Genomic DNA, 288,358 nt, shown 5'->3' with positions numbered 1-288,358 from the left:
TCACCAGCCAAGAGCTTCCTCAGAAAGCAAACGAGAGAAGAGTGTATTCTACTTGGTGAGTATACTAGCAGCTCTTAGGCTGGGACGATTTGCTTTGATGGTCAGTGACCTCCAACTCTCAGGTGCTCAAGGTTGCTCAGGTTTCTCTCTTGCTCACGCCCTGTTCTTGCCCATCCAATGTGAACACTGTGAATACTCTTCACCAGAGGTTGGCCAAGGAGCCCTTCCCCAAATCCCCTCACTCCAGGTCTCAGACTCACAGGAAAAATAGTATTGTGACCTTTCTACATTCCACACAGAAGGAGTGTTAATTTAAAAGGTCTCACACCAGACATTACTTGTCCCAGCTGCAGTTCATTGGCCCAAGCACCTCACATGGCCCCACCCCAGAAGACTGACAGAGAAGCCCACCCAGCAAATAGGTGGAAGTGTGTGGGGAGGCTGACAACCCGCTTTTTCAGTCTCCCCGAGCCTTGTACGGGTATGTTCCGGTGTCTTTTGTTCTAAGTCATGGAGATCTTCTGACGTTAGCCAGTCGCATGTTCAAGCCCTTCCCCTTGCTTCAGTCTGCCCTAATGTTATCAACTGAACTCACCTGCCACGACATCGTCCCTATTACTACCAGGCAGCAAAGTTTGCGCCAGTGTTGCTAAAACTGTTTTCACTATGACCCGCTGTTAGAAATCCATTTTTCATTCAGAACAAATAAAAATACATGTAACTGAAAACAAAATGTCATTTACTCTTCCCCCCTCTTTTCACAGTGATGATTATAACTCTAAGAATTGGTTTTTATGGACTACTTAGCTTGATGGCCAAGAGTCCCTGGTACCTAGGAAGATGAAATACTGTTGAGCTCTTTTCTTATGCCAGCCCTCATTATTTTCCTTTTGGATTCCTTTTGTTTGTCTTTCATCATTAATCAAAACCCTATTATGATCTTGTCACTAGAAAGAAGATGCCCTAGGGACTGGCATTAAAAAGATGAACAAGACAGTCTGTGTTCTTGAAGACTTAATAGATTATATGAGACCAACATATAAACAAATAGTTGTCATGGCATGGGAGACATCCTACAGTTAAAGAATGGAAATTGTTTCAGAAGAATTCAGAAGAAGAGCAACATATTCTACTTAGAAACATTGGGAGAGGCTGATTAAATCCAGATTACATCCTGTGGTGTCAAAAACCTTCTTTAAGGTCTCTCACCACCCATTCAATTTTCCTCACCTCAGCTTCTGAACAAATAGGATGTTAACTCTTGCCAGACTTAGTCAGGTGACAAAGTTAATGCCCTTGACATTCTATTTCTTCTTGTCCCAAGATGTCAATGGCAATGGACATGCTGGTACAACCTGAAAGTTCTTGCACATGCTGTTGACATTGGACAAAGTGGCCTTTCCCTGACTTTTACATTTAACCAATCCTATTATTCTCTAATACCAACCTCAGTGCTACCACATCAAGAACCATCCTCAGGTTGTTTCAGTCTAGCCTGTCATTTACAAAACCCTCCAACAGTTTTCTTCAAGGTTTTGCATACTCTATTTTTAAAACTAAGCTATATGCACTGTACAGAATATTTAATGTACATCTAAAATGTTCATTCTAAGTTTAATTTTCAATATATTTCATAGTTTCTATTGATGCATAATGTTTTAAATATATGCTTAGATACTCAATTCATATATGATATCATCTATAAACTTGGCAAATTCATTTGTCATTTTAAAGCAATCATCAAAACCAGACTTATCTTCTGTCAGAAAGTCTGGCTTCATTTTTCAATTCAGATAGGCATGGGAATGTCCATCCTGGAGACAGTGATCTCACTTTTAAAGTCTAATTCAAATATGAGTGGATGGGTGGGTGGAGAGATAAGTCCTCACTCAGCCTTGCCAAGGGTTCATCTTTGAGATGATAAAGAGGCTCCCATCTGTGTGTCCTGCAGACACTGGTCCTGCCTCAGCATCCTATAACTCTTCCTAAGTTTACTGCCCTGAAGCAATTCACATTAATAAATTTTAAAGTGGAAGAGAGATTTGTTCTTCACCAAAGGGAATTTAAAAGATGAAGTGGGAAGGTTCAGACAACCACAGACTTGATATATCAGTGTTAGGAAAGGGCACAGTCAGATTGAGTACCCAAAATGAATTCCCTTAAAATCAGCTAAGGGCCCCACAGAAAGCCATCTGTTTCCCTCCAGGGGTCCATCGTTCCATTTGGGTTGAAGATCCCACATGGAGGCCCCTGGGGCCCAGAAGTCTACCTCCATGTATACACGGGTGTTGGGACAGTGGAACTTACCTTACACGTCTCAATTTTAAGAGGCTCCTGCAAGATCACAAACTCACTTCCTCTCAGTCCACCAACAGGAGGACCTGAGTTTGATTCCCAGAACTCACATGAAAAGCTAGACATTGGTGGCATGTGCTTGTAATTCTACCACTGGGGATGTGCGACAAGGAGGATCATTCCGTGTGACACGCTGGCCAAGTTGCCTAGTCTAATATGTGAGGAGCAGGTCCCAGTAAGAGAGTGACAGATTCTGTCTCACATACACATGGAGGATGGCTACCATGAGTAACAAAGATCTCTGGACTCCACATGTATGCACACCCACACACCCATACACACCCACACACACCCACACACACCCCACACACACCCACACACACCCACACACACACACACACACCAACATACACACACACCAACACACACCAACACACACCCACACACACACCAACACACACCCACACACACCCCACACACACCCCACACACACCCACACACACCCACACACACCCGCCCACACACACACACACACCCGCCCACACACACACACACACACACACACACACACACCCACGCACACACAGAGTAAAGAAACAGATGAATAAACCATCTTCTATTTCAATCTATATACATGTTTTTGAAAGTACCATAGTGGTAGTGCAAAGATTAACGCATCATACCCAGACTCAGGACTTAGGCTTTTCTTTTCTTGTGATTATTTTTGTTTAACTTTTGATAGCTATCCCAAGGTAAATTTTACATGATTCAAAAAAAAAAAAAAAAAAAAAAAAACTAAGAACAAAACATGCATCCAAGCAAAGGTGTCCGCCTTCTACCAAATTCAGTCTGAAAACAGAAATGGGGCTTTGCCCCTACCCTGAAAATAGATGTGAATCCACGGGAAAACTTTAAAACATTTTGTTAACCAGCCCAGCGGGCTGAGAAAGAGCCAGGTGTAAATTCTGTTTATCCCTTCCACCGCCATCATTTCCTAGTGCCTGACCCAGCACCTCTCCCTTTCCATCCCCATTAGAAATAAACTAAATAAGTTGCTACAGCTAATGGCTAAAGGATGAGGGCAGATAAGTAATCCTTTTACATTTTAAGGGTAGACCTGATGGGGGATGCCCTTCTGTATATGTTTTTCTTCTTGGTTCATGAATAAAACACTGTGTGTCTAGTGGCCAGGCAGGAAGGACAGGCGGGGCTACCAGAGGAGGAGAATTCTGGAAAGTAGGCAGACAGAGTCATCATGTGAGCCGCCAAAGGAATTAGAGGTCTGGACCCTTCTCTGGTAAGATAAGACCACGAGGAAATACTTAGATTAATAGAAATGGGTTAATAATTAAGTCAGAGCTAGCCAATAAGAAGTCCTAGTCACCAGCCAACAGCATTATAACTATATAAATATATATATATATATATATATATATATATATATATCTTCTGTGTATTTGGGGGGGGGGGAGCAAATGGCTTCAGGAAACTCCCGCACCATAGACCAGATTGACTTTCCAACTATTCTTCCTTTCAAGCCACACGTATACCCCAGTGGCAACCACCTGCTCCTTCCGCTTCCCTTCTGAGGCAGACAAACAGAAACTCCTTGCTATCAGGACTCTGGACGAACTCAAGTGTGCTCTCTCCTAGGGATCCCTAGCTAGGGAGGGATCTGTGCCTGGCTCCCTGTGGCAGACACTGACACACAGCAAGTTCTGCAGAAGCAGCTGCTGAGCCCAGTGCCCTCCCTCACCAGGTCACATTCTGATGCACATTCCTGGGCAGTATTTCAGAAGCTCATACATCCTGCCACTAGCTCCCCCACCCCTGCTCCCAAACAAGACATTTGGAAGGAGACACGAGAGATTGTATTTTAGCCTAATTGAACAATAGCCCTTATTTCATCTTGAGTAAGATAAATGGGCTGTCCAACTTCACTTCTCACTTTATCTGTAATGAGGTTTCGCTCTCAACTGTTTACAAAAGTATTAAAAAGCACTTTGCAGTGCCTGCTGGTATATTCCATCAAAGAGAGTCAACATAACAGATGAAGACATATGAGAAAGCCAGGGAAAGTTCAGATTCTAAACCCATTAAAAAGAACAACCTTCCCTTGATGAATTCAAGGGGGGGAGGGGGGACAGATGTTTTCTCTCTGGCATCATAGTGACTGTTTATAGGAAAGGGCAACACCTGACAGGTTTTCCCAGGGTCAGACAAAGGTGGATAACTAATTGTCATCATTAACAAGGAAAAAAGGTGCCAGAACTGTGGGGCCCTAGTAGGCCATTAGTGTCTCCAGGGTGCGTGTACCTCTCTGGGCCATTAGCATAGGTGCTTCTGTGGACTCTTCTCTCACACGGGGATGCAATGCAGTCCATTCTTGCTCAGGCACTGTCTGTAACTGGGCCACAGTCAGATGTGGAATGCTACAAAAGTGAGCACCGAGAAGAGTCCCTGCTGGGGTGGGGCGTGTTTAGTGCTAGAAGTGTTGAACTTACGCATGTCACTTAACCTTCACCGCAGCCCAGCAAACATTTAATCCTGGTAATTATCACAGTAAGGGCAATAACCAGCCATCTGTTCAATGGATTGAAATTTTAGGTGTGAATTAAGCATGAATATTTTTGTGTTGTGTTGTATAGTAGTTTCTCCTGAGATTGAAACATTCCATCCTGCAGGAAGGCTCCTTGAGCGGGAAGGTAAACAACTCAAAAGAGCTTCAGGAAGTCCCTGAAACTAACTAGATTCACAAGGTCCCACTCTGCCAGAGTAAGCAATAAAAGTTGAGAATCCCACTGGGACCAGGAAAACAGAGTTGCCAAGGAGACTTTCAGAGGAGAAAAGCTTCTAAGACAAGCCCAGCTGCCTGGAAGAAGCCAAAGTCAGCTAAGCTGCCTGAGAGATGCTTCAAACAACCCAGGCACCTGGAAAGGACACTGTGCAACCTGCTGAGCTGCCCGTAGGCTGTGCAGTGGGCTCCAGGTCCCCAGCTTTTGTGAGCTGTCACCCATGCTGGGGTGGGCTTGGGTGACGAAGCTGTCTTTCATTGCTGTAAGTAACTCCTCACCCACACTCCTGTAAATAACTCCCATAAAACGCATTGGTTCACCAAGTTTGTGGTCTGTCATGAGTTCCCTATCTGCCATGAGTAGACACATGTGTTGTGTCTCCCCAGGAAAAGTTTTTTCACACAATACATTGTAGTTGACACAGGAGCTGCTAGAGAACACTGAATTTTCTCCTGGGCTCCCAAGATAACTGGAAGGCGAGATGTAAGCTTGGAATTTCTGTTTCCGTCTTGAGTGTCTCCTTTACTTCTATTATGGTACCTGTGCTGCCTGACTCAGCGTAGGCATGTTAATCACCCAAACAGTGTCTGTCTACCTCACCCATCTCCTCCCTCCTTCAAGGCCGAAGGCACAAAAGAGATAAACAAGCCCCTGTCCAGCAAGAGCACAGCCCACCAGGGCAGACTTCCCCCTCAGCAAGAGCCTGGTCCCTCAGCAAGAGCCTGGTCCCGCAGGGCAGACTTCCTCTTCAGATGAGGGTAAATATTCAGGATGGCGAAGCTGCCCCCTGGAGCAAGGGTAGGCAGCTCTGGAGAAGCAAACCTTCTCCTCAAGCAATAAGGGCTGTACAGATCACCTTGTAAAAATGAGACAGTGACCTAGATCACAGCTTGACCAAGATGGCTTCATCACGCACACCCCTTGCCCTTTGTCCCAGTTCTTCCTCTCTCGAAACCCAGAGCCCATGCCAGCATTCCAAAGGCCCCTTAATCTTTCCTTCTCAGTGTGGCCAGTGACTGAGCCTCCTTGCTTGATTTTTGTCATTTCTTATCTCTGCAATTGGTGCAGTGCGTTAAGGTGAGTGGCGATACCTAGCCTGTTGGGGCTGCCAGAGCCCCAGGCTTCAGGCCTGTGACGACAGTCACAGTTCTATCTAAAGCTGCCCTCCAACAATCTGCAGGTCCACTGTGTGTCCATATAGTGGGGATGACAGGACATCCCTGTAAGCATGAAGCGAAGTGACAGGCATGGCCCCATTAGAAGGAAACGCCAAACATCTACTATTCTTTAACGATGTTTATCTATTTATGTATGTGTGCTCTGTCTGCGTGTATCCCATTTTAAATGATTATGAGCCACCGTGTGGGTGCTGGGGATTGAACTCAGCACCTCTGGTAAGAGCAGCCAGTGCTCTGAGCCAGGAAGCCATCCAGCCCCAAATGCCTTCCCTTTAGTCAAGGCCACACTGAATACTTCCTCCCGCCCACTTCCACGGCGTCATATGCAAACTTCCTTCTGTGGCAGGTAAAGCCACTGTCATCTGCTTTTCAGTCTGACCTCTGGCACTGTCAGTGTCTAACACAGGGCCGGTTTTGTCCACTTCTTTGTGCTCTTTCCCTAGAATGGCTCCTTCGACATGGTTGCTGTACCGCAACACATACGTGTCGGCAAATGAAATGAATGAATGAATAAATCAAAATGTACACAATAAGCGGGGAAACGGAGGCTGTGATGAGAAGAGCCCTATGTTAGGAGTCATAATACCACGTTCCAAATGTCTAAACTACCATCTTGTAAAAGCCTCCCTTTTAGCCAGGCATGGTGGCACATGCCTTCTATCCCAGCACTCAGGAAGCAGAGGCAGGCAAATCTCTGAGTTCTGAGTTCAAGGCCAGCCTGGTTTACAAGGAAAGTTGCCGGACAGCTAGGGCTTTACACAGATAAATTCTATCTCAAAGGCCAAAACAAATAAAGTCTTACTTTAAAAAAATTCATTTATTTTACATCCCAGTCATAGTTTCCCCTCCTTCTGTTCCTCCTAGTCCCTCCCCACACACAATAAAAAGATCTTACTTTTATAACAAGCAGTGTCTATTCACTTATTTTGGAGTGGGATTCATGTTGGCAGCCACATTATGTTCTTGGTTCAAATTGAGTCTGTGATGCGGGCTGAAACAACCCTGCTTATTTTATAATGTATACTAAGTCATAAGTTACTTCAATACATGTAAACCTAATGAAGTATTGTTATCATTATTATTTACTATTATTATTGGGGTTTTCAAGACTGGGTTTCTTTGTGTAGCCCTAGCTATCCTGAACTTCCTTAGACTAGGTTGGCCTTGAACTCACAGAGATGGACCTGCCGTTGCCTCCCTAGTGCTAATGAATTATTTTAAGACTAAGCCACAGTACCATTTGCAATGAACTGACTCTGGTCAGTGAAAACTCGTTATTGATTTAGACATCCAACCTTTTAATTAAGCCTCCCAAATTCTGTCACCTAAAAACATGATTGTTCTCCTTGTGTTTCTCATAACATCAGTTTTCTTCTAAGTGTAATTACAACCACACCACAAATAGAAGCCTAGTTAAATGTTCCTTAATCTTTCCATAACCAGAGGTGCAAGGTCTCCTTTGGACAGCCTTGATCTCATCGATAAAAGAATTTAAAAACCAACACGGGACAGGATTGGTGGCACACACCTTTTATCCCAGCACTCAGGAGGCAGAAGCAGGTGGATCTCTGTGAGTTCAAGGCCAGCCTGGTCTACAAAGCTAGCTCTAGTACAGCCAACGAGTTACACAGAGAAACCCTGTCTCAAAAAAATATATATATATATATATATGTGTGTGTGTGTGTGTGTGTGTGTGTGTGTGTGTGTGTGTGTGTGTATAGAGAGAGAGGCTCAACACAGAATGAACCCAGAGGACAAGTTGCTGGAATTAAAGAGTAAGAAGTCTGTAAGTGTCAGGGTAAGGAAAGAGATCAAAGAGGGGGAAAGTCATACTTTCAATAGAGTAAATGTAAAAATGACTCACTGTAGAGAAACAAGCCAGACACCCTGGAAAAGAGAACAAACCAGGTACCCCGAACTTTTTTTTCTTGTAGTTTGTATTGGCAGTAGCATGAAATGATCCTCCTCAGAGAATGGCATAGGCCTTGAACACAGAAGGAGGAAATGTTCAACTTTAATATCTTTTGGTTTACCCCTGTAGTTGGCTGATAGCAACTCTGGGTGTCCTAGAAGGCAGAAAACACCTACTGTAGAAAGGACTGACATGGAACGTATTGATTATGCCCATTTGCCTTATACCTTGTTAACCAAGGATTGGCTCATCGTATTTCTGTCGTCTGTGTGCCCAGTAGCCCAGTGGCCAGCTTAAAGCCTCTGTCACTCGTTCATCTTTATCTTGATTTTAGTTACAAGCAGATCATGTGTCAGTATTAATTAATGAAGACGGATTGATTTTTAATCTAACAATGGAAGCCAGCTGCCTGAAAACCAGCCCAGAGGGTTTCCATCCTAGTACTTGAAATCTGCCTCATACTTTATCTATCTCACCCAGCAGGTTTGTAGGCAGCTGCCTCTAGGGGCAGGCTTTGAGTGTGTATGAAACGATTATGCCATTGAGTTATGGTTCCCATTGTCTCCTTGGCCATGTTCTCCCCGACACATCAAAGGGACCCTGTGGGGTGCTTCTAGCCACCTTCTCTGCTGTAAAACTTCAGAAGATAAACTCTTGGATTTGTTGTTTCGTATCTCAAACTTGTACCACCTTCTTCAGAAAGCATGTCCATGAAGACTTCAGGAGAGGTGGGAGGTCCTCACCGTCACCTACATCAGTGCTGAGTGACACTGAACTCAAAACCCCTCTGACAGTTACAACTCACACTCTTACATTTCTTAGGCCCTTTTATATATTGATGTTTTGAAATTTGTCTAAAATACCTGTGATTTGCCTTGGTATATTTTTCAAATGGATAAAAACTAGTACTGATCTTGGCTTTGGTGCATCTAAAATGAGGATGCTGACGTGCATCCTCTCCTCAGCCATGATTTCCTATGACTCCTTCTGCCTCCTACTTTACTTAATCCTGGTCCTTATGCTTCAAGTGATTCAAATGTTTCATGACTCTTGTTAAAACACAAGCATCATCAACAACAACAACACAACAAACCAACTTTCTTTTTCCTTATTCAATAGAATTTGGATAAAGGAAAATTCCAGCCTGAAAAGGAAGATTGAATATTTAGTTTGAGAGAGAGAGAGAGAGAGAGAGAGAGAGAGAGAGAGAGAGAGAGAGTATTTAAGTACAGTGTCCGTGGAGGAAAGAAGAAGGTGTTGGGTCCCCTGGAACTGGAGTTTCAGGCTACCTTATGTGGGTGCTAGGAATGGAACTCAACCTGTCTACAAGGACAATACACACTCTTAACCTCCGAACCATCTCTGCAGCCCCTAAATTCTGCTGTTGGTGGGGAAAGGGGGGGTTTCACTTTAGATTCGAATTCCTAAAGCCAAAAATAATGCATCTTCTCATTCTTGAGAAAAAGTCAGGAATACCAACTATATCTAAGCAATTGGATTATTGTATTGTTACTGATAATATAATTGTTGGCTTGGGAAGCCCTATAGTATCTTCAAACTTCTGCCTCCTTTGAGGTGGTTTTGACTTTACTGACTCTTATTAGGGACACCCAAAAGTTGGGGATTGACTTCTTTCATCCAAACTATATAAAAGCATTCCCGGTGGGTTTTGTTATTGTTGCTGTTTTGTTTTGTTTAAAATCAGTGAAGTAGGGGTGAGGTGGTTCAGTGGGTACAAGCCCTGACAACCTGAGTTTGACCCCTGGGACCCACATAGTGGAAGAAGAGAACCAACTCCTACAAGTTGTCCTCTGACCCCCATGTACATCCCATGGCATGTGCATGCCCCACATACAAAGTAAATTAACTAGCAAATGTAATTTAAAATGTTGGGTAATTGGCCACATGCTTTAATCAAAAGAGACCACTCTGGAGGTATAATATGGATTAAGAATGTTAACACAGACCACATTTGCTAAAAATAAATTTTAAGTATATCTTAATTTGAAAAGGCTTCATGTTCAAAAACAGGACATGAAGAAACAGTATTATTTCAAAAAAATGGAAATTGGAAATTGCAACCCAAGAGACTACAACTCAAAAAGCTCATGTTTACTAACTGTGTCTTCACTGTATCCCAAAGTACAGTTATCCTGAATTTAAAAAAAAAATACTAAACACTATATTTTGCCAAGGGGAAATAAGTGGGGAATATTACAAAGTCGCTATGACTTTTAAGGTCCTGTTTCCCTTATGATTATGAAGATTCAAATTTTGCTTTTGTACACACACACACACACACACACACACACATCTCTGGAATCTAGGGGCTAGGGAGATAGCTCAATCTATAATCCATGCATTCCTTTGCTGTGTAAGTGTAAGGACCTGAGTTTGAGTCCCCAGAAACCATGTAAACACCATGAACAGACATGCATGTCTACAGCCCCAGGGCTCCTGTGGTAAGATGGGAAGTGGAGGCAGGAGATTCCCCAAAAGCTTGAGAGCTGGCTGGCCTGGCCTGTGGAGAGTAACACTCAAAACATCAAAGAGGCCCCCCTTCAAACAAGGTGGCAGGTGAGGACCAACGCACTCAAGGCTATGTCTGATCTCTACACCAGCCTGACGGCATACATGTACCCGCCCCCAGGCTCCATACGTAAAACCTTGATTTCTCCTAAGTCTGACATTTTGTGACTATCTCAGCCATGAATAACGCTTGGTATATGTGGAGAAGACAGTCTTGTTGGGAAAGAATTGAAAATAGTACTATATTAATACTTGATTTCTTTCATAATGTGACGTTCCACTTTCTTTCATAATGTGACTTTGTTTCTCCAAACTGAAATATGATTTGATACCAATTCTATAGGCCAAATGAAATTGACGGTTACAAGTAAGAGTTAAAATAGCTTAGATATTAAAAACTAATGTTTCTTAAAATTAGAGCCTTCCCTCCTCCACATGGGGTTGTAGTTATGGGACAAACTGTCCAAAAGGAAATGTAAAATTAACACAATAAATGATTTCAAATACTCCGAGCATCAAATAGAACATTTAATAGAGTAAGTACAAAGGTGGTGGACACAAGGAGCAACATACACTCAGTCTGGCCAAGAAACATGCACACAAAATGTCTTGGTTGGCTAGGGAGCCCACTTTTCCTCAGCTTTTGCCTTTACTTTCTTAGGTCATGCTGCATCCTTGATCATCTTAAGTGCAATGCTCCTGCTGTGTGGCAGATGCAGACGGAGGGAGAGCAGGAGTAAAGAAACAATTAGACCTGTGTAGCAGACTTTCTTCTGGTAACCAACCAGCTCCCAAATCGTGACATTGTTAGTTAATGCTGAGCCTTAGCTTATGCTTGTCCCACTAGCTCTTAAAACTTATTTTAATCTGTTTCTATTCATCTGAATATTCTCTGAACTTTTTTAACCTTTCTTTCCTTCTGTATGTCCTACTCCATGTCTGTTTGTCTGGCAGCTACCTGACTGACTGGCCCTGGGCATCATCTTCCTCATTCTCTCTCTCTCTCTCTCTCTCTCTCTCTCTCTCTCTCTCTCTGTCTGCCCACAAGCCCCACCTATATTAGAGCAATCAGGTGCCTTATGCAGGCAAAATGAAACAGTGATACATCTTTACATAAATAAATGCAGCATAAACAAACACAACACACCTTTATACAGTAATAAAGTAATACAGTTATAAAGTAATATTCCACAGCAGAATTGACCAAGGTGGCTGATTATGCTCACATGATCCAGGAACTCCACCCTTGATGGTTTGAACAAATATTTCTCACTCCCGAGGACTGCTGTTCTGCTTAGTTATCTCTGTCTTCAACAGATCCTTGAAACGAGCCTCTCTGGCACTATGGAGTAAAGCATTTGGACTCCTCCTACACTCATATAAGACTTAGACATGAGGAAACATAAGGTAAACCTCCTGGGAAAAGGCTGGCTATACTCACACTGAAAATTCTTCAACTCTGAGTGATGGCTTAAAACTTCATGATCCCTAAGAGCTGCTTGCATGGGGTTGGCAAGATGGCTCAGTGGAGAAAGGTGCCTGTCCTCAAGCCTGAAGACCTGAGTTCAGTCCTTGGGAACCATGTGGTGAAAAAGAGAGAACTAACCCCTGCAAGTTGCCCTCTGACCTCCACACATGCACTATGGTGCAAATGTTCCCACAAACACACATGCACATAAACAATGAAATTTAAAAAGATTTACTTGCAGATCCAAAACCAAGTTACTCTAGGTGACTCTAGTCCCCTTCATTGACATTAATTGCCTTCCCATGTCCAACCTAATGTCCTTTGGCTATCGGGTAAAAGACTTGAAATGCATTTATGTGGGACTAGGGAGATGACTCAGTGATTAAGAGCGTTAAGTGCTGCCACAGAGGAACCCAGTTCCGTTCCCATCACCCAAGTGTGGTTCATAACCACCTGAATTTCCAGTTCCAGGGGTATTCAATGGCCTATTCTGGCCTCTATGGGCACCAGACATGCAGGGGGTATACATAAACATGTGTATACAATCGTACAAGCAGGCAAATACTCATGCACATAAAAAAATAAACAAATACCCTTAAAATACATTAATAGTTACAAAAAAAGTGTATTCTTAGTAAACACTAAGGCCCACCAATCCACATGCTACAAATGCCTCAGACTCCTCTAAAACCTACAACGGCGTATTCCCTGTTTCAACTGCAATCTGAGTGCCTGTGGTCAGCAGTCACATATTTGGTAAGTTCCTTGATCAATGACATTTAGCATTTTGTAACTAATAAAATAATCATGTGACTGCTTCCACTATGAGACTCGTCTGTTGTGGCAACCTGAATCTGCGTTTCCAGGTCATGGAATTCATGTTAGGCACAAGAAAACTGTCCCTCCTCTTCTCTTAGGGATGAGCCGTGCTCTGCACAGGCAGCATCACCTGGGATGGAGAGAGGGGTGTGTCCAGCATCAGCCATCAGCCCTGCCACTTATACCAGGGATTACAAGGCATCAAAAGGAAGCTTCTGGGGGCAGTCATCCTGACTGAGTTAATACCACATTTTTATTATCCCTTAAGGAAAAAAAAGGCTTTATATTTGGCACAGTTCCAGGTTCCCGTAAAGATCCCTAGAGTGGCACATTCATTATGACTCATGAATGCGCATCACATGTCACTGTGGTGAAGAATTCTTCACGAGTGTGCATCAGAACTCCTCACACTCTACTGTAACCATACGCAGCTCGCTGGATGCCAGAAACAAAGAGAAATCATAGGGGTCTACACCATTTTAAAAGGAGACCAGAAGTCACTTTATTTGCTTCAACACTCCATCTTCTGCCTGAAACCTGACTTAGTATGCACCCCGGGGTTGACATCAGCCCCCTGTGCTACGTCCCTGGCATTGACCTTAGTGGTTAATAGCCACTACTCTAGACATCTGTTACTACCCTCAGGATAGAGCTCAACAGCTGCTATTAGGTGGAGCCCATCCAGACCCATCAGCAACTGTTCCGACAGCTGAGGAATGCTAGAGGGGTGGGCAGGAGTCACAGGCTAAGTCTGCCCTCACTTGGGGTCAGAAAAGGATAACTTAAACACCGTATTAATGTCTGGTCATGGTGTCTCTCCCGTCCCATCAACCTCCCAGGCTATGAAGCATTTGGGAAACTGGCTGTATTGTCTGCCTATCATTATCTTACATTATACTTACAGACATGGGTCATTTAGCAAGCTTGTGCCTTTGTTCCTAAGAGCCAAGAGAATCTCTGACCCCAGCTTCTGAGCACAGTAAACAAGGCTCCCTTAGCTGCCAGCAAGCTCAAAGTGCTCATTAAGAAAGAAGGTTTCTGGCCAGTGGCTGCTATGATATCATGCTTCCTCCTGGAATCCAACAGAGATAAAAATCAGGTCATTCCATTTACGAGGAGACAAAGCTCCCTTCCACTGCCTGCTCTCAGGGCTTTCTGGTCTTCCAAAAAGATCTGAGAGACTGGGGAAGAAGGGGCTATTTGAACTTGTGCTTTGAGAACATCTCTTAAACCATCTGTCTTAATTCCCAAAGATATGCAAAGTCATCTCACTCCGAATGGCTGTGTTGGAGAGCAGGGGTGCTCCTCACTTAGCAGTCCTGACTTTCCAAGTTGTGCGCTTAACAAGACATGGCAGCAGCAGACAGGCCTTATTAGTTAATAACGAGGCAGCTCTTCAAGCTCGTTAACGTAGGACAAAAGGAAGGAAGGAAGGCATGCTCTTTTTTGTCCCTTACCACAATCGATCGTAATTTGATGAGAGGGAGAGAGACACTAGAGTCTTAAAGATGTCCACTCAGATTTCTTAGGATGAAACCAAACCAAACAGTTTTCAGAGAGCACTGACCTAAAGCTTATTCTTTTTTCTTTTCCTTTTCTTCCTAAAGTCCTCTACAGGGCTCTTCAGCATTTAACAGTATTTGATTTATTACTACTAATTATCAGAGGGCCAGATTTTTTCTGAGTCTATAAAATTTGTGTTTGTAGGATGGACTTTGTTCCTGTAAGTGATACTAAAATAAAAATTGTTTATGTTTGTCAGTTTTCCATTACTATAACAAACAACCTGAGGTGATCGGCTTTTGAAAGAGGAAAGGTTTCTGTCCATGATTGGATGGTCCTTCGCACTGGGGACTATGGAGGGAGCACATCTCCACCTTCTGCTGTGGCTAGGAAGCAGAGGGAAGAAGAGGAAAGGGGGTCCCACTACCCCACTTGAGGGTACACTTCCAGTGACAAAGACCTCTGTGGTGGTTAGTCTAGTCAGCTTCACGGAGTCTGGAATGAACCAAAAAAAGTGTCTGGAGGTGGGGGCATACTTTCACAAAGGTTTAACCAAGTAGAGAGGTCTTACCCTCAATCTGGGCGGCACTGTGGTATGGGGCTGCCATCCCAGCCTGAGCAACCACGACACAAAGAAGAGAGTTGAAGGCCAGGATTCATCACTTTCCGCTTCCTGACGGTGGACACATGTGATCCCTACCTCATATTCCTACTCCGGGCCCTCCCCACCAGGATGGACCCCTCAAAACTGTGAGCCAGGTAAAACTATTCTTCCCATCAAGAGTTTGGCCAAAGCAATGAGAAAAGTACCCAGGGCAACCTCCCATCCGGCCATCACTCTCCAATAGCGCCTGGAGCAGAAGCCAAGCTGTCCATGTACCTCTGGGATGCATTCAGACCCAAACATAGCTCTGCGCAGACTATGAACCAGTGTGCATCTGATCACCTGATCTTGCCTCGGCATTCCTTCACCCACCAACTATGTACAACATGTCTCGGTTGTCATTCACTAATGACATGGCATCTATTTACCTACGAGTTATCCTCTCAATAGTTTGGACAATGTGCTTTGTCACTCTCCCAGCTTTTAACCAAACTTGACATAGCAGATGATCCCCATCTTGAACAAATGGACCAATATTAGTTTGGCTTCCCCGGAAGTAAATCCTCAGAGAGGAATTTGAGAATACTAACTCATTTTTGAGGCCTAGAGACTCCTGGAAAATATATAAGAAAATGATACAGGAATGGGAGGCAGCTAACAAGAGCCTACTGCCATTGTAGGTGACTGTGGAGTTCAGGCACACAGCTAAACTGTAAGTGTTAAACATACAGGGACCTGGGATCCTTACACACTGCATAAAGCAGGGGTTTATACACCAGGTGTGTAAAATAGGTATGGTTGAAGAGAAGGTCTTTATTGTAGATGTGCGGGAGAGTGAGTATAGCCAGAGATACCTGGAAGAGTCCAGAACAGGGAGAGAACGCAGTAGACTAAACATGTCTGGTAGACTGCACCAGGCCGTGAGGGGAGAGAGTGGGGGAGGGAGGGAGGGAGGGAGGGGGTGAGGAAGGAAGGGGATGGGCACCTAGGAGACAACAACCAACATTGTTCTCTGGCTTTCACATGACCTTCCTACTGGCACATGTGTAATTGCGTGCAACGTGCATGCGCATGCACGTGCACACCCACACACACTGTATTAATACTTTCCCTCAGAACTCAAAGTGAAAAGCAGACACAGTAAGACTTAGGAGACTCCGATAGCACACTGTCTGCCCATGTTTCCTGTCACTGGTCTGCCTCGAATCTCCCAAAATGCCACACTCTATGTCCCCATTGCAAGAGTACTCTCGACGGGTGGCGGCGGCGGCCTTTAATCCCAGCACTTTGGAGGTAGAGACAGGTGGATCTCTGAGAGTTTGAGGCCAGCCTGGGCTACAGAGCGAGTCCCGGGACAGGTTCCAAAGCTACACAGAGAAACCCTGTCTTGAAAAACAAAATAAGAGTACTCTTTCCCATTCTCCTGTCTGTTATGATTAGTCTTTAAAATTTCTATTAGACATGAAGTCCTTTAGGGCATGTCCTGACTTCTGGCTAGGTAAGTTGTTTTTTTGTTTGTTTTTTATTTTTTGCCTTAAAATCTAAAGTTATACCCCCTTTGGGGATCTCTAGCCTGCACATGAGCCACACTGTTTTGGGGAACTCTCAGCTCCCTGAGTTCAGTTACTGTACCCCACCATTATGACCATGTCGGCCCGGGCAGGGGCATGCCAAGGGGCTCATCCCCCAAGGAGACTAATGCAGAAGGACCTAAAGGCAGCCATCGAGCCTCTCGCTCAGTAAATAAATTAGGGAGCTGTGAGATGGCAGTACTCCTTTTGGGTGACTGGGCACTAGCTCACAGAAAGCCACAGGAATCACAGCCAAGGAGCAAAGAAAGGACTCCCGGGGCTCTCGGGAGTGTTCCGGTTCCTGCTTGCACTTCAGTCTACACCCTTGTTTCTATAAATCTCTTTTCTTCAGAGTTCTCAAATATCTTTTGTTTCTAATAACCAAAGGCCAGAGGAGGACACTGGGAGCCCTGCTCTGTCCCTTCTCACCGATTCCTTTGAGAGAGGACCCCTCACTGAACCTGGAGAAGATTGGAGAGCACCGAGCCCAGCAATCCTGTCCCCACCCTCCTCCCTACAGTCCTGACGTTACAGGTGCACACACAGCCGTCCCCAGCTCCATTGTGCACGGGCGCTATGGGTTTGAACTCCAGTCCTCACACTTGTGAAGTTGCGGTCTTTCCCAGTGAGCCATCTCCCCAACCCAAAATTATTAATCCTTATGTTGAAAAGCCCAAAGGCTTCAGGTTAAGACTTGAGTCAAAGCTCAACAATGCCACCAAAGTCCCCGTTTCTTTCCTTCCCCCCTGCTGCCTTTCTCCTAAAGATGGCTTTTGTAGAAGCCGCCCCTCGGTATCTGCCAAGAGCAACCCAGGCTCTCTGTCCTACGTGACATCTAGCAGAATAGACAGTGCATTCTGTTCTACTATCCTTAGCAAACCCCTGTGACTCACTCTGAAATAGCATGTCAAATAACCACTCATTGCTATGGTTGTGTGCCTATGTGCTGTGCTTCTATGGTCGTGTGCCTGCGTGGTGTGTGTCTAAGTGGTGTGTGTCTAAGTGGTGCGTGTCTACGGTTGTGTGCCTACGTGGTGTGTATCTAAGTGATGTGTATCTAAGTGGTGTGTATCTAAGTGGTGTGTGTCTAAGTGGTGCGTGTCTATGGTTGTGTGCCTGAGTGGTGTGTATCTAAGTGGTGCGTGTCTATGGTTGTGTGTGTGTGTCTATGGTTGTGTGCCTATATGATATGTATCTATGTGTGATAGAAGTGTTAGGTTTCCTGCTGGGTCTCATGGAATGAGTGACTGAAATCGTGTGAGGTATCCAAACCTAAACGGGGGCTGTTGACAAGAGAGCCACAGAACCTAGGACTGGCAGAGACTTTGGAAACTGGCTTGCTTTGGGATGCTTCGACCTCCTTGTCTTTCTGTTGATATGGCCCTGACCAAAAGCAACTGAGGAAGGGAGAGGAGAGGGTCTGCTTGGCCTACAGTTTACATTTGGTTGTTGAGCAAAGCCACGCCAGGGCCTTCATGGAGTCCGGCGGCAGAGCTGAGGCAGAGGCCACGGAGCAAGGCTGCTCACTGGCTTGTCCGTCTCACAGCCACTGTCAACACTGCTCTTACGCCTCCAGGTCCGCCAGCCCAGCATGGCTCTGCTCACAGTGAGCTGGACCCACCTATGTCAATTAGCACTCAAGGAAACTTCCTACAGACATGCCCACAGCCACTCTGGCGGAGTCGGTCCTTCAACTGAGCTCCCCCTTCCCAAGTGTATTCAATGGACAGGAGCACATTGCTTCAGGCACCTCTGCCTTTTAGAACATCAGCATCTGAATGCCAGTCTCAGCCCTGGTGGCAATGGCCACCTCCTGGTCCAAGTTTACTGAACTAGCATTTTCTCTCCTCCTTGAGAAAGAGAAGGAGACAAGGGGAGGAAAGGAGAGCATGTGGGACTAGGAAGATTGAGTCAGGGGAGGAATAGACGAGAGAGAGAGAGAGAGAGAGAGAGAGAGAGAGAGAGAGAGAGAGAGACCATAAAAGAGGGAGCCATTATAGGTTTGAAGAGAAAACGGACTCTAGAGAAATGTCCAGAGACCTACAAGACTGACCCCAACTAATAATCTGAGCAAAGGAAAGGCTACCATAAATGCCCTTCCCTGATAATGAGATCAACAACTAACTTATCTGGCATCGTAGAGCCCTCACCTAGTAGCTGATGGAAACAGAAGCAGACACCCACAGCTAAACACTGAGCCGAACTCCTGGAATCCAGATGCAGAGAGGGAGGAGTGATAAGAAAATGGGGGCAAGACCAGGCTACAGAAACCCACAGAGACAGCTGACCTGAACAAGGAGGAGCTAATTTACCCCCAGACTGACAGCTGGGAATCCAGCATGGGACTGACTCATGCCCCCCTGAACATGGGTCTCAGCCAGAAGGACTGAGCAGTCTAAGAGACCTCAGACAGTGGAGCCAGGATGCATCCCTGGTACACAAAAGGACTTTGGGATCACATTCCCCATGGAGGGATAACTGCCTTAACTTAGAGACAGGAGAGAAACCCTTGTCCCTATGATCCCTCCTGGAAGACACCACCCTTCCTGTGGGGAGGATAGAATGGGAGGGGGGTCAGGGGTCATGGGAAGGAGGGAGGAAGGGAGGGAGAGGGAATTTGGATCTATATGTAAAATAAGGAAGGAAGAAAGATAGGAAGAAAGGAAGGAAGGAAGGAAGGAAGGAAGAACTCATTTCACCTTTGGACACCACGGTGCTGATGTCCCTTACTGGTTCTGAACAGCATTATGGTTCGAAACTAAAATGCCCCTACAGGCTCATGATCTGATCACCTGTACCCTAGCTGCTGCTGCTGCTGCTGCTATTTTGGGCAACTGTGGGGGTGCAGCTTGGCTGACAGAAGTATAGCACCAGGGCTGCTCTCTGAAGATTATACCCTGGCCCCTGGCTGTAGTGAGGTAGTCCTTCTCTGGCACTGACCACGCCCATTGGGGGGTGGAGCCATGGGCGGAAGTGACCTGTGGAAGGAGGTCGGAGGGGGCCAGGAAGGCGCTCTCTTTCTGGCGTGACTCGGACAGGAGAGGATCGGGTTGAATTTCCTGGTGTTCATCTGTCTAGGTTGTAAGTTATTTCTCCCTGAATAAACATCTATTCGGCCTATTTGTTTATCCTGATCCTTATTTACCGCAATACCTGGCCCCTGGCCCCTGACCCCTGGCCCCTGACCCCTGACCCCTGACATGCTATGCTTCCTGGTTTGCACCAGGTAAGGTGTCTCCGCCACAGACTCCTGCTGCTGAGAACTGAACCCCTCTGAAAACATGAGCTGAACCGAATCTTCCCGCTGTCTGTTGTTTCTGGCAGGTATGATGTCTAAGTGCCAATTCCTGCGTACTCAAGGGCCTTTGACACCTTGCTGCTCAGACGTCCCCAGGAAGGCTAAATCTTGGGACTCCTCAGCACCCCCACCCCATGGACTTCTTCAATGCTCCTGGCAGAGTGCTGTTTGCACCATGGCCTTTTAATAGGAATTGGGTGTGGTGACGTTGCAGCTTGCTTTAGAATTCAATACCTGAAACATTTCTTCAGGAAGCGTGATCTTCAGAGTTTCAGTGCCTAAGTCCTTCTGTATCTATGTTTCTCTTATTAGTTTCTAGTAGCCACGCAGGAAGTATGAGTGGGACTATCAGATGAGGAGAAGTCTGGGGAGAAGACGAAGAGAGTAGCCTCCAGGGAGATGCCATGTAACCATGGAAGGAGTTATAGGTCCAGGCATTCTTCAGTAAGGCAAGACCATGTAGGAATACATAGATTAGTAGCTAGGGGTTAATAATGAAGAGTGAGCTAGCCAGCAAGAAGCCTGAGCCATCTTGGAAACAGTTTATAATTAACATAAGTCTCTGTGTGTTTTGTTTGAAACCCAAGCGCCGCTGGACTAGGCAGAAAAGAACCTCCATCCAACATAAATGCAAGCAGAAAGTCATGTAGGTTTCAGGTTTATGACGTTTCCCATTAGTACTCTGTCTCCACCAAACACCTTCACTCACATGCTAGGGACATCTCTTCTCCACTTCTGCCCAGCTCCTTTAGCATTTCAGCACCGAGCTATGCTTCATTTCTCATTACGTCTTCTCACAAAGCCACCCTCTTCAAGAGTGTTAATATTTCCAGTACACTGTATGTGGGCTAGTTACCACTGGGGCTTCCAGTTTCACATCTGAGAGGGACTTACCTTGTCCCAGATGAAGAAAGACTACATGTTCATCTGGAATCTCAGAGAGTGGGCACAGGCTTCCCCTCAGCATCTAGGTCCCATGTTTGCTACAGCAGCAGGCTTGAGCTCATGACTTGTCTTTCCTACTCAGCATGAGTGAGGTGTGGAGAAACAGTTAACTGTTGCTGGCAGTTTCTTTCCACCTGGTCCTGCCACCCTTGAGCCCCAAATAAACACATGGATGCTATATTAATTATAAAACTGTTGGCTGATAGCTAGGGCTTCTTATTAGCTAGCCCTGTCATAATTATTAACCCATAACTACTGATCTTTGTATTTCTACGTGGCCTTTTCTTACCAGAGAACGCCTGGCGTGTCCTATCTTCCCGGTCTCTACATGGCGTCTCTTTCTGCCTACCTTTCCCAGAACTCTCCTTGTCTCCTAGTCCCACCTATCTTCCTGCATCTACTGGCCAAACAATGTTTAATTCATCCACTAATAAGAGAAGCATACATACAGAAGGACATCCCTATCAGTTAACTGCACATTTACTGTGACTGGTGGAAACCTGATTTGTCAGTAACTAAATGTTTGTGAATAGAGGCTGAGGAATAATGTCCCCAGTGTTGGTCATATGTTAGGCTGTAGTAATAGAACATAGACTAGTGACTTAAACAGAAAGCTTTTACTTCTCACAGTTCTAAAGGCTGGAAGTCCAAGACCAACTCTTGTTTACAACTTCCAGTTTGTAAAAAAGACTTCTCCTTGTAGCTTTACACACGAGGTAGGTGACACAAAAACTCTCATCTTTCACCCCCCCCCCCCCGTTTTGAAATGGCTGGTCTTGAACTCAGTCTTGCTTCAGCTTCCCAAGTTCTGGCACAAAAGTCCCATCATGCCTAGCAGTCATGGCTCCTTTTACAAAGGGACTGGTCTCATTCATGGTGGCTCCTCCACAAACACACTGCCTATAACTGCCTCATGATATCTTATACTCGTTTTATTATCTACCCAACTTGACAAGCTTTCATACTTCTCACTGAGGACGTTGGTGACTTGCGTGTCCAATCTTCACTTTCTCAGTTGTCCCTGTAATAGAGATGGTTCTTGAGTCATATAAATAAAGTGTGCGTGCGTGTATAGATGTGTGTGCACATATGTGAAGGTGCAATTTAAGAAGCAGTGAGTGCGGGTCACACCTGTGGTTTTAAGCTGCCTTTTGTCCCCGAGGTGGATGTTATTGTCCTCTTTAGCTGCAGTGGAACCTGAGTTCCAGAGTGGACCATCTGCTTCCAAAGCCACCCTCCTGCCCCCTGCATGTTACCAGTGCACAGGAGGCAGTGACCAGCCCCATCAGACAAGAGAGTAATGAGGGCCAAGATAAAGGAAACATTAGCTGTGCATGACGGCACACGCCTTTAATCCCAGCACTCGGCAGGCAGAGGCAGGCGGATCTCCGTGTGTGCTAGGTCAGCCTGGTCAATAGAGTGAACTCAGGGACAGCTAGGACTGTTACACAGGAAACCCTGTCCTCAAAAAACCAAACAGAAAGCTTAACAGATAAAAAGGGTTGGCAGACAACACACTGAAGATCAGAGCATGAAGAAAACATTTCTTCCATGCAAAACTACAATGTGACTTGTACAAATAGTTTCATGACATTGGTGACCAATCGAAAATGCATTTACATGGAGAACAGGCAGTAAATTAATAATCTGAGTTTTAAAGAGGCTTTTTTTTCTGACAGCTCAAAATTATTTTATAAATTTTAAAGAAATATTATGTCTGACACCAATGATTAAAGGGAAACCGGTATTGCAAAAAAAAAAAAACAAAAAAAAAAAAAAAAAAAAAAAAACCTAAAACTTTACAATGTCTCTGCAATTATTAGTGGGAAAACTGCTAAAACTGGAATAATGAAAGGAACTTGTCACTTTAGAAAAGGAAAGATCTAGAAATCAGAGTCCTACACATGTTCTTTGCTGGAATGGAATGGATCCGGGAAGCATTTTACACGGCAAGATTAGGTGTTTGGGAAGACTGCCGGTGAGATTCCCACAGGCCCTGTGGTTAGAACTGGACAAGGGAAAGCTGTTTAGCCGGGTCTATGGCTCCCTCTTCTTTGTGCACATCTAGAGCCCACGTCTCTCCCAGGTGTCGAGGGCTTCTCGCCATACCCAAGTACTGTTTTCCAAGACTGCTCCCTCTGAGAGGTAGTGTGCTTTTGAATCTCAGCGCTCCACTGCAACAGACTGACTGACAGCAGTGCATGCTGGGCGGTAAAGCATGGGCCGTAGTAAGCCTGGAAAATGGTCTAGCCCAGCATCTGCACTGGTTAGATTTTGACCTGTACTGGTCAACTTATCACAAACCTTGGGAAGAGGGAATTGTAGTCAAGGAGCTACCTCTATAGATCAGCCTGTGGGCATGTCTGTCTGCCAGGCACTTTCTTGATTGTTAATTAATGAAGGAGAGCTGAACCCACTGTGGGTGGTACCATACTCGGGCAGGTAGGCCTGCCTGTATAAGAAAGATGGCAGGCCGAGCCAGAGGACACAAGCCAATAAACAACGTTCCAAGAAGGGTTGTGCTATTTCTTAACTGGTTTTATTCCATCCTTATTTCCCAGCCAGACAACATGTATCACTTTAAATTTACAATGAACTCACAATCAAGAGTTGATACTGACATTACAAATTAACCAAGGAGTTAGTTATCAGGAGTAGTTGCCCAGCAAGCAAGGATGAACCTGGAAGGTGTTATGATGGGTGAAATTGAGCACAGAAAGAAAAATAGTGCTTGTTTTCTCTCACCTATAGAATCTACAATGTTCGTGTTCATATCCACATAGAATAGGATAGTGGTCCCTAGAGTTAGTTAGAAAGGGTAGGGGGCATTGTGGAAGATGGAGAGAGGGCGGTTGGACAAGGAATGCCAAAATGCAAATTAAATAGGAAGAATGAATTCTATTATTTTATAGCACAGTGGGGTGACTACAATTCAGAGTGATTTGCTATATATTTCATAAGAACTAAAAGAAAGCTGGGAGGTGGTAGCACACACCTTTAATATGCCTTTAATCCCAGCACTGGGGAGGCAGAGATAAGTGGATCTCCGTGAGTTTAAGGCCAGCCTGGTCTACAAAGTGAATTACAGGATAGCCAGAGCTGTTACACAGAGAAACCCTATCTCAAAAAAAAAAAAAAAAAAAAAAGAAAACAAAAACAAAAACAAAAAAAAGTTTGAAGACTCCCAACACAAAGAAATAATGTCAGAGGAGGAGCTAGAGATCCTAATTACCATGACTTGAGGGTTACACTGTGTTCTGTTCATGTGTGGCAAATGATTACTGCACTTACTGCACTGAGCAAAGCAGGCCCCTTCTGAAATAGATTCCCTATTATTGCTCCTTAGATGCTAAGCTGAGACTGTCCAGAGACATCCCCATTCATCACTTTAATCTTTCGATTGCTACATGACCATGAGCTAAGTGTGCCCTAACTGTGTCTGCCATCTTTCTTCCCTCCTTAACTTATTCCCTTGGGGCCTGGAGAGAGGGCTCAGCAGGTAAGAGCGATGGTGGAGCTCTTGCAGAGGACCTGGGTTCAGTTCCCAGCACTGTGTCTGGCAGCTCTCAACCACCTATAACTCCAGCTCCAGGGGGATGCAAAGTCTCTGACCTCAAAGAGTGCAGCACACACACACACACACACATACACACACAGAGAGAGAGAGAGAGAGAGAGAGAGAGAGGAAGAGAGAGAGAGAGAGAGGGAGAGAGAGAGAGAGATCCATGACTAAAGACTAAATTGGAAAAGAATATGAGCTTATACTGGGGCTATCCATGAATACTCCTTAACTGAGCATGCTCAGAAATTGACCTACCCGTAAAGAGCTTTCCCATATGAACCATATGAACGCAAACAGGCTCCCTGAGTAAAGTCTCCAAGCTGCTCTTGCTTTGGTAATCACTCCCAGACTCTCCTTACTGGCTGAAGACAACAACTCTTTCTCGCTTTATTTCTTACTAGGCTACACTTATTCGGGGTGTTGTTTTGGTATTTTTTGTTTGTTTGTTTTTGTTTTTGTTTTGTGCACTGTGATGTCCCCTTTGTATTGAGTGACATGAATACACTTCACCCTTAACTATGGAAACTGTGTGTAGTGGCACATGTCTATAATTCCAGACCTCAGGAGGATTGTATGCTCAAATGTAGCCTGGATCATGCAGTGAACTCAAGGCCAGCACAGGCCTCACAGCAGCACAACCCTATATTTTTCTTTAATGTAAAATTTTGTTTAACTTTTGAATAACAATCATTTTTCAAAAGTACTTTAGAGTGAACTAGTGAGACAGCCACATGTCTCTTGCCACATTACTTACTGACTAAGGGGTATGTTTGTTTATTCATTTTGGGGGGATATAGTCTCACTGTGTAGTCTAGGCTAGCCTTGAGACCTCATGATCCTCCTGCCTTTACTACCTAAGTGCTAGAATTACAGGTATGTGTCACCATGCTTAATGAGTATTTCACTAATTTTAAAGACGTAAATTTTTATAATTTTAAAGAATAATTTATTTTTATTTTATGTTCATTAGTGTTTTTTATCCTGTATGTATATCTTTGTGAGACTGTCAGATCCCTTGGAACTGGAGTTACAGACAGCTGTGAGCTGCCCAGTGGGTGCTGGGAATCGAACCCAGGTCTCCTGGGAGAACAGCCAGTGCTCTTAACCCCTGAGCCATCTCTCCAGTGCCAGATTTAAAACTGTAAAATGTATCCCTGTGTGTATATGCCCCGTGTGTGTGGACCCTCCGGGTCCTGAAGGGGTGTTGGATCCCCTGCAGCTGGTGTCACAGGGAATTGTGAATCATTCGCTCTGGGTTCTGGGAGCCAAACTTGGGTCATGAGCAAGTGCTCCTAACTGCCATGTCATCTCTCTAGCCCAAAATTTTCTGATTTTAAAGTAAGGGTAATAAATAAAGCCTGCACCACAGACAGGGTTGCCTCGCAAGCTTGCTGTAAGGATTAACACAGAGCATGTTTACAGAACACAGCACATGTAATGTGGAAAAGTGTCAAATGACAGCTTACTTATTATTATTATTATTACTGCTGCTACTACTACTATTATGTGTTTGGCATTTGAATTCTAGAAGTGAGGTAGTGAACATAGGATAAAAAGAGCCCTGGGAACATTCAGGGGAACTCAGAGCTACTGTTCAAACTTGGCCTTGTGAGAAGAAATCACTATTCTAGATGGTCCCGGCAAGACACGTGGTAGGCAATGCTCAAGGAGTGAACGTAAAAGTAAAAGTGTTTGCCCGGGAGAGCACTCACAAGGTGTATCGACTAAGACTCCCGCTCTGTGAGAGACTGTCTCATCAAGAGGAAAGGTTGTCCCCTGATGCCAGAGGTGTCAGTTGTGGGGCCCATGGGAAGCAGACCATCGTGGAGGACAATGACAGCCAGAGCAAAGCTGCTCTCTGCCTGGCAACCAGGAATGAGGAGGTCGGGAGGAGTCACGGTTGGTTCCCATCTCCTTTAAGGACATGGCCCCCACAACTTACCTTCCTCCACCTAAGTACTCACTCACCTCTTCTCCCTCCCTTCCCAGTATCTATCACGGGTTGACTGCCAAGCCTTCAGCATGCGGGCTTGGGGAACATGCTTGATTCAAACCGTAACATGCAGACAGAGCGAAACATCAGTGACTCGTGCCTGCAAATCCCTGCCACCCGCCAGCCCTGCCCATGGTGGGCAAGCCCAGGGAGTGATGTTACTAAAACCCAGGACTGGGTGGATCTGGAGGCTCGAAGAAGTAGCTGGGCTCCATCTTGACACATGTCAGGGAGTTGGAGCTTATTATTGCTCCTTCAAGGTCAAACGACAGGGTGTTTGGCCTAAGATGATGTTGCTGTTCATCTTGCCTAGGCAACAGGATGTTTGACTTGGGGTATAGCTATTAGATGTTTCCAACATTAAGGAAGAAATCACTCAATCCTGTCTGTCATTTGTGTCATGATTAAAGGTTTTTGCCCTCCCCTCTGGCTTGGAGTATAAGAGGGTTATAAAAATAGACTTGGGGTGCCCTCCTGAATCTTCTGTCTCTCATCTATTTGTTTCCTCAGTCCACCCTCCTTTCAAGCATGGACCAGACAAGCCAACAGGCCTGAGACAGTGGAGTCTAGGAAGAGAAGCCAGCCCACAGGAACTGTGCTAAGGTAGGAATTCAGGCACTGCCCCAAACTCCAATGTAGCAAGAAGAAGCAAGGGAATCATTTGTGGGGGTCTTCTCTTGAGAGAGAGAGAGAGAGAGAGAGAGAGAGAGAGAGAGAGAGAGAGAGAGAGAGAGAGAGACTCACAAAAGGATAATTTCCCTTTTTGTGTCACAGAGCCAAAGCACAAAACTGAGCCTGGGTAATAGTAGCACAGGTTTATTAGTGTCTGAAGAAAGAATGGGAGCCTAGCTCATGAAGTCAATTTCTCAGCCCCCCACAAAAAAAAAAAAAAAAAAATAGACAGAGCTGAGGGAAGTGGACAGGCTAAGAGGAGGGTGGGAGTTATTTATACCCTCTCCCGAAAGAAGCAGGTCTTTCCCAGAACACTTCAGTCTGGGGCTTCCTGTGATGGTGGCTGAGGGGCATGTCACTTAGCATGAAAGTAGATGATGATGAAGTTTGAGGTCTTCCAGAAATCATTTGAGTGGCCATTTTGGATCTGGGTGGTTTTGAGATCATGAAGAGCAACTCTTGACCTCTGGGCATCCTGTTGCGGGGGAGGGTAAGCAGCCAGCCTGGCTGTGCAGATATCACAGTGGGTGCAGGAATGCATTCCAGCCTTCTCTCCCCTCCTGACCACTCATTTCCTGCTGGGGTGTTGCTAGCTAAATCTAGCCAGCAGGAAGCCAGTGTACCACACAGGGCTGTGAAGAATAACCAGCCCAGCAAATTTATAACCACAACTGTGTCCGAAAGGTGGCCTCTTCACCTGGATGGGAGTCGTGTTAGGGTGGTGTAGCCGTGTGGTGATAAGGCACCCTAATTCCTTTTAGGAAAAGGGGAATGAACGAAGAAAAAAAGGAAGGACATGACTGATCGCAGGTATGGTAGAGGAGAAAGTTTACCATCGATAAAATCGAGAGCATAGCCAGAGGCAGAGATGGCTGGGACACTGCAAAGTGAACGTGACCCTGAGCCGGGCCACGTGAGAAGAACGGGGACAGACAGACAGGCAGGCCAGGAGGATAAAGTGTAGATGGGAGGGGGGGGGCAAAAGGATCAGCGTTGGGGGCACAGAGGTCCTTGTGCTCACAGAGAATCATTAAGGGGAACCAGGGGTCTCTTCTCAATGGAGGAGATCGAATACCTGTTTCCTGTTAATGTTCCTCTTGGGGACGAGGGCCTCTATACCCCAACAGGCTGGATAACCAAAATGGCTGGATTATAGAGGGCAGAGCAGCTGGGAAAAGGGCTCCAGGAGTTTAGGGTAGAGGGCAGCGTGTGCCACCATACCCTGTCACAGGCAGAATGCTGGGAGAAACTGGTGGCCAGGCCAAATAGGGACCTCAGCTGTTTGTCCTGTGTTAGACCTAACAGGGAAATCTAATTATGGGAAATGGAAACATTCCCGACCCAGGCGACTCTTGGGGTGTGAATGGTTCTAAGAATATGAGAAGCAGATTCCAGAGAGTAAGAGCCACCTAAATGCAAGGGTGTATTCCTGTAAATGCTCCCGGGAGGCAGTTCTGGACGGCTCACTTTATTCCAAATGTCTTCAAAAGACAAAAGGAAAAGCAACCCCATGTCTTAGGGTTCCTAAAGCTTCTACAAAACACCATGGACAAAGAGCAAGCTGGGGAATAGAAGGATTTATTCGGCCTATATTTTTATGTTGCTACTCATCATCAAAGGAAGTGAGGACAGGAACTCGAGCAGGGCAGGAACCTGGAGGCAGGAACAGATGCAGAGGCCGTGGAGGGTGCTGCTTGCTGGCTTGCTGGCTTGCTGGCTTGCTCTCCATGGCTTACTCAGCCTGATTTCTTATAGAACCCAGGACCACCAGCCTGGGGTGGCCCCACCCACAATGGGCTGGGCCCTCTCGCATTAAGTAACAAAATACTTTACAGCTGGATCTTATGAAGGCATGTTCTCAGTTGAAGCACCTTCCTCTCTGAGGACTCTAGCTTATGTCAAGTTAACATAAAACCAACCAGTACACCCCAAAGTACAAACCAGGCAGAAGACCCAGCTGAGGAACTGAGTGTAGAGTCAAAATTCTGGAAAAGGAAAGTGGAGAGACCTTGGTGACCTGGCTGGTGATGAAGTTTGGAAAGAAAGCTTGAGGCAGAACACGGGACTCTCTGGACCCTTGAATGTCCTCCAAGGGCTGTGAGGTTAACATCCCTGTGTTTCTGGTATGGAATGGTATGTTGTAACTTTCTCATTCATTCATTAATTCATTTAATAAGTTTATCCTTCTCTGTGCTAGACAGGGCGCTGGGTACTAAGGACAGAACAGGGGAACAATCTGCAGAGATGCATCATGAATGCTTCATGATACTGAGAGTAAACTGTTAAACAGAAATTTTATGGAAGTGTCAATTTACAAGATTGGTCAATAGTGAATTAAACGAAGCTAAACAGTTTCTGTTACTTCATAGCTTCCCACAGCTCTGAATAGCCTAGTGGTCTTGACCTAACTGGGACTTCATTCAACTGTGTGTATTGAATCGATTTAACACCCCACACAACCACACCAGTAGCATACACACATCTACTTACACTGCTCATACAAGTGTTTCTCAGAACAGTGTTATTCCAAGAAAGGGCCACAGACGAGTGTGTGTTCACAAACTGGCAGCAAGCCCTGTGGTGTACACAAACTTATCCTAGGGAAAGGCATGACACATCTACTCACCCCGGATAGGAAACCCAGGACAGACAGACCGGTCTAGGCTCCGGACACCCAAAGACCAAGTTCTCAACACAAAGGAGATGTGTTTGCCCCAGTACAAAAGGCAGGGGATAAGACAAAGACAGGAGAGAGAAGATGAGGGAAAACAAGGGAACAAGACGTATTTGTCCCGGAGAGACAACTGACTGTCTCTGCACAGAAAGGAGACGGACAGGGCCCATTGACAGATGGCAGTTTATAAAGGTGAAATGGGAAACCCTATGTTAGCATAATGTGTTTCATTTTAATTGGCCATGTTAATTAGGTGAGCCAAGGGGGACTTTTGATTGCTGGATTTCAATACTTTGACAGCTAGACCTTGGTGCGAGACCTAGGTCCCAGAAAAATCCCTTGTCCGAAGCTGATACAGATCAGCCCCAAGTCCCTACCTAGTCAAAGAAACACACCCTGGATTCAGGACCTGAGCCAGCGAAAGAGACCCTTTATCCCTAAGCCCAGAGCCAGGGGAAAACACCCTAACTCCGAAACTAGCACCAAAAGAACACATTTGGCCCCTAGATTTGGGACATGTAAAAGAAATTTGCCCAGGCCCTAGAATTGGAGCCAAAAAAAGCCAACAAGAACCACAGAAACACAGTTTGGCCCCGGAATTGGAGCCATCTCTGCCCTGACTCAAAACTAGCCAATCCCTAAGCTAGAAAAATCGACCAATCCTGGGGCAGCAGCTTGGAATTCTCCCTGGGTTTCCAATCTCCTGAGGCTAGAGATGCCCCTAGACTGGGAATTTCTGTCACTTCATGGGGCAGCCAATCACCATTCAGAGGGCTTGTAATTCCCACCCACCGCAGCCTATCAGCTTAGTCCAGGCTTGAGCCAATCCCAAGGCTGTAGCTATGCAGTTTTGGAGGGCTTGAGCCAATCCCAAGCCTGTGGCTAGTCAGGTTTGGAGTTCCCCAAGCCCCGCCCTCCTGCCTGGCTACTATATAAACCCCTTCCCTCAGTGCTCTGGGACTCTCCTGCTCTGTTCCTGTAGCTGCTGTCGCCTGTTTCCTGCTTCGGATAATGAAAAACCGGAGCTAACTCTGGTCTAGTGATGGTGATTCAGGCTCCTGATTAACACTGGTTGTCAGCCTCAGGAGGAGGCAGTGGCCGAATAAGGGCATAGACCTTGGTGGCTAGCTTTGGGGATGCAATCTAATAGTTCTGAGCAATGCAGAAGGAATGCGGGGGGGGGGGGGGGCAGGGTAAGGCCTGCCAGAGCCTTGTTTGCCATGCTCACACTGGCCAGAGTACCTTCAACCACAGTTGAACCTGGTGAACCAGTGAGTTTTATTAGGGTTCCTTACAGGAGCAGACATGACTCACAGACAGCCGAATCACCAAAGCCCACCCCAGCACGGGTGACAGCTCACAAAATCTGGGACTCTCGAGCGCACTGCGCAGCCTGTGAAGGGACCCTGGCCAGCTCAAGCGTGGCACGCATGGCCTAAGGCAGCCATCACCGTCCATTCCCTTATTTGGACTCGTCCTCCTCCTAAGGCTGACTATCAAAGTACTGAAGTCCAGAAATCAAACGCCGCCTTTGGTTCAACTATCTGACATGACTAAACACCTCATCCTAACGCAGGGTTTCCCATTTTACCGTTATAAATCCCCGTTTTCCTATGTGCCACATCTCCTCTCTAGAGGCAGCCTTTTCCCAAGACCCTGGACTAACCCTCTCCCAGGTAGCTCAGCAGGGTTCTGTCTTCTCCTAGGCAGCTGGTCTGGTCTGAGCTGTCTTTGCAGCTTTTCTTCTCTGATAGTTTTTTTTTTTTTATTTTACTTTATTTATTTATTTTGTGTGCAGCTAGCCCTTCATCTCTGAGAGGGACACCCACCTTTTATTGCTTACTCTGGCAGGGTGGGGCCTAGGGGAAGTTTTAAAGACTTCCCGCTCCTATTTTGGATTGTTTATATTCCTGCTTAAGAAGCTTCCTTGCAGGGTGCAATGTTTCAGTCTCAGAGGAGACCTTTACACAATACCTAGAGATTTATAAAGACAAGGAACTTTTCATAGCAGACTAGGGTCTTTGGATCTAATAATGAAAATTCATAGATTGATATTTTGTAGGTCTGTTTTGTAATTACATTTTTTCCTGGTGACCTTAAATATATTTTATAAATGTCTCAATCAACAAATGATGAATGGTTACAAAGAAGAAAACCCAGAGTTGGGCCCTTCACTATGAGACACTGTGGAAACATGATAGTTCATGGCCCCATGAGTGGCCTGCCAAGCCATTCATTCATTCATTCATTCATTCATTCATTCATTCACTTGGGTTGTTGATACAAGGTTTTACTATGTACCTAAAACCAGTCCTCAGACTTTGATCTTTTCGGCCCAGCCTCCCAAGCACTGGGATTACAGGCAAACACCACCACACTTGGTTTAGGGCGGCCCATTTTAAATCATCTGAGTATTTTTTTAAAAGCCCATGGGCAGCACCCCAGGTGGTCATGATGTTTCTCCTTGGTGAGCAGCTTACAGGGGAATTTTAGAAGATCTATGGGTGGTTCTGGTGTGACCTTGGGCGGGACCAAGGGACAGTGCGTTAGAGTGCGGATGGCAAGCCCTGCACACCCAGGGATCACCAGGGGTCCTCTGAATGGACGATCTGACCAACTAAAGTTAAGTCTATGTCTTTGGCGGTGGGTCCTGGGCAATATTTTCATTAAAACCATTCTAGATTATTCCAAAGGGTTGGAAAGGCTGGCTGCAGATGAGGTGGACAAAAGAGGCCAGTTCACTGCTGTTTCTAGGCGTCAGAACTAGCTCTATACCTCTTCTCCTTCCTGGCCTGCAGAAGCAGGTAGCCACGGCTACAGCCGGGAGTCCCCGGTTAGGAAAGTGGGGTGCAGCAGCAAGCACTCGGGACCTCTCCACAGGGGCTAGCCAGAAGACAGGCCACGGCCACTGCGGCCCGTGAATTCTTACACCAGCCTTCTTCCTGCTCCGGGCTGGGGCGCTGACTCCTGTAGACTTCTCTTGCCTGGAAGCGCTGTGGAGCGCTGTGGAGATGGGTTTCTGAATGAGGGGAAAGGCTGGCATCTTTTCGTGCTCGCCCGCTCGGCGCCCTTTGTGCCCAGCAGCTGCGCCCCTGAGTGCCCCATCACTTCCTAATGCGTCCTCTGAAAGGGTCCAGCTGCTCCTTTCCATCAGGTCCTGAAAAGGATGCCTTTCATTTGGAGAAAGCACAGACGCATTAGGGCTTGATGTTGGGGTGGTGATGACATTTGCTGCTGGAAATTGGGGCCAAATAATTACACCTATTAGGGGAAAAAAAATGTTAGCACAGGAGTGGGGAGGAACGCCTAAAAGCACACTGCTAGATGCAGCAAAAGTCCTTTCTCACTGAAAAGCTCAGAAATACTCCGTTTTCACGTCCATGTGACTGCTAGAGTCTGAATGCTGGACCCCCAAATGCAGATGTTGAAATCTAACCCCCAGTGTGGACGCAGCAGGAGGTCAAAGGTCAAAGGGGCTTTGCCTGGTTGGATGAACCTCTCCCCGCTCCCCAAAAGGTTGGGAGCTCTTGCTCTTTGCAGAGGACCCTGGTTTGGTTCTGAGCACCCTCATGGTGGTTCACACCCACGTGTACCTCCAGTTCCAGGGGATCCTCTACCCTTTTCTGGCTTTCATGGTTTCCTGCAAGCATGTAGTGTGCACGCATACTCAGGCACACACACACATACACATAACGTAATTTTAAAAAATTAAAGTTCTTTGCCCCCATGAAGAGAATGACTGCTTTGGGGAAAGAGGGGCCAGAGGGGCTTTCTTGACCTTGCACGGCACGAGGAGAGCCCCAGAGAGTGCTGTCCCCGGAGCAGAGAAAGAAAACACTCAGACACATCCTTTTCTTTCCTCTTAAACAACAGGGTTCCTTTCCTTCCTCTCTTCCTCTAGCCCTGCTCTCAACCTTCTGAAAAAAAAAAAAAAAAAAAAAAAAAAAAACGCATCGGATGAGGCCAAGCAGAAGAGGCAGTGGTTGAGCAAGATCGTGAGCTACGGAGGACCAGTGTCCAGGTTAGTGTTCAAGTCAACTCAACTCCACATAGCCTGGAGGCGGCTGAAAGGGAATTCTCACCTACCGGAGGGCCTGAGGGATTTCGGGAGGGCCTGGGCATGTCTGTGAGGCATGTCAATTGATGTTACAGAGCTCACTGTTTGTGACACCATTTCCCAGGCAGTAGTCCTGGGCTGTATTGTAATACAAAGCACGCTAATAGGGCTGCGGGAGGAAGGGGAAGAGGTGGCTCAGTGATTCAGATGACTCGGTGACTTGTAGATGGCCCAGGGCTTAATTCCCAGCATCCATACAGTGGCTCATAAGCATCTGCAGCTCCAGTCCCAGGGAAATCCAACAACCTCTCCTGACCTCCAAGGACATCAGACATGCAAGTGGCATTTACAGACACACAGAGAATCATTTTTAAGTGATCCAAAGCCATACCATGGCGAACCAGTATGTGTCACCAGAGTAGTGAAATGACCCCATGTCTGTTACATTTTAGCCAATGATGCATAAACTGGCCAGGAAATATCACAGATATATAGTGAAAGCATTCTACAGCATGGTCCAGAATTGCTTAGAATGTTAATGACCTAGCCTTACGTCTAGAATAGAAGCAGAAGTCAGAAACGTTCCAGATGCGGAAGAACTCATGACCCTGCTGGCTTGGATCCTCTGCTTATAAAAAGCTGCTGAGTCCACTGGAAAAACTTAAGTGGACTTGGCTAAAAGAAGGGTGTGGGGGGAATTCTTTGTACTATTCTTGTAACTTTCCCATAGGAAACTAACCCCCTTCCAAGTTAAGTAGTGTAATTGTCGTGGTAATACAGCTTGTGCAAGCTGTTGGTGAGGCTGGGGTGACGCTGGATGGGAGATGGGGACGGGTAAGAAACAGGTGGCTCTGGACAAGAGAACATGTTTGTCAGAGAGGAGGCGGATTCATCGTTTGGGTTCCCGTGGGTTGAGCTGTGAGGTGTGAGGTTCTCCTCTTCTGGAGACTCTCCCGTTGGCCGGTAGGCTTCCTGTCCACCAGATGCCGCTCAAGGAAAGCCCAAAGGAGGCTCATTTAGAAACGTAGTGCCCACTGTCACCACCTGAGGGAGCTCTCCAGCACTGCCTGGGCCAGACCACCCGGTGCATCCTGCAGCCAGGGGCCGCCCACATGGTGCAGCCTGCAGCAAGGAGAGGGACAGTTGTCCTGCTCTCGGGTCCTCACGTCCGGGCCATGACACTCACACCACAGGGCCAGCTCCACCGTCGTACTCCAGGCAAGGGTCCTCTCTCCTGATGGCTGTAGGCGGCATATGGTGGTGCTGGGGGTCAGCTCCCCTGCTCTCACACCCCAGGGCTGGCTCACCTCAGCGCCCACCACAGTCAGCTCTAGTGTGCTGCCCAGGTGGAGTGCAGGGCCTGCTCTCCTGTGCGGCGCAGCTGGAGGGGCGGGGATGGTTCTCCTCTCGCGGCCCAGAGCCAGCCATCTTGCCTGCTGCAGGTAGCAAGTGGGGGTGGCAAACCAGGGCTATGAGATGGCCCGCCCCATCATCCACCTTATCTATGAGCACGTGAAGGGGACGAACCTACAGATACAAAACTGCAGGATCCCGCGTCTCGGGACATCAATAGGATTGACTCACATCACTTGGAGGTGAAGATGAAAGGACTTTCCGGTGAACTGTAAGACTCACTGGGCCACACTGCAGCTTCCACGATGAGATTCCCCTCCCTCCCTCGATCTCTTCCTCCCTTCCTTTTTGATTTGTTTCTTTGCTTTGGTTTTTCTTTTACATTTTTGTTTTGAGAGGGAGATTTCAAGGGTAGAGGTCGGAGGATTCAGGTGACAGGCAGATTGGTGAGATCGAGATACAAGATATGAAATCCACAAAGAATCAAAGTTTGACAGCACACATCAGCATGATGCCAGTCTTAACATGATATGGCCAGCAGATGGCAGCAGGCAGGCAATTCTGGGAAAGGAGGACCTACAGGATCCGAGGTCTGGAGAGGCCAGGGCCTGGCTGGCTCCCACTGTTGGAGCTCTGTGAATTACAGGCTGCAGGCTACCAGCTAGCCTCACTCTGGAAATAATGGGGACTGGAGGGGGGACGGGCTTCGAGAAAAGCCTTCTTTGTGGTTTTAAAGAAAGATGCTTTTATTTCTTCCAATAATGTAGAAAAGAAAGAAGCCATTTCACAAAACTTAAATGAAATGCCTCGAGAGTCCTGGAAGTTCATAGAAAGAGTTGGAGCATCAGATGAACCAATTTATGCAGTTTACAGGGTGTGGTACCTAGTCAAACTCTAGTTGCAACTGTTGCTATTTTTTTGGACACTTACTAAGGGCCAGTTCACCAAGCTAAGTGCTCTGTGTGTTCTGTATCAGGAATTCCTGCCCTGAGGTAAGTGTATGCATTATCATTTAAACCACCTCATTCCTGCCCTGAGGTAAGTGTATGCGTTATCATTTGAAAAGTGCAGCCTTAGAAAATTTAAGTCATCAGCGTTAGTTTGTTAAGGTGTTTGCTGTGTACCTACTGGGGCACAGTAACTAAAGCACAGGTAAAGGTAGACGTGATCCCACCCTTCCTGTAATTTACTGTCTGGCCAAGACTCCAAGGGTTGAGAATAGATCCAGAACTCGATCTGGGGTTGACCTGATTCACAAATCTGTCTTTAATAATAATTACAAGAATAACCACAATAAAGCTGTACTGTTGCTCATTGTTTTGCCTCTCCACTTCCTTAGGGCAAGTTTTTATTAAACCTCTTATTTGTACTTATCTGTAAAGTAGAAATTAAAAATGCCTGATTTATAGTTGTTTGGAGCATAAACAAGATAATATCTAATTAAGTGCTTACTCAAGTCTGCAATCAAAACTCATCAATAGCGGGTCACTGTTATTATTAGGACTGCCTTGGATCTGAGATCACATCCAAATCTCATTAACTCACCCTAGGAATTGTCCAAGAGTAGAATATGCCTTGAGGTGCGGGAGAGGTTTTATGCTGGAGATGCTTTTTTTTTTTTTTTTTTTTTTTTTTTTGGCCTTGCTAGCATCTTTCCTTTGGGAGAACCACTCCATCATTCTCTGTCCATGTGTCCTAGGTATGGCTGACCCCCACACTGCCAGGGCTAGGAGTGTAATTCGGGCCAAGTCATGTGGGGTAACTCCTCCTCCTTGAGGGTTCTCAATTGAAGGATGAGTATATCTTTTAAGTTGCCAACTGAGAGTAAATTCACGGGCTTTTCAAAGAGTTACCAGAAAGGAAATGATCTTTAAACTGAGACTGTTTGCAGGAAGGAATATGAGAACAGAATAAAGTCAAGAGCAAGGTCATCTGGGAAAAAGATTGTAGTCAATGGATGGCATGAGAATCTTGATGACATCATCCAAACCCTGGAGCCAGGGACTGGCAAGCTTTTACTGGAAAAGGCCAGATCATAAATACATCAGATCATTCCCCCAAAGTGTCAATGCATTATGGCTTGAAAGCAGCCTGAGACATCATGTAAAAGATGTTATGTGGCTTTGTGCCACTGAAACTATTTACAAGAAGCAGGTGATATGGCATGGGGAGACCGTTCAGGGCTTAAGAGCATTTGCTGATCCTTCATAGGACCTGGGTTCTGTTCCCAGCACTCGCATCAGGAGGCCCAGTAACCCCAGTTCCAAGGGATATTGCGCCCTCTTCTGGCCTCTGCAAGTACCCACATACATGTGGCAGACACACACATATTCATAAATAAAAATAAAAATCAATCTTAAAAATGTAGGCTAGGGGTTAATATTCTCTCTTGTCTGAGGTTATACCTAAAGCTGGATACCACTGGACTCCTCAATTAGGACTGCCCTTGAGTCCAATTTATATTATAACATTGGGAAGAGCCCTAATACAAACTTCAATTAGATAAAATATGACCTTAATTAATCTAGTATGTCACAGATTACCTAATGGTAGAGAAATTAATTTATCACTCCTATTATCAAATGGAAACTTTCAGACGGGACTTTTTCTAAGTCTATTCTGCAGTTGCTGATGTTTGAGGTCATGTGTTGCTGCCAAGGAAGTTGAAACTTAATTGCCATTAAATCTCCTCCTGGCAGAGGAGAAGCAAGCATCTGCACAAGTCTTGGTTTTAGAGCAGGCGGTCCAACAAGAGACTGCGGTAAATCTCTGTAGACAAGATGATGCCAGGGCTGTCATCTTCACACATTTAAGAACCCACCAGAGAGGTTCTTCTTCAGTTATTGTAAAAGGGGGATGAAGGGGTGTTATGTTCAGGGGAAGGATGGGAGTTTTGAAAGAGATGGGCCTGAATGTTCCCGTCAGTGGGATTTATCACCCTTCTTAAGAAATGACTTTGCTATATGGAAGATTTCGTGTTCCTCGGGACAAGGCTGCTTGTTCTAGCTCTCTAATTTCCTGCAGTTACCCAGGCCTTCCTGGAATTAAGCTGATTTATTTGAAAGCTGAACACCACGGTCCTCATCTTTGAAGCTCGGCAGAGCTCCTGACGGCCAGCGCAGACATCAGATTTAAGTATCTGCTTCTAAGAAGTGCCAGTGTTCACTGAGCCACCAGATGCCCTAGCAGTGATGACAGAGGACAGGCACCAGCATCTCTACCTGAAGATGGAAAGAACATCACCAGTGTGGGATGAAACCAGGTGCTAAATTACACAGTCCAAATCTGAAAGTCTGTCTTCATTACAAGAGGGGAGTTGATGTGGGCAGAAGGCATTGAGAAGGCCTCTTGAAGGACAGAGAGCAAGGGAAGGTTTACTGGGACAATGATCTGGCCCTGGGGATAAGCAGGTCATTGCATTAGATAAGGGTTTATTAAGCTCCTTTCTGCTAGACAACGGGCTGAGCCCCATACACGCAGCAGTATCAAGAACAGAGTTCAGCCCTTGTGATACCTGTAGCCTATGGAGGATGACTGTATTTGTGTCCACTGTTAGAGGTTAGGGGGAAGGAAGGTTAGCTGGAAGGGATGAGCTGGGGAGGATGGAAATGATGTACAACTTGATGTGGGATGGGATGCACATTAATATAAGGTACACTTAGGGACCAGATAGGCAGAGGTGGAGAGAGTGAGTGAACATGGCAGTATCAGGAAAGGGTGAACCAGACAGTTTCAGCCCTTTTGTCTGTGCCCAACAGCCTGTCCTCTCATTCCTATTAAACTCAGGGCAGTGTCACTGCTGGATGGAAGCCAGTAGTTCTCTACATTTGATTTATTTATCGTGGGAGCTGGAGATGGCATGTGCCGCAGGATGCAGTGGTCACAGGATGACTTGGTTTTCTCCTATCCTGTGAGTCCTAGGGATGGGACTCAGGCCGACAGGTCTGGTGCCAGCATCTTTACCGGCTGAGCCATCTCACTGACCCAAGAACTGAATTAACTGGTCCTGCGAAACATATGATGGGAAAAAGCAAAGCCTTGTTCCTTCCTGTCCCAAGAGTAACTCCGCCGGGGTCCTCACAGCACCTTCAGCAGACCTGAGGCTGAGCTGGACACTGCCCTTGATCACTACAGGAACTTTATCCAGAACATACGCTCCTAGCTATTGAGAAAGACACTCCATATTGACCTCTGGCCTCCACATGCGTGCTCTCACACTTGCATGTACACTGTATGTACAAACACAAGAATGTACTCTCTCGTTATTAATTCTTTTCTCTGAGCATGCGAGAAAAAGGATCTTCAGATGTAAGATTTTATTTCAAATTCTTCTTTTAAGCAAAATCTTCCCATAGAAAATTAAACTTCTGTGAGAGAGAATGTTAAATAGTTACGTACTATGCTCGCCAAACCCAATAGCCTTTTAGTACTGTATAAGGATGAATGTAAAGAGCTGACTTCTAAGAGTGACAGTGCACGTGCGTATCCCTTACACTAGGGAGGCTGAGACAGGATGATCTCAAGTTCAAGGCCAGCCTAGACTGTTTGGTGAGATGCTGTCTCAAACGAAACCTAATACCAAGTCAACACCAGCACCAATAAGTATCCTATGATCTGCATGAAAAAAAGAATTGACTTTTCCCAGTCATATGAGCGCTGATGGTCCCTTCAAATTATATGCAAATAAAAGGTCTAGCAGTGACAGTAAATTCAGGGGAGGTGATACACAGGAGAGGGCTTTGTGGAGGTGGCGCAAATGACAGAAACACAAAAGTGCTGTCTGGAAAGAAAATGCTATCTGGACAGGGAAGTGACGTCCCTGGGTACAAGGCAGTGTGTATGATGTCAATAAACAGGCGCGGGGCCCCAGGGAAGCACATCATGTTCAGCATCTTTAAGGGTCCTGAATGCAAGCAAAGTCAGGAGCTACTGTCAATCATTATGGTGAGTACACACCACACACCTTGCAAGTGAAGCCCAGCCCACGAAAGGGTTAAGTGGTCAGGACAAAGCTTAAAGCCTTTCAGGTATGGTTGCTGCACACAGGAAGGTGTTTTCTCTTGGTCAAAGTCCCCCAAACACACTCACTCTAGCTGTCTTTGTGTTTCCCGATATTGCTGCCCTGTGACTTCTGACACTCGGCCAGTTAAGACTGGAAGACGGTGAACACGAGTTAACCTTGGGGGCAACTGCAGTGTCAGTGGATGAACTCAGGAGGAGGAGGAGACAGTAAAGGACAACAAGGACCTGGGGAAATGGAGCTTTTGCACACCAGATGCTTCAGCATAGAGGTGACCGACAGAAGTTTTTCACTGGAGACAAAGGGTTAGTAATCAGACTATAGAAAGAGACAGGAAGTTCTGTGGCAAATAGAAACCAGATTACAATTGGGTCAAGCAATGCAAAGAATGGAAACACACCAGTGGTGCTATTTTTACTATAGAATTGTGATGCAGACTGGGAAGCAACCCTCTCCCTGGCAAACAGCAATCATCCCCAGGCTCGTACACGGCCGGGAAAAATAAGCTTTCCATGGCGAACTGTAGCTGAGTTGTTATCCTGACTCTGGGGCTGATGGGAGGATGTTAATCCAGGCCCTGGGGAATGAAGTTGAGTGATGCTAAGCTGAAGTCACGTTAATTCCTCAGCATTCTAGAAGCCTCAATGTGTCTACAAGGTGGTTTGGCTTCATGGAACCCCGAACTGCTGCTTCTACGGGGTAAGAAGCGAAGGCTGCTCTCAATTTCCTGTCCTGCAAGCCAGTTTTTAGATCATTGCTGGCAACAGCATGTCTGTTTAGTGCTTTTTAAATTTGAAAATGTATTGGTATGTTGTAGTGAGATATTCACCTTGTCCGCGTGGCATAGACCACGCCCATTGGGGGGTGGAGACAGGGCCAGATGTGAAATGGGGGAACTAAGGCTGAGGAGGGGGCTCGGAGAGCTCTCTCTTGCTTGCAGCACCGGGGAGCACATTGGAAGGCATCCTTGGGACCAGGAACCTGCTGGTGTTCATCTGTCTATGTTGTAAATTATTTCTCCCTGAATAAACATCTATTCGGCCTATTTGTTTCTCCTGATCCTTATTAAACATCAATCAATAGTATGTATATATTTTATGTTCTTTGAGGAAAAATAGGCATCATTTGGGATGCCCTGGAAATGGTTAAGACTCAAGAGGCAAGTTCACATTTAACTTGTGAATGTGAAATAGAGTATCATTGTCAAATCTCTACAGGCCACTGAGTCCTTGAAGACTGAAAAAGGAAGATGAGAAAGACTTTAGAAGCAGCCCAATGAAACCAAGGTGCAAGTGTTGGGCAATGCAAGCAGCGGAATGCTAACAACGCCACAGGAAATGTGACCATTTTCCTATGTATCATGCGGAATAATACCGTGGATTCAAAATGTGCTACACAGGACAGTGACACGACAAAGACGAACTCGGTAATTTAGCCAAAGTCATGCAAATAGTGGAAACCCAATTAGTAAGGTCACTCTGGCTCCAGCTCTCTCCTTACTTGCTCTTGAACTTCTGCCTCGGTTCCGAGTCTTAATGCACCCAGAACTTAGCCTCTGTCTGCTCAACAGTCCTGATGAAGAGCTGCTCTCAGGTCCTCATTGCCTCTGTCACCAAGGTTTTCCTATGTTACCTTCTGTTATGACACTTCAATCGCTATGAGACATTGCCACAACTATCATGACTTTTGGACTGGTGGTCCTCAACCTGTGGGTTGCAACCCCTGTAGGAGTGGGCATCATGTATCCTGTGTACTGGATATTTACATTGCAATTCCTAACAGTAGCAAAATTACAGTTAGGAAGTAGCAGCAAACTAATTGTATAGTTGGGGGTCACCACAACATGTGGAATTGTATTAATGGGTCTTAGCATCAGGAAGGCTGAGGACCACTGTGATAGAGGTTTATTGGGGGCTGAGTCCATGACCATCATGGTGGGGAGCATGGCCACAGCCAGGTAGGCATGGGGCTGGAGCAGGAGCTGAGTGCCATGTCCTGACCCATCGGCAGAAGACATGGTGAGAATGAGCCAGGGCCTGGGGTGGGCTTTAGAAACCTCAAAGCCTACCCCCAGGGACACACTTCCAACAAGGCTACACCTTCCAATCCTTCCCAAACAGTTCCACCAACATGCAGCCAACCGTATAAGCCTAAGGGGAGCATTCTTACTCAGACCTCCACGCCCTCCCATCCTTCAGGTGAAGCCACGCTTCTCTACGTCTTGTATGCATGGCCTCTCTCTGATGCTAACTTCTGCTTCTCCACTGGGATTACACTTGGGGCGTCCCTCTGTCTATGAAGCTAGGGACTGACGCCTGCCTTTCTGCGCTCCTCCCTCGGGCAGAGCCCTCTTTCTCACCAGTCCCTTCCTGTGCTTTCCTCTCAGACACTGACTGTGCTTCGGATCCTCTGCTATACTGCTCCAGTCACCTCACATCTTTTCCAGGATGACCTCATCTCTCTTTATAGTTTTCATACACTGAGATCAAACAGACAGAGCCTCTACAATGTGAGTGTTAGCTGCGTAGTAATGTATAAGCACTCCAAAGCAATAAATGTATAATAGAAACTGGTCAGCCTGTGAGACAAAACACTGTGTATAGTGAGGTTTACCTCTGAAAACACCCTAGAAAAGCACCCGGAATTAGACACGGTCAAAGAAGATGCTCATTAACGATGTGGGGACTGAGACAACATGATGAGGGCATTTAGCATCTCACCCAGTTTGGGTGGAGGACTAATTCTGCTTACCCGGATGCCCCTCTATTGTGCCAAGTGTGCTTGATTCGGTTTGAACAATTAAATGTATGGTACTTATCCAGTGAGTTCTGCTGTTCCAGGACGTCCAACCCTTTACTTTTCAGACCTTGTCCTGAGCTCCAAACATATACAGCCCATTCCATCTGAACATCTCTCCAGTTTGGGTTAAAACTTACTTATTCAATGTGTATGTGTGAGTGCCTGTGTGTACATACGAATGTGGACCAACTACTTGCCTGGTGCCAATGGAGGGCAGGTGTCCAATTCCCTGGACCTGGAGGTACAAAATGTTGTGAACCTCCAGTGTGAGTGCTGGGAACCAAAGCAGGTCTTCTGCAAAGGCAGCCAGTGCTCTTAATCTTAATCACAGCCGCCTCTTTACCCATCCCCCCCCAAACTTAAAGTGTTTTCAATTTCCTTTTAACTGGCTATTGTTCTGAATTCTGTTTCAGCATATGACTTGGTCAAATCTTCCTTGCATCTCATCCCTTTTCCTTCTGATCCAAAGATTTGGGGGCCCGGCATAGTGCTGCACATCTTTAACACCAGCACTTGGGAGACAGAAGCAGAGGGCAGATGCAGGCAGATTTCTTTGAGTTCCAAGCCAACTTGGTCTATATAGTAGGTTCCAGAACAGCCAGAGTTACATAGAGGGCAGAGACTTTAGGGCAAATTGATCTGTGGGCCTAATATTACATTTGGCCTCCATCCAGTTTAGAGAAGAAAAAGTAACTTTGTCACCACTGTTGAAAAATAAGGAAGGTGCATGTTTAAAATACGAATGCCTTACTCTCTTGAGGAGCTAGCTGTTTGGTAACATGGTATCTATGCCCAAGGCAGGCATGAGCTGCAAGAGAAGCTGGCTGGCCCCCTGCACAGGTGGCAGGCATTGCTACAGGAGGTTGAGTTCCCACATCAGCTTCCATAGCTATCGTAATTGCGAACTTCCAATAATTTTTATACATATGTACAAATTATAATTATTACATTAATATTATTTATTAATACCTTGCTCTAAATCCATTACTGCTTTTGGGGGCTATTACAACAGTGTCTAAAGCAGTATTTCTTCTTATTCATCAGGAGCAGCACCTACTGAAACACTCGTGCTTTGCTCAGTGAGCAAGTTCAGGACCCGGACAGCAGAAGTTTCTTAAGATGTATACAATGATGCTCAAGACCCTGCATAGTTTTGGTCCTGCAGCTGTGGTTCTTTCCTATTCCAGTTGCCTGTAGTTGGTAACATTGCAGTTACTGGGATAGAGACAGCTCAGCTGTTTAGAGCACTGGCTGCTTTTCAGAGGGACCCAGGTTTCATCCCCAGCACCCACATGGTGGCTCCAATCCCAAGGGGGGCTGGTGTCCTCTTCTGGCCTCCAGTCACAGCAGACAAATGGTACATAAATGCACACGTGTATATGCAGGCAACACACCCATCCATATGAGAAAGAAAAAAGAAGCAATTCCTGTTCTCTCTCCTCTCTCTCGCTCTCTCCCTCTCTCTGTACTTTGTAGCAACTTCCGCTGTGAATTCTAATAAACTCTAAATCTGTAAGGGGTAAAGCTCAAGATTGCTATGGATTTATTAGTTCTTAATAAGTTGCTTGTTCAACTGAACATTTTTTTTTTTGTAAATTATACCATAATTTAAATATGCCTTGGCTTGTAAAGACCTGACATCCTTCTAGAGTCTTTTAAGAATGTAGTTCATTTCTAGTTTCTTTGTTTGGAAAGTGGGTGATCTTAATGTGAAGCGACTAACACCAGGAGAGTAGCACTTGTGATGAAGGGGAAGAAGGATGAATAACTCCAAAGACGTCTTTCAGCTCCAACTTGGGGGAAGTTTTAGTTTTCCTCTGAGGGCACAGGGAGACAAAGGCCTAATGTTCTCTTGAAAATCGGTATGTGGAAGATACTAGACAGCAAGGCAGAGGCATGCCCTGTATGAGAGACTGGCAACAAGTGTGAGCCCAAGAGCAAATTTCTAGTCTACTCCAGAACTGGCCGTTCTGGAGAGGAAGTTACATACAAGCACAGGCCTGCTTTAATAGTGCAGGTCTTTAATCCCAGCACTTGGGGGGAAGTGGCAGGATCTCTCTGAGTTACAGTTCAGCTAGCCCTACACAGCGAGATCCTCTCAAATAAAAAATAAAAAGAAAGCAGTAGCAGCAGCAGAAACTCCAGTGGATTTTCTCAAGACAAGTAAGACAATTCCTATCTGTTGATATCCCCATCTCTCCTCTGGGCTGATTCTTCTAGCAACAGCTACATCATAATGGGAGCCCGGAGGTGCCACTTGCTTGGTTTTTGTTGATAATGATCTAGCGAACTTTATTGAGAATAAATCCTTCAGCATTCTCAAATGTGCCTACTTAAGAACCGAGGTGTTACATCATATTTATTTTTCTAGTTTACAAACAACTCTGTAACACCAGGCAAAATAAAATACCTAGCTATACTGAAGACATTACATCTATCATCTCCTCCTGTTCTAACACAATAACTCTGTTGAAAAAAATTACATTCATTTGAAAAGAGGTATTTCATTCAGGGCTCATTTATTACCCAGCAACTTTTCCATGTCTGTTTGCAAATCAATCACAAAACATATTTTCTACATTATTGTTCTGGTTATAGAAACTTCTGAGTCAACTGACATTGTTTTCATACAAAAGATGGCTTTAAAAATCTGTTGGGTTTCCTTGCAAACAGTGTTAAGTGATTGTTTATAGCTGTATTTCCTGTGCACAGCCAATTATAAACACAACCCCATGTGTCATTCCTAACGAGGGAAACAACCACGGTAAAAAGAGCAGGTGGCTTTGAAGAGGAGCCTAAGTCACAGGTGGCCAATCTCGGAACATAGATTGTACAGGGAACCTACAACAGTCTAAATGTACACCGTCCTTTGTTTGTTAATCCATGTAAGTGCAGACTGTCAATCACCAGTGGGCACAATACTGCAAGGAGTGAGTAGGTGTCCTCTGGAGAAGCAAACAATGGGACATATTATGTAAATTCTATGGGCTTTTTTTTTTTTCTATTTTAAGAAACTGACTCATGCAGTTGGAAGGGTTGGGAAGTCTAGCAGAGTAATATTGCTGTTCTAAGTCAGGTATTCATAGAGAAGGCTAGCAGTCTCGAAACCCAGGCAGGGTTTCTATGAGGCAGATTTAACACAGAAGTCTGTGTAAGAAAACCTTATGTTTGAGGTTACCAGTTATTCTTAAGATAATTCACTGCCTACATTATAGAGGTCATTGTGTAAATGCTAATCACACCCAGAAAGAACCTTTATAGCCACTTGCATTGTTTGAAGAGACTAGGTACTGTAGCCTAGCCAAGCCAATACATGAGATATGAAATTATTAAACATAGGTACTATCCCAGAATATAATGTTCATTTATACAAATTACAGATAAAGTGACCAGATATATACAATTACTGACCTGTGCAGAGAAAGTGAGTGGAATATAAGGCTGAGGGCCTTGTACTGAACTTGGAGATATTCGAGTTCAAAGCTGGTTAAGTTGCTTTGCTTACATTAGATATGTTAACACTGACTTTGTGTTCCCTGCTGAGTCTCCAGAATGCCTAACAAACGAACTGACTGATCAGGAGTTGCAGTTAAGAGATTAAAGGTTTCTCAAAGTCCCACATGGAAGAAAAATCCTGAGGGCAAAAGAAAAATGTGCAACCCCCTTTCCCACCAGGCTTACTACCAATGTACTGGCTGCAGAGGGGTAGTGCACACATGTTAAAATGTGCCTGGGGGGGGGACCAGAGAGAGAGATGGCTTATCAGTGACAGGCTGCTCTTCCAGAGGACCTGAGTTCAGTTCCCAGCCCTATATTGGGGCAGTTCAGGACCACCTGTAACCCACCCTTTGAGAATCAGACATCCTCATTTGGCCTCCCTGAGCTTCTATACATACAGCCATGCAGGTTCATACACGTATACATAGAGAAAAGTAAATCTTGCAGCGGTAGGGATGGCTCAGCAGTTGAGAGGGCTCACGGGTCTTGCAGAGGACCCGAGTTAGGTTCTCCGCACTCACACAACCAGCTCATAATTACCTATAATCCCAGTTCCAGGGCATCCAGTGTCCTCTTCTGCCCACATACACACAACACAAAAATATTTAAAACGTACTTGCAAAACTCGACACCTGCAGGACAGCCTGGATCTTGAATACCTCCCAAAGTCCAAGTGTTGAAGGCTGTCTCTTAGCCTGCGTTGCTTTTGGGACGCAGGGGACCCTTTACATGAGGCCTGGTGTTGATATTAGGTCATTGGCAACATGCCTGGAAGGGAATGTTGGAATCCCAGGCTTCCTTTTTTTTTTTTTTTTTTTTTTTTTTAAAATCTCCCAGCATCTGTGAGATGAACAGCATTCTTTGCTAGGTGTTTCCTGACATGAAGTATGTCTGTCAAGGGCTCCAAAGCAACAGGCCAAGCATTGTGGAACCATGAGTCAGAATACCCTTCCTCCTAGAAGTTGATACCTATTTTGTTACAGTGACAGAATGTTAATAATCTTATTCCTTCACTGAGTGTATTGCTGGACCATGCATGAAAGAAAGACCATCCTGGAAGGAAACCCAGGCTACCTTGGGGGAAGGGACTGATAGTCAGTGTCATGAGGCAGCTGTGTTAAGGAAGGAGCCTCACGAAACAGATGATCTGCTCCCATGGACCATTTTCATTAGGTTTTGGGGGTCACTGCTTCGAAAGAAACTTGGCTATAGGGAGTTTGCTGAGTGTTCAAGCCACTGTTAATAGGATCACGTTAGGCAGGGTAAGGTCAGGAGTGTGTCATAGTCTGGGATCTAGGTCATTATCCTGATGCACAAGCCAGAAAGAGTGGAACCAGAGCACATTTAAGCAGACTAGAGCTGTAGATCTGGAGTGGTTTGGATGAAAGAAGGCCTGGCATCTTGGCTGGTGGCAGATGGGATGGCTGGATTGCACGCTTGTAATCCCAGCACTCAGCAGGCTGAGGCAGCAGGACTCCTAATCAGCCTGGCTACACAGTGAGACACTTAATATTTCTTTCTGGTTCTATGAAGGGCTACGCTTGAGATTCATGTTGGTCTGCAGTGACTCAGGAGGCTGCAGCAAGGAGATCTCTTCACCCAGAAATTCAAGACCGGCCTGGACAGCAAAGGGAGATCCTATCAAAAGAGCAACAGATCCAAGACAGGAGGAGGGCCCAAAGAGAATGGGGTACGCAAAATCCCCCATGTTTCACAAAGCTAGGGAATACACTCTAAGGGCTGAGTATATGCAAATGAACACTGGAAAATCAATTTAACATTTATGCTTAGGTTTGTATTGTATTCTCCCTCAAAGGAAGCTGAGTAGTTTTAGAAAGCAAATTGGGGGGGGGGGAGAAAACATCAAAAAACATATCATACATTTGAGACTCCTAAAGAGATTACTTTCAATGAAATCATGCGATAGGCATCAATGAGTACTTGCTCTTCGTCCATGACCGTCACAGCTGAACTTAGTCATTCCCTTACTTAAAGCTTTTTCTTGTTCTGAGAATTTAGAATACAGCTAAACTCTTAAGTGGGCAGGTTGTGTGGCCTTTGCCTCCTTCCTACGGTCTTTCACTATTACTTCACCTGACTACCTGGGCTCTGTCAGACATGTTGACCACCTTTGGGTGTGTCAAATGCTCGACTTGGGTCTGGGGAGATTGCTTAGTCTGTAAAGTATTTGCAAGAACAAGGACCAGAGTTTGATCCTCAGCAACCTTGCTTTTTTGTTGTGTTAAAAAACAAACTGTTGTGTTGGTGGCATTGTTGTAAGCCCAGGGCTAGGGAGGCAGGGACAGGAAGAGCCCAGGGGCTCACAGGCAGTATGGGTTGGGGGGGGGGGAAGAGGTGACCTCTGGTCTCTTCCTGCATACTTCACATTCTCCAAGATGCCTAACATGTCTGTCTCGTATGTAATTTTCTCCTAGTAATGTTCTTTCGTCATCATTTTAATCACGATTGTGTGTTTTGTTGTTGAGATGTCTATAGTCCGTCTTGGACTGCAGAGAGACCACAATCCTATGTGAAGAGTTCTGGTCTCCGCAATGAAGCCGGGGGGAAAAGAAAACCAAAAGTAAAACAATAGAAGGCGGAGAAGGCCGGTTCCCCTGAAGACCATTTAGTGGAGAATGACGTTGTTAACACATCTAAATTATGTGAATTTCATTTCAGTAAGACTGTCTAAAAACCCAGTTGACTCTTGCCCTTCGTGGCAGTTCCTATGTTCTGTAGTACCAGTGCCTACAGAACCTTTGTTCCAGGAGCCATGAGCAATTACATGCCTAGAGTGTCAAGCAAGATCTCTTGTCAGCCTATGCATTATGTTATGTGTTCCTGTTCAGAGCACTCTACTTTCAATTTTAGAATCATTTTCAAGCTTTAATCCTCTTAGCAGGATAAGGTAGGTCTAGCTCACAGGCCCTTATTTAAAAACTGTGCAAAACTTAGAGAACTTAACACAGTTAAAGTTATTAATAACAAAATTTTGAAGGCAGAGAAAAGTCACAACTATGTGACTTTGAATAAATTCAACCCTGAACCAGGAATTGGGTATAAAGACGGCACATTTTAGATCACACTGTATACCCCTTTCTTGGTAATCAGAAGTTTTGTTTCTTTAAAAAGCTGTTCTTTGATTTCAATGGGCAAACCCACTTTGAATTGGCTGATGAACTTGGAACTCCCAATTAAAATGTAGGCTGGAGCAACCGCTGTTAGGCTCAGCTCTGGATACTGTGGGTTCGGCTTCTCTGATCTCCCCTTACTAGAAGACAATAGACTTTTCAGGCCTCTTTTAAAACATCTCCCTCCTCTCCCCTCCCCAAGCAGATATTCATTTAACTGGCTTTTCCTGCCCGGAAACCAGTCCAATTTATTTTCTGTGTCAATGCCAGAAGTTCTTTTTTGAAGTTTCATCCTTCAATACCTCTATTCTTCTGTCTGTGGTGGCAACTTCTCTGTCCACAACCGGCTTAATCTCCCTCTTGTTCTAAAACAGCAATAACCACTAAGGATGAGTGGCACATTCACCAAGACCTGGACTGTCCAATCACAAGCCCTGGGCATCACTGCAGACAACCAAAAGCAGAACATCCTTTGCCAGTATTTCTTATACTATTTGATGAGCCAAGGTATACAAGTTTGTATTCATTGTCTTACTTAGTTTTAGATGTTACATGACAAAAGACAGCTGATAAGTTAATAACCACTCCACATTGTTTGCAATTAAATCTATTAAGTTCCAATTAATACAGTCATTTTTTTTTTTTTTTTTTTTGTATTTTTGGCTTAAAAAGGAGGTTAAACCAGAATAATTTCAAATTCAAACATTTTTGAAAATTTTTATTTATATTTTGGTCCTACAAATGAACATTCTTAAATGGAACTCTTCTGTAAGAATATATTTAAAAACATAAAAATCTGCCAATTATCAGATCTACACAAATCCTTAACAAAGGTTTTCTGTGTAATCCTCATTAATGCAAACCTTTATGAGTTTACACTCTTACTGTAGATTTTCAATCTGTCCCATAATAATAAGGCTACAAAAATTTTACGTGGCACAAAAGCTTCCACTAAAAAGAAAGCTGGGCAATACAAAAGATCTGAGGGGCTCTGAGGAGTGGGCTCGTTGCTGAGGTCCACTCTATCTTACTATTTTGTAGTTTTCTGTCAGTTACTTTCAAAGGAGCACACAGCAAAGGAGGCGTCTCCTTTACTAACTTCCCTTATTGAAGATTCTGTTGTTTATAAAACTGGACCAATTATCACAAGCTAGTATTTGCATAATTAACCAGAAGCCGCTTACAAAGCACGTCATTAATGATATCAACAAGTGGAGAGCAGAAACTTCTAAGAAATGGGTTTGTTAAGCTTGCCAGATCCTTACATACTATGGACTGTGTTGCTATGTCAACTTCTAAACAGAACATTAATGATGTACATAAAAAGACCGACCAATGTAAGCGTGCAAAACTAAACTATTCTCTAGGTGCTGTGATAGCCTTTCTGTTAAGTATGAAAAGAACAAGGAAGCAAGATTTATATGCGTTCCAACTTCTCGCTGAGAAATTCTTCCACACTGTCCGTGTTCCACTTGAGGATGCTCAGCTCTTCTGCAATGTTCCCATTGTCGTCCAACAGCTTTAGGACAGGGTCTGAACCGCGAACATACTACAAAGACCAGAGACATCATTAGTTCCTGCTTAGAAGGAGGTTTTTTATTCTCACCCAAGACCAAAATGGCTCAACTAACTGTGCTAATAATTTTAACAACATGTTAAAACATGTCACATGTTTTAATAACATGTCACAATCAACAGAAAGTATTTTTCAGAAAAGACTTGAACTGTGGGTACAATTAATGACCAATCTCTATTGCCAACAGTCAGAAGTTGCAAGTTTAAGACAGTCTAGCCATATTTCATATGAACTATGAAAATGTACCACAAAACAGCATTTTTAAGAAGAACAAAACAGTGCTTTCAATTCCAGACACTGCACCACACCATCCAACCCAGGATATTACATCCAGAAACTTAGTGGGAGAATAGGGTTAAAGTCTATTAAACACCTGACTCAGCATTTTTGGTAAATCACAAACTAATCTTTAAAAAGGTCTAGTAAGTTAAAAGATCCACCTTGTCCCCTTACCTTGATCTGTAGACCCCTGAACAGTTTGGGCTTATCGCTTCTGACAAAAGCTTAAAGGGGGAAAAAAGAAAAGAAGAAAAAATAGATTCAAATGGGTCACATCTAAATCCAAGCTAGCTATGGAGATTAAATCTAACACGCTGAAAGAAACCAAGTACGCCCTAGGTGAAAACTAAGGAAGTTTAAACAGATGAATAAATGTAGAGATCTCCCTATTAAACATTTAAGACATTGTCTCAAACTGATCAATACCCCAGATTCCAACGGTGGCTTGTGGGCTTGGCAGAGTGACAGCACAGCTCAGCCATGAACAGCTGTGGCAGTACAAAAGGAATCAGTTTTCCTATATGTGAGCCCATCCCCGACCCGTTAATCCGAACCAGAAACCCAGAACAGAATACCTGTAAGAGTCTCTAAGTGAGGACGTTACGGAGGGCAGCAAGGGGAGGTGGTAGCGGTGGAGGTATGCACACTTGAGGGGTGTGCTTGTGTGGGTTAGTCAATGGACACTGTCAGTTACTTAGAAAACACCTTATATTACAGAGGGAGTAAGAATTTACATTTGCAAAGACATTTATTGGATATTTACTACGTATATTGCAGGCAGCAAAGGCAAAGGTACATAAAACATATATAACCCTCACCCTTATTAAGTGTATAATCTGGTGAAGAAGACACTAAACAAATAATCCCCTAAACTGTGATTAAGTAACTAAAAAAAAAAAAAAAGGTAAAAATTGTTAGTTAGATCTTACAAGCACAGAAAAACCCAAATAGATGGAAAACAAAAATGTACTGCAGCCAATGAACACTGTGTCGTAGATTAACTGACTGCTCATCTTCTACGCATGCCCGGCAAACACTGCCGACACTTGACACACTTCCAGCTATTTGAGCCACTTTTTCAACTATGTAAGAAACTACTATGGGAAAAAGACTCTCTGAAATCTTTCCTACACACCAAGCAGAGCTGTCAGCACATTTAATAATTTCCATTCATTCAAATGCCTTTTAATGGGCTGGACTGAGTGAACAGGCTTAAAAGGAATGCCATGGTGAATCACTAATGATCAATCCCAGGGGGTTTTCTTTTCTGCTAAACATAGACCCAGAAGCATAATTCTGAAAGAGGGGAGTATTGTAGCAGCAAGCCCCGCCTTACAGGCAGTAAATGGAGCTTTTAACAGTTACTTGAGAATTATATGAGATTGTACTGCACAGACTGCATGACATCATGGGTTCTTTAATGCCACGAAGGCTACAATCTTAGACCTCCAAGAGATAAAGGGGATCCATACAAAGGGTCATGTTAAGTGAACTGAGTCAGCCCTGGAAGACCAACAGTGTTGGCTTTCTCTCATTTTGGTGCCTAGAGTTTGTAGGAAACATACGACTGAGTGTGGGAAGGGAGAGAAGTGTGGGGTGGACACATGCTCAGAGCATGTCACACACCCGTATGAGGTGTTATCCAGCCCAGTGCAGTGTGCAATGGAAAGGAAACAAAGCAATCCCTGCCGCTGGGCTGAGACTGAACCGCCAGCACCAAGGCAAATCAATGCCACTACTCTCATCTCCTCTCTCCACACCTTGTCTGATGCCAAGGGTGAAACCCAGGAGACCTCAGGCTGGCACTCTGGGTAGCCACTCTACTACTAAGATATGCCTCACCCCAAATGCCATGCCATAAACAACGCAAATAAGTTCTTCTGAGCTGAGAGAAAAATTTCACTATGTTGGAGTGACAAAGACATGGGTAACAAAGATGAAGGTAAAGAACTGACATTTAAAAACCAACTTGAAGATAAAACAGTGCCCCTTCTTTAACATAAACAATTTAAAGATGCCAAAAGGCCTTTCTCCTGCTCTCATGTAAAACAATTTATTACTAAATCCGACATTTTTGTATCAGATAAAACAGGCCCCCATGTTTTGATGGAGGAGGTAAACTGAAAATGTACATTAAAATGCATGCTCAGAGGCCTAGGGACATAGCTCAGCAGTAGAATGTTGTCATAGCAGCAGGTAGGGTCCTGGCCCCATCTTCAGCACAGACAATAAAAAAGAAACAGCTAAATAACTTCACTTTTAAAATGTAAGGGAAGTAATAGTTGCCTCAGTTTTGTTTCCGACCTGGGATCAGTGAGCCCAGTTTGTACTTTTATGGTAGTTCCACAATAAAATTTACAAAGTAACGAAGGGCAACTGAGAAACTCTATAGAAATTTAAATATGGGTGTGCACAGCTGTAAGCACAATATTCAGGAGGCTGAGGCAGACACGGAGGATGCTGAGTCTGTGCCAAAAATCTAAACAGGTTTTAGGCACACAAAAAGAACCGCATGTACTTCAACTTAGAAAGAAAGCTAGCGGTGGTGACACAGGCTCACCAGGACCCAGTCACTTGAGCTTGCAGCCCGCTGGACTACTGTGAGACCCGAGCCGCAGAAGCCCCAACCAAAAGCAAGAAAGAGCCACCCCAAAGAGCTCACTTTCTTCTCTCTTCCTTTTCGGTGATTTTTCAGACAGGATCTCACTGTGCATCCCTGGCTGTCCTAGAACTCATTTTATCAGGCTAGCCTCGAATTCAGAGACCCACCTGGCTCCGCTTCCCAAGTGGTGGGATTAAAATCATGCAAGGCTATACTAGAAAGCCTTAGTGAAGACTTCCCCGAGATGTGAGGCTCATCACAGTTTGATTTTAATGGCAAGAACAGACTTTGACAATTATTTCTGAACACATTTGTCATTAAATTCCCTGTGATAACACATACGGAATGACTCTCTAATGCATCTCTAAGTTCTGTGGTCATTAATTCTCTTCTTGCTAGTTTGTCACGCTGGCTGAATAAGCCTACTTTACCTTAATGCAATGTTCTTTAACTTCTACTAAAAAATATAGTAGAGTGTGTTAGTCAAAGGAATTCTTTTTCTACCTGCTGAAAGAAAAGCTACCCTAAAATTTACACCTGACAAGCATATATTTCTAAAGAAAGAAAGAATCATTTTAGGCTCTGTTTTATATCTAGCTTTCATGTGTTGTGTTTCGGTAAAAAACCTGGTTGGCATCGTTTCTATTAAAATCCCACCTCTGGAAAAAAGAATGGAGAACATTCATATACTGCTACAGGGTATACTTCTGAAAATCCACATTCCTGGGAGTGTTTAGTGAAATTCATTATTCCTGCAAATGACAATTTTAAATGATGGCTACATACCTTGGACTTGAGGGAACCTCCCCAATTTTCATCCACAGACTTCAAGGATAGCTCCTGCATATAGCTGTGAAATGAAAACCAGGAAACTTACAATTGTAATAGATTTATGGACCCGGAAACAGCTGAGGGGAGAGAGCACTTGCCAAGCGTGTGTGAGACTCTGGGTTTTGTCTCAGGCAGACCTGTGAAGGAGGACCGCAGTGCAAGCCGTAGAGTAGAGTAGAGCAGAGCAGACATACAGAGCCCTACCCAAACACGCCAGTGCACGGTAAAACTCGACTCCAGGCAAAGGACGGACCAAGCTAGAGCTGAAGGGCCCTATAATCAATGGTTTCAGAAAATTCCAGAAATAAATGTTTGAAATTAAGTATGATCGGGCAGCATCTTGCACAGAACATGAAGTTGCTTTTCCAGTGTATCCATGCTATAGATGCTATCTGCCTATAAACCCATCTTCAAATAATCCATGTTCAAGAATAGTGTTACTGAGCTGGGTAGTGGTACATGCCTTTAATGCCAGCACTTGGGAGGCAGAGATAGGTTAATCTCTGAGTTCGAGGCCAGCTTGGTCTACACAGAGAAACCCTGTCTCACAAACAAACAAACAAACAAACAAAGAATATTATTACCGGTAGTCCAGACATGCCCATGCATTTCTACATTAGTGAATCTCAGAATGTATTCCTCACAGTTAAGAAGAGGTTCCCATACCGTATACAGAAAATGCAACTCAAAGTTGTACCATTAAGATAAACTAGAGCTGAGTGGTGGTGGCTCATGACTTTAATCTCAGCACTCAGGAGGCAAAGGCAGGTGGATCCCGATGAGTTCCAGGACAGCCAAGAATAGCTAAGGATACACAGAGAAATCCTGTCTCAAAAAGCCAAAGAAATAAAAATAAATAAATAATGTTAAATGCCAGACAAGCATCGTTAGCATCATACAAATTCACACACTATGCAATAATGATGATGATGATGATAAGCATTCTTGAAGGAAGACAAGAAAACAAACACAATTATCCTTCTGATGCTCACTTGACCAATCTCATGTTACAATGATTTTTTACATGTTTCATAGTATTGTTTGCTTTCTTTTTCCAGATGTTTCTTTCTAATGAATCGACCATTACATTTCCAAATCTTTGCAATGGCCATTGGATCACAGAAAGACATTCTTTAGGCCTCAGTTTGAAACCAACAGCTTTAGCAACTGCTGGCCATGACTCAGGGCCAACGTTAGCTTTTTGCACTGTCTACTGACTTTGGAAAATCTACCCACCCCATCATCTGTTAACTAACTGATTTTCTAAATTGACACATGATACTGTTATGTAATTCTGGGGTGAGTTGTGATGTTTTGACACACATGCACACATGCCAAGTGTCTCTACCCCCTCAAGACATTTGTCATTTTCTATTCTGGGGAAAAAAAAATCCCTCTATTTTAGTAAAAGGCAAAACTTCAGTTTTAAAGTTAATTTTTTTTAAAGTTAAAAAATTTAGTAATGAAGTTCAGATTTTGTTCTCCTGAAGTACCAGTTTTAGTCATGTAAAAGTCTTTAAAACACCAATTTAATATGTTTATGAACATAATCACGCATGTACTGGTAATAATGAATAAAATACTGTTAGGTGAATAACAGCCCTGTTGAAAACAAGTTCCCTGCTTGTTTCTCTCTCCATCCTTCCTCTCTCCCCCTCTCCTTGTGTGTGATTCTGAGTCCACACTGCTGAGATTACAGTCATGTTTTACCATCCCCAATGCCAGGACAACTTTTTATAACCAACTTTATACCCTTTCATATGATAGGAACACATATCATGCAAAAACTAAATTTAGCAGAACAGACAACTAAGACCCAAGGAAAATATTTTCTCTAAGCCACACTTACTCATCTACTGTTTTAAATTTTACTGCATTGCTTGTTCTATCATTTCCTGTTTTTTTTCTTAAGTTCACCATATGTAGACAAATAATGAAGGCACTATTCTGAAATGTAATAGAAACTCTTTATCAAGATTGTATATTTATGCTATAAAACCCATTAAAAATATGTAAACTATATATATATATGTAAACATCTCCCTACAGAAGGGGAAAAGATCTTCACCAACCCCACATCTGACAGAGAGCTGATCTCCAAAATATACAAAAGAACTCAAGAAACTAGACATCAAACTACCAAATAGTCTTATTAAAAACTGGGGTACAGATCTAAACAGAGAATTCTCAACAACACAATCTCAAATGACAGAAAGACACTTAGGGAAATGCTCAAAATCCTTAGTTATCAGGGAAAGGCAAATCAAAACAACTCTGAGATACCATCTTACACCAATCAGAATGGCTAAGATAAAAAAGCACCATTGACAGCTTATGGTGACGAGAATGTGGATAAAGGGGAACACTCCTCCATTGCTGGTGGGAGTGCAGACTTATACAGCAACTGGGATTAGCCTACTTCAAGACCCTGCAATACTACTCTTGGGCATAAACCCAAAGCAGGTACATTCACACCACGAGGACATTTGCTCCTCTATGTTCATAGCAGCATTATTTGTAATAGTCTTGGAAACAACCTAGATGACCCTCAACTGAAGAACAGATAAAGAAAATGTGGTATATTTACATAGTGGAGTGGTATAGATATGAATACTTTGCTTGGAATGGATTTTCATTTATTGATACAATTTAAGGTCAATTTTGTGATATGTATATTTCTCCTCTTGTTTAGGTATTGTGTTTCTTTCTATAATTCATTTAGAAATATAATGTATAATTAGTATAGATTATAGATAGTTACCTATGACAGTGAAAACTTAGAGTTAAGTTAGTTAGGTTTGCAAGATGCATTTGAGATGGATAGGCATTCTTCAAACCTTTTAAAGACCTACAGAATATGGCATTTAAAACAGTTTAAGGTTTTTCTTAACAGTGAGGCACAAATGCTCCTGGCAACACCACCTGCATCAGAAAGGAAGATGGACCTTGAAGAAACACGTTATGGAATTTGCTTTCAATATGGCAAGACTAGCCATTTGGACAAGATACTGCTCTTGTCTGGACTGTTTGACTTTATGCTGTATAAACTGGACATGCAGGATCCACAGAAAAGTGACTGCTGATTCAAGATGGACATTGCTACACAGTTCCTGCTTCATGGAACAGTCTGCCAGACAGTCTGCAGGACACAGAGAAAAGTGACTGACAAACTGCCAATATAAGAAGACAGTTTAAAGTTTCCTGCTTTGCTGAGGAGTCTGCCAGATACACTATGGCCTATGGGCTGAAGATGGAACATTACAGAACTTAGGGTGACTGACCAGGCAGTGAGTTGTCTCTCTCATTTCTAGAGTGTATGTATATATATATTTCCTTCTGTGGTCTTTGAAGGAGCTGAAGACAGATAGTTAAGGTTATAGTTTACCTTAGGATAAAAGATAAGTTACATATAAGACTTTAGACTCATGAAGATAGGATAGATGATAGAATATTTTCTTTAAATCTTACTAAATGTTAATGGACTAAATATTGTTAACTGTGATTCTTATTTGATAACTGTTGTGTGATATATTTTGCTATGTTAAGGTTAAAATCCTTTTTATTTTAGACAGAAAAGAGATGATGGGAGATGTCATTCTGTAAATATGTTTCTCTTATTGGTTAATGAATAAAGCACTGTTGGCCAATTGGAAAGCAAGATAGGTGGGACTAGGAGACAAGGAGGATTCGGGAAGTAGTAGGGAGGGTCAAGATGGAGGATAGAGGGAAGAACGCCAGCCCCTCTCTCCGGTAAGATGAGACCACGTGGAAATACTTAGATTAATAGAAATGGGTTAATAATGTAGACAGAGCTAGCCGATAAGAAACTAGTAACAGGCCAGCAGAATTCTATCTAATACAGCGTCTCTGTGTGTTATTTGGGGCTGGCGTGGCTGTGGGACCAGGCTGCTGGAAAAACCTTACTCATAACAGTGGAGTACTACTCAGCAGTAAGAAACAATGACATCCTAAAATTCACAGGCAAATGGGCAGAACTAGAAAAACTATACTGAGTGGGGTAACACAAAATCAGAAGAAAAATATAGTGAGTACTCATAAGTGGACACCAGATATAAAGCAAAAGACACCCAGCCCATAATCTACAACCTGAGAAGCTAGAACCTTTTCTCAGAAATCCATGGAAGCTGATGCAGAAATCCACACTTACCACTGGGCCAAGCTCCTGGAGTACAACTGAAGTGAGAGCAGTGATAATATGAACAAAGGAGTCAAGACCGTGATGGGAAAACCCACAGAATCAGCTGACCCGAGCTAGTGAGAGATCACTGACTCAGGTCTCACAAATGGAGAACCTGCATAAGACTGAACTAGACTTCTTTAATATAGGTGACAATGGTGTGGCTGGACACAGGTCCAAGATCTAACTCTAATGCACAGACTGACTTAGTGGAGCCCATTCTATATGGAGAGATACCTTGCTCAGCCTAGACACGGGTTATCGGGGGTGGAGAGGTGCCTTGGTCCTGACTTAACGAGATGATGGGACAGACTTAGTAGACTTCCTAGGGGAGGCCTTACCCTCTTCGAGGAGCAGATTGGGGTGGGGGAGTTGAAACAGAGAAGGGAGGGGGAACTGGGATTGGAATATAAAAAATAAATTTAAAAATATGTAAACTATATCTGCTGACACAGACCAAGGGAGATACACTGGGTTATCATCTCAGTAAACTAAGTAGGCAAACAGACATCCACACCTTTAAATAACTAAGTGCACCTGAATTATCTGCTGGAGCTTTCTTTCTCTTTAAGGAAGCTTGTGGGTTAAAGCACTCCGTACCAAGCAGACCCTGCCTTTCAGTTTCTGTGTCTTCAGCCATGCAAAGAGATGGAGAAGCTAACATTTACCTTAAGTTAGCTCCAAAGGAGGGATCGTTCTAAATGAGAAGATCAATACTCCACTAAAATGCTCAATAAAAATAACACAAATGTTTCCTCATCATTGCACTTATGTTATCCAACCACTGGGCTCTGCAGTAGCGGGCTTCCTTGGCAAGCACCTCTGAGGCAGGTCATTACCAACACCAAGACATCTACCAAGTTCCTGCTTCTTCTAGTCTTTGGTTTTAGGTTTTTATCTTTTTCGTTGTTACCACCCTAACTTGAATACTATGTTTCAGGCCACTTGTGCAAGTCCATTTTCCTCTATTTCTTAATCTTCCAGGGGTTTATTATGGCATCCAGAGCCCATTCCAAGAAGAAACATTTAGCATATAAATGCAAAGGTAATTGGGAGTCTAAGAGTCTAAGGTAGCTGTGCTTGGGAAAGGCAGATTCAATTACTCCAAGGCAACAAATGGTTCTCAATCTGTGCGTCACATGACCCCTTTGCGGGTTGACCAACCCTTTCACAGGGGTCAAATATCACATATCCTACATATCAGATATTTACACTACCATAACAGTAGTAAAGTTACAGTTATGAAGTAGCAATGAAAATAATTCTATGGTTGGAGGTCATCACAACATTAACGGTTTGACGCTGTAGGAAGGTTGAGAACACTGCTCTAAGGGTTTATCTTTTTAAACAGTATAAGCTACAACTATAATAGTTTGAATAATGTGCTCAGAGAGCTGAGGCTAATTTATTAAGCCTGCATCTACTTTCCATATTAAAGGCAAGTGTAAAACAAGTATTTCCAGTTCATATAAATAGATATAAAATAAAATTCAAAAATTTGTTGAACATAAATATGTATATGAACATGTCCATTAATGTATATGAGCATGTTGTGATCTTAAAACAGGATGTCTAGCTAAGGCTCAACTATGGGGTGAAAAATTACTATCGTGATATTATAGAAATTAATTTGAGATGAGTTCTCAGGACACAGACCTGGCTGGCTTAGAACTCAAATTTTGCCTCTGTGAGGCACTGCCTACATCTTAAAGTTCCTGAAAGAGTGCTTTTACATAGCAACAAGTTAACACATACAAGTGGTGGTTATTATAAGTGTCTATTTGCACTACTAGTTAGTACTGTGCTACACAAGTGATGGTTTTAGTAATGTTTACAATGGATCTGAATTATTGCTAAGAATTACCCATATTTAAAAACTCCTTTGAGAAGCCCATTTTTATGTTACACTTAGAATCATATGCTGAAGATATTTATATTTTGTTTCCTTTGAAGAAATCAGTTTCTGTAGAGGCTCTGGATGCTAGAAAAGTGAGAAGGCTATTTTAAGCAGCATGAAATTTCTTTAGTGATTACGATGTCATGCACAGTTAGTTTAGCTTCCTCTCCAGCATTCTATGTTTTACACAGTAGTAGCATTGTGTCTTTGACAGGTTAGCGCTTAAGCCTGTCACCTAGACAATGCTGTTCCAAGTGGACTTCTGAATCATGCTGAAATTGGCTACAGTTTATATTGCCTTATAAATTTAAAAGAACTATTGGAGGGAGGGAGAAAGGAGAAACAGTGGTTGGGATGTAATATATGAGAGAAGAATAAAAAAGAATTATTTTCATGCCCCCTTTTCCAAATTAATAAAAATTATGCCTTTTATTTAAAACCTTTTGTTTTAGCTAAAGTAAGAACAGGTAATATATTTTTCAAATTTATGGGAGTCGTAGTCTGTGGTAAATGGAAAGATAAAGGTTTGATAATTTTAAATAAAAACTAGTAATAGAATTCTATTAGTTCATCTTGTTAATTGAAGGTCCAAGGAGACCTCAAGAAGGTCATTCCGGCCTTTCATGTTTAAGTCATTCTGTTTTTCAGAGACTCTGTGCAGCAGGAATTATTGTTGACATTTAAGATGACATCAAACTGTTGCAGTTTAGAAACTGGGACGGATCAGGGCCTGGCACCAGAGCACCCCAGAACTTTGGGCAGTCAGTTAAACAGAGACCCAAGTACAGCACAGGCTTCTTCAGAGGACTAAACCAACAGTGCAGAGAAATACACAAAATAGAACTAGTGCACACTCAAGAGACAGTATTCATAATTACAACAAAACTGAAGAACTTGGGATAGCACGTGCTCGCCCAGTCAGTCGGCTAGCTAGTCTCAGCCAGGAAAGAGGGGGTGGGGGAGGGGAGATGAAACTTCAATTCTCTCAAAAGACTATCATAAAAAGGTAGAAGGGGACATGTATTGTCTGTTGTCTGTTTGAGATGCATGTAAATCTCAAGGTAGACCATGTGAACTGAAAGTAGTCCAACCACAGAAGCACAGTGCAGTGGAAAGAACAGGGCATTCACTACATTTGTAGACACATTTACTATGCACAATATTAAAGTACAGAGCAATAAAGATAGCAGAAGAGAAACACCCTGGTTGCCTTCCTGTCCTCTACAGGGATATCAAAGTGAAGATCAACCTCTTTATCAAACCCCTGCGTTGCTGAGCTATGCTCCAGATAAAGTAATGGGTGGGCTTCAGGGCTCTGGACACGAAGGGTCACTAAGCTCTGAACCACAGCACGAGATTCCAAATTCACACCAAAGGGTTCTCATGGCAATCTGTACAGCTTTCTTTCAAATAAATGAAATAGCAAGTAACACGGGTTTAAGCCACACTCTAACCCTTGTTGAGACGGGGATTTAGATCAGGAGAAGGTATGTCTATGCAGATATCTGGGTCTGGTCCCCAGCACAGGGAAGGGAAAGGAGACAGAAGGAAAAGGAGTAGGAAAAAAAAAAAAAAAAAGAACCAGAAAAGGACAAAAGACAAAGCAAAAGCAACAACCCCCCCCCCCCAGAAAAAAACTCCAAAGAGATCCAAATCATTATTATTATTTTGTTTTGGTTTGGTTTTTGAGACAGGGTTTTACTGTGTAGCCCTGGCTGTCCTGGAATTTACTATGTAGAACAGGCTGGTCTTGAACTCAGAGGTCTGCCTATCTCTGTCTCCTGAGTGCTAGGGTGCTGAGACTAAAGGCATACACTATCACTGGGTTTTCCCCCCCCCAAAATTAGCCTTACACCACTAATATCTGTTACCAAGTAGATTAAAAGTAAGTAGCAATGAAAATTAGATGCTGTGGTTTTAAATTTTGGTAAGACAATTATTTTTGCATTGTGATCATTAAGTTTATTTTGATAAAATGCCATTTGTGGTTAAAAAAATGGTTTTCACGCGATTTGCCATTTGGAAGAGTTTGAAAACAATATTCACTTTAAATTGATTTCTATTTCAATTTTCAAAATATGTTTGTCCTAAGAAAATTGACCTTCGTGCTGAGGATGTAGCTCACTGGTGGACTGCACTTGCCTAGTGAGCCTGGCCATTCATTTGAGTTCCAGTTGTTGTTTCTTAAATCAGTCCGGGTGGTGGTGGCACACACCTTTGATCCCAGCACTCAAGAGGCAGAGGGAATCTCTGCGAATATGAGGCCAGCCTGGAACAGTGAGTTCCAGGACAGCCAGGGCTACACAAACTCTGGAAAAACCAAAAGCCCAAACCAAAGAAAAATCAGCAAAGCCCAGGGTTAGATAGGAAGGTTGGTGGTTAAGAACCAGAGGACCGTGCTGGCTGCTGCATGGCCCAATCTCCTGTAACTCTAGCTTCAGGGGATCTGACCACCTCTTCTCACCTCTTTGGATGCTTATACACATTTGCATATACCCACAGGGAAGGGACACAAAGATACATCTTCAAAAAAGAAAAATAAAACAGCAACACTCCCAAGCCCTCCTAATTTTTTTATACAGGATCTTAAGTGATCAAAATGAACAAAGCTCACACTTCCACTATACCCTTTACTGAAGTTTAATTGCTGCTGGCAGGACTGAAGCACTAAACTCTAGGATCTGGTCCGGTATCATCCACACCAGTATCATCCACACACACTCTGTTCCACACTGTAGGAGGTAAAGAGGTCTTTGTACTCAGATAAGCACAGGGAATCTGGACAGTTAAACACACAAGGCTGTCCCTTCAAAGGAATAATCTGCGATCTACACAAAGGCCTGGGGGTAGACAGTCAACAGCCTGCTGACCCTGGTGTGCTATCTGTGTGGTGGAGACCACATCAGATTCCCCCTCAACCCTTATCTCAAGCTTGTTTGTCAGTTAATCTCTAGAACCTATCACATGTAGTCAATCTATGGAACCCATCTTCATGGAGGTGTTATACATACTTTACAGAAAGTTTTAACGTAGTTACACCTGATCTTTATTTAGCTTACTTTGTTTCTCACGGAGATTTATGCATGCTTTATTGTGTACACAAGAATGAGTTAATCATCATCAGGAAAGTTTTTACTGAATTGTGCTGTGTTTAAATATGCCTAAAATAAACAACTCGGGGGTCAGACTCCCAAAGTTTGAACCAACATGAGGTACTTGGCCTCCCTCGGACTGTGACTCTGGTGGCCACAGAGACCCCTGACACCATACCAAGTAGCTGCAAACAGTAAAAGTTTTCATATCACTGTCTTGCTATCACAATATATTCCCTTCCTGCATCATCTGATAGAGGAGCTGGAAAGAGAACATGAGGACACTTTGTTACAAATTCTCATCACTGGCAAATCTAACGATTCATGTTATAGCTATTTCCTGTACTCTGCCAACAGCAATCAGTACTGTGGTATCTCCAGGGCCCTTCAAATTTCTACGTTTCCCTTGTTTGCTTAAACACCAAACACATACCTTCTAGAATGTGCTACTAGTGTCTAATCACTACCAGCAACAAAGGTATTTGGCAAGCACCCGCAGATCAAGCACAACTCTCAGCACTTCGTGAACATTCACTCATTTTCTCCTACTGCAATCGTAATCACAGGACGGGAAGGGGCCCATGGAGAGAAGGGGGCGGGCGGGCAAGAAGATCAGATCCTCCAAGACGCCAGCTGAACAGCAGAGGGCTGAACCCAGCAACCTGGTGCCAGAACCTGCGTCTCAATCACTCCCCAAACTCCCTCTAGAGTCAATCAAGACGGAACAGACTGCAGATGATGTGTATTGTTTTATATAATTTAGCTAAGCACATTCTAGTTTCTAGAAGGCACTCAGATTTGTTGACAAGTGTAGCTTTTAGAATAACAAGATGGAATGCAGGTGTAAACCGAATGCAGCGAAGGTGCTAAGATGCGGAACCAAAAGCATTTTAAAGAAAAAAAAGCAAGCAAGCAAACAAACCACATTTTAAAAACCCACGAAACCTCGGGTTCTAAAGATGTGTGCAGGCCACGAAGGGGAAACACTGTCCCACAACAGCACCACGGGCTAGAAGCTGCAGCAGCTGCTAAAGCACCGAGTCAGGAATGAAGATGACGAGTCACAGGAATAGAAAGACTGAATATTGTCAAAAATGACTTAATTTTATAAATCTTAGAAAATAGGAGTTCAGAATAAAAAAAAAGGAACACTTGACTTGTGTTTAGCCTCAGGAAAAATCCAAGAACATTTTACAAAATTAATTTTAATTAAAAACATACTTATTTTTAATCTGATGCTCATATTCACTTTCAGAACAATCTTGGCTGGATGTGATGGTATGTACCTGAAACCGTAGTGCTCAGGGGCTGAGGCCTGCCTCAGTGCCTGCCTGTCTGAACCTTGGTGCTCAGGAGGCTGAGGTTGTGGGACTGTGAATGTAAGGACAGCTGGCCAAAGACACCCGCTCAACAAATAAAAACTATTAATTAAGACTGATGGTTAGCACACTAAATAATTAACACATCTATTTTTGAAACATCCGTAAAATGTAGAAATGAAAGGCTTGTAATTGTAGCTAATAGTAACTACCAAAAGTTGGCTAGTGGCAACTGCCACTGTGGAAATAACTTTTTGCTTCTTTTAAAGCTTTTACTATTTTTCAGGACATGTAAATGAAACATATCAAGCAGTTGGAAGGTAAGGCTCTATTGTATTCTTAAAGGCAGGGTACGACGATTCAGTTTAGGCTGGCCTCAAACTCAGCCCTCCTGACTCCCAAATGCTGGAATTTAAGCCCTGTGTTCTTAAAATAACTGGAAATAAACCCAAAACTCATTGGATCCCATTTGTTCTCAGTGAAAATGGCCTCATTCAAGTACAAAGATTTGTTTGTGAGTCAGGTTCTAAAGGTCAGCAACTTAGAAATCATGATAAAACCAAGACTGTAAAGAGCTCAACTTTTGACAGAGTAATGGCCAAGCATTTGCCAAGCCCTCTAGGAGCAGGGCGGGGCAGCTAACCTGGCTGGGGAATGGTGAGACTGGGTGAGGAAGGAGATGAGCTAAGCCCTTTAAAAGAACAGCACTGGAAAGTGGTTTACTGTAAAAACAGAACAAAAACTTACCTTCTTAATTAGTTTCACTCTCTCTGGTCTCTGAAAGGTCTTACTTACATCCCTGGTTGGCCTCAAACTCAAAGCAATCCTCCTGCCTCAGCCCCTGAGCACTACAATTACAGGTACGCACCATCACATCCAGCTCTGCCTGTTCTTCTCCAGGCACAGCTCCATCTTTTGGTTTCAGTCACTGTCCACATAGCACGGTGGCAGCTGACAGCTTCTTTTCGTTATTTCACAACTCTAGCTAATTAATACCTTAGAGTACGTGGGGCTGCGGAGATGGCTCGGTGGTTAAGAGCACTTCCAGGGGACCCAAGGTTCGATTTCCAGTAGCCACATGATAGCTAACAACTGACGCTAGCCAACTTCAGTTCCGGGGATCTGATCCCCTCTTTTGATCTTCTCAGGGTCACACCTGTGCTACACAGGCATACAGGAACTTAGCAAGTCTTTGTCTAAAAGAGCCCAGAGCTATGAACACAGAAGAATTATGTCTCTAGTGGAAGGAGCTGTAGGTGCCAAACTCAGGAATGGACAGTTAGTCACCGTGTTTACCTAATTCAAGGAAAGTTACTAGTGAAAATAAAACCAGCAGAGCTAGCATGTGAAGGTGAAGACAAAAGTGAGCCTCTCCGTATGATTTCTAGCTGACATCTCCACCCCAGCTACTGCTCAACTGTGGACTCATGACTAAAACACCTCACTCCTTTCTTAGCAGGCAGCAAAGAGGTTCTCATAAAACATCAATGGGAAGTCAGTGGGGGCCATATTTTCAATACCTCCCTTCCATCTAAGAATCTCTGGGTAAAGCTGAAGTCATTTGTGCGGCTTAGTAAATACTAATTTCATGTACCGATTGCACAAAACTCTATGGAAATTCAACTTATTTTTCTTTAGTTTATATATTTTTTTAAAGCTACAAATTAGTTAAGATTTCCCAGTTAAGTTAATATCCTGATTAGTGTTTAAAAATCATAGCTGTACACCTTTAAGACTTCTTAAAACAGTAATACAACAGCTTAGCAAAATACTCATTCTAAGTAATATCTGAGAAAATTAGTTAGTAGGTCCTTTATGACCAAAATGCATTGGGCAGAGAGGCTAAAGAGAGAGAAAAATGCAGTCATCACTCACAAAATAAATTTCAAAGGATTTCAAGATATTATATGCTTTCATGACTTTTTTAAACAAAAAGTTTTGGCCATTACTAAAAACAATTGGCCTCATCTTTGGATAATCTATAAAACACATGGAAGAGCCAAAAGGAGCTAGTAACATTTTAAACTATATTACAGAAGAAAGACTGAATAGCCGATGTGGTCCATGCCATCCTAACAGTAGGGAGAGACGAAAAGGAGGACTGCTATGAATTCAAGGCCAGCCTGAACTATAAAGGGAGTGTCAAGGTTAATGCTGCCCATCAGCTTAGCAGATCTAGAACCACTAGGGGGGAGAGGCTTTGGGCAGGCCTGTGGGTCTTCATTAGGTTACATGAGGTGAGAAGATCCGATCTAGGAGTAGGCAGCATCATTCTATGGACCGGAGGGCAGCGCTGGACTGAAGAAAAGGAAGAAGGTAAGTAGAGCATGTAATCCATCGTTCTCTTCCTCCTGTTGCCCTAACTCCCTCACCATGACTATGACTGGAATGTGAGCCAGCACAAACCCTTTCTTCCTGAACGAATTTTGCCACTCCAACAGGAAAATAGTACAGGTGTTTTCACGATAGCCAGTACCATACAGCCAGATCCTACTGCAAATCAAACAAGAACTAAAAAACATTTTATAAACAAAGCAAGCTTCTAAAGAGCTAATTTTATATGAGAATCTAACTTTTATTAGATGCACATCAAATTTAACAGTGACTTAAAAGCTATGTGCAGGTCTGATCGGCTCCTCGGCTTCCTGCAGCACTCATGGTGTGTGTGTGTGTGATCTAATGGGCTTGCTTCACACACTGTTTCCATGTCTCATATTTCTAACTACTTTTTTTCTGGTTGTTTCCATTACCACTGTAAAAACTATTCCTTCATTTGGTATGAAAGGTGCTAGAAAATGCCTAATAGAAAAAGTAATTTTGAGATTGGGCTGAAGGCAAAGACAGAAAGCACAAGAGACTCAGTACAAAATGTTATTAGGACGCAGGCTCACTTGTACTTGGCTATATTACACATTTAGCCACAATTAGCTAATATTAATAGGCAGACTACTTGCCTGTTATTGTTAAGCTGTAACAGTTGAAAACTGCCTAGATACAACACACAGTTCAACTAACAACAAAAACTCAAAAGCAATATAATTAAATTTAGAGGAATGTGAGCCAAATTTGATTTTATAAAAACTGCATTAAAATTTTTTCAGACCCAGAAAGACAAATATAATATGTACTCACTCATAAGTGGATATTAGATGTAAAGCAAAGGACAACCAGCCAACAGGCCACAACCCCAGAGAACCTAGGTAACAAAGAGGACCCTACGAGAGACATACGGACTTGTCTGGGAAGGGGAAAAAAGACAAGACCTCCGGAGTAAATTGGGAGCATGGGGGGCAGGGAAGAGGGGGGAAGCAGAGAGGGGAGAAGGGCCAAAATGTATATATAGCTCAAAACAAAACAACCAAAAAACAAAGCCAAAACCAAGATAAAACAAAACGAAACAAAAAAATGGGTATTTCAAAGGAGCCCCGACAAAAAGCAGCAGACTGTCCATGTGAGTATCTCCCTAAAAAGGCTGTTACAGCAGACCAGCTACATCTGGTCTTAAACCTGTTTAAATCAAATCAAGCTTTTAAAACTTGCTGCTTAGCGTTTTACATATATAAGGGCTACCTTACATGTATGAAATAGAAACACAAAACAACTCAACTAAGAAAGCAAAGAGCATGCTGGACTCAGCAAGCTCACTTTGAACACTGGGAACCTCAGGTCGTCAGGCTGAGGGAGTAAGTGTTAAATCTGGCTACCACAAACATTAGTATTTTAGTAATATGCTGCTCTGTTTTTCCTCTAAATTTATAAATAAGTTTACACTTGTTAGAAATAAACTATCTCGTCACATGAAAGCATTACTGTTTAAGTCTTACCAATAGGAACACCCTAAACAGTTCAGCAGGACAGTGAAGAAAGGGGACCCAACAAGGAAATGGGACACGGGCTTTACACACCCTGCTTTGTGTTGGTGGAGAGCACTGAGACAGCTGTTACTGAGCCACACCTCAGCCCCCAGGCACTTTTATACAAACCCTCTTCTCAGGCGCTTCTACACTGACAAAACCAGTATTACTCTCCTGTTTTTGCTTGCCAGCCTAGCCTTTAACGGCTGAGCCATCTCTTCAGCCCTAAAAACAAAGATTGAGCAAGTTCAAGCCAGGCATAGTGGTGCTTGCCTGTAATCTCAGTACCAAGGAGACTGAGGCAAGGGGGCAGTGAGTTCAAGTCCATCTTGGGCTACCAGGCATCAGGGTAAATTCTAGAGTGAGACTGTCTTCAAATGGCCAACACATCCACACATCCAAACAGAACACTCTGAGCACTTATTTCAATAGTGGGTCCAAAAAAACTGATTTCCTGGAGCAGCGCTTTTTACCCTTGACTGACTTCTCAGGTAGGAAAAATAAAGTTATGAATATCTGGAATTTCCAGTAACAGATATGCAAGTCAACAGTTCTGTTAACAACATTTGTGCCCAACACTATGCACCATGCTACTCTCCCAGATTTCTTTGTACAACTGGCTTATTTTCACAAATAAACCAAAGTGTAATCCATTGCTCCTTGCCTTCATTTATTTGGTCAGAGATAAGGAAGACTAGCTCATGGGGACACAGGCGCGCTGTGGTGATTCTGTGGTACATGTCCTGCCGTCCCCTGCTCTTGATGGACAGCCACAGTGACATGGATTGTGGTGTGTAAGAACACTTTTCCTGGGATTGATCTGGTACAGCAGGCAGTGGCTGACTGAGTTTTACATATGCGTGAACTGGTGAAGCAATCCATGTTTTCTCTAAAGGAGGAGACAACAGAAAACTGTACCTTTCTGGATTCCAGCTGTGCTTCCTCCTGACAGCACCCTCTGCAGACAGGGTCCAGCTGAAGCAGGTTGAACTGTCCGAGGAGATCACAGGAGCTGCAGAGCAAGTTGCTGGAGAAGCCCAACTCTCTGCATGCCTCTGATGAGAACTCAGCCCCAAGAGCAGACACCTGAGCAAGAAAGCAAGGACTAAATCCCAGGTTTACATGAAACTCCCTAAAAAGGGAAAACAGGTGGTCGACGCTGAGCACATGGGAGACCAATTTGTAAGAACGTTTGAACTCTACAGCTGTATATATTTGGTCTATTGTTTGTTTCTTGATTTCTCATATAGTCCAGGCTGGCCTTGAACTAGAAGATGACCTTAGCTCTGATCCTCCTGTCCATTCAAGTGCTGGGTTTACAGGCATGTACCACAACACTGGACCTGACATCTACTTCAGTGAAAATGTGGATTCACAAAAAATACAAAATATGTGCATATTACACATCTCTTATTAATATCCAGTAACTTATTAAAAAGGATTTTTCTTATACAGAAAAAATTCTTACTTCATTTTAAGGACTTCGTACCTATTTATATGGGTTGAGGGAAAAAGCATTTACTTACCTGCAAACACATCCCCATGGTGGGTGTGGGTAGTGGGAGGAATGGGTCCAGGGAAGCAGAAAAAGGAGATCATTTCCTAGATGTGGGATCCCAGGGAAACTAGCCTCCTTAAGCTTTAATGTCTGTACTGCTAAAGCAAGCCTGCAATACTCTAGACAAAAGAGACCACTTTAGAAATTCAAGGTCTGAGTTCAATCCTGAGCATCACAAAAATCTGATATTCAATTAAACCGTTTTTTAAGATTATTTTTATGTGCATTTGTGTCTAGGTGTGTATGTGTAGCATGGCTAGAAAATTTCGTGGGACCAGAGTTACAGACTGCTGTGAACTGTCAGATACCGGTGCTGAGGACCATACTCGGGTCACCTGCGTCCTCTGGAAGAGTAGCACGTGGTCTTGGCCACTGGTGTGGTTGGTTTGAAAATATCCCCTATAAGGCTTGGGTATTTGAAATTTGCCTGGTTGGGGGGGGTGTTTGGGGGTACTTGCTGGAGGAAGTATGTCAGTTGGGGCAGGCTCCAAGAGATCATAGCCTAGCCCTACTTCCAAGTTTGATATCTCAGCTTTTGCTTGGTCTCCCTGCTGTGTCTGTCATTACGGATCCCTGGAACTAAAATTCAAAACACCCTTCTTCTGTAAGAATATATATATATATATTCACAGGAACAGAAAGTAACCAAGCCAACTGCTGAGCCGTCTCTCCAGTCCCCTCTTTACTCTCTTGAGACAGGTCCTCACTAAGTTGTCCAGGCTGGTCTTGTACTCAGTCTGTCGCCCAGAAAGGCTTTAACCCTGCCATCCTACAGTGTGACTGGTTTTACAGGCCTGGCCTATGTACTTAGGTGTACTTTCCTACTTTTTGGGACATTGCAATTTTATGCAGGCTTCAAATACCATTTTATTGGATGACCCCTTTTCCTGAGCTCAGGCTTCCAAAGCCTCATTTGATTTTCATTAGATGCTGCAAATTCAGAATTTCCTATGATGGAATGTAGCTTTGCTTCTGTAAGTCTAGCCCTCCAGATGTGGTAGGCATCTTAGGAAAATGGAACTGCTTCCTGGTCAACAATGTGCCAGGCCGAAGCCCTCTAGGTTCTCAAACCATTCCACAGCTGTAACAGTTCCACAGTCTGTTTCCCGAGGAGTTCTCAAATCTTTTACAATTTTAAGACATTTTAATTTCATAATTAAAAAAAAAAAACCCCTTAATTCCTCTTAATGCAGACACCTGTGGAGGTGCTGGGAATTGAACTGGAGTCCTCTGAGAGCAGCGCATGCTCTAACTGCTGAGCCATCCCTCTAGTCCTCTAAGGCTTTTCCTGCCTCTGTAGCTTACATCAGCAGTGGGATCCATCTCTCCTCACTCTCTGGCTCTTGCCCACTTTCCAGTCATGAATTCCTGTGGTCCTGAAGTGTGTGAGACTAGTCCTCACACCGCTGTTCCTATTTTCCTTAAGTCTAAAGAGAGAACCTAATCAGCGCCAGGCTTCTAGGTGCTCTCTCTGTAAAATCCGTAACTTACTCACCTTTAGCCATTGCACTTTCCTTTACTGAGAAACACAAGCCCAGAACTATTCAACAACACTACACTATGTAAACCTAGGGTTTTTTTTTTTTTTTTTTTTTACTAACTGTCAACACATGATTCTTATGACAAGCATGAAGTTATTTCTATTCCTAGCACCCATGTTAGCTCTTGTTTGTTAAATGATCCAGTAAATGCCAGTTTCCAATAGACCAAACGTCAGACTGACTGAATCTGGGTCAGTCTTCTACAATAAGAAAAGGTCTGGAAGCTTCTAAGGGCCAGATAGCAATTTCACTTTGGTAGCAAAATGGTTTCTTTCATACATACTCAAGTCAGCCATTGCCAAACAAAAGCAATCACAGATAATACAGACACGAGTGCTCCAATAAATGACAGGGTTGGCTGAAATCGGCACACCAGCTAGTCTGTCAGACTTCTTTTAAACTATTTGGCAAGATTAAAGTCCATTGACATTGTTCAGTGAAAATACTGCTAGTACGTTCCCACAAAATGCTGACTATCTCATTGGTGGTTATCAGTCAATATTCTAATCAGACATCTCATAAGTATTTAACCCTACCTTTAAGAGAATGTACATAATCTTCAAAACTGATCAACTATCTCAACAAAGTGGGAGGAACCTGTGAGTTAACTAGAAGTTTTCCGTGATCAATTCTCTAGTTAGGTACAAGACACTTGTAATTTCCCACCAGTAAAATGATCGATCAGTAAGACCAATTATACAGGGTAACTTGAAAATAGAGACAGCAACATGGCAAATTGGAGATAGCTGCATTAATATGTACATATCACCCCACATGTTCTTACAATGTGACTGGCAGTCCTCCAACATAGAACGTGTATGTGTGTGTGTGCGCACACACACCCACACCCACACATGTATGCCAGCACCCAAGTTGAGTTGTCTGCCTGGCTGCACCCTCCACCCCCAAGCATCAACTTTGGGACTTAAGTCACCACACTGAAAAAAAGCCTAAACCAGAGACAGCATGGACAGAACCATGCAGAGATCAACTAAGACCTCCAGCTGACACTGCTTTCAACTACTGAACATTCGAGTGAAGAACCTTCAGATTTCAGACTACAGCCTTTCAACTGAGGTCTGAGGGACCATGGAGCAGACGAGCCCCTGCTGTGCCTTCTGAAAACTGATAACCCACTGAACACGAAAGCAAAATAAAGTGTTTTACACCACTGCATTCATGTGAATTTATTTTGCAGTCAGTCAGTAATTGAAACACAATAAAATCAAATTCACTTTGGAAACTGCAAATTGCTTAAGAACGTGCAGAAACTGGGGCTGGGGAGTTAGATGGCTTAGTGGGAAAAGTGCTTGCAGAACAAACATGAGACCTAAGTTTGGGTCATCAGCAACCACCTAAAAAGCTAGGGGCTGCAATGTACATCTATAACTCAGCCCTAGATGGAGGGTGCAAAGCCAGCTGGGTCCCAGGACCTCACTGGGGTAGAGTGGGTTAAAGGGGAGGAGCTCTAGATTCAGTGCAGAAACCTTTTTCCAAACATTGGGTCAAGAAATTTTAGAAGACCTTCAACAGACATCGACTTTTGTCTTCCACCTGTACACAAGTGCATGGAGTAGTGTAACCCATTCCCACGAATTACACCCACACCATCCTTTCATCAAACTTACTCTCAGGAAACCTGTGGGTTTCAAATTTGGAGACAAACAAATGGACGGGGTTAAAGAGAATGAATAGTAACATAATGAACGCCAACAGCATGGCCATTCCTGGAAGTTCTTAAAAACCACCAGATACTGTGCTAAGTACATTGTCATTCCATTTACTATAACTACACTTAGGAAGGAAACAGACACAGAATGGTAAGAAAACATGTCTAAGACTACACAAAGAAAGAGATTTTAATCCTGGGAAAAGGGAGATGGCTTGGTTGGTAAAGTGCATGCCACATAAACATGAGTTTGGGCACCGAGGGATGGATGGTCCCTGGAGCTTGCTGGTGACCTTATCTAGCCACACACTGGCTCTCGGCTCAGTAAAAGACCCCTTTTCCAAAAGGGAGCGAGCACTAGATAACACCTGATGATTCATCTCTGGTCTCTGCCAAGCACATGTAGCTGCATACATACATACACACACACACACACACACACACACACACACACACACACACACACACGAGAGTCTAATCCTAGCCAGCCTTTAAAACTTCTGTAATGGTCTGAATGTGTACATCCTCACCTAAACCCATGTGGTCAACATCTCATTCCCCAATACAGTGTAGGGAGGTGAGGTCTGGTTAGAGGTATGGAGGCTCTTATGAGTTGATTCATGCAGTTCTTGTGTGGGGAGGTTGCTACTGCAGTTTTCCCTTTCTCCACTAGGAGTAAAGTCAGGGCGCTCATCCGATGTAGCTGTTCAGTCTTGTACTATGCAGCCTCAAGAACCGTGCACCAAAATAAGATTCTCAGTAACAGGAAAAATACTGACAACTGTAATTGTGCTACCCATGGTTCACAAGATACATGGGAAAGATACTGAACTGTGGCCAGACGGTGATGACTGTTTTGGACTCCAGGACGCACAGTTCATTCTACTGTTTTTCACAAAGGATGACTGTGAATATGGACATGTGTATGATCTGAACAAAGGACCGATACCAGTTCTGAGCAGCTTTATTAAAGCGCTCCTTTAGGCTACACTAAAATGCTCTGTTCTAACCTTTACACATGCTCAGAATATATTTCTAGGTTATGTCATCTGCTGTGAGCCCAGCTAAGCTAAGTGTGCACTTCCACTAACTTAAAACCACGGCTACTTAGCGGTGCAGACACTAAACAATTCTCAAACTTGTTTAAGCATGAGCTAATCTCCACTTCAGGGGTCAAGAAGTCCACAGTACGGTCCCCGCCTTTGATTCCCAGCATGCCAAGTGCACACTTTGCTTGGTCTTTCCCCCTTTTGCAAAATCTAAGCATCTGTCAAACTTCTTTCTGTATTCCCGTAACCCGGCACACCCTTTTCATTGCCGAGGCTTTTTTCCTCATAAACACCAGGCATCCTGAAAAGTGAGTGTCACTACAGGGAGTTGTGACGTCTGAGCTTAGTGAGGGTGGGTGACCCGTATGTGTGAACCAGGGTTCTGGGCAGGCACCGTTTTATTTATTTAAACTCTGGGACCCGATTATGGCTCAGCATCACCCGCAGAAGCTGCAGTCACATTAATGCCAATGGGAAGCAGGGAGGACTGGGAGCATTTGCACTGCCGAGGCTGCAAGTGAACAGACATGGTACAGAGAGAACTAAAAGCAAAATGCTCCCTGTGCTCCCCTCGGTGAGGGAGAGACACAGGGTAAACCTAACATGGGGTAGAAGCTAGTATGACAGACTAGGAGGAGAAATTACAGTCTGTAACTTTGCCTTTTGCTTCTTCTTTTGAGACAGTCTTGTTATGTAGGCTAGGCTGGACTGGAGCTTGTTATATGTAGCCCAGGCTAGTTTCAAATGTCCGCTCCTCTCATTTCATCCTCCAGAATGCTGTGACTATAAGCAATTGCTGAGACTATGGGAGGCACCAGCAAGCCCGGCTGACTTCCTAAGTCTGGAGAGTAAATGAAGTTAAGCACTGCATTCTAGCTAAACACTTCACAAGGAACAACAGGAGACAATTAAAAATGAGAGTAAATTAATCTGCTTTAGATTATAATTATTAAAAGTTAAAATTAGAAAACATGTTTACCTAACAGTTTGATTTATTTATTTAATGTGAGTCCTCTTTCTGGTTGTACGACTATGCCAGAAGGGATCAGCTCCCACTATATGTAGTTGTGAGCCACTGAGCCACCATGTGGTTACTGGGAATTGAACTCAGGACCTCTGGGCAAGTAACCAGTGCTCTAAACCACTGAGCCATCTCTCCAGCTCCCAGAAAAGGCTTCTTAATGTTTTTTTTCTTTCTAAACTAAATACCATAGTATCATGGAGAAGGGGGGGAGATACTGATTTTGGTTATAAAAGATGGCTTGGAGAATACCTAAATGGAATGCTATAGTTGTGACTAATGACCTATGGACTTATTTGAAGATATCATTGTAAGATAGTGTGAACTTACTTGTGGCTCTCATCCGCAGAAGGGAATGAAGGTGATAAGAAGTTTCAGTCTAGTATATACTTAGTATCAAGGATCATGTAATTACCAGGAAAGTTTCTGAGTGTGAACCTAGTTCTTTACATCCTTTTCCTCTAGATTTCAACATAACACTTGCATCTGCACCATCAGATGTCAATGACACACCAGCCAATGGCTGCTAGTGACAGAGCTATAGAAAGCTCACTGGAATAGGTCTATAGTAACCTTCAAGATCTGTTCATGTTATCAGTCCTTAGCTTGTAGATGCCCTAGACCACTCATGAAATGTTACTTAGCTCTGAAGGTATGGCATCCCTCTCTATGTATGTCAGTACAGATAACAGATAATCAGGGACTGGCCTTTCTTTAATGTGAGCTCAGTGGGAAAATGTCAAATTTTAAGAAACTATGATAGATTGGACTAAGAGATCAAGTAGTAATTGCCACTGACACACAGACTGGCTCCCAGCTTAGTTTGAGTACAGAGAGATTAATTTCCTGGAGGATGTGATTTCTTTGCTGAAAACTGAAGGGTGGCAAGATGGCTCGGTGGGCAAAGGTTCTTGCTGCCAAGCCTAAGGACCCGAGTTGATTCCTAAATCAAACTTTAGACCCAAGCGACAGAAGGAGGGTTAGATGGAAAGTAGAAGACAGTCACATTTTTATGGGCAGGAGAGAGCTTCTGAGGGAGAACCAACTGCATGAAATTTGCAGGAGCGAGTACTCTTTACATCATTTTCTTCACCAAGTGGAAGAAGCAAACGCCGGGGAATAAGCCTGGTAGATAACTGGATGCCCTGCTAAGGGACACTTAAAGACAAAATATCTTAAAAGCAAGCGGGAGTTTTCAGTACAACAGATTTAATTTCAGAAAAGTTCTCAACCTGTGGGTCACAACCCTTTTGAGGCTGAGTGAACCATGTGAAAGATATTTACATTACAGTCCATAACAGTAACAAAGTTATAGTTATAAAGTAGTAACAGAGGTATTTTTATGGTTAGGGGTCACCACAGCATGAGGAACTGCTTTAAAGGGTTGCAGCATTAAGAACCACAGAACCACCGTTATAGATGTAGTAGGTGGAATTAGAAAAAAATTAGACGTGAAAACCAGTTAATGAAGCTCTTAAGGTAATTCCAGGTACATGGGTATACTGGCCTGGTTGGAAACAAAATTAGGTGACTGGCTTGGAAAGTTTTATGGTTTTAATGACTAATTTGAACCAAAGAGTGGAAATACAGAGAATTTAAAGGAACATATTTTTTGGCTTGGGCAATTAGGAAACTGGTAAAGGTGATTTTTATTTAGATTCTCAATATAGAAATAGGCAATACAAGCTAGGTGTTGGTGGCACACGCCGTTAATCCCAGCACTCGGGAGAACTCTGTGAGTTTGAGGCCAGCCTGGTCTACAGAGCTAGTTCCAGGACAGGCTCCAAAGCAATAAAAGAGGGGGGGGGGGAAAGAAAAGAAGCAATTCAAAGAAAAACTAGGAGGCTATTATTTCTTATAAGAAAGGTCTTGGGGTGACTGGAAATTTTAACAATTGATTTTCAGACATATTAGGAAGTAAAAATTAGTAAGGCTTGGTAATTATCAGTATGTGGGGTGAATACAGTAAGGAAGGAGTCAGAAATGACATCTGAGCTTTGCGTTAGACTTGGTGGGTGGCCACTGTGGCACACAGACATAAACTTCCTCTTCTGGTCCTGGTCCGAACACTGCTCTGCAATGCAACTGTGTCATTTCTCTTATGGCTGTGGCTACTTCCCTGTGGCTTTCTCTGACAAGTATAATGTGATGGAGTTTGGATCTGTTTAGAGGATCTTGCTTTCTACTTTTAGTTGTCTTCCAGGAGGGATATGTGATTTCCATGGCAAGGTCTTAAGTGCACTGTAAGCGTTTGCTCTTCTGGGATGTTGTCCTGAGACTGTGGTGAAAAATAAGTTTAGTCTAGTGGGATATGAGAGGTTAGCAGCAGAGTAAATAGTCCAAGCTAATGACGCTGATTATGAACTATGGCTTTAGATTTTCAAATAGCTCAGACAAGTGCATTCAAGAGGGATGGTCAAATTTGTAAAACACTGATTTCGAAGGGTTTTGTTTTCTTTTTATATCTTTGTGGGGGGTGTTTACTTACAAAGCGATTGTCTATTGAAGTTTAGAAGGTAGCATGAAACATTGCTTCTTTGTAACTTGTGGTAATTCTAAGAAATTAAAATGATCTATGATGGGAAGGTAAACAAACCATTAATCTCTAGAGTCTACAAAGTTTAAAAGGATGTTTCCATTGGTCTTAAGTAATTTCTTAGGTACCAGGTGCCTGAATAACAACATTGTATTACAATGTCAGAAATCTACCCTTTGGACAAAGTAACCAAAGCAGAAACAATGTTTGCAAAATTACCCACCCCTTTTCTCCCGGTATGAAAAAGTCTAAGTACTTACAGACCTATGGTATAATCTTTCCAAATCATGAACAAAATACCCCAAGCAGAAGGCATGTAAATATGGATTACAAACCTCCATAAAGGTTTGACAACTAATATAGTTGTTTCATAATTAGCTAAGTAAGTCAAAATTAGCAGATTCAGAATCGATGCATGTTTGTTAATGAAGGAAAACTCCCGTCTGGACCAAAACCACGAAGCTGTCCCTTTAAGATTTGGGAGTGTAGTTTCCACTCCTGTCCCACTACGAGAAACTTCCCTCCTTTCTAAGCATTGCCGACTTTTTGTGCCCACTGCGTTCTTGGCAAACCGACTTTAGCTGCCTGGAGTGAGAAGCCCATGGCCTCTCTATAGAGCCCCGGCTGGAAGTGTCTGCCACGTTTCATTCCGGATGGAAGCGGCCACTGAGGAAGGCCATTCCAAGGCCGGGCCCCTGCGAGGCCGCGGCTCTGACCCTCCTCCGCCATCCTCCGACCGCCCCGAGGCAGCCCCACGGGCGATCCGCACTCACCGCTTGAAACGCCGTCGCCAGCAGCAAGCGCAGCCCTACAGCGGGCCGCAGCCAGCCTCCCTGCGCGGCCGCCATCCCTGCGCTCCCCCGTCAATCTTCAGGCGCCCGAGGACCCCGTGTCCCGGGGACGTCCACTGCGATGCCTGATGCGAGACCTGCCGCCAGAGGCCCCTGCTGCGAGCCTACCCTCCCACACAGGCGGAGAGTAGTCAGGCGGCCACAGCAGCGTCACGGCGATCGCTTATTAAAAACTCGTCAGGTTCTCTTAGAGGTTCGAATCAGGCATTTCCTTAACCCCCTACCCCGGTGCTTCTCATTCACGACCCCGCGTCGGCTGTCCGCGAAGCCCCAGCGCCTCCACTTCTAGCCCCGCCTCCCTCCCCGAACTGACCCAATCAAATGCCGCCTTGCTTGAGTCCCCCCCCCCCGCGCGTCGAGGAACCCAACCGTAAATCGATCCAAAGGGGCGCTAGGCGGCTGCTCTTCGGACCAATGAACGCCGCTGTCGGGGGAAGGATGGGGGTGGAGCCTCTGGTTGCCCGGCAGCGTGCGTCAAGGCGTGCGCGTGGTGGCCGAGGGGGGAGGGGAGGGGGCGGGGCGAGGGCGGCGCAGCCGCAGCCGCAGCGCTCGCTGCTCGAGGGGCGCGCGGCCGAGAGCGGCCGAGGGAGGGAAGGGAGGAAGCGAGGGGAGAGGGCGTGCGGCCGCAGGGTCCCGAAGCCAGGCGGCGGCGGGAGGGCGCCAGGGCCGTCGGGTGGGCTGAGGAGAGGCGTGCGCCGGGCGGCCGGCGCTGGCTCCCGCGTGCGGGCGGGCGGGCGTGCGGGAGACCGAGCGGAGGAGGGGTCGCTGCGGCGCGGCAGTCCGCGCAGCTCCCGGGTCGGGGTCTGCTCCCGGCGCCTCGGTCGCCCGCGGGGCCCCGCTCCCCGCCCCCCGCGGCATGTCTTGATCTCGAGCAGCGGGTTTCATGGGGCTCCTCAGGATTATGATGCCGCCCAAGTTGCAGCTGCTGGCGGTGGTGGCCTTCGCCGTGGCCATGCTCTTCTTGGAGAACCAGATCCAGAAGCTGGAGGAGTCCCGGGCGAAGCTAGGTGAGGCAGCCGAGCGGTGCGCCGGGGCCGGGCCGGGCTGGCGGGTGGGCACTGCCGGCGTTAGCAAGGGGGCGTCCGCGGGGGTCTCGGGAGTCCCGGGAGCGGGGACCCAGGCACGCCAGCGGGGAGGGAAGCTGGAGTGCGAGCTGCACGCGCGGGGTCTCCGGCCATCCGCTGCCCCGTCGGCCTCCGCGGACGCGGGGGACCCAAGCCTGCACGGAGGAGCCGGTGCTGCTGGAGGACACGGGCGCCCATCCTCTCGTCTCTTCCGAGGCGTTCTGGAAAGCTCCAGCTGTGCGCGGCGGTGGGGACTGGGATCCGAATGAGGGGCGCCTGGGCACGGGCTCGTTTGGCGGTGGTGGTCGCGGGGAGGTTCGTCGAGGGCATTGGGCAGAAGTGCAGAGACTCCGGGGTTGATGGGGAGCAAGGGCGGCTCACTGTAGTGAGCGAGTGGCGTGCCGGAGCGGAGGGCAGCACGGGACCCCAGGACTGGCAGCGCAGAGGCTGGCCGTGTGGGACAGCGGAGCGGGCGGAAAGCTCCGACGGCACCGACACGACACGACACGTCCTGGGCACTGAAGTTCTTTCTGAGTAAGGTGATTTGATTGCATGTACAAGAAGGGAGCGTTGAAGGTTCGGAATTACAGTGCTCACCTTGTGAAAGGAATGGAGCTGGGGAAGGCTAACCATATGGGTACCCTGAAGCGTTTCTGTCAGCGCTGGAGTGGGTAAAGATGCTCGAAACACTAAACTGGGGCGTGAGGCTGTGGCGGATAGTCGGTGCTTCCGGATAGTGGAGAGCTTCGGGATGTGGAAGAGCTCTGGAAGAAGGGAGACTTAATGACTGACGCTTTTTAATTTAAGAGTGTTCGTGGCACTTAGAAATCAGCTTCGGGGATGTAATTTGGAAATGGGAAGCGGTTTTTGCGTACACGTTCACCTAGTCAGCTTCTTAAATACGATTTAAAGTTACCCCGAGGAACAGCTAGCTGTAACTGGGGAGTGTGAGTTAATTTTTAAGAAAAGCAGCAGAAAGTAATTTAAATTTTACATACAGTCTCTGTTTCCAAGGTTTGGTAGATTTTACAAAAGCCTTGAACATATTTTAAAGAATGGTGTTATCGAAGAACGTTAAATACATTTGATTGGATACACAGCTAAGTTTGAAAGAGGAGTCAAAGCTTCTAGAGTGAAAAGTGAAGAACTATTGAATGTATTTACAGTAATTTTTAAAAGGTTTTGTATGCTAAAAATACTTTAAATATTGAAGGCTAAACTGTAGACCTTTGCTTTTAATATGGCTTCGTTTCCACAGTATTTACAGTCATAGTCTGGCCTCATTCATGATTCAGTTTTACAGGAAGAAAGTGACTCATCTTGCAATAAGTTTAAAAAGTTAGTTAAAATCAGATTTTGTATTATACTTTTGTATTGTTATTTGGAATTCTCTAGTTATAATTTCTAGGAAGCACTGCAGATTTTCTTCCTTGCCTAACATTTTTTTTTTCCTGTAGTATTTGGAAGATGTACCTATACGCCACCTGAATGATTTTACATGCAAACTTACCTGACGTTGTATAATGCCACAGATAGGATAATACACTTCTTCATGATTTTCATTTGAGAAAAAAAAAAAAAAATCCTCTGCCAGGATTAGTAAGTGTGCATCAAATAATAGCTCTACGGGAAACAGCAAATATGTACCACAATGAGTAATTCTGAGAAATGCCTGCAATTCCAACACTCTAAAAGCTAATGCCAGAGGATGGTAGGTTCAAGACCAGGGTGTGCTGCTACATAGCACTACTATGTTGTTGGTTTTTTTTTTTTTTTTTTCAAGGACAGCTCTCAATTGTAAGAACACCTGAGTAGTTGGAGATGCATACGTGACAAAGAAAATGTGTTCCTTAATGTCTGCTCATTAATGTTCTGATTAGATGTCTTTCTAAGTATTTTTATTTTTAAAAGACACAGGTGTCTTGAGTTGCCCAGGCTGGACCTGAACTCCTGGCCTCTTACTTCCTCACCTTGAAGAGTTACTGTAGATGCACACTCCACTTTGCCTCCTTCCCACTACCTCTCACCCTTTAAAAAAAAAAAAAGTCTTGTTTAAAAGGCAGTACTCAGAGAGACTGCCCATTGTTCTGACTCCTTAGGAAGGAAAGACAAAAGGACGTGGCAGTCACTAGATAACTTTCATCCTGTGATATTCTTGGTTTTCCAAGAACAGCAGAGAGATCAATTTTCCAGATACACAATAATCCTAAAATTATATAATTTGTTCAAGACTGTCTCTTAGTGGCAGAGTCAGAATTGGAGCTCAGGTATGTTTGATTCCTAAATAAGAACTCCTGTAATTACACCAGGCAATTCCAGACTCTCTGGACATTATACTTCAATTGCGCTGTTTGAGTAGCATTTATAAATTGTATTATCAATGCATGTTTTGCTGAGAATGAACATCATTCTGAGAAAACGCAATTTCTGACACAAAGGAATTGGTTTAATGTCTTGCCCCTTGTTTATATCCATGTAATGAACATAATTATATTACTCAATGAAATGGACTGAAATAGCTTGTTTCTGCTATTGAAGAAGAAAATCTTTGGTTGTTTGCTGTAATTGTAAAACTGCAACATTAAAAAGCATTTTTACTTTGGCACAAGAAAGCTAATAAACATTTTGCCCTTAAAAGTAGTTTTTATTGTTTATTTTTGTTGTAGAAGATTCCAAAGGATTGTAATGTCTGTTAATGACTATAATGTGACTTGGTTAAAGTCAACAATATCCTATGATGGGATCTGTAATAAAGCAATAGATATATTAAAAAAATATGGTATAGTCACTGGCCTATTGGGAAATTATCTAAATAAAAATCCCTAAAGCTCTCAATATTATAGTTTTCTACTTTATAGGTTATTTTTTTTTCCTTAAAAAAGATATTCCTACACCTTATTGTTATATGTTATCCCACAGCTTGCTTTTTACTTAATGCTATAAACCTCTTTCCATGTCAGGATGTCTAAATCTGACATATTCTAATGACTATATAATAAATTATGCATATATCCTAAATAACTATGTCAGTAGTAGGTAGTTTTTGTGCCTCCACAACCTCCTCCACTTGTAAGGCTTCTTTTCTTGTTATTACAAGCAGTGTTGGAGCATCTTCACATGCTTCTCTTTACACTCTAATGTCATTTCTTCACTGGGGGGGATGTCTGGGTCAAAGGATACGTGTTACTTGTCAACTTTTACTCCCGGTGGTTATAGTAATCTGTATCACCAGAGACACAAGTGCTAGAAATGCTCAGGGTTACCCTTTGCCACTCTGAGGCTGTGAAAAGATATGCTGTTAACTCACATTTAACTTTCTGTTACAGTCTTACTGGTTTTTACTTGTTAGTTCTTCTTTATTGGGATAATTTGCTACTTTTTCATTATTTGGGTTTTTAAATATTAAGGTAAATATTTTGTTCTTATATCTTCTTTCCTCTAAGTCTGCATTTGTCTCAGTTGTGGTGTATTTTGCTTACACAGAAAGGTTAATTTTACACAGACTTTGTCAATTTAGGCAAGTAGTTTTCATGTTGACTTTACTGAATCAAGATGGTGGGTATTCTCTGTACTTAAGTAGAATAGTTTCTAGTTTTTATTTTTCATTTGCCTTTTAAGCCATTTATTTGTGTGTAAAGATTTATTATAATGTCTTCTGATGAATAACTATGTATGGCAAATATAGTAAATAATTTGTTTTCCCATGTAAATCCTGCTATTCATATGCTATTCATATTTTGTGTTCTCTTAGCCCAGTTGGTTTTATACTCCAGTCTTTTTCACTTGAAATTCATTAGACTTCGAGAACATATTCATACATATACATACATCAAGATGTCTGAATTTAGTAAACTGCCTATGTAGCTCTATCAGATTTACAAAGGATGATAGAGTTCCCTGAACTGGTTAAAAATAAAATCACAAATATTTGATACAGTTTGAGCAACCTTAGTCAGAACTTCTGAAAACCATGTGCTTCCGGATCAAACTCTTGAGACCTGTTATGCTACAGCCAATAACACTTTACACAGTGTGGGTTACTGTCTGGCCCAGCCGACTAGTCTAGTTCATACCTGAAAAGGGGAGTGTGGATTGAGCAAGAAACAGACTAAAGACAAGACAGATTCAGGAGGCCATCCACGAGTACTGTGATCCACTTCAAGCTTATTGCTCAAACTTCCTATGTACTACAATTGAAAAGGGAGAAAGCAAAAGACTTCCTTACGAAGGAACAAACAGCCTCAATTACCCCTTTAATTACTCAAAACACCAAGTAGCTTCACCTTGAACTAAGTATTCTGTTGTGCAGGCAAGACATCCTGTTGTTTCACCTTAATAAAGCAGGAGTAGGTTTAAACTATCTGACCTTAAGTCAAGATGGAATGGAGTCAATTCTATGGGTTCTCACAGGTTACTTTCCAAATGCAGGCACACTGGACACTGAAGCTCAGCTTCAGGTTGACGTAAGGCACATAAGAAACTACTGAATTTTCTGTTGAGACTTGGGTTCTACCTCTAAGACACTTCTGTAAACATTCCCAAGTCTGAGAGTAGCCTGACATATAAAAAAAACAATCACTTCTTTCTTGGTAGACTCATTTATTTCTGCTGTACTGAGACAGGCAAGCCAAGTGTAGAATCTTGTATATGCAAGAACACTCAGCATTATTTATTGCCGGGGAAATACAAAATGAGACATTATTCTACATAACTTAGAGTGGCTGTTACCGGAAAGTTGGAAGACAACAAGTGTTGGACAAATGTGGAGAAAGGGAAACCCTTTACACTGGTGATAGGAATGTAAATTAATATAGCCAGCATGGAAAATGGGATAGAGGTTCATCAAAAACTAAAATGAGAATTGCCTCATAATCCAGCAGTTCCATTACTGGCTCTAGGTTCCTAGAAAATGAAATCAGTATGTCAAAAAGATTTCTGCACCATCCTGTCTATTATAGAATTATTTACAACAGCCAAAGGATTCAGTCAACCTTGTGACCATGGATGGAGGAATAAAAATAATTTGTCACACGTGCTATGATTGTGTGCTAATTAGCTGTGAGAAGAACCTAGAAGAAATTATGTTAAGTGGGATAAGCCAAGCACAGGAAGCAAACACTGTGTTATCACTTATGTGTGGAATCTAAGAAACTTGGACTTTAAAAAGGCAGAGAGTAGATTGGTAGTTACCAGGGACTGGAATTTGAGGGGTAAGAGATGGGGATATATTTAAAGAACACAAATGTTTACATCAATTGGAAGAAGTTTAGATTTCTATTTACAGTGTGGTAACTAGATCCATTGCTTTTTCTGTTGCTGTGAGGAAAGCAATTTAAGGGAGAAGTTTTGTGTTGGCTCACAGTCTGAGGTACAGTCAGTCGTGGCGGGGAAGCCATGGCTACAGGAGCTGGAGGCAGCTGGCCACAAGGATCCACAGCCAGGAAACAGTCATGGATGCTGGTGCTCAGCTTGCTGTCTCCTTTTTATTCTGTCCAGAATTCCTCAAAGAATAATAGTATTCACAGTTATGAACCTGATCCAGATAATGCCTTACAGGCAGCTCAGAAACTAACATAATCTAGATAATCCTTCACAGGTAGAGACTGATCTAACCCAATGATCTAACCCAGACATGCCTGGAGGCTTGTCTCCAAGGTGGTCCTCAGTCCTTTCAAGCTAACTATTAACTGTTCAGTAACTGTAGTGATGGCAGTGTGTTCTTATAAACCAAGTATGTCATAATAGAAAACAAGTTTGGGAAGTATGGCGCGTGGTTTGTTAACTTGATTTAGCCATCAAACAGTGCATACATATTTCTAGAGCAACATGCTTTACACAATAAATATATAGTGGCGTTTGTTAATGAAAAAGATACGTAAAGCCTAGTATGTTAGTGCATATCTGTAGTCCCATTTACTTTGGATGCTGACACTGGAGATTGCTTATGATGAGCTTAAGGCCAGTGTGTGTAATACAGTGAAACTCTGTCTCAAAATATAGCAATGAGAGTCTATTTTCAAAGGAAATAAAATGATACACTGTCTTGGTGTTCCAAGTGAGTGTGAAAAGTTGATTCTGTTGTTGTAGGCTGATGTGTGCTGTACATGTCTGGTTTGGTACTATTTCAGGCCTCTGTGTCTCGTGTTTTTCTTTCTGCTTAATTTGTCCTGCCAGAGTCTGAATTTGAGGTACTATGGTGAGGTTTGAAGATGTCTGAGGACCATGTCTTGGTAGTCAGCCCCTTTGGGGATGAGATAACTTACTTCATCTGTGTTACTATCCTTTGCTCTGAGACAAGTGTATGTGTTGGAGACTCAGTTCCTAAAGCAACATCATGGGAGGTGGTCTCCTCCTGCCACTTCCCCACCATGCTGGCTCCTGGGTTTTGAACTTTCTAGGCTTTACACCTTTGTGGAAGTAAGTTTCCCTTTATTTACTGTGGACGGAAGTTTCTGTCCCTTCCAGTTCTGCCGTTCAGTCCAAAAATAAACACACAGAGGCTCAGACTCCTTATTGGCTAGCTCGCTCTTAATTATTAACCTATTTCTATTCACCTGTGTATTTCCACATGCCATTGGCTTATCGGAGAATGCACAGGACTCTTGCTTTCTCTAGCTACTTGGCATCTTTCCCAGGACTCACTCTGTACGTTCCTCTTCCCAGCCTTTTTCTAGTCTGGTTGCCCTACCTTAATTTCCTGCCTGGCTACCTCCTGCCTGTCTATTGGCCAAACCAGCTTTATCATCAACCAATAAGAGAAACATATTCACAGCACACAGAAGGACATCCCCCATCAGCAACATAAAATGGCCTAAGCCAGATGCCTACTCTGTGTGATGTTAATGTAGGTGCTTTTCTTTTGACAGGTGCCAGGATGACGTGGTTCCCTGTCTTGTTAATGGATGCCAGAGAGTGATGGTGGGATGTCTTTGTCATTTGCTTCTCAACAATTTTTTTTTCTTTTCATATCCCTGAGCATGTGGTGTATGCCTGTGTATATTCATATTTGCATTATATGGGTGTACAGGTAGGTTCTGTGCATGTTCATGTGGGTGTCCAGGGTTAATGTCAAGACTCTTCGATTGTCCTGTCTACTGGTTTTTTGGAGGCAGGTCCTCTTAGTTTTAGAGCTCACAGATCCTGCTAGTTTCACCAGCTTGAACTAAGGCTACCCCATCACCTTTGAAGGCTGGGATTTTAGGTGGGTCACAATGTCTACCCAGGATTTCCATGAATTCTGGTGATTTGAACTCTAGTCTTCTTGCTTGAATATCTCCCTGTGCCTTCATCTTAGTTTTAGAGACAGGGTATATAGCAGTCAGGGTTTCTATAGAGAAACAGAACTGATAGAATATGTGTGTGCATTTGTATGTGTATTATATGTAATCATGTATATGTATATGTAACACATGTATATGTATGTTTTGAAGGGGCTTTATTAGAGTGGCTTACAGGCTGTGGTCTGCCTAATCCAACAATGTCTGTCTCCTTATGGAAAGGGCAAGAATCCAAAAAGTTGTTCAGGTCATTTGGCTGGATGTCTCAGCTGGTCTTCAGAATATGTTGGAATCCTATAAAAGGAGATTCTGATCCCAGCGAAGGAATGTCCCAGCAGCAGGATAAATGAACTTGCCAGTAGAGTGAAGGCAAGCAGGTATGTTGGCTGCCAAAAGAAGGTGTGGCCCAGGTTGAGGGTTGGTCTTCCTACCACAAATGATCCAGTCAGGAAAAGCTCAGTTGTTCCCAGCTGCTTTGGTTTTAGTTGATTCCAGATGCAGTCAGGTTGACAACCAGTATCACACATCACAGGTTGTCTCACTGAACTTGTAGGTTTGTGCTTCTGCTGGACTGTCTAACCACTGAGCCTAGGAGATCTGCCTGTCTTCCCAGCACTGGGCTCCAGCGCCGGGTGGCGGTACTTTATGTGGGTACTGGGATTCACACTCAGGTGTTCATGCTTTCTCAGTAAGCACTGTTGAGACAACTCCATTACTAAAGATTTCTTTTAGTCAGCATGGAGTTGAATCTCACATCTAACTTTACAATCTCTGTCTGTAAATGGAATGTTCAAAGCGTTTACTTTTTGTGTAGTTTGATGTCATTAGCTGTCAGTCTCTGGGCTACCTTTGATTTCTTTGTTCCATCTGTTCTTTGACTTCCTCTGTTTTGGGCTGAAAACAGGTCTCTTATTTTCTTTCCCAAGTTGCAAGGGCCACTAGCAGTGCTTTGTGCATGTAAATGTGGTTTCTTTATGAATTATGGTATAATACGTACCATAAATTTTGTTACCATTGTTGTACATCTGCAGTACATTATTATTTTTGTGTTAAGTAGCCAATTATCTCTTAAGGAAATGCAAACGTTCTTTAAGCCTTTTATGTTTTCCTTGTGTGTTTTATTGTCTCAGTGTTCCTGACTCCTTTGTGTTCATGCAGATTTTCATTTTTCTCTCATTCTGTAAGACTTTTATGTCATTACTTACACTGAGAAAATCTGGTGTGAATTCTTTTCGTTTTTGTATGTCTATAAAAGCATTTATTTGCCTTGATGTTTGAAAAATATTTTTGCTGAATGTGGAAGTCAACATTAATATTTTTTGTCAGAGCTTTGAAGATTTTTGGCGCCGTGATTCCTGCTATGATTTGTGTCTTTGTTCCACTATATGTGATATATCTCTTTCTCTTGTTGGCTTTTATGGTTTTTCAGTAGATCTTAAATGATTTGATTTTAATGACCCTTGCTGTTGCTTCTTGTGGGTCAGGTATGAAATGTTCTCTCAGAGCCCATTTGTGTTGAGAGGGCTTGGTACCCAGGGCTGGTTTAGGGGTACAGCTTCTAGGGAGTGATTAGATGACGAGTTCATTGGGTAATCCATTGATGGTTTCAGATTTGACGGAGGTATTGGGAGGTGGTGAGGACGTGGACCTCAAGCTCATTGGAGTGAGTGGACGGGGTGAGGGTGGGGTTAGTGTGTGTCTCCAAGTGTTGACTGTGTTCCTAGGAGGCCACTATGCTGTCCACAGCATTGTACTGTGGTTCCTACACCTTAATGCTCTTCCTCACACACGCCAGAAGGAATGGAGCCAGCTGATTGTGGGTTTAAACCTCGGAACCCCTGAGCCAAGATAAAGATAGTGCTTTCTTCTTTGAGTTTGTTTCTCTGATACATTTTCACAGTCATGCAAAGTTGACTGAAACCCTTGGGGGCTTCTGAACTTTTTTGGACCTAGGTATTTATAGTTATTATTATGTATGAACATTTGGGCTATTTTTCTTCAAATTGTTTTTCTGTGTTATTTCCCGTCCTTCAGAAGCTCATATATTGGGCTGCATGGACTTGTCAGTGCCCTGTGGTGTCTGTTCATTTCCCCAGACTTGTTCTTTTAAATACTTTTTAACATTGTCTATAGTTCAGTAATTCGTATTTCTGTACTGTATAATGTCTCTAACTCTAGTTAGCATGTGCATGCGCGTGCGTGTACACACACACACACACACACACACACACACACACACACACACCTCCCTACCACCAATTATAGAAGTTCAGTTTGGATGTTCAGTAAGTTATCTGCTGTTAAGATGTGCTTGCTTTCCTATAGTTTCTTGGAAAATGGAACTTTGTTATAATTCTTTTGCTTATTAAATCGTTATCCCTGTCATTTCTGAGTTACTTTTATTGGTTTACATTTCTGTTTATTATGGCCAAGACTTTCTTACCTCTGTACAAATTAGGCAGATGATTTTTAATTGGGAGCCAGGTGTTGTGAATTGTATTCTGTTACATATTGTATACTTCCATATTTTTATAAATATTCTTAAGATGCATTTGGGACATGTTGGAGTTACCTAGGAACAGTTGGATCCTTTTGAGTTGCTTTGGTGTTGTTGAGGGGATTACTGTAGCCTTTACTCCACAGCTGGGTCTGCTTTGCAGCAGAGGCAGGATCCTTGTTACTTCCTTTGGAGTTCTCTCTGGTGTCCCTCGATTTACAAGTTCCCAGTGTAGCTGTGGGAACCGTGACTGAGTTTACACCTGTGCCTTGAATGCTCACAGCCCTACCATTGGCCTTCTGCCCTCCTGCAGCTGTGTTTGCGACTTCACACTAACTGGCCTGCTTTCCCGAATTCCCCTCCTCCCTTCCCCTCCTCTTTTTCCGTTTGTTTCTTCTTTAACCTGAAAATTCATTTTAACAGGAGTGATTTTCCCGAAAGCATTTCATGCTTTTACGTAGATGGCAGAACAAAGAGGTCTTTCCTTGTGTGCCCGTAGAAGAAATGGGTGGGGTCACTGGGCTCTGGGAAGGTGGAAGACTGGGATGTGAGGTCGCCTTTGGTTCAGAGGTCAGACTGTGCTTGTGACCCAGCACTGTAGGCAAGGTGCTGTGGATGTGGTAAGCGGGGTCTTTGAACATGGCGTTTGGTAATAGGGACACTCAGAGCTACTTTCTAGCAGACTCAACAGGAGAGCTTCAGGACCAAAAGGTCAAAGGCAGGCACCCCCTCCTCTCCCTTCTGTGTCCTTGGGTGACTTCTAAAGCGCTGCAGCCCCGCCCTGCCTGGTGCCACAGACCAGTGGGCTAGTTCCTCCGGACTCCTGTTGGGCTCCTTAATTAAACTGCCTGAGTGTGATTCTCCCTCCTGCACTATGGCATGGGAACGCTTTTCAGGCTTCTCATGGAATCTGCCTCATTTCCTTTTTCTGACATCTCACCGTCCTGCACTGATTTCCTGTTTAATATCTAATGTCTGGAAACTGTCTTCGTGTACATTACTTAGTCACTGTTTTACCCTGTTACTCTGTCTTGGTGGGGGGAGAGAGCCGGACACATCTTGGTGCATTTCCAGGTTGTCTTAGGGTAAAATAGTAAGGCAGGACAGTAAAGTGCTGCACTTTACAACCAAAGCCAAGACTCTAAATCCGAGGAAAGAGCCATGCTTCCGACCTCTCTGTTTCTTCATGATCTAAGCCTGGTGCTGAGGTCAAGCCCATTGTAAGCTGCTAACTCAATGGCAGAGGCAAGACTTACTCATAGCCCAGCTTCACCTCCCGTGAGACTATCAACTGAAGACTAGCTAATTCATCTCAGTGCGATCACTTTTAGTCTGTCTCAAGAACCAGCTCATGTGGAATCCAAGATGTAGGCTTTCAGACTAGCTAGTGAAGCACTGGTGTCAGGAAGAGGCTTTTCCTGTGAGAGTGGCCCTTGGGCTAATTTGTATTCTTACGGGATATGGGTGGATGAGTAGTTTTCGTCAGAGATTTCTTTTCTGTGTTTCTTAGGTAAATAATAGAGCAGGAAAGCATAGGGGATGGTGGTGCTAACTGTAGCCAATGTATATACTATATAATGGTAATTATGGCAAATATAGTGCATATACTGAAAATGCACATAGGTCACCTTAAGGGAAAGATTATTATAGTTCTCAGATGCTCAACTTTGTGACATGATTATAGCCAAAGATAGTTAGATTGAATCAAACATGTGATTCTGATACATTGTTAAGGACAGTGCTTTTTAACTGGTACTGTTGGATCCTTGTTGGAAGGTGGGGCTAGAAGCTTCAAATTAACATGTATGCATGTATGTATGTATGTAGCAGTTTTAAGACTGACTTTCTGGGAAATTGAAGTACTTTTCCTAAATCCCAATGCAGTTTAGAATGGATCTCTCAGCGTTATCGTCTTTTCCCCTGAATTTGTGACGTAGCTAGAAATAATCACTCACATGACTTCAGAGACTTATCAGATGTCTGTTGGGAAAGGGCACTTCTGTTGAAAACACTCTATGGCTTGTTCTTGTGCCTGTGGGATTGCAGTTCAGTTCATATGCAGTTTCAAACTAACTTGGAACATGCATTTCTAAGTATAAATTCAGAATATACTCTGGTATGTATTTTCAGTGCTTCGAAGGAGAACACCGTGAGAAATGATCATTCAAGTATTTTTGTGCTAAACAGATTAATAGGTTTTGGCATTAGAATCTCCATGACTGGTTTTTACACCATGAGCTCTGTGATAAGTACTCTTTTGTGGTTGTGTTTTCAAAACAGTGCATGGTGCAGTGTGCCTTTTAGTTAATAGTAACCTTAAGCTTTTTTTTTTTTTTTTTTTTTTTTTTAACTAAGTTTACTGTAATCCCAACCAAAAGTCTTACTGCATTAATGAGTTTCATTCAGTATTCACTAAAACCTAAATTTTACTCTTTTCATTCTTAGTTTCTCTGTTGTTCCTTCCAGTTCTAAGGTATGATGCAGAAAACATTTATGTCTTAAATATTCAGTGATGAGAAATATTGGCATGAGTTTTGGAGTATTGGAGTAAAATTGAATTATTGGCATAAAATATAAACCGTAGAGCCTAGTGAGACAGGATGGCTATAATTAATCCATGTATTAGGAAGGTGAGCCAAGAGGACAGTGAGTTCAGACCTGAGTTACATGGCAACACCCGGCCTGGAAAAATAAAGGAGTGTGGGGAAAACCCTTCCACAGTGTTCTATGTAATTTACTGTTTTATCTGTGTGGGCAGTAGATTGTTGATCACATGATCCATTGTGGATATTCTGTGTTCAGATGCTAAGAAGCAGCCTCTGGGTGCCAGCATTTTAAGTTGCAGCACAGTTTTAATGCTTTTTAATGAAACATGCTCAGGTCTTTCATAAAATGCTGGATGTTCTTGGTGTACTCTGTATCCTTGGCAGAACACCAAGTTAGGCTAATCGTTTCTTCTATAGAAGAGCTAATTAGGAAGACTGACTTGACATGATCTTAGGTGTATTTTAATAGCTTCTTCATTTTATTAAATTGGCTCGAATAAAATCCACTCACCATTGCACTCAAGGACATAAATTCTTACGCTCATGTTTTGAAGGTTGAAACAGATAGAAAAAGCAAATAGTCTTGTGTGTGATATTTCAGTGGCCTGGAATAGGTTTCATAGCATGGAAAATTAGAGGTGTGTGTGACCTTTGCTGCTAATGCTGGCACTTGGTATTGAGGATGTCTGTCAGGTTTAGTGATCAGCCTGTCCAGGGTGACCGGTAGGCTGCATGGTATGGTATGCTTTTTCTTTGGTCCACACTTGGACATGTGATTAATGCTGTGACTGTTTATTATCTGGTCTTCCTCGTGACTGCTGTGACTTCCCCTTACTGTCTTTCTCCTTGTCGTGTTTCTTCATTCTTTGGCACCACCTGCCTCGTTCTTCTCAGATGGTTCCCGCTTTCCCTACTGTGACATCTGAAGTTTTATCTGTAACACAGTAATAGAGAGTTGGTCACTATCTTGTACCAGGCATGTACTGTATTTCTCATTTAATATACATAAGCATTACTCTTTGCGGTTGCCTTGAAGATAAATGATCTTCAGATTAGATAGTGATTGTGAAAACATAAAAACAATATAGCTGTAAGTCATTATTAATATGTTACTGTGCTGGCACAATGTGTGAAGGCAACTGTTGTCAGGTCTAAGGACCTGAGGATCTAGGTGCGATCCTGGAGCCCACATGGTAGGGAGAAGGAGAGAGCTGACTCCCTCAGCTGTGTGTTTGGAGGGGCACATGCTCTCTTCCATACAAACACACAAACAGATGAGTGTACTCGTGATAACATATCAGTACTTTGTCTTTGCTGCTGTCTCCTTGGGTTATTGTACAATAACGCTATATATATATATATATATATATATATATATATATATAGTTTCTTGCTAGTGTAAACTCTGCCAGTGCCCCACCCATAGGGGCCATGTAGTTATCCAAGTGTTCAGATAAAGTGATGATGCTGCATGAGTGCCTGATGTGACATTCATTAGCTGTTTCTTTTCTAAGGCAGAAGTAATAGTCACTGGTAATTCATATCATTTGTTCCTAATGATAGTAATATATTTTCACATATATTATCGAAAAACCTTTAAAAAATATTACTGAATTCTCATTATTGTTTCCTACTAATCCTTGCCAGCTTCACAGTTCCAGGATAAATTAGAAATTACGCTGTGACAAGGAAATTGTTAGGTATATGTGTGTGTGTAAAATATATGATTCCTTGGCATTTTTTATTTTACAGCGTTAATGATAGTTAAAGTAGTTAAAGAAGAAAGAAACCCAAGCTGGCCCCTCCTTTGGAAAGGTCCGGTTTGCTGTGGATTCCCCTGGTGATTCACTGTTGCCATCTCATGGAAAGTCTGTTTTAGATGTGTTCTGTGCCTTAGAAAGTTCAACTTCTCACACAAATGCAGAATGACATAGGTTGTACTTTCATTATGTTCATGGCCAAAATCATGAAAGTACTTGCAGAACAAAGAAAATTCTTAAACTTACAGTTTTAAAAGTTAACAATTCAAGGGGAAGACCCTTATAAGCCCTCCGGCCCCTAGCTGAGGGACTGTTGATGGTTGATGGCTTCTAGGGGAGGCAGCCAGCTTTTTTATGGGTGTGGCCTCTGGTTGGTCAACAATGAGGTAGTAAATGGCCTCACACTTAATAAACTATTAAGGCAGGTGAACAGTCATTTGCCAGCTTAAAGTCAGAACATTTGGGAGATAGTTGGGCATGTGTCAGCTTTATCTGGGTGGGAGGTTGGGGTTGGAAGATTGATTCTAAGAGTGCATGGCTAGCTAGGGAACATTGTATGTATGACCCCATCTCCTGTAAAGGGAGAGGGAGATTGGGAAGGGTAGAATGCTAGCGATTGTGAGGGATAAACTGTGGTCGGCTCTTTAATTTTGCTGCTACCTTTTCAGTCTTAATAGTGTGATTCCAGTACAGGTCACCCTTAATGAAGACTCAGGATATGGCAGCAGGACATGGTTTCATGAGTAGAATGTTGTTTGATTTGATTCGTTTTATGTTTGTTACCTTGTAAGATTTTCCTAGTTAGTTGTGGAAACTCTTTGGAAGAGATGGTTGGTTTATTCCATGTATTTGAAATTTAGCTGTATTTCAAGACTTTTTGGTGGTACTGGGAGTAAATCCACTGAGCGGTATGTACATGCCAGCCCTAAAAGAAGAAAAAGATTTTATTTCTTAGTGACTTTACTAATCTAGAATTGAGGATGGCAGGATATAAAAACAACATGAACCTTTTTCATTTCAACTATCCCTCTTTTGTTTGTCTTCTTACTTATTTTAGACTTCCTTATTTTGTGTGTATGAGAGTTTTGTCTGCATGTAAGAATGTGCGTCACGGGCATGTCTGGTGCCCTTAGAGGTCAGAAGAGGGTGTGTGACCCCATGGTGGAACTGGAGTTATGGATGGTTTAAGCTAGGTGCTGCTTGGAGCCCAACCCTGACCCTCTGCAAGAGCACAAGCGTTTTTCACCACTGAGCTCTATTTCTAGTCCCTCCTCCCCTGTGCTATGAGATCTAGTACCTTCTTTAATGCAGTCCTAATTAGTCTTATTAAATAAAAATCTGGAGTCAGGTATTAGGGGGAGAAAGCTGAAAGACCAGAGAAGGTGGGTAGCCAGCAATTGGTGTTCTATTGTTGTTGTTTTGTTTTTCGAGACAGGGTTTCTCTGTGTAGATTTGGAGCCTGTCCTGGAACTCGCTCTGTAGACCAGGCTGGTCTGGAACTCACAGAGATCTGCCTGCCTCTGTCTCCCGAGTGCTGGGATTAAAGACGTGTACCACCATACCCAGCTGCAATTGGTATTCTTACCTCTCCAAATGCTCAGACTAATGGGTAAGATCCTGTCTCGGACTGCCCTGAACTCCTGTCTCCTCCTGCTGCATATTATTCCTCTCTCCATCCAACCACATCACTTCTGTCTCCACCTCCCTAGTGCTGGAATTAAAGGCGTGTGGTCCCAAGTGCTGGCTGGGATCACCTTTGTGTGAGCTCAGTTTCTCTTTTAGACTGATTCAATCTGTGTAGCCCAACTCAAAGATATCCATCTGCCTGTCTCCTGAGTGCTGGGATTAAAGGTGTGTGCCACCATTGCCTGACTTCTATAGCTGACTAGTGGCTTAGCTCTCCACTCAGATCTCCAGGCATGCTTTATTTGTTGTAGCATAAACAAAAATATCACCACACCTTCTGTTGGAAATTGGGTCTTAATTTTCATTTCTGTTTGAAAATTTAAGCATCTGTTAGTTTGGGCTTTGGGCAACTATCTTCTCTAGAGCAAAGAGCTCCTATACTTTTCCAAGTAGATATTTTTAAGTCTATGCATATAGCAGGAGTAGAGGCTTACTTTCTTTCCTGTTCTATTTAAAACGTCATAGGAAACTATTCTTCCCTGATCCCATATACTGAATCATCACTGTAGTTTGAAAACTTTTCATCTTCCTGCTTAACCATGTGTGTATGATTTTGTGTTCTTACATGAATTAACAATCTCTCAAATGCCAAAAAAGTGAGTGTTTGTTCCCTATTCTATTCAGCTAGGTGATTGTGGTAGTGCTGGTGTTGGTAGGCGTGCAAGAGGCAGAGCTGAAGACTGCTTCCAGACTTTATGAGATCAGAGTGTGACAGCATATCGAATAATACTTTTCAAAAGTCACTAAACAGTTAGTGGGGAAAACAATATTTTTGTCTCCATAAAGAATATTCTCTGAAATGATGGGAACACGGAGTAAGACTAGGTTAGTTTCTCATAAATGAAGTTGTGTGTAATGTGAGGCACGGCTTTGTTGCTGTTGTTATTGCTTTTGTTTTCTGAGACAGGGTTTCTCTGTAATGACCCTAGCTATCCTGGAACTTGCTTTGTAGACCAGTCTGTCTCAAACCCACAGATATCTGTCTACACAGCACGTTTTAAGAGTTTCCTTTTTCTTTTTCTTTGACTAAGTGATGCTGTCCGCTCTTTAATGCTGTGTACATCAGACTGTAGCAGAGGCAACCCAAGTGGTCTTCTGTGTTCCCGCACAGCAGCTCCCGGCATCAGAACAGGTGCAGCTTATCTTCCACTGTCATGTGTGGCTCGCCCATCAGCTCACTACTTACCAGTGGTCCACAACCTTCCAAACGCCGCAAACCTTTCTTACAGTTCCTCATGCTGTGTGACCCCGGCCATAAAGTTATGGCACTGATACTTCATGATTGTAATTTTGCCACTTTTATGAATTGTAATGCAAATATCTGATACCAGACACTATGAAAGGGTCCCCAAAAGGGGTTGCAGCCCACAGTTAAGAATCACTGACTTAGATGGCGTTGAGTATAGTTTGGAAAGATCAGCCACTTGCTCATCAGGAATAAGCGAGGGATGACGCTGTAATGCTGAATGAAGACTGAGTCATTGCTAGTGCAGAATCCACCCGTATACAATAATCCGTGTCATGATTATTGAGTGCCTTTTGACAAAGAGTTTAAGACTATGTTATTGCTTAGAAAAATCATGATATATAAGTAATCTTTTAGAGTACATTTGGCTTCTTATTTAGATTAAAACAACAGTGCATTGCTTCTTGATTTATTTTTAATTTTAGGAACATCTTTAAATAGTTCATAACTTATTTATGTAGCTGTGATTACTAAGGGAACTATGGATTAAATTGACTTTTCTAAGATATAGTTTTAAAATATTTAAAACACACGTTGGCTGGATTCATACTAAAAGTTAAAAGGAGATTTTTTTTTAATATAATGATGGCTGTTGGTTTTTAAGTAGCTCAGGTCATCCATAGTATACTATATACAATTTTCATATATTTACTTATTTGAGACAGTCTCACTATGTAGCCCTGGTTGGCCTGGAACTGTCTTAACTAAGAGATCCTCCTGAAGATGTGTGCTAGTGCACCCAGCAACAATTTCCATTGGCTGATAGTGTGCACACTCACAGTAGCAGCTGAAACCTTGCCTGGTGTGTGTTCCTTATGCACAGCCATGGCCTATGACGGTGGAAAAGGAATGTTCATTTTAGGTCATGGCCGCAGATTAAACTCCTTAGTCTGTGGCTCTTTATTCTGGGCCTGGCCCGTGGGTGATAATGGAGGGGATAGATAGAACATTCAGAGGGGTGATCCCAGTGACCCAATTCTTCCTGCTAGGTCCCACTTCCAAGGGTTCCAGGTCAGCCTGTGAGCCTGTGGAGGATGGTTCTATTTAGACCTAGCACCTGGTTGGGAAAGGTTTCTGAGTAAAACAATGCCAGAATGCTACAGAACTTTCATTTTAGGGTACGGTGATCATGATCCATACTGATTTATGGTTTGTGAAATTATGATGTCTGATTTAATAAATTGTGTCACCTGCCTGTCTTCTTCCTATAGTAGTGTTAGAGGTAGGAGGTAAGCAGGAGAGCCACTAAAACACGTGCACTGCCTGACATGGGGAGCTCTTTCCAAGGCAGGCTCTTCAAGCAAGGAGGCGGAAGAATGTCTGGATGTTAGTATGATGAGCCCACCCTCCACAAGGGTGTCTGATCATAGTTCTGATCAGGGAAGGAACATACTTATGATGTACTCCTAAAACAACAGGACAAAGAATAACTATTATTAGTGCCATGGTCTTGTACCACTGTAAGTCCTTCTCTGTTGACCCTCCATCTTGTCTCTCCCATTACCCTCCTGTCTTTTCAGTCTCCCTAATAGGAATGCTAATTTTCAGCAAGTTGCTTTGCTAATAGATATTAAATTTTTATAATTTTCAATGAGTCTTTAGTAATATAATTATATTCACTAATGCTATTCTATTTTCCTGTATCATGTCACATTGCTTTGGCTATATTACTAAATTGTATAATTATCTTTGGACTTTAACAGAAAAATTAGCTACTGTGTATATTATTTGCTGATTTCTCTAATATCTATTGAAATCAGTTAATATATAATGTGGGCCACCATGCCTGGCTTTCTCTCTTCCCCAGTCCTGTGTTTTTGAGGGATTAAAGTCAGGTCCCACACCAGCCTAGCTGCACCTCCAGCCTATGCCACATTTTTATTCGTTTTGTGTTTATTCGTGCTTTCTTTCATCCTAACTTCTGTGACAATAGAAAGGAGCAGCTGAGGGGAGTTCCATAGATTGGTGTCTCCGGCATGTGTCTGTTCCATGGAAACCAAGAGTAGACAGAGTAAGCCAGGCTAAATACTGTGTGCAGACTAAAACTCCAGTGTTCTAATAGACGTGCCAGAATACATGCTTAACCCCCTGCTCTCTTTCCCTGCTGGTCCCTTGGTCCTTTCTTCCTGTTCTTCCTCCTCCCTTTGACCCTTCCTTTGTTTACTTGTTGAACTTTGAATCCTCCTGCCTCAGCTTCCTGGGTAGCTTGTAGGACAAGGCCATAACCCCAGGCCCTGCTTTACCTGTCTTTGTTTTTGTTTTTGGAGACAGTATTTCTTTGTGTAAGCGCCCCCCCCCCCATTACTCTGTAGACCAGGCTGGCCTCAAATACAGAGATCCTCCTGCATCTGCCTCCTGAGTACTGGTGTCAAAGGTGTGCACCACCACTACTAGACCTGTGTAACAGATAAAAGCAGCACCACCCACCCTCTTTAACAGATCAGATAAAACCTAAAACCCACACACATATACTTGTGTTTCTGGAGTATAACCCCAAAACAATCCCTCTTCACCTGTTGAGCTTGCAGACTTTGCACAGATGTGTTGATGGCCTATGGTCTCTCTGCAGTCCTCTGTATAAGCTTAAGAAGTCACAGTGTTTGTTCAAAGGGGAGATGAAGAACAGCATGTGTAGGCTGTTGGACTTCTGCTTCATGCTTGGAGATGGAGTGTATGTAAAAATACCTGTCACCTCATTTGTGCTCACAGTTGTCGAGAGGTGGAGCGACTGAGCCTCTTTTCTACAGAAGTCACCTGCTTGAAGCTTTGAAAGAAGCATGCAGAGGCTTTTCTGTGAGGACTAAGGAACTTTGGAGACTCCATTAGAGCCTTGCTGTCTCTCTTTTTATGGTGGGCTTTTTTCCCATTACTTAAAATGCAGTCACTTTCAATTAAATTAAGTTGCTATGAATAATTCTTCTTGTCTTCCCTACTTTATTCTCTTCCCAGTTAATTATTTGTCCCTTCTCTCTTTTGGCAGTGTTAGTATTTTGCTTTCTTTTGGAATGCAGAGTTTCCTGCATGGCTTTTGTGATTCCCCTGTTATACAAACCAGTGGGATAAATGTCCACATGCTGCTATAACTTTAATTTTTTTTTGGGGGGGGACTGTGATGGCAGGATTAGTGGAAAAAAAAAAACAACAAAACCCATGAGTGTTGGCGAGTGTCCAGATATTTTTTACAAGTACATTTTTCACACGGTTTCTTTGAAAACTAAAGGATTGGAGATGAAGTGTAAATAATTGACTAGCCTTCGCCCCACAGAGGTGTTAGATGCATTAATTAGTTGTTAGAAAGCTCAGGAAACATCACGCTATGACTGCAGACAACTGTCTGATAACTAGTTCTGAAAATTCACTGTAAGAGACAGCTCTTAAAGAAGATGGGGGAATCTGAATTGCTGTTAAGGCTTTTTATTCTGAATCTGGGTTTGTGCTTGAACATATGTAAAACTCAAGTGTTGTTTTTTAAAAATACAGTTGTGAAGTATTTATGCAAATGGTTCAATTTAAATTCCTTGACATATAAAATGTGTAGGAGGCCTCGTGAAGGCTTGCCTTAACTTGTTGATAGGGATGGACCATTTTTATCATTACCATTTGGACTTTTTAAAACATTGACGAGTGTAAAATTTATTAAGATAAATGCACTCATCTTCCCAGTTTGAAACAAGAAATCACACTTACCTTTTTAGGTATTGGAGTCTTTTGGTTTTGTAGATAATATTTTGCCATGTTGCCCAGATTGCCTTTGAGTGCACAGTCCCCTTGCCTCAGCCTCTTAGTGCTAAGAATACAGGTGGACCACCATTCCCAGATCTTTACATTTTCTAAAAGTTAACTTTGAAAACTCCCCACAGAGGCCTGGGGGTGAGGGCTGCACACCTTTACCTCTGCCTGGTCTACAGAGTGATTTCCAAGACAGCTAGAGCTATACAGAGGAAACCTGTCTCCAAAAACAAAAACAAACAAACAATATAAGAAAATTCCCCACAGAGATGATGTTCATAGTTTTTTTGTTTTTTTTTTTTTTTTGTTTGTTTTTTATTGTGCTTTCCCCTGTTATTTCCTTGTGTTGGAGGTATAAAAGTCTCATTTACTGAGGGTAAAATTTAATCAGTTGTAGTTAGGTATAGTAGTGACTTGGGGAAAGATGTTTAAAATTATTCCTTATTCTTGAGGTTTATTGTTCTTTTCTGATCAGTTTACTCTGAGGTTCTTTCTTTGGAGGGAAAGTTGATTTGGTTTAGCTAAATTGTGTAAGGATCACTCAGAAAAGTTACTGTTTGTTTTCCCACAAAGAATGTGGGGTTAGTTAACCTTTCTTTTTATTGATTTATTTGCATATTCTTTTTAGGGTACTGAATCAAGTTTATACTGTTAGGAGCTTAGAGCATTGTCTCTCAACCTGGGATATACATTGGGGTCACCCAGAAAGTATAGATACAAATGGTTGTTGGTTCCTGGATCCCCACTCATTCCTTTGGAATTCGTGTGTAAGTGTTCAGGAGACTTGTATATACTACTCTCTTCTCACACACTATACTTCTTATTAGTTCTTAAAAGTCTGTCTTAATCTCTTTCTTCTGTGGGTGGGTGTGTTAAAATGCCCTCACAAAAACTACTTCAGGGGAAAAGGGTTTGTCTCCCAGTTCCAGGTTGCAGTTCACTATTGTGGGGAAGTCAAGGCAGAGGAACTCCACACCTGGTCACGCCCACCTGCAGTCAAGAGCAAGGAAGGAATGCTCATGCTTGGCTCCTTGTCTTTACTCATACAGTCCAGGGAATGCTGCTGCCCACAGTTGATGAGTGAAGACTTGCCCACAGGTCATTCTAGTCTAATCCCCCATTGAAGTTCCCTTCTCAGGGGCTTCTGAATTTTGTTGAGTTGACAATTAAGACGAACCATCATAAAGTCCTTGATATAAAAGATCACTGTGCCTTGCATGCTTTATATTCAAGTTATAGTCAAGGGTATGCATGTGTGTTGGCGTGTTGTCCACATGCACTAGTATGGTCTTTGCCTCCCGTGTTGCTCTACTATTACTGGTGCTACAGATGTTCTCCTACAATTGGCATTATAGGTTTTTGGGGACTCTGGGGATTTGATCTGAGTGTGGCAAGCACTTTACTCTCTGCCACCTTCCCAGCCTCTTCAGGTTGTACAGTCTTGTGAGCTTTGGGAGCCAGCAGGATAGATAGTTCAGTGGGTAAAGGCTCTTGGTGCACAAGCCTGGTGACTTGAGTTCTGGCCCTGGACCCCATATAAAGATGGAAGGAAAAAAATCTACCTTGTGAAGTTGACCTCTGACTTCTACATACATACATAAAAAGGTTTGCTGTAATTTGTATCTATTTACTATTGTGTTGAGCACCTAAAACACTTTAATAAATAGATATAAATTAAAATGAAGCCTATTAATGCTATATTTATTTAGAAAAATTTTGCCACATTTGACCAAGGACTAATAAAAAGTGCAATAATTATCTGTATTTAATATTAAGCTGCCTTTTTTCTTCCAAATATAAGGGGAAATAGCAAGGTAAGTAAAGAAATACCATTTTCTTGGCTCAGGAGATATTTTTAGAATAAAATTCCAGTTAACTTGTTTCCTGCTAGCAGCATTTTTTTTTTCATCTCTATCATATTCCTTGCAATACTTTTTCTCTCACGTTCTCAACACAGAAATAAAATTTTGAAGTTACAATTGCATATGTTATTAAAATAGATTCATCATTCTAGTGATTACTATTTAGTGGCTTTACATATAACTTTAGATTCATTGGGCTATAGTTGAAAATTCTGTTAGATTTAGCATGATATTTAATATTGTGCTCAGAATAATTGATGCCAGTTGGGGGGGAGTCTGATGGTTATCCTGTTTCATCAGACTTGTATAAACATAAAAAGCACACATTCCCATGTAATTTGGGAAAACCATGACTTTAAAACACCCGTGAAGTAGTAAAGCTATTTCTAGATAACCTAAATAAAGGCATATGGCCCTAATACCTGTAATGTGCTGTAGACTGTAAAATGATATTAAGAACAATTTTAGAGTAGTCAATTTTGTAATTTCTGAACCTGAAAGATTGCTGGCCATTTTATGCTTGCCTGACTTCGGGGGTCCTACCTATTCTTTTTCTAGTGTGGTGATTTTATACACCTTGCATATAATTACCCGGATTTGCTTTCCTATGAAATAAAGAATATGCTCAAAATATTTCTTCCCCTTTGACTAAATTCTTTTGTTAGCCTTGGAGTTTCCATTTGGCAAGGAGGAGTGTAGGGTTGAGAGGTGGACAAGGTGACATATACAATTTTCTCCTCAATTATATGGTTATCACAGGCTTGTGTGCCTGTCCCATGGCTTTATTAAATATTAATGTGTTTCTCCACGTAGGAAATGTCCTAATAGTCAACACTGACCCTGTTCCTTCTCTTCCTTATCAGGTAACCACTGTTTTTATCTCCCAGAAGAAACATCCCCCATCCCAAATCGGTCTCTTTAGTAATGAGTCAAAATTAGTAAGAAGGATTTGAGAGGGAAATTTTAGGGACAGAAACTTAAGGCCCAATTTAAGGGTTTAGATAGTTGATAAACAGTTTTGCATCTGGATTTATTTTTCTTCTGTATTTGAATGTTGAGTACTGATTGTTTGAAGAATTTCCTGCTAGATGTGATAAATGTTTGCTAACCTAGGCTATAGGGGACACAGAAGGTAAATTCTTGCTTTGTAAAAGTCTACTAATGTGTGTTGTAACGTGACCGGGGCTTGTTTACCAGGAACCCTTAGGTGTTACAGAATGAGGTTGGGGGGGGGCATAGTTAACACTGCCAGCATCACTTATCCCAGCCAAGTCTTTTATCTGTGGTAAATTCTGTGTCAAATCAAACATCAGTCCCTTTAAGTTTTAGGTAATGAATGAAATTCATTTAGGCTGTAATTTACAGTGCACAATTTAAATAGAGTCATTGATTAGATTATCTTGTTGCTTTATCCTGTTCTGTTTGGTTCAGATACAAAAGGGCTGAAGTAATACTGAAGGGTGGTAAAAGACATATAAGCAGTTTTAGAATCCTACCATACAAGAAACTATTTTAGAAATAATGATTTTATTTATTTTAAGAAAAATCACTTTGAGAGAGATGTGCTTTTCTTGATCACTGTTTAACTGTTTGTGACAATTAAAAATGAATCCATGTGCTGGGTTGGAGAACGAGATTTCCCTGGCGCTAGTGGAAGCAGTGATGAATAACCTTTGCCATCTCATTACCCTGTGTGGTGATCTATTATTTATGATTTATTAAAGCTTGCCTGAGGATTCAGAAAGCAAAGTCAGCTTTAAGCTATAGAGATCAGGCAGTGGTGGTACACACCTTTAATCCTAGGACTCAGGATTAAGAGGTCGAGGGATCTCTGTTAGTTCAAGGCCACCATGGCCTGTGCAAGAGTGAAGAGTAACAGAGCTCATGCCTTTGGTCACAGCATTAGGGAGGTGTATAAGGCAGGAGCAAGGTCTCAGAGCTGACATCATTCTCAGGAGTCTCCAGTCACACTGCAGAGAGCATAGCAGTCTGGGATTGTAGTCTGAGGTTTGGTGGAGCCAGGATCTCTTTCACTGTGAGGAAGGGTAAGAGCTAGTGGCCAGCAGCTTTGCTTTTCTGATCTTCAATTTGAAACTTGAACACCAATATCTGTCTTTGGGTCTTTTATTTTTTTGTTACAACTCTAAGAATTAATAAGCTTGTCTTTATAAGGTAAGTTAGTGTTGTAGTTTATTTAAAAACAAGACTGTTACTGTATGTTTTTTTGCCCCAAAATTAGCATTCTGTCTGAGTTCTTATTTTCTCAGTGATTCCTAATGTTTATATATATTTTGCTGGTGTGTGTGTGTGTGTGTGTGTGTGTGTGTGTGTGTGTGTGAGAGAGAGATGCAGGGCCCTAGGGTACTGGCTCCAGCACTGCCTCCCCATCCCCCAAAGGCAAATATTCTCAGCTGTCAGGCTTGAAAACTGAGATCATCTTTGACTTGTTCTGTTTGCATATTAGATACTGAATTTCTGGGCTCTACCTCTTTGTCTCTTCAAGGTTGACTTTAAGGTTTGTATCTTAACCTGAAGGTGATTATGTAACAAAAATGGCATTTGTGAAGTCTCTTCCCTTATAAAAATAATATTGACCTTTAAGCTCTAAAATTAAATGGTAAGATGTACAATTAAAGGCCTACTGAAGGGCTACTAATAATAAAATTTGAAAATAAAGTGCTAATTTTAGAGTAGATTCCCCTAATGAAAAGATGGAAGGGATTCAGAGAAAGATATCACTTTGTGCTTACTGAGGAACTGTGTTATTTATTTACTTATATTTTGAATGTCTCATTCTGAGCTTTGTATCTATTTATTTTAAAGAGGATTTTGATATTATGTTCCAGGTGACCTAGAATTCACTATGTATCCTGAGCTGACTTCAAAGTAATTATGTGCCAAGAATGAGCTTGGACTTCTGATCTTCCTGTGTCCATCTCTAGAGCATTGGGATTATAGACACTTGCTACCACACCCTCCTTTAGAATAGGAAACCTTTGAGCATATGACATTTGAGGGTAGGATGGCCAATTTGAGTAGATTAATCGGAAAATGATAAGTGCTACAGTGAATTTCTTTTACTTAGTAATTAAAATGAAATAGTAGCTGGGTGCTGATGGGAGATGTCTGTCATTCTGTATTAATATCTCTTATTGGTTAATGAATAAAGCACTGTTGGCCAATAGGAAAGTAAGATAGGAGGGACTAGGAGACAAGGAGGAAAGAGGAAGTAGTAAGGAGGAGTCAGCATGTAGAGACTTGGAAGACCAGACGCCAGTCCCATTCCCCAGTAAGATGAGACCACGTGGAAATACTTAGACTAATAGAAATGGGTTAATACTTAAGACAGAGCTAGCTGATAAGAAACTAGTACCTGGCCAATAGCATTATATCAAATACAGATCCTCTGTGTGTTATTTGGGGCTGGCGCTGTGGCGGGACCAGACCAGCAGGGAGAACCTACGCGTAACATTATGGTTGCTGCAACGTGGCAAAAAGAACTTCTACTTAAAATTTAACAAAAGCTTAAAAAAGGGTTTTAGAAACAAAAGAACAGAGACAAGCAAGGCTTCTTACAGCATTTTTCTGGGTTGGACTCTGTTTTGTGTGAGATAAACAAAGATTTGCGCAGCTCCTTTAAGGGAAGATCCCTGACTCAGCATAAGCGGCAAAAAACCCCATGGCTTTAAAAAAGCACTGCTAACAATTCAATGGTGTGTACGAGAGCTGGCAATGGCAGTGACCACATCTATAAGCCGGCAACATGCTGCTGGATGGCAGCATAGACCAAGACAGTGACCACAGCTCTCAGTGCTGGTGGTAAAATAGTCGCGGCCATCTTGGATAGACCACGGCTAACACAGCTATGACTTTCATTTTAGCAATGTTGTTGTTTACCAGATAAAGACTTGTGGCCAGAAAAAGATAAAGATTTACAGTAAAGACAGATTTACATTAAGAAAAAGCGCCAAAGGTTTACAGTATGTTCTAAAATATAATTAAGCTTGGGAGAGAAAAGGAATAAAATGGTTTTAAAAATACAGTGAGGAGCTGGGTATGGTGGCACATGCCTTTAATCCCAGCACTCGGGAGACAGAGGCAAGTAGATCTCTGTGATTGCAAAGCAAACCTGGTATGCAGAGTGAATTCCAGGACAGATAAAAGTTACACAGAGAAACCCTGCCTCAAAAAATGAAAAAATAGAAGTAAAAGAAACAGTACTATAAAAGCCACATAAAAATGGGAAAGATCTGGATACTGTACGGTATATTGTCTTTGTATCATTTGACTGCTGAGGAAATAACAACAACTGTTAAAACAAATGCTGCTGGATCAATCCAATTTATATATTTTAAAAATGCTTTGACTCCAAAATTTAAGTCAAAGGACAAGTTACTGGGGAAAAGGATTTCTATTTTTGTTTCCACAGAATATGAAAAGCTATGGATTCCTTCCAGACTAATGTGGTTGGATCAAGCCAGACCCCCTGAAACAACAACCCAAGGTGATCCAACATTCAAAACAGTTGGGACTAGCCAGCCTTGCAGACTACAGCCAGGATTTCTACATCTTCTTAAGAATCCCATGACAGCGCCCCCTATCAGCAGGAAGCAGTTGGAAAGAATGACACCTTAATTCCCAAATATTGTGTATAAATGCTTGTTTTCATTTAAATGGGGTTGGTTATAAATAGTTAATGACCACAACCAATCTCTTTTTAAAGGTAAAAAGGGAATTAAATACTTTGTGTTGGAATGGATTTTCATTTATTGATACAAATTTAAGGTCAATTTTGTAATTAAGTATATTTCTCCTCTTGTTTAGGTATTGTGTTTATATAGTTCATTTAAAATGTAATGTATAAGTCAATACAGATTATAGATAGTACCTGTAATAGATCTTATAGTTAAGTTAGTTAAGATTTCTAGATATACAGACATGTATTTGAGATAAATAGGCATTCTTCAAACCTTTCAAAGACCTACAGAATATGGCATTTAAAATGGTTTAGGGTTTTTCTTGACAGTGAGACATAAATGCTCCTGGCAACACCACCTGCATCAGAAAGGAAGAAGGACATCGAAGAAACGGGTTATGAAGTTTGCTTTCAATATGGCAAGACTAGCCATTTGGGCAAGATACTGCTCTTGTCTGGACTGTTTGACTTTATGCTGTATAAACTGGACATGCAGGACCCATAGAAAAGTGACTGCTGATTCAAGATGCTACAGAGTTCCTGCTTCATGGAAGAGTCTGCCAGACATTCTGCAGGACACAGAGAAAAGTGACTAACAAGCTGCCAATACAGGAAGACAGTTTAAAGTTTCCTGCTTTGCTGAAGAGTCTGCCAGACACACTATGGCCTATGGGCTGAAGATGGAACATTACAGAAGAACTTAGGGTGACTGACCAGGCAGTGAGTTGTCTCTCTCATTTCTAGAGTATATATATATATTCATTCCTCCAGTGGTCTTTGAAGGAGCTGAAGACAGATAGTTATGGTTATAGTTTTCCTTAGTTAGGATTAAAAGTAAGTTACATATAAGACTTTAGACTCATGAAGATAGGATAGATAGAATATTTTCTTTAAATCTTACTAAATGTTAATGGACTAAATATTGTTAACCGTGATTCTTATTTGATAACTGTTGTGTGATATATTTTGCTGTGTTAAGTTTAAAACCCTTTTTATTTTAGACAGAAAAGAGGAGTTGATGGGAGATGTCATTCTGTATATATGTTTCTCTTATTGGTTAATGAGTAAAGCACTGTTGGCCAATAGGAAAGTAAGATAGTGACTAGGAGACAGGGAGGAAGGAGGAAGTAGTAAGAAGGGGTCAGCATCTAGAGACTATAGAACAGAGGTCCGGGCCCACTCTCTGCAAGATGAGACCATGTGGAAATACTTAGATTAATAGAAATGGGTTAATAATTAAGACAAAGCTAGCCGATGTGAAACAAGTAACTGGCCAACAAAATTATATCTAATACAGGGTTTCTGTGTGTTATTTGGGGCTGGGGCTGTAGTGGGTCCAGGCCGGCAGGAAAAACCTTACTCCTTATAGGGTGCCATCACTCAGGAGGCAGAGGCAGGAAGATCTCTGTGAGGTCGAGACCAGAGTAAGTTCCAGGACAGGCTCTAAAGATACACAAAGAAATCTTGTCTGTTAAAACCAAAAAAACAAATCAAACAAAAAATGAAACACTAATAAAAATTAATAATTTGTTCTAATTGGTGTTTTGATAGCTAAGAAACATTTGTTTGTCCTTATTTTTCATCAACAATTTAAAGGTAACAATTATAATGACTTTGTGCTCATATTTCAGTACAGGTAGCTGTCACACATTGGTCATTGTCATCCTCTCCTTTCTTGCCTCTCCACCAGCCCAATTTGGAGTCCCTAATGGTCCATCTTTTACTTTCAGGCCTTTTTTTTTTTTTTTTTTTTTTTTTAATTCTTCTACTTAATTTGCCCAGTATGATGTCTTCTAGTTCTGTACATTTTCATTCCATACATTACATTGTTATATGCAGATGATAAGATTGCGTTCTTATAGCCAAGCAATAGTCCATTGTCTCTATGTATATTGTATGTTCTTTGTCTACTTGTGCATTGATGGGCACATAGGCGGGTTGGTATTGTGAATAGTGCAACAGTAAGTATGTCAGACATCATTTCTGCTGATGTTATAATTCTTTTTGTATTTAATTCTCAGGAGTATAGATTGCTTTCCAATATGGTTATATTAATTTATAATTTATATTACTACCAACAGTGTGTTAGTTACATGAATTTAGTTTTTCTTACTGGCATTGCTATTTTCTGGTTGATTGTTTTCTGCTTTTAATCTTTTTTGGGGGGGATCTCTGTTTTGTTTTTGTTTTTTGAGACAGGTTTTCTGTACATAGCCCTGGCTGTCTTGCAACTTGCTCTGTAGATCAGGCTGGGTCTCAAACTCAGAGATCTGCCTGTGTCTTCCTCCCAAGTGCCAAGATTAAAGGCATACCACCACTGTCTGGCTAGATCGTTTGTTTTCTTAATGCTCATTCTAGGGCAAGTGACGAGGCTCAGTGGAAAAAAGCACCTGCCACCAAGCCTCTGACCTGAGTTCAGTCCCCAGGACTCATGCTGAAAGAGATAAACACCTCTTGCAGATTGTTCTGTGGCTTCCACATGGCATCTGTGGTGCAAGTATGCACGTGCGCACATGCACACACCAAAATTAACACAGTAAAAATTTAAAATAAAAATTAACTGTGAGGGGACCACACCTCAGTACAGTTTTAATTTGCACTTCACTGACATTTGAGGTTGTTTGGTATTTATTTCATGCATTTATCAACCACTTAACTTTTGAGGTCTTTTGATCACATATCTGATTGGATTCCTTGGCAGTTTTGTTGTCAGATTATTTGAGTTATGTATATGTATGTGTGTGTGTGTGTATTGTATATTAATAATCTCTCTGCATAGAAAATACTTTGCCTCATTTTGCTGATGACACACTTAGTTTTCAGGTAAGGTCTCACTCATTATATAACTCTGGCTGGCTTAGAACTTGCTGTGTAGACTAGGCTATCCTCCAGTTAATGAACCTTCTACCTGAGCCTCCCAAGTACCAGGATTACAGATATGAGGCACTGCGCCCAGCTAAAAGATACTGTTTTGGTGATACTGGGGAGCCAGCATATACATCAAGCAAGTATCTACCACTGAGCCACAGCCACAGCTAACTTTTTTTAATGGTAGCAGAGATAGTAGCTTGAAGGCTGTGCAGACTATGGTGAGCCTTCAAATCAACAACAGACGATCCTTTTTCCTGAATCTGCATATGGTCATAAATCATGAAAGATAGTATTTTTAACACTGCCCATCTTTTCCTTTAAGATAGAGTCTAGTGTAGCCCAAGTGGTCCTGGAGCCATCTTTGTCTTCGTTAATTCAGATGTTTCCTGGATTTGTTGTCTTTGCCCTGCCTTCATTGTAAGTTTAGCTTCCAGCTGAAGATGTTTTCTTTGATGCATTTTTGGTATTCAAGCTGCTTCATTCTGTTTTCTACAGAGCCAGTTCTTATTATCTTTTATAGCTCCTTAAAATATCCTTGTGAGGTTGTGTAGTGTGCTTTCCTTTGGAGTACTATCAGCAGACAACAGCTGTCTGAGAAGAGAGGCATTTGAAGTGCTTTTGAAGGAACATGTAATCCGAGTAAGGATTTTAAGAATGGGTAGGAATTTGACAAGGAAAAGTAAGACAGAGAGGATGGTATGTATGACCAAAGGAATGAAAACGGAGGCACGCAAGTGTTGTGTCGGGGAAGTGTGATGGGATGCAGAAGTGTAGACTGTTGACATGCTGTCCTGGTGGGTACCCTTGCAAAGACAGGAGTTAAGGTCATGAACTTGATTCAGGTTACTAGTAGTGTGCTCTGTCATGTAGTGATGGCAGACAAGCTTACTACATGCACACCCTCAGTAAGCCAGTTATGACAAAGTCTCGTTTAGTTTTTGCAAGAACAGTCTGCGTATCAAATGTTCAGAGCTGTATGAATGGAGCCACACTCACTTTTACACATTGCTAAGAATGTGCACTAAAAAAGAACTTTAGATTTGACTTTTAGTGATTGTCAAGTGAAGTCTTTACAAATAAGCCTAAGACCAGGGGCGATCACATGCAGCACTGAACTAAATGGACAAGACTGCAGCTATTAAGTTAGTTAACCTGTTAGAACTAGGCTAGAACACTTTGTCATGCAGCACTGAACTAAATGGACAAGACTGCAGCTATTAAGTTAGTTAACCTGTTAGAACTAGGCTAGAACACTTTGTCACCAAACGATTGCTTCTGGTATCTTAACTTACATCAACAGCACACATGTCTCTTACAGGTGATGAGGCTGGCTTGCCCAAAGCTCTGCTCATAGTTGGCTAAGATAGATCAAATCACTTGGGACTCTTTTGCAAAATGCATATGCCAACTCCTCATTGAAAGCCACTTAGTTAGAGAGGCTATCACATCCAGAACATCTTTAATCAGTAAGCAGAGGCTCTGTGGTTGAAACAACATGTAAGATGTTCTTGCATTTTAGAAATAGGTATCTGGAAAGTGTTGCCTGGCAACCTAGTGATAGTTTTGCCCATAATCTCTTCCAGTGTTCCCCAGCAAAGAAACATTTGATTTGATTTCCATATACATTCTTATCTATTACTAAAAGTTAAATTTATGAAACCACATTCTTATATTCCTATTTTATAGCTATATAATTTCCCCTTTCAAAAACTGAAGGGTCTGAAATATTTTTGCAAACTCTTATTATTACTCTACTATCCTTTCTATAAATAGTGGTAAGGAGACACAAATCAGCATTTTTGTACCAATTTTCTGAGCTCCAGCCATAGGATGGGGGAGAGTGGGCTGGGTGGTACTGTACACGTGTAACATGCATTAGTCAGGAAGCACTCTGAGTTTAGGGACCTTACCTTTTGGCTCGGTAGAGAATATTTGTGGTTTCTAATGTTGCTGCTGCTGTCTGACCGCCTTGACAAGGCATTCTGACCCAAAGAGCATTCAGTAACTAACCTAGAGGGCATGTAGGAATGTGAGACTAGTCCATGCTTGTTTCCCAGGAAGAATCTTATGACAAATAAGCTAAATTGTTTTTTTTACCTTTTCTTTTAACTCATGTGAAATAATATAAAGAATTACTTTTTCTTTTTTTAAAGGCAGGGTGTTCTTTCCTAGTCAGGTCAACTCAGAACTCATTATTTAGCCTCCAGTGCATAGCTGTCTTCCTTATCCCCCCAAGTAGTGTATTTTAAAAGGTTCTAAATAAGATGGTGGTCCAGGCCAACATGTGAGCCACGCAGGGGAGGACTAGGCAGGTGAAGTGCAAGTTCCTGGCCAGCCTGTGCAACTGTGTGAGACCTTGTTCAAATTACATTAGGAAAAAGAAGGCTGAGGGTACAGCCCCGGGGCAGAGCTCTTTCCCTGTGGCTCAGTCTCTAGTAAGCTCCTCCTCCAAGTAGCTTCTGTGAAGGTTTTTGTATTATTTATTATTTTTTATTTTACATATCGATTCCAGTTCCCTCTCCCTCCCTCCCATGCCCCTGACTCCCCCTCCCATCCCATCCCCACGCCACAGGGAGGGTGATGCCTTCCAGGAGGGGTCATCAAAATCTGTCAAGTCATTTGAGTAGGGACTAGGCCCTCCCTCCTGCCTCTAGGTTAAGGGAGCATCCCTCCATGGGGAATGTACTCCCTAAGTCCTTTTGTGCACCAGGGATACATCCTGGTTCCACTGTCTGAGGTCCCTTAGACTGCCCAGGCCTTCTAGCTAAGACCCATGTTCAGGGGGTCTGAGTTGGTTCATTGCTGGTTTCCCAGTGAATTTTTTTGTTCTTTAAGATTAATTTTATTTTCTGTATATGAGTGTTTTGCTAGCATGCCTGGTGTCTACAGAGGTCAGAAGAGGGCACCAGACTTCTTAGAACTAGAGTTACTCATGGTTGTGAGCCGCCATGTGCTTGCTGGGAAGTGAACCAGGGTCCTTTGGGAAGAGCATCCAGTACTCTTCACCATTTAGCCATCTCTCCAGCCCTGCTGATGCACTTTCTTGTTCATTCCAGAAAATTCTGTTTGCACATTATGTACATGAAAGCTAATTTTTTTTTTCTATCCCATGAAACTTGATGTATATAGACCAGGCTAGTCTCAAATTTGTGGAGATTCTCTGCCTTCTTTAGCATTCAAATTATAGATTTGTGCTTTATGCCTGGCTAACTTGTTTAGTTTTAATTGAGTATTCTAGTGACTAACCATATATATATATATATATATATATATATATATATATATATATATATATATCCAGGACCTTGTTCCTAGTCAGAACACTTAACCCCTTTTGTTGTTTTAATTTCAGCAAGTACTTGGTATTGATTTCCAGATACCATGTACTGTTTATATGGGTAGACAGGAAAGTTACGTGTCCCTTTACATGATAGGTACTCTGACTTTTTAATTGTTGGAAAACGATTTCATTAGTGTTGGAATAGGTGCAACTTTCAACATAAAATATGAGATAAATTACTGACAGAAAACGTTTTCTGTAGAAGTATTTTACACATTACAAAGCAAACAAAAAATATCAATGAAATTGAATTATTATCTGTTTACAGAGCCAGATATGGTGAACATTGTTATGTAACCAAAGAATATATCACTGCAGTGATTATATAAGAAACTCCTATGCTTTGAAAGGGTGCTTATTGACATTGATAGAATGTCAGGACTGAAGAGTAACTTCCAGAAAGTTCAAACCAAAGGGATTATGGGTGGAATGGGAGGCGGAGAATGTGAGTGTGGGCAGTTGGGGACACTATTGTTCCTATTGAGACTGTGATGCGGATGATTTACATGAAGCCTCTATTTCATTGTGCCTCTTTATTTTAGGTTTGAAAAATTTCAGAATAAAAAGTGGGGGGAAAGAAGTGGCCTCATTGTTTTCTTGGCAGGAGTTCCTGGGTGCATCCCCTTTCTCTGCCTTGGGTTTGCCATGGGAAGGATCTGTGTGAGTGCTCATAGCTTTCAAAAGACAAGGAGGTATTGAGTTGAGTGATGCTGTGAGTTGGTTCTACTGTCTAGCGGGAAGACAGGCAGAAACTGGGAAATACCAGATTTAAAACTATTGCAAAGGCAGTGTGTTTTCTGGACATGAGATTTTTGTTGCTCTTATAGAAAGTAAAGGTTTGATTATAGGAAACAGAAAGTTAATGTTCTTTATCATCACTTCAGTATGTAAGTATCAAATTAGTACATTACTACATTAAACTGTTTTAAATTGAACGTTACAGTGTTTAATTGCTGTTTGTATTGTTGAATTGCTTTTCCTAAAACCATTAAATACATTTTGGCTTGGGATTAGGACAGACTTTTTGCAATTTCTGAAATAGTCCTAGATCTACTACATGGAAAGCGTTGTTCTCAGCATCGAGACTTACAAATTCAAAATATTGGTCACCTTGGAAAAACCTTGAAGGTCTTAGGTAGCATCAAGTACTACCTAAGTTTTAATTCCTATTGCAAAATAAGCAAACACATCCATCTCATTAGAATGTAGGCTTGCTCCCATCTACAATAAATTGAAAAATTATATACTATCGAAAATTGTTTTTAATTATATAATCATTTATTATCTGTAGATGTTTGGTTTGATTACCTGTTTTATACATTCAGATTGTGGAAAAATCAAGCAAACTAGAGTTTAACAATTCCTGTCAATGCAAATACCTTTAATCCTAGCACTGGGAAGCAGAGGCGGGGTGATGATCTCTGAGTTCAAGACTTGCCTGGGCTACAGAACAAGTAAATCAAAAAGCAAAACAAAACAAAAAAACACAAAAACAAAAAACAAACAACAAAAAAAGAAGCCTTGTCAAGGACTTCCTTTGTCTAGGAATTTGATGATAATAACTAATTTTCCAGGACCCACTAAAGCAAAATTCAAGGTTATTTCACCCCCCCCCCCAAGTAACTCAGTTGATAAAAGTATCAGGTTAAAATATGTGTAAGGTCATAAAGCAGTAGAGTTAAGATTAGGAAGACTAAGTCATTTACAAGTAGAATATTTTTATTTTTAAGTTGAATTATAATTTGTCTTAAGGAAAATGTACATATTTTAAGTGTGCAGCTTGATTTTGGTTCTGAATTTCCATCTGTGTGAAGCTAAAAATAAACCTCACCAGTTTCTTGGAGGGACCCAGGGTTTTCTCAGTGCTAACTTCTTGAGTGGGACCATGAGTTATCACAAAGCTGTTCGCTTTTACCAACTGGAGTGAAAGCTGAGGTCCTGCCGTAGAGGTGCCAGTTTTAGTGGGAGTGAAAGGTTATAGGGAGCTCAGTAATATGTACCCAGAAAGAAAACCTAGAGTATGTGTCTAAGAGTTTCTGTTGCTGTGCAGACACACCATGACCGTAGCAAGTCTTAAGGAAAAACATGTAATTGGGTGGCTCACTTAAAGTTCAGAGGTTTAGTCCATTATCATCATAGTGCAACATGGTGGTGTGCAGGAAGGCATGGTGCCAGATAAATAGCTGGGAGTCCTGCATCTTAACTTGAAAGAATAGGAAGTGGTCTGAGTCCCTGGGCAGAATCTTGAGCATATGAGACCTCAAAGCCCATCTCCATAGTGATACACTTCTCCCAACAAGAGCACACCTACTGTACAAGGCCACACCGCCTGATAGTGTCACTCTCTTTGGGGACCGTTTTCCTTCAAACCACCATAGTGTGTTAATAAATGATCAGTGTGCACCTTCTGAGGTAAAGTAGTTCCCTTTCTATACATACGCTTATGTGTCCATACTATTATATAAACAATATATGGACACATGTAGTTCCTTTGAATGTATTTCTTGTTTAAAATATTTGTTTGGGATCTTGAGTAGTATGTACATGTGGTCAGAAGACAGTTTGAAGGTGTGGTTCTCTTAAACCGTGTTGTGGGTCACAGACCCAGCTCAGGTTAGGGATTGAACTTTGATTTTTCAGTCTTGGCAGCCAGTGGCTTTAACCACTTAATCTCATTGGCCTCTGAATGTATTCTTGATAAGAACTGATCAAGTAAAGGCCTCAAAGTAACAGTTTTTTTGGAGTTATTTACTAGGGTGGATCATTGCTTAAGAATCATGCAAGTGGTAATATTGACTCCTTGTTTGAAAGTTTAAAACTTAAGATTTCTGGTTTTGTTTGTGTGTTTGCTTGTTTACCTTGCCTTGAATTGAACTCAGGTTTCTCACCCTTCCTTCCAATTCCAGCCTTCATAATGCCTGCCTAAGTTTGTACCCCTCTTAAACCTAAGGCTCTATAATGCCAGCCTAAGGCTGCACCCCTCCCTGGCCCACAGTTCTGTTTCTGCCCTCTGGCATGCTAACTACACTTCTCACTGAGCTATCTCTCTGTCTCTTTCTCTCTTCCCTGCCCTCTTCCCACCTTATTTCTTTTCTACTTTTATTTTGGGTGATGGGTGGACAGGGTCTTACTTTATAGTTGGAGCCTAAACTGACCTGAAACTCTTCAGCAGTCCTCCTGCCCAGCCTCAGAGCTGGGATTGCAGAAGTGAGTACACTGATTCTTGGCAGGATTGTTCCACATCCAGAGGACAGTGGGCCCGCTGAGAACCTAGGTTAATCCGGTTTTTCTTAGGATCAATTTGTCTGAATCAGTGCCTGGAAAGGAATCAGTCAAATCCTCAAAATTCTTCACAGTGTGCTGAGGCCTCTGTACGCCGAAAAACTCTTTATAAGTAAGATGTCTATGTCATCGCCAAGCCTAGGTACCACGGCAAGAGCACACTGTTGAGTATGGGTCATTTACCCCTGGGGATCAGCTGTTGGGAGCTGCCTGTTGTCTTTACCATGTATTACTGTTCATAATCTGAGGTCTGTTCTTTACTGAATGCACCATTGTAATACTTAGAAATAGTAAACCAGTTTCTGTAAGTTGGAGAGCAGCCTTATTTGGTGAAAAAGAATAGTTTTTATTTGTTTGTTTTGTTTTATCTTATATGCTGCTGCCAGAAGGACTGTCACACCAGGAAAACAGAAAAAAGAAAAACAAAACCCTTATACTCTGGTGCTTACTGCATTTTATCATAAAATATTCTGTCCTTGGAGGGTTTTTTCCCCTCGCCTGTGACTCTGGGAAACATTTTTTTTTTTTTTTTTTTTTTTGCTAGTTACCTACTAATCCTTCTAATTAAAGAATTTGGAGATATATTCATATTCTATAAAATAGAACAAACTTCTTACCTATCCTTGAATCTCTGTGCCTAAGAATTCCTTGAATTTAGCATCAGATATTGAAGTCATTCCCAATTTTGCCATTTGAAATTCCACGTGGGGAGGTATAGTGAATACTTCCCAGGCGTGCACAGACGGGGCTGGGCAAGCCCAACCATGGCAGTACACTAAGAATGGCAGGTTCAGATGGATGACTGCTTAGAAGCTAGGCTGACATGGATGAGATAGCCCGGTAGATAGCTAGGTATCTGAGATCGCAGATGACTGACACCTGACTGCTAAAATTGGAATGTCCTCTGCTCCTCAGCTCTGGAGAAAAGTGGTGCCAGAGAAAGAGTTTATTGCCTTTTTTTTTTTTTTTTAAGAATTTCAACAACTAAAATTTGAGAAATCTGGAATACTTTACCTTTGTCTTTGTCTTTCTCCCCAGACCCCCGGAAGGTACAGCCTGGTTATAGTATGTGGCTGGTTACTGCTAGTGCCAGAATGGCTGAGGTTCAGAGATGGAAAGTCTACCTTGTAAGACCCTATTTCCAAAAGGGTGGGGGAGAGGAGTAAAAAAAATATGTGTACAAAAAGCTTAAGGTTAAATGCATTTCAGAATATCTTCTATAATTGTTCTCACTCTCTCTCTCACATACACAGACACACACAGAATGAACAAGTTATGTGTGCACTAGTCTAAATGTAAAGCTACAACTCGACAGCTATTTTTGGGTTTTTTTGGATGGTTTAAACAACATTGGTGGTGGGAGTTGAAATACTGTATAAGTTGTACAAAGAAGGTCAGTTTTTGTGAGCATAGAGCTGATTTGTGGTCATCAGGATGGATTTGTACAGGTATTCTTGTACTGATGGATGACATTGAACATCACATCTTTATAGTATTGTGGCTCATGCTTGAAAAGTAGTAAGTGATCCAAAACAAAGACTAGAAAACTCTGGGTCATGTTTTAAAGGTGTATTTTTATTTTTAATTTTGTGTGTGTGTGTGTGTGTGTGTGTGTGTGTGTGTGTGTGTGTGTCTGTCTGTCTGTCTGTCTATGTGCAGATGCCCTTGGAGATTATAGTTGGATCTCCATGGAGCTGGACAACAGACAAGGTGCCTGAAAAGGATTCTGGAAACCAATTTCGGATTCTCTTAACCCCTGAACCATCTCTTCAGCACGATATTTTAGTTGATTCTCAGAATCTCAGCCTTATTTCAAAAAGAGTTGTATCTATCTTACAATAACAGAGTAAGGTGTGTAACTAAGGAATTCATGAATTATTGGAAAGAAGTATAGGGAAAATAAATTTACAAGTAGTATTAAGGGACACAATGTGTTGCAACATTCTCTCATTATTATTAATTCACTCTTTTTTATTATTTATTTTTCTTATTTTACATATCGATCCCAGTTCCCCCTCCCTCCCTTCCTGTTTCCCTCCCTCCCATGCCTCCTGACCACCCTCCCATCACCCCCCCCCCCACTGCACATGTAGGGTGATGCCTTACAGGAGGGGTCATCTAAGTCTGTCAACTCATTTGGAGTAGGGACTAGGCCCTCCTGCCTCTAGGTTAAGGGAGTATCCCTCCACCGGGAATATGCTCCCAAAGTCCTTTTATGCACCAGGAATACATCCTGGTTCCACTGTGTGAGGACCCTTAGACTGCTCAGTCCTTCTAGCTGAGACCCATGTTCAGGAGGTCTGAGTCAGTCCAATGCTGGATTCCCAGCTATCAGTCTGGGAGCCCATTAGCTCCTCCTTGTTCAGGTCAGCTGTCTCTATGGGTTTCTGTAGCCTGGTCTTGTCCTCTCCCTCTGCATCTGGATTCCAGTTACACTCAGTGTTTAGCTGTGGGTGTGTGCTTCTGTTTCCATCAGCTACTAGATGAGGGCTCCATGATGGTGGATAAGTTAGTCGTTGATCTCATTATCAGGGAAGGGCATTTATGGTAGCCTCTTCACTGTGGCTCAGATTGTTAGTTGGAGTCAGTCTTGTAGGTCTCTGAACATTTCTCTAGAATCAAGTTTCTCTTCAAACCTATAATGGCTCCCTCTTTTATGGTATCTCTCTCTCCCAGGTGGGACTAGGAAGACTGAATCAGGGGAGGAATAGACAGGAGAAAAAGAGAGGGAGAGAGAGAGGGAGAGAGAGGGGGGAGAGAGAGGCAAGGAGAGAGACAGGGAGGGAGAGAGAGAGAGGGAGGGAGGGAGGGAGGGAGAGAGAGGAGGGAGAGAGAGGGAAGGAGAGAGAGAGAGAGAGGGAGAGAGAGAGACGTCCTCTCTTTAAAGTAAAGCTCTTTGCCCATGCCATGTTACATACAGGTCATAGTAGGTAAGTGCTTGTTTTACCGCGGTCACCACACGTACATACCCTGTATTCTCTAGAGCAGCGGCTCGCAGCTTTCCTGTTGCTACCACCCTTTAAACCATAAAATGACTTTCTTTGTTACTTCAAAAATATAAGTTTGCTACCGTTATGAATTGTAACGTAAATACTTTTGGAGATAGGGTTTGCCAAACATCATGGCCCACACACAGGTTGAGAACTGCTGCTCTAGATTATTAAGGTTTGTTTCCATTGTTAACATTGTAAAGTTCCATGGTTTTATTTCAAAATGAGGACCTGTTCTTACTGTGTATCTGATATCAAGCATTGCTTGTGTGCTGATGCTATTTCCCTTTGTGATTTAGAAACGAGGTCTGCAGACTCTCCTTGCGTGTTCCAGCTGGGGTTGTTACTGAAGGCTGCCCTCGTTTGTAGTCACCTTCTGCCAGATAGTGGCTCTCGTCTTGGACTCCACTGAGTATCTTTTCTGCCAGGCACTTGCCTGACACTTGCTGGACCTCTGCTTCCTGCCCTGAGCTCACTAGCCCCGCCCCGCCTGGTTTCCCTGACTCAGGGAAGCAAGGCATTTCTCAGACTAGTACCTTTTGTGTATTTATGTATTTGCATATTTAGTCTTCTAGAATAGCTACCTGCTGCCCTCTTCTGGCTTTATATTAGGCTTCCCTTAAGCAAATTTTATTTTTTAATCTCTAACATTCCATCAGTGTCTTGGACAGAACATTGGTTCCCAAGCCTGAGTTGTTTGTGAGAATCATTTAGGTGAATTTTTCTTTTGAACACCCGGTACATGGTTTTCCACTTTAGAGATTATTATTTAGTTAAATGCAGGGAAAGAAGATTGGTTATTGCTATATTTAAAAAACAAAAACAAGCCACTTGGGTGATGAAAACCTCCAGCCTGTGATTGAAATCTAAGCATAAGATAGGTAGTCTTTAGACGTCTGGAGGACCTGTACTGCTTAGCTATAGTCCTCACTCTTTAAAATACTGTGGGGGGCAGGGAGATAAAAAGATGAGGAGTATGGTACTTTACCTTGTTCAGGAAAAAAACAGTTTAGGCAGAAAGAAAGACCTGCATGGTATCTGCCAACTTGAGCCATAGCATATGCTCCTGCCTGTGCTGGTTTGGTAATTCTATTCCAGTGACATCCACTGGAACTCTCAACCATATTTATAGCAGTTAGGACTAGGGGAAGTCGACGCTGATTTTATGGAACCTTGGAATGCATAAAACACTCATGCTACCGTCTTCCTTATTGGGTTGTAATGGGGTTTGGGAGCAATGGCCCAGCCACTCTCCTGGTACCCCAGCTAAAAAGCAGAGAATGGAGATTTATCAAATAAAGCCCAGCGCCCGAAATTGAGTCTTTGGGTACTGACATGGCCTTTAGGTTTCAATAGAAAAGGAATTTGGGGGCACGTGTGCATAATCAAGCAATTGTCGCCTGAGTGTGGTCTGGTTGAGTATTACTTCTGGTTCTACAAGAGGGCCCGAAGAATTCCATTTGCTGCTGTGACGTGAAAGGATCAGTCTGGTTTCTGCAGGGGCTTGCTTCTGCTTGCTTCTCTTTCGGGATACTTGTCTCCGTATGGGAGGGTCTGTCCTGTGAGGATATGGTCATCTGTGAGGATATGGTCATCTTAGAATCCAGGCTGATTGTCTTGTGTCCTTTCAGCCTTGTTGAGATGAGAATGAGATAGGTTGTAGACACCCCTTGGGTTTCTCTTGCCTGTACAGAGTCAAGCAGGAGGCTGACCCAGAGCCAAGGACACAGCCATAAACAAGACTGACATGCTAGACTGCACCTTGCCTTTTTAAAGTCACCTTGTGAACTCTAGTGAGAAGTCAACATTTTTTAACAAGAAACTTGATGAGAAATACATGAGCTTTAGAAAAAAATTGTGTGCGTGTGTGGTTTTGGAAGTGCTGGTTAAGACAATGGTATTTATATGGCTTGGGATTATTTCTTTCTTTGGATTGCTTATTTTAATTCTCCCATCTTTGAAGCAAATGTGGTTCTTCTAATCTCACCTATGCTTGTTGACTGTTGAAATGCCTGCTGTATATGTTAAAATAAATAATTTCACATACTAAATGGTAAAACTTAAGATGTCTGCAGTCACTTGGTTAGGGCTGGTGAGGCAGCGTGATGTAGAAGGCTGCTGAACAGGCATGGGGCTCCGGTTTCACCTCAGCACCCAAACACCGAGAGTATGTATTTGGAAATTTAATTTCAACCTTATTGGACTCATTTCATTCTCTTTTATTTGCATAAGGGATATGAAGCAATTATCCAGTTAAATAATTTATAAACTAATGTTTTTAAACTGAAGGACTGTAACGAATATTTTCTTGAACTCTTTGCACTAATTACATTTAAGGGCTGTTACAAACGTGATGTTTAAATGCGTGCTTCCCTAGGTAAGCACCACTGCTCCTCTCTTGTCTAATCCATTTTCTCCCTTCTCTCTTCTTCCTCCTTCCCAGATGATTGCATTCATTCTGTTAATACAAACATCTCTTTCTGTCACTTAGCCCGTCTTACTCCAAAGGCAGAGCAAACATCTGATTAGCTCCTTATGCTGCAGATGAGGTGTGAGACAGTGTTTGAAATGTGAGCACCTGGGGTATTGACATTTTTCTTTTTGTCCCCTATAGAACCCAAGTCTTAATGCTCTTCAGATGTTCTTCCACTGACCGGTCCTCCTCTAGTATTCTTTGATTGCCGACTTCCTCCTAATGTGTATTATGATCTCATTGTTTATGTCTTAAGTGTGATTTCAGCTCCCTCTCTCTTTCCTATACTTGTGGGGTTTTTTGTTTGTTTGTTTTTTGTTTTTGCTTTTTTTTTTTTGTTTGTTTTCTTCAGTAGATCTCTTCGGATGTATCTAATTCACTGTCCAGTAGATCCAGTTAAAACAATTTTCCCCCCCAAGACAGGGTCTCAAATACGAAACGAAACTCTGGCTGTCCTGGACCTCATTGTGTAGAGCAGGCTGGCCTCACAGATGTCCACCTGCCTCTGCCTCCTAAGTATTGGAATTAAAGGTGTGTGCCACCACCCTGGCGCAAATCAATCTTTTTAGTCATTTTATGTTTTTCTGTTGTAACTTCTGGTTGTTCTTTCACATCTGCTTCTTTTATTTTTATTTTTAGTTCTGATGCTTTACTTCTTTTCCAAATGTTTTCAGTCTTTAAAAACTGATGAACAGCAGGTACATCCAGTGTCTGGAGCCCTGGCGGGCTGCTCTTGTCCCTCTTCTCAATGCTGTCTCTGTCCATTTGTCTTTGAATGTTGCTGGGTGTTTTACTTACAAATTTACATGTGACCGACTTCCCCCTGAGGAGTCTGTCTTCCCCTGCCCCCACCCAGCTCTCTGAGCCTGGGCCGTTTGTGTGTAGATTATGTGGTTTGAGGCATCGGCACAGGAGCCTTGAAACTGGACCGTGCTCGCTTCACCTCCTGACCCAGCCTCTCACTTGTGCAGATGGTACCCTTCCAGTTGCCGCAGGTGGCACCTCTCCGGAGTGCACCAGACCTATCATTCTGTGGTGTCGCTTGTGTAGTAGTCACATCACAGTTTTCCTGGTCCCTTAGGCTTAGGGTGAGATATCATTTCATTTCTACAGTGGAGGAAATAACATTACCTTCCTCACACAGTGGTGGCTCACTAAACTTGTCTTACAGCACTTAGTACTTGCCACTTAGTAAGCGTTCAAAAGTCGCTGGCTGGTTTTGCACATAGGATGCTAGTGGTGTAAGCATCTGAGTGGGTGGTTATTTTCATCGGCTCTTTGTCCTGCACACCTAATACATGTAGGTTCTTAGTATGATAAATAGCACTGTGATAAAGACCCACTTACTTTAAGTGCTTATGTGTCTCTTTTACTAGGCATGGTGTTAGTTATCCAGATGTGTTTGAAAAGTTACCTCTATCTGCTCTTGGGTTGTTTTATTAGGTTGGCATTGCTCTCCAGGGATGAGGACTGTCTGAGAAGTACCAAGGCATGGTCTATGGGCTGTGTAAAGAAAATAAGCCGATTTCCTTATCCACCAGTTAAAAACTCTTAGTCTCTCAGGTACAGCTACCAACCCCTTTGTGTGTCTTGATGTTGATATTTACAATCTAACTGGTTTCTATAGGTAGAACACAAATGCAGTGAACTTTAGTTTGTATCCTTATGTTGTCTGGTTAACCAGGGTGAGCCACCACCTCTGATGGGCTTTTCTTTCTGAAGTCTTGAGTACACAGTGTTTCTTTGGAACATCCTACGTATGTACGTGCTGGTGTGCTTAGACAGTTGTCCCATGGCTTACCTCTGGAAAGTTCCTTCTTAAAAACCTGTTTTTAAATTTATGCTGATGCTTATAAAAATACCTTCCACATTTAAGTTTTTGTTTCTTAGTTCTATAAGCCATTGGTTGTGTTTTTAAGCCATTGGTTGTGTTTTTGGAATCTTAATCGGGAAGTTTTTTTTTTTTTTTAAGGTGTAAAGTGCCTTTCTTGTTTTCTTCCCGAAGGAAAACATCCTATGCAGTTTCTCCATTCTCTGAGCTGTGTTCCGATGAAGTGTGGTGGGCTGCAGGGCAGCTCAGCCTTTCTCAGGGAGGGCCAGGGAATTCTTCTCATTTAAGTGTTGGAATACCTTAGTGGTTTCTAAGGGCTAGACTTTTGTAGTAATGTGTGTTGTCAGCTATAAACATGCGTTTACGTAAGTATTTCTAAAACTTGGGATTATTATTTAAAGCGGAGTAGTTAACTTAAAAATTTATAAAAAGAGCTGGATAAATTATCTTTTATTTCATTGGCTTTTTTTAATTTAAAAGGTAATAATCAGATTAAATGAATGTTTAATTAAAAGTTTTAAAATTTAGGTAAAAAGACAGTTTTCACATTTCCTAACAGATTGATTAAATCTTTTGTTTAGGTTATTGTTTTTACCAGTCACATTTATAATTAATGTCTTGGTGTAAACAGGCACGGTTGAAAGTTTCCCATGGCAGCAGTCTCACAACCCTGAGAAGAGCCGGAAGGAAAGCAGGTTGGCTGTGAATCAAATGTTAAAAAAATCCATCTACACGGACAAATAGCTTTAAGGCTGATTTTTTTTTTTCATCTACGGGTTGGCATAAGCAAATGCCTACATTTTAAGGTATTTCAATTCAAACCTGGCATTTGTGGATAAAAAAAAAAAATATCACACAAGTAAATTAAGCCCTGTCATAGTCACATAGATTTAGAAGCCTTTGTAATGTTCATAAAAACTCCTTTATGAACTAGAATAATTCTTAGGTTAAATATTTTAATAATCATACACAAAATAGATACCAGTTAACACCATTAACATTATTTTTTTCAGAAAAGCTTCCTCAAATATTGCCTGATGCCTACCTAGGTCATTTGATTGATCCTAGGTGTGGATACTTGAAATAAGCAGGACCAGTGAGATCTTCCTGTCAGTTACTTTATTAACTATTTTAACAAGTCCATTTTGTCAGAAGTATGTGTTAATGGACAGTCGTATAGTAGACATTATTCTAGTTACTGTAGGGACACAGGAAACAGGGTTAAATACCTACTCTCTTGAAACCAGCTATTTAGTAGTAAGACGTAAAAATAGTGACAACCAAGATGTAAGGCCCATTGATAGATTTGGGCAGATAAGGTCTAAAGCACTCAATTCACGTATTAATTAAAGTTTTTAGACATGAGACAAATTTAAGAAGTTAAAAATTAAGTGTTGGTGAGATGTGGTCGGCTTAACTGTAAAAACTGGAAGGATATGAGAGGAGCTGATAGAAATGACAGAGAGCATCTGAACTACAGAGCTTGTGATTTGAACCAGGAGTGGGGTTTTATGATGGGCTTAGCTTGTCATGTGTCTACTCCTAGCTCTAACTAAATGGCAGGAGGGAATACATGGTTTGTCTTCATAATTCCCATCTTAGAGTAGAGGAATGAGCATATCATAGCAGAATATTTTCCTTTGACTGGACAAAAGAGCAAAAATTAATCATGTAGAGTTTTGTGTTGAGATTATTGCAAGTTATGAATTGTGTTTGAGAGCCAGAAAAATATTCAAGGACCACCACCCTCCTTTCTGAAGAAGAATCAGTATTCTTAAATTATTCCAAAATGTAGATGAGGAGGAGTTTCTTCCAAATGCATTCTACTAGGTCAGATCAATTCATTACCAGGTGAAGACACATACACATATAAAAAGGCTGGACCATTAGAAAATCTTGGTAATTGCATTTCTGTTAAAGGATTTATCAACAGTATGGAAAGATCGATTAAGAATCAGTAAATGGCAGGCATGGTAGCACATGCCTCTTACACAGTACTCAGAAAGAAGTCTGAGGTAGGAATAGGAAAATTGAGTTCAAATACAGCTGAGTTGTAGAGTGATACCTTATCTCCAAACAACAACAACAACAAAACCTCAGTGATAGACAACAAACATAAAGCATAAAACAGGCAAGCAATCCGAAGAATCAGTTCACTAAAGAGGTCATACCGGAGACAGATCGTACATGGTGAGATGACCAACACATGTCATTAGAGAATGTCAGTTAAAACCAAAGTTTCACTCTGCACCTGTTACAATGGCTGAAGCCCCTGAGGCTGACAGGAACTTGAAGTAGAAGGTAGTGATTGCTTTGTGAACTGGAGTCGGTATGTCTATTGCAGCCCTGGACACACTAAGGAATAGGAACAGCCTGTGGTCATCATTGATGGAATGTGGTACATTCATAGAGTACTGTCTAGAAGTGACAATATGATTCTGCTATTTGCCGAATTGTGGAGAGAACTGGAGATTGTTATGTTTAGTGAAATAAACCAGACTCAAAAAAAAAAAAAAAAAAAAGACAGTCCTGTGTTCACATGCAGAATTTGAAAGTGTGATTTTTATAAAAGTTGACAGCTTTTATATGGTAATCTAAAGCTGGGGAATATATATTAATGTTCTTGTTACTGTGGCAAAATGCTTGACTAGAAGTAGCTTAGAGAAGGAAGCTGTTTCCCGGAATTCATTTTGTCACACAAATGTAAAATGAGTTAGACCCAGATTCTGCGTGTGGATGTGAACACACAGTACTTGCGTGTCTGTGCTGGACTGCTTAGGTATACTCTAACAACAGCATCCAGAAAGGCCTGACTTTCAGTCCTAAACTCAACCCCTCACTGCCTTCAGCACTCGGAACAGGCCCTGTACCTTGCCTGGGCAGCACAGTAGAGTTGATCCTGTAGACTGGGATGTGGGCCATCCAGCCCTGTGGGCATGAGAAGGTCATACCTGGTACTGCCTCCACACCCCCTGCCATGCGCCCATCAGTGCCTGAGGCATATGGGAGAGCTGTCCCCATTACTCATTTGTCACCTGGCAGCATGAGCAGGGGGAGAAATGCCCCCAAATATCCCCCACACACACACACCTCAGGTGGAGAGTGGCCCCGTAGGCCTCAACTGGGCAACACGGTAGAGCAGGCCCTGAAGGTGTAGGAGAGGGAGAACTGACTCCACCACTTGCTCATCACCACTTGCAAAGAGTGAACTAGCCAGGGCAGTGCTGGAGAGCTCACCCGGTGGTGAAGATGGGAGAGAGATCTGGAGGGCTGGCTGACCAACCCTGCAACTTCCCCAGGCCTAGAGCCAGGGGTAAGTGTTAGCCAGATCCAGCATCCACCCCATCCGTGATCTGCTGCAGCACAGGGGGGAGGGGGAGGGGGTTGGTCCTGCAGACCCAAGACTACAGTGTATATTGTAGCAGAGACCAGGGTCCTAGAACCAAACCAGTGATGCTCTGTGATGGACACCCGCATGTAAAGATGTGTGACTCACTGTGTCACACTGCAGCTCCCGTGACGAGATTTTTCCCTCTCTTCCCATTTTCCCTTTATTCTTTCCTCTTTTATCTTAATTTTGTGGATGGGGGGAATGCAGAGGTAGAGGGCAGATTTGAAGGGATGGGAAATGGGTGGGATCAGAATGCATGATGTGAAAGACACAAAGAATAAGCGAGAAAGTTTAAGAAAGACATACATTCTAAACCCGGGTCTTGCAGCTCTCTGAAGCTGTGCACATTGTTTAACTTTACTGAGCCACAGATTATCATGAAGTTGTAAATAAAGTCATCCTTTATGCAATTCAACAAAAGAAAAATCTAGCCTATAACAACAGTGTGTTATCTCTGTCTGGGCAGGGCATTAATTTAAGGGGACCTTTTTGGGATTAAGAAAATGCTATATTTTAATGCTGGAGAAAGGGCTCGCCAAGTAAAGCATTACCTGGCAATTGAAGAACAGAGTTGCAATCTGCAATCTGCTTGAATCCCAGAGCAAAAGTAGCCAGACTAACGAACTAGCACAAATGAAGATGGGCTCCTGGTTCAAGGAGAGACCATGTCTCCATGTATAAGACAGAGAGCGATGTAGCCTCCACATGCAGTGTGCCCACACTCTTGGAGAGAGACACATGTACCTCACATGCATACACAGGGGAAAATAAAAACCACCCAGATTTCAAATATTCTGTCAAACTCATCATACTATACACTTTTTCATGTATACATTATACCTCAATATGGGTTAATTTTAAAACCAGCATGCTTCTCTTTGAACCTTGTTTTCCATTTAATTTCCCAAAATGTGATACTTGGAACTGAGTTCCTGGGGATTAAAGTTAAGATCTATCTTTGGCTTGCTTTCACATTTATGTAAGTCCCCTGTTCTACTCATTGTAAGGACTTTGGGGGGATAAGTGACTCTCACTTGCGTATTCTAAAGTCATCTTACTTTCCCTGTGATGTGACAGTCTCATTATGCGGCATGGAGATCAGTGCTTCCAAGTTTCAGCTTTTCCTATCTTGATGGTAGACAAAAAAGTATGGTTATAATTTATAGTCTTCAAAATACCGACCACATAAAAAGGCAACTTATTTTTTTTTCCTATGATATAAAATTGATTGCTGTCTCTTGCCCTAGAAAGATGAAAGGCTAAAGGGAGAAAGTAAAACAATAGCATGTTGTTGCTTGTGTAGAAATTCTGAGCCTGATTGGGGCATGATGATGCATTTAATGAGGTTGAGGCAGGAGGACCACAGTTCAGGGGCATCCTGGTCTGTGCAGCAGGGTCTCTCACAGAGTATACAAAACAATAGTGAAGTCTGAGTCTTGGATAAGCTGCTAAGTTAGATTCTTAGCAGATTAAAGATACCTGGGTTAAATAGTGAGGCATAAATAAGGAAGGGAAGACAGGAAGGAGGGGTTACAGATAGAAAAACCTTATAAACTTTGTTCTCAGGATTTGTTATTGTGAGAATCCTTTATAGTGGAGTTCAGAACTGTTGCCTAAAGGTCACTGTCCTTGTACCTGTTGCTCTTGAGCCTGTAAACTGGAGATTTTAAAAGGTCTACTGACTCCCAGTTGTGTAGACTAAGACTGAAACTGTTATGATGATTGTACCTTGGGGATTTTTTGGTCCTAATTCCCTTGACTAAACCAATATACACAATCCTTGGTGAGGTGACTGGGTCCTTACTGAGCTCACTTCATGTTGTATGTCTGTGGCTTCTGGAGCACATGTTGCTACAGTTACACCAGCACACCTTTCCTGGAGATAGATTCAATTGGGAACTCAACTGTCAGTCATTGCAGCGACTGCCTTAGACCATATTCACATTTAAGAAGAACGTGATCTGTCTAGAACTTGTAAAGTTGTTGGCATGGCAAAGTAACTTGCTATCCCTTCTTCTCTTTGCCATCGAAGGGATCTGTCTGGCTACTTATTCCCAGGAGGGAGGGTGAACCACACTGCTGGGAAGCGTTTTAACTAGGATGATGCTGATTTCCTCCTAGTAGGAGGGAAGCTGCACTAGTTTTTTCCTGAGCCTTTTGGCTTCAGCTAGGTGTGGTTAGAATTGGTTCCCCTCCATTAAGAGCAGACAGGACAAGCTGGGAGATATGTAAAGAAGAACAGCACTTTTAATATCTAGATTACATGCTATGAAAAGGATCTTACTTGAGTTAGTCCATTGCTTCTACAGCGTGAGGCTACCTGAGAATCGATCCTATCTTTATAAAATTGTGTGTTCGTATTTTTAAAGGAAAGTAACATGCTTAGTGCCTCTTCACTGTTCAATTTTTTTTCACCTATTCTCTTGAAAACCATGTGATAATACTGGTTGATAATCCCCCTTGTTTTTCTCATTTAGGTTCTGATTGTGTAGCTCAGGATGTTCTCAAAATTTGCAATTCCTCTATCTTGGCCTTCAGTGCTGGGGTTGTAGACATTTACCACCCAGCTAGGTATACATGATTATTAAAATTTACCTAATTCATATTTACTTCAAATTTTTAGGTGTGTATTTATTGATTTTACTTTTATTTGTGTGTATGTATGCACCTATAGAGGCCAGAAAGAGGGTTAAATCTCCTTGGGCTGGATTTATAGGTTGTTGTATGCCATCTGATTTAGATGCTGGGAACTAAACTTGGGTTTCTGCAAGAGCATCAAGTGCTTTACTACTGAATTAACTCCCCAGCTCCTATTTTATTTGAATTTTTTGAGACAAGCTGGCATTGGATTTACTGTGAATCCAGGGTTGACCTTGAAACCCTCATGCTCCTGTCTCTACCTCTCAAGTGCTGGGATTATAAACATATCCACCATAGCCACCTTCATGGTTTGTTACTAGTAGTTTTTTTGACAGCCTGGTCCTTCAGCTGCTCTCAGTCCCAAATAACACACAGAGACACTGTATTAGATATAAAGCTGTTGGCTAGTTACTAGCGTTTTTTATTGGCTATCTCTGTCTTAAATATTAACCCATTTAATCTAAATGTTTCCATGTGGTCTTATCTTACCGGAGAGAGGGTCCGGACTTCTGCTTTTTCAAGTCTCTACATTGCCAATCTCCTACTACATCTCCCAGAATCCTTCTTGTCTCCTAGTCCCACCTATCTTGCCTTCCTATTTGCCAACAGTGTTTTATTCATTAACAAATAAGAGAAACATATTTACAGAATGACATCTCCCATCAATGGTTGCTTTAAAAAGTCTGCATTAAATTTCTTTATGGGAAGACTAATAGGCCAGGTGGTGGTGGTGCATGCCTTTAATCCCAGCACTTGGGAGACAGTCACAGGTAGATGTCGTGAGTTTGAGGTCAGCCTGGTTTACAAAGTGAGTTCTAGGATATCCAGGACTGCTGGGAGAAACTGTGTCTCGAAAAACCAAAAGTAAAAATAAATAAAAATTAAAAGAATAATACTTCTTCTCTTATCGGACTCTGGATACTAACCCCAAACTAAAGGCTATTCTTTCCTTACTTGATTTTGTCATAAGACAATGTAAAAATACTACTGTGAATGGCAGTCAGTTTACTTATGCTTTGGGAGGTGTTTGTTGGAAAATGACTATCACTGTTTGCCACACATCTTTGATTTGCCACACACCCTTGATTTGGGTGTCTTTAGCTATTAATTCATACCCTGAGCTGTGTGCACTGTTTGGGTGTATTGTAAGGCTTGACATGTCCTTGATTACTTTGAGGTATTTTCATGTCATATTGACTTGGCAGAGCTAAGACATGGTACAGATTGACAGTGCCATAGCCTGGGATGATGCAGACGATGCGGTGACATTTACTGAGACAGAATTCCAAATCCTTGAATATATGAGTATGTGAAAAGCTGTTAACAAAGAAGTTTTGTTCTAGAGGATTCTGACTTGAGACTTCAACAGCCTTGCAATTAAGAAGGATCTTTTAACCCCAGTCTCTTTCCAAGACAGCTTCATAACACTTATTAAACAGCATCTTTATAATTAAGTGCTGTTTTACCTTAACCCCCCAGCACCTGATATCTGAAGTGGAGAACATAAGAAATTGAAACAGAATTCACAGAAAGTGTGAGGCTTTTGTTTTTGTGACTCTAACACACATATAAAAGCCAATAAAAAAAATCTTAGAGAACAAAAAATTTTAGCATTTTGGAAAATTTTAAGAGTTTATCAATTCTTATGTTGTATGTCTTTTCAACTCACTTAAATATCACAGTGTTATAAGGTAAAAGATACTACAGTGTGTCTGTTGTAACTGTCATATGATCCAGCAGCCCTACGACTGGCTATTCATCCAGAGGAAATGAAATCACCACACGTATAGCCAAAGTGCCGATCGACTGATGACTAGGTTTTAAAAACATGTCATCTAACACAGCGAAATAATATGCTACCGTAAAAACGAAATCCTTCAATTATGCCTAAGTAAATGGAACTGCAATACTTTATATTAAATTAAATAAGCCATACAATAATAACAAATACCATTTATTAGTAGTCATTTGTATAGATGCAGAGTAGAGATCATTCCAGAACAGGACATATTGGGAGAATGGGCAGAGGAGGGAAGGGCTTAGAGGAGTAGCTCAAGCAGATATGAGGAATTGGTTCTGGGTGGACAGTGCCTGGCTGCACAGACCTTCCGAGCACGTGGGAGTGATGGAGTAGTCTGTTAACTGTCCTCATTTGGTCATCATGTGTCAAGATCCTGTAGTTAATACTTGTAAACCTGTAAAATTGTGTCAGTTAAAAATAAGAATAAAGAACATAAGTGATGTTTACTGAAGATGCTTACTGCAGAAGGTGAGGGGGCACTCCTCCGCCTTCGAGCTCTAAACTTTGATTTTGACGTCAACAAGAACTGTTCTTTTCCTACCAGCCATCTAGCATCTGTGGCCATGAGTCAGATTGGCTGCAAAAATAGAATTGCATCTAAATTATCAGATATGTTGTAGTCATATCAAATGTTGACTAAATCTATACCTATGTAGTCTTCATACTGCAGGATATACACATGTGTAGAACGTCTTATTGTAGTTATATGGAGAGTACATAATTACAAATGTATATCAATACAGAACTGTTGTAACTGATAGTGATTAGTAGGTATGAAATGTAGTTTATCTCCTTTTTCTTTTGTCTATGAGACAAAATGTTTTCTTTGAAAAAAAAACTAATTCATAGGGTTTTGTGCTTTAAAATTTTAGCCATATTTACCTTTTGAAAAGTGTGATAAAAAGTACGTGACAAAATTTACTTTTTTAAACCAGTTTTTAAGGCATTGGTTATTAGTTTTAGTAAAGAAAAGAAAATGTCCTTTAGTTCTTGGTTCCTGGTCCCTTCATAGTACATTTATTTGCAGTATAATTCATACTCTTGGGGTCTCTTAAGAGGGAGTGAAGTGTTTCCCACCCATTTTTAAAGAATTTCCTGTCTACAGCTCTGTTCTCACACTTATCTCTCCAATGTGTTTACATGGTAGCACAGTAATAATTTTTAGTGTTTATGAGTTGCTTTTCATCTAGGTAGCTCGCAATGTCATCCAAGTATTTTGTTCTAAAGATAGTGTTTTTGTTGATATTTTATTCATTGTATATGGTACTGTTACATAGGATATTTTCATATATGTGTATAATGTACTCCTCCTCATACCATTCTCTCCTTGCCTTCCTTTCTCCTCACCCTCCATAGAGTCCCCTTCATTCTCCTAGATTGCTTCTACTTTTATGTCATATATGCATACGTTATCTTATGTATCTTTTTAATGCCCAGGACTCGTACAGGAGAGAAAGCATGTAATATTTGTCTCTGTAAGACTGACTTTATTTGCTTAATATGATAATCTTCAGTTGCATTCATTGTTTTGCAAGTAACATAATATAGTATTTTTTTGGCTGAATAAAATTCCTGTGTGCACATGTATATACACCACATTTCTTTATCCCTTCCTTTGTTAACTTTATACATTCCCAGGTTGGTTCTATAACGTAGTAATGGTGAATGGTACTGCAATAAACACTGACTGCTGTATAAGTATCTCTGTGATGTATGGGTTTAAAGTCCTTTGGGTGAATATCCAAGGTGATGCAGCTGGGTCATGTGGTACAGCTAATTTTAGTTTTTTGAGGAAATTCATGCTGATTTCCACATGGCTGGATTAATTTATATTTCCGCCAGGAGTATATAACGGTTCCCTTTGCTTCACATCCTCTCCAGCATTTGTTGTTTTTATGATGGAAACTCTACTAGTTAGAATATATTTTCCTGTTTATTGGTCATTGTTCTTCCTCTTTTGAGAACGGTGTTCAGTTCGTTATTTTTAATTGGTTTAAGTGCTTCTCTGACATCAGGTACTTTGACCTAGCAACCATCATCACTTTGTGTCTTCAGGAGTTTTCATTGTTCTGTACGAGAACTCTCTGCTCATTGAACAGTAACTCCGTTTTTCCTCCCCAGCTCCTGGTAAATACTGTTGTTCTGTCTCTGGATATAATGTTTCCAGGCACCTCTGTGGGGTGGAATTGTGCAACATATGTTCTTTACTCTTGACATGCTGTTTTTAGGTCCATTCATGCTTTAGCATGTACCAGAATTTTATTGTTTTGGAGCTTGGGAATTTTGAGACAATGTGTCACTCAGTAGTCCAGCATGTCATGGAACTCATGACATCTTCCAGCCTCAGCTTCCTGTGTGCCTGTCTTTACAGCTGCCATACCTAGTGGGGTTTTATTTCTTCTTAATACTGAACACTGTTGGATTGGGGATTCCTATTGTATTTTCTTTCCCATTGATCCAGCAGCATGCATTTCTAATCTTGTAAAGTGGATAGCAGTGCAGACAAGAAAGAGCCCAGAAGTCACTCCATTGTCCCAATCACCTCATCTACATGAGGTTAGATGATTGTTACAAAAGGAACTGCTAGCAATGCCTGGGGATGGGTGTTTATATGGAATTTTAATTTCTGTTTTATAATTAATGGCTATAATTGACCTAATTGCCTGTTTTACAGTTTGCTTGTCTTTGAATTCATCTTGTCACTCACCGTCCTCTAAGAAGAAACTTCCCCCCAGCATTCCCTGGTGCAGTGAACAGAGGATGAAGGGAAGATGTCATGGGGTTTAGTTGAGTAAGCATTCAATAAAAGGAATGGAAGCAGGATGGGAGATAATATTCAGTGTAATCCTATTTTCTTACAGGATTTAAGTAGCTTCCCATGAACTTAATGTTAAGAAATAAGTTATACCATGCCATTTCTTACACATGAGTGGTCTATCTAATTGAATAAAACTATTTTAAGTATCTTGTAAGAATTTAGGGGAGATTAAAAGATGCTGGAATCCTCCTTAGTGTTGTAAATACTGACGCCCTTTCACTGTTTGTTTTTTTTTTGGGGGGTTAACTCTGTAGTGTTAGTACTCAGGAATTTCAAGTTGCAGGCAGTGTAGCTGTGGGGGGGCAGTCATTGAAGGGAAGGGATAGAGCTAAAGTGTAAGGGCTTCCTGGCTTTAGCCCCTCTGCTGCGTGCCTCCTCCTTCCTTCATGCAATACTTCACAGCAGGTACAGTTGGGGGTCTGTGACACCATAGGGAGGAAACCAGGCACATGGGAGAGAGGAGCTGACACCTGCTTCTGTTTTATTGTTTGTCCATCTGTTTGCTTTAGAGAAAGTCACATGAATCATTCTTGCTTTCGGAACAACAAACCTAATTTCTCAGAGTAAAAGATCATTTTCTCTGGTGTGTTTGGTAACTTTTGCTTAACTTTAGAAAATCATTCTGTTAAAGTGGTTTCGCTAAGGCTGGCCCATCCTTCTTCTGCCTCCCGAGTGCTGGTGTAGCAGGCAGGCATCACTGTGGCTGCTTGAGAAGAACAATATAATAAATACTCTATAATTTGCAGGACAAATGGCTTTCCTGGACCTTGTGTGCTGTACACAGCTTGCTTTGTTAATTCCAGGCTGCTTAGTTCTTCCGGCTCGTCTTATGGACACCTTGTTGTGTCCCCTGTTACCCAACCAGTGTCTTGACGCTTATCCATATAATAATGGTCCCCAAAGATGCCCAGGCTGTGATCCCTGGATTTGCAGATATGTTTTGTCACCTGACAAAAGGAATTAATATCAGGGTTTAGGTGATACCAAGTCTTTTTTAAGGGGCAGAGAGTAACTTAGAGATTTCGTAGAAAAGAGAAACAGGCAAGGCTTGTGGTTTGCACCCAGGCGCCCTGGGCCAGGCCCTGGGTCTGACTGGTTATGTCAGCTGGGCTCTGGTTGTGCAGGGGCTCTGGAGAGGGGTGGGTGTTGTGCCCAGCACTCGGAGTGCCCTTTTCACTGTCCTCATACTTCTGTCCTATTGGGCAGCCTCACATCACACGGGGATGGCCTCATCCGGGAGGTGTGCTCTTCCAGACTTGCTCTTGCTTGGGACTGGCTTGGGTTCCTTGTCTTAAAGATCTTTACAGATCAGTCTTGTCTTCCCAAACTGAGTCTCTTCTCACAGCAGGAAGAACATTTTTAAACATGAAAAGGAGACTTGTATAGGAAGACTGTCCTTCAACCGTTTCTAGACGCAGTCGGGACGCCCTTGCAACCAGCACTTGACTTGTTCATGTATTTCTGGGACCCTTTTCTCTGATGGCTTGGAGGGTGTACTTCTTGCCTTTAGTGCTTCAGTCACGTGACACTACCAGCTGAAGTCTTCACTGTCTTGTTTTATGTTGCAGTTCTGGCCATTAGAGTACAGTTAATTCTCTTAGCATTATTGTGCTTTTTACTGTTAATCTCCGAATATTGTAAGCAGTTCACTCACTTGGGATATTACTAATTTTCATTCTACTAGAGTGATTATTTTTATTCCTTCACACAGTTTCAGATGGGGTATTAACTAATTTTCATTCTACTAGAGTGGTTATTTTTATTCCTTCACACAGTTTCAGATGCTTAGAACGATGTCAGGACCTTTTGTTCATTCTGTAAAAGTCTCATGAAGGAATGAGCACATATTCCTGAAGTGCTTTGGTTTTGAAGAATTGGAAATGCTAGGGTGACAAGTCTTGATTGTAAACAAAACTTTCCTGAATGCCACATTAATGCACGCTTTACTCTCTGGATAAATTTGTGTGTACATGCTAAAGGGCGTGCTTTAATTTTACTCCACAGCTATGTTGTATATACGCTCCTCGGTCAAATCTTCTACTTAGCAGAATGGGGTCACTTCTCAGTCTCCCCACATAGTGATGCACTGTGTAACTTTTATCCTCATTAGTGGCGAATAGTCATGTTTCTTATTTACTACAAAGTGTCCAAATATAAGACAAAGCAGTTGATACATTTTAAGCATTTTTTTAAAAGTACATTATTAGATGCAGATATTCTTTAAAATTTAAAACTCATTTCATAGACAAATTAAGGAGAGTGTTGTTCATTTGAAGACTGACTTCCAAATTGGAGACTTTTAAAAATAGAAACTCTTACTTTGTTATCTGCTGAATGCGTACTGTTTCAGAGTTTTAGAATGAATGATATTGGAAGACAATCTCAGCCTTGCAGTTTGTAAACAGTTTTGATGGAAGGTTTCGGTGCTGCCGTAGATGGACGGCATTAGTCAGAGGGTTTTCTTTATGTGTCCTTTTAGAATTCTGTTCTTCCTCACACTGGACAGTTGAGTTGGTTGCAGAAAATGTTCATCTCTTTTTCTACCTCAGTTCCCTTTTCAGGTTCCCTTGCTTTTGCCCATTTTACATTCTATAGTTGAAGGAACACTTTACCTTATCTTGTTTATTATCTTAAAATCTGCTTGCCCTGTAATCAATGCTTTCTGTATAAGCCAAAGAATTAATGATCGGAAACAGGTTTCCTTCCAAATCTCCCCGAAACACCACATGTACCAAATAATTAAGCCTTTGATGCCAAGAGCTATTTATTCCACATAGTACTCAAAGGAAGAGCACCAACTGTTCTTTCTTTCTTTCTAACCACTGTTTCAACGCTAGGTGCTATTAACCCCAGTATTACTTTCCTCTTATAAAAGTAGTTGATGCTGAACGCATTGTTAAAGCTTGGCCAAAGTTTGGCTTCACCAGGTAAGGAGTCACAGTGAGTCTCAATCAGTAACAGCCCAGAAGATTGAATCCTTTCCATTTAAGGTCTCATCAAATATAATTGGAGTTGTAGAAAAGGCGCTCTAAATCTTTTGATGACTGTGATTTGGTAACTGTTTATTAATTACTTTTCTGTTAACTGTGATAAAAACCATACCCAGAGCTGTTATAGAAGAGTTTATCTGGGCTTACAGAGGGTTAGCGTCCATAATGGTGGTGGCAGCATTGCAGCAGGCGTGGTGGCAGAAAGACGGAGCCGAGCGTTCACATCTTGAATCTCAAGCTGAAATCAAAGAGAGGAAACAAGGCGGCATGATGCTTGTAGTCTCAAAGCCAGCCACCAGTGACATACTTCATTTAGCAGTGCTGTACTACCTAACCTTCCCCAAGCAGTGGCATCCTCTGGAGACCCGGTGCTCAAATATCCAAGCCTCTGGTGGATATCTTATTTTCACCCCCACATGTGAGGAGAAATTATATTAAAAAAAAAAAAGTCTTCTTAGTTTTTGATGGCTGAGATTCAAAACAAAATAGATTAAGTATGATGGCAAGTTGGTAACAGACATTTTTGTAACTCTTGTTAAGACTTTCTGTTTATCTGCTGTCAGAAGAGAAAACTGCCTGGCACTTAGAAGCAGCATCTCAGTAGTAGACCAGAAAACCAGGGCTAGCAGGTCTCCGTGATGCTGGAACCCTGGGAATCCCGATTTTCTCACCTAACACTTTCCTCTTGCTGTATTTCCAAGCACTCACGAAAAGAGCCTTTTAAAGACAACACAGTTTCTTTTGCCACTCATTCTGTCCCTGTCTTCTCAGTCCTTCCATGGTTGAATTGTGGCTGCTTTGTTTTGTGCTGCATTTCAGATAAGGGACTGATTACAGCTCTCTGGGATGCAGGTTGTTGAAGACAGCTATAGTTTACATTTTTATATCACAAACACATTTTAAAAATTATTTGCCATATGTCTATATTTGTATGTATGTATGTATGTATGCATGCATGATTGTGTACCATGTGCATGTTTGGTGCTTGTGGAGGTAAGAAGACAACATTGGATCCTCTGGAACCGGAGCTAAAGATGGATTGTGCAAGAGCTGAGAAATAAACCTAGGTCTTTTGAAAAAAGCAACAAGTGCTCTTAACTGCTGAGCCATCTTTCCAGCCCCACACAAATACATTTAGTTCGTGTTTACATTGAGAAATATTAGAAATTACTGGCTGGAACATGCTGGCATAAAAACAGACATTGATGTGATCAATGGAATTTAATTGAAGACCCAGACGTAAATCTACACACCAGTGGACACCAAATTGTTTTTATGTAGAATCCAGAAATACACATTGGGCAAAAGACAACATCTTCAACAAATGTTTCTGGTAAAACTTGATCGCTACATGTAGAAGAATGCAAATAGATCCATACTTATCACCAAATGAATCAAAGACCTTAGTGTAAGGCCATATATGCTGAACCTCATAGGAGAGAAAGTGGGGAATAATCTTAACACAGGGAAAGACTGAACCAAACACCAAGAGTACAGACACTAAGAACAGCAATGAGTGGGCATCTTGAAACTGACCTAAAAGGAAATATTAGAAATCAGTTTACCATGTATCTTCCTTCTACAGATTTTGACTTGGTATATACAGTGGGCCTTCACTAATGAATCTCTTTGTAAATGTGTGTCAGAAGCTATGTGAATGGTGCCTTTAAAAGGGGGGAGGCAGCAATTTATTTGTCAAGTAAAGAACTTGTATGTATTTATAGTTAAATGAGGTTTGTGTGCTACTTCCTTTGTCAAGAACCATGAATTTTCAAGACCATTTTGCAAATGAGATAAAAATCTATTTAATCGAGTTGTTTTATGACATGAGTGAGAAAAAATGTTGAACTACTTAGTAGTTTAGCTCTTTAATAGTCACGTTAAACTGTCAATAGAAGAGGCAAAGTAAAGATGGCAAATCTTAGTAATCAAAATGATTAAGTATGGTTTCCAACTTAAAGATAGAGTTTTAACTGTGGAAAAGTCTTCTATCTTGAGTGATAGGAGTATCACTCAAGATAGTAGTTCAGGCTACTCAGGGTTTTATGATACTATCATTTTCTGTTACACACAAGCACACACACACTTTGTGTTGGTGGAAGAAATGTCTTTGTTTTACCCAGCTTGGGTTTATTAAAAGACAATTAATGAGAGAAAAGCATAGTCTTATGTAACATAGGAACTTCTTTTGAATTTCTTCTAAGAAGTGCTAAAACTCAGTGCTTTTGTGTTAGGGTTGACTAGGTAGAAGATTATGAAGAATGTCCTAGTGTAAACATAGTGTCATAAACAAGTATGTACACAGTCCTTGAGCTTTATTCCTCTTGACACTCATGTGGAGAAAAGGCTAGTTCTTTCTTCCATGTGTAGGCATCCTCCTTCAGCTGAAGGGTAGAAAGCACGGATAGATAAAGCGTGCTTTCCAAGGCATGGTTAGCAGCTCAGCCTCAGGCACTCAGGTGGTAGCTCCTAGGCAGCGGGTGGCTGCTAACTCTCTAGAGGTCTCCTGGCAGCCAGAGCCTTTGATGAGCTACAGCTCGCTGCTGTCCAGTCTTCACCCCCACCCCAGTGCTCAGCTCACTCTGCCCGGGAGGGTTAACTGTTGGCATTGACAGGGGGGCTCCTTCCCTGGACAGCCAAGCCTAAGCTTTTTCCTGCTCACTCTTACTCGTTTAGCCTTAGCCTTATCAGCCTGCTGGAGGAATGTAGGACTTGCTTGTCCACTGTGATAGGCTCGGGGAGTCGTCCCTAACAGAGTAGCACGTATGCAAGGAGGATGAATGCATCCAGGGCATTTGGGGGCTGGGTCACCTGGGACATCTGTGGCTGGTTTTTAAAGTGGGGGCCTCTAGAAAGAGATGGATGGTCTTGGTAGCTATGACAACTACAGTGAATAGTTCCTGTGAGTGGAGCGAGTGTTCTTTCCCAGGGCATCTTCAGCTAGAGCCACGTGTCTGTGAACACCCGTGGGGCACTTAAAGCAACAATGGCATTTGGCAGGCACCTCTTGGGATCACCAAGGAAGAGACTGCTTGATGGACAACACCACTGGCTTGTGTAGAAGAAGCAGGACTGAAGTTGTAGTTAGCACCACCTCCAGTGGCAGTAAAACAGTGGTGGCTGTGCTACACACAGTACTGCCACATCCGAGTCTGATGCTGCACACACACCGCTCCTGGCCTTAAACTGTAGTGTCTAGAAGAAGTCCCCAGTGCTCTCGATCGGGCAGCATGCTCAGCCGTGATCTTTTAAAGGGAAGACATAAACATCAAAAAGTGCTTATAACCAAGATCTAATGTAAAACTTTGTCAGATGCATTATCCAGGACTTAAGCCCTAGCTAAAAGCCCTTACAGAAAGGTAAACAGGAAAGTTATCTCATCGGTTGACAGGACAATAGCTGTTAGATGAGTCTGATGAACTCTGTCAGAAGAGGAGTCAGGGAGTCTTTATGTACTGTTCTCAAATTCCTGCAGGTGAAGTAATCTACGTGTCAGTTGTCATGGTTTCTCCTGGATTTCATCGCAAACGGCTTTAACCTCTTTGAGAAGAGGTCCTGTTGTCATATGCTGGCTGTTTGCTTTTGTTTGGCAGTGGTGGGGTGGGGGTGCAGGTTGGTTTGGTTTGACTTTTTGAGACAGAGTCTCACTATGTGGGCCAGGGTGGCCCAGAACTCAGAGAGATCTCACTTTCTTTGTCTCCTGATTGCTGACACTAAAGGCATGCTCCATGATGCCTGGCAATGGGTAATTTGTTGTTGTTGTTGTTTGCTTGCTTGTTGTTTGTTTGTTTGTCAGCTTGGCACAAGCCACAGTCCTCTAGGAAGAGGACACTTCTGTTGAGAAAATGCTTCCGTGAGATTGGTCAAGTCTGGCACGTCTTCTTGTATAGTGATTGATGCTGGATGCTCCAGTCCACAGTGGACAGTGCCACCTCTGAGTAAGTGCTGGGCTGCATCAGGTTGAGCAGGTCATGACGTGCAAGCCAGTGAGCAGTGTTCCTCCGTGGTCTCCACTTCCGTTCCTGCTCTAGCTTCCTGTCTCCAGGTCCTGCCCTGTCTTCCCTCAGTGATGGACTGCAGATGGAAGCTGAAATGAACCCTTTTCTCCTCCAGGTGATTTGGTTGTGATCTTTTATCCTAGTAGTAGGAAGCAGACTAGAATACAGGCATACTTAGAAATCTAAAACCCAAGTAGATGATGAGGAGATGAGGATGCTCCTCTCTGGGCATTCTTGTCTAGTGCTAAAAACAAAATTATTTCCCTTGGCAAAAGTATAGCAGTATAAGGTTTTCATCATCTTTATTATAAAAATAATAGGTTATTATAACTTAACCACTTGGAGAATATATATAGATTTATCACTAAAATTAATGCTTATTCTGTATAACCCATTTAGATTCTATGTAGATAATGTCACTGTTATCTTTTAAAAGAATTTTTTTTTTTTAAGATTGTACCATTTTACGTGTATGGATGTTTTGCCTACTTGTCTATTTGTACATGTGGGTACCTGGTACCAACAGAGTTCAAAAGAGGGTGTTGGATTCCCTGGAACTAGAGTTAAGGATGTTTGTGAGCTACCATGTGGATACTGATAAAAACAAAAACAAAAATAAACAAAAAACCCCCAAATCCACTGTGAGGGCAATGAGTGCTTTGAACTGCTGATCCGAGCCTTTGGTCTAAAAGCCAGGTAGATGATGGGAGACAATTGTCGTCGTATCTTAACAGTACTAAGGAAAATATGATGTTGATAATTAGCAATGAATAAATGTGGTGTTCTAAGAAGGATGTTTTGAAAGTTCACTCCATTTCTGTGAGAATTTATATCTGTAAAGCATCATTACACATTTGCATAAACTCACATTTGCCAAATTATACCAAGAGGGAAAATTTAATTGAATCATTTTACAATCATATAATCTATTCAGTATGATTGCATTTGCTCATAATGTAATTTGGTAAACTGGTGATTGTTGAGATGAATGATAATGTTCCACAGATAATGTAGTTTTATCTATTTTGGATTTTAATGTTCTTCAGATAGCATATGTATGCTGTGTGTATGGTTTCTCATCTAGTGAATTACTATGGAGGACATGCAAGAGCTACATCCTCCAGGATGGTACTTGGAGTACCCACAGGAGGGGACAATGTCAATCAGACATTCGTATGGAGGGGAGGGCTCTGTAGCACTTGACAAAATGATTCACTCCTGCCGTTAACCACTGATAAGTTTTGTGGGAAGCCACCCCCAGGTGTAAGTAGCAGAATACCCAGAGTCCTGCTCTGTAGCAGTCAGTGGAGGAGGAGCTCAGGATCAGACATACAACACTGTTTAAGCTACTGTTCTACTGCAGTGAAGAGACCGTGACCAAGGCAGCTCTTATAAAAGAACTGGGGGCTTGCGCACAGTGTCAGAGGGTTAGTCTACTGTCATCGTGGTGGGAAGCAGGCAGGCGTGGGCTGGAGCAGCAATGGAGAGCTTTACATCCTGATGCATAGGCATATTATAATCTGACCTGTGAGGGCCCTTAGGAACTGAAAGGAGGAAGTTATAGGACATAAAAAAGACTCAAAGAGCAGAGAATCAGAAGTGCAGCTTGTTAAACCAAGAGGTTTGCGCTGAGTCAGGTGGTGTGCAGCAGTCTCACAGGGGTTCATGAGAGAATGCATTAGTGAGCTGGGATGCACCCTGCCCAGTCCTCACTTCCCAGCAGTACTGAGAATGATGCTACGAAATGGTTGAACCTGGGGGACTCACCTGTAGCCCTGCCACTGCATTCCTGGATGCCATGCAGAAAGATGGACATTTTAATTTTCTATTATGTAGATAGCATAGAGACCAAAAGACAAGAATTACAATTACCCACTTGGGAATAAGCTGCTGTAGGTTTGTCTAAAGAGAAAATTAGATGAAAGACTTTAGGGAAATTGTCACGTTTCTAATATTACAGATCTAGTACATTTTTAAGTATCTATTGGAATAATTAAATCTGTCAATAACAATGTTAGGTAACTCCTCGGGGAAAATAACAAACAAGAATACAGCTTCATTGGGGCTTAACGGTGTATTCAGGAGTAGTGAGAACCAAGCGAGGCCGAGCTCGTGGAGCAGTGGCTGCTGTAAGGGAGTTGCAGAGGCCATGCAACCTGGCTGGGAGCTGCTTCGGATTCTAAGCACAGCAAAGGTCTGGAAAGGTGGCCAGCTAGGTGACGAGAAGACACTGCGGTGTCATTTTCTTGAGGTGATAAGCTGAATTGCATTAGCCTTTTCTCAGGAACTAATGAAACATACTGAATAAAATACTTTTAGTGTTTTGAACAAACTGAAAAGATAACTGATGTTTGCACAAGAGAAACCTGAGAACCCCAGTTTTTCTGCATTTTTCTACACTGGTGCTGCTTTTACATCATTTCCAGGTTCCCTCTCCTCTTGTGTCTCCTCTCCTTTAGTTGTTGTTGTTGCTGCATGTGTGTGTGTGTGTGTGTGTGTGCCTGTGTTTGTGCACATGCCTGTGTGTAAAACCCGCAGAATGCATTCATTGTTGCTTGTATGTATATGTGTATAATGTTGACTGCTTGGGATTGTAGAAATTATGGGGGCTCGTCCCTGGATCAGATTGATTCCCTCCCTCACTCACTCACTCCCTCCCTCTCCCCCTCTCTTTTTCTGTCTGTCTTTTGGTATGTCTGTCTGTGTGTCTGTCTCACTTTCCACAGACTGCCTTTCACACACAACTGTTTTACAGGAATGTGTAGCTCACCTTGGCCAGAGAGGATCTCCTCTGTAATATCTCCTAAAACAAATGTAAGCCTCTACAGATGAGGCAGTGCCCTGCCCTAACCACAGTGCACCTTTAAGAGCACATTTAAACCAAGTAGTCAAAAGGTAACAAGGCATGAAGACATAGACAAGTGATCAAGTACCTGCAAAAATGGGTAACAAAGTCAAGTTCACGGACCACAGGTGCTGCCTACTACACAGCCACACTAAGGAATTGTGACACACAAAAGGTATCTGCAAAGGTTGTCATCAAAGTAGCAGGTTTAGTAACAATTTTTAGGAATAAAAACCATACTAAAACTGAATGAGCCTTCTGGTTCTGTCTGCATTGAGTGTGTATCAAATGAATGACTGTTCCTACTTAAACCCCATCACAGCTGGCCCATATTTATCAAATAGTTCTGTAGAAGGCTTGGAGAGCCACTGAGATAGATAGGCTGGACTTGAGGAGCTTGGCTTCTTGAGAAAGAGAAGCTTCTAAAGTGGTTTCCCTATTCATTCATTTTGGCTTTCTCCTTGAGAGATTTTATAATTCCCAGTGCTGGGTGGAGCCTAAGCAAAACATAGTTTTATGTAGCTCAGTCCAGAAGGCTAGGAACCAGAGCTCTGTGCTGGAGGGAAAAGAGCTGTAGGATCTGAATATTTTACACATAATGTCTGCATATAAAGTCTTCCCCAAGCATGGTAGAACTGCAGGCCCAGAGCAAATTCCAGCAGCCGTGGTGCTACACATTGGAGCTTGTGATGGCTGGGTATTAAAACTGTTCTGTGTAAGTATGGTTTTTCCTCCCACCGTTGGTCTGGTCCCGCCGCCGCGCCAGCCCCAATTAACACACAGAGACTCTGTATTTGATATAATTCTGTTGGCCCGTTACTAGTTTCTTATCGGCTAGCTCTGTCTTAATTACTAACCCATTTCTGTTAATCTAGTATTTCCATGTGATCTTCTCTTACAGGGTAGCCGGCCGGCATTCTGCTTTCTCCAGACTCTCCATCTTGACTCCTCCCTACTACTTCCTCTTTCCTCCTTGTCTCCTAGTCCCTCCTATCTTCCCTTCCTATTGGCCAACAGTGCTTTATTCATTAACCAGTATGAGAAACATATACAGAATGTCATCTCCCATCAGTTCTGTTACATTTTTATTTTGTTGTGGGAAGTGCTGGGAAGCATGGGAATCAAAGGACAACTTACAGAAATTTTCTCCTTCCACTGTGAGCTTCCCAGCGATTGGATTCTGACCTCCAGGTTTGGTGCAGACACCTTAACCCACTGCTCCATTTGCCAGCCCCTTTGTCAGTCAGGTAGGTAAGTAATTAATACAGTGGCTAAGTCCAAAACTCATGAATGGGGGCCAGAGAGATGGCTCAGTGGCTCAGTTTCCAACACCCATATGGAAGCTCACAAACTATCCCTAACTTCAGTTCCAAGGGATCTCATGCCCTCTTCTGGCCTCTGAGGACATGAGGCATATACACAGTGCACATACAGAAAAGCCGGCAACACACCTAGGCATATAAAATAGAAGTAAATAAATCTTTAAAAAGGAAAAAAAAAAAAAAAAAAAAAAAAAAAAAAGCTAATGGTGAAAGCAACCTAGTAGATGACGCACTGCAGCCCTTATCTAAATACCACATATCTCAGAAAACAAAACCTACATCTTCATGATATGTTTACCTACCTACACATAATTACTTCCTTCCTAAGGGCTAAAGATGAAAGAGAATCTCTTCAAAGAAATACAGTAATAGGCCATGGAATGGGCTCTTTTTTAGATACAAGGAAGAGTTGGGTGTTACAGCTAATGTTTAAATATTAGAGATTGTGTAAGTGAGTATGCCCTGCTCTGGTGTCCGAATGAGGCAGTACGTGGTTCTTGCTGCACTTTAGTAATTGTGCTATTCTGTGTAGGGGAGTGGGAATACCCTTATGCTGGTCTACACAGGGTTTTAAGTCACAGTGTTGTTTTCGTCTTGCTGAAGGTTTCCAGTGTCTATGCTTTTATATGCACCTGACCTTTAAGTGGACAGGGAAATCTGATGTAAGTACTGTAGTGTCTCCAGGATTGACCAGGGCACTTAGTACATGGCCACATGCATTTAGCATCCACAGGAACAGACGGTAGCCTGAAGCATGCTTTACGCAGGTCACAGAATTTTCTTCAGAGCTAAGAATCACTTGTAATGCACTTTCTCAATATGCTTGTCTACGTCAGTAAGTACACTGCACTAGAGGACAGCGAAGCAATAAGCAAAGCAGAGCTGAAGAAATTGCTGTTGTGTCAGGGGCTGTCTGTTTTTCTTGCTGTGCTTGGGAGTTTTACCAAGAAAGCATAGATCATGTCTCTTTGTGAGAATTATTAATTTGAGGGTTTTTTTGGTTTTTAATGAGATGAATGTTATTTAGTTTATTCTTACGTTTCTGTTCCCATTCACACATTCAGTGTGGCCTTTTGATAACTATTGCCCTTTGGAGCCAGCAAGATGGCTCAGTGGATAAAAATGTTTATTGTACAAACACAACCTGGAACCTTATGGTGGAAGGGGAGAGCAAGATCTGAAACCTGCATATGTACACACACACACACACACACACACACACACACACACACTCACATACTCAATGTTTGAAAGACCAATGTCCTTTAAACCAGAACTTATCCATTTCAGTGTTTATGACATACCTCTTGAATTGTTCTTTGAAATTCGCTAAAACTAGTATTTTGTTATTTCTTTACCAAAACACTTAAGCATCCAGACCAATGTTTAGAAATCCAACCTTGGACTTGGCTGTCATCTGGAGAAGTATTAGAGACACAGACCTGTTCCTACCTGCATTTCAATAAGCTCAAGTGAGTCGTGTACACATTAAAGTTTGAGAAGCATTGATCTGTACTTGGCAGCCTGTTCCCTAGTGCTTGTATTCCTCTAGTCCTTAAAGGGCCCACGGCTGTAGGAAGTGTGCAGCAACCATCGCAGATGGAATCTTATTCCAGCTTCCAAGGGATCTCTCAGGAGCTCATGTGGCCATGCTTCTTAGAAGGTAGTATTACTGATTTTCCTCCTGGTGACTCTTCTACCACGCCAGCATTCATGTCCTCGTCTTTTGTCTTATCTCATGCAGTTTTATCTCTTCAGCTCTCAGACATTTGCCATGTCTGCAAACCTTAATACATATCCATGTGTAGCCTTAATGTCTCTGCTTCAGCTGTCACATTGATGACACTTGTCATTCCCAAAGTAGAATATGCCATCATTATCACACTGTGTCCTCTCCTGTACCTCTTGGTATTCATACCATCTCTGTTAAGGCCTAGGGAAGCCTCATTCTCCAAGAGTCTTCTAAAAACTCTTCCAGTATACAATAATGCCATCTTTCTTTCATTTATAATCTTATTTACATCGTTGCTATGAGATGGCAGTGGGATTCATGCCTCCAACGTAACTCAGTTTCCACTATTTCTGTTTCTCATAATGGCTTCTTAGAGTAAAATTTGTGGTTGGAATTCACCTTTAGAAAGTAAAGTGTCGACAGTCGGTGGTGACACATACCTTTAATCCCAGCACTTTCAAGGCAGAGTTAGGTGGATCTCTAACTTTGAGAACAAACTGGTCTACAGAGGGAGTTCCAGGACAGCCAAGGGTACAAAGCCAAAATTAAAAAGAAAAAACCAATTAAAATGTTATTCTAAATCACTAAGTTGAAAATAGTTATGCCAATAAGCATACAATCTAATAGTTTAAGACATCCGCTTTTATGTTTCTTTGTTTTACGGCTAATTTAACCATCATAAATAACAATTAGCCTTTATCAAATTTTAGCCTATTAAGAATTACAAAAGCTAAATGAAAAATCCAACAATAGAAAATTTGCTATAGTCAGTATCTCTACTTTTAAGTGCATAGAATGGAATTGCTGGAATTATGTTTGCTGGCATAATGGCAAATGGCCAGTGGTTATTTATTTATCATTATCTTCCTTTTTAAGGCAGAGTCTTGCAGTGTAGCTCAAGCTGGCCTGAAACTCACTGTGTAGTTGAGGCTGGCTCCAACTTACAGTTGTCTGCCTTATCCATTTGAATCACAGGCATGGGCTACTATGCATGCCTCTTAGGCTATTATTTCATGACAGGCATTAGATTATACAAGTTGAAGTTGAACAAAAAAGTTTTAGACCCAAGAAATATTACAGATCATATCCTCTGTGTTTTAGAGTGATAGGAATTTACATAGCAACTAAATGTCTTTTTTTAATTCTTGTCAAGTTTATACAGAGCACACTTCCCAGCTTTTGATTTTTAGTCTAGAGTGTAGAAACTTGAAGATCAAAAGTGTCCAAATTGGGGCAGGGTAAGGGCACTTGCTGAATTCAATCCCGGTGTCCCTCATGGTGAAAGGAGAGAGCCTTGTCCTGCATTGTGCAGTTGTCCCCGACCCCTGCCTGTGTGGGGACATGCTCTCTCCCTGTCTCTGTCTCTCTGTCTCTCTCTCTCACACACACAGTAATGAGTTTGTAAGCATTTAAATTATGTTGGTGTGTAACTTAGAATGAGAGGTGAGCAGTAGGGTTAAATTCCATTTGACATCAGAGCAGGCTGAGTACCTTTTACATAACAGAATTCCCCCATAAAGTACGGTGTACTTGGCAATTTGCTTTACTAGATTGATAGAGGCATGTAGAATTGTGTACTTAAAAGCTAAGAGTGCTTGCCAAGAGACTTGATGCATTTTTCTGCTGTCGTTCTCTTGAAAGGGCAAGCATTTCACCTTTCATAGCTCTGTGCACTGCATCTCTGTAGCACAGTGGGAATGTACTCAGTTTTACCCCGGAGGAAAGTATTGCCCTGTTTGCTGTGGTAACTACACAACCATTTAAACAGATTTATCTGGAGTTCCTGTTGAAGAGTAGCCATACTCCTGTCATTTTAAAGGTATTCCAGATACCAGCCACCCAGGCCTGAATTACTGAATTACCATTACTATCTCCAACATTAGTTTCCAGGACTTTCTCCTTACCAGGAGCCTCATCTTAGGTCCCAGTGTTGTAGTTTTTAAAAACACCTCAAAGAGAAGCCACGTCATACAACAGGGCTCACATAGGTGGTTTATTGGAAGAGGAGAGAGGGGGGCAGAGAAAGGTCCCTGGGGACAAGAGTGGTGAACGAGAAAGAGAGAGGGAGAGAAAGAGAGGACAGGAGGTGGGCAGGGCCCCTTTAGACGGGAACGTGGAGAATGTGCACAGGAGGTGCCCTTAGTGGCTGCAGCTGATGGTGTATTCTGTCAGGGCCCCAAGGGCAGGCCAGCACAAGTGCCTGGATTCTAATACCTACCAAAGACTTGCATTTATTCAGGTGGCTGTAACCTTGATAATCTTACTGTACTACTGTGGAAAGTTGAAGTTATTGGTGAAAAGTAAAAGCAAAAATACTTCAAAATGTCTTCACTCCTTCCTGTAACGTAGTTGGTGAGGCAGTGTAAAGGGCCCTGTGCAAACATTTTGCGCTTTACATGTGCACATTCCTTGAAGTTCCTGCCTCCAGATGCCCATTCATCTCTGGGCATAATGTGCAATGATGAGATAATAATAGGAAAGGTTGCTGTCCAGGTCCTGTCACTATGCTCTTAGGACATTTGTTTCCAAATCTCTTGATCGATGTTTTATCTACTTCATCACTGTAAGTGTTACAGCTCTGATCTGAGGGAAAGGTGTCCTGGCAGTCAGGAGCCAAGGAATAGCACAGTGTACCACAAACCCTACACAGAGATTTACTGGGAGACACACAAAGAGAGTGGCTGCCTCAGCTGGGCTGAGAAGCAGCAGGGAAATGAGCAGGAGACGGGCTCATATAGGGTGTCTTATGGGGGTGCATCCCAGGTGGCCTAGGGCTGGAGGGTTTTGTGGCCCAATCTTGGGTGGGGCCTGGCCACTCCTGCCTGGTAGTGGTGGGGTCACCCGAGGAGTCTGGTGGGGCCTGTCCACTTGCACATTGAAGAACTACAGTAACTGCTGTTTAGACTCGGAAATGTTAAAACTTGTTCACCTCACAAAAATCCCTCTAAGTGTTTCCAGACAAAACTTATTTTCCTCTACTCCTTCCCCCAACAAGTAGGCTGCTAATATATTTGTTTGATCACTAACGGCCCCGAAGCTTCTCTTTTTAAAAATGATTTTTTAAATATGTATGTGTCTGGGTGAATATTTGTGCATTGCATGTGTGTGGAAGCATGTGGCAGTCAGAAGAGCACATCCTGGTCCCCTGCAGCTGGAGTTCACATAATTGTGAGCCTCCATATGGGTACTGAGGCCCGGGTCCACTTTTGGAAAAGGAGTAAGTACCCTTGACTTCTGAGCCATCTCCAGCCCTGAGCACTGAAAATTCTCCCTTGATTGCTGATTTGGAGAAAGGTCATCTGAGGCACTTTGGGAATAATTGTTCAGCACAGAATGTAGACTACAGCAATAACTAATCAAATTTTTAGCTATGGAGCTCATTAAAGTCTGTCATAGACGTTTAGTATGTACAAATGTAAGACACATATATTTACATTCTTTAAAGCAGAGATGGTGTTTGGGCTCCTCCTGCTCCTGTGAATAAAGGAGTATGTGTGGTCAACCGTTGGGTCCATTTATATCCCAGCCCCGCCTGGAATGTTTCTTTAGAAAGTGATGGGTCAGGTGAAGGAATGACTCTTGGATAGGGAAGCATGGTTTTGCTGCCTCAATTGTTCTGAGGAGCTGTTGATTGACGAGACTTGATTTTCTAGAAATAGCATCTTTAAGTCAAATGCTGTTTGAGATGTATTGTGTAAGTTTTGTACTAGTTGGGGTAAGATTAAGGATAAAATTAATTTTATATTCTCTTGATGATGGATAAAAACTCACATTAGCATTCACACAAAATGAGATTTTATATGCAGATAACAAACTTTAAGAAAGATTGAGAGGCTGTGATGTGGATTGGTTTTAAAGTATTTGCATATCTTGCCCAAGGCCCTGGGTTCAATACTGATGAAATTTTGATCTCACACAGTTCATAAACAAAAGCCATTGGGATTTTCTTATCTATGTAATAGTAGTTCTTATTTTAAAACATTTATTTTTAATTATATATTTGTATATACATGATAACATCTATGTGATTATTCAGAAAGACAAGGTGAGGGTATAGGATTCCCCCAGAGGTTGTGAGCCACCTGATACGTGTTTGAAGCAAACTCCAGTCCTCCTGAAGAGCAGCAAGTGCAGCTCTCCAGCCTTGACATAGATTTCTGAAGGTAATGATCACTGATGCATTTTATCTAATGTATGTAGGAATGCATTCTGAGTTGCCCGTAGAACAGAAATTCAGTTTGACAGCATATTATTAAATGATGATCTTTTGAATTTTGCTTGCTGTTGTTACCTTTATATTCATTTGTTGAATTGTTTGTGGTTTTTAGCAATGACATTCTCAGTGTGTGGTTAAAGAGAATGTTTATGTCACTAAGCATAACTCTGAACTATTTTTTGTTTTTCTGTACTGTTTTTGTTTATTCTGTGAATTCAAAATATTTATTGAATGCTTACCATACATCGTCACATTTAACATGTGTGTTGTTTTTTAATGTATGTTGTTTGATGAGGAGATGGCTGTGGGGGGAAATGAAGTCCTCTATAAATATTACTTATTAAATTTGTGTGTTTGTTTGGGTGGGGGCATGCCATAGCGCAGGTGTGGATGTCCACAGGAATCGGGGGTTCCAGGCTTTACCTTTGGCCATCTCACTGGCCCCAATATAATTTGTAAGCTTCTACAAAATGAGTATTCACTTAATATTGGTGTCATTTTTCACCTGAAGAATGAAAAATAAAAATAGGTGCCAGTGTATACTCCCTGAACTACTTCAGTAGTGGGCCGGTAAGCTACTATAACATCTAGCAACATCGCCAGTTTGTTAATAAACAGTAAAGGTGTTTTCAAGCTTCAAGTTTTTCAAAGAATATTTGGAATCACACCAAGTCTTACTTGGCACCTAGTCTTCCTTTCAGCAGTACAGGTGTCCATTTTATACTGTTTTTTTTTTTTTTTTTTTTTTTTTTTTTTTTTTTTTTAACAAACTAAGAGTAGTCCTCTCTAAGAGTTCAGAAGTAGGAACATTACTGAAGAACAGGCTGTTCCACTTTAAGTAACTCCTGAGAATAATCAGTTGAGCAGCAGTGAAAGCCCTTCCTTTCCTAGTTGTGGGCCTGATTTTGAACTGTGGCCTTCATTTGCAGCCTAATCTAATCTGGCTTCCCACAGGATGGCAGTTGGCATGTTTCAAGTGATCATATCTCTCTAGTAAGCTTGTGCTTTGTGTTAACATCTCCAAGTCAGTGCCTTTGCTATAAATCTCAAATCCAGAAGGATTTTTAATTGTATGAATTCTTTTTTGCCTGCTGAGAGACAAAATCGCTTTCTGTTTAAGTTGGTTTCTTTCACACTGATTAACACTGTGAGCAAAAGCAGTTTGGGGAAGAAAGGGTTCATTTCAGTTTATGTGTTCTAGGTCACACTCTCCATCACTGAGGGAAGGAAGGCAGGAACTGAAGCAGAGACCATGGAGGGGTGCTGCTCATTGGCGTGCTCCTCATGGCTTGCTCAGCGTGTCTTCTGGAGCACTCAGGATCACCACCCCAGGGGCGATCCACCCACAGGGAGCTGGGCCTCTCACACTAGTCATCAGTCAAGGAAATGCTCTGCAGCCTGCTCCAGCCCAGGTGGTCAGGGCACATTCTCCATGGAGGCATCCTTTTCCCAAATGACTCCCAGTTGAGTTGACACAAAACTAGCCAGCACAATTGGTTTTGTCATTTTACTCGGGCTTTTCTTGTTTTGTGTCTTGATAACTCAAGAGATCCTAGAAGACCTAGTCCTGTGGAGTGGATAACCTGTTCCTGGAATGTTTTTGAATGTTGAACTAAGTTAATCCTGGTACCTTTTCAAAGTTATAATCATTCATGTTTATTACATGTGTACAAATTAATGTGTGCTAGTGATGTTTGCATCCATATCTATAGTAAACCGTGACTGCATTTCACATCCCTGACTTACTCCCATCCATCCTCCATGTTCAATTTCAGCCTCTCTCTCTCTCCCTCTCTCTCTCTCCAAAATATACAATTCTTAACCTTTCTATGCCTATCAAGTTTTGTCCAACGTGATGTCAATTCCATGTCCATAAAATTGCATTATTTCATTTTTTTCGTGACTAAGTTCTGTTGTGTATACATACCACGCATTTTTCTTAATTCATTCATTTTATGACAAGCATCTAGGCTGATTCTTTGCTATTGTGAATAGTATCAAAATAAAAAAGACTACACAGGGCTATAGCCACTGGAGAAAGTATCTACAGTAAAAGACAAAACTGAGTGATGTCAAGTCTGAAGAGTAAATAGACTTCAGTGATTGGCACCTTTACTGACATTATAAAATGATGACTCTGTAGCAGTGGTAGGTCCAGTAGAGATGAATTAGAATATTTTTCTAGCATTTGTTAATGAACTGGAGAAAACTAGAGGCCAGGGGGAGTTCAGTACATAATTAAATAAAGAAAAAGATACATTTTTAGAACTTTAGTACTTTTGTACAAAAAAAAAAAAAAAAGTAGAGCTTAATACTATGTAAATGTTAGCTGCAAGGTGTTACTCCTGTAAATTCTGTTAGGAAGACACAGTTGTGTATGAACATTTTAATAAAATTCTTCAAACACAACTGGCAAGTGGTGCTGTAATAGGCTATTTAGTATCCCAGTGAGATTCAGAGAAATGTTCTTGGTTTGAGGGTTTTTTTTTTTTTCTGTTTTGCTTATTTTTAATAATGCTTTCCATCATGTTGAATGCATTACTGATTCCTAAAGAATAATGGATTTAAACAAGAAAACCGCATTGGTGGCTTGGTGGTGAGCATAGCTGCCTGCCCAAGGCAGAACAAAATAAACACAGCAACAACAGCAACACACTTAGCATTAGCATGACCTGGCTTCTTAATTCCTTTTCTTTTTGTCTGTCAAGAAACTCAGAAGCAGACATTTTGTGATCCTCCTGGCCATTCAAGTTGCTGAGCTGGCTCACTGTCCAGCGCACAAGCCAAATATGTGTAGGAAAGGCATCAACGTAAATAGTGCACAGAGCGTCTAGCAGTCCGAAGAGCTGGTCTGCATATAGGCTGTGCCTGCAGATTGACTGATGGGTCTATTATCTTGAGCTATTAAAGGACAGGTGACTGTCACTAAGCAGCCTGTCGCTGAACCACTCAGCCACCTCATCCATAGTCAAGTGAAAATTCTTAATGAAATGAATCAGATTCCATATTGATTTATTATATCTGAAACTATTAAAGCTTAAGTTCAGTACTTTAAATTATGCTGTGATTATTCCAACTAGAGTTAGACTTATTTTAGATAATTCTCAGTATTAGAAAATTGTGATCTAAAATTATCTTTGGGTTCGCTAATATAAGCTATTTGCTTAATCCTTCTGTAGCAATAACTTGTTCACTCCCCAGTTAAAGACAAGTCATCATTAGCTTCCTGTATATTAGCTCTTCTCATCGTTTTACCATGATTGCTAGTACTTTTTTGCCTATAGTATAGGTTGAGAAAACAGCAATTTTATAAAAGAGAAGGCATTTTAACTAGTTTTCTTAAATGTATTATTATCGTTTTTTACGGGTATGGGTGTTTTGCTTGGGTGCATGTTTGTGTGCTTTGTAGAGGTGGGGGCCAGACGATGTTTCTGGCACACCATCATCCCTGGGTCCTCACCGAACCTTCTCTGGGATATCCTGTGGCTGCCACAACCCTCAGAGATCTTGAGGCGATCGTTCCACAGGACCAGTCCCTTCACGAGCTCTAGCTGGTCCTAGATGGGGTAGATGCTAGGATGGGTCAGCCCATCCTAGCTGTGGGCCTGGAGGTGAGCAGAATTGGAGTCCATTATGAGAAACTCCCTAAGAGTCCATGAAGACATTAGATTATTTTCAAAGGTTATAGTCTAGAATACACTTTTGTGCATGCTATCTGACACACAGCCAAATAAGATGTTAACAATGACATGTCTTTGTGTAAGTGGATATTTCCCACTACCTTGAGGTTTTGTTTTTGTTTTTTCCAGAACAGTGTCTCACTTTGTGCCCTTGGTTAGCTTGCAGCTCTCCATCCTTGCTGTCTTGCCTTACCCACCTACATTCTGCATACAGGTGCATGCCGTGGATCTGGTTTCTACCTTTCTGTTCTTTGGACCTTGGCTTCTTTACACGTGAATAAAAGTAGCTACCAGATACTCAGTTTGTGGGCCCTGCCACCATCCCACCATGGTTGGGTTTGGCCTCTGGGTATTGTAACGAATGCATGAGGGCACATAGAGTCCAGCACTGCCCTGCCAGTGTAGCGGGGCCATTCAGATGCGATGGGAATAACCGCATCTCCCCCCTCCGCCCCGCCCCCCTCACTTCATAACTCTTAGGTCTTGTTCAGGTTTCTCTCTCTTAGCTGACATCTCCAATGAGACAAGGCCTTCCAGTTCATTTTCCTTACTAAGCTCATTCAGTAGTCATGGCTTTATAGTATTTGGGCCATATGTTTTCATGAGACATGGTCTATCATTTATTCACAGTGCTAATGCATCTCTCTCTGATTGCTCATCTCTTTCTCAGTTGAACATGTATTGAATTCTGTCTTATTTTTCTGTGTGGTCCTTCATATCCATTTTAAAACTATCATCATTCCCAACGGTACCTTTGCTTTCAAAGGAATACAGTGCTACAAATCATTTTTATCTCTAATTTATTTGTAAAATTTTAAAAATTTGCAACTTTAAATTGTAATGTAACAGCTAAAATGTATTAAGATTTCTGAATTATGGAGAAGAGTAACCAAATAGTAATAGAACACTACTTACATCAGGAATTTCAGATATTGCTTTAGCTATAGTCTTTCTGACAAATGATTTAAGTAGAATATTTTCTGTATTAGACATCAGAGAATATTTTCTGTATTAGATATCAGAGAAACCAAGTTCAGCTCGCCTAAATCTTTTCTAAACATGTGTGTTGAAAGAGCCTTTTTTTTTTTTTTAAAAAAAAAAAGACAATTCTAACAACTTTTATGTAGAATTCTGCCTTACTAATTTTCTTTTCACAACTCATGATCTTAGAACAAAATAGTATATGACATGTTAAAAGACATATCCTATTAGTTAATAGATCATATTGGGAATTTCATAATTACATTTTGTCGAGCACTTCAGGAGAAATTAAGGGTGATTGTTGGTGCTATGTTTTGACAATATATTAATTCTGAAATATAACTGCTAGGCAAAGTGACATGTAAAAGCTTTGTTTAGTTCATCCACTATCACTTCTAGAGGCTTCAGTCAGCTCTCAAGTGAGCATGTCAGCACCAGGTAACCTTTAGTGCAGTTTATAACTAATGTCTTATGAGCCCTTAAAGGGTGAGGAGGGCCAGAGCTCAGTGGTAGAGCATAACTTAGTGTGCGTAAGGCCCTGGCTCCATCCCGTGCATCACAGAGTAGTAACAGTTGTGTGGCAGGTAGGTGAGCTTATTAGGAAACAATGTGGATAGAATTTTATCTTTGAATGGACATAATGACTTTATATTCTAACTGTGTAGCTTAAGAAGGCTTGACAAGACCTATTGTAGGAAATGCCCTTTTCAAGCTAACATGTAAAAAAACCTTTTAAACTTGGGTAAGAATTCTGTGGATCTGTCCACAGTGAGCATTATGGGTACCCATCCTCATCCCTGTCAAGCATACAGGGCTGCAGGTGTGGTCCTCAGGAAGCAGTTGGAAGCAAAGATGAGTGGGCTCACATTAGCTGCCGTCGCAGACATGGGACATCTAAGGATTAAGTGGCCTCGGCATTCTACCAGATTGCCATAAAGTGGTCAGCACATGGAAACACAGAAAGGCACTTTATTTTCAACAGTTGCCATGGATACATATGCACAGAGAGAGCTTTTGTGATGTCTGTTTTATTTGTAATACCAGTCTTTTCTCTTACTATAGTCATAGCAGAGAACTCAAATTTTAATGCGTTCTTTATTTTCCTGATATGTGTTCAGTTCTCTGTGGATTTCCTGTGGTCTCTTTATGCCCCTCTACAGTGTGAGAACAGGCCGAGAGAAAAATTAGGGTGGCAGATGATGAGAGATCTTAAAGTTTCTGCTTAGAACTAACACATAGCACTTCTGCATATGGCTGATGGAAATAAGACGTGCAACCTTTCCACAGGAGTAGACCCAGTAAAGGAGGAGCAAAGGTTAGCACGCTAATACAGTTGCCACATGGTAATAAACATCCCCATCTTCCAGAGCACTGTCCACTGCACCTGCCTTTCCTGCCTGTGGTGGAGAAATAGGTCATTTTTGTTGTTGTTTTTGTTCTTTTATATGAATCCCTATTTTCTTATTTATTTAGGTCAGGAAATCAGAGGAAACATTCAAATTAGAGATACTATTCATGGCCATACTGGTACCCTGTTATAATTACTACAAAAAAAGTTTGACCGAAATATAGAAAATACATTTCTCCTTTTGTTATAGAATGACTTCTTGGTGATTAAAGAACCAAAAGAGAAAATGTGAATATCACGTCATTTATGTCTCATGATCAGTATGTCATAAGTAGACTAAAACTAAACCCTCTGTGTCTTGTGGTTTCTATTGCTGTGATAGAACACCATGGCCAAAAGTGGCGTGAGAGAGAAGGACTTATTTAAGCTTAGGAGTTTCAGAAACTGTCCATCACTGGGGGAAGTCAGGGCAGGAACTTAAGCCAGGAGTGTCTCTCCCACAGTGACTCTGACTTCTATCAAGTGGGCATAGAACTAACTATCATACTGTGTTCATCTGACCATGAATTTTAAATACTTCGAAGCATTACTATACCTCCCCTGCCCACACCGTTTTCACTGTGGAAACTAGTCTGGCCTAGAACTTGCACCAATCCTCTGACCTTTGTTTCTCCAGTGTTGAGATTATAGGCATGAACCACCACACCGGCTTTAATACTTTTGAAATAAGATCTCTTATGTACTTAACAGTAGAAACGGAAAAACAAAACCATACCTAAATGTTTTCATTTTGATAAAGTAATATACAGTATGCATCTTATTTTTTTTCCTGGGTGTCTTTTTGTGTTGTTGTTTGTTTGCTTTGCTTTTCAAAAGCTGATCTGCATTCTGTAATCAATGCATATTGTTTTGGAAATGTTGGGCTGTGAACTGAGGTCATTCTGTTAGGTGCATGTAGAAGTAACCTTATTTCTCACCCTTTTCCTGATCAGTATGGGAGTGTTTATGTAATGTCAGCCAAGCATTTGTTCTTATATTTGTAAAAAGTTGATGCCCTAATTTCAGTGGGTACACAGATCTGTCACCCAGATTTAGTGACTACCTGCTTGGAATCCAAACCACTGTTCCTTGGAAATTATCGAGGATAACTATAGAGACGTTTTTCAGAAGCGCACTTACTTTACTTCCCAGTATATTTAAGGGTCTGCTGTACTCGTGGGTCGTGAGTTTTAGCTCCGGCGCTAGGATAGTTCTCTGCATTCTCGTCTTTTTGGCTCATGTTCCCTTATCTAGATTTTTCCCGTATTTTTATTTTGTGTGGTCTGCCTCTATTTGGCTTAAAAGCAATTGGTCTTTTTATTTTGGTGGGGGGAAAGTAGAATCTTTCAAAAGCTCCTTATATAAAACTGTTCATTCAGTGAGCAGACTTCACTGTTTGTGATGTTTTGGTTCATAGATTGTTCCTACCTGTGAAGAATTGTGTCTCCTGGGATTGTCAGATAGTAAATTTGCACCATAAGTGTTACAGCGGAGGTCTGTAGTGGTTTTATGTATTATTAATCCAGGTCCATTTTAGTTATAAACGTTTTGAATTTGATGACATTATAGCGTCACACCTCTACATGAGCTGCTCAAAAGTGCCTTAAGAGCCTGGCAGCTTAGGTCAGAGACAGTAACACCACATACAAGTTCCCAGTACATTTGTGTCCGTACAGCAAAGGGAAACGAGACTGTTGCGCTCCAGTCGCTGGGAGTTACTGCTCCAAGAGAGACTAAGGACTTAACAGGACATGGGCCAGGGTTCCTCGCTTGCTGCTCCCATCTTTCAGTGAGACATGATCCCACCCATGTGTCTTTCAGTTGAGAGGGAAAAAAAATCTCAAAATAATTGGAGCATGTGGAAAACAAAGTTGGGGCATCAGAGGTAAACTTTTAAAGTATATAGTTGTTGGGGATTTATGTTGTCATGCATTCTGAATGTTCTGATTAAGCAGTAAATGCCGGGCTCTGTTCCAGGGTCATTGTCGCCACGTTGGTTTCCCTGATGCTATCATTCCTGCTCTGCAGTCCTCCATTCCTGCAAATTAGTTTATTCACTTTATTATAGGTAGAGTTTTCTGTCCCTCTTGCCAGCTCCCAAATCATGACACAGAGACTTCTTATTAGTTATGTAGGCTCAGCCCATAGCTTTGGCTTTTTCTGACTAATCTTACAACTTAAATGAACCCATTTTAATTTGTCCTTTTCCACGGCCTGGTCACCTATACTTTGTGATGCCCGTGCTGCTTCCCATGCATCTGGCTGACGACCCTCCCCGTCTCCAGTCTTCTTCCAGACGTCCCCTTTGCCCCCAAAGTCCTGTGTAGCGCTTCCCCATTCAGATTTTTATTAAACAGATCGCCACAGTGTATAAAAAGATTATTCCACAACAGTGTACTATAGTAAATGTTACTTTAGTGTACAAAGAACACCTTGCAGGGGAAAGGAAGTGTAGATCACAAGTGTATGCTGCAGTAGGCAAAGGTGAGGGGAAGAGTGAAGTGTATGTACTCCATAAAGGCATCGTAGATATCTTTCAGACAGCAAAACGGCTCTAGAATTACTAAAGCGGCTCCTATATTAAGTATTGAAAGCTTTATTTTTAACCGTGCTTTATTTTTAACATGTCGTGCATAAATATCTGTGATCGATGATTTTAGAGATTTTTAGGTTGTAGTATCTGAAATTACAGAATGATAAAAAATGGTCTAAAGAATGACCAGATGGTAAACTTGACTGCTTTGAGCCTCTTCTGTATCCAGTATTCTTATAACTATTTTTTTTTGTGGGAAGTTTGATACAAAATATGTATCTGTATCCCACATAAAATAATTAAATATTAGATAAATAAAATTCCTGTTGAAGTAGAACATCATACTAGACAGGTAAGCTTCCCCTTACTGTCCACGAAACAGGAAACTGTATGCAAAGTTTATGTGTGATACCAGGATGGTTGGAATGATCAGGATCAAAATAATAGAGGTTAACACATTAGAAATTAGTGGGATATCAGTATTGTCAAAGTCTATCATAGAATTATGACCCGTTTTGAAAACGTATTATCACATGTGTGTGAGTATGCACATGTGCATACATGTGAAGTTCAGAGGCCAGCTGCCAGCACTCAGTTCTCTCTTTCCCCTTCAGGTTGTGGGGTCAAACTCAGGTCACCAGGCATGTGCGGCATGTGCCGGTTCCTGGTGCACCAGCAAGGCAGCCCTAATTGTAACTCTTGATAAGTAACTCCCGGCTTTATAGTTTATGTCGCACATTTGTATGTACAATCTCGTCTAAGAAAGTAAGTGCTGGTGCCCTGTCCTGCCCACACTGGCCGCTCTTTCACAGCCTCTTTGCCTTCTGCAAGTGTAAGCTATAGGTATTTCCAGTGCATGAGCAACACTAATTTTGTGTGTTTATTGCTGTTAAGCAGGAGGTCTACCTCTACACCCATTTGTGTGTGTGTGTGTGTGTGTGTGTGTGTAGAACTGTATGCTGTAGAGGTCTAGAAATTTCTCACTTTGCATGACTGAAGCGCTGTCCTCACTGACTTCAACACTTCCCATCTTCTCCTTCCACCTGCTTCTGGCACCCACAATTCCATGCCCTGCTTCCAAGAGCGGGAACGACTATTTTAGATCGTCTGTGTAATTGGCATTATGTTACATGTCTTTCTCTGTGTGTTTTATTTAGTCCTTCAAACCCATCCATGTTGTCTCAAATGACAAATAGTATTACACTGTATGGGTATAGCACATTTTTCTTTATCCATTTGCTGTTTGGTGGACATTTTAAAGGTTTCCATGTTTTGGCTACTGTGAGTAAGGCTATAGTGAACTTGAAATTACAGATACCTTTTTGAGATTGTGATTTCCTTTACTTTGAATGCCCAAGTATCATATTGGTAGGCCATATGGGAATTGTATATGCCAGTTTTTCAAACAATATCCATAATGTTTTCTATAGTGATGTAGAATGAAGTTGTTTTATTGCATCACAACTATCCTTGGCTTTATGCTCACTTGGAATACCATAGCATCTTATTTTGACTTGGGAATGCTAAAGTTATTTTGCTACGTATATTGATGTTCAAATTCCTGTTTCTGCTATGGGAAAGGACTACTTTCATGCATTCCTGAACAGTAAACAGTAACACACTACCTGCTATATGCCAGGCTCCCGACTCGAAACTTAGGTTTTACAGATGACTAAACATGTGCTGTCCAGAGGGCCACCTATAGAGTATAAATAATCAATACGTGCAAGAGGCCTCCTTTTACCATCTAAATGGGACACCATTTTTACTTAAATTCCTAGAGAAAGGATGCTTCAAAGAAATGGGTTTGAGGGTTAGAAGCTGTTCAGAAAGAGGGAACAACATTTGCAGAAGAGGGACTCCTGTGGTGATTTTAGCAAGAAATGGGAGAAATCTACCAAGGGTAGATAGCCAAGAATAATATTCATGTAAAAAAGATTCATTTGGAGGCAGAGGCATGCTGATCTCTGAGTTTCAGCTGGCTTGGTTGACAGATTGAGTTCCAAGATAGCCAGGGTTACACAGAGAGCTCTGTCTCAAATAGCAGAGATTTATGTGCTGAGCTGAATTTAGGAATTGTCTTGTGGTTTTGATGGGGGTGTAGTGGGGGATATGGTTTGGTTTATTTTTAATAGGATAAAGAAAAAACACAGCTGTTTCTTTCCATATGTGTTTTAAAGGAATAATCTTAGCCCTCTTATGGAGAATGACTAACACTGCTTCTTGGTGGACCGGTTGCAAAATTCAAATCAGGGATGAAAAAAGTGTCACTGTGACAGCAACCCTCTATATGAAAAAACAGAATAGGGATTAGGGCAAGAGCTGCTAACAAAATAAAAGCATGAATTAGGAGAAGTTTGTAAGGTACCTTATAGACACTGAAGGGTAGAACCCTGGAGGATTCGTAGAGGCATGGAAATCAGAGACGACGGGAAAAGCAGTGACGAACAGAGATGGTAAGACAGTCAAGATAGAAACTTTAGTCACATTTAACTGTTAGCTCTAATTTTCATTTTGTAAACCTTCAAAATGAAGGAAAGTAGAGAACAAAAACAAACCCAATAAGTGTTTGGACCAAGGCAAATTATATGTTGCTAGCTTCAAAAGTACTTATTTCACTATGCTGCCATGCCTGATCTACTCAAGTCCCTACAAAACTCCTAGCCATGCTTAATTCACACACTAGCACAGCCAGGATCACTGACAAGACCGCATGGGGAGAGTCCCAGGTTGTGCAAAATGTTTTATGTAAACATGCTTTGAAATGTTTGCTAGTGGTTTATAATTTAAAGTCCGTTTTACTGTTTAAGTTACATTAACTAAATCCATCACTTTTCCTAGAGAACTTCCATTGAAAACCATGATGCAGACAGATAATGGCAAAGAACCAGAAATGCGTATTTTCTCTGCTTTTACTACCAGCAGTGCCGTATTGAACAAAGCCCAAACATTTCCTCAGCACATGTCCTCATTGATGAAGCAAGGGTGAAAATAATGCCTTCCTTTTAAGGGTGTGCAGGTTTGGAGGTGGGGTTAGGGTAATCCTGACGGTAGCCAAGTAAAACTAAAAAATTATTGTGTGTCCAAAGCTGTGTTTCGGGTGTAGAAACAGTGGCATTTCTTCTGTCACGTACTTTTCTGCTGCTGTATTAAAATACCAAGACCAAAAGCAACCTAAGGAAGAGTTTATTTTAGCTTATTATTTCAGAGGAATAGGGTCCATCATGCTGGGAAAGACATGGTAAGGCATGGCATGGTGGCCAGAAGCTAGCTGATTGCATTTCCACCACGCAGGAGAACCCACAGGAAGCAGGGAGAGCAAAGAAGAAATCAGGCCCTTGTGCAGTGACATACTCTCCAGCTTTACCCTCTTAAAGATTCCATAACAGCACCACCAGCTGGTGTGACTGATAGTTCAGATAGATGAACCCTTGGGGACATTGGGGATTCAAACCACCACATTTTGAAAACTTGGTCAGGTTTCCTAAGCTTTGTTGCAGAAAAATAGTCCTGTTAATAAATGTAAAATCATTCAGAACACACAGTAGTGAGACCCTGATTTTCCTTCATATGGAGTCAGATTTCATTATCTTTTTGTTCAGTTGTCAAAAACTTGGCCCCAGTATTCTTAATACTACTTGAAAGGCTTGGTTGTATAAACATATTACCTCTCCTTTTCATCCTTCAATTTGCTCATCAATAATAAAATTAAGATATTGCATATTGCTCCCTCCTGAGATAGCCATCTGTCTTATATAACAGGATCAGCATAGTTTAAATCTTAATAACATACTGAGCACCCTCTCCAGGTAGACCAGAATTCTCTTTGTCTAGTAGGACAAAACCAAGGTAGTTTGTCAAGATGACAGATTCGGGTCTAAGGTATGTGCTTGGAGAAATTGATGCTCCAAGTTTCCTCTTTGTGTGTGCTTTTTGAAGAGGAAAGCATACCTAGAAGAAATCTGTCTTTGTGGTTGAGGAGGGTTAACCTGCCCCAGTCACTCTCAGATCTGCAGAGTTGCTTGATTGCAGTCATTGTGTGTGCAGCCATTCAGTCATAGCTAATTGATTCCTCCCACCACAATATTATCTAGCAATGTTCTGTGGTTAGCAGCTGCCAATAATGCTTCTTGTGTGACACATTTCCCCCCTTTAATTTTGGGTTATTTTCCCATCAGTATTTCACTTTTTGGTTTTCACTTCAATCTAAGTACAGACTTTTCTGTCTCTGTCATTTTGTGAAATGACTGTTAGGAACATCTATAGAATATGCCTTTATTCAACAGTGCATTTCTATGCTGTGTTTCTCATGGGGTGTTTTCTGGAAGGACGTTAGAAGGAAACGAGCAGTGCATCTTATCCGGAGTTGCAGTAATTGGAAGCACTCTATTTACTGTAAACCTGTTGAAGATGTTGTTCATATTACACATATGAGAAAGTTCCGGGCTTTCACTGGGAAAATCTTTATTGATGTTAAGAGTATGTTTTCTTATTTTTGGTTATAAAGATACCTGGGTGTCTATGAAAATTGATTTTTTCCTTTTGCCTTAGGCACTTGCAGGCCTCATGTTCAATAGCAATGCGTTGGCTTTTAAGATAGTTACCCTCCCTTTCCCAGCTCACTTTTCCTTTTTATTGCTCCTACCGCAGGGGTTTCAGAAGTAAGCTCATTGGAAAGCGAAGGCATGTGGAAAAGCTCTGAGTGTCTGAAAAGAAAGGACCTGGGGGCAGAGAGGCATTAGTGGACTCTGGTGGTGTAGGTGCGGCTAGATGATAAGGTGATAAGGCTTACACCAGAGGCTTTCCGATGAGTAAATCACCCCAGGGTAAACTTCCCAGTGAGTAAATCATTCCTAGGGTATACATCATTCATACGGTAAACTGTTCTTCATTTTGGTTTAATATTGACATTGAATTTAATTTACTAATATTTTACTGAGTATTTGTATACCTATATTCTTTGAGATATATCTGATTTATAAGTCTTTTATTGTACTCTATGAGTCCAGTTATTGATGTTGGAATATGGTTTTATTCCTCATGAAATACCTTTTTACTTTACTTCTCATCGTTTAAATGCCACGTGTTAAATTGCTGTGGCTGGGAGAGATTTTGAATATTAGTTTTATTTCTCAAATGGTTATTGTTTTCTCACAGCCATTTCTTTCTTTGATGGGGATCAATTTATAGAACAATTTCCTAGGAATTTGGTCGTTTTGTGTAATTTTTTTGTAGTTAAGATGTCTTCAGAATCTGGAATTTAGAGAGGTTAGTGTGGAGATGAAGACTTGGTCATCAGCATGGGAGGAAGTTTTATCTCTAGGCCAAAGCTATAAAATTGAGCACAAGGCACAAAGAACAAAACAGAGTGAAGCCCTCTGTTTATGTGTTTGTGCTGTTATGTTTATACAAAAGAACTGTTGTGAATATTAGCTCAGTGTGCTCAACAAGCGTGGGAGCAGAGAAGAGGTGCTCAGGACCTCCTGTGTTTCAAGAAGCTTAGATACATTAAAGGCGTTGATTAAGAATACGTATAGTTAGTTGCTCGATGTTTCATGTTTGTTGTGAACAAATGCCTAACAAGAAGCAACTCAAGAGAAAGGGGTTCTTCTCAGGTTCCTGTCAAGGGCTGCACAGCAGGGAAGGCATGACAGCAAAGTAGCTTGCAGATGTGATGGTTGGTTCTCAGGGTGGGTGGGTCAGGAAGCAGGAAGAAGAATGTCGGGCTGAGCTCCCTCCCCACTTTCTCCATCCTAGGACCAAGACCACAGGTGCAGGACAGGTGTTAACTATGTCATCCTCTGGCTGTGTCCTACAGATGCCCAAAGATGTACCCACATTCACAATTGGGAACCCACCACCAGGAGAGTGGCTTCTCGCTTTTGTGATGACTGTGTTCTTGTGCCTGGCTTAAAATTAGCATCTGATGGTTAAACAGACTGCAGTCAAAATCATAAATTTTGGGGATATTTACGGGCAACAAAGGCGCCTTAAATATGATTTCCTTCATTAATAAAGTTAGGTAAACAAAGGCCCAAGAAATAATTTTGGCTAAGGTTTTTCTGGTGGTGATATCTTGCTTGTACAAATAAAGCCTGTCTGAAGATCAGAGGGTGGAGCTGGCCACTAGCTAACCATAGTGGTCTGGAGATCTGTACACGTAGACGGGAAGTAAGGTGGCTGGCAGAAACAGGAAGTGCGATGGCTGGGCAGAGACTGGATATAAGCAGGAAGTAACAGGAATTCTCTCGTCCACTGGGAAGCGAATGAGGTAAAGGTGGCTGTGGCTTGCTCTTCCCTCTGATCTCTCAGCATTTTCCTCTATATCTGATCCCAAGCTTTTATTAAGAACTCCATTTACATTTCCCCATATTTGACTAAAATCTTTACTTTCAGTTTCTTGGGATTAAAATGGTATTTTCACAATCCTGGTTGAGTGGCACTCATAAGCTCATTATCTGACATTTTCCTCATCTTTCCTTGCCTGCTTTAAAATGGGCCCTCTTAAATGTTGTTTCTCTACTGTTGGGTAACTTATCCGTTAATGATGCTGGAATAGTGTCCCTGGAGGAAGGAGGAAGAGGCCATTCTTCCTGGTTCCAGTACTTCTGCCATTCCTGGCTCCTGTGGTGCCCAGTGGTCACTAGCACACGACAGCCTGCAGCAGCCTCCTCTGCACGCAGTGTTCTGTCCAAACAGCAGGCTGTGTTGTAGCGGACTGCCTCTTGTACCTGTAGCATTTTAACAGAGGTGTCTGGTTCCTACCGAGCATCAGGACCACCAGCCACTAGCTGCTTCTGGATGGCTTATGATGGAGTGGGGTGGTTCCTTAACCAGCATTTATTATACCTTAGAGAATCGATTTCTAGGAAAGTTTGCTGGCACAGGGCCACAGAAGGTCGTATGTTACACAGTATGACTCCTGGGGAGGCAGGAATACATAATTGGCTACCCTAGATAGGGAAAAAATGACAAGCTAAAGGATCCCACCACAGTCCCGCTGGATGAGACTCATTTACTTAGAAGAAAGACCATGGTAAGGGTTGGGCTCAAGAGCATAGGACACTTACATCATCGAAACCCACTCCAGCCTGCTTGAAACCCTTGCAGGCTACTGAACAGGGTGGTGAGGCAGCCCAGGTAGTCTGAGCCTCTTCTAAATAAGCAGCTGATCTCTCCTTGTAGACAGATTGCTGGGCTGAGCCTCATTTATGCAGCTCAGCTTGCTTGAATCTCTTATCTAGGCAGCTTGACTTATCTAAGAATAACTTGACTGTCAGCAGTCCTTATTGTTTTTATGTGCTTGGGCAGGCCTAGTCAATCCAGTTGGTTTCAGAGACTGCACGAAGCCTTGTGAGTTATTTACCTCCTGAGCTGAGCTTCCCTGCAGGATGGGATGTCCCACCTTCCTTAGAACATCCAGATCTTCGGGAGGGACCCCGAAGCATGAACTGCTTTACATCAGAGTCTGGATCTGAGCCTGAAGGGAACTCTTTCTTGCTGCCTCTTTTGGTGCTGGAGTGGGTGTCTGCTTGTTCCCTGCTGTTCCTTTATTGTTCTTCAGAGTTCTCCCTTTTAGTAGCTAGTCTTTTCGTTACTTCAGTGATCTGTCCATCTTACAATTCTTTATCTTTACCTGCTTAAATTGATATATTGTGGCTTCACAAAATATGTGGAGTTAAGCATGTAAATAAACAATTAGGTTTTTCTCTTAACAGGTTTGTTGTGGTACGGTGTGTGCTTAGCATGTGTGAGGCAGAAGTTCTGTCTCTCAAGCAAGCTCCCAAGTAACCACACAGAGGCTTACTATTAATTACAAATGCTCAGTTAGCTTGTTATTAGCTAACTCTTACATTTTCAATTAACCCATGTTTTTATCTATGCTTTGCCACAGGCTTGAACCTTTGCTCAGTACAGCATGCCTGCTGTAATTTTAAAAGCACTGACAAGAGAAGTCAGGCCATACAGCAGGACTCACATAGGAGATTTATTGGAAGAGCAGAGGGGGACAGAGACTGGTCCCTCGGGATAAGAGTGGTGGAAGAGAAAGAGAGAGAGGAAGAGAGGGAGAGAGAGGAAGATGAGAGGTGGGCAGAGCCCTCTTCAAAGGGAACATAGTGAATGTGCTCTTATTGGCTGCAGCTGAGGGCGTATCCTGTCAGAACCCCAAGGGCAGGCCAGCACAGATGCCTGAATACTAACAATGTCCATCTTGTTTCTCTCTGCATGTGCTCATTACTTCTGTGATTCCTCCCTTCTTCCCAGCATTCTCTGTTTGGCTCACCTCCTAATGGCTCACCTCCTAACCTTATCCTGTCCAGCTATTGGCCATCCAGCTTCTTTATTAAACCAGTTGCAGTGACACACATTCATACAGTGTGAAAATATCCCACAGGGCCCTGGACGATGATACCAGAACCAAAACTACAGTGGTATTCTTGAGCACCTGAGTGAGCCAGGGCATAGCATAAAATAATGTTAGTTTGCTGAGCATTGCTTTTCCAAACTAAGTGTGGAGCCTGTGCGTTCATGTGTACATGAATAATGTGATCTTGAATCGTTAAAAGGACCTCTGCTGGCATTTTATGGACTGCGTTGCAAGTGTCCGTGCATTATCTGATTGCCTGGCATGATGAGGCCGTGGCTGCAGTCCGTGCAGTGAAGATGCCTTGCCCATCATCTGTCCTCTTAGCCCTGCATTATCACGTCATGACTAACTTTGTGAAGCTGCATTTTGATGTTTCCTTTTCCTATTGGAAGCCGCATTACATTAAAATGAGGGCATTTATACTCTGTGTCACATTACCATCACTTTAGCTTACTAGTTAGTATTGTGTTTCTAGTTGGTTGCAAATGTTGATTTTTTTTTTCCCCTCTCTTCTTCAGTTTGCAAAACTGTGTGACAGAAAATCTGTAGCTAAATATCACTTTATGATTTCCATCTGTTGGAGTACAATGGAGTTTATGGCATAGTCCAGATTGCAGTGTCATAGAAATATCCTATTATAGCAGATAGAATTTAAAATGATCATTGTGTGTTCTAATGAGAAAACATTTTTAAACAAGTGCTTCACTTAATTTCAAAGTAGAATAACTGAACACTCAGCTTGATGGCAGCATCTGTTCTCCAGAGTGTTTGTGCTCTCAACAGTGAAAACTTGCCTGACTTCAATAGAGATCCATCAGTTTGCTGCTCGTGTGCGAATCAGTAGTGGAAATGGGGTAGACAGAGCAAGCATGTCATACAGTCAATGTGAATAACCTTAACTTTTTATTAGCATAGACGTTATGTTCCGTACTTTCTCCAAGGGTAGAATTGGAGATGTTATTTTGACTTAAGACAGGGCAATTTTTGACAAATTTTGTTGCGAGAGAAGGTTCACATGTGTCAAAAGCAATTCCCATCATCACAAAGAACTGTGGTCATATCTAATTTCATTGGCTTGAAACTGAAGGGGTCTGGCAGAGGTGTGGGGGGAGACAAATCATGCTTCACAGTGTCACATTGGAGATTACGGCAGTTGGTCTCAGATGTGCTTTCCTCTGTGACCAGCACAAGCATCTCACACTCATGTCTGCAGAGACGCTCTGGTCTTTGTGGGGAGGTGGGTGGTGGAAAGGCACCTGCCAGCAGCAGCAAGCCTCTTAACTCAGGTTCCTCTAGACCTACATGGAGGAGACAGCAGCTCCTGAAAGTTGTCCCCTGACCTCTGTGCATCTGTCTCTTGGGTTGTGTATGCATACAAAATGAATAATAAATACGTAATTTAAAACAGAAGAAAGTGACGCCCTGCTTATTACGTTGTGTCTAAGATCACATGGTAACTGTGAAGTAGATTTGTCATGCTGTGAGGCAGTTTATGAAAGTGGTAAGATGAGCTAGTGGACAGGCTCAGCACCATTCCTTTGAGAGACTATGAAAGAGAACAGTAGATTATTGTTGTATATTTGTTTGTGCTGTGATTAAAATCAGGGTCTCTGTCATATAATTTGTTGATTAGAATAAGTGGGAAATATAGATGTTTTTAATTTTTTTAATTTACATTTATTTCTGTGTATGAGTGTTTTTTTTTTTTCTGTGTGTATATCTGTATACTACGTGTCTACCTCATACCTGTGGCAGAAGAGGGTGTCTGGACCCCTGGGACTGGAGTCACAGACAGTTGTGAGCTGCCATGTGGGTGCTGGGAATTGAACCTGGGTCCTCTGGAAGAGCAGCCTGTGCTTTTAACCACTGAGCCATGTTTCTAGCCAACTTGTGTTTTTAAAAATATATTTTATTTACATTAAAAACTTACAATTAACATGTGTATTGGTCTTTTATCTCTTATACAATGATTTAAAAATTACCAACACAGTTTCTGTGGTTAGAGAAAACAGGCGTTCTCATTGTTTTGAAAGAGTGTAGTTTTCTGGAAATAACACTTCCAAAGGTAACAAATCAAACTTGAAAATATGACTTCATTTTTTCCTGCCGTAAGTTTTATCATCTGAGTAAAATTCCCTCATTTGCGTCATCTCACTCAGGCTTCATGCCATTTTGTTTGTAACTGTTTTTCAGGGGAATTAAAATAGCAGATGAAGTGCAAGAACCCTGTTGAATGCTCACAAGCACCAAGTAATGGGGAGTGTTTGTAGGCAGAGAGTCTTCTTTTGGAGTGCAAAGACTGTCAGTAGTAACTGTTTTTCTAAGATTCTGGGAGGACTAGCTTTGATGGTTCTAGAAAGTGCCATGCAAACTTCCCAGGGACGGAAGCAATCAGCAGTCCTAACCAGCTGTGGTGTCTATTGTCTTAGTGTTCTATTGCTGTGACAAGACACCATGACCAAGGCATTGGTTAGGGGCTTTGCTTACAGTTTCAGAGGGTTAGTTTATCATCATCATGCGGGGGAGCATGGTGGGACAGGTCTGGTGCTGGAGAAGTAGTAGAGCTACATCCTGATCTGCAGGTAGCAGGCAGAGAGTCACTGGGCCTAGTATGGACTTTTGAAACTTAAAAGCCCATCCCCAGTAACACATTTCCTCCAAGGCCACACTTCCTAATCCTTCTAATCCCTCTTAGTTTACCAACTGGTGACTCAGCGTGCAAATATTTAAGCCTGTGGGGACCATTTCCATTCAAACCACCATACCTATGAACTATAACAATGACCAGTATGACACAGTATCTTAAGGGTACAATAGTGGCACACATAGCTTGGAGGTAACCAACGGGCTTAAGGCCCACTCAACAACCAACAACAGGGAAATCAGTGCCTGGTATTGGCAACTTAGCTGATTACCCGGGGCTCCTAAGTCATGTCTTAGATCTTGGAGGAGAACCTACAACCACAACTTTTACTAAACCAGCATAATTCCTAGTTGCATTCTAAATATTTATACTTGTACCCACAGATAATTATAGCTCTCAGCCCTCATCAAAGAAACTTTTCTTACAGCAGGTAGAAACCATTTCAGAAAACCACAACGTATAAAAATGTAGAGAACAAGAGATCTGTGGTATCCTGCCCCAACTGACAGGACACATCTACAACATACGTGTTGTACCTAAGGCTTAGGGGAAGTCATGGTAGCAGAGAGATTTAAAGAACCACAGGAACAGGAGGTTTGCTGTGAGAATACATCTAGAAATGCCAGAGAAGCTACATACATAAGTTTCACCAGTATGACTCCTAAACATGACTTGAGTGAGGAAGACACCAATAGACATGCTAGCATGGGAGAGGAAAATCTCATGATGCTTCAGCACTGGAACAAAGAACTGTAAGAATGCTGAGAGCCTGAGTCCATCTCATTGGTTATCATCCAGAACCAAATGGCTTGCTCTGGAAATGGATATATACGTAATATTATATAGACTGGGCTGGTTATATATGTAGGAACCTATATTTGTAGCAATAATTAAACAAATCATGAATATGAGATATAGGAAGGGTACATGAGGAGGGTTGGAGTAAGAAAAGGGAAGAAGGAAATGATGTAATTATATTTTACCTTGAAAAAAAGATTCTGTGTACTGCATAGTATAGGTGAAATCTCATGAGCTACTGGGATTCCTCTGATTCTTCTGAGTGTTGTTATTTTTTTTATTATTTATTTATTTTGAGATACAGTTTTACTTGCAGCTTTGGCTGACCTAGAACTTTAGTCAGCCTCTTTTCTCTGAATCTGAGGTTGGGGTTAGCTGTTCTCATTAGCATTCAGAAAATTCAAAGTTAACAAAGCACTATGCATCTATTTCTAGGGTTCTTTATCATCCCTTTCTGTTTATTTAGCATATCCTTTAGAGTTTGATTTGATCATTTTATAACTGCCTGCCCTATAGGATTGTGTATACTTGTAATATGCTTTATATTATAATAAGCAAAAGACTGTTTTATTTTCTTAGAGACATGTGCTGGAACATTGTCTGTCTTTATTTGTGCAGGTATACCCATGATGGCCATAACTTATAGCAAATGTGTAATTACTGAATCAGCCTTTTCTGAAGTCAAAGCAATTTCCCATTGAAAACCTGGTGTGGTGTACTTATTTTAATTTTCCAAAGTCTACAAAATGGAACATATCCATCTGCCAGATTTCGTTTCTTTGAGTACCTTTTGCATTACTTCCTGCCGGTAGGGGTGTTTGATTGTATAAAAAAACAAGTAGGACATTTCCTTATAATATCCTTGGCTTGTTGTCAAGTGATGGAAAAGTGTTTTTTCAAACCTTTGCTATTCATTTTTTAATGAAATTCTGAGGCCTTCCTTTAACAGTTGATCAATTTTATCATTACCTTATGTTAGAGGGCCTAGCAGACCCGTATGGGATCAGATGTGTATTTTATATATGGCATGATTCCTATTCCTGATTATGTCTTGTAACTGAATAAACATTAACATCAATTGTGTATCATCTGGTATAAATTCAACAGTTTCGATATGTAAAACACCTCTCTGCATATTGAGGAGCAGTAACTATGTTGAGAGGTTCTGTAAAAATCTATTAACACCATGAGAATAGTATATAATTCTGACTTAAATTTTCCGATTTCCCCTTTTTTACAACAGATTTTTTTTTAACATTTAAATATTTCAAAATGACAACATTTCTTGAGTTCTAAATATTGCTAACCCATGTGACTAGTTAAGGAGCTGCACTTTCTAAATTATCACTGTAGAGTCAGCTAGGCACAGTGAGTCTCTTAGAAACCAGAGGCTTAATGTCAAAGTTTATAACTTTTCATTTCTATCTGTTGGGAAACTGATATAGTACTAGTGTGTACATTAAGCTTTTTTCTTAAAAATAGGGTCAAATATTAAAAGTATCAGTAAATTTTTAAAGAAGTTACATATGACCTTGTGAGTTATGTGTTATCTTAACAGTGATGCTAGAAAGACCTAAGTAGTTACTTACTTTTGCCTGCATATGCATTAAATGACCTCTGAACAGGTAACTAATAATGGTGGTTGTATATTATAGAACATGTGAACTGAATGATGGGACAAGACAAGGAAGAAACTTCATTGCATAAACTTGTAACTTGTAAAAATACTTCAGCATCTCAGCAGTAGGGATGCTGGGGCCATTCTGAGCTATAGAGGAAACCACTGTCTCAAAAAATATATCTATCTGTGTGTGTGTGGTGTGTGTGTGTGTGTGTGTGTATATATATATATATATATATATATATATATATATATATATATATATATATATATGAAATGATGATGAAACCTCCTATATTTGAATTGCCCTCAGCATTTTCCTTTCATTTAAGGTTATTTTCTTACAGCGTTATGTAAATGAATCTTTTATTGTCCTATCTTGCATCCTCTTCATTTTCATTAGCATGTATGGATCTTTTATCTAAAAGTTCTGTTTGTCAGTGTGCATGATGTAGCACTCAGAGTATGGCTTCTAGAAGCTCTCTCTGGTCCTCTCAGCTGCTGCCTCTTTATGGGTTCCCAGGATCCAGCTCAGGTCCTCAGGTGTACAACCATCTCAGCAACCTCTACCTTTTACTTGTAATGCGTAAATGTCAATGGTAAGAATTAGAAATAAGACTTTAAAAGGTTGAGCAATTTGTATCGAATAACCTTATCTCTAAAATTTAATTTTTGTGAAGATTGCTTTGTTATATTTAGACTTATTTCTAGGTTATCTTAGACCACCTGAAACTAAAACTAAGACATTAAAATCAAAATGGGAACTAGAGATGGCTCAGCTCTTTCAGGTAACCTTCAGTCCCAAGGACCCACATCAGGCAGCCTACACACCCCTGTAACTCCAGTTCTAGGTCTGATAACCTCTGACCTCTTCAGCCAACTGTACACATGTGCATGTAAACTTATGCAGGCATCTACTCATAAGCATAAAATAAATAAAAAATAAAATAGTTTCGAAATTAGGTGTCATGACCTCTCAACTAGCTGGGTAGCCTTTTTTAGATTTAGCCTAAATGAACAGAAAGTAGCACAGACTCCTACAGCTGACAAATACTCAGTAAAACATTGATTCTGGGTATTATTAGACTGTCATACTTCACCTGGCGGCTGGATAGACCATGCCCTTGGTCCTGAATGTGTAACTAGTGAAGGTGGAATGACGGGCGTTACTGTCACAGTCATTTCAGATGACCCTGATGCAGGCCCCTGTGGGGACCCTCTGGAATATTGTGTGTTTCCGACTCTAGCGAAATATCCAGCTTTCAACATGCTAACTCTAATTTTGGAACAGCTGCAGCATTAAGTTTTCCATAATGAGCCCAAACCCAGCTGGAACTGAGTTGTAGCTACCCCTTATTCTTGTTATTTACTAGTGAATGGAGTACCAGGTGCAGCTGCTACACTGTGAAAAAATGCAACTTTGTACACAGCCCTGGCATTCCTTTCTTGATTTTGAAATCTTTCATCTTCCAGCGGTACTTATCTCAACAATCAAAGCACATATACTTAATGGCAATTTGTACTTATGCTAAAAATTGCCAAAAAAGAAAAAAAAAAAAGAAAAAAAAACTCTGAATTTTTTTGCTACTTTAATACCAAAATTAATATTTTGGGTGGATTACAAAGCTTGCATTTAATTGAATCCCCAGTGTTGGGTCTTTCCACCAGTGTTTGCATGGTAACAACTTTAAGTGTCTTCCCGGTAGAATTTATTTTATTCCTCTCTCAGCCTCTACATTTCCATGTCTTTATTTTTACTTGTAAATGGAGTGGTCTACTACCCGAGCTTCACATTAGTTTGGTGCAGTGTGTTGTAGTGTGCGTTCCTGTGCCTTCAAGACACATTCCGAAGTGGTATCCCTGAGACATAGCTCTGTGTTCTTCAGATGCTTGTATACCACCCTATGCTAAAGATGGGTGTTTAATGGTGGACAGCATAGCAAAAACTACTTACAGTAATCATTAACCATCGTGTGGTTGTTCCTGGGGACTTGTATTTTGTTGTATTCCAGATATAGGACGGTAGTGGTAAGAGGCATAGGGGCCTTCATCTCAGAGGCCTCTGGTGTCAGAGCCCTCCTTTGAGGCATTCCGTTTGATTCCCACCATCGTGAACTCATTCACCCCTTTGACATCAGCAGTGTTGTGATTTCTACTTTTCTGTCTTTGGGTTAGATGGATCCTGAGATGTGTATTTTCAGAAGTTCGTACGTTACCACCCAGACATTCTGCTGCTGTGTGAAAATGGCTTCATCTAAAACCCTTAGTCCAGTTTTCCTCTCACCCTGACAACTTATGTGGGGTTGGATTTACATTAAGACACTGTTTTCACTCGGTCTTGAGCGCAGCCTTTCTAGTGGAATCTTCCAGAGATGTCTCGGGTGTGCTTTTAACAATGGAGAGCAGAATTCCCTCGCTTGCTCCGAGGTATCTACTGTTAGGTCACCTGTTGGCACTAAGCATCCATCTCTAGTCAGGCATTGTCCTCCTTGCTGTGGCCCCAAGAGGAACGGCAGTCAGTGCCACAGCTGTTCGTGGCCAGCATCGGTAGGCACTGTGCTTTCTGAAGAAATGGTCCTCTTCCTGGACCCCTGTCCGGACACAGAATTCTGTCACTTTGTACCTGCTTTGTGTGCCTCTGTGAAAATTCTATGACTATATACTAAGTGTATATTCCCTCTCATAGTGAATGCTTACTATAGGGGGTCTTGTTGTAAGTTCAGGGTCAGCCTGAGCTACATAGTGAGTTCCGAGCCAGCCTGGGCTAGCAAGCATATTCCTGGATGGCTCTCACACATCGTTGTGACCACTGCCCAGCCATTCTCCCCTGCCCCACTTGCTTACTCCTTCCCCTTTGTCTAGGCTTTGTGCATTGGAGCATGCTGTTTCTTGTACCCACGGTGTTGGTCCAAGCCTCCTCCAACCCATTCCACCCCTTTGCCCCCTGAAGAAGGGATTTTCTTTCTCTTCTCAGACATTTCCTAGGAACCCTCTTGTAGCCTTCCTGCTTCCGCAGCTTCTGTCACGTGCTATTATAGACTTTTGCATAGATGGTGGGTTGATATGTCGCCCAGGCTGGCCTCAAACTCCTGAGCCCCGGTGGCGTTCCCTGGCCCTGGAACTCCAGTTGCATGCCGCTGTGCTGGCTCATTCAAGCTTTTATTGTAACACTTCATCAGACTTCCCAAGCATAGATAACCCTCCAAAACCTGAAATAGTACTTCAGCGCTAATAATTACTTAAAAATCTGATGCCACAGTGACTTGATTATAAATGGCCACAGCATTCTCATCACTTAAAGCTGCTGGAAATATCTTGACTGCTCAGCTTATGAGATCAATTCTTTTCTTCAGCATACAGATAGATCTTAACATAGCTGTATGCATGGGCCCTGGGGACAAAATGGGGACACGAAGTGCAGCGTCTCAAGCTACATTTTCCCAGGATGAGCTTGTCTTCATATCACTGCATAAAACGTGACTGTGTCAGGCGATTATGCACCCAGTCCCTTCCTCTTCGCTGTTTCGGGACAACTTTTTCTTGTGGTTCTGTTTCACATTGCTTGCTCTGTTAGAAGAATATCACAACGTTGAGGAGTTTAGTGTTTATTTACCTCAGAGAGTCCCTAGTTTTGGCTCTGTTTTAGCGTCCTTTCTGTTTTGTCCTTTGTTCCTCACCCAACGTCTGTTTCAGCAGGGACCAACAGCTTTACCCTACTCCAACCTGGAAAGCTTGCCTACTTCTGTTGACCCAGCGTGCCCAGGATGCTACACAGAGATGGGCCTTTTTCTTTTTCCTTTTTCCCCCAGTGCATTTGTCCTACTGTGTGTTTTCTAAACAGTGCTCTCGGTATGCATCATGGTAATGTAGTCCATACCCATTCTGGATGTACTCTAGTCGTTGGTGTGTGCCTGAAATGTCACACACTGACCCTGTGCCAGTGAATACAAATGGCCTTTCTTGTGGCTTAAGAAAGTAATTACTCCATTTTAATAGGAATGTAGGCTCCAGTGCCAGGTAAGGATCTGAATTCTGACAACTTTATATTTACTCTTCTTGAGTCCGGCTTTGTCCAGATTCTTTTAAAAATTGGATGAATTTGTGTTCACCTAAACATGTGGAACTGTCCCTGGCCAACAGAGAGGCCCAATAACAGTGCAGGGTTGTTCTCAGCTGCTTCCCGTTAGCCATTACTGTTATGTAATATCACGATCTTACAACAATGCCTAGTATTTATTACCTGCTACCCATGCGCTTGCCTTCCCCCATGTGTCATCGCCACAGTTTGGAAGCTGTCCCATCCTTTTACGGCCTAACTGACCCAGCGTGTTTTCCAGACTCCTCCTCCCCCACTCTTGGATTTGGAAGCATTTTGTTTTCATAGCATTTGTTACAGTGACATTCATTCAATTCTGTACAAGACGGAACTGAAATAGGAGCACTTAAGACATTTCTGAAATTTGAAACATAATTTGAGATACATACTTTGTTAAGACTCGTAAAAAAGGAAATAGAATAAATGGACTGGCCGGCTGCACTGACTTCCAGGTATTCAAGCCATCGAAATGAGGGAAGAGCAGTGATTGAAGTCAGCACTTGACTTTATTTTACAGCGTTTTTCCTTTATAAAATATGTATGTGGAATAATTACTGACTTGAAAAGAGGCAAGGAAGGGCATGGAGGGTGTTTTCCCACAAACCCTGTCCGTCTTTGCTGCCCTTGCAGTAGTGACCCACCACCGACAGGAAAACGATGACCGTTTCATAAATACTCACGAATGGCACTCAGAATATTGTACCGTTAATGGATTGCTAAATGGCAGGAATTTAAGAATTATGTTGCTTTGGCTTTGATTTTTTTTTTAACATTAAAATTTTTGAGATAATGATACACTAGCAAGACACAAGACATTCCAAAGATAATAAGCATGTTTTGCTTTTTAGTTCCTAGAAAACAGTTGAGTACTGTCCATCTGTTTCACTAAAATAACCAAAAATGCTTTGCAAGTTCCAAAATTAAAAAAACCCACCATTTTCTTTAACTTAGCAGTTTTAGAGTACACCTCTGTACTATGTCCTACAGGATTTGATTGTAAAGTTGTGCCCCGTCTGTTCTAACAACAGTGAGGAAAATACTAAATTTCAGCCAATACGGCGTAGAGCACAGACTCTGGGGTCAGATTGACCTGTAATTGTGCTCTTACATCAGTATCAGAAGTGGTCACTTCCCTGACATCAGTTTCATGACTAAGTGGAGATAATAGTGGGCTTCTCAGTGAGGCAGTGTTGCAGAGTATCTGTTTAGCTATGCAATAATAATGTTGCATTGTTTATGTTGCTGAATATTGTTTAACTATGTAAAGAAGTGTTTCATTTGTTTAATTATGTAAAGATGTTGCTATTTTATCCTGCATGCCTAAAGAATCTAATTGGTCTAATAAAAATATGAACAGCTAATAACAAGGGAGGAGGTATAGGCAGAACTTCCAGGTAAGGGGGGTAAGCAGGAGGAGAAATTTAGGCTTGGGAGGGAAAGAAAAGGAGACGCCAGGGAGACTCCTGGGGCCAGTCGGGCAGACATGACATACAGGATGCTAGAAAGGTAAAAAGTCCCAAGGCCAAATGTAGATGAATAGAAATAGATTAAATTAAGTTAAATGAGCTGTGGGACAAGCCTAAGCTAAAGCTGAGCATTCATAATTAATGGAGTCTCCTTGTCTTTATTTGGGAGCTGGCTGGGAGTCCAAACAAAATTCTACCTACTGAGGAAAAGTACAGAGGTGTGCATTTGAGAGTAGGTAAATTATAAACTCAGTATAAACCTGAGCCACTAAGGCAGCAGTAACTCAGAAATAACGAATAACGCACTTTATAAACTTTTTGTTTTATTAATAGTTTTGTTTTTAATATTATTAAAATGAACTAATATTTTAAGAGCTGTATATTGTACTTTCTTGTTTTTGACATGTTTTTAAGTGAAATTCACATAAGTTAGCCATTTTAAATTGAGCAGTTCACTACCATCTAGTGCCTTCAATGTTACAAGGACTACTTCTAGTTTTCTTTCAAAATATTTTCATCTTTCTGTTGGAAATGCTCTAGTACAGCTAAGGAATTATTCCCTTTCCTCCCTATCCTGTGACAGCCACCATTCTGTTGTGCTTCAGTGAATCATCTGTTACAAATACTTCATTGTAGGTCATTAAGGTCTTGCTTTTTTCACTTATTTTGACATTCATACTTTATTCTTTTTAAGGAGGAATACTATACATACCATGTGTTATTCATCTCTAGATGGATTTCTGAACTATTCCCATCTTTTGGCTTTAGAGAAAAGTGCTGTTGTACATATCAAGTGTTTGCTTAAATAAATACTTGTCTTCAGTTTCTTGGAATATCTACCTAGGGGTGGAATTGCTAAGTCATGCTCTGTGAGAAATGCCAAAGTGTGTAACACAATAAATAAAAGACCCAGAGACTGACACTGGGGTTCAAGCTTCAAACTAAAGGCCAGAAAAGCAAAGCAGCTCGCCACTAGCCTCCGACGGCTGCCTCTCCTCAGCGTGCTAGAGAACCCTGAGACTTCCAGCTGGAAAGATGGTTCAGCCGTTAAAGGCTAGGCTCACAACCAAAAATATAACAGAGTCCTGAAACTTCAGTGTCTTCCTGTCCTCGTTGATCTTCAGTGTGGCTGGAGAGTCAGTGTGTCCTACTGAGCACTGAAGACCCTGCTTCTATCTTTTATACCTCTTTAGTGCTGGGATTGAAGGCATGTGATATGTTACTCTGTTACACTGATTCAATCTAGTGTATCCCTAGGTGGCTTTGAACTCAGAGAGATCCCGCTAACTCTTAATCCTGAGTCCTGGGATTGAAGGTGTATACCTGGCTTCTGTGGCTGTTGCTTTCTGAATGCTCAGGCATAAATCATAAATAACATATCACCACAAAAATGTTTTTCATTGCAAATACACTTAGAATCTTTCCAGCAGTGTTACGAGGGTCCTGGTTGTCTGCTCTCTCATGAGCCCTGTTTAATAGCAGCTGTCCCAGTGACCCCCAGGTGGTGCCTCATTGTACTGTTGATCTGTATTTCCTCAGAACTGCTTCAAGCATCTCTTCAGGTGTATCTCCATTTGTGTATCATCTTTATTAATTAGTGTTACTCTCATGTATGTATATATGCAATAGATTTCTCCTGTCTTCTGTTCTATATGTACCATGAATATTAACACTATTTCATTTGTGTTCATTCACTTTACACGTAATTTTAAAAGTTCTTTTGACGTTTTGTTTTCTGTTCTGGATTTTTGTTTTCTGGACTCTTGTCCAGAATTTCTGTTTTCTGTATTCTTGTGATTTTTTTTTTTCCATAGTTACCTTTTATCCTAGAGTATTTTGAGTGTAGTATTTTTGCATAGCTTCTTTCAAAGTTATGTCCTTCATTACGTAAACACTACATTCCCTTTATTGATGGCGTTTTACAAATTCACAGGAAGTGTAGAAGCCACTGTTCCATTCAGGCCTTCTTATTCTCTGTTTATAACACGGGTTAAGTGTTTGCTATGCATGAATTTTGAACCAAATTTCATGCTTCAGTTTTTACTTTCATTGCTTAAATGCACTTTCAAAAATTCAAAAGGAGAAGAAACATCATTATATTATATTTTGACAGGGTATTATCCTTATTTTACTATTTATTTATTTCCTTTTTGGCTTTTTGAGGCAGGGTTTCTCTGTGTGACAGTTCTGGCTGTCCTGGAACTCACTTTGTAGACCAGGCTGGCCTCGAACTCATTGAGATTCTCCTGCTTCTGTCTCCCGAGCGCTGGGATTAAAGGTGTGAGCTGCTACCACCCAGCCACTTTTTATTTTCTATTTAAAGTTCTGAATTCATACATTGGTGCTGGCTATACATCATCCCCACCCTCTCCCTCTTTCCATCCTCCATCTCCTCCCTATCAAGTTCATAACTTCTTTAATTATTATTTTATACATGCACACACACACACACAAAACCTATGGAGTCCATTTAATGTTCCCATATGTGTGTGTTTAGGGCTGACAGCATGGAATTAGATAACTTATCCGGGGCTCATTCCTGAAGAAAACTGATTCTGGTATTTCAGCAGCCATAAATTGCCTATAGCTCTTCCTCTAGGGGTAGGATCTTGTGAGATTTTCCTCATACCCAGTGGCATCTCAACTGATGCCGTCATTCTTCGGGACTTGTTTAAGTGACCGTTATTTTTTAGCTCATGTGGATGCATCTTCTCTGTTAAATATGAAGGAGACTATCTCACAGTCCTTTGGCTCTGTTCCCTTAGGTGTGGGGATTGTTATAAATATACCAGTTGGCATTGGTCAGTTGTTTTCTTCTGAAGTTTGACTAGCTATGGATTTCTGTTGTGTTCTCCATCTGCTGCACAAAGAAGCTTCTTTGATGAGAGGTGAGAGCTACACTTATCTCTCTCTAGGTATAGGATAAGTATTCAGAATGCAGCTAGGGATTGTACCAGTTTAGGAAAGTATCAGTAGGAAATGCTCCTCTAGGGGCCATGACTTCAGCAAGGTGGTTGGCTGTGTTTACAGTATCAGAATGAACTCCCCCCTCCTAAGCTTGCTTTTTCCAGTTTGACAGCTGTTGGTTACCCCTATGATATAAGAGGCACTACTGCATCTTTGGAGATGTCTTCCTGTGCTGTGTGTTGTTGTCCGTAGGCCTCACAGTTGGGTAGGTCTGTTGACTTACTCTTTTCCCTTGTTTGCTCGCATCACATCTTCAGTTACTGTAAGAGCTAGTCCGCAGAGAAGGGGTTTCTAGATCCAGTTCTCCAAGTTCTATGTCCTGTGTGGGTCTTCAGCGAACAGAATCTTACTTCAGTTTTTGGAGGCAACCAAGGGCCTGTATGGTTTTGTGAGTCTCTTGGAATCCCCTGACCAACAACTCAAAGGAAGGCTTTCCATGCCTGATATGTTAAGATTTTAAAATGTTGCTCTTATATGTGTGTCTAGTCACCGGCACCACATGTGTGCAGTGCTCACACAAGTCCCCTGGAATTAGAATTACAGACAGTTCATGGCTGCCGTGCGAGTGCTGGGAACCGAACCTGGGTTCTCTGAAAGAGCAGGAAGTAGTGACTGCTACGTCACCTCTCCAGTCCTGCTACTGAGGGGTTCATTAGATAGTCTGCGTATTCCATGGTGTTACAACTTTCACTTGGCTGTTTATAGTCTCAAAAAAAATCAATTGGAGAAAGTCCATGTATTTATGGATTTTTTATTCTCTTCATTTTTGTTGTTTCTGTTACTCTATTTCTTTTTCAATTTAAATTCTTTTTCAGTTCTTCCCTCCCTCCCTCGTTTAGTTTTTCCAACTATTGTGTGTAGCACAGGCTTGCGTATGCCAGAGGACAACTTACCGGAGTTATTTCTCTTCTTCTGTATGTGTCTAGAACTAGAACTCTGGTCTTCAGGCCTGACAGCCAGTGCTTTTGAGCCTCCTCACTGGCCCTCAGTTGAGAGAATGCTTTAAAGCCAGTCTTTAAGTTTGTTTGATCAGTGATAATTTTAAACATTTTTTTCCTTTCATATTATGAGAGTTGTCTTGCTCCTTATGCTTGAAAACCATGTTCTCTGCATAGGGGTTTTTAGCTTCAGTTCTAATACTATGGCTGCCTGTTCTGTGGTCGCAGTGGGAATATGGTTGATAGTTCCCACATTCTTTTTTAGTTCGAGCTTCAATTTCTCAAGTTGCTTTCAAATGTTTTTGTTAAATATGACGAGTCTTGACCCAGATGGATGTATTTGGGGTTTCTCGACTCAAGATGTCTCTGTCTCCTGCCAGGCGTTAGTTCTAGCCATGGTTGGTTGGGTTCTGTTTTAGCCATCTTCTTTCTGGCTTATTTCTTAGGTTGCTGCAGCACTGTCGGATTATAGCCCAGGCCCCACGGCTTCCCTTCTTCCCGGGCTCTGCTTCCGGTTCTCTTTTCTGTTCTGCTGTTAAACCATTCACAAGCTTTTACCCCAGTTACTATATTTTAGCTCTGAAATTTCCATTCCGTTCTTTTTGTTTGTTTGTTTAAATTTCTATTGTCCATTTTACGTTTATGGGTGTTTCACCTGCATGTGTGTCTTTCCAGAAGAAGGCAGTGGAAAGGGCTCTTCCGTGTACATGGTAACTAGATCTGAACCCAAATTAAAGGCAGATGCTAGCATGCCTTCCTGGCTGTTGGAAATTTCCAATAAACTAGAAAGTAATTAAATCCTAAGTAGATTTCAAAAAAGATTCCATAGAATAATTTCTTTTCTAAGTACAATTTATCTGTGAATGTGTGACCAAATACCTGAGAAGAAGCAACTTAAGAGAGGGTTTGTTTTAACCTATTGCATGAGGGGACACTGTCCACGTGACAGAAACTTACTGCATGGGGGACACTGTCCAAGTGACAGCCTTACTGCGTGGGGGACACTGTCCACGTGACAGAAACTTACTGTGTGAGGGGACACTGTCCACGTGACAGAAACTTAGTGTGTGAGGGATACTGTCCGCATGACAGAAACTTACTGTGTGAGGGACACTGTCCACATGACAGAAACTTACTGCATGGGGGACACTGTCCGCGTGACAGAAACTTACTGCATGGGGGACACTGTCCACGTGACAGAAACTTACTGTGAGAGGGGGGACACTGTCCATGTGACAGAAACTTACTGCGTGGGGGACACTGTCCGCGTGACAGAAACTTACTGCGTGGGGGACACTGTCCGTGTGACAGAAACTTACTGCATGGGGGACACTGTCCACGTGACAGAAACTTACTGCATGGGGGACACTGTCCGCGTGACAGAAACTTACTGTGAGAGGGGGACACTGTCCACGTGACAGAAACTTACTGCGTGGGGGGACACTGTCCACGTGACAGAAACTTACTGCATGGGGGACACTGTCCACGTGACAGAAACTTACTGCATGGGGGACACTGTCCGCGTGACAGAAACTTACTGTGAGAGGGGGACACTGTCCACGTGACAGAAACTTACTGCGTGGGGGGACACTGTCCACGTGACAGAAACTTACTGCATGGGGGACACTGTCCACGTGACAGAAACTTACTGCGTGGGGGACACTGTCCGCGTGACAGAAACTTACTGCATGGGGGACACTGTCCGCGTGACAGAAACTTACTGCATGGGGGACACTGTCCGCGTGACAGAAACTTACTGTGAGAGGGGGGACACTGTCCGCGTGACAGAAACTTACTGCATGGGGGACACTGTCCGCGTGACAGAAACTTACTGCATGGGGGACACTGTCCGCGTGACAGAAACTTACTGCGTGGGGGACACTGTCCGTGTGACAGAAACTTACTGCGTGGGGGACACTGTCCGCGTGACAGAAAGCCTTCGCAGCCAGAATAGCAGGATACTGCTCACACTGGCATCCTCCTTCAGGAACCAGAGAGGTGACAGAAAGTGAGGCCTAGTTGCAGGAACTCTAGGGACTCACTCTTCTCCTTCATCCAGGTTCCACATCCTAACCTTCCATAACCTTCCAGAATAGTGCCACTGGCTGTTCAAACATGTTTGCCCCTGGGCAGCATTTCACAGTCCAACCACAACACACGCAGTCAGTTGTGTGTGTGAGGTGGGGGAGTTTCCGTTAGGACGAGAGATGACAATGGAACAGTGGGTACTAGTCTGTGCCACATTTTAACTCTTTCTTCCTCTGTTCTTGTGCTATCTCTTCTTTTGCTGCAGAGCTAGTACTGAAGCTTTGGTCTTTTCACAAACGTTCTTAGGAAGGAAGGGTGTGTATTGAGCTCAAGCTTTTGTGGACTCAAATAGATTATCCTCTTGAAAACTTGGTCTGCCTTTATTCCTTTTCCTTATGCCTTGGTTATTGACACCCCCCCCCCATTATTTTATGTTTTACTCTCACCTTAAAACAATCAAAAGTTAGGTGTTCATAATTGTGTAATGCTGTCAAGAACTTAGTTTATTCAAAATGGCTATGAAAAGTGTATAGACATTCATTGCGATATATACACTTTGGTGTGATAATTTTGGTGTGCAGTTTTATTTTATTTTATTTTGAAAGTTTTTTAAAAAGGAAAAGGTCGAGAACTTAATTCGGCTTTCTTTTCTTTACAGAAAGGGCAATTGCAAGACATGAAGTCCGGGAAATTGAACAGCGCCATACAATGGATGGCCCTCGGCAGGATTTGACACTAGATGAAGAAGATGATATAGTCATCATTTATAACAGAGTTCCCAAAACTGCAAGCACCTCGTTTACCAATATCGCCTATGACTTGTGTGCAAAGAATAGATACCATGTTCTTCACATCAACACTACCAAAAATAACCCAGTAATGTCACTGCAAGATCAGGTAACTACCATGTAGGGAATGCAAAAATGCTTTCTGGTATGTCCTCCAGTTTGGTATAGCAAAGGATGAACTGTTTTAAAGGGATGTGTATACTCTTCTCAGTGAATTGTAAGCAGGTTGTGTGGGGGAGGGGAGGCCCAACTTTTTTCCAAATTTATAATCTTCCTATTTTTGATGTATTTTCTTACATATAATCTATAGTGAAAAATTTGTGAAATAAGCAAACTGATAAATAGCTAGAAGTTTTAGACACAGTTTTGATATTCTTACATATGGAATTTCTTGGTTGTTGTTTTTTTGTTTTTATTTTTGAAACAAGCTTTCTCTATGTAGTCCTTGCTGTCCTGGAGCTCACTCTGTAGATTAGGCTGGCCTTAAACTCACAGAGATCCACATACCTCTGCCTCCCAAAGCTCTGGGACTAAAGAAAGGTGTGTACCACCACCACCCAGCATAAAATCTTTTTTGTTTTGTTTATTTTTAATTTGATGAGATGCCTGCCAGAAAAAGTTATTTTATTGTCTCAACTTAACGATGAGGAAGTATTAACTCAATACCTGTACCCACTTATTTACTAGCCTCCTGAACTTCAACTTCAGTAACTCATGTACATATTAACCATAAATGAACCTCCTAGAGAAAGATTCTGGGTGATGTCTTTATCAAAATCTTACCTTTTCATTGTTTTAGATGATCAAGTGGACAGGTAACTTCATAAAATGGTATTTTAAATAGAGATTGTTAAATGAAATCTAGTTTATTCATCTCTTCCAAAAGTAGCTTATATTTTCCATATACCTGCAGTGATGACTATAGTTATAAAGTTCTCATTGTAAATATTGAAGGCGAAGAATATTTGACCGTCATAAAGAGATTCTGAAATCCTAGGTAACCCCAGTGCTATTGGAGTAGCTTCATTAGATGGTATCTATTATAGTCTGATTGCAGCTGGGACTTGAGCTCTTTGGAAACAGCAGAACATGTTTTGTTATGGAACTGAGCATTTTCACACTGTTAACCTATCTATAACCCTTATACTACACAGAGAATAAAAAATAAAGATTTGGTTAAAGAGCTGGTTTTGAAGGCTAGTAGTGTGGTAGATGGCATATCATCTCCCATTCAATTTTTTTTTTTTTTTTTTTTTGCTGTCCATAGGATAATTTATTTTTCATAGAACCAAAAATGTATGTCTTTTAGCCAGATAATTTTCTGTAAATGAAAGGAAGCACACGATTTTTTTTTTAACAGTGTTGGTTATTTAAAAAAAAGAAAAAAAACCCACAGCACAATATTGTACATCTCAAGGGAAATGTCATTTTCACATTATGTGCAGTAGATTTGCATTGTTGCATTGCACAGCATACCTTGATTTAAACGGTTTAAATCAAATTTCCTCAGCAATATTTTTTAACGTGTTTGTTCGATTTTTACTTGTTTTGTGTCCAACCTTCTTCCAAAGTTCTGGCAGCTACAAGGCATCTGGCAGTGACATCCATGCTTTTATTTTCTCCATGAAATGTAAGTGTGGAGATGCTCCCCACACATGACATTTGTCAGCACCATAGCTACATTTCCAGTTGCATTTGGGTAGGATGCATCGTCTGCTTTCCTTGCAACAGCTTGGTGTTTATAGAGGAGAAGGCGGTGCTGGCCCAGAGCAGTGGGCTTCTGTAACAAACGGCACCGAGAGCTGGTTTTTGTAGGACACTTTAGGGAAGTAGTCTTAAGCAATAAATGACATACTTCAAATGTCAGCCAGTAATTCAAAGCCCGGTCCTAATTAGGAGTGGCTTATACAGATGTATCCTCCAGTACTGTGTATATAAAGATTTCTGATCTATGTAGAAGCCATTTTCTAAAAACAAGCCACGTTGGGTTTCCTTTCCTTAGCTTGGCATGTTTAGAGCGCTTTCCCTTGCAACCCAAGAAGCTTCATCTGAATGTAAACTTTTAACTATAATTTTAAAGTCAGTTTCCAAATAACCTATCTTCTCTACTATAGTTTTGTTTTAATGTCATTTTTGTTGTACTGGTGTACAATATTTAGCAAATTAAGCAGGAATTAAGGGTGGTTTTACTCTTCTCCAGTCAATGTCTGACTTTAGTGAATGTGCTATTGTACAGACATTTCATTTAAAGTTCTATTAACTCATCAGAAAGCTAGGGCTGTCTTAGGAAGCCCGACTCCCCTTGATCCTCATGTATCCAAATGGAGCTCTTCAGTCTATTGCAGTCCAACCCAGCTCATCCCACCCAGCCCAGATCTACACATCATATATGTGCTATATACTAGGCACTGTGTAAACTACTTACATGCTTAACTCCTTTTCTCACAGTTTAGAAGCAAAGCTCTAAACATGTTTCGTCCAATACAGAGCTGTCAGTGGTCACAACAGTGTCCTCCTGTGCCACCCTGGAAAGCCGCCGGCTTTGCTCTCAAGTGTCTCCTTTACCTTACTGAACATGTGGTATTTACATACAGAGATTGTGCCACATTCTTGGGGAGAAATGCCAACGAAATAAAAATGTCTCTCAAAGAGGGTAATTAAAACAGTACTGTGTGACAATCTCACCAAAATGCTGTATGTGGACATACCTGAAGAAAGCAGGCATCCATGTCATAGAACGTCCTGTGAAATAGCCCTCCTTGTCATTTCTACAGTTTCAGTGTTGTGACAACTGAAAAAGGACAAGGATCTAGGGCAGAGACTCAGACAACAGGAGTCTAAGAGGTGTGGAAAGCAAAGATGTGTGGTCTCTAATTGGTCCATGTTCGTGACTAATACACAACGTGGTATTTAAGAATGAAGAGTGCATGTGTGTATGTCTGAACCACATGGAGACAGCACACTGCAAGTTGCAATGTGTTAACAGTGAAGTATCTAAGTAAGTAGTTTGTAGAAGTGTTGTGGTACCATATCATTTTGACTTTTCCATAGTGTAGAGCTTGTTTGTTTTGGAGGAACACGAATCTGCATGAATATTTTACCTTATCTCCTGTCTGCAATGGAGCGGTTGGGACAGTGAAAATAGAAGGTTTTTAAAGAGGAGATTAATGGGATGGAAAGCACAAGAAAGTGCGTGATTAAAATGAAGAGACCTTTGTTAGAGTTTGGTTTTTGAGGTGACCTTTAATTCAGATGTTTAAAAAGAATTTTCAAGGGATGGAGAGGTAGCTCGATGGTTAAGAGTAGTGATTGCTCTTCCAGAGGGCCCAAGTTTGATTCCCAGCCCTCACATGGTACCTCACAACCCTCGGCAACTCCAGTTCCAAGGATCCAAGTCTCTCTTCTTGCCTCTGTGGGCATCAGACATGCATGTGGTACACCAGACACACATACAGACAAAACACTCTATACACATAAAAAATAAAAAGAATTGCAGAGAGAAACAGCTCTTCTCTTCTATTAAGAGCAGGAGGTGTGATTGGCAGTATCCTGTGTCGTCTTTCTTAAATCCATTCCGTTTATGTGCTTAAGTTGGCTATCTGTGACCCCTCTTGACCTAAACATTGGAAGTATCTAGCCCTATCGGACAACATGGTAAAATATTTCTGTTGTATATGCATGTGTGTTTCATTAACTTGCTCTCAAGCTGCCCTGTGCTCACTTTCATTAGAGCCTGTAGTTTGCTATGTGCTGTAGATTCTTCTTAGTGCAACGTGCTAGCTGAGCATTCACAACCTATTACATGTAAGCTAACATTGGTTAATATGCAGGTTCTTGCGCTGAAGGGCCAAATGGAGCCTGGTGTTCTGCATTTTTAAGACACATTTGATGCTACTATTTGAGGATCGGTGATTTAGAACAGTTCAGTGATATACACAGACATGCTGAGATCTTTCCAGAAAGTTTTATTTATTCTTAAATTCATGTTTCTACTTTCCTGACAGCATTCAGATGTGTCATCCAGTAGATGCCCTAGACTTTTGAATCATTGACTAAACCAGGCCTTTCTCTTCTTATCTTTTTGTGGAATAAATCCTCCTTCAGTTGTCTTCACGATATCCTTTTAGTGCTTCAAGTTAAATGGCAGGCCCTTGGACCTTGACTAGCCACCCTATGTTATATTAAATGTTCCTTCCAAAGTATCGGAACCACATCACTCCTAGTACTAATCAGTTTATAACAGTATGTTACATACTGGTTTCATTTCATTTTGTTTTCCTCTGTTGTAGTGGAAACCCCTTGAAGGCAGACATCTTGCTTGTCCATTTGTTTCTCAAATGGGTGACCAAGACATGGAAGATATGTGATACCTTTTCTTTTAAATGATGAACGTGTAAGCAAATGAGCCAAACTAGATTTTGGTGTTAGTCCTTAGCTGACCGACCACAGCACCACGGTTGCAGTGGAGAGCAGAGCAAACTCTCCGACTGATGGACGTTTGAGATTTAGGATTCTTGGGCAGCTCAGGTCTGAACCTCAGGCTCCACGCCCTCTGCTGCCGATGAACTTACCTTTGGATCTGCCCGCTGCTCACCAGCTTTCCCCTGAGTATAGAAACCCTTCTCTCTGGTTTAGACTAAAAACATATGTCTGTGGCTGTATGAGAAATGTTTACTTGAAGTAAATTTATCAGGAGTTGGTGAATAGCAATTTCTCAAGTTAATAGTAGTCTTCATCTCAGTATAGTAATTACAAAGTTGGAATTAGGCCAGGGAATCCAGGGATACTCCCACTCCTTCAGGCAGGGGAAAGGAGTTCTTTTGTGATCACAGATGATCAGGGTATGAAGTCAAACCTGTCTCAAATGTCGGCCCAGATACCCTTCGCGCGAAGGTGCCTTCTTAGCTTTTTCCTTTAGAATTGGCTCAGGTCTGATTCAACAAGCAAATAAATCATGTACCACCACCTACACTGTTGTGTTTCCCCTAAAGGTGTATTGTGATTACTTGCTAGCCTGGCTCTGCTTGAGTTATAAAACCTGACAGAAGTCATAGTTTAGAATCTGCTCCAGGCTAGCCATAAAAACATTATTTTCATGTACTGTATCTAACTACTCCTTCTGAGCCCTCCTTCTTGACAGCATGCTTCAGTCGGAGTGTGGGAGCTCTATTTGAATCCTCCCTTCTCCCCTGCCAGTGTCCAGTGTTTCCAGCCTCCTAAATGTCATGTGATGCTGTTTCGTTGTGCTGCCCTTCACCTGGTATGAAAGGGAGACTCTGTAAACTGCACTGGTCGCTCACCCAGGCCCTGTGGGCAACATGCCCTGGTGTAGACCCCTAGAAGAGAACAAAGGGGAAGAACAAGTGGGCGGGGCAGGAGTGAGAGGGCGGATCGGTGGGCGGGGTTAGTGAGGGTGGGAGCAGAGAAACCCTGAAAGCTAGAGGATGCATATTACCTATGGACAAAGGAGAAGTGGTTCAGTGGGTCCTTTAAGAAGGGAGCCTTTCTAGCGGGTTCCCCATGAGGAACAGCTTTGAAGAAGGGTGTACGAAATGGTACTCCCATATGCCCCTGCTGCTTTCCGGAGAAGTGTGAGGCAGCCCCTAGCCTTTGCCGTAGTTAGGGTTGCCATTGCTGTGACGAGACTCCATGAGCACAGCGACTCTTCTAAAGAAAACATTTAACGGGGAGGGGTGACTTTCATTTTCAGAGGTTTATCCATTATCGTCATGATAGGGAGCATGGTGGGAGTATGGCGCTGAGCAGGCAGGCATGGTGCTAGAGAGTTCTACATCTTCTTCCAAAAGCAACAGGAAGTGAACGGTCTCACCGGACATGGTTTGACATATATAAAATCTCAAAGCTTTCCTCCACAGTGACACACTTCCTCCCACAAGACCACACCTGCTCCAACAAGGCCACACCGCCTGTTAGTGCCACTCCCCTTGGGGGCCATTTCCTTTCAAAGCACCACACCCACTCCCTGGCCCCCAGAAGCTTGCCGCCATATCATCATGCAAAAATGCATTCAGTCCAGCTTCAACAGTCCCCATAGTCTGTGACAGCCTTGTAAGTTCCTATAAAGTCAAAATCAGCAAGCGTTATCACATACTTCCAGTATCTACGTTACCATTTCAAATTGCTGGGAAGGAAGGAAACATAGTGAGGACCAAAGCAAGACCCCAGAGCAGCCGGGCAAACTCCCAACCCTGAATGTCCATGTCTGACGTCAAAGCTTCCTTCCAATCTCTTCTCGGCTCTACTGACTGGAACGCGCTTCTTGCCCCTGCGCTGGCTCCGCCCCTGCGCTGGCTCCGCCCCTGCGCTGGCTCCGCCCCTGCGCTGGCTCCGCCCCTGCGCTGGCTCCGCCCCTGCGCTGGCTCCGCCCCTGCGCTGGCTCCGCCCCTGCGCTGGCTCCGCCCCTGCGCTGGCTCCGCCCCTGCGCTGGTTCCGCCCCTGCGCTGGCTCCGCCCCTGCGCTGGCTCCGCCCCTGCGCTGGTTCCGTGCCCTGTCAGCAGCTCTCTGGCTTTGGCATTTTCAACATCTTGGGGTCTCCAAGGCAACCCAGGCTTCACAGCTTCACAGCTCCACGCAATGGCTTCTCTGGGCCCCTATCCAGTGGAACCCCTGACACATGCCTGGCCTCCGGTTTTTCTTAGTCACTGGGGTAAATTCCATAGCCCCTTTATCCTTATCTTCAGAACCATGTGGTCAAAGCTGCCAAGTTCTGCTGATTTCTGGGGCTGCAACATGGCCCCCTTGTTCAATTACAAATTCAGCAACTTCCTGTTTTTGATGGTTTCCTTCACTGCCTAGCTTGGCTCTTCTGAAACTTGATCTCTAGATCAGGTTAGCCTTGAACTCAGAGATCTTTCCATTATATCTTCAACTTCCTGATTTTGAGGATTGCCTTCACTGCCTAAGCTGTTGTGGAACTTCCTCTGTAGAACAGGCTGGCCTCATATTCTGAGATCTGCCAGCCTCTGCCTTCCCAATGCAGAAGACTTTTGTTTGTCCTGGGAATAAAGGTGTGCACCACCACACCAAGCTCTAAGCCTCTCTTTAATTTCTTTTCTCAAGTTGGAAATTTAGCTGGGTAGGATCTTGCCCTGGGGTCACCATTCCTTAATCTGTTTATCTCCTTGAACAAAGAATTCAGCTCTGCCCCCTTCCTGGGGCTCTTTTTCTCCTCAGATTTCACATTTCATAGTATTTTACCTTTCTCACCTTGCACGCTCCTTTTCATTATAAATCTTCATTATAGAGTTTCCACATGACAGGCTGCCAACAGAATTCATCCAAATCTCTTCTCTTTAGCCTCAGGCAGACTCCTCTTCCAACAAGGGCAAGAGACAGCCACCTTCTTCACCAAAATATCACAAGAACAATCTCTAGGCATCATACAAGGCTTCTCCTCCGAATCCTCTTGAGCCAGCCTCCCGCAGTTGAAGTCAATCTAAGATAATGTGGTTTCCGGTGCCCCTTTACAAGACTGCAAGAATTCTGATTCTGCTAATAAGTTCAAGATTGGTTATAGAATAGTTTTCATGCCTTTTCTTCTGTCCCCTGCCTCTGACAAACTCCTCGTCAGTCCACCTGGAAGTATTTTAGTCTGTGAACTGTTGTTTTGAACTGCTTGCTTCTAGTGTGCTTCAGGCCTCGCTGGAGAAGTGGGAGCTAGAGACAGTGAGTAAAAGTGGGCAGGGTGCACTGTTTCTGCCCTCTCTGCCATACGTACAGTAGTAGCTGATATGATTGCCGTTATCCTGCTGGATTTCAGTCTATTTTCCCGTAACAGTACAAGGGTAACTTTGCCCAAGCGTTTTTCTAGCTCTGCGGCCTTCTTTGCTAACGCCACAAAACAAGCCTCACATTAATAAAGTTAAGAGCTGGCTTCTCAGCTCACGCCTTCTGAAATGGCGTTCTTTACTATGGCCCAGGGATGAGCAGCTCCACTCCCTGAAGGTGTAACGAGTATGGTTTTTCCGCCTGCCTGCCGCTTGGTCTTGTCCTGCTGCTGCGCCAGCCCCAAATGATACACAGAGACTCTGTATTTGGTACAATACTGTTGGCCCGGTTACTTGTTTCTTATCGGCTAGCTCTGCCTTAATTATTAACCCATTTCTGCTGATCTATGTATTTTCACATGGCCTTCTCTTACCGGGGAGGCGGCTGGCGTCCAGCTCTCTCCAGACTCTCCATCTTGACTCCTCCTCCCTACTTCCTATTTCCTCCTTGTCTCCTAGTCCCTCCTATCTTCCTTTCCTATTGGCCAACAGTGCTTTATTATTAACCAGTATGAGAAACATATACAGAATGACATCTCCCATCATGAAGGTGTGTGAGAAAGGCAGCATTCCAGGTATTACTGCAGTTCTACTGCATCTGGGTCTATCTGAACAGGGATTCGGGGGTGGGGGGGTTGTTTTCAAATTTGAGAAGCCCAGCAGCAGTCTAACCCAGCCTCCTGGGATTCCCCACGTTAAACGACACAGATTGGATGAGCCATTCATCCTCAGGATGCCTCAGGTTAACATTGACCATTCTTAGGATTGTTTGGGGAAAGGATGCTTCCAGTATGCATCTGACTCCTCTTTCCATGAGTCTCTTATCACAGTCTACTTTATGTTTGTATGCTCTGGTCCTCTCTGGTGTTTACCTTCTGCTGGAGCGTTTCCTTAGAATTTAATCTAACACCTTTTCCATTCCCCTCCTGAACCACCACGCCCACATTACATCTCAGCTTTTGGGAAACGTCTGAGTTTTTGAGCATGCTTACACTGTTTGCTGCCGCCGCCTCCTCCCCCTCCCCCTTCCCTCCCCACTCCTGTACCCCTCCCCCTCCCACATCTCTTCCTTCTCTCCCCACCCCCCTTCCTTCTTCAGTCTTCTTCTAAGTAAGTGCATGGGTGTTTTGTCTTCATGTATGTCTGTGCAACTTGTGCCTGACTGGTGACTGCGGAGCCAGACAAGGGTGTGGGATCCTCTGGAACTGGAAGTGCAGGTGGTCGTGAGCTGCTGTGTAGATACTGAGAATCCAACCAGGTTCCTCTTCCTCTGGAACAGCAGCCAGTACTCTGAACCGCTGAGCCATCCCTCCAGCCCCTCTTTACTTATGGTAGAAATACTGTAATTGATTTTCATAGGACCCAACATGATTAACTATTGCAAACACATTTCATGTCATGCAGTTTTTACAGATTCAGATTTTGTATTATCTAATACTTTAGTTTTAATTTGCTATTTTATATTTTTATTCTGCTTTGGTGCTTAAAGAGTGAATAGGAAAGTGTGCAAGAACCTCATACACATATGCGTGTGTATATATGTGGCTCTTAATGTTACTATCATTTGCAACTGTGTATCAGTTAATAATGTGTCCCTATAAAACTAAACTGTCCCGGAACTTTGTTTTAGCCAGTGGACATTTTCTGACTTGTGGCTACACCTACCCTGTCCCTAACTTACCGTAGACAGTAGTCCCCCTCAGTCCCTCCTGTAATGACAGAGCCCCAAGTTCAAATGCCGAAGAATAGGTCCATGTAACTCAGGTCTAGAACGCAGAGGAAAGACTGAAACATTCCTAAGCCTGGGCTCTGCTCTTCTGGGACTGACGCTACAGCCTGCCTTCCCTGCAGTGTAGAACAACGGGCCTTGCTGGGCCTTGCTGTGTCTCTGTCTTCAGAACAGAGCTTGGCCAGTTCCTGGTTATTGTATAGACTAATTTCCTTTGAGAAATTGTGTGGCTGCCAGCACTCAAATTCTTTAAGTTAACCAGTTGTTTATTTTTTTTTCTCCTTTTTGTAAATTTTCTCTCAATTCTTCAAAAAATAATTAATGAGCACTTACAGAATTTTTCATTTTAACTTTTTCTGTACTTCCAATTCCAGTGAATGAGAAGTATTTAGGGGCTGCGGAGTTGCCTCGGCAGTTAAGAGTGTATATTGCTCTTGCCCAGGCCGTGAGTTCAGTTCCCAGCATCCGCCTCGGGCAGCTCACCAGTCCATAACACCAGCTCCGAGAGACCCAGCCCCCTCAGGCGTGTGTACTGTGGACACTGCTGTCTCCTCACGATGCACAAACCCACACGGTGATACATGCACATGCATACGTAGTCTTTTAAATTAAAAGAAAATTTCAGATATTTGTATATGTTAAATGTTTTGCTATGAACAAGCTTATATGTTCACTCTTTAAAACCTGCTTATCATTATCACTAATCATTTTGGTAGTCACATTTTAATTTGTCGAAGCATAGATGGAAATGTCTTTTCATGATTACTTTTTGAATAATGCTATCAGAGAAAACATTTAATATATGGAGTGAGCAGGTGGTGGTAGGAGGGTCAAGAATTCAAAGTCACCCTTGGATATGTAATGAGCCTCAGGCTCGCCAGGGTTTCATGAGACCCAGTTTTTAATTTACACGCGGACACACGCGCTCACACACAGTGAATTCCTTACATAGGAAGGAACGGAGCAACGGCTCTTCAGGGCCTAAAGAATCTGGGTTCTGAAGTCTGCAAAAGAGCGCAGCAGCCACAGTAGCGGCGGTACGGGCTGCTGTAGTGGCGGCGGTCCGGGCTGCTGTAGTGGCGGTACGGGCTGCTGTAGTGGCGGCGGTACGGGCTGCTGTAGTGGCGGCGGTACGGGCTGCTGTAGTGGCGGCGGTACGGGCTGCTGTAGTGGCGGCGGTACGGGCTGCTGTAGTGGCGGCGGTACGGGCTGCTGTAGTGGCGGCGGTACGGGCTGCTGTAGTGGCGGCGGTCCGGGCTGCTGTAGTGGCGGCGGTACGGGCTGCTGTAGCGGCGGCGGTACGGGCTGCTGTAGTGGCGGCGGTAGAGCTCCCGGTACATGAACTCACAGGTGAGGCTCAAAGGCAAATACAGCCTTCTCCACCCATCTAGTGTAGGCCTTCCCGCTGCTGATGAGCTGAGCAAGAAATCCCTCACAGCTGTGCCCAGTGATTCCAATTTAATCAGTTGGCAGCCCCTTATGGAGGGGAAATACCCCGAGCCCTCCTAACCCCAGTGTTAATGCACTTCACTGTACATGGGTATGGTAAATTAGTACATGCAGATTACACTGACTGCCCTTACTTCACAATGCTGGGGACTGGGGGGGGGGGGTTGCTGTTGGCATATCGTTTCCCTTAAATCACAGGAAGGTAATGAGTATGTCCTCCTTTTTAGGTACGCTTTGTAAAGAATATAACCACCTGGAACGAGATGAAACCAGGGTTTTATCATGGACACATTTCTTATCTGGATTTTGCAAAGTAAGTAGTATCCAAAATGGTGTTCTAAAGAATGTTTTGTATGTCATCATCAGCATAAAATAGAATAACTTCATTAAAGTGTTAGGATTTTGGTTTTAAAAATATATATACTGACACACCTCTTCTAGACCTGTGATTTAAATACTCCTTCCAGTGCTTTACTGCCCTCTAGTGTTCATATGTTGACACTTCTCAAGCTAATTCAGGTATTCATGTTCTGTTAAGTTAGGGACTATGGAAGCCCACTGATTACTCCTGGAGCGCCCAGATTTTAACCTAGTCAGTTACCATCACTGACTGAGAAAACAAAGTGCTTTTCCTTGAACTGCTGTGTGTCTGCTTTGAAATTATGAGGTCCGGGGGAGACTTTTTTAAAACTAAAAATTGTCTTTTATGTTGGAATGCAGTTATGTAAGTCAGGGTAATTTCTTTAAGAGAATTAAGACGAAAAGTTCAAAGGACCGTAGACTACAAATGGTGTTCAGCATTCTTTGCCCGTCAAGGGCCCTTGCATGGTGAAGGACTAATCAGAAAATTGGTTAAAAGGAATTGTCCAAGTGTAGCATCGTGTGAATGTTCTCAGTAGGACACATGGCACCATTATGGTAAACCCTCACATCCAAACAGAAAATGTACTGCTAATTTTGGGCGTGTTCAGGTCACTTTTTAAATTAGCAGTGCGTCTTGTAAGAATATGTATATCAACTATCAACTTCCAAAGCTTTTTGTGTACATTTTAAGGTGAAAGGAGCATCTCACTTCCGTCTGAAAGGAAAGTCTGAAAGGAAAAAGCGGAAAGGAATGTCACTGGGTCAGATAACAGGAAATCTTAACCTCTCTGGAAATCATATAATTAAAGATTTGCCCACATATTACATACATAAAGTGATATATCCCTGATTCCCCCCATAATTCCTAGGCTCTTTCAATAAAATTGCAACTTTCAAGTTAAATGTACACTTTTCTATAAATAATTCATGTTTCAATATTGAAAGCATTTTATAGTCGGCTTTAAAATAAACTAGAATTTGTCTCTGCAGAGGCACTGAGCCAGTTTCATAAACTTTATTCATATGCATATTTTCCCTGAGGGCTGCATTTTCCTTCAATGAGTGTTTGTTACCCTTTCACCTAAATGATTTGATTTTTTTTTTTCTCTACATGGCCTGGTTTCTAATACTGTAGGTTCTCATTACTAAAATTACATATTGAGTGTTTTTGCTTTGGGCACAGTCTTGCACGCAGAACAAAACTGTGGTATTTCTGAGGTACTTGGACTTGAAACGTATAAGGCATTTTAAAGAATAGTCTTATTAAATATTGACAACACTGGCTTTGAATATTTCCAAATTGGCCCATTGTTGGAAATAAGTAATATATTGTGAAAATTTTAATAAACTAGCAAAATTTTAAACAAATAGCTAAACAGAATCAATTAGAGGAAACATGTATTTTAATGTATATAGTCAAGAAACACTGTAGCTTGATAGTCACAGATTCCATGACTAAGGGAAGAAACAACATCATTTACCTATTTTAATGTTCTTTATTTTTTAAAACATTGAGCTGAGAATGCTGGCTTTTACCTGTATTTTAGTTGCCTAGGAGGCTGATACAGGAGAGTACATGTTTGAAGCCAGCCCAGAAAACTTAGTGAGTTCCCTCCCACACTTTAAAATGGGGGTCTCGGAAGATTGCTCCATAGGTAAAGTAGGTACATCACAGTTGTGAGGACCCAACTTTGAATTCCTAGCACTAAGAAACCAGGCTTGTAGCCCGAGTGTCTTTAACCCCAGTGCTCATATGGGGAGTGGGGATGGGGGAGTGGGGTGAGCACAGACAGCAGAGTCCAGCTCCACAGCCTGCTGGCAGCAGCAGGGAAGCCTTGGCTCGGGAAATGGAGAGGGAAGATTGACACCCCGCATTGCCCTCTGACTTCATACATTATGACAGGAGTACCCTGTGCTCACACACCACACATTTTACAGAACAAACAAATAATTTTTAATGTTAAAAAGTAAATTTCTTGACACTTGGTTCTATAGTAGAATGGTATGTAGTTATGGTGGGAGCTCTGGGTTCCTTCAGTCCCTGTTAACTAACAGACACAGACACACACAGACACACACACAGACACACACACACACACACACACACACACACACACACACACACGGTGGACAGATGGTTTAAGTTAGTGGCTCTCAACCTTCCTAATACTGCAACCTTTAATACAGTGTGTCATGTTGTGGTTACACCTAACAATAAAATTATTTTCATTGCAACTTCATAACTGTAATCTGGCTGCTGTTATGAATGTAATATAAATATCTGTGTTTTCCGATGGTCCTTAGGCAACCCCTGTGATAGGCTCATTTAAACCCCATCCCAGCTGATTTAAACTGTTCAGAGCACTGGCTGCTCTTCAGAGGCCATGGTTTGACTCCCAGCATCCACATAGTGGCTCACAACCATCTGTAACTTCAGGTTCAAGGGATCTGATGCACAGACGTGGTACACAGACATTCATACAGGCAAACCACTGCACGTGTAAAATAAGGTCTCGACATAGGACAAGAAGCAATGAATGGGCCTTTGCTCGGTAGAATTCCTTAAGTTACTTGCAGTTAGACAAATAATGGTAAATTCATGGGGGAAATGTGTTTAATTTTTCAGTTTATTTAACAGATAATAAAAGATTGAAACATAGTTGAGTTTTCTGGAAACCAAGGGGGACAATGTGGAGAAATAAGTAAAAGACCCTTTCTAGTTCCAACTGGCTTGTGCGTGTCCTATTTTAAAACATCTCAAGCCGAGCCTGGCTTTGCAGTTTTTCTGGAGTTTTAGGATAGGAAAAAAAAAAATGTCTTTTTATATAGAAGTTTTGATTTCTTGTTCTATTTTGCATCCTTTGTTTTAACCTCTTTTGGCTTTTTAAAATCATTTTACCTACTTCTACTTTTCCTAAAAGTGCTTAGTTGTTGTTTGTTTTCTTAATGAATAGTTTTCAAACTGTTTAGATATAAGAAATTAATGATGCTGTTGACTTTACTATCTCCTATTTTAAATTTGTATAGGGTAGACATTTTCAAGATGCAGGGTAAATATCAAATTGAGTAAGTTGTAGTTCTTGACTGATGAGTTAATTGAAACCCCCTTTTTTCCTAGAGTGGAGTTTATGCTTCCTGAAAATTGAAATACTCATAATCATCCTTCTTAAATTTACGTTGTTTATTTGTTGGTAGCATTTATTGAATAGGAGTCACCCTAACAGATGAATCTTCTTAATGCCACAGTGTCATTGGTGAGACCAGGTCATTCACTTTTTTGAAACCAAGCAAAGGCAATCTGCTACTGGTATGAACCATTTATTGCTAAGAGTCCCCCACAAATATGTGATTATCCCTAGCCATGTTAAGCAGACTTAATGGCTGGCATTTTCTTTGGGCCGCCAACCAGCTCCCAAATAAAAACAGACTTAATATTAGTTATGAGTGCTCAGCCTTAGCTTAGGCTTGTCCCACTAACCCTTTTAACTCAATTTAACCTGTTTCTTTTCATCTATCCACATTTTTCCTTGGGGCTTCTTACCTTTATTTCATCCTCCATGCCCTACTTTCCTGCTTCCTCTGCGTCTGTCTGTCTGTCTGTCTGTCTGTCTGTCTGTCTGTCTGTCCACTCTCATCTCCTTTCCTTTCTCCTTGAGCCTAAATCCTTCCTTCTACTTACTCTCTCTCTCTCCCTATCTCTCCCTCTCTCCCTTTCTCTTCCTCTCTCTCTGCCTACACATTCCAACTACTTCTCCTCCCTCACTATTGGCCATTCAACTCTTTATTAGACCAACCAGGTACCTAAGGGAGGCAAACCAAAACAGCAATGTAATTAGACAAATACAACACGTCTTTGAATAGTTAAACAAATACTGTGCAACAAGCTGGCAAGATTGCTCAGCAGGTAAATGCACAGGTCATCAAGCCTGATGACCTGAGTTTGACCCCTGGGACCTACTCACATGATAAAGGATGGAAGCTTCTGCTGCCAACTATTCTCTGACCTCAACACAGGCACAGGGGCACACACACCACCACCACCAATAATAATGTGTTTTTAAATTGGTGCTTAAACAGAGATGGGAAATACAATACGTTGCAGAAGTCTGAAAGAGTAGCTTTTCCCAAAGGCTGTCTGCCCTCTTCACTCGTGAGTTCTAAAGGCTGCATAGGGTTGCAGTTGTCTAGGTGAGGCCGGTGATGGGCTGGAGCACGTGTCAGTGACACACAATGTGTCTAGAGGAGGTAACTACTGATCAGCTCCAAGGGTTACAAAGGGCAATGTATGCCTCTAGGATCTGGTTTCAGGGCCTCACTGCAGTTTTCCAAGTACAGGCTGTGTGGCTGTTTAACTCCTCAGAGCCACTGAGGCATAGAGTGGGTGGACAGGGCCTGCCAGACATACGCCTCCAGGGCCTCTGCTGGGCCTAGCCCCTCACGACAGACTGCTTCCTCACTCCTTGAGGGCATAGGTAGGTATCCGCCTTTGTTTCTTGTTTGTTTCATTGCATCCTAAATATGAAATATTTCCCAGTCTTCACATACTCAGTTTCATTTTAATTAATTCATTTTATTGCTTCCATATACCAGCAATACTTCAGACCTCTCTATATAATTCCCGAGCATGCCTGAACTAATGAAAATGCTGACCTCATCACTGGGATTCTGCTGTTTCAGATTCGGTGTGAAGAAGAAGCCAATTTATATTAATGTCATCAGGGACCCTATCGAGAGGCTGGTTTCCTACTATTACTTTCTGAGGTTTGGAGATGATTACAGACCAGGGTTAAGGAGACGGAAACAAGGAGACAAAAAGGTAGTGTGCTTGCTGTTGGTCATAAATGTACTCCGTGTCCAGGGTTGACATTTTGCAAGGAGCTCGGGGCTGTAGAGAAACAATGGTGAAGAATGGCTTGGCTGCTGTCCCGTAAGATAATTCTGTGGCTGAACTGTTGGAGGCGTGCATATTGTTTCATTACAGCCCTGCTGTGTTAGTTACTGCTCTTGCTGCTGAGTCAAAATGCGTGCTTTATTTCAGTTCACGGTTTGAAGCTATCCATGGGGGGGGGGGGGGCGGGTAGGCATGATGGCAGGAGGGAGAGGCAGCTGTGTTCAGCATGCACGCGTGCGCACACACACGTGCACACACACACACGTTCAGTTATGCTTCTCTGGAAACGCCTTCCCCAAACAAAGCCAAAACTTTGTCTCCAAGGTGATTCTAAATTGACTTGACAATCAGTATTAACCATTACACTAACAATTTTCTAGAGGATCATTATTAATGAATATGATTTTGTATATATTTTTGTTCTTAGCCCTAATGATGATGTCTTAGTTAGGGTTTCTATTGCAGTGAAGAGACACCATGACCACAGCAACTCTTATAAAGAAAACATTTAATTGGAGTGGCAGCTTGCAGTTTCAGAGGTTCAGTCCATTATCATCATGACGGGGAACATGGCGGTGCGCAGGCAGACATGATGCTGGAACATCTTGCAGGCAATAGGAAGTTGACTGAAACACTAGGCGGTATCCTGAGCATAGGAAACCTCAAAACCCACCCCATAGTGACACTTCCTCCAATAAGGCCACACCTCCTAATAGTGCCACCCCCTCCGAGATCATGGGGTCCATTTACGTTCATATGACCACAGATGGCAATCTGCATCTACTTGTAATCACCCTTTTATGAAAACTGTTTTGCTAAAGCAGCTTTGAGCAAGGAGACAGTAATGGCTAGAGCAAGTATGTTGTAGTACTTCTACTGAGGAATTGTCATCAGAGCCAAGTTCTCAGAACCACTCTGAACTGTTGTTGCTTTTCAGCGGAACACCTTTGTAGGCTGAAACGTTCCCCAAGGTCAGGCCAGAGAGGTGACCTACCAGTGATGCCGCTTGCTGCCATGCCTCACAACCTGAGTTCAGTTTCTGGGGCCCACAGAACTGGCCTCTCACTGTGATGTGTGTACACACGAGACACACACACACACACATGCACACACACACACACACACACACACACACACACACACGCACGCACACCCCTCATACCCCACAAACAATCTAATATGATCTTATACCTACGTCTCTGTAGCTTAGTTACCGCATGTGCCCAGCCCAGTGTTTCAGCCACACGAAATAAAAATGCACTTAGAACTCTTTATTGCGTCACACTTTTTGTGTAGATGTTACCCTCATATTTTGAGTACTTTTTCTTCTCTTTAAAGCCCTTTGCTTACATTTAATATCAAACTTTATCATTACCTCCGCCATGGATTTGTCTCTGATGCTCCCAGGCTGAGATAGTCACATTCTTTTCAAAGTTCCCAGGGCTGGAGAGATGACTCCATGGCTAAGAACACTTATGGGGGCCCCCTTGGGTTCCTAGAAACTATGCTGTGCAGCTCAAAGCTGTCTGTAACTTCCACTCCAGGGGGACCTGATGCCTTCTTGTGGCCTCGGCAAACGAGTAGAGTGTGTCATCATTTTACATTTCAGAAAATCTTTCAATAGCTAATGTAGTAAAGAGCCTGATTTTCATTTTTTAACTCAGTCAGGCAATCAGTTGCACTTATTTTGTTAAAGTCTATAAAGAAAATCCAGCTTTATGCAAATACGTAATTGGAAAAGAGAATTTTAATAGCCTTTCCCCAAAATTGAGGCTGTTTTTAAGACGACACTGAATTTGACAAGTGGAAGGCCCAAGTGTAGAATGTGAAGCCACAGTGAACGTTTTGCAGATTAACATCCATTGATACGTTTGCTCTTGTTTGTGGAAATCAGGGAGTTTTCAGACATCTGAATTGTTTCAGACAGTGTTACACTGGGCGTCCAAGGGTTAGTACAGTTTGATTATACAGTATCAAAAATTCATAGTCATTAACCCAACTACAGACGTTATCAGCAAGAGCTTGTAGGTGCTGGAAAACTGTAGGCTTATGATGTCAAATACACATTTCCAAAATGTTATTTCTCACTTGGAAGCTTAACTTTTACCACCAGCTGCTGTAGACTCCTCTATAGCCATACTGTGACTGTCAGGGGACGGTCATTTATCCTGTGCACTTCCTAGATTGAAGGCTGTTTAAAAGGATTGTGGCCTCTACCTAGTAGCATCTTCCACACCTCAGATAAAGAGCTCAACCTGTCCCCTAGCATGGCTGATGCCACCTGAGACCGGAGCAGCTAGCTTGTAGGCCAGGACCACACATTGACTGGCACTCACTTATTTCCTTTAATGTGACACACTGGACTTGTTTTAAGAAAATGTCACCAAGCACAGGAATGCAGCCTTGGCAGACAAAGGAGCTGTCACTGCTGAGTAGAGCCAGTCCTTTGGCCACCATGGGCCACCTCCCCACATTGAGAAAAGGGAAGGGAAAGCAAGCCCTTTTCTTTTAAGCAAGTGACCCAGAAATTGCCCACATTTGTTCTGTCTTCAGTCCACTAGCAAGCCTGTGACTGTGTGGGCCACACTGTCCCCTGCAAGAAGGACTAACAGTCTTCCCTGTGGGACATTTGGTTGGGGAGGTAACTGGGGTCTATCTGAGTCAGGTAGCTGCAGAATTAAAACTACTGCCTAAAAACAGATCTTCTAAATTTTCTTTGCCTGAAAGACTAAAATACATGAAGAACACAGGAACCAGTAGTTTGCTAATTAAAGAACTGAGTTAAAAAAGCCATCCGGTATGATTATTCAGTTTTAATTCAAATAGTATGTATGAAATCCCCAGAGTTGCCTGCATATAGTCCACATTGTCTACATAGTAAATTTATGGAAACTGTTAATATTGCATCTCCTAAGATGCTACTTCCTTATATGTAAGCCAACCTCTTTAATGTCTTTGAATTCACACACACAACCGTGTGCACACATTGGATAGTAGTGGAGATGCTGAGTTGATTTAGTAAGTTGCTTGTCTTCTGGCTTACACTCTAGATTGGCAGAGGCATGAAGAAGCAGAATCCTCCTACTGAGCTATATGGAGCATGCCATGAGCTAGGGCCTGTTAGAAGTGGGCACAGAAGCGGACACTTTCTGACCTGTTGTACTTAGTTCCTTGAGCCATAGTCTTCATGAAAATTGGGATGTAATAGAGATAAGTGGAAACACAATGTGTGCTTGCTAGTTTCCCTGACAACCCCACCCCCCAATCACTTTTCAAAAGTAGGCTTCAGGCAGGAAATCTAAATTAGACTGTCTTAGTTTCTTGTCCTGTTGCTGTGACGAAATACCCTGATGAAAGCGACTTAAGGGGGAAAGGATTGCCTCGACTCACAGTTCCAGACTAGAAACCCTCATTTCAGGGGAGTCGAAGCAGCAGGGACCAGAAGTAGCACTCACAGTGTGTCTTTAGTCACCTGCAGAGGACAATTAACTAATGCAAGCATACTTGCTTTCAGCTCACTTTCTCTATTTTCAGTAAATAATATTTCCCCTTTCCCTTTCTTCTCTCCAGACCCTCCATGTTCCTGCCCCCTTCCTTTCTGTATTATCAGGGGTTTTCTTACCTCAGTCCTGCAGCAGAGAGACTCTTCCATAAGAATAGCCACAGGCCAACCTAATTTAAACATGACTTTAATCCCAACACTTGATAGGCAGAAGCAGGAAGATCTCTGTGAGTTCAAGGCATCCTGATCTACATAGTGAGAGCCTGTCTAAAACAACAAAAACCACCTCACCCCCTGTCTTAGGGTTTCTATTGCCGTGAAGAGATACCATGACCATGGAAACTCATAAAGAAAAGCACTTAATTGGGGCTGGCTTACAGTTCAGAGGTTTAGTCCATTGTTGTCATGATGGGAAGCGTGGAGGCGTGCAGGCAGACACGGTGCTGGAGAAGGAGCTGAGAGTTCTATATTCCGATCAGCAGGCAACAGGAAGGTAACTGGCTTGCGCTTCTGAGACCTCGAAGATCAGCTCCACAGTGCTACACTTCCTCCAACAAGGGCACACCTACTCCAACACAGCCATGCATTCTAATACTGCCTCCCTGTAAACATTCAAGCACATGAGTCTATGGGGGTCATTCCTATTCAAGCCGCCACATTCCACTTCTTGGCCCCCTTAGGCTTGTAGCCATGACATAATGCAAAATGCATTTACTCCACCTTCAAAACTCTCCTAAGTCTACAACAGTCTCAAACTAAATAAGTTCAAAGTCGCTTCTGAGACTCATGCGATCTCTTTAACTACAATCCCCTATAAAATCAAAATAAAAAACAGATCACATATTTCCAACATATAATGACACAGGATATACATTAACATTCCATAGTGGAGGAAAGGAAGATAGTGAGGACCAAATCCTGGACCAGAGCAAGGCTGAAATCAGGTGGGGAAACTCCAGACTGCATCTCTGTGTCTGATGTCAAATTGCTCTTCAGATCTCCAACTCCTTTTACCTTTGTTGACTGCAGCACACTTCTTTATCTTGGGCTGGTTAGCATCTCTCCTCGGCAGGTAACCCACGGCTCTGGCATCGCCAACATCTTGGGATCTCCAAGGCATTCTAGGCTTCACCTTCACAGCTTCACACAATAGCCTTTGTAGGCCTCTATGCAGAGACACCCCTGACACATGCCTAGCCTAGCCTTAGTGGCTTTATTTAGTCGTGGAGGGAGATCCCATAACCCCTTTCTTCTACCCTTGACTCTAAAGCCAGGGCCATATGACTGAAGCTGCCAAATTCTGATACTTGCTGGGGCTGGACCATGGCTCCCTTTTTCAATTACATCTTCATTAGCCTTCTGTTTTCATTACCTTTCTGTTTTCAGTGGTTTCTTTCATTGCCTAAACTTGGTTGTCCTGGAATTCTCTCTGTAGACCAGGCTGACCAGGCTGGCCTTGAACTGAGAGAACCACAAGCCTCTACCTTCTAAGTGCTGGGATTAAAGGTGTGTGCCACCATTCCTGGCTCTAAGCTTTTCATGAGTTGGAAATTTAGCTGGTGGGATCTTGCCCTTAGGTCACCACCCCCTTAGTCCATCCATTTCTTAATCTTTCCTTGAACACAGGACTTAGCTCCATCCCACTCCTGATACCCCCTTTCTCCTCAGACTGTACATTTTGTATTTTCCTTGCTCCTTTTCATTATCGATCTGCATAAAAGTGAACCCTAATAACCACACAATACCAGGCTGTTTTAAGAGTTCCTCTGTCAATGCAATTAAAAAAAAAAAAAAAAAAAAAAAAAAACAACTCTTCAATGTAGTCTCAGGCAAACTGTTTTGGGGGAAAAGGCAAAAAGCCACATTATTCACCAAAATATCATAATCTCTAGGCCATACATTAATGTTCTTCTCCTCTGAAACCTCTTGTCCCAGCCCCCAACCATTCAAGGCACTCTTGGCATCACAGCTCCTACTAGGATGGCCCACTAAGTAGTACTTAATCAAACTTCTTCATCCAAAGTCAACAAAAGCATGGTCAGACCTGTCCCAGCAATACCCCAGCCCCTGGTACCAGCTTCTGTTTTAGTTAGCGTTCCAAAAGCATGGTCAGACCTGTCCCAGCAATACCCCAGCCCCTGGTACCAGCTTCTGTCTTAGTTAGCGTTTCTACTGCCATGAAGGGACACCATGATCAGGGCAACTCGTATAAAGAAAAACATTTAGTTGAGGCTGGCTTACAATTTCAGAGGTTTAGTCTCTTATCATCCACACCCTCACATAGTCCATCTAGGGAAATGCCTGAGTAATGGAGTGGTCAAGGCCAAAGTTTTCTACTTACACAAATCACACACGCGTAGAGAAAATTCAGGGAAGAGCCGAAATGAGTGTCCTTGTCTCTGTGTTCACCAGTGTTTTCTCTTTCGTCCTTCTGACATCCGGTCACAGTCTTCCAAACAGCACTGTACACACAGTAACTCTACCATGCAGTGTGTTCTGAAATGCATTTTCTCATGGCATGGCCTTTTCAAGTCCTCGCCACAGTTGAGCAGGAATGTGATATAAAAACTACATGAAGCGGGAATGGAGGTGGCTCAGTGGTTAAGAGCATTGATTGCTCTTCTTGAGGTTCTGAGTTCTGTTCCCAGCACCCACACAGCAGTTCACAGCTGTCTGTAACTCCAGTTCCAATGGATCTGACATCATCACACACACATATATGCAGGAAAAACATGGATACACATAAAATAAATAAATATTTAAAAAAAAAACTACATGAAGCTTGTTGTGGAGCTGAAGATGACACATTCAGATGAGTATGCCCCCTTCCTGAGAGCTGTTTATTAACAAGGCAGTGTATAGAACTCAAAAGAGAGGAAGTGACTTTCAGCCAGAGGAGTAACTGGAAGGCGGGACCTCAATTTGCGAAGGAAGAACATTCTAGTAAAGTTACGGAGGTTTGGGGTACCGGGATATAGTTAAGAACGTGCGGAACTGACTAATGTGGTGTGGGTGGGTGCTCCGAGTCAAAGGCAAGCAGGAAGCACTCCCGAAAGGTGGGATAGCGGGTGGGGCCTTGGTGTTTCTCACCTGACGTCAGAAATGACAGCTGCCACAGGATGTGTGGATGGTTGTGAGCCGCCATGGGAGTGGTGGGAACTGAACGGGTCCTCTGCAGGAACAAGTGCTCTTGACCACTGATTCATTAAAAGTTTTTGACCTGGAAAGGTGAGTCCGTGGGTAAAGCTCTTGCCATGCTGTGTGATGACCTGAGTCCATCTCCCTGGACCACACGTGAAGGTTGGTGCAGTGGTCATGGCTGTGCTCGCAGTGTCCTGTGATGAGATAGGAGCTGCAGACAGCATTCCCGAAGTCTTGTGTGCCGGGGTGCCTGACAGTCTCGGAGATGAGCAAGAGACCCTGTCTCTCTCCAACAGGACATAAGGCAAGGACTGACACCCAGGGATGTTCTGAGCTTCACACAGACAACATGGCATGTGCATACCTACACTCACAGACATGCAGAGATTAAAAAGTCTGTCTTTAAAAAAAAAAATAAATTAGAAACAGTCTTATTTTACACACCAATCCCAGTTCCCTCTCCCTCCCATCCTCCCATGTCCCCCACCGACCTCCCCACCCCATCCCCTTTCTGCTCCTCAGGGAGGGTGAGGCCTTCCCTGGGGCGTCTTCAAAGTCTGTCACATCATTTGGGACAGGGCCTAGACCCTCCCCCATGTGTCTAGACTGAGGGAGCACCCCTCTGTGTGGAACGGGCTCCCAAAGTCCATTCGTACACTAGGGACAAATACTGATCCACAATCAGAGGCCGCATAGACTGCCCGGGCCTCCTAACTGACACCCCATTCAGGGGGTCTGGGTCGGTCCTGTGCTGACAGTGCTCCTTTTCCCTTTGTTGCAGACCTTCGATGAATGTGTGGCCGAGGGCGGCTCAGACTGCGCTCCTGAAAAACTCTGGCTTCAGATCCCATTCTTCTGTGGCCACAGCTCAGAATGCTGGTAGGATGCAAACTTCCATATGTCTGCAATCCACATCTCACGGGCAGGAGTGTGGTAGTCAGGACTAGGTAGAGAATTATGAGAGACTGTACTATACATGCATCTAGACTTGTTTTTCCTTTAAGATCCACTGTGTTCATATCCTCACAGAGAGCTTTATCAAATGCAATTACTGTTTTGGCTTTGGAGTTCTTTTTTGCTGTATTCCAGCACCTTAGCAGTCAAAGATCATTCCATAAACCGTACTTAATCCTAAGCTTTCTGCTTCAAATAGATCAAATAAAGCTTGGGTAATAGGCAAAGTACTCTCACGGTTTATTGTTAAATTTATTTTAAGAGTGTCCAGAAGTATCCTTACAGAGTTGTAATTTAGTCTGCTAGTAAACATGAATTTAAAAGAGATTTTACTTCTAATAATAAAATTCTCAAGAACATTCAGTGTTCAAATTGTTAAAATAATTTTGCATATTTATTTATTCTGCTCGAGCATTTATTTTAAGGCATTAAGGATCTGATTTGGGTCTTTGCAAGTGCTTGGCAAGACTGGCCAGCCTTGGGTTCTCCAGTGTAGGGAATACAGACACATGCTGCCATATCTGGTTATTCAATCGTTTTAATAAAAAAATGCAGAAGCAGAAAATCCATTCAAAATTAGTATTTTTCTCAAACTATGCTGTGAAATCCAAGGGCTTTCTTGGTCATTTGAGTCATGTATGTTGTTGACAAGGTCCAGGGCCTGCTTGTACACTGCTGCAAAGTGTCGTGTAGAAAAGCAGTTGCGAGCATTGGAAAATGCCCTTTCAGTTTTTAGCCATTTCATCTGAAAAGGAACCCAATCCTGTGGGCCAAATATGGCCGAGCACTTGTTCTTTGTAAATAAAGCTTTATTAGAACACAGCCACTATTGTTGGTGTCTTTACTGTCTGCTGAGATAGCAGAGTGGAATAATAGTGATTTAAACATATAGTCTACAAAGCCTAAAATATTTACTCTTTGCCTCTTACAGGAAAAGTTTGTCAGGCCCTGCTTTTGAACAGTAGAAAGTATTGATTAGTTGAGTTTTAATTAGGGAGGATAATTCATGTATTTCACACACAATGAAATGTATTGGGGAGACCTTAGAAATCAACTAACCCCCTTCCTCCTCCCCTCCAAGGGTTTTTAGAGACAGGATCTCTTGTAGCCCAGACTGGCCTTGAACTCCTGGCCTTCCTCTCCATCTCCCAAGTGCCAGGATAATAGGTGTGTACTGTCACACCCAGTTTCTTGGTCTGTGGTTTCGCCTTTCCGCTAATAGTTGAGAAGACTAAAAAGAAGTGAAGCCACCACCACGGGCTCACATTGGCAGAGCTAGAGTGAAGCAGAAAGAATGTTAGTGTAATTAGATCCCAGAAGTGTAGTCTGTTTAAGATGAAACCTGTTAACGTGTTAGCTGACATTGTAAACAAAAAGATTTTTAGTACAGCTATTTCTTATCTCATTTCTGTTTCTCCAGATTTCAGGAAACACTAAAGCTTATGGAAAGAAAAAGAAACAGAGTTTGCAGAGTAAGATAAACACTAAACAAAAATTGTTTCAACTTTATCATAGCGGCTCCCAGAATGAGCAAGGTTTTAGAGTAGTTTTAAAACATGGATGCACACTAAGTCAAAAAAGAGACTATATGATACAGATGTGTGTATTTAAAGCTGTCCTTAGAGTCTGTTCCCATAGAGAACCCTCTAGTAGAGTCTAAGTGAGTACATGGTCGTGGAAGCTAGATGTGAAGTAGAGAAAGTTGGAAGTAGAACACCTCACTAAGATGCCTCTGCAACAGGTGTTGAAGCTGTGGCAGTTCGTTCACTTACATGTTTCCTCCATAACACAGAGATCAGAAGCATGCGCATACTTAGCCCATTTCACAGCCGGGTGTTTAATTCCTTCTCTGTGGTTTCAGGAATGTGGGAAGCAGATGGGCTATGGATCAAGCTAAGTATAACCTAATTAACGAGTACTTCTTGGTGGGAGTTACTGAAGAGCTGGAAGACTTCATTATGTTACTGGAGGCAGCTTTGCCCCGGTTTTTCCGGGGTGCTACGGACCTCTACCGTACAGGTATGTACATGATAGGTTTCGTTCTAAAGCGTCCCCAGCCTCTATAATAAACTAGACTACAGTTCTAGAGTAGGTCTAATGGGAGTACTAAACACATGAATAGCCATCATGTGCTGTGTCTACTGTAGTTTATCCAAACGTATACTTCCAGACCTTTGTGAGTCGGTCTAATGCTGGTAGTGTTTTCTTTTAGTTGTTTAAAATCATGCCATCACTCAAACTCTTCCAAAGTTTACATCTGCCCTCAATTCTCCATAATTGTTGCAAATCTAGTAAAGAGGCATTGTGTGTGTTCTGCGAGAATTACTTACTTTTCTTATTTTTCCATTGTAAGTAGGAAAGAAATCCCACCTTAGGAAAACCACGGAGAAGAAACTGCCCACCAAGCAAACCATCGCGAAGCTACAGCAGTCTGACATTTGGAAAATGGAAAATGAGTTCTACGAGTTTGCACTGGAGCAGTTTCAGTTCATCAGGGCCCACGCCGTCCGTGAGAAAGATGGAGACCTCTACATCCTCACACAGAACTTTTTCTATGAAAAGATTTACCCCAAGTCGAACTGAGTACAAGTGTGACCACGGCGGTCCGGCGGTCCTGCGGTCCTGAACCTGCGCTTGGCGGTGTCGTCCTCTGTCGGCTTCCCCACCTGCTTTGCTGATAGCTAGCGCGTCTGAGCCCGTTCTCCTCGGGCTGCGTTCGGGAGCAGACATGAATGTCAAGAAGCTAGATGCTGAATGGGATGGCAGTGTTGTACGGAGTTTTTAAGTTTAGTGAATTGTTATTTTTTGTTATTTTGTTTTCACTTTTGTGATAGTTATAATCTCCTTCCTGTGAGGTGGGGGGGGGGGGTCTCATGTCACCTAAAATACACACGTGCAGGTTTAATGAGTACACTGAATACCACTTCGGAAGCGGTTCTGGATTCTCTTGCTTTGGCTAGAGCATCTTCTCAAGTCTCTTTGGATGCAGACAAGCCTGTTTGGCACTTCTTCTGGAGGTTTGTGCTGCACACCCCTCCTGGATAGTACTGATAAGTCTTTGCCAGTATCTGATTTGTTTATGTGATCATGTCTCACAGAGTTTATCGGAAAGTTTGATCATGTTTTCTCAGAACTATTTCTGCTATAGTTGGGTTTGCCTGTATTTATGTAGGCTTTATTTTATTTTAGATGATCATTAGTATTAAAGAAATGAATTGAAAACCATGAATATCATTGTAAAAAGACAGAACAGTTAAAGCAGTATTCCTGATTCCTGTCTCCCCAGTATCTAATACTAGGGTGGCATTTCTAAGAATGTTGACAACACTATCTGAGGCTTTCTTAAGGATTTCCACACATATATATAGATATATATAAAATGAGTTTAGTATTTGTTTCTCCATGGCTTCTCTGTAACCCAGTACACTGAGGTATTGGTAATGGCATATGGTGACTCCATCAGTGAGCTGTGATATGGGTAGGATTTTCCTACTCCTGTACTTTTACCTGTAGACTATTTTTCCTACGGTGCTTTATAATGTGTTTTAAAGCATTGCATTTACAAAAGAAAAAAAGAAAATGCTGTAAATATTGCATATTTTATGTATTTGGACCAAAAAGTTACAAGTAAGTAGACAAAAGTGGTTTTGCACCAATTTTATTATGTCCAGTAAAGTCATCAGACCTACTATTCTTGTATTTCCCATTTAACTTTACTGTGATAATGTCACTGAAGTGAACTAACGTCACATTTCAGTTCTGGTCGAGAGCATTACTCAGCCGGAGGCAAGAGTACTCAACAGTCTTAAGCATTTGATTTCTGGTTCCAGCTCTCCATCTTCCAGCTGTGTGGCGTTAGGCAGGTCACTTAATCTCTCTGTGCTCCGGTTTCCTCACCCTGGGATGAGGATACTAATGCCTGCTGTGCCTACCTCACAGGGCTGGGTGAGGACTAGGATGGCATGGTGGAACTTTGGAACTGTCAAGTGCTGTTTAAATGGAAGTATCTCTAACATAGTTTCATACTGCCCATTCTTTTAACAACGGGAAGGGAAAATCTACCTTTGAGCTTTATGAGAGGGGAAGAAACCCTTTATCTTGATATAAATTTGTGTTTGATAAATATCCTCTTGGTGTTCATCTTCCGTGTTTCAGCAACTATTGAAATGTGAAACACCTGTGAACTCTAGTAACTTGGGATCTTCATTAGCTGATGAGAAGCAGAAAAACCTTTTGGGAACTTGAAAGATGTTCCCATGTTCATATGACCCTGTCACTCAAAAATGGTGGCTATTTTACACCTGAGGATTTTAAAGTGTGTTTTGTAGAGTTTAATTTGCCTCTTAATTCTTTACCTCCTCCCTCCTCAGAGTCAGAAATCAGATCCCTCTCAGACAGACTTTTCTACAGGAGTAATTGTTTATATGTTTAGTTTAAATATTTCTGAACAAGACCTCATCAAAACAAAGCATTTTTGACAGACAGCCTCAGAGTTATTTATTGTGTAATAAGAGGGTCAAAGAGCACTGCATATCAGAAAGCACTTAGAAAGACTAAAGGAATGATAGCATCACCTGCCCCACCGATAAGAAAATAGTAAGAGAGCATACATAGCATTTCCTCTTTCCTCCCTACCCCGCTTTGCAGTGAAAGTTTCCACTATCTGCTGAAAACAAGTTTTTCTTGTCGTTTTTGCCCAAAGCTAAAGAGCCACTCCTAGGCAGGCAGGCAGGCACGCTTTTGGCTGTTGAGTAAATCTGGGGTTATTCTTGGGACTTGGAGCAGAAATTTCTCAGATAATTAGGATAGCACTTAAGTACACTAGCTGGGACATTCCATAGACTGTTCTCATAAAAGGCTGGAGTAAATATGTCAGGTCTCCGTCGCAGCCACTCAACTCTCTCTGTTGCAAAGAAGCTTCGCAGACAGTACAGAGACAGATGACCACGGTTATAGCCAGTTAAACCTTAATTAACAAAACAGACAACATGCTAGGTATGGACCATGAACTGCAAGCCTGTGTGCTATGAGGCATCATCATGGAGAAGCCATGTCTGTCTGAACCAAGTTCCTCAATGAGTTTCTCTCCGACCCAAGGCTCCCTGATTACAACCCAAAAACTGCTTTCTGACTCGTCTCTCCCCAGAACCCTTCCATTTTATGTACATCACTTCCATGTTGTCCTGATTTACCAGTTCAAAATTGACACATTTCTTACTTCTTATTGGAATGGATGGGTTCAAAGTGTCCTTTCTAAGAACTGCTAAAAGCTAGATTTGTTTCTATTTGATTCAGTGTAGTCCCAGGAGTCTGAGTCCTTAGACTTTATAATCTAATAAATAGAACCACTGAGACAATGTGTATTTTTTAAACGTGGCAAATGTGCTTTTCCTTTTTGTTAGCCTTTGTTTTCAGTAAATTGACCATAGGGGGGTTGTTTTTATATGATAGTAAAACAAATTAACAACTTTGAATTTTGAAGATCATGTATATGTGTATTGTGTATCTATATATCAATGTTTATTTCCTACAAGACAAGAGGTAGCTTTGTGTTCGACTTGTACCAACTGTTTTCTTACTGCTGTGAAATGGCAACTGTTGATAAATCATTGTGTTTTAAAATGTGGTGGGGAGGATATATTTTGATTTTCACCCAGCTTTAATCTGTTAAGTGTCACTTAAATATATCTGACAGCATCACTTGAGGTACTGCACAGGAGCTGCTTCTGTGTCCCCCAATACAGCTGTGTAGTCTTCACCGTCCTGCTGCTTCTGGTCTTCTGATGATTGGTTCAGATTACCAAAACCCACAGAACAAAGTGTCAGACTTTTTAAAACACTTAGCTTTACTTTCTATTCTGGAAAATGCAGCTAATGCCTATGATTTGAACTCTGTTGGTCTTCCTCATTGTAGGTCCTGTTGGAAAGTCCTAAAATTGTTAGCTCTGTCAGGGAATTTACCAGAGTATTTTGATGTTGTATTTGCATAGTTAGATACGGAATAGTTTGTAGATGATGATTCTCTCTCTCTCTTTTTTAAATAAAATGAAATTTTCTAAAAATCTAAAAGCACCAGAGAGCGTAACTAAAGCCCAGTTCCCTGAGATGTAGCTAGTGTAGATGTTGTGCTTGAAGGCCATCTGTATAAGTTATCTTGACGGACAGCTTTCCCAGCCACCATTTTCAGACATAACTGTGGGCCCAGGAGCCCCTATTGTAGGAATGTCTGGTACCTAAGCCTTCTGTGAAACTTGTCTTTACGAGGTTCAGATGCCATTGTGTTAGTGCGGTTGCTGTTCAGTCTTTGTACCCTTGTACTCTAGGCAGAGTTGCTGTGTGTGGCGAGGCAAACTGCTCAGCGGGCAGTGTCCTGAGAGGAAAGCCACCAGTTGCCAACTTCCGGTCCTCAGGAGTGCAGCTCCCTTCCTGATTCCCTGAGGCAGGAATTTGAGGAATTGGGTGATCGTTTGGGCAGATTCATCGTGTACTTAAGGTTATGTAGCTTGGTGACCTTTGCAGTGCTGTTTATGAAGTAGACCCTAATGGTTACCATCTGTTAGAAATGAATTCTAGTACTCATGTGACTCACTGCCGTAGCCTGTTTAGTGAAGTGTGTGAGCATCTCTAAATCAGTGTCCAGTGTATTTTAATGAAACAGACAAGGTCGATTTTGACTTTAGCTAGCCAGTGCTGCCCACCCCCGACTTTTGGAGAAATGTTCCTGCTTTCTCCCGCCCTCTCCTCTGTGTCTCCTTCCCTCCCTCTCTCGACTCCCCTCTCCCTGCCCTCTCTACCCACCAGCATCATTTATACTAGATCTTCCAACTTGAACCCATTTTGTCACATCTCTTGGAGAGATGATCAGCCCTTTCCCTCAGCTTTCCGCCTCCTGGAGCAAGAGCTATGAAACGGACACTGTGGGAAGGGGGAACGGGCACGGGGCTTGGCCCTGACTCAATGTTTTCCTCTGCTGCATTGATGCCGAGAGTCAGTTTCCAAGGTGAGGCGGTGTTCAGATCGCTGGTGCTGTCACCAGCAAGTCCTGCATCACGCCAGCCTGCGGCACTTCCCTAGCCTAATCTTTGACGAGTGCTGATGCTCATTGACTTCCGTTGCCTTTGCATTCATTGGTCGTCGGTGTTGACATTTCACATAGGAAATTTATGAGGCATACTGAGGTGTGAGGTTAACGAGAGGAAAAGGTACGATGGGGCAGGCTGTTAAAAGAGGGGATGGCAGTGTGTGGATCTGGTCAGCTCTTGCAACTCTGTCTCCAGGGTGAGGCGTGGCCATCACATTTTGAAAACAGCAAGAGTACCAGCATGAGAGACCAGGACAAGTTCAGGCACTTTGCGTTTTTAAGGTTTATTAGTTTTAGCAAGGCATGGTGGCACATACTTTTAATCCTAGCACTTGGGAGGTAGAGACTGATGAATCCCTATGTTCGAAGCCATCTTGGTCTACAGAGTAAGTTCCAAGACAACCAGGACTGTACAGTGAGATCCTGTCTTGAAAAAAAAAAAAATCAAAACCAAAAACTAAAATAAAGATTTATTAATTTTGTCTGGTATGTTGGTGCATGACTTTAATTTCCTTTAATTCCAGCCCTAGGGAAGCAGGCAGGTGAAGCTGTGTGAGTTCAAGGCCAGCCTGAGCTGCATAAGAGAGTTTCAGAACAGCCAGGGCTACGTAGTAAGACCTTTTTTGTTTTTAATGTGTGGGTCTTTTGCCTGAATTTATGTATGTGTACTATGTGCATGCCTGGTTCCTACAAAGGCCAGAAGAGGACATCAGGTCCCCGGGAACTGGTGTTAAGGATGGTTATGAGTCACCATGAGTGTGAGTGCTGGGAACTGAACCAGTGTCCTCTGCAAGAGCAAGTACATTTTAACTCCTAAGCCATCTCTCTAGCCCTGATACTTTGCCTTTAAATACGAAATTCTAAGAGTTCTTTATTTTCTTTTATGCATGTGTCTGAGTGAAGGTGTGCGTAGGCACATAAGTGTGCGTGCGTGCGTGTGTGTGTGTGTGTGTGTGTGTGCACGTGTGTGTGTGTGTGTGTGTGCCGTGCACTTGATATGCCTGAGGAGGTCAGAAGAGAGCATCAGATTCCCTGGAGCTGAAGTTTGCAGAGAGTTCTAAGCTGCCATGTAGGTGCAGGGAATTGAATATGGGCCCTCTGCAAGAGCAGCAAGTTCTATTAACCCTTCATCCATTTCTCCAGTGCCCAGATCACACTTTGAACATAACTCCTTAGAGGGAATGAGGAGAGGGTAACTAAGCCTCACCTGAGAGCCTAGTTACTCTATCTTTCCTGCCTCCCCACCCCAGCTGTATGTGGTCTTGGGAGACAGCAGGACATGTGGGAGGCACAATGCCCCCCCCCCCACAGCCTAAGAAAGGTCATCTATATTGGACTTTTAGCTATTACCACTGTTTGTTGGTCTCCTGGGTTCCTGTGAATAATCTCAGTGAACCCATTGGTTCACCAAGCCCTCTCTTGGATTTGGAGTTTCAATTCCAAAGTAATATAAGCAATCAGAAACACAGATGAAGGAATACACCCAGTCCTAATCTCTCTGGTGAGCAGGATTCTCACCTTGTTACCAAGACAACTTAGAATATACATCTAATGGATGTTAAAATCTGATCATTGGAATCTGTGTAGAGCCAATGGACAAGTGAGTCTGGTACCTAACAATGCAAATGTTGATTTCACAGTAAGTTGACCTAATGGGGTATTTCATGTAGCACCCCTAAGATTTAAAGTGTTTGTGGTGATGACAATTTTTATTTATTGTGCTGGATCTGAAGATCCTCTTGGTAATGTTGCCAGATTGGGCCATAAGAAATGTAGAGTGCTTTCAAAGTGTTAGGTATTCTGTACTGTTCCATGTTTTTAAGCTTCTCTTAAAACTAACTAGAAAAAAATATTGTTTTCTAAATAACCAATCTCACCAGTAATTTCACTTGAAGTAGGCCAAGCCTTCAGAAAATGGCTGAGAGGAATAAATGGTATAGTGTTCAAATAAGAGTAACTGGGGAATTATTCTTTTTCCGTTTTAAAGGAATTTGAAATTCTCCAGGGGATTGGTAAATTAGGTCTCTCGGCATCGAGCGGTAATCTGATCAGAATATGAAGACTAAACAGTGGGACTCGGGCTGTTGATCCATCCTGGGCCTGTTTAGAGGAGGCTGTGGATATTAAGCTCTCTGGTACTCACTGTTTCTGTCATCATTCCTCTTGGGGCCCTTTAAAGAGCACCTTGGACAGGAGCAGTTTAAAGGCCAGCCCGTTATTGTTTGCTCCTACACCCCGGTGGCTCCATGCATGGTCATTGAAAGGCAGATGCAAACCCAGATGGAATTAGACGGCCTCTCTGCTGCGGTCCTGCAGCCAGACAGTCTGTGATGTTTGATATAGATCTTCTGAGTGGACAAGATGAGATTAGATTGGTCTCTCTGGGAGCCAGCACTATTCATTTTGTAAGAAGTTTCTTTTGGAGGCCCAGGGACTGCCAGGGCCAGGGTGGAAAGAGTCTAGCTCTCTCCTGTCAGCTGGTTCTACCCTGAGCAGTGGGACAGACCATGGTAAAAGGATTTCAATAATGAATCGGGTCGGAAGCCAAGAAGGAGGTCCTTGCCACCCAAGATTGTAATATGAACTTCTGTTATAACTTTATTTCCATTTTTGTTGTTGTTGTTGTAATGTATGACAAGGGCTGGCGTCCTCCAACATGGAGTGAATGGTTGGCTATCTTTAGTTACTGGTGTGTGTGTGTGTGTGTGTGTGTTAATAACCCTACTATGTGCTGCAGTGGAGACTCCACACCATGCCCCTGAACATTTATAATAGTCCTCGTATTTACTCTGGTATGATTGTCTGGCACTTTATTAACTCACAGGACAGTTTCACATCCTTGAAATCCATTCTCACGGAAAGGGAATTTCAGTGTCCTCACTTTATAACTGCTATCAAACAGGATGATTTCTGCACAGAATGTAGGTCTAACCCTTTGAGAGTACACACATGCTGGCCACATCAGCATCTTCTGGGAATTCATGCCCAGACATAAGAAGCCCTTGCCGGTCAGGTAGTTTTGACCTGGGCTGACGCCCAAGAGCTGCTAGCTCAGAACAGCAATTCAAGAATGAAAACTTGAAGCTTAGCACGTTTAACCTAGCTGGTTAAATAACTAAGGCCACTCGTAGCAGACATAATAAGCTAAAGTGTGGACCCAGATCTGCCTGGCCCCAGTATCATCTGTTTCCAACTCGGGGCTGCTATTCAGGCTATAGTCCACTGTAAATATTGCCTTCTCCACTGACTTTGTAAAACACTAGTTAGGAAAGAGGAAAGCACGTAATTAGAATAAAAATGTCTCCATGTCCTTCCAGAGTGATTTGTAATTCCATCCTTTCTTACGAGTTGGGATAGACCTCAAACATTTTCCAGAACATCTGTGGAAGTCCAGGTTGATAACTGAGGACATGGCAACCACTTGTTGTAGGTACTCACACCCATGTCTTCCCTGTGGCAGGCGAGGCTCTGGTGTCCCTTGGCTGTACCTCCTCCATGCCTGCGGTCTCCTCGCTCCTGTGTAGCCCACTGTTCACATGCTGTCTCATCCCATGCCAGGGACCTTTCAAAAGAGAGGTCCTGAGAGCCCCGTGCTACCTAACCTCTGGGAGTCAGGCTTCTATCCACCTTTGGGGAATGCAAGCATCCTAGAGCAGGGAAGGGTGGCATAGTGGTCTGTGAGTAGGAGGGACTCCTGTCCCAGAAACCTTTATAGGTTTAATGGTGATTTCCCAGTTTCTCTCTGGCTACCAGATCTGATCGCTCTGAGTCACAGAGAGCCTCCCATTCAGTCACTTAGGGCTCTGGAGTCCGGGTGGCCCAGGCGTCCTGCCAAACCCACTTCTGCTAATAGCAGTACTGTTATAGTGGCTTTTGTACTTAACTTTCTCCTCTTCCAGCAGCCCTAAGGTCTTTAACAAATGCAAGAATGATGCTGCAGGCCTTGAATTAGAAACTGAAGGAAAATAGATACCTCGTTCCAAGCCCAGTCTCTCACTGGTTTGGCCTACTTGCTTTCAAGGCTGGATCTTCAAAGATCTGTAAACCTGGGTGGCCAGTGGGGTGGATAAAAGAAGACAAGAGGCTTTCTTGTTGCATCATGCCCCGGTTCAGCTTCTAGCATCCCTTTGTGTGATTTTGCAGCTCAGCATCTTTGGTGTTGTATCTGGATGAGCTAATGACTGGATCTGCGAAGTCATGTTCATCAAGTGTGTCTGAGGAGGTCCACACCGGAGTAGGAGGAGGATGCCTGTGTCCTGCTCTGTCAACCCCCTGCCTTGTTCTCTAGGCAGAGTCTCTCACTGAACCCAGCAACCCTTCTTTTCTGCCTACTCACAGTGGTTACCAGCATACATGGTGCCAAACACAGCGGTTTTTTATTTTATTTTTTAACATAGGCTCTGGGGATTTGACCCCAGTCCTTGTGTAAACACCTTCTAAGCCATCTCCCCAACATATATGAATTTTGTAGAATTTGGTTTCTTCATGACATTTCAAACCCTTTTGGTCATGTCCACTCCTTATTGCCCTTTCTTGTCTCCCTCTGACTGCTGCCTCTTCCCCAGTAACCCCCGCTTCTACTTCCAATTCCCACTTTGTGTCCTGTGCAGGGTTGTGCCTTCAATGGTCATGTCTAGGCACGTTGGCAGGTTGGGAGTCTCCAAAGTAATAGTCTCCCATTGTGAAAAAGAAGTTTCTCTGACCAAAGCTGGCAGTAGCACTGACCTTGGGCAGACACGCAGATCATTAGAAGGCAGTTTGATGAGCACATCACCAGCCTGCTCATGTGGAGGTCTACCAGATGCTCCTAAGCCCAGTTTGTCACATGGTTCAGGACGGACAAGAATGGCAGGTGCCTTAAAAGACAGTGTCAGTGATGTTTGGGTCCCACATTCTGTTCTACATCTGTGAAGACCTCAAAGAGCAATGCAGACCATCTCCCTTCCCTCCCGTGCCCAGCGGTGCTGGTCCAGAGGGAGAGAGGAGAGAGCAGGAAGTTCATCAAGTAGGTGTGGCCAGAGCCTGCCAGGCCATTCAGTGCTGGGGAAAGGGTGTTTATGTCAAAGGCATTGACACTGCTTCCAGCTCTGTTTTCTTTCTGTTGGGGGAGAGTGTGCCCTTTATACATTGAGCATCCCAATTGGAAAACCTGCACTTGAACGTGCTTCACAATAGAAATATATTTAAGTGCACATGCCATGTTGCATACTGTGAATTCTAAAGGAGTGCCTCACATGTCACAGTTATTAAAAGAGACAGACTTGGATCAGTGTTCATATTCTGTCACTCACCTGCCATGTCACTTTTGGAAAAGCACTAATTTGTTCACTTGTCCTGCAAAAAGTCAAGACCAAACCTTACATGACTTTATGAACTGACCAAATGATGTCACATCCATAAGATTCTCTAGAGAATGGTGAGTGAGCTGAAGGGTTTAAAGTATTGGTGTCTCCTAATGCTTCCCCATCAAGAGTGTCCAGCCTTTTGATACTGTGACATGATACCACCACCTACAAAGTTCATGTTCAAGAACCACAATATCAGCCTGGCATGATGGTGGTTCACGCCTTTAACCCCAGCACTTGGGAGGCAGAGACAAGTCTTATCTGTTCCAGGCCAGCCTGGGCTGCTTAGTGAGACCCTGTCTCAAAACAAGCAAACAAATAGAACCACGCGATCCGATCACAAAACAACAAAAATCACAACAAAAAGTAGATTATTTTTAACTTTGTTTGTTTGCTTTTGTTCTGGTAGTGTGTGTGTGTGTGTGTGTGTGTGTGTGTGTGAGTGTGTGTGTGTGTGTGTGTGTTTGTTTGTTTTTTTTTTTTTGAAATAGGGTCTCTGTAGCTCTGACTGTCCTGGAACTTGCAAACTCATATCTGATATCAACCTACCTCAGCCTTCCAAGTGCCAGGACTAAAGGAATGTGCCACCATGCCATGGCAAAAAATCTCAACGTTGTAAGTAAGTTTGTAATTCTGTACTGGGTCTCATTCATAGTGGCCTGTGGCTGCAGGTTAACACCCTGCTGGGTCGTGTCTGCCTGTCTTTCTCACTAATGACCAGCTTGGCAATGGGCCAGTTCTGGTCCTGTTGACAAGTTCCTCATCTAACATCAACATCAACTCTGTGTATAGGCAATCACTCCCCAAACACATAAAGCATGGGAGAACTAAATTTCTCTGTTCCTCAGTTTCTCTGTTTGGACAGTAATTTCAAAAGCAAGCCAAAAAAAGAACATTCTGGGCTCTGGAGAGAGCTCCTGGGACAGAACCTATTGCTAATTGGAAAATAAATAGCTCTCCCAGAGCTCAGGCCTCCTTTCAAGGACCCCCCTGTGAGGTGGGCTGACAGTTGCACCTCCTTTGAGGATACTAGTGAGTGCCCCTGGTGCTCGGGAGGGGGGGGGGAGAATGAGACAACACCCCTGATAGCTTTGAAGCTCCCAGGAGAAAGATACCCTTGAAATCCAGGATCCAGGTGTGCTTTGCTTTGACTTGTGAATTGGGGGGGGGCCTTATGACAATGTGAACCTACCAAACAGGCAAATTAAGGGGTGAAAATTAGCATCACAGACAGCCTCTTGGCTTGACAAAAGGATTCACAGCAGGCTCCCTTTAAATAGCCAGCTCCCCTGGTGCATTTAAAATATGACTCCATTGACAAAGAGTTTGATTTACATCTACCCAGCCAGGAGCAGTCTATTACAGAAGGAGAAGCACATATGTTTTCTATAATAAAGATCGATAACTGGGGGATTTTAGAAATACAAAACAATTATTCTCATCATCTCAGTCCTACAGTTAACACTTCCGGTGCTAGGAAGCATCTCTGCAAGCTGCAGCTGTTGCTGAGGAGGCAGGGAGGAGCCTCCAGAGCACAGCTAGAGTTGTGGTTGGGCAAGAGAAACTGGGCCCTCTGCTGCTGCCCGGTTAAAGCAAACACCTGGCTCAAGGCTGACTCTAAACTAAGCAGTATATGCTGCTCCTAATTAAGCTAAAGTATTTCCAGTTAGTGGAAGACAAAAATTCAGTACAACGGGACCTGTGATGCTTGTAGAAAAGCCTTAAATAGAGAGGAGAAATCCAGTGTCTACAGAAGCATGACAAGCGGGTCCTATTTTTGTGTCTGGGACCGTTGAGGGTGTGTAAGTGTGTGTGTGTGTGTGTGTGAGAGAGAGTGCAGCCACACATGCATAGCAATATGTGCAAGCTTGGCTGGGTCAAGGGGAATGTGCTGATCAGAACAACCCTATTCCCCCAAAATATACCCTTAGTCTCTAGAATCTGCACATAAGCTGTTAGTGGTGAACACAATGGAGGCTGTGGAGAGGGTTGAACTTAATTCGCAGCTGATCCTGAAGTAAGGCCATTGTATCCGAGATTATCCACATGGGCCTGGATCACACAGTATAACCATGAGAGTCTTTAGAAGGTGAGAACTGGGGTAAAGTCTCATTCAGCAAACAGAAGAACCTGGGATCCATCCTTAGGATGCTCACAAATGAATCCCTGTGATGGCAGAGACAGGCAGATCCCTGGGGTTCATTGGCCAGCCAGTGTGTCCTTTTGGTGAGCCCCAGGCCAATGAGAGATGTTTCAGAGAAAGGGGATGACATTTCTCAGGATGACACCCAAGGCTGTCCTCGGGTCTTCACATGCATGCACATATATGTTTAAAAACAGACATGAAGTGTGGGCCAGGTGATGTCATGTGGGCTGGGCCTTGACTATGTTATGTTTTGGATATAAAATTTCCAAGCATTGATTTGCTCCCAAGGCATTGCATTGTGTTAGTTTAAGAATTTGGACCTAGGGCCCAGGTGTGGTAGCTCACACCTTTAATCCCAGCAATCAAGAGGCAGGCAGATTGCTGTATGTTCAAAGCCATCCTGATCTACATATGGAGTTTCAGGGCATCCAGGGCTGAAACCCTGCCTCAAAAGAAGGAGGAGGAGGAAGAGGAGAAGGGGGAGGAGGGAAAGAAGAGGGAGAATAATCCCTAGAAGCTAGAAAAGATAAACAAAAAAACTATCTTTCCTGGGTTTCCAGGAAGAAACACAGCTCTTGTGAGATCTGGTCTTAGCCCATGGAAACCTCCTTCAGTCCTCTGACTTTAGAGGCTGTAAGATGGTCGGTGTGTATAGTTACATCATTAAATTTTCAACAGTTTTTATGGAAGTCATAGAAGGGAATGATGGGGAAGTGACATTACCATAGTTTCCTTCACAGTCATCTTGGTGGGACCTGGAAAAAAGTTCTCTGGAGCCAGGCACGCCTTTGATCCTAGCACTGCAGAGGCAGACACAGACAGATCTCTGGGTTTAAGGCTAGCCTGGTCTATCCTGTGAGTTACAGAGGGCCAGAAGCATTTGTGTCCAGGTAAGAAGTGTTGTGGGCTGGCCCCTGAACCCTCCTCTGAACCATGTGAGCAGGGCAAAGACCGACCTAGGATTCCTGTGACAATCACTGTGCTCTTCCAGGTGACTTTCCTCTCTTAGGAAAGACTTCCTCAGAGTCAACGGCACCCATATAGACGTCTGAACCCTCCTCAAGCTTCAGCAGCTCTCTCCACTCTGGTTCTCTCTGGCCAAACATTTCAGAACTCCAGAGTCTCAGCCTGCCCCTCTGCCCTTACCAATCAGGTAGATGCTGTAAGTTGGCTGGCCTGGAACAGAATTTCAGTGACAGGCAATGGAACCCTATCCTGGTTTGAGATGTGCTGCCTGATGAGCCACAGCTTCTCCTATATGCTATATGTTTCCCTCCTATATCTACCCCCCTGGCCAGTGCATTTGAGCTGTATTAATCCTGTTAGTGGGTAGAGATGTGGTAGGGTCCAGTCAACTCAGAGGGCAAAGGGCAGGAGCAATGGTTTTGTCTACTTCATTTTCCAACCTAGCTTTCAAGAATACCTGTTGTTTTGGCCCTGGACTGGGTCTAAACCTACACTGTGGGATGATGTAATTAATTTTGTCCCTGTAGTTATCATGCTTGGCCACTTCAAACTGCAGTTGCATCTTGAGAATAGATAAAATGGTATTGCCTGGTGGGGTTGCCTAAGGACCAATTGAGCTGCTCCAGTGATTTCCTTACATATTTGCTACATCAACAAAAGGGAGAGCAGCTCCCCTAGCTTCTATGTTTGTTGTTATAAAACCATTAAGGTGGGCCCGGGACTGGCCAATTAGGATGCCATAGGAGGTACTGAGACAAAGAACAGACATTAGTCAGGAAAAGAGGGCAAGGCAGGCTAGAGAGTTGACTCACTGGGTTAAGAGCAGGGCCTGGCAGGGTGCGGAGTTACCTTCCCTTAATCCCAGCCCTAGGAAGCAGGAATCGGGTAGGTCTCTGTGAGATTGAGAACAGCCTGGTCTATGGCATACCCGCCTATCTATGCAGTGTAAGCAAGGGTGCAGGAGGGGGGCATCGAATGGCTGAGCCATGGGTGGAAAGCAGGTTTTCATTACACATATGAGAGGGAGGAAAGCTCAAGGCCCCTGGGGAAGTCCAAAGCAGCTACGGTTGCCTCTCTGTGCACAGAGGTGGGACAGGCAGGTTAGCAAAGGCCAGGGCTGTCCCTCTGCATCCAAGAGAGCAGCACGGGAGAAACCTCATGGGTTATAGAGAAAAACAAAAACAAAGAGCAGCAGCTGGATAGCGCTGGCGCAGCCTGGTAAAGACCTGAGCAGTTGGAGGTTAGCGTTGACATTGACGCACACCGCGCACCATAGGTATATTTCAGTAGGGAGCCAGATGCCTCGTCCCTCAGAGGAGGGGTGATAGGAAGTGGCAGAGAGAAGTTTCACAGGTTCCTGAGGAATGCTGGAAGTACCCACCAGCAATCCTTGTGTTCTTCCTGCTGGCTTCAGCCATCTTGGCCACAGCCAGTGGACGAGTCCTTTCAGGGTACTGGAGGCTTGCCTTTAGGACTAGCCTGGAGGACAGTAGATGCTCTTATAGGACTGGGTGGGTGGCCCAGAATGAGTCTGTGTGTCTGGGGACCTGAGGCGGTGGCTGTGTGGCATTAAGCGAGGGGGAAGGAGGGGCCTGAGCAGCTCGGCTGAGGAGGAAGAGGGTCCCCACCAGAAGCTGCTCCAGGAAATGTTATGGTTATGTGGGTGTGACTACTACATATGTCCCTTGGATTTATTGTTGTATGTTTTGTCTGATGTATTTATAAAGCATACTTTAACTTTCAAAACTGTCTGGGTTTGGATAATAAATTATAGACTCTGCTTCTGTGGTGGCCAGGAGCCAGCTGTGTCGCCCAGCAGAATGTGCTGGCCAAAAGCTCAGTTCCCACCACCTTCCCCCTCCTCCCTGCCCACATTCTCTCCAGCTGAGCTTTGGTGAGTGAGGGCAGGGGAGGACTAGAACTGTGGGTCCTTGTGGGGGAACCAGGAAAGCTCTGCAAGCCTCTGCCCGTCCTCCATCTTTTCCCTCTGAAGCCTTGTGCAGGAGGAAGAGGCAACCAGGGCCTTGGTTAACTCGATACACACTAGAGTCGTAAGAAGTAAGCCAGTGGAGAGAAAGGAAAGAATAGACTCAGTTTGACTCAAGCAGCAAGAAGAGGCAGATTTTTGTTTTTGGTTGTGAGCCTGGCCTGTAAAGGCTGAGCCATCTCTCCAGCCCAGAGGCAGATGTCTATTAATCTAAGAGGTGGCAAGACCTCTAAGGGTACAGGGTCTGAGGGTCAGTTCTGTATCAGAGAGTAAAGAAGGGTGAGGGCCTGGCAAAGCGAAGCCTAGAAACTGCTTTTCCGGTCAATGGTTTTCTTGAACTGTGGGTGGGCGTTTAAGTCAAGGGCCTGTTTTTATGTGTTTGCTGCTTCCTGTAATTTGTAGGCAATAGATTTCTTAAAGCCTTGAGCCTATTTGATGGTGATGATTTGGGGAGGGAGTGTTCTGTAAGAGCGTTCTGGGAAAAGAGAGGACCTCAGTTGAAGAATCGCCTCCCTCAGATTGGCCTGCATGTAAATCTATAGGGTATCTTTTAGAAGGGCCCATCCTATGTGTGCTGCCACCGCTGGGCTGCTGGTTCTGGGCTGTGGAAGACAGAAAGCAGGCTGAGCAAGGTCCCTCGATGCCTCCAGGTTCCTGCTTCACTTCCTGCCTTGACTTCTCTCAATGATGGACCACAGTGCACAACCCAAGCCAAATATACTCTTTCCCTACTGCAAGTTCATTTTGGTCAGTGTTTTTGTTTTTGTTTTTTTTTCATTGCAACAGAAACCACACTGGGTCGTCGTCTCCTCCTCCTCCTCCTTCTTCGTTGTCGTCGTCCTCCTCCTCTTTCCCCTTCTCCTTCCTCTTCCTCTTCCTCCTCTTCTACTTCTTTTTGTTTTTTGAGACAGGCTTTCCTCTGTCCTGGAACTAGCTTTTGTAGACCAGCCTGGCCTCCTCCCAAGTGTTGGGATTAAAGGCATGTGCCACCACTGCCTGGCTTCTTTTTCTTTTTTTTAATTATTACTCTTACCTGATATGCTAGCTCTTGAACTGTGGTTAGAAATGAATGATCAAAAGAGAGAAATTGTCATTATCTGTCTGAAAGCTGGAGCTGATGGGACATGTTAGGGGACAGAGTCAGTTTGAATGGGCAGTGTGAGCAGAACAAATAAAATCCGACCTTCTATTGTCCTCCCTCCCTCCCTCCCTTCCTCCCTCCCTCCCTCTCTTTCTTCCTCTCTTCCCCATGTCCTTTCTCCACTACCTCTTTCCTTCCTTTTTCCCTCCCTCCCTCCCTCCCTTCCTTCCTCCTTTCCCCCCCTCCCTCCCTCCCTCTCTTCTTCCCTCCCTCCCTTCCTTCTTTCCTGCCTTCCTCCCTCTCTTCCTCCCTTCTTCCTCCCTCCCTCCCTCTCTTCCTTCCTCTCTTCCCCATGTCCTTTCTCCACTACCTCTTTCCTTCCTTTTTCCCTCCTTCCCTCCCTCCCTTCCTTTCCCACCCCCTCCCCTTTCAGATAGTCTCATTATGTTGCCTGGGCTGGCCTTGAGCCCCTGCGTTCAAGTAATTCTCCTGCCTCAGCCTGGGTATCAAGGACTACAGGCACAGGCAGTCAGTCATTTATGATTACATCCTTTCTTCTTTGCTAGTTAAAGACAGTGTTTATGCTGTTGCAGCATCTGCCTCAGTATTTTTAGCTGTGTTGGCAGCCAGGCAAATAGACATGACTTCTCACAATTATTGTTTCATCTTCTATTCCTCTAACTTGCCATGGGCCTCATGAAAATATCGGAGAATTATTTTGAACTGAGAGTGTAAGGTGTAGACTGGAGCCTAAAGATGCTGACAACCTCTTCAAAGATTAAGAATAGGTAGAACCAAGTGGTGGTGGCACAGGCCTTTAATCCTAGTACTTGGGATGCAGAGGCAGTCAGATCTCTGTGAGTTTGAGGCCAGCCTGGTCTACAGAGTGAGTTCCAGGACAGCCAGAGCTACACAGAGAAATACTGTCTTGAAACAAAACAAAACAAAGAAATAGGAAGGAAGAAAGAAAAAGAAAACAAACCAAACAACAAGGAGGGCATGACACATAGCTTAATCAAAGCACCCAGGAGGCAGAGGCAGGCAGGCCTTTTTGAGTTCAGGGATAAATAGTGAGTTCTACAACAGCTAGGGCTATGTTGCCTCACAAAACCAAAAGAAAAAAAAGAGGAGTGATGGGAGATGTCATTCTCATACTGGTTAATGAATAAAGCACTGTTGGCCAATAGGAAAGGAGATAGGAGGGACTAGGAGACAAGGAGGAAAGAGGAAGTAGTAAGGAGTCAGGATGGAGAGTCTGGAGAGAACAGAACCGCCATTCCTCCACTCTCAGTAAGACCATGTGGAAATACATAGAAATGGGTTAATAATTAAGACAGAGCTAGCCGATAAAAAACTAGCACCTGGCCAATAGCATTGTATCAAATACAGAGTCTCTGTGCATTATTTGGGGCTGGCTGCGTGGCGGCAGGACAAGACTGGGCAGTGGGAGGAAAAACCTGTACTCCTTACAGAAGAGGAGGACAAAGAAGGAGGAGGAGGAAGAAGAAGGAAGGGGGAGGATGAAGAAGAAAAGAAAGGAAGGAAGGAAGGAATATACTAGCTTAGCAGAGTTAAGTCATGGCTCAAGAATCAACATTTGGAAGGTGTGAGTTCTTAGGAAGAAATCAGGGTTAGTGAAGGGCATCTCAACACAGAGCAGTTCTCTTTGGGGGATTCAGAGTACAAAGTATTTTTATAGTCAGAGAATTGGGGATCAGGACAAGAGGAGGGCAATACAATCAGCAGTGTCTGCATCATTAGGCGGTGTGTCTCCAAACACCCAAGAAGGCAACTGGGCGAGGAAGAATATTTATTTTGGCTCATGGTTTTAGAGATTTCAGTCAGCCATCCTTGGCTCCTTTGATTCTGGTCCATGATGAGGCAGAACATGACAGTCGTGAGGGAATGTGGAGAGGAAGCAGGCCAACGAGGAGCTGGGGACAAGGATCGTCAACTAAGGACACACAGCCATCTCCTGCTTTCCTCCTGCCAGGCCCTACCTCCTGAAGTTCCTAGAACTTTCCAAAGTGTCACCATTGTTTGGGCACCAAGCATTCAGTACATCCCATATTTGAACCATGAGATTTTACCAAGGACAACTCCAAAGGAGTCCCTGAGGAGATGAAAGGGGGAAGCAGCTGAGGATCAAACGCTTCCTATCCTCATTCTTCCCTTGTCTTAATAAATGGAATGATAGAGATTACCCAAATACTAATTACTCACAAGTCACAATTACACAAAAAAAGTTTGTGTGATCTTCCATCCTCCCTCACTTCCCTCTCACCTACCTCACGAAGCCCCCTTTGGACCAGTCTCCTGTCTAGTGAGTGTGGGGTTATGGTAAACATCTGGATACTTTATGAGACGTTCCTTTGAGGCCGGAGAGAGGGTTTAGTCAGTAAAGAGCTTGCCGTGTAAACATGAAGACCTTGAGCTCAGCTCTCCAGGACCTGTACAAAACCTGAGCAGGTGACATGTGTCTGTAACCCCAGCTCCTGGCATTCCAGGTTCAATGAGAGAACCTGTTTCAAAAAGTCAAATGGAAGCGTTGGAGAGATGGCTGAGAGGTTAAGAGTACTTGGCTTTGCAGAGGCCCCCTCATGGTGGCTCAAACCATCTATAACTCTGCTTCCAGAGGATTAGATGCCCTCTTCTAACCCGTGGGCCCCTGGCATGCACATGATGCACATACACGCATACAGACAAAATACTTACACACATTTTAAAAACTGAGAAAAATAAAGCAGAGAGATGCTTGAAGATGATTTTTAGTTTCCATCTGCACACACACATTATATCTACACACACCCAAACGCACATGTGTGTGTGTGAACATACGGACACATGCACATTAACATACTACACATACAAAACTAACTAGTTGAAAGAAAAAAATTAAAATGCCTTGTTTGTATTGTTGACTGGAAAAACGAAGACTGTAATGCTGTTGCACAATCATTTGATAAAAAATGTTCAAAGCAAATGATGTATTTCTTTGTTCAAATTAAGATTAATGCATGTTTATAATTGTAATTTAGATGACATTAAATATATAACTGGAAGAGCTCAGTCTTATGATTTTTGCCTCATAGTTTTCAAGTTCAAACCTTTTCCCCCTTCTATTTAGTGTAAAATGGAATCTTTCAAATACTTGTCTATTAAGTGGCCTGTCTGAGAATTAAATAATGAAGACTCTGCTGGGAGCATCAGGGTCTGTACTATGCTCTTTGCATATGGACCACTAGCTAGCTTCACAAGGTCAGGACCAGGGTAGGGCATTTAACATGCATCAGCATGACAGGAGAGTCATTGAAGGAAATCTCTAAAACAAAGAAAAGCTCTTCTTCAGAGACAAGTTTACATCCCTTGCATTTTTCATTGCCTTTATTTGCATCTCTTTGCTTGGAAAGCAAACAGTGCCCTGTCATAGTGAAAAACTTGTCACTCCTGCTGCAGGCAGTTGCCTGCCCCCTAACCCTTTGTGCTGTGCAAAAGGTCCTCTTAGGCTTATGACAACAGATGCCAACCTCAAAAGGAGCCGAGGATGGGGAGGGGAGGATGGGGTGGGGGGGAGTGGGAAGGGATCAGGGAGTACTGGAATTCTGAGAAGGCTGTGGCAAGCCTTGCCTGTGCATTTGCCTCGATGTGAGCTTTCTCTGGGGCACCCTGGCCTTCTCTAAGTCAGGACAAAAAGCATTTGGTTGCCTGCCATGTGTCTCCACACCTCCACCATCAGTCATTCCCAGGTGTAAGCTGTCCTACTCACCCAACTCCAGTAATCATCTTTTGCCCCTCCCTCTCCAATCTGCACCTGTCCCCACTCCTCTCTTGAACATCAGCCCACTCCCGAAGACCCCGATCTAGGTCCCTTTCTCCCTTGGGATGGAACGAGGCGCAGAAAGCTCTGTTTTGAAGCATGTCTAAAAGACAAGCCACGTCTAACCAATGTCGTGACCCCCAGTTCCCGAGGAGAAAGCAAGGATTGCAGAGGGTGGCCATCCAGGCAAGGGAACATTGTCTCGGGAGATGGGGCGCTGCCTAGTCCTCTTTTGCCTTGGTGCCTGATGATCTTGCTCCTAGATAGTATACTTACCTGGGTGGCTTATTGTCACAGGTAGGAGGGGGAGAAAGAAAGGAAGGAGAAGGAGGGGGCAGTGGCCGATGGATCAGGTGGCCCTATGCTAGCCTCCTGTGTTTACCAGGGTCATTGCAACCATGGCATTGCCATTTACAACGTGTATGGCTGGTTCCTAACTATCTTGGGATGTCTGTGGCCTATGGACACAGGTTAGAAATGTCTTACTGGTCCCAAGGTCGTCAAACACAGCTGACACTTTGTTCATGACTTCTGGGCCTCTTTAAAGACCTGGAGACCTCCCACACTGCTCCAGTGCTGTGGGGACCTGGGGACTCTTTCCGGCTCCAGATCTGGAGATACTGGGCGTCTTCTTGTTCCTGCGGGTGTGGCACCTGAAGTAGGGTGGAAGGGCCCTTGAATCTCTTCAGAGGCTTTCTCGTTTGCCCCTGCCTTCAAGCAGCACTAGCCGTGGACCCCAGCAAAGGATAGCCTGGTCTGCTGCCTCTTTCCGTATGGGTTCCGTATGGGCAGTCTATCTGATGCCATCTTAGGGTGACTCATGGAATCCTTTGAATCTTTAATTAGCACCCCTCTCCCTCTCCATGTCTGTCACCACACTGACAAAATTTCACACACACTCGTGTGTGTGTGTGTGTGTGTGTGTGTGTGTGTGTGTGTGTGTGTGTGGTCAATGTTGGGTATCTTCCTCATTTGCTCTCCACTTTTCCTCCTCCTCTTCCTACCCTCCCCCTCCCCCGCTTCTTGAGATACGGTCTCATGTAGGCCAGGCTTGCCTCAAATTTGCTTGGTAGCTATGGATGCCCTTGAACTCCAGACCCTCCCGTATGCACCTCCAGATGCTAGGATCATAGGTGTGCTCCCCTCCCAGTTTTGGTATAGTAGGGATCGAACCCAGGACTTCTCAGCAAGCACTCTACCATGGAGCTACAACCCCAGCCTCCTTCCTTGAGTTTTGAGACAGTCTCACTGAACTTGGAGTTCGCTTGAGACTCCCTTGAACTTGATCCAGCTAGAATGGCTGGTCTGGGACCTTCTTGTTTCCTCCTCCCTAGTGCTGGAGTTACAGGTGTGTGCCAGCTTTTTATGTGGGTGCTTGTGTAGCAAGTACTTTACTGAGTGAGCCATCTCCCCAGCCCAGGACGCCACTTTTACATCTTAAAACATAAACACATGATTGGACCTTGGATGCTTCAGCTCCTTCTGAACATCCATCCTTGGGGATGGAAATACTCTAGGCCAGCCTCCAGTTAAATGGAGAGTCATGATGCCAGACGCCATCGACTGCATCAGCGAATGCATTGTCCCCACACAACAAGTGAATGCAAGATGCTGCCTCCCCCTAGTTCAAAGAGAGAGCCATGCTGGGAAGGCAGAGTCTGCCCTCCATGAACCCACACGGCAGGCACAGGCGTGGAACTTCAGCGCGCCCCATTCTGCTCGAGTTTAAAGGTATCAGTCTGCTTAGCATGACTCAGGTAGACGTCCTAGCCTTTTGTAAATACCAGTACTTGGTGGTTTCACCTTTCTGTGGACATTTATCTGGAAAGACATTGCCGTTTGTTGTGAGTAGTTAAGTTTACCCAACGTACAAATCTCTTAAAACCTGTGCCTTTAAGTGTTTGCGATCCCGTGGGATGTGACCAGTGTCAGGGGTGGTACTGGGTCAGTCTGCTTTCTTTAAATCTTCCCCAAACACTTTAGGTTTGGCAAAATTTGAGGGTTGAGCTTTGCCAAGGCCCTGTGCCTGCAATTTGTAAACCTCTGTGTATTTTCAGGGAAATGCAGTCCATATGTTTCTGATTGATTTACACTTAACTCATCTAAACGTTGCTTTGCTAGTGTTATTTGATGTCCAAAGGGCCTCGGAGCCTGTTTACATCTGTCTAGGCTGCTTCTCCCCCCTTCGAGACTCGGGAAGATCTGTTTTGCCAAGAATAAACTAAGTTGTCCCTCCCACCTATAACCCCTAAGTTTGGAACAGGCTCGGGTTGCATCTCAAATAAAGGCCTGAAGAAGCTGTGTTTGAAGTTGCCTGAACACTACTGCATACTTCATTAAGAGGGGCTGGAGCCCAAGGCATCCCTGCTGCGAGAGGTACACTATTGCTGACACCATCCCCCAGGGCAGCCAGCTTCTGGGCCAGCCCTTTCCCCTCAGTCCTATTCTTAGCTGTGGCTGGCCAGTGACCTACCTCCATGGTCTCTTCCCACAGGACCCTGCCACTCAGAAGAATGGGATAGATTTCCTACAAAGGACAAAGAGTCCAAATCTCCCATTCTCTCGCCAGATTGGTGATAACGGTCTTGTCAAGCAAGACTGTGGTTTTCAAACAAAACAAAAGCAATCTTCAGTGAGTGCTCTACACCACGGAGCCCTAATTTTAGGCAGTTTGCATTTGCCTTGCAAATGAGCCCCCAAATTACTAAGCCACAACCGTGTAAAGCCTTCCTGCCCAGTGCCAGAAGGACTGAGTACCACGAGAGGGTGTGAGGACACTGCTCTGCCATTGTGGAAGTGGATAGGCAGCGTGTCTGAATTCATACGGTGCTGTAGAGCACGGTGGAGGGAAACAGAGGGTTCATTTGGAGGAAGTACTAAGGCTGAGCTCGTGCAAGCCAACCTTATTTAGGATGGGCATATTTGAGACAAAGGACTAAATGACGTGACATTGACTTCTCAATGCTCCGTTTCATCTCTGGCATATGTCTATTGCTATTTAGATGCCGAAAGTCATTGGGAAACACGTCCTGGGAGGAGGGAATGTTGATGGGGAAGGGGGTAGGGGGTCCCTGACACATCACAGCAAAGGGGGGTAAGGACAACACAGCCAGGGTTCCTCATCAGAGGGCTAAGGGCTTCTGTTCCTATATTTAATTCTTTTCTAGTCTCATTAAGTTTAAAAAGGCATTTCATTTATTTATTTACCGTGTGTGCCTGTGTGTGTGTGTGTGTGTGTGTGTGTGTATCTTGAACAGATGCTCCATGGCATGCCTAAGGAAGTCAGAGGTCAAATCCCAGGAGGTTGTTACGGGAGATTCTTGGCCAGGCAGTTCCCTCCACCCTTGAGTCCCAAAATAAACACACAAAGACATGTATTAACTATGAAACTGTTGGCCAGCAGCTAGGGCTTCTTATTGGCTAGCTCCGTCTTAATTATTAACCCATTTTTGTCAATCTATGTATTTCTACAAGGCTGTGGCTTACCCTGTGATGCCCTGGCATGTAATGCTCCTTTGGAAGCAGGAAGCATCTTGACTCTGTGGCCGGCTCACTCTGCCTACCTTTCCCAGAATTCTCCTTGCCTCCTAGACCTGCCTATCTTCCTGCCTCCTAGGCTGAACAGTGTTTTGTTCATTAACCGATAGAGAAACATATACAGGAAGGCAACCCTCATCAGAGGGGGCTCTTTTTTTCCATGTTGGTCCTGGGGATTGAACCTAAGTCATCAGGCTTGGTGTCCAGTACCATTACTGGATGAGCCATCTTGCTAGCCACAGAAAAGTCTTAATCGGTATTAGTTATCTCTTTGGTCTTAATTATTTTCTGGCGGACTAAGGAAGGGGGCCACGTTTATTCTGTGGATCCCTCCAGGCACCTGGAGGGGTCAGAGACTTGAAGTGGAGTGGATACAGGACATTCAGTGGATGAGCTCCTCAGGAGTCTGCAGAGGTGTGGAAACACCATGTTCTTAGACTGGCTGCTCTCTATGTGCCCAGCTATTTGAGCATTAGGGGAGAAGCCTGGATGGGGGCATGAGACTACTGGCATCATATCCTTGTTAGCTTTTGTGATAGCCACGGGTATACTAGCAAGACTCACAAGACTCACAAGGTTCACTGCGTTGAACCAAACCAAAGGATAGGCAGACTGTTTCTAAACCCCATGAGACAATGGCCTTGTCAGCAGCCAGAAGGGAGCAGTGTGGTACCCAGCCTGTGCTGCATCCCCTGCCCCAACAGCACTCTGAGCACGTGTCACTGTGATACTACCAGCTGTGTGGCCAGCAGTGGGAGCTGAGCTGTCATTCACCGCTCACATCTCCTTGGGGCTTAGAGGAAAAACATTTCATCTTACAGTCAGAAGTCATCCAGTGGCTCCCAGATGTTTTTCGTCTTTTTCACCCTTAAGTTGTAGATTTTTGTTTGGTGGGGTGTTGACACAGGGTTTCCCTGTAGCTTTGGAGCCTGTCCTGGAACTCGTAGACCAGGCTGGCCTGGAACTCAGAGACCTGCCTCCTTCTGACTCCCGAGTGCTGGGATGAAAGGTACGCACCACCACCTCCAGGCTGTAAGTTTTTTAAAAATTGTGGTAAAATGTACTGTGTTAGACCTCTTTATATGTGGAGTTCAGTCGCATTAAACACGATGCTACTGTCGTTGACTGTCACCCATCTATGTCCCGCATGGCTTTCTTCCCAAACTGGTTGTGGGTATCCGAAGCCTGTACCTACCAAACAACACCTTTTCCTGCTCCTACCTGGCCCCTGGCCTCCATAGCTGTCATTCTACTTCCTGTCCCTGAATTTGACTAGTTGCCTCAAGTAAGAGGAATCATACATTATTTGTCAGTTGGCTTATTTTGTGGCCTTGCCGTGTTTCTAACCTATGGCCATCAAGTTCTCTGATGAAGCAGACATTGCCTTCCCTGACATCTGAAACTGCAGCTAGAAAACAAAACCAGATCTGTGACTCATCCAAAACAAACATGGGTGGCAGTTAATGTTGCTGCCTTGTTCTTCATTCTGTAGTATGTGTAAAGCCTAGAATTTTCTTTTTAACCTCTAACTACCAGCGATTTCTCATACTGTTCACACTGTAGGCCTTTCCGTAAACTCTTGGTAACACAGGAGGGCTTAACATCCGTAGGGATTGGACCTAGTGTTTGAGAAAGTGGCTACTCAGAGCCAGTGGCATGCTCACCTCTGTTTGGCTCATCCTAACCACTGGACCTCATTGTTGCTGGCTCAGGCAGCAGACACCTTCACTGCTAGCCTCTTCTTCTAGGTGCTTCTCTCCCCTATGAAGTCGCTGTCTTAGTTAGGGGTACTATTGCTGTGAAGAGACACCATGACCAAGGCAACTTATATAACTAGATCATTTAATTGAGGGCTTACAATTTCAGAGGGTGAGTTCATGGTCACCATGGCAGGGAGCAGGGCCCCAGGCAAGCATGGTTGGGGGGCGGTAACTAAGAGCCTACATCCTGATCCACCAGTTGAAGGTGGTGGTGGTGGGGTGGCCTGGCATGGGCTTTGGAACTGCAAGGCCCACCTCTGGTGACACACCTCTCCCAAACAGGGCATATCTCCTAATCCTCCTCAAAATAGTTCACCAACTAGGTATCCACCAAACATGCAAATTTATGAGCCTGCGGGGTCGTTCTCATTCTGAGCATCACAGTCTCTGTGCTCAGATCAGGGTGTGGGAGCCCCAAGACTTTCCTTATCTAATGCATACTGATCTAAACTATTGAGTCTCTAAAACCATTCAGGAACATCTAGGCCCCTCAGGAATGCTGCCCAAGCAACGCCTGCTCCCACAATGGCTCTTCATGTAGGCATGGGATACACGGAATTTGTGGGGACCCGCCGGGGTTGAGGAGAGGGTTACAGGTGGGAGGCGTGGCTTGAGTGAGAAAATGCCCAAACATTTTACAATTTAAAGCTAATGCTAGCCAGCAGAATCTATTTTCTTGGGGCCATCCTTCCACATGGAAAGTTTGAAGGGGTTTAGACCCTGAGGAGTCCATGCCTTTTGACCTATGCTGGCCGATTCAGCTTCAGAACCCTGAACCGGAGTTGGCTAGATCTACAACAGAGCTTCCTGGGGCTTCTCTTCCTAACCCCCCCCCCCACCTATCTAAGTCCTTGGTGAGGAAGGACGGGTCTGTGGGGGCTCTGTAAGAGTGCATTTGCAGTCTGGAGACCTGACAACTGGCACTTGGTGTCACTAGCAGCGCGCAGGCGCAGGCTGCCTCCCTCCTCCTCCTCATACTGCTAACACCCTTCTCTCAGAGCTGGAAGGGAAGTGGGCCTGGGGTAACCACACACTTAATGACACGATATTACAGTGATTAAGGCAGAGATCAACTGATTATTCTACCTTATTCCCCAGGAACGTAGGTGGCGCCCAGTTGTACACCAATTCTGCGTTTCTCTCTTTACCTAATGGTTTGGGTTTTTTTTGGTTGTTGTTGTTTGTTTTTAAGCCCAAGTAATTCATTAGCGCTGACGGGTTCTAAAATGTGCTCAGGACCAGTGGCTGTGAAGGCTGCCTGCACGTGAGAGTCAAGTGGAGAACTTTGGTGTTTATTTTTAATTGATTTTGTGCTTTTGAGACAGAGTCATCCTATGTAACTCAGGCTGGCCTTGAACTCCCGATCCTTCTATTTCAGTTTCCTGAGGGCTAGGATGGCAGGCCACACCAGGCCTGGCAAGAGAGACATTTCCAGGAGGGGGCTGAAGAGTCTGTTTTGGGTAGCTTTCCTAGTGGTTTGGCATTGCCCATGGAGGGTGTTTGGGTGAGCTCTGGTCTGGACATCTCTCTGCCATGGGCAAGAAGAAGGTCTTTCTGGTGTTCCAAGGAGGTGTCAGCCGTCTGTGTTCACAGACCTCAGCCAGGACTCCACCCAACTCTGAAGCCCTCCCCGAGTCTTCTCTGTTTACTGATGTGTGCTTCCCTCTGCAAAGATTATGAGTGGTCTGTGGCCATCTCCCCGCAGCTCCGGGGTCTCCTACCTCCCTGGCCCCCACTGCCTACCTCTTCTTCTCACGGTGGGCTTGTCATCTGTTTCTTCTTGCTCTTCTTTGAAGCTCATGTTTTCTGCAACTCCGACTCCTCCAGCTCTCCATTCCTTCTCTACACTTTCTCCCGTCTGGAGTCTGGGTTTATTTTTCTTCCTGCCTAACTACTTCTAATATACTAAGTCAATAAACAGATTCTCTGTGGTTACATATGGCAAACAGCTGAGATTTACAGTCGAGAGTAAAATTTCCTCATTTGGGAAAAACCCATCATTTCACAGATTTTAAAAGTGGTCATTCTGGTCTCCAGGGCAAATAAGAGTGTTTTATAACCTTTCACAAAAGCTTATGCCTTGATTAAATTTTTATTATGAATTATTAATTAAACCAAGGAAATGCGGAGGCCCAAAACTTTGCTTAAATTTGCTCCAGATTGAGACACAAACCAAAGGCGGCAAGAAACCCTGAAGGGGAGGTTTAATGATGAGCAACACACATAAAGCTACTCCAGCACTTTCATCTGCAAAAGGCTCCAAACCAGCCATGTAAATGAAGCCACGTGCCCAGCCAGAACCCAGTTAGAAACAGGACCTTCTCAGCCTCAGCTGCCTTCCCGGCCTGAGTGCCCTTAGTTTATAGAGCAGGGGCCTTTAGACACGAAGATTAGGCTCTGTGTTAGGGTTCCATGCGGTGTTGGGCCTGTAGAGATGCTGCAGCTCTTCGTTTTGAGAGTGGCTGTGACTAGACAGAGGACACCTAGTAAGCAGCAGAAAAGAAAATCAGCCTGCTGCCTTGGAAGCTGACCCACAGGCTAGGTGAAGCCGGGTGCCACTCTCAGATCAAGTGATTGACTCAACCAGGGTCACCTGATGTGGTTGCACAGGTTGCTAGGTGCCAAGTGCATTAATAGATGCAGAAATCTGGCTCCTACAGCCCTTGCCATACCCTCCTCGAGCAAAGGAGCCTTGCTTGGGGGTCTTTACGACATACAGGAATGAGTAGGGGGTGAGTCTGTATTCTTCCAATAAGGGCATCTTCTTTTTTGAAACAAAGAAAGACGGTTGGCAGCCTAGAGTTCAGCCAAGAGATGCTGGCCACTAAAAAGCTCCCAATGGCTGATGAGATGGCTTGATGGGTGAAGGTACGTGTACAAATCTTCTGAAGTGAGTTCAATACCTGTATCCCATGATGGAAAGAGAGACCCAGCTCCTAAAAGTTATGATGCGATAAGCTATCATAACACAGAGGGAGGGAGGGAGGGAGGGATGGAGGAAGGGAGAGAGGGAGGGAGGAAGAGAGGGAAGGAGGGGGGAGGGAGGGAGGGTTTCTGGGTTGTGGAGCAGCCCCTGATTCAGGGCTACTTCCTTCCCTTCCCACTTCCTTTGGTCTCTTTGGTTTCAATAGGAGCACAGGAATAAATGATACACACTGCACATCTTTCATGACATTAAAAAAAAAAAGGACTTCAAAACTGGGTACATTGGGCCATGCCTCAATCCTAATGCTTGGGCAGTAAAGGTAGAAACATCAGAAGTTCAAAATCAACCCTGTTTAGATGGTGAGTCTGAGGCCAGCCTGGGGCACCTGTTTTTTGTTTTGAAAATGAGAGATAGCCACCCAACCCTTTGGCTGTGGACAGTCCCTCAGGACCTGGCGTCTGGACTTCTGAGCTGGCTTCTCATTGGGCTGTGCCCAGCAGGAAGCTGACTTCTCCGACCTCCGACCTCAGAGGACAAGAGGGTAAAGAACTTTCCACCTGCCCCAGGAAGCAAGCGCCACCCCACCTTCCATTATCTTCAGGCGTTTCCTAGTTCTGCCCAAGAGATACCGCAGAGACTGGCATTTGTCTGGAGCTTTCCCAGACTGAAGCAAGTGCTTGAGGCTCTGCTTCCTTGTGGGGACATCACATAAAGGAGCTGGAAGAACCTGTGAAGATAAGGGCAGTGGTAGAAAGAATGATGAAGGGTGTGGCGTCTCCTTTTCTAGCATCTGCCACGAATCCCAGCCCCAGTGGAAGACAGAAAGCAGACGCTGGTGTAGCGCCCAGCCGCAGGGCTGGCATGGGGGTGGGGATCAGATCCCCGCATGGCCTTACCAGAGGCTGTGGGAGGGAGAAGGCAGCAGGGCTGCCCTAAAGGGTGGGGTTGGGGGCTAGCCTTGACTGACATCTAGTTTTGTAACTGTAATTACATACACTGTGTAAATCCATCAGCACTGGTACCCACTCAGATTGCCAGCACCTAATTAATACCTAATGTGAATCCAGAACAGCCAGGAGCCTGGAGGAGTGATGATTATCCACCCACCCCCAGTACAGGGATTACTTCAACCCTGGAGAACTCCTTCCAGGAAAACCCTTCCCTTCCTTCTCCTCATCCACCCAAAGTGAACATAAGGGCAGAGCTTTCTAGCTGGAGCTTCCTGGGGTAGAAAGGTCTCTGCAGAGCCCACTTTGAAAGTCCTCTCCGTGGATGTAGCTGAGCTCCGGGCCTCCCAGGTTCTCCTGGAGGGCTTCTAAAGAGTGAGGTGGTGGCAGCCCAGGATTTTGGAGTAATCACACTGAAACCCTTGGTTGCTGTCCTGTTGAACTAATGGCTTTGCTGATGGGGACAATGGCTCCTAGGCTGGAGGTTGAGGAGGCATGGAGCTGAGGCAGGGGACTGCTCAGTACCTCACCCACAGTGTTCTTGTTCAATGAAAACTGCTGCTTTCCTACATCAGGGCATCTGAAAGTGGAAGTGTTTCTGGTGGGAGCTAGAACATGGGAGGGAGGGGACCAGCCCTGGAGCCTTCACTTCTGCTTATTCTAACAATAGTGGTAGCGGCTGGACCCTGGGACCCTGCGTGCTACAATGAGCTACACCCCAAGCCTGGCCTCGCCATTTGTGACAGGAGGCAGATAGGTGTTCCGTGCACCCAGGGGAAGTACTCAGTGGTCCCCTCAGTAGGTAAGGGTCACGTGTGTTCTTTAGGCAACCTCGTAGTGGGAATGAGTGTGAAGGGCTGTGTGAGGAGGGAGCAGACCGCAGGGAGAGGGGCAAGGGAACCGGGTACCAAGGAACCTTCTGGCCTCTTGTGATACACATAAGGGCCCAGCTGGCTCAACTGAGCGCTTTGCAGTGTCCAGAAGGTTGGAGACACTGTTCAGCACAGTCCACCGTGCTGTTGAGGCTACAAGTGGATCCAGAAAGTTTTGACTTGCTTTTGGTCACATGGCGAACTTGTGGGCCAGCAGTGCCTGCTGAGCTGTGGTCGTCTCCTGGTTTTGCTGGTTAAGGTTTGACACTACTCTTCGTCAATGCAACTGAGCTAAGGAAGGATTCATGAGGTGACGTGACCTGTGTAGGTGAGCTTGGCTCCGGGGTCTGGTTTCACATTCTCTCGCTCTATTTACTGAACTGACCGATGCCTTGGGCAGACTACCTGTCAGGGTTAGCAGTGAGAGAAAGTTCTAGACCGGCAAGGCCCACTGTGCCCCCCACTCCCTTCTTTCAGAGGCGGCAGTTGCTGGGCAGCATGACCCCCCGAAGGAGGAGATCAACGGCCTCAGATAGGAAAGCTTTATCGCTGAGGTTATTGCAAATGTGCCTCCCTCCACTTCTGTCCAGATCTGAACCACAGCCAGATAAACTGCTGTGTTTATCAAGTCTAAACAATTGTCAGAATGCAATTAGCCCTGGGAGGCAAGCGGCTGCAGATAAGCAATGACTACAGCTGACTTTTGCTGAGGTCCCAGTGCTTCTGGGGACACCATCATCACTACTCCCTAACATGCTCAGAATCTCCTTTCTCCCTGCCCTAAATTTTCGAGGGGATTTGATGTCCTAACACATTTGTTTTGGTGTTCTTTGCCCATAGTGGGAAATAAAACCCGATGGCTTTTATAGGTGGATAAATCCTTTTAAAAGGCCCCTTTGTTATCACCGTGGCGTTTGTGTGCACTAAAACTGAGTTTTAAGGGACCAGTGAAACCCTAGAATCACAGTTTGCTATTTCTGGAAGGGACCCCGAGTCCTCGGTTCTCAGCCCCTTCCTGGTATAGACAGGGAATCACAAGGCAGAGGGCCTGGGACTCGTCAAAGCGGCGTGTTTGTGAACTCTGGGCAGACGTGGGTTGGAAGCTTGGTGTGGCCACTGACCTGGGCCTGACCTTGGATAAACTCCTGGAGCCCCATTTCCTAGTCTGTGGCAGGGAAATGCACAATCTGGACCTCACGGCATTGTTGGGAGAGAGGAACACTGTTTCCCTTGGTCAAGGTCACACAGATAACCAAGCAGGGCCAAAGCCTGAACGCAGGACTCGCATCCTGGATCCCAGTTTTTCATTCTTTCCACGCCGGGGTCTTTCCTCATCTTCTATTTACCATCAAACGAAACCGGATTTTCCTTTGTCCCTCTTGAAGTTCAGCAGTTGCACCTCCAGATGGTCTGAGGCGCAGTTCCGTTCAGGGACTCGTGTTTATAGGATGACAGCATCTATATTTTTTCTGGATGAATTAATAATCGACTTGCCATTGTATTGAGGAAAAACCAGACATCACCTCATGGTCTCAGAAAGGGAACGTCATTTTCCCCTTTCCTTCTGGCAAATGTGCTACTTAGATTTAGCGGCAGCAGGAGAGGTCTATGTGAGGTTTTGCCCAGCTGAAGGGTGTCACTGGGCCACAGCCAGGGAACACCCCACTCCTACCCCATGCTGCCTAGTGACTTTAGAGACTGAGGTTCTGACTCTGAGGTCCCATGACTAAGCTCACTCAGCCTGAGTTTGATCTTTTTTCTGGGCGTCGTCTGGACCTTGGACACTAGGTGGCGCTACAGGAACGTCCTGGCGGTTCGAGGCTGGGCGGCCTCTGGCTGGGAAAGTATGGCCCTGGGAAATCCTTTGGGCTTTCCACCAGCTCTCTCAACTAGATCCCTCCCATCCATCCCATGGCTCCAGACTTAGGCCACACACACCCTGCACAGCAGAGTGAGCGGGATCTTGCCCCGTTTTGCTGTGGCTCAGCATTTGAAGTACCGAAGTGTTGAGCTCTTTTATCTGGAGTCTCTCCCTGCCCCGTTATTAATTCCTCATTTGTCTGGAGGGGCATCAGCAGGAGGGCTGGAGTGTTGAGCAGGAGGCTGTGGAACCCTACATCCCCCTGCCTGGGGCCCAGTTGTCACCAGCTTCAGGTACTGTGTGTCCCACCGCGCCCCTTGGAGTCCGTCTGGAGCTTCTCAACTTTCTGCTCACATCGGTTCTTTATCCTGGGAATCCCAGATTCCCCGTTACATCTGAAATCACACGGTGAGCTTCCCAGTGTCTGTCCCCTGTCCTTCCTGTCCGTGTTGTCACATCCTTTGCCCCATTTAGGCAGCTCCTTGGCCTCTTGGAATCCCGGACTCCAGTCCCTGCAGTCTACTACAGCGCTCCTAGTCTGCCCTCCACCATAGGAACCGCGAGCTCTGCCACTCTGAGCCTATGGCCACCATCGTGTTCCTTTGCCAAGACACCTCTGTGCAGAGTGCTAATGTAAGACACATGGGATGGCCCCAAACTCACAGCATGCTGCCTGGCCCTTTACACTCTGGAGAACCTGACATGAATCTGGGGTGACTGGTCTCTTTCCTGCCTCCTGAAAGCACACAGAGGTATACTTGCCAGCCTGTCCGATTGGGGGAGACGTGGCTTCAGAACACTTTTTTCTTCCCCGGAAAACTCTTCAGTGTATTAAAACATCTGTGCCTAGGGCCGAGCTGAGACCACAGGCCCAGGGAAGTAATTCCAGCACGCACTTTGACCATGAGATCAAAGGCATGATGGACAGAACAGGAAGGGTTGGGTTGGCAGAGACGGGAAAGAGAGAGAGAAAAGACAAGGTTTCCATATGGCTGCCTTCTGGGCTCCGTGTCTTACCCTTTGTTGCTGCAGAGCTGAAAGATGGCAAGTAAGGTGTTCTGTGTGCTCAGCCTCAGTTTCCTGCTACCTACCTCACAGGAAGTGCCATCTATGCTAAAGCACCCTAGGGGCTAATGGTAGCTACTCTGTAAACAGTCCCAGTTGCTACCAAGCCCCTGCCCTGCCTTTTACCACACTGACCTCGCAGAAATTGAATGGCTCCTTTTATGTACTTTCCCTCTTCTGTGTGGAAGGGAGGACATCCCAGGGCTCTTGAAGAAGATGTGGCCATGCACAGGACATAAAACGTGCAACACTGAACACGATTGTTTCCTTATTCCTGCAAAGGAGCTTTATCCAGATCCTTGCCTTCTGGGACGTTTTGAAATGCTAGGTGCTATTGTACTATCATCGTATTGGGATGCACTGTGGCAGTAAGTCCCTGTCATCATCTTCTATGTAAACCATCCTTGTCTAAAACCCAGATATTCCTTTACCTATGAACGCTTACACTGCTGAAACAGAAGAGAGGATCTTCCTAAACCTGATGTTTCTTCTGCAGCATGACCCATGCATGAGCTATTAGGGATGCCTGCTCTTGATTTAAGAATTTGAATGTTAGGACTGGAATGTAGCTCAGTGGTACATGCTGGGCCTAGCAGGCCCTGGGCCTGGGTTTGATCCTCAGCACTGCCAAAAGGGTTATCACCTTCAGATGGTACAGGGAGCTCAGGGGGTCTCACTTGCTAGTCCGTGGATGAAGCCAAAGGACTTGATTTGTGCTGGGCTCTTTTTCTGAGACAGGCAAACCCTCCTTCAACTTGGTACTGTGAGCACCACTGTATCTGTGAGAGCTGTCTGCCTCAGGTAGAGAGAGATGGCCGTCTCACATCTATTCTCTCTGTCCCCCCCCCTCTGGTCCCTGGGCCATTTATTAATGCTATGAATGAGGCTGAGGTGGCAAGCCACCCCTAAGTGTGAAAGCCGCAGATTACTAATGCTTTGCTTGAGGATGGCTCCTTGCTTGCTAGCCAGCTGTAAACAGCAATATTAAAACTGGCTTGATTATTTTGAGAAGGTGGCCTAATTAGAAGCTATATACTCCTTCAACGTATGTGTTTATACATGGCGCTTTAGATAAAATACATATTTATGAGTGTGTGTGTGTGTGTGTGTGTGTGCATGCATGTGTGTGTGCGCCTGCATGTGTGTGTGCTTAGCAATCTAATTACTTGGGATAAATTGTTAGAAGAAATACCCAGGAATGAGCCCCTTCTCTGGTGCTAGATCCAGAGCCTAGTCTGCCACAGAAGGGGGTAGCCTCTAGATGACTGCACAATGGAAGTCCCAATTGCACAGAGCTCTGCCCCAGTGTCAAGAGACAGTGTCTTTGGCACAAGCTGATTCTGACCTCTGCTGTGCTCTGAGGATGTCCCTTTTCCACTGAGTCCTTGTCATAGCTCTGAGAGACATTGACTTCAGGCTTTTGTTTCTGGAGCTGGCTGTCTAGCCTTCCTAATGAGCAAATATGTTCTCTTTAAGGAAACACATAAACAAAGCAGAAACACCAATTCATCTGGATTTTCTTCATTTGTTTTAAATACAAACAAACAAGAGGAGGGTGGGTATTTCTTCACCAACTATTTCCAATGCAAGTTGCCTTGTTGCTCGGGGTGCTTGGATGGTGCTTGTCACCATAGGACCCACAGGGCCAGTTCCAACTGTTACTCAGTAAGGCTTTTTTCTTTCCAAAATTCCCAGTGTTCCTTTAAGGCCCATTTAGCTGCGGGTTTTGTTTATTCTCCCGGCAATCAGCATTTAAAATAAGACAAACAAGCGTTTTTTTTTTTTTTTCCTTGGGCTATGAATCCCTGCCGGCCAGCCTCCACCTGCACACCTGAAGCCTATGTGCCCAATTGAATTTCCCAGTAACCTAGAGCCCCTTCAGAGACCTGGCCCCTCCGCCTATCAGGCTGGGAATAGAGAACTCGAGCAGCCTAAATGCAATTTTAAGAATTGCTAATGACGCTAGAAATCTGCAATGCAATTAGCGTCATTGGATTTGGCTCTCCTCCGAAGGCACAAACCTCCTCCTTGTCATACTGCAGTGGCGGAAGAGGCAAGTGGGCCCACATGTGCCCAGCCCAGCCCTGGGTAATGTTGGCAGCCCCTTCCCACCGAGATCGAAGCAGCTGGTTTGGCTTCCTCGTCTTGTCTGGTGTAGCTGCTGGCTTCTTTGTCTCTTTTCTGGGTCGTGGAGGGTTATATGAAGGGTTGGGTTGGAACCTTCCGTATCCAATCTTCCAGTGGAGTAACTCTGTTATCTGGGAAATTGGGCCCCACTCTGTGAGCTCATTTTGCCTCCTAGTATTTCAGTTCAACCTTGATTCCTCCTGTTCTGGACCAGTAATTTTGGCAGGGTTCACTGTCGTCTCTGCAGTTATGGGGAACCTCCCACCACCATTACCCACCATAGGAGCTTTCTCCCTCTTCTCTCTCTCTCTCTCTCTCTCTCTCTCTCTCTCTCTCTCTCTCTCTCTCTCTCTCTCCTCAGCCTCTGTTTTTCACTCTCTTTTCACTCTGATTTCCTTGTCTTCTTCAAGCGCCACAGGTAAGGAGAGTAGAAAATGGTGTACGAAGAGGCAGAAGTCCAGGCAATGAGGGGTGGGGTATGCGAGTGAACTATTGGATGAAAAACAAACCCATACTTTTTCATAGGAAAATTATTTTTGCTTCCTGGAAAACTAATGCAGGCTAGGCATGCAAATCCTGTTAGCTGCCTAATAGGCTGCCAAATACCACAGATGATCTTAGTGGGTCTGTTCAATTCAGCAAAGGTTTCTACTCTGGGGATCTTCTTTCAAACACAGAGGCCCCAAATCAGAAGCTCATAGAGGGGAGCTGTTCTTCCAAGATTCCAGATGTGTCTGTGAGACAACACGTTACAGGGCAAATTGATTTCACCCTTGGGAAACTGGAGATTTTTCAAAGTTATGTCTGTGAAGCTGGCTAATGCAATTCCCCATTAGTCCATTAAAGTGTGCCCTTATTAATTCAAACATAAAGGCAACAAAATAAGCTGTTAAATTTAAAATATAATACATATATAATGAGGAGAATGTGTGAAAGCCTTATTCAAATGAAAATACAGGAGTGTTTGAACTACTGAGGTATCTTTTGTATTGAATTATGAGCATATGTAATAGATTTAATTATTAATTTCCCCATTGTTCTATGCATACAGACAGGGTTCAAGGCACAGTCATTCTCTGGCTTTCATAGATCTAATTTGTATAATTATTGCCTGAATAAAGAATTGCTCCAATTCCTAGCTCTCTTTCTTTCTTTCCCCCTTCTAAATACTGTTTCAATACCGCATTCCAAAAGGCGAGCACCTGCCACTTCTTCAAAGTCAGCTGATCATTTGGAATGATGGACGGCGCGGCCGCCGATGACGTCCCCTTTCAAGTCTCTTTGTCTAAGTGAATTATCGTGCGTCCTTTTAATTTTATTGAACAAATTACATTTGTCAAGGTCTATCTTTGTAAATAAATGATAACTAGAGACACATGGATGTGTATTTCTGCTGTTCAAGGGCTCTTGTTCCATTTCTGGAAGCCAGATGAACATGGAACAAAGGAGAAACTTTCCTCTAAAAGCAATTATCTTTCTGCATTCCCATCAGTATAATTATATTGCAGGGAATTTTAAGGAGCTGGAGAAGTAGAATTGAATGCTTAAAACTGTGTTTGCTGAATTGCTATGCAAAAGTTGAACAGGCTGTATGGCATCAGGCAAAATAGTAGCTCTCTCCTGGCCACATTCCCCTAAGTTCAGAGTGTGCCTCAAGGATAGTAGAGGCAGTGTGGGGTGGCCTCGGCCATGTTGAAGGGTCCTGTGTTTCTTGAACAGAATCTGTAATGACATTTCTGGATCCCGAGGGTTGTTGGCAAGGTGACTGGGAATGTAGACAATAAAACCACCCACTTCCAGTCTATCCGGAAGGCTTCTGATTTGCTGATAGCTCTCTGCCAGGAAGAGAAACCTACTAGCTTGTTAAGTAATCCACGAACTGGGGGTTGAATACGGAGAGGACTGCTCATCAGTGGTGGGGGCTGCACTCCCTTTGCCCCCTGAAGCAAAGCAGCAGCTGACTTGGAGAGAGGTATTGAGCGTGGTTTGTGTGGCTGCCCTGTCAATAAGGCATGTCAGCCAGGGCCATTTCTTCATCATTGGCTTCCCCACAATTTAGTGAACTGTAGCTAAGAAGTAAATTTACTATCTTATCACTGATGGCTCAGAAGTATTATATATGTATATTATATGTATATACATATAATATATATATGTATGTATATGTATATACATATAATATACATATATATGTGCGTGTGTATGTATATGTATATACATATATATATATATAGTGTATGTGTGTGTGTGTACTTAAGTATCTTTTCTCATGACATACATACTTTTTTTTTGAGACAGGATCTCTCCCTGGCCTGGAACTTGCCAAATAGGCTAGGCCAGTGAGCCTCAATGATCTGCCTGCCCCTACCTCCCCACCATCAGGGTTGGCAATCACTTTTGCCAATTTAAGAACCACACAAATGGACCGTTTAGGATGGAGTTGGGCATTAGTGAGCAGTAACAATAGAAAACAGCAGAACTATGACTGATCTAGTGTGGTAACTGAACTACCAGGCAAGTGATGGAGTAACACTGTAAGCTAGCGATTTGGAGAAAAAGAAATCCAGGCAGACACAAGAGATCCTTGTATCTTCAAAGAGAAATGGGCAGAAAGGTGAATCAAAAGCCTGGGAATGATATTCCAAGTTCCAGTAGGTTGTATAGGGCAGGGGGCAGAGCACAGGCCAAGGTTAGGGTCTCAGCTGCATGATGAAGAGTCTGGGCTAGGCGATCAAATGGCTTACGTTTAGATACTGTGGCCTTAAGTCCCTGACTGAGATATTGACCTCCGACGGGAATGGTAGAGGGAAACGCCCTGTAGAGAGATTGCATGGCTAGAGCTTCATGTGCGTGTTGAAGGGAAAGACAAGTTTATTCTCCTAAGAAAACTAGTCTGGAGGTTTTGCTGTTTGTTGCTGTTCTTTTCTTGGGGTATCAGCAGTATTAGTAATAAGCAACCCAATGAATTAAAACCAGCGAGTCTTCAAGGATCAAGAAGCAAGTGACTCACACAGTAGGTTTAAAATCTTGACTTGGGCATCTCAGTTACAAATTCTGCACTGTCAGGAGAACATGAACTCCTTTCTGATTCAGAGCATTGCATGGGCTGTGCAGGGATGAGCATGGATACAGTATCAGTACACTCAGTTGAGAATGGAATCTGCTCCCCATAGAAAGCACTGAATACTCTGTCTTGCACTAGGAATAGGGGTTCATAGGTATTCTATGGTCAAGACCACAGTGGTGAGTCTGATGGTGAGGCCAGGCAACAACATCCAAGGTCATAGTCTGATGGGGAGGTTGGGCAAGAACATTTGAGGTCATGGAACACAACGGCAAGGGCCATGGAAGAGTGAAGCTTGCACTGATGTCCAACAAAGTGGGGTATGTGAAGGGTAGTAGAAGAAAGAATATGGAGGTCAAGGGGCATAGAGAGGCAGGTGTGCTGATGGGCTGGTCATGCTTCAAGATCTGAGGATGAGGGTAAGGATGAGCAGGAGGGGAAGGGGAGGTGGAGGGAACCATCCTGCATCAGATGAGAAGGGCTGAGGACCCACCTAGAAATACTCAGCTGCACAGGGAGTTTGAGGCCAGACTGGCACACACAATTATAGGAAAATGCTAAGGAGTGCCATGGCTTGACCTCAACCACTCTGGCAGCCACAGCTGGCTACTGGGGTCCAGAGCCAAGTAAAACTGAAAGTCCTTATTCAAGAGCTACGAAGAGGTTCTTTCAGAGGTACAAGAATGAGGTAGGCATGGAGGAACACACATGCAATCTATGTAACACTTTCTCATGAATGATGTCCATCATTTAACCCACAGAGCACACATTATTGGTACTGTACTTAAGGTGGAGAAATATCTCAGAGAGACCAGCTCTTCCCACAAATTCCTGTAGGCAGAAGAAGACTCGGAGCCCAACCCAAGGTATTTGATTTCCCTCTGCCACAAGAGTTGACCCCTTTCATTTATCCCATGCACCTGTAAAGGAGTCAGACCTAGCCTGCTCTCTCAGAGCATAGACCTTAGCAGGGCCTAGGTGTCATGCTTAATCAGAAATTCTTTTAGGGTCAAGGACAGACATTATTTCTCTCTGTCTTTATCTGTGTGGATAGCACAGTTTAATCCACTTAACCTAACAACCTCCATCACCTTTGTTTTGTTTTATTTTTGAGACAGATCTCACTATGTAGCCCCAATTGACCTAGAACTCATTATATATAGACCTGAAATCCACTTGCCCTTGTCTTCAACTGCTTTGGTTAAAGGAGTGCACCACCAATGCTTGGCATCATCTTGTTTTTTGAGATAGTGTCCCTTACTGAGACCTGGAGCTCAAGTATTAGGCTGAGTTGTCTGGCCAATAAGACCCAAGTACCTTCCTGTCCCTGTCTTCCTGGTTCTGAGATCACAAGTGCCTGCCTAGTAATGGATTTTCACATGGATCCAAGGATCAGATCATTATGTTTTTGTAGCAAGCACTGAGTCATCTCTCTTGCTCCTCTCATCCCCTTTTAATTAGAGTTTTATTAGCAAGGCACTCCTATAGGGCCTGTAGGAAGAGAAATACACTGTGAAATTGTGTTTTTATCAATTTGACATAATCTAGAATTGCCTGGGAAAGAGGCCTCTGGGCATGCTTGACTCCTTTCATTGAGATGGGGAGACCTGTCCACTGTGGGTGGTACCATTCCCTAGGTCAGGGATCTTAGACTGTACAAAATAGAGAAAGTGAGCTGAGAGCTAGCACTGTAACTCTCTGCTTCTTGTGTGTGGGTGCCATGAGAACAATTCCCTACATCCCTTGTTGCTGTGGCTTCCCTGCCAACAATGAACTACAACATGAACCCAAACAAGCCTATCAACCCTTTGCACTTGTCAGGGTATTATAATCACAGCAACGGGAAAACAAAACAAAAACTAAGCCGGTATCTTACATGGATGTGTGTAATTAAATCTAAATCAAATCCTAGACCCTTCTTCTCCAGATAGAGGTCTGGTTAGTTCTTTCATTAAGAAAGAACATGCAATCTGTTTTAAGGGACATTGTAAGTCTCAGGCAGGAGACTCAATGCTTCTGATGAAGAATGGATTTCTAAGTATTAAGTGGTTGCTGAGCAGTAGTTCAGACAACCAAACAATATGGGTCAAAGTCACTTAGCTGACTGACATCTTGGCCCCTCTCAGTGTCTTGCACCATAGACGACCATCAGGGGTGCATGTGTCAACTGGTGTTAGCATGAACCAGTCTGCTTCTTGGTGTACTGCCCCAAGGAGGACTGGCAGATGGCTCTGGGTAATAGAACATGAACATTTAGGGTGTGGCATGGCTTAAGGAAGAGAGGAGACTGGGATCCTACACCACAGGAGGCTATCCACTTAAGACAAAGGAAAGTCGAGTCATCTTCTTTTCTTTTACAGGATGCAACCTGGTCCTGATGCAATCTCTATAACCTGCCATGAGCCAGGGAACCTGACAGCATGTGCTGTGAAGACTGGCAATCCAGTAGGTGCACATGAACACAAGTCTGCACACTGTAGAAGATCTGGACCTCGTCTCTGGCATGTCTGACCTGATAGCTGGGAAGGGGCTGGAAGTACGAGAGAGAGAGCTGGCAGGTTGATCTAAAGGACTGGTCTGTAATAGGTCTGGGGACCTCAGGGAGTCAGGAAGCCTGATCAAACCCACAAGGCATCTTAGAATGCAAACACCATCTTGGTACTAACTGGAGGTCCCTGGTCCCTTCATTATCCTTCTAGGCTTGATAGGGTTATTGTCACATGCCCAGAGCTTCTTTGTTGTGTATTTGCTCCATGTGGTGTGACTCTTCCTAATGGCATTTCTTTTCTGGCCTGTGGCATCATTGTGTTGTCAAAAAGTCCTTCTCCATAGTAACAGACGCTTCCACAGAGTTAACACCTCAACCCATTAAGCTTAAGTGCTTTTCAAAACATTTTATTATTGGCTGAGTGTTTGTGAGGCAGCTTACCTTGGACTCCGACCGCTTCAAGAGGTTTGTGCCTGTCTTGTGTTCCCCAGGAGCTACGCCACAAACCCAGCACATTCCAGCACCCTTGTCTTGCTTCTCACTGGTATGGGAGGGCCATGAGGAATTTTGAATTCAGTTTTCATATGGTTACTTAGTTCATTGAAAGAGGGAGGGATGCCTCTTTCAAACGGCAATTTTTTAAATTGTATTTTGTGGAGTTGGAGAGATAGCCCAGTGGTTAAGAGAGCTTGCTACTCTTGCAGAGATTCAGAGCTCAGTCCCAAGCTCCACACACATTGGGTGGTTCATAGCTGCTTGTAACTCCAGCTCCAGGGGTTCTGGCCGCTGTAGGCACTGATGAGCACATGTACACATTCTGACATGAGTCTCTTAGGTCTTTAAAACATTGTACTTTACAACCAGGCAGTGGTGGCTCACACCTTTAATTCCAGCACTTGGGAGGCAGAGGCAGGCAGATCTCCTTGAGTTCGAGGCCAGCCTGGTCTAGAGAGTGAGTTTCAGGACAGACCCCAAAGCTACAGAGAAACTCTGTCTCAATGCCCCCCTCCCCCCAAATTGTACTTTACATGGGCAGAATATGCCCACTTGGGTCAGACAGTGAGCACACAAGCAATGAGGAATGTTGCTCTATCTAGGAATAATACATTGTTTGTCACCATTTGCATCCTTTCTGGTCCCTTCCTGGTATCAGGTTCCCTAACTTTGTTGGTGGATAAGCATCTGCATATGTATCCGTGCCTCATCACTAGGAGACAACTTGGCTGTTCTCAGGGAGTAAGCTTCATTATATTAATATCTTGCGTTATTATTCAAGAGCCTTGCATTGCAAGCAAATTTGATCTATTTGTGAGGTATTTTCAGGGACCTGTTTCATTTTGTGTGCTTGGATGGATGTTAAACTTGGCAGACAAAATGGAGGAGACATTGGCTGTAGTAGAGCCATGGCAGGCTTCTTGACTTTTTTTTCCCCTCTCCTGCATGTAGCATAGTTTGCAATGTAAAAATGGACGCATTTAACCAACAGGATAGATAGCTTAAGCAAATACTAAACTACAGAGAACTCATAACAGGTGAGGTAAGCACCATTCACGGGGAGATTTTGATTCCAGGCCCTTGGAAAGGAACTGTAAGATAGTGACAGCATCTAATCATGAGATGGGTAGATAGTGGCAAGGAGGGTAACGAATAATTTGTAAGTTAACCTGTGGCTAACTGTAGTGGCTTCAGGCCACCTTACTGCTTTGGGTAGTGGCTAGGAAAGCCATTGTGGTGAGATAGAGTCTAGAATAGGAGGCACAAAGCTCACCCCAGTATTTGCTTCATTCCCATTGCTATGAGACCGGCCACTTTTCCCGAAGATAGAGAAAGGAGCCCGCATCTTCCCAGAGCTGCCTTCGCTACTCAAAAGTATGGCTGTTTCCCCCGCATCCTGCTGTGCCTAGATAGGCTCAGTGAGGGGAAACTTGGGAGAGGTCTGGCATGCTACCCTCTTCAACAGTCAAGGAACCTGTCCACTGTCAGGTCCAAGGAAGAGCAGTTGGCATCTGGCTTCTCTTTGAAGACCTGACAGCAGAACAGAGAGTGGTTGGCATAGGGAGAGAAGATGTTTGCCTTAGCTATGGAGTGTCGGGCAGGTGTGTGATGAGCAGGAGCCTTCTGGAAGGTGATGTGGGTGGGACGGCCGGTGTTGCTGTTGAACTCAGGTGCAGGATTTGTGGTGGGAGCTGGTAGCAATGAGCATTGTATTGTGCAAATCAGACCTTCTCTTGGGAATCCTCACTTGTCATCCATTGTCCTTAGTGTGGCTTTGACTAAGCAAAACAAAAATATTTCAACAGTAGATTTACGTGGAGTGACATCGTACTTATTTTGAACATTGCCTTTGCACATCAGAGACAAATGTTTTCCTATCACCACTGTGCCACACACGTGTTTTCAGGCACAGGTTTCATGTCTTCTGTGTTCTTACACACGAGGGCAGTGCTCTGTGTGCCTGTCTTTCTGTCTCTCTTTGTGTCTGTCTGTCTGTGTGTGCACACATGCTTACATGCCATGGTGTGTATGAAGTTGATTTTCTTCTTTCATCATGTATGTTTTTGGGATTCATTTGGGGTCGCTGGGCTTGGCAGCAAGCACCTTTACTCGCTGAGCTTTCTTGATGGTTCAACCAGCAGCTGACTTTCAGCTAACACTGGGAACTTCTTTTGAAGACCCTTTTAAGGTAGGTACTACAATTATTCTACTTCACAGCTGGACACAGGCATCAGGGTTAAGTAGCACAAGGTGGTACCGTGGTGTGTGGTGAGCCATGCAGCTAGTCTGGGGTCTGTGCTGTAATCACTTTGTAAATGGGCTCTGGATGTCATTTCACCTCCTGTTCATTTTCCTCGTCCTTTGTTTGAGATAAGGTTTCTCTGTGTAGCTCTGGCTGTCCTGGAACTCACTCTGTAGACCAGGCTGGCCTTGAACTCAGAGCTCCATCTGCCTTCCAAGTGCTGGGATTTGTTCTTTTTTTATGTTGTTTAGTTTTTTTTTTCATGACAGGGTCTCACTATGTAGCTATGGTGTCCTGAAGCTCACTATATATAGATCAAGCTGGCCTTGAACTCACAGAGATCTGCCTGCCTCTGCCTTCTAAGTGCTGGGTTTAAAGGCTTACGTGTCATTCGCTCTAACTTGATATGGGATTATAAGCCCAAAGGGTGAGCAAAGGGGCCCAAAGGTTGTGGACATTCTTTTGATGACAGAGCACGAGTGAGCATCCCTATCTCTTCTGTACAGTTCGAGGCATCACACTATGTTTTCACTCCATATAGATGCAACTGGATGTTTCTTGACCATCCATCACCTCATGGACCGTCATGTTGGAAATAAGACGGAGACAGACCTAGTTCTCAGCCTTGCAGGGTTACCAGTCACCCTGGAAAGTGAACAAGCCAAACAATTGTATAATGAAGGCAGGATAGCAGTCGCTGGTGTTTATTAGGCATTTTTCTATGAATGGTTTTCCATTCTCTCTACAGATTCTTTCATTTAATTCTGGTTAAATGGATAGGGAACTTCCCTATGCAGTAGACACTATTTTATCCCCACCTCACAGGTGAGGAAATGGAATCATAAAGTAATGATGTTACTGAGTGGCACAGCTGTTGAACAGTGGGCCCGAGACTATAAGAACGCACACCCACTGGGCTATCCTTGTTGGGTGTTCGGATGTCCCTTCCATTTCAGTCCATTAGTGAGCTCATCTGATTGTGGACACACAGTGTCTTAGTTACTTTTCTTCTGCTGTGAAGAGACACCATGACCACAGCAACTTACAAAAGAAAACATTTAATTGGAGGCTTACAGTTTCAGAGAGTGGGTTTGTTTCCCTTGTGGAGAAGAACATGGCGGGTGGGCAGGCGGGCGGGGTGCTGGAGCAGTAGCTTACACCTTTTGACTTTTATCTGAAATGTTGCAGATGGAGGTGGAGAGAGAGAGAGAGAGAGAGAGAGAGAGAGAGAGAGGAGATGACATAGGCTTTGGATACCTCAAAGCCCACCCCAGTGATGCACCTTCATCAAGGCCACACCTCCAATTCTTCCCCAAACAGTTCACCATCTGAGAACCAAACATACAAACATGAGCCTATGGGGGCCATTACCATGCAAAGCACCATTGAAGTTCAGAAGTTGTTCATTCATTCACTCACTCACTCATTCAAAAGCAGTTACTAGGTATCTTCATTGCTTAAAATATAAAGAGAAGGAAGGGTAGAGAGATGGTAAGACAGTGTTGGTACTTAAATGTTCTATAAATATTAAAGGACATTGAGGCACTTGATGCAGAGACAGCTTAGTGGTTAAGAACACTTGCTCCTCTGAGTTTGGTTCCCAGCACCCAGATGGTGGCATAACAACATGTAACTCTACTTCAAGTTTTATGGCCTCCTCAGACACTGGACCTGCATGTGGTACACATACACACTCCTTTACATATGTTTTTAAACATAATAATGCGCATGGAGAGGCGAGATTTTGCTCTTGTCTTCAAATTCTACACATTTAGAGAAAGCAAAGGAATCCAGCAGGTCAGCTCGGCTTGTATACATGATCACCACTTAATAGAACAAAGAATATAGCCTTATAAAGGGAGCAGGCCCTACTGCTACATTTCTGTATCACCTTGGCCAAGCCTGGAACTTCTAGAATGTTAGAGTGAAGCTCCTGTACCTCATTTTACAGACAAAGAAGCTGAAGTTTACAATGTTGTCACCAGCTAGAGAAATATTTAAAAACCGCCAAATTCTGTGATTCCCTTCCAACCTCTAAAACTTGTCAATCTTTGCTTGTAAATGATTGTTGAGTTTCCCAATATTTAACCAGAGCATATGTTAGGGACTTTGGCAAGCAGCAGGGCTGGGAATAGAGTATTGTGAGGGTTTCCTAGAGCCAGCAAGGGAGCTTCAAAGGAAGGGCAGACAGCAACATGGACTACACGGATTGAGTGCTCATGGCATGAGGTGGGGTGAGTGGGAGCTTGGGTGGGGACTTCCGGAGTCAAGGTTGGCTGCAATGCAGCAGGGTAGTAAGGGGCAGAGGAAGCATTGGGAGGGTGGGAAGCAGAGAGGTAGGAACAGAAGCAGTGGTCCCTCAGGTGCAAACCTTTTTCTCATCCCTCAGCCATTCACGTCATTTTCCTGCATAAGGGTATGCTGAACTTCTGTATTGTGCTTGGGCACTTTGGATAAACAGATGAAAAGTGTCTACTATTAATTTCCAGAAGCTGTGATAGAAGATAAACCTCTTAACCCTCCTATAAAAAAATCAGAATTCCTCTAATTTTTTTTTATGTGTATGACTGTTTTGCCTGCACGCATGTAAGTTCACCATGTGCTTGCCTGTGCCTGTGGAGGAGAAGGTGTCAGATCACATGCAACTACAGTTACACAAGTCTGGAAGATGCCATGTGGGCACCAGGAACTGAACCTGGTTTCCTTTGCAAAAGCAACCAGTGTTCTTAACCACTGAGCCATCTCTCTACCCCAAGCAGAATTCTTAGTAACATCTTGGTCCTTGGTTTTATTATTGTTATTATTTCATGCTACAGACTGAACCCAGGGTCTCACACAGGTTAAGCATGCTTTTTACCACTGAACCAAAAGCACCCTCTCCAAACCAACCTTCAACATTCACCGGAAGTCTTTATTTTAAACTTCAACAAGAAGCCTCCTTGTGGTCCTTCTCATATGCCGGACTTGGAAGCCAGGAATTCTGAGTAAAGTCTCCTCCTTACCTGAGTACCACTGGGGATGGATATTTGAAAGATTAAAGAAATAAAGAAGGGGGAGAGAGAAGAAATCGAGGAGCAGATATAGAGACGAGAGGAGGGAAGGAGAGGGGAGGGGGGAGGAAAGAGGAGAGGAGAGAGATCTGCCACCTGTTTCTTTGGGCTAGGTGTTCCCCTTGTATCATTTTTAAAGTCTTAACAGGATTTTTATTTTTATTTAGTTTTGTTTGTTTGTTTTGTTTTGTTTGAGGCAGGGTCTTTCTATAGAGTCTTGGATGTTCTGGAACTCACTCTATAGACTAGACTGGTCTCAAACTCTGTGTCTTGAGAGCAGGGGTTAAAGGTGTATGCACCACACCCAGCTTGTATTTTGCCAAAAGAAAATCAAGCTCTAATTTCAAGCATGGTCATGAGCAGCTGTCCAAAGGATTCTACACACCCCTTTTAGGAAGGTCAAATTGGCTGCATCTACGAGGCAGGCAGAGGCCCATCCCAGATACTTCAGAGACAAGGATATTATTGTAAAGCAGGTACACTACATCCTCAACACATGCCCATCATGAGTAAGATGGGCATTTCTTCAGCTGCCCCAGCATTGTAGAGTGATAATGGTCTAGTTTACAAAAGGTAATTATTGTAACAAAAATACTTGGTTTGGATGCTTTTACTCAGCTATATATGTTTTCTTCATAACCCAGTGATGAAGGGCATAAGGGAAAGGTCTTGACAATGCGCTGAATCTGTGCACAGTTTGGTTTGTGACTGACGTCTAGCAATGTCTAGCCATTGCCCTTGTCCAGATGCCATGTAAGTAACCATAGTCTATGGCTAGGTGGGTCCATGTACAATTGACAGGTGATTAGGCGATGAGGATTCTCACCCAGCTTCCTGTTTTGAAGTGCTAAAATGTCCATGGACAGTTTCACTGGGTGGGAATGAGCAATTCCCACTCCCAGGAGATGGGTTATCTGTTTGATCACCTAGACCCCATCCCTATTTAATCACACAAACACCCACCTTCTGCCGTGGGTGTGGCTGAAGGTCTTCTCCCATGGGTGCTGTAAAAGCATCTCTCGTGTTCAGGCCCCTTGAGGACCTTGTTTTCCTAAGCCTGACCTCTGGCTGCCTAGATCTAGCAGCTGAAGGCGCTGTCTCAAGTCTCCCCACATGGGCAAGATGCTTTTCATTCTCTCGCTTTCCAGAGTCTTTGTTCTTCCCACTTGAGGGGACCCTGTTTTGGGTCAGGTTGTTTTCTGCTGAAAATGTCTTTGAAGACATTCCAGCCAGAGGCCTGTCTATGAGCCTTAAAACTTTCTAAGTGTACTTTTGATGTCCCGGGCACAGCACTCACTGTGGCTGCTATTCGCCCCTGTTTTACTGGATGGTCTCTTTGAAGATCCCACAATTGCATATTACATTATTCCAAGAATAAAGTTGCTTCTTTCCCTCTGGGACAAGACCTCTGAGTGTTGATAGACTCAGTTACCTCTGCATAGTTGGCTATGTGCTATGCTAGATTGATTTTTCCTATGCTACCCTCTCTACTGAAGCCAGTAACTCCCTAGTCTAGGGGTTTGTGTATGGGGAGAGAGAGAGAGAGAGACTTTGTCTTCCCAAGAGAGACAGCTCTTTTCCATGACTACTTGAGCCCAAGGGTCAGTCTTAAGTTTCCAGGCCCTCTCTAGGGAAACTCACTTTGGTCTTAAGCACAGCTGTCCAAAACCTGATCATCAGGTCTTCCATTGTTGATGATCTTGTTTCTGCTGCATGCTGGGGCTATGAATCCTCATCTCAGGGCTTCAGTGGCTCAGTTGCCACCTAGCTCCTGGGCTGGTCTGCTTACTGTCCCCAGTCCTCAAACGTGAGCGATGAGCAAGAGCTTCCAGGCAAGAAGACACAGTTAGAAAGCCATCTCCCCCAGGAACAACAAACCTCTTTTCTCTGTGGCATAGCACCCTTCCTTTGCAGCTGTGTGAGAAGAAGCCAAACGCCCATTTTTAATGTCTGACAACTGAGGCTCACGGGGCGCACTGCTGTTATCTCAGCAGGAGAGCAATTTGCAGCCATTTAAAACCCTTTCCCCCCTCCCTTTCCCTCTGTGTGTGTTCTTCCACACACACCAGTCCATATCTATTAGTGCAGATGGCGACAAACTAACTCCCCATTGAAAGGGCTCAGAGCAGAGGGGGAAATGGAGTTTTGGCCTCGTTCTGGCCTTATAAACAAGAAAGCTTGAATGATTTTAGGTTCCCGATTCTTGCCTCAAAAGAGCACAGTTTGCTTCTTCCAAACACAAGAGGTTGTAAATTGGTAATTCATCTCAACCAAAGGCCACATGATGAGCAATTGTAGAAGTATTTCTTTTTCTTGTTGTGCAAAAGAGGAACCAGACATCTGAGTATGGGTTCCAGCTGGAATTCGCCTTTCACCATTTGCAGCCCAAAGGCACTATCTCTGCCAGCCCAGGACTCTGGGGCACCTCCTGCCTTTTCACCCGCAGGACCATCACAAGAGTAGGTGGCTTCTGCATTGCTATGAGTATTTTTTTTTTTTCAGGAAAAAAAAATCTGCTCTAATCAAAACACTTTACTATATTCCTTATTGTCAGCTAATCCTGCCTGAACTCATTAAATAACAGTGTGTGGGTTATTTGCTGTCAGTGAAATTATCAAAGGCATTTTTTTTTTTTCCAGTTGGGGCACACACCAACTAAAACAATAATGAGCAAATGTCACGATCAGCCTTGACCGGGTGACCCTGCCCATTTTAGACGGCCTCTTAATTTCAGCACAAGGGCCGTTCCTCGAATTCATCCTGTAAGTCACCGCTCGGCACTCACATGGACAAGATGCGACCTATTAGAGAACCCTCAGTACTCATTGCAGTTAATGAGATGTGGAAAGCTTTGTAATGTGATTTGCTGGGCCATATGCTGTAAGGGGACACTGCAGAGTCCAGTCCCAGTCCTCCATATTTAATGTAAGCAGTGTGCAATGCCTTCTTCATATGGCTACTTATATAATAAAAATTAACCCGGGATAACACACACACACACACACACACACACACACACACACACACACACACACCGTGGTTGCTTCAGTTTCATGTCTTGCATGGAAACATCTGTAAGTAATGTGTGCGGGTCTAATTTTAAATCCCGCCAAATATTTTCCATTTACATTTGGTTTAACTTGCAGAGCTGTCGGTAGCAGACAGTACAGACAGTGTTTCCTAGGCCATAGACCTGTTTTTTTTTTTTTTTTTACCTTTCCCTAAACGATAACTGTACTCAAAACTTGCGTTTAAAAACATTTTACATATCAGCACATACAAAATAAAGCAGATTGGACCTCTTGACGATCCTGCTGCAATTAATCTGTTGTCCCTAAAAGTTGTTATGTTAGTTTTAACTTTTGCTTTAATTTCTGTGGTAGGAAAACATCTGAAGATGGGAGATTTGGTTGTGGGTATGGAAGCCCTTGGGACGAGGTGGTAGGAGCCACTTCTGGTGGGAAAACGATGGTGAACGCCACTGTAGTAACGGACAGGGGGACAGACCGAGTTCCTCAGGGGCTCCAGTATTCTACATTGCATTAACCTACTGAAAAAGAAAGCAAGCTCTCACTAATTGTCAGAGGAGCCTGGCTCTCTGATCCACCCACAGATCTGAGATATAGAACTGGTAAAATCACCTCCTCCTTTGTCTGCAAGTGGGGTTACCTAATAAAACAGAGAGGACTCAAAGTGTGAGTTTCAGATAAACCACAAATACTTTTTCAGTATAAATTCATCCCAGGCGGTATATGGGACATACTTATATTATTAACAATTGACTGTCCCAGTACCTGGAATCCACACTCCACCGGGTGTCCTGTATTCAGTTGCTAGATGGACACAGGGTCAACCCTACCACACCCGGGTCAGGCAGGTTTGCTGACTGCATCCTGTGGATGGGCAGGAACCATTAATGGTTCTCTGGGGATGAGGTGGTCCCTGGGAGCTCCACTATGTAGTTAATACGGTTAATAAACACACTCCTCCCGGGGCTCTAAGGAATGCTGACTCAGCATCCGGGCAGCGGGGATGCAGGACCCCAGAAACATAATTAAACTGTTTCCACGACTGACTTGAAAATAAAAGTGTGGGGTGGAGGGTGGGGAGAGAAACTTGAGGGGGAGGTTAAACAACAAATGGCGAGGTGTGCAAGAAACCTCAGGGAAACTGTCGGTTTTGCTTCAAGGGAATTGAATTGTGAAACTTCCAAGTTGCGAAATTTCACTCGGCTGATGCCTGTGAGAACTGGAGTTTGTTTTAATTGTCAATTAAAGCTGGGATCTATGGAGCCTTAGGGAGGTGCTGGCCCGAAGGGAACGCGCTGTGGGCCGGAAGGATGTCACTGCCGGCCACTGGGGGTCAGGATAAGCTCGCACAGTGGCCCTTGGACAGGCTGCATGGCTGGGAGGGGAGCGTGGCTCTGCTCTGGGCAGGCCAGGGCCTTGGGCACCCAGGTGGTGAAGGATGAGTCCTCTAGCTTCCAGGTTGCTGGAATGTCAGGTACTAAATGGCCTTTCCCAGAGTGCAGACGGCTTTGTGCAGACGACCACGTCCTGATAACAAAAGTGTGGCCTTGTTGAAGATTTTATGTAACCGAAAAAACTGATTCCTTGCTTTTACAAGGAATCTTAAGACAGAAACAGCCAAGCCCTGGATTTTTGCCTTAGAACTTGTTGAGAGGGAGGGAAGAAGGGAAGGAGGGAGGGAAGGAGACAGAGGAGGGAGGGAGGGGCAGAAAGAGAGAGAGAGAGAGAGAGAGAGAGAGAGAGAGAGAGAGAGAGAGAGAGAGAGACTGAAGAAGAAGCCACCCCCCTCCAAGCACCCACCGAAGTTTGGATGTTTGCAAGCTGCTGTTGACTTCTTATTAACCCGAGGGTGCAGCCTCAGAGAAGATCCCTCCACCACGAGATTAACCAGGCAGAACAGTTAGGGAATGTGAGGTCTTGAGAGGCTTGAGATCAAGGAGTCTAAAATGTTTGTAAGGAAAAAAAAAAAAATCCTCAGTGGCTTGGGAGCTTTACGAAGACACTTTAAAAAAGAGTCAAAATTGCCCTTATTTAAGAGCTTTGGAGATCCAAATATAAGCCTCTTTTCTTCTGCCAAGAAGGCCACTTACTCATTTGGTGTGTCTTTAATGCTTGAAGGAAATGCTGGGGTTCCTATTCGGCCCCCAAACAGAAGTCCTACAACCAATTTTATAATTTTTTTTGCAAAGTCCATTTTTCCCCTCTTAGTGCCTCATATTCATGCTCTATTTGGGGATGATGTATTGAAGAGAGACTGAATGAATGGGCTTCTCAGAAACTGCAAGAGAGGCTTGGTGCCTTTCAAGTGGCTCCAAGTGCTTGGGGTGGCAGGGCTCCTTGGATGGAGGGCGACGTCAAAAGGTTCTTTGACGACAGTCACTTGGTTTAGAGATGATCCATCACGAACACTTCAATCATGTGTTCAGCCATCTCTACTGAGGGCCCACTGTGTCCTTGCAGGGCTGCTTATGGGGGGGATTCACTGTCTGAAAACTGTCAGAGTCTAATTGGGAAGCCGAGGACGAGAAGGGACACATCGAGCTGACGAGTGGCCTTGACACAGGATTCTTGAGAATGGGGAAATCATTCTTCTCTTTCTGGGAGGAGGAGAAGCCACAAGTTTATTTAATCTTTCCTAGGCAACTTATTTTTATTGCATTTTTAATTTCCTCTCTTGCGTTACCGTGACCCTTTTCACTGGCTTCCCACGCTTGATGCCTAATTACTTATCATTAGCAATGTACACGGGGGCCTTGCTGCATATTTATAAATGTGATCATTAGTACATGCAAAGACAAAGGCTTCTTTAAGACTGCCATTAGTTATTCTGTTTTCATGGAAATGTTCATTAGGAGAAACTACCCACCTGGTTAAATAATTATAATTAAGAATTGGTAATCTCCTTTGCATTTTTAACTTGATCTTCTGTCTGTTTGCATGAGGCTAAACAAGCCTTATTTGGCTAGTATTCTATCATCTTTCATTTTCTCAGGAGTTGTCAACAAATATAGACTCCTTGTTTTAAACTGTAGGTGCTGACTGATTTGCAGCATGATGGATATAATCTTGGTAATCCAGTGGTTCATCTCAGAGCCTGTAGACCAGTCACGGAACTGTAGATGAGTCAGAGGCCAGAGCCCAGGAGCTGCAGTTGGTTCTGTCCTCTGGACTTTTGTTCAAGGCTGTCCTTAAACTCCTCAACCACAGGGAAGCTGGGCTGGGAGGCCACTGGCCACTACCCCATTGTGTAGCGAGTAAGACAAGTAGTGGTTGGACGTGTGAATATTTGAATGTCATCCTTTATGTGTTGTTGATTAGAAGTGTCCACAGCAGCATAATGGCTGTGTCCTTGCCAATGCCCAAGCAAATACAGCCTAGGCATGGCCTTCCAGTTGGTAGCAAATGGCCCGGCGGCCCATCCATAGGCCAGGTGACAGACGCAATGAAGGAAGCATGGTCATATTGCCACCCACTCCCCTCTGCCCGGACTGATCTGAAGCAAACTGATACCCTGGGCCAATGAGGGTTTGCCAGCGATAAACCACAATTGTGGGAAAGGCTGGGGCAGTGCGTGAGTATCATCTGTAAACAATTAGGCAGGCGCTGCTCGTTCGGTGCCATTTTGAGAAGCTAAGGAAGTCTGCAATCAGTTATATCTCCAATTACCATAAAAATATATTAGCCATTCATTCATTTATTAATGATTCATCAGTTAACCACACATAATGAGCAAATAATTAGCAGTGCTGTACGGTTGCCAAAATTGAAAAAGTGTTGGCATTTTAAAGATGAAAGGTTGCATTTATGCGAAAGCCTGGTGATGATAAAGTTAGTATGGAAGATCATTATAAAAGTGGCTGTCCTGTGTTGCAGGCTGAGGTACCACAAAACTTGCCTAATTGAAGTGGAATTAACATTCTCCCCAAGTCTGCTTGTTGCCACACACAAACTGCTGGGTCTCTCCCGGAGATCTCCCTTTAGTAAGGTGCACCACACAATACAAGTTAATAAAATGCCAGACAGCTAGACTGTGTTCTTTGTTTGCTCGGTTCAGGGCCTCGTGGAAAACAATAAATTGCATTCATGTCAGCTGAGGCCCATCCCTTTGCTAATTACTGTTTGGTGCTGAAATGACTTCTGTGAAATTGGGAGCGCGAGGAGACGGAGAGCCATACAAGGGAGGCTTTTCAGAGTTTTGCAGTAAATGTGAGATAGGCCTCAGGCACACAGATGTTAAAGCTCTGAATTCCCCCACAGATTACACTAATGGAAACCCTGTCAGGGTAAGTCAAATCCGGGTCTGTGGTCAAAATCTAATTAAGGTTTCTGTACTTAAAAAGAATATGAATGCCTGGGGGTGGCGATGAATGTATAAGAAACTCACTTGTTTGTAAAACTGTTAGCGTGAATAGTAAGCACCATGGGCTGTTACCTGCGATGTTACCTTTCTCAGTCCTGTTCTGCTTTGCCGAATGCACTGGAAGGAAGGGTTGTTCCAGAGGTCAGTGAACTCTGCTCAGCCCACAGTGGCCTCAGCCTTTGGGGTCTGGGGCAGAGCATGGTTTGAGGTCACTGTGAAAATGGATCTTTAGAAGTTGCCCTGGAATCCCAGAGGGTGCCTTGCCCTGCCACATGAAAACCACCCCAGATGATCCTGCCCAACTGCCTGGCGCCACTGAGGAAATAGTTTCTGCAGAGGGTGTGGGGCTGGCCAATCTTTCCTATTGGGCAAACAAAGGGTCTCCTGCTTGCCGCTCACCCTGCAGCCCAGCAGGCCAGCCACCCGGAACAGCTGCAGCGTGCAGGCGAGGCCCTGCTTCTAATAGAGGAAATGAATTTATAATGCTGCCGTCTCTTCATTTTCACCAAGCACAAATTTCCCCTTAAATACTTAAAAACAACACCCAGAGCTGGATATACCTTAAATTTCGAATAAATGAAATCTTAATCCAGTCTGTTGCTGAGGCTGAGTTGTTATTAAAGAAATAAATTTGAAACAGCAAGTGGTTTGAGAATTTTTGAATTTAATTATTTAAATCTACTTAGGGTAACTCTTGTGTGCTATTTCAGTTTCCCATGGAGAACATGAATTCCGGGAAAGGTGTCCCATGCAGGGAGGGCCTTGGAAATACTAACTCTCATGTACAACTCTGGCGGTGGCGGGCCGCTCTGCCACCCTCCTGCGAGCAAAGGAAAAGGGAAAACTCTGAGATGTTTGTTCCCTTGTGACGTCTAGTCAAGGAGTATGCGCTATATATATATATATGTGTGTGTGTGTGTGTGTGCGCGCGCGCGTGCGTGCGTGTGTGTGTGTGTGTGTGTGTGTGTGTGTATATATATATATATATTTTTTTTTTTTTTCCAATGAAAGAAAGCCAAGTCCTCTCTTGAGCTTCCATCCACTTCAGAGTTACCGTTTCAACGTCAACCATCTGAAGCTCTTCAGAGGGAGGGAGAGCGTGTAGTCATTGAGCCGCGCTAGGGATCAAAAACGGAAGAAATTATTACTGCTACAATTGAAATGGGCCAGCGACTTGTTTAGTGTGTTCTCTGGCTTGGTGATTGTCTGGGGCCTGATTTTTGACATTTGTGAAAATGGATTGTCTGTTGTAAGGAACAGGTTCAGGCCTGAATTTCTGGGCCTTGTTGGTGTCCTTCCAGTCCTGGGGCTTGCCTTAATTCTGGTACTTTGGCCTTTTGTTGTGACAGAAGAGCAACCTCGATTTGTAATGGTGCCTACACTGGGGTGTGTGGGGGGCAGGGGAGGGTAGTACAGTATCAGGGTGTACACGTGGAGCAATCTTCCTTCAAGCTCCCTCAGACTTTGCCCATGAGGCCTGACAGATTTGTTTTTAGGGTGGGTTCCTGAGAGGGTGAATTGATCATCCACCTGCGCGCTCTCTGGAGTGTAGTCTCACCCACACAGTGAGATTCTGAGGCCTGAGTCAGAGAAATGATGACCATCTAATTTGTTTCTCTTTCATGGCTGGCTATTTGATATTTTAGCAGTCAGGGCCCTGGAACTGCCAAACAGAACTTTGCCACACCCAACCCAGACTAGCAGGACAATATTGACTTGGAGTGATTTCTAGATCCTGAATTCTATTATTATTATTATTTTTTTCCTGCTCAATATAAAAATCTTCACAGAAGCCAAAAGTCTTTAAGGAGAAAGCAGACCTTAGTGTGGGGCCCAGGCTCAGCCCCAACCTTGTTTCCAATAAATGGAAAGTGCTGCGGAAATTGCATAATTCACAGTGTTCGGAGGGTGAGTGCACGCTTTATCTTTCAAAAGAGCAGACACGGAGTTAGATTAGGGGTTTCCCCAGGAAGTGAGGCCCTTAGCCAGTGATGGCTCACAGGGAACTTCTGTAATAACAGCAGCATGGACTTATAGCTGATTTAATCCTTTTTAAAAGTCTACATACATTTGTAAAGCAGCTCCTCTTGGCGATACCCTAGGACTTTGGGGCGGAAAGGTTGTAGCTCCTACTCTTGGGGGGTTCTTGGATTAGCTCAGAGAATGAGCTCCCCAAAAGTATGAATCACACTTTATGTAGCCAGACTCTACATAGTTTCAATGCCCAGCATGTAGGAACCAATAAATATTTGCTGAGTGAGTGGATCCGTCCTGTCTATGAGCTGTGGGAGACAGACATTAACATTTGTAACTTAGTTTGTGCTGCATGTACTATACAAGCACAGATTATTAGGTATCATAGGAATCAACCAGGGGCCCAAGTTGCCCGTTACACACTTTCCTTTTTTATGAAGTTAGTGACATTTAGATTCTTTTGTTGGGCAGATGGTAGAATATCACACCTGTTGGAGAAGTAGGCATTTTGGGAAGAGACATTAATTTGGGACTATTTATATTAATAATAATTTAAAAAAAACCCACACTGGCTTCTCAGTAAGTAGACACATGCTGTTCCCCCAAGAGTAATCCAGCCTTGGAAGCGGAGCTTTCGAAACATCACCATTCCATAATGTTGTCCCTTCTCTGCTTCTGTGCTCTCTGGACTGGCTTATTTATTTATTTTCATTTAAGTGTGTTTGTGTGGTGTGCATGTGTGTATATATGTGTGTGTGTATGTATATCTGTGTGTGTATGTGTGTGTGCATGTGTATCTGTGTGTGTATGTGTGTATATGTGTGTGTGTGCGTGTGTGGTGTGTATGTGTGTGTATGTGTGTGTGCACGTGTGTGCATGTGTATCTGTGTGTGTGTGCGCGTGTGTGTGTGCATGTGTGTGTGTGGTGTGTATGTGTGTGGTGTGTGTGTGTGGTTTGTATGTGTGTGTATATGTGTGTGTGTTTGTGTGCGCATGTGTATCTGTGTGTGTATGTGTGTGTGCATGTGTGTGGTGTGTATGTGTGTGTGGTGTGTATGTATGTGTGTGCGGGTGCGTGTGTGTGCATGTGTATCTGTGTGTGTGCGTGCATGTGCACACACGTGTGTGCATGTGTGTGAGTGCACGTGTGTGTGGTGTGTATGTGTGCATGTGTGTGTATATGTGTGTGTGTGCATGTGTATCTGTGTGTGTGGTGTGTATGTATGTATGTGGTGTGTGTATCTGAGTGTATGTATGTGTGTGTGTATCTGTGTGTGTATTTATGTGTGCATGTGTGTATATGTGTGTGGTGTGTGTATGTGTATGTGTGTATATGTGTGTGGTGTGTGTGTGTGTATGTGTGTGTGCATGTATGTGTGTGTGGTATGTATATGTGTGTGTGTGTGCATGTGTATCTGTGTGTGTGTGCATGTGTATCTCTGTGTGTGTGTGTGTATGTGTGCGCGTGTGCACGCGCACACATATGGAGGTAAGAGGACAGTTTGCTGGAGGTAGTCCTTTCCCTTTACCGTGTGGGTTCTGGGAATTGAACTCAGGCATCTTGGCTGAGTTCAAGCTTGGTTGCAAGCACCCTCACCCACTAAGCCATTTCACTGACCCTATCTTCTGTTTGTTTTTTTGTTTTTGTTTTTGTTTTGTTTTGAGACAAGGTCTCATTGGGTTGCCCAGTCTAGCCTGAAGTTTGATATTTAGATCAAACTGGCTAAGAATTTTCAGTGGGTCCCTTTGCTTCTGCCTCCCTGGCATTGGGACTATGCGCATAAAAGCCACAATGGCCGGTTTCTGGTTGGCTTTTACTCTCCAATTTGTTCTCAGCATTCCCTCTAGTCTCATTTCTCTCTGCTCTGTCCTTCCCATCTCCTTCTCCCATCCCTCACTTCCCTCCCCTTCCCCCTTTCCTGTCAACTGCTGCAGTCTCCAGAGGGACTCCTGTGCGGATCTCCAACCTTCCAGCTCTGGAGCAGACACTCAGTGGCCTCCAGGGTGACAGCCTCATGACCCTGCCAATGCCTCGTTGTTCCTGGGGCCTTTGCTCTTGTTAATCTCTCCCCTAGAAGATTTCTGCTGCTGCACCTTTCCAAACTCCCCGTGTTTACTGATCATCCCCTCTTTGAAACCCTCCGTTGCTTCCTTGATTTTCACTGCATCTAAGCTCCTAATGCCCACAATTTAGGAACTCTTTCATTGTACTCTATAATTTAGTCTTAGCTTCCCCTATAAGCCCTAAGCTTCTTAAAGCTAAAAGAGGCTACAGTGCTTATTATGTACAACACTCTGTATTAAGGTGCATTGCATTATTATTCCATTTAATCTCCATGACAACCCCATGAGGTGGGCCTCCCCCCCCCCATTTCCATTTTACAGATAAGGAAGCTCAGGCCTTGAGAACATGCCTGATTTACCCAAGGTCATCCAGTAACCAAAAGCCAGCGCTGGCTTCTTCAGGATTCCCTGCTTTGTGCCACCCTAATCCCAAGTTGGGAATGAAGGGCTTGCTGCTGCAAATGCTGTCTGACCCACTGGCAGGCAGCCTCAGCTGCCTGTCCTCTCTGCTAATTGTCTTCTGCTGGATGAGACCTCTTCGATTGATGCCACACCTCCTCTGCCGGGACAGCGTGTCTCCCCAAAGTGGTATTGGCGAGGTGTGAAGATCTGTGCCCCTAAACCCTGGCTTGGGGCAACTTCCAAGTTCAAACCCGGTTCAGAGCTCTTGGTGAGTTTAGGTGAGTCCTTTGTCAGGGCTGAGCTTCTTGCTTAGCCCCACTGGGGTTCCTTCCTGTTTTCCCTTCTACGGAGCTCGTCCCTAAGAGACCGCACTAATAACTTTCTTGTACACAAACATCTGATTCAAAGTCTGCAGCTTTTCAGGGGAGCCAAGCTAAAGAGTTGGTACGGGCATAGTCTGAGGAAGGTGCTGTGAAGATGGAATCTGGAGGGGCATGAGCTATGAGGACCATATCTCTGGAGGTACACGGGACAGAGACAGATTGATGCCAAGCTGGAATTGTATGCTGGTTGGTGAATGTATCCAGCATCTAGGAGATAGGACAATAGTACTGGATGGCTATTATGAGGTGAGCATAAATGCTTTAGAAAAAGAGGTAATTAATTTAGCAATTAGTATGAAAGCCAGAAGGCCTTACTGATTAAATGTAAAGCAAGCCCGATCTTTTATTATTAGGAGACAGAAAAATTAGACGTTAAGACAGTCAAGCTAGAGACATTGTACGATAGACAGTGCTCCGGAGGAATTTGAATGCTCAACCTAGGTGAATACTATTTTTGCCAGGCCAGGTTCTGAGGGAAAAAGAACAAGGCCTTGAGACATATTAAATGGAGGTATCTGAGTAAGTCTGCGTGTCCTCACCTCTCCGGACCTACACAAGTTAGCCAGTCTTTTCTGTTAACATTATGCTGCTTTTGCTCGAAGAAAATGTAGAGGCCTCTGTCCCGCAATGCAAAGGCCTCTAAGGCCTCTTACATGTTTCCCCTATAGGCAGCCAGACCAGAGACCAGTTCTTGTTTTATCAGACTTAGAGGTCTTGGGTGGCAAAGAGATGCATTGGAGTTCCAATTGTACTCTAAGCTGTGGCTATGGTCAAGGGTTAAGGAATCATTATCTTAGCAGTGGTATTTGGCCCTAACCAAGAAATAGTAGGGCTGCTTTTACCCATTGAGGTCAGTCACACCTGTGCTCACTGCTCACATGAACACGCGTGAGTGGTGAACACTCTGAGAAGAGGTTCTGGAGTTCAACCTCTCAAAGACGAGGGCGTTGGATCTGAATAGGTCTGCCAGGCAAGCTACCCAGGCTAGAAGAGAGTCTGATTGCAGGTGAAATTGTCACCAGCAGACAAAATAATGGTCTCAGTGGTAACCTAGGTGCAAATGAGGCTGGCTCCAGCGGCAGTTGCGCTTGAGTCGGGCAGACAGAGGTTGCTAGTCTTAGTGGCTTGTCACCGCTGTTTTTCCTGCTACCTGGCTATTTGGTACCAATTTAGCATTCCCACTTCTAGTCTACCAGGTTAGACTGTTGGGTGGCGTTTATTGTCTCCTTGCAGCCCTTTCGCACTGTTGGAGGGCTATTATCCACTCCCCATCTCTTAAGCAGCTACTGTGTGGTAGGTTTCTGTCTTTGGTATGGGAAATAAAAAAATGATTAAGAGAATTAAGACGTTTTCTCCTGTCTTTAGGAGAGTCAGAATTTGGTGTTTAAAAGAGAAATTTGTCAGACTATTACTAAACACAACTGTAACCAGAGGCTTTTCTGGCCCCACAGTCATTTCTAAATAATCACCCAGAGACTTAATATTAATTATGAATGTTTGCTCGATGGCTCAGGCTTATTACTAGTTAGCGCTTACATTTAAATTAACCAATTTCTATCACCTGTGTATTGTCACGTGGCCCCCTGGTGGTGCTCTGCCATGTTGCTCCTTGGGTGGCTGCTGGTGTTTTGTAGCCTCTATCCTGCCTTGCCATAGGCCAAAGCAGCTTTATTTACCAACCAATGAGAGCATCACATATTCACAGAGAGACACCCCATATCACACACACACAATGGTAGATGTGATGATAGAGAGGTGTGATGTATTTGGGGAGAAAGACAGGAGAGGACAGTTTGTGGGAGTTGATGGCTGAGCTTACCTTGTGGTGACAAAGAGGAGCTCTGGACAGAGGGCTTTTCCAAGAAGAGCAAAGATTTGGGTGATGTATCTCACAGGTGGACTCTGCTGTAGCAGAGTCGAGGCAAGGGCAGGGTCATCAGTTTAGACACAGGGCCAGCCATTAGCAGGGATGAGGGTGTCTTGTGTTCTCTATTTTCCTGCTTGCAGTGGCAACTCCTCTTCTTATGAAGGTTGATTATCCTCTTATGACAGACGACACACAAGAAGCCATATCTGGAGGTTGGTATGTTGAAAGGGTGATGCATTTATACACCAACCTAAAATCTCAGTTGTGGCAGGTACCAAGAAAAGCTGGTGGCTGCAAAGTCATGCCTGAGGCGGATACTCTCTGTCCATAGGTTCTCCCACATGGCAATAATGCCTAGTTGGCTTTTTATATATAGTTGAAAATTGAAACTATTCATCATGATTGAGAGATGCAGGCTGTCCTTCAGAAGCAGGAGAATCTTTCTTCTCCTCCTCCTCCTCTTTCTCCTTCTCCTCCTCCACCTTCTTCTTCTTCTTTTTCTTCTGTAACACCGGTCATGTGAGAACCAGGAAGGGGGTACTGCAGGCAAAAGTAGCCTTGGTGAGCAGAACACCTGGGGTGGACTGAATGTGGGAAAAGCTTTAAAAGGTGTTTGATTTAATCTGTTAAAACCACTGTGAAATTTAGTTCAGATGTTGTATGGATCTGGGTGAAAATGGTCAGATTTCCACATAGATGGCCCAACTGAGAACGGATAATCCTCTAGAGATTGCCAGCTTTCTAACCATGTGGCCTCCCCATCCACCCAGCTGCTTCTTCCCTCCCCTCTCCCCAAAGCCCCCTTTAATCTCTAATGAGGTGGGAGTTTTTAAGTGCAGGGTATCCCACTCTAGGTCAGTGTTTCTCCAGGGACTGCCCTGTGCGGGAGAGGTCAAAGCACAGATGTCAACTGATCAGGTTCATGAACTGGATGGAAAAGACTGGAAAGGGGTGAGTGTGACACCTGGGTCCCAAACACTGAGAACACCTTCTCGGTAGACTTAATAACTGCGTAAGAGTGCCTTTGGACTCAGGTTGACTTTCTTGACTCCAAATCTGGTAACGCCAGTTTCATCAACTGTTTGAGCCATAGGGTAGAAAAAAGGTAGAAAAATGTGAGGTTTGTGGACCCATCTCTATCATTCACTTTAGGACGTAGTTTTTCTTCCTGGAATGAGTCAGTGATCTCGGAATTTTCACAAACGGCCACCTTGGATGGTTATATTGCTACTGTATGTTTTCTTTAAATGAGTCTCAAATCCGTTCAATATGAAACAGATCAGTAATGAGAACCAGAAACTTGGGAGAGGCCACCCTCAGACTCAGGCAATTTACTGCCTTTCCCTGGATGTTTGTGTTTACTTCTTGTGACTCCTAGGTGGGGATTCCATTCTAGGGAAGTAACATTTATATGAATCCAAGTACAGGGAGAAGTTTTATCCTTCATCTCCCCTTCCCAAACAATCTAGCTTAGTTCATCATCTTGTGTTGACATTACTTATGAATGCTAATTAACTCATAAATGCTAATTAATAACTCCATGTGCTTCTATTTACTGGCAAATATAGGCATCCAGGTGCAGTGTAGACCTGGTCTCAAGCTCAATGTTTCTCTGTCTCTGAGATAAGAGTGTGGATGAGAGACTCTGCTGTACCAGCAAAGTCACATTAAAAAAAAAAAAAAAAATGGGCTTGGCAGTTAAAGCTAAATTCTCACAAAATCATCATCATCTTCTGAATTTCCATTAAGAGAATAAACCAGGGCCAAATCCAGCCATATTAGTCCTTGTTCTCCAGAGAAGCTAAGTCCATAGGATGTAAGTGTAGATGCATATATAGAGAGTGGCTCATGAGATTTTGCAGTTCAGAAGTTGGGGTCTGGAAGCCTGGGAGGTATTTCTGTCTCACACATTATGGCCTGAAAACCAAGGGAGCTAAAGGAACTAGTTCCAGCCAGAGTGTGCAGAAGGCGTGTGGTGACTCAGGGCAAAGAGAGGTAAATACAGCAGTTCAACAGTCACAAGGGAACTCACTCCTTCTCGGTCTGTCTACTCAGGTACTTGGGTGGATTGGACGTGCCCACCAGTTTGGCACCAGTTAGCCCATCAATTCAAATACTGATCACTTTTTAGAAACAGCTTCACAGGAACACAGAGAACTAATGTCTTCTCATTATTATCCCTTAGTCAAGCTGAGGCATAAAATTGATCATCACATGATAAATAACAAGATCAGATTGAATTTCAACTCTATGGGACAAGGTTAAAATACAGAGGTGGGCAGAGAACCTGCCTCTGCCTGACCTTGGAGTATACCAAGGTGTTTTGTCCTTGTCACAGAGTGATGCAGGGACCTCAAAAGTGTATAAAGGAGAGTTTGGTCAGGCTGGACTGGAAGAGAGCCAGTGGTGCCCCAAGTTACATAAGACACCAGTGCCTCGGCTGTCTTATAGGCAGAGCCGTGCTGACTGCCAGGTCCTGTAGATGGTCAGCTGTACAAGGGCTGGAGGGCATCCTAGCCAAAGCCAGACCCCTCTCCCCCAGCATGGTGTTGACTTAAGCTTAAACTTGTGGTCTTTCTCGGGAAGCCCTGTGTTTTCACGTGGCTGTGTGATTATGGAGGTTCAGATGCTTTCAGTGAATGAGGTGAATCTTGGCTTGGAGTCTAACGATCACATTACTTGGATTTGTCACACCAGGCTTCAGTGTGGAATTCTCCCACAGCAAGGCTATGTCTGTGTTACTGCCTATGAGTGCTCTCTTTGAGGGTTTTGTAAACCGAGGAGCAAACAGGAGTTCTATGGCGTGGGCAAGCTCACAGAGCTGGGAAGTAGTGGTGATGGCGTGCTGGGAAATCCACACGCCTTGGGTACAGCTGTAGGCTGTGTTCCCACATGCAGCATCGCTCTAGGTTCCATCCCTGCCTTTCAGAGCTGCCTGCTGCAGCTTCAAGAGCTGGGACTGGGGTCTGGATTCCTCTTCCAGCTGCCCTTGGCTTCTGAGCCTCACCCTCCCTCCCTCTTTTTAAAGAGGAAGTCCTGCTTCCCCCAACAGTATTCTCCAGCCTCCCCCTTCTCCTCTCAGGACCTTTCCACTCCTTACAAGTACTGTCCCTGGTTGATCTTAGAGTCACTCGCTGTTCAACAAACCCTGGGCAGAGTCCGTCAGGGAGAGAGCCATGAGGAGTGTGCAGAGTTAGAGGCCTGTATTCCAACCCTGTATGAGAGCCTGTCTGGGGGGTGGTGCAGACTATTGCTTTTGGATGAGCCTTCTAGGTGTGGGCAGCTTTCCTTTGTAAAGAAAGAGAATCTTTATAAACCGTGCTCTCTTTTCACAGAGGCTTTATGGGTGGTGAGGATAGAGCTAAAGGCAGAAGGAGGTGCTAACTGTATGTCAATCTACCTGCTTTTTAAGGTGGGTGTGGGAGGGGGACCTCCTCTGTGCCTCTTCCCAGGGGTGCCTGGAACTCATGGTCGCTCGACACCTCTGACACTGCTCCCTGGGACAGCCAGCTCCCACTTCCCCTCCCTGGCTGGGGTCACACACAGACAGGGCCAGGGGCTGTGTCTACCAGCCCCAAATGCCGACAACTGCGTTGTCCTGGGATAATTGCTCATATCTGTTTCTTCTCCCTCCAGGTCTGGGAAAGTGTGGGTGCTGTGCAGTACGAGGGCCTGCAAATTCAGCCCTTCCATTTACGTTTCAAACAGCCGTGTCCGTTTGAACTGGAGCTATAGAGGGTGATGGATCAGGTGCAGTTAGCGGCCGGGAGAGCTGCACAGAGCAGTCTGATCTATGTGTTAGTTCGTTTGTTCGTTTGTTTTGCCCACCATACTCCAAGAATGCTAGTGCAACAATTACTCTGTTGTACTGAAATAAAGCCCAGTTGATTCAAAAATCAATTTTACCACCAGGTGGAGCACACTCCGGCCCCAGACAGATGGGGATGAGCCACCTCCCACTCCAGTGAAATCTTGTTAAATTGCAAACTTGGTCCAGAAACAGGGAGCAGGAACGGAATGGAGTGGGGTCCTCTCGGGCGAATTCTTCTCTTCTCCCACATTTCCCCTTCTTTAGCAAAGAATTCCCCATTCCAGTTTCAGCAGTGTTAGCATCTCTGCAGACACGCAGCCATCTACCCTGTGCAGTTCAGTGTGTTGCTTTAATGGGACTGAAAATTAAAGGGCAGCACTGGGCCGATGCAAATGGTTTTGAACAGCATGTGCATCCATGCAATCCCTTCGTTTAACTAATAGTCCTGTAAACTATACGGTGCACTTTAAGTCAGTCGGGAAGCGCAGCAACCCCATGTTAAATATCCACTTAATATTTAACAGGATGTGAGGTGCACACCAGAGCATACATCCCCTTCTCCAGTTTCGCTGTCTGAAAATTTCAAAGCTGACCCAACTCAACCCGAGAAGTGTTTAGTACCCTGCGATGAGCACACATTCAATTACATTTTTTTCTTTTTCTTTTTTGTAAAATAGAGGCAGCAGCAGAAGCAGTCAGTGAGTGAGGGCCAAATCTTGTGGGGGAACCTTTACCAAAGTAACAGAACTCAAAAAAAAAAAAAAAAAAAAATGTGAACGACAGACACCTTCATTTCCCGTCAAATGAGCTGACTGAGAAATAAGACATCTTAACTGTTTTTAAATGGAGAATTAACTATTTACTTGATAAAAATAAAAGCAGGGTTGTGTGATTTTGCTGTTTGTGTAGGCATTGAGTGGGGTCAGGGAGAGTGACCTCATGGGTCCCCTGTCTTCAGTCACCAAGCAAAACTGAAGATTAAGAGTTCCGGCGATGGGGCCAGGATTGCATCCGGGTTCTGCTAAATGTTGGCTGGTTTGATTCTCAAAGTTCAAACTGGTTATGGGATGCAAGAAAACTGCGTGAAAACTGCGCTGTGTAGACCAGGTTGTGACAGCTGAGAAGCAGAACTCAGTTATCTTAATCCTCTTGGGAGGCAGAGGCAGCGGAGTCTCTGTGAGTTTGAGGCCAGCCAAGACTACAAAATGAGAACTTGGAGAGAGGGAGAGGGAGGGGGTGAGAGAGAGAGAGAGAGACAGACAGACAGACACAGAGGGAGAGAGAGAGAGAGGGAGGGAGAGAGAGAGAGAGAATAGTTGACTGGGGAGGGACAGGCCTTCTGCTTTTAATATCTGCAAGCAGAAGCGAAGCGAAGCGAAGGGGCCAGGCGTTTTTATCTTACTAGCAGATGCACTTGGATACGGGAAAACAAGGCAATCTCAGTTGTTCCTTACATTCAGAGAAAAGAAGTGGGTGGGTAACCTTTGACACCCCAGGCTCCAGCACCTCAATTCCAGCCCGTTGGCCCTGACCTCTTCACATTCCAATATCCTGAAGCCAGGCTCTCCCAGTCCCATGCTGCAAATTATCTTGGTGTTGTGGATAAACACTCCCTGGCTCAGGTATGGTCTAGAGACCACCCGCACAACTCACGCTCCATAAACCTCTGAAGCTACGGGCTTCTGGGCCCCATATTTACTAACTTAGGTGGAGTGGAGCCAGGGTTTCCGTCAGGCTACTACTGGCGAGAATCACTACTCCAGGCTCTACTTAGAGGCCACTGGACGAATTCTTTAACAGGTTCCCTCGGTGACAGTCACACAGACCCCTGGTTGAACAAAAAGCCCATCAGCCACATTATTCATTTCTCCTCCTAAATCGAGGGCCTACTCTGTCCTTTAAAACAAGCCCAGTGGTACTTGAAATGTCATTTGGCAAGAGATGAGGGATGAAGCGAAAGGAGGAGATCGATGACGAACGGAGTCTGAGTCCTTGCTAAAATAAAAATGGATTCACACCCGTCTCCTGAAGCATTCGGCATGCTGCAGCTCACGTGGGGTGGGGGTGGGGGCTTGTGTAGAGGGGACCCTGCTGCAGAGATGTGTGATGCAGGGGACAGACTCCCCAGCCAAACCCGGACTCATGTGCTCTTGGGAGAGGCGCCACTGTTCTCCTGTGTAGAGGCAGGCTTTCCAGAGACACACAATGTTGCCTGACAATGTTGCCTGAGGGACATCATGTTTCCGAGTCCAGATGTTGGGTTTGCAGGCTTAGACCTTGGTTCTGTTCTTGTCTCTGCGCTTGGCCTGACAACACAGAATTTTCTGTGACTATTTTGGCCCTCACGTTTGATGGAGTAGAAGTCATAATTCTCACTCAGTTTTATGAGCCTAGAGAAAGACAGCACTGGCTGGAAGATACTGTGGTTGTGAGCTTCAGCTACAAGTTAGGAATGCAGCATTCATCTGTGTCCTTTTCGAGTGTTTTAAATTTGATCAGGAAAATGCTAAGCCATACCTGGGGGTGGGGTGGGGGAAGAAGAAATAAAGGCAAACTCTTGACACTTTGTAGTCCGTTATACTCTAAATTAGCAGGTGCCCACTAGAGTTCAGCATTCGGCTCCTAGGACACATTCAAAACTATAGCACCGAGAGATGGTTTCATGGGCAAAATGCTTGCTGAGCAAGTACTAAGACCTAAGTTCAAGGCCCCAGAATCCACATAAAGAAGCTGGGCTTTCTGGATAGCTGATCCTGCCTCTCCTTGGATGCTGTGCTTCGGAAAGAGAGCTGGCCTAGAACCTCACGGGAGAGATGTGCCCTTTCACGCCCATCCGTGAATGGCAAGGGCTGGGGTAGGGTGACCCAAGGAACCTGGAATGACCAGGTCAACAACCAGCCAGGCCCTGGGGTTGGCCCAGCCTAACATCTACCCCATCTAGGACCTGCTGGAGCTCGTGACGGTACTGCATCTCCATGACTTAGATAGCTGAGAGTAGCTTTGGTGAGGATCCAGTGATGATGGTGCTCCAGAAACCAGAGGCCTCGAAGCAGACCAGTGACTCACTGCAATGAACACTTGCAAGTAAAGCTGATTGGACAGGGTATACTGTGTCACCGTGGCGTCTCCCAATACCACCAGGATGAATGGAGAGGGGTTGGAGAGGTGGGAAAGATGGAGATTTTTTTCTTGTTGTTGTTTTCTTTTTCTTTTTGTTTGTTTGCCTGTTTTGACTTTTTAAAAAATTTTCACTTTTGGGCCTGCTTCAGTGGGAAGAAGAAGATATGGAGGGGCTGGGAGGTGAGCGGAATTGGGTGCATAATGTGAAATTCCCAAAGATTTAGTGAAGAAATTATGTTAAATTGAAAAAGGCTGGGCTTTGTGATATACACCAGCAACGCTGTGCCAGGGAAGCAGAGGTGGGTGGAGCCCTGGGTTTGCCTGGCCATGGCTGCAGGCCAGTGAGGGGCCCTGTTCAGAGAAGGGTAAATGGTACCTGAGTAAAACCAGCTGAGGTTGTCTTCTAGCATCTGTGTACATCCTTTTACCCACATGAACACGGACATAGACACAGACACACACAAAGACAAATACAAAGACACAGACATACACACAGAGAGACACACATCTACACTCATATAGACACACACACACACACACACAGAAGACATTTATAAATATGGCTTTCATTATGCTTACAGTAGCAGCCCTTGTCTATGGAAAATGCTGCTTAGTAAGAACTTTCCCAAACTCATGTCCTCTTTGAGATAAAAATTTCCACACTAAATTTCATCACCCTTCTAGAATTTCCTCTGGAATGTTTGCGCTAAATTCTTCTCTCCCTAATGGAAGTGTACAACATAAAACCCAGTCTCAAGACTTTCAAACAAACACATGGGAACACAGACACACACAGACTTGGAAGGGGCATTGGGCTGAGGAAGGCAGAGAAGACTAAGGGGAAAAAAGAGTTAAGATCCCAATAATTAAGAACTAAATTTACTTGGCTCCTTTGGTATTTGGAGGGCTTGAACAGCAGGTCAGTGTATGACTTCATTACATGCCATGGGCAAATCACAGCAACTCAGGTTTGCTGAAGGAAGTTGTTGGGTGTTTTCTTTTGGTATTTCCTGACTTCATGTGCACAGTTGTGAACTTAATTAGCACACGCGTGGTTCTGCACCCTCGGGGGAAAGGGGCAAATTTTGTAAAATGTAAATACGGAAAAAAGAGCTTCTTTGCTAAGTGTTCACAGTAGTCTCTCTCCCTCCCTCCTTCCCTTTCTCTCCCTCCCTCCCTCCCTCCCTTTCTCTCTCTCTTTCCCTCCCTCTCCTCTTTCCCTTTTCCACGGTCCCTCTTCCTCTCTTTAAGATTTATTTATTTTATGTGTATGAGTCTTTTGTTCACATGTGTCTGTGTACCCCGTGAATGCTGGTGCCCAAGAGGACAGGAGAGGGCACTGGATCCGCTGGGACTGGAATTACGTTTGAGTTGCTGTGTAGGTGCTGGGAACTGAACCCCGGCCCTCTGAAAGAGCAGCAAGTGCTTTTACCTGCTGAACGATTTCTCCAGCTGCTCTCTTCTCTCTGTTGTATTATGTAACGGGAAAATGAAAGCTACAAGCAGTTTTACAGACTCCAGATCTGCTAAAGCACAATACCCAGGGATTCCTCTAAATCTCTGTTTTACCTTGTAGAGCTTTTGACCTGCTTTTATGTGAACAAAGATAGCAGCAAAAGCTAGTTCATTGAAAGCATTGCACCTTACATGTTTTTTTAAACATTATGTTGTTTTCCTTTGGAATAATTCCTTTTGAATTAATCTCAATAAAATTAATCAATATCATTATTTTCATGAAGCAAGTTTAAACCAATAAAGTTTCTTCTTTGTCTTTTTTCTCCCACTCACCCTCAAAAAAAAAAAAAAAAAAAAAAAAAAAAAAGAGCCACAACCTTGGCATATTGCTTGAGTGTGAATCTGTGATATGGAAAAGATGACATTTATAGATGGGTACATTTATATTTAATTTCCTCTGTGTGTGTGTGTGTGTGTTTCTACTTCTGTTCATCAAAGATACAACATCATAATTAAGAACATTTTACTTTATCCAATGAAGAGTTTTTCAGTTCTCTTTAGTTGGAAATTTAATTATGGAGCTAATTAGGAACATAGTGGGTGTTGGGATGACAATGACTGTCTTTAACTGGAAAGTATTACTACTTACAAAGCACGGAAGTTTTTAAATTATGAAACACTTAAATAATGGATTAATAAGTCAGTAAGTACAAGTGTACGGAGGAAGCAGTCACATGCCCCTCGGTTGGCGAAAGGCTTAATGGGTGTTTGATCTCTTCAACTAAGTAATTACCCCTCTGCCTTTCCAGTGTACTGAAGTGGGGTGGGGTGTCCATGCTGAGCCCCAGGGGATTTATGTGCTGAACTCAGGACTGGAATTTCTGGACCAGGGCTGGGGTAGAAGGGAGAACAGCTGAAAGCTGTTTGGAAGGAATATTGTCGGAAACTTGCCTTAGTGCATGGAGGAACTTCGCTGCTCACCTCTGCTATACCAAGTTGAGAAGCCAAACCAGAGCTTCCTCTTCAGCCTCTGCTGCTCTCCACCGCGCCCTCTGCAAGGCGTTCCGGACCCCAACAGAACAGAGCAGCACTCAGAGGTGGCTCAAGGGTGAATTTTAGACGGAGCTCTTGCATATATTGGGTGACCCTTTGGGTCTTGAGCCCAGCAGCCCAGTAGTGGGACTGGAGCAGAGTGAATTAATCTGTCCCTTTTCTGTCTGGCCTGGGCCATTAGAGGACTCAGCTGGCGCAGAAATCAGTAGCCAAATGCAGATTGGACCCCACATTTTGAGATGACTTCTGCTTGATCTGTGTAGCGGGACAATAATTTGCTCATTCATCAAGTATCTGCATTCATGGGAGGGGCCACTGTATGTAAGATGTTCATGCAAAGACAGGAATGCCAAACACAACACACCAACACTTCGAATACAAATTACAGGAATTTGGTTGGAGGATTGATTTTTGCAAATGCCTGTGAGAAATCTGAGGTCAGACTCTCTACTCCATGCCTCCTTTCTTGGAAGAAACCACCAGGAAAGTTAAGGTCCCAGAGAGGCAGGCTATTTTTTCTGGAAACTGCTTAAGGTTGGCCATGTCTGAAGGATACGTCTGATGAAGTATTTCTCAGTTTTTCATGATGACTTCAGGATAAGGTCAGAGAGATAGCTGGGACTGAAATCCACAGCAGGCAATTCCAAAACATGATTTTAGTCATTTGCCTCACTCAAACCCATTCTCCCCCGACTGCAAACCTGAATGTTTAATTGTGCTCTGTTGGTGTCCTGCTGCCCCCAACATTGTCAAGGAAGACTGAAGGCTAGACTAGAAAGAGACGTAAGGGCAAACCAGGGTTCCAGCCAGAGCCTACACTGTGTACTGCCCCTCTCTCCCCACACCGTGCAGAAAGCAGCCAGCCCCCCTAAATCAGAGTGGCTTGCAGGAGGTGTCAACCCTGCCTCTTCTGAGACAGGGTCTCACCATGTAGCCCTGGGTGGTCTGGAACTTACTATGTAGACCTTAGAGTCAGAGACCTGTCTGCCTCTGCCTCCCAAGTGCTGGGATAAAAGACATGCACCAACATGCCTGGAAGATTTTTTCCAATTTAAATTACATTAATTAATTAACAAATTAATTAATTGTGTGTGTGTGTGTGTGTACATGAGCACATGTGTGGAAGTCAGAGGATGATGTGTAGAGTCTGTTCTCTCTTTCTACCCTGTAGTTCCCAGGATTAATGTCAAATTGCCAGACATGGTGGCATGTGCTTTTAACCTCTGAGCCATCCAGAAGGTACTTTATTAAAACACACACATACACACACCACCAACAACAAAAATCTAGACCAACAGGAGGAAATGAATCAAACAAGTTTCAGTCTTGAAAGTTACTTTCTCACCAAACCATCAACATCAAATCCAAGTTTCCTCCAAGCTTCTTCTTTTTTTTTTTTTTTTTTTTTTGTTTACAAAGCTCACAGATAGGGCTAGAACCATGGCTCGGAGGTCAGAGGTCATGGAGGTCAAGCTCATAGGTCAGAGGTCAGGCATAGAGGTTAGGCTCAGAGGTCAGGCTCAGTGCTTAGGTTCAGCTGGGGAGAGAATTTACTGCTCTCATGAGGACCCAGGCTTGGTTCGCAGCACCTCCAACTGCCTGTCACTGTAGTTCCAGGAGATCCAGTGTCCTCTCCTCCCCTTTTCAGTACCTGTACACATGGAGTACACAGAGACAAGCAAGTGTGCACGCGCGCACACACACACACACACACACAATAAATAAAAACACATATTGATGGAGGGCATGGTTTTAGCTTAGGCCTTGCCCTATATGAGTTCCTCTCATGGGACGATGGCAAGAACACAGATGGCTCAGGTAAGGGAAGGATGGCCAAGCTGAGCTGGGAAAGGCGTTGGAGATAGGGTGCTATCTTTGCTACATATTTGGGGGTTTTCACTTTTTGTCAAGAGCTGTGCTGAGCACCTTATAAACATCTACTGCATTTTTCACCAAACCCGGTGAGAGAGGTACAGTTCTTTCCCCCAGACACGAAGCTCGCCACTCACTCACTCACCTCATGCCTCACTGAAGGGGCGTGAGCCGCTATTCTGTGGGCTTTGCATACATGGAGTATCTTGGTTGTTATAGTAACTCTATGAAGAAGACACCACCACCATTATTATTCCCATCTTACAGAGAGACATAACAACCTGTCCATGTTTCCAGCCAGTGGGGGGCAGAGCTGGGATTTGGACTCAGCACTGACCCCCAGGAGCCCTTCATTTTAATTTATTTAGGTTTCTTGAGACAGGGTTTCTTTGTGTATCCTTGGTCGACTTGGAACTCATTCTTAGACTATGCTGACTTTTAACTCACAGAGATTTGCCTGCCTCTGCCTCTAGAGGGATTCAAGGCGTGAACCACCATCACCTGGCGACGAACACGTGAGGTTTTCACATGTTCATAGTGAGATGTTGATATACATGCTTGGTGCACATCAATCGAATCAGGGAGCTAGCGTTTCCTTCCCTCCCCTTTGTTCTGGGAGACTTTGAGCTCTTGCCTGGTTCTTTGTAAGAGTTAGAATAAACTTGTAAATTGCAAGTTTTGATGAAGAACGCTGAGATCTATTTATATGTGTGTGCATGTGTTGTGTGCGTGTTTGTTGTGCACACAATTGCATATGAAGGCTGGAAGGCGTCTGTGGTGCTGCTCCCCAGTTATCTCCTACCATTCTTTTCTTTCTTTTTCATGACAGGGCTTCTCTGTGTAACCCACTAATGTCCACGGAAGGAGTGGTTCCTGCCACACCTGCCTTCCCCACCACACTGGACTAGAACGCCTCAGAAACCCTAACCCAAACAAAGCCTTCCTCTCCCATTTGTCTGCCAGGTATTTTGGTCACAACAACACAAAACAAAATGGATGCAGTCTGTGAGGCTGAAATTCAGGCACATCACCTCGGGAAATCTGTTGTGTAGCAGGGCTAGAAGTGGGTGGGTTGGCCAGGCTCCAGGCCTCTCAAGTGAGGAGCAGTGCTGTTTGTAGCACTTTGGTGAGGATTCTAGCCTAAGAAAATGTGTCCAGTCCCAGGGACCAGAGACTGCCACGCCCCGGTCACTTTCCCATCCTGTCAGAATGATTTTCACGAGTCACTTTATCTCAGCATCAGCTGCACAGTGAAACGTTGCAGTAGGAAATGTAAGAGGGGTAAGTGATGTCTTCAAACCTCGGGAGAGAAACGCAGTTTCCCGTGTAGTCTATTCTGGATCCCACAGGTTCAGGAGAAAGAAGAGGGCATCTTCTAAGGCACAGGACGGTGGCAGGGCAAGCCTCGGTGCCTACCCTTGCTTTCCAGAGACCCTGTCCTTAATTTGAAAAAGTCACTCCCTTTTAATGTGTGTGTGTGTGTGTGTGTATTTTGCCTTCATGTATGTCTGTGTACTGTCTGTGTGAAATGCCAAGGGAGGGCAGAGAAGGAAGCTGGATTTCCTGGAGCTAGAGTCAGATGGTTGTGAGTCTCTATGTGGGTGTTGGCTGTCAAACCCAGGTCCTTTGGAAGGCAGATAGTGCTCTTAACCATTGATCCATCTCTCCAGCCCCACATGTCCTTACTTTTGACCTGAAGGTCGGGGTAGTCAAGAGCTGGGAAGGGCAGGGCTCAAGCTTGCTAACAGGTGAGTCTTCCCAGGAGCAGGATGGCCACTCCCCGGCATGTGAAGCAGGAGAGGAAGAGCAGAACCAGCAGGGATTCAGAGCAGAAAGGCAGGATTGTGTTTTTATGAGAAACAGGATTTGGAAAGCTCTGCAAATAAATAAACTACCATGTGGTGATATTTTATTTGTGCTTTAACAAATAAAGCTTGCCTGAAGATCAGAGTGCAGAGCTGGCCACTCGTTAGCCACAGAGGGCCAGGCAGTGGTGGCCACACCTTTAATCCCACACTTGGGAGGCAGAGGCGGAGGGATCTTTGTGAGGTTAAGGCCCTCTCTGGGCTACACAAGATTGATCCAGTCTAGAAGAGAACCAGAGCCAGACAGCGGTGGCTCCCACCTTTAATCTCAGTATTTGGGAGTCACTTGCCTTTAATCCCAGCACCGGAGGTGGAGACAGGAATGATATGGCTGGATGGAGAGAGGAATACAAGGCAGGAGGAGACAGGAGCTCATTGCATTCACTCTGAGAATTCATAGGGACAGGATCGCCCCTTTGGTCTGAGGATTCTGTAGTGGTAAGAACTAGTGTCTGGCTGCTCTGCTTCTCTGATCTTTCAGCATTAACCCCTATATCTGACTTTGGGTTTTTATTATTAAGACCAATTAGAATTCTCACTACACTACCATCCCTTGATTGGAATCATGGACCGTGTAAGTGGAGAAAGGGAATGTTTCCTTTCTCCTCCTCTTCTTTTTATAGAGACAAGGTTTCTCTGTGTGGCCCTGGCTGTCCTGGAACTTAACCTGTAGACCAGGCTGGCCTGGAACTCAGAGCTCCACCTGCGTCTGCCTCCCGAGTGCTGGGATTGCAGATTCGCCCCACCACACCTGGTCCACTCCCTCCTCTTGATTGTGGTGGAGATGTAACCAGCGCCTTCAAGAACTGCCCTCTTGACTTCCACACTACAATGGACTGGAATTGTGAGCAGAACAAGCAAGCCCCCTTCAAACTTACTTTAGTCAGCGAATTTTATCACAGCCACAGGACAAGAAACTAAGAGTATTCTGTCCTCCGCCACCCCTTACCTATGTGGGGAAGAAAATAAACCTTGGTAGATTTATTCAGCTAACCTCAAACAGGCACCTACTGTGATCTTGGCATAGGGGATTCTGAGATGAACTAGATTCCTCCCTTCTCAAGGGAGCTCTTGGTGAGTGTGCAGTGCACAGAGACAAAGAGGCAAGAGGTAACTGATGACAAAGAGTGGTAACCTAATGCTGGAGGGGAGGGGAGGGCACTATCACATGTGGGCAAGCGGTGTTCTAGAACCTTCTAGATAGTTTCTTCTAAGTTGTCTCGGAGGATGCTGCAGTTGTTCAGAAATGAAGGCTTGATAAAGTGAGGAACCTTATCAAGGTAGTCAGGGAAAGGCTTAACTACATAAAGATCACACCCGTGAGATGCCCATGTTCTGAGTGGACAAAGGCTTTGAATGACTGCTGGGTCCAGCTCTTCCCTGTGCCCACCCTGAGGTGGTCGCGGTAACAGAAAGTAGCTAGGAGATGCAGAGCCAGCTCTGTAGGGGACAAGCAGAGGTGGAGAAGAGAGTTGACTGGACAGTGTGAGATGGGCTGTGGCACTGAGCAAATAGATGGTGGTTTCTACATATTTCCCGTGAGAGAAACGGAAACGAAGGCAGGGATCCCAAAGGTCATTTAGTTCATCCTCCTGCCTCTGCTTAGCAACTCTTAAAGCATGGCTGAAAGAGAGCTGTGTGTGTGTGCGGGTGTATGAAGATCAGAAAAGCATTCAGAGGTGC

The 288,358-nt window shown here is 43.4% G+C and overlaps 2 protein-coding genes and 1 non-coding gene across 5 annotated transcripts; 1 reads left to right on the top strand and 2 right to left on the bottom strand.

The window, feature by feature from the left end:
- Positions 1–50,377: 50,377 nt before the first annotated feature.
- Selenof (selenoprotein F) lies at positions 50,378–79,636 on the bottom strand. 2 transcript variants are annotated; one of them, XM_051194708.1, is made up of 5 exons: positions 79,472–79,636; positions 70,243–70,410; positions 54,920–54,983; positions 51,706–51,755; positions 50,378–51,225 (listed from the first exon to the last, which is right to left on the bottom strand). In XM_051194708.1, the coding sequence occupies exons 1-5, from the start codon at positions 79,544–79,546 to the stop codon at positions 51,094–51,096; spliced, it is 489 nt and encodes a 162-aa protein (XP_051050665.1). In that variant the 5' UTR covers positions 79,547–79,636; the 3' UTR covers positions 50,378–51,093. The 2 variants fall into 2 exon arrangements, with proteins under 2 accessions (XP_051050665.1, XP_051050663.1); XM_051194706.1 differs by lacking the exon at positions 51,706–51,755.
- LOC127230851 (small nucleolar RNA SNORA2/SNORA34 family) lies at positions 56,021–56,155 on the bottom strand. Its single transcript, XR_007835229.1, has one exon. It is a non-coding gene; the product is annotated as a small nucleolar RNA SNORA2/SNORA34 family (small nucleolar RNA).
- Positions 79,637–80,301: 665 nt separating the features above from the next.
- On the top strand, positions 80,302–213,187 carry Hs2st1 (heparan sulfate 2-O-sulfotransferase 1). 2 transcript variants are annotated; one of them, XM_051194704.1, is made up of 7 exons: positions 80,302–80,556; positions 186,618–186,856; positions 197,940–198,025; positions 202,753–202,891; positions 210,391–210,488; positions 212,425–212,582; positions 212,917–213,187. In XM_051194704.1, exons 1-7 carry the CDS (start codon positions 80,433–80,435, stop codon positions 213,144–213,146), a joined length of 1,074 nt encoding a protein of 357 aa, XP_051050661.1. In that variant the 5' UTR covers positions 80,302–80,432; the 3' UTR covers positions 213,147–213,187. The 2 variants fall into 2 exon arrangements, with proteins under 2 accessions (XP_051050661.1, XP_051050662.1); XM_051194705.1 differs by having other exon boundaries at positions 212,920–213,186.
- The last annotated feature ends 75,171 nt before the right edge of the window (positions 213,188–288,358 follow it).

This window comes from Phodopus roborovskii, unplaced genomic scaffold (genome assembly GCF_943737965.1).
Source record: "Phodopus roborovskii unplaced genomic scaffold, PHOROB, whole genome shotgun sequence".
Lineage (NCBI taxonomy): Eukaryota > Metazoa > Chordata > Mammalia > Rodentia > Cricetidae > Phodopus > Phodopus roborovskii.
The sequence above is the reverse complement of the archived record's forward strand: the minus strand, read 5'-3'. Positions and strand labels throughout refer to the sequence as shown.

Coding starts and splice junctions, on each gene's coding strand:
- Hs2st1 (XM_051194704.1), top strand. CDS start 80,433: ATGGGGCTCCTCAGGATTATGATGCCGCCCAAGTTGCAGCTGCTGGCG. Junction 186,857..197,939: donor TAATGTCACTGCAAGATCAG/GTAACTACCATG, acceptor CCTCCTTTTTAG/GTACGCTTTGTAAAGAATAT. Junction 198,026..202,752: donor TCTTATCTGGATTTTGCAAA/GTAAGTAGTATC, acceptor CTGCTGTTTCAG/ATTCGGTGTGAAGAAGAAGC.